Source organism: Eptesicus fuscus, chromosome 7 (assembly GCF_027574615.1).
Source record: "Eptesicus fuscus isolate TK198812 chromosome 7, DD_ASM_mEF_20220401, whole genome shotgun sequence".
Taxonomy (NCBI): domain Eukaryota; kingdom Metazoa; phylum Chordata; class Mammalia; order Chiroptera; family Vespertilionidae; genus Eptesicus; species Eptesicus fuscus.
This window is the reverse complement of record NC_072479.1, coordinates 103,413,367-103,695,879: the sequence shown is the minus strand read 5'-3', so window position 1 is coordinate 103,695,879 and position 282,513 is coordinate 103,413,367. Positions and strand designations below refer to the sequence as shown.

Below are 282,513 nucleotides of genomic sequence, written 5' to 3'. Positions count from 1 at the left end.
GAGGACTGAAGGTGTCCCGGGTTTGATTCAGGTCAAGGGCACATACCTTGGTTGCAGGCTCCTCCCTGGCCAGGGCCCTGGTTGGGGCATGTGCAGGAGGCAACTAATCAATGTGTTTCTCTCAGATCGATATTTCTGTCTTTCCCTCTCTCTTCCACTCTCTCTCAAAAATCAATGGAAAAATATCCTCAAGTGAGGATTTTAAAAAAACGGGGGGGGGGGGGGGGGTCAGGGGGCGATTGACTTGTTTACCAGAATTCACTCTCATTGGTTGTGATGAATGAACAGCAAGTCCTTTGCCCTGCATCCAATCACTCCAAAGCTAGTTTCAGCTGTGGCTTTCTTTGCTCCTGCCCTGGGGGGCAGTAGATCTGAAGAGTCTAGCTGAGGAACTGTTTTCTTGGATAACCGGAAAAAAAACCCGCAAAATTTCTCACCCTGGCATGTGTATCTGAGAGTGACTCACCCCTGAGAGTTAATTAGCACTAATGACCAGCCTGACTTGTCACAGCAACAAAACTGGCATAACTTGCTTAGAGGGGAGCTGCCCCCGCCTCTCCCCTCTGCACATGCTTGCTTCTGAAGCTCGCCGTTTTAAAACATGGTTGTGTGCTTTTCAGGGAATGATTCAAAACGGGAAGGGACTGGAATGCTTGAGTTAGGGATTCAACTCACAAGCCCTGGCAAGATGAAATCATGCTGGGAAGAGAGAAACCGTCTTCCTCCCCGCATCATAAATGGAAACAGCAGCAGTTAGGAAGAGTGATTACCTTTCTTCCCTGTTTTCTTTTCCTATTTACATGCCAACCCTTTATCCAGGGTTCCATTTTCGAAGGAGGCTGGGTTTCTGAGTTTGTTTTCAGTGATGTTGCTCAGGGCTGCGTTCCCAGCAGTGCAGGAGAGCGTCGAATAAAAGCATGAACAGAATTCAGCGCCTTCCTGCCAGAGATCCGTGCCCTCGCTCAGCCTGCACTGAAGAGTCTTCTATCCTTTATCTGCTTGTGGGGACGCCCCCCACCCCCTTCCTGAGATACCCTTGGAGAATTCCTTTCCGCTCACCCTCACCTTCCTCATCATTTTGTCTTGTAAGGTTTCTCACTGGGAAATGCGCACTGAACTGAGCACAGTGTAACTTGGCCAGAACGGTTACCTTTAAGAACAGCAACTATTTGAGCCAGGCTTTGCGTACGAGCTCCATTTTAAAGATGAGAAAACAGGTTTGATGATGTAAAGACATTTGTTGCCATTAAATCAAAAGATAGCATGGTTGGTGGCAGAATTGGGATTCAAACCCTGCCATTTCCATTGCTGCCTCTAATAAATTACTACAGATACCAGCATGCCTCGCGATGCCCCACTGCTCAAAGGGGCGCTCTCCCCAAGGCTGTGTTTCTGGGCTCTGGGCCTCTAACCTTCGTGACAGCGGCTGGCTCGAAAGTCCAATCAGCTGCCGCCTCTACCTCACCCGACCAATGGGGAGGCTGTTGCTAACCCACCAGTTATATTTTTAGCTATTCGGCTCCTAGAACCCCGTGGGTGGGCGGGGCCTCCCGGAGTGGACCGGGCTGCGGGGGGAGGAAAGGGGAGAGAGGGAGGAGAGAAACGGGGTGAAGAAGGGAGGGGAAAGGAGTGAGGTGGAGTGGGAGGGAAAGGAAGGGGAGGGGAGGGGGGGCTGGCGGAGGGGGCGTGTATGTGACGCTCAGCCTCGCTGACGCACGAGGCAAGTAGTCCCTGGAGGAGCCCCAAGAGCTGAAGCGCTCGGCGTGGGGGATGGGGGCTGCCTTCCAACACACCAGCTCCCTCGCCCGTCCCTGCTCCGCCGTGGAGCTCGTCCTCCAGTTCGGGTTTCTCTGCTGCAGTCCAGGAAAGCTCATTTAAACCCACACGCTAGTTGCCCTCTGCCCTTGCCAAAAAGGATGATCAAGGAAAAAACATGCCAGCTGTTCGTAGCTGGAAATTTCTGGGTCTCACCACCCCACGTGCGTTTGGAACTGTCCGTAATGAGAATCAAGGTCGGGGTGGGAGAGAACTGGGGAATGGGCGATGCAAGGGAGGAACGGGGAGACGACAACGCGCACGCTCCCGGGAGCCAGCTGACAGGCACCGGCCTCCCTGCCCCTCACCCCGCGTCCCACGAAGTCACAAAGTGACCGGGGCCCGCGTGGCCGGGCCCGGCTGGAGGCTGGAGCGCGCGGCCTGGCGCTCCGCATCCGGGATCGGCGAGCCCGGCGCCCCTGGCCCTGGCCGGCGCAGACCCCGCCGGCGGGCTGTCACCGAAGAAATGGGGCTTTCCAGTGGCCCGCATGGGGGTCCCCAGCCGGGGAGAGAGCGGGGGCGTCCGCAGAGGGGCCGGGCCCCGCCGCGAGGTAACGGGGCGCCAGAGGCGGTTCCTTCTCCTGGCCGTCCGGCTTCTCCCCCTTCCCCCGCTCCGCGGCCCGCCCCGGTCCCCCTCGCCCTCCGGCAGACGTTACGGGCGTTCTCTGGGGACGCGCGAGGCGCTCGGAGAGTCGGGCTACCCCGGTGATCAAGGTCGGAACGTTTCCGGAGCTCGGGTCGCCCCTCCCTCTCCCATCACCACCGCCGCTCTAAGTGGGGCGAGTGCAGCGGGCGGCCGGTCGCCCAGAGCTGGAGGGACTTGCCGAGTTGGCCTGGGGGCAAGTGTAGGGCCGGAGACACCGCCGTGTTCCCCGCAATGTCCCTCCCAACACCCTAAGTGGGCAGTTCGGTCCCGGCCCAGGACCCTGCCCTCCAGGCACTCGCTGTCCACCTGGGGACACGGCCACACGAGGACGAGCTGATGGTTTGGGGCCTGAGGGGAACAACGACGAGGCGGCGCCGCGATGGGCAGGGCAGGCGGCCTTGCTGACGTCTGAGGGGGATCCGGGTGCCGGGCAGGGGTCACCCACCAGCGGGAGGTGGGGGCGCCAGGTGCCCGGGTGCGGCCCGAGCCCGCAGCGCCGGGGTTAAGCCGCCCGCCGCTCGGAAGTAGTCCCGGCCCGGCGGCCCCGCCCCCGCAGGCGGAGGGACGCATCACGCAGGGGTGGGGAAGCCGGATCCGTGCGCAGGGTTGCTAAGGGTGAAACTTTTCATTGACTTTGCTCACTTCGGGCCGGGGCGCGGGAAGGTGCGGGTCGTCGGCGGAGGGGAGGGAGTGGCTGGGGAGACGCGGGGCCAGAAGGGCAGGACCGCCCGCCGGACCGTCCTCCACCCCGCGACGCAGGCCACCCTCCGGTCCGCCATCCCCGCGCCGTCGCCGCCGGCCGGCCCTCCCGCCCTCCGTCCCCCGCCGCTGAGCCCGACCTCCAGAAAGCTGAGAGCATCCTCATTGAGAGCCACAGCCCGCCACCCCTCCAGCTCGCCCCCCGGCCCTCAGCGAAGGACAGGACACCTCGGCCCGGCCCGGCGGCGCCCGTGAACAGGAGGGAGAGCCATCTCCGTCCCGCGCCCAGGACCGCTCTGGAGGGAGAAGCCGCCGGGTCGGCAGCCCGCCCCGCCGCCGCGGACACCCGTGAGTGAGGGGGGCCCTGGACCCAGCCGTCCCGACAGCTTCCCACCCACTCCCGCTCCGCGCTGTGCTGGACGCTCCACGTTGCTGTCGCGCCCCCGCCCCACGCCCAGGCAGCCTTTTCCTTTCCCCTTCCACCTGCCCCCGGGAACCCCCTTTCCCCGGTGCCCCGTTTCCCCTCCTCACGCTCGCCCTCATCCTGGGGTACCCCAGAGCCCCCTTCTCTCCCTCTTCCTAGTGTGGCTCCCTCCTGGGCGGGGTGCACTCCTCCCTGTCCACCTCCCTCGGTTCTCAATATCCTAGAGACGCTGGATTTTTCTTGTTCCTCCCAAACACACAACTCCCATCACCACTGAGTAAATCAGGAAGGACGGGAACGCAGGCCTTGTTTTTCTGCGTTCCCTTGTGCGGGGCAGGGGGGCAGTCATTAAGAGGGTTTGTATCTGGCCGGGGAGCCTGAGGGGTGGAGAGTGGACAGCCCCCTTTGAACCGGTCACTGCTGACTGTCCTCTGGCCGCGGAGCCAGAATTCACCATTTGGGCTTAAGCTCTTTATCCTCTTTAGGGTTTTTAGGGAAAACTGGGCCAAAAAAAGTACCCATAGAGCAATAGCAGTGTGTGGATTCTGGTTGATCCCGGTGAGGTGCCTGCGGGGAAGAGCCTGCTCCTCAGCTCCTTCCCCCCTGTCCAGAGGAGGGACTGTGTCCTTGACCGGGAAGGGGGAGCAGGCCCTGTCCCACCCCCCAGAGAACCAGAACCCCATACAGCAGGCTTCCACTTGGGGGCCAGCCCAGTATACTAACCTTTTTCTCCTCCCTCCCTGCCCTACCCCGGGAGTGGGTCCCTCATCTTAGATTTTCCAGCAGGAAAACACCCCTGTTGCTTTCTTGGGCACCTGTCCCCATCCCCCCCTTCGGCAGAGTGGGAAACAGGCTTGTGGGAGGAAGGATTAGAGGGGGTTAGCACTCCGTAGGGGAGCTTTGCTGCGAATCTGGCAAGTCTGGTCAAAGGGCAGGCCTTGCGGTGGGCGGAGATGCAAACAATGTGCAGTCTTGGAAGGTGATGTTCAGGTGTCAGATGCAGTTCTTCCCTCCCTGCCCGGAACCTTTTCCCGTTTGCCTCGCCGGGTCTGGTTCCTCGGACTTGGGTTAGGAGAGGCGTGAGGGTTGGGCCCTGCTGGCATCGGCTGTCAGATTGCCGGCCTGGCGCCTCCCCGCAGTTTATCTGGGAATTTCTTTGGCCTGGGACCGGAGAGCTGGCTCTTATTCCTGCCCTTACTTTCTTGGCTGTTGGGATGCTGGAGCCGAGCCCGCTGGGCGTTGAATGAAAAGGCTCCTTTCTTTCCGAATCCACTGTACCTACAGCAGCTCCAGACGGAGACCACCGAGCCGCGGGAATGCAGATTAAGCCGCCGGGGTAGCGGGGTGGGCACGTGACCTTATCTATTCCAGCCCACCGCCCTCAGCCCCGAAAAACTCATTGGAGGCAGATCCTGCATTCAGCAGTCTTGGGCGGTGGTGGAGGGAAAGGGAGAAAAAGTTCAGCCTCTCGAGAAACCACGGCACGGATATGGTAGGGTGATAAAATACGGCCAGGAGGCCTTGTGAGTAGAATTTATATAAAATGTATTAGGCCGTGGGCGGGGGATGGGGCCCTCCGCCACAGGGCGCATGTGCGTCGGAAACTTTTCCATGGCTCTCCGACCGTCGGCCAGCTCCCTTTACTGGGCATGCGTGGTTCTCCGGCCGCGCCTTCTCAAAGTGCGCAGGGAGGTGTAGTGTGCAGAGAAAGTAGGTCACTTGCTTCAAACCAGAGCGTGAGGTTTGTGGGGACTACAACTCCCAGAGTGCAGAGCGCAACTTTGCCGCCGGCCTCGCCACTTGCATTGGGGTTCAGTCAAGTCTTCCTGGCTTCGGAGGAACCTGGAGTGCCCTAGAAAAGGCCCTCCTAGGCGGAAGGAACCTGGCGGTCCGACTTGGGCTGTGCCAGCCTGTGTTTCGGGGAGATGGTGTGAGACTCTGGGCGGGTGGCGCAGCCACCACAAGTCCTGGAACCTTTCAACCACACCCGCCCAACCGGGGGGGGGGGGGGTGCCCCCCTGTCCCCCTGGAGCTCAGCTCTGACTCCCAGGCACCCAGTTTACGACACCTACTGGCCTTGTCAAAATCGAGGACCTTCCCCCTGACTCCTCTGTCCACACTCACTTGAATCCAGTTGTGCTTGGTTGTAAGACCATTTGGATGTTAAAGCTTCAGGTGCCTCAGTATTTGTATAGGTTCTCATGGTTTGGGAGCCTGGTGGGTTCCCCTGCCATCATCTCTCCTTTTCTCCTGTAAAACATAACTTTATCTTCTTAAAATTCTTCCTTTGTATTTTTGCTAGACGTTTTCTCTGGAATCTCAATCACCATATCATTGTCTGCAGCCATCCTCCTACCCCCCCCCCCATTTTTGTCCTTTTACACACTTTTCTTTAAAACAAAAGTCAGCGCAGGATTAACTTTGTTGCTGAAAGTAAACTAATGAAGGGGAATGAGATTCTAAATAAGATAAAGACAGAATTTATTTTCACATTTGCAACTTTTTGGTATATTGACAAAGTGTAGATTTGCTATTATTAAACACAGCCCCCCCGCGCCCCCCCCCCCCAATTTGCCACCTTTCTGACCTTTTGCCCCTGACTCAAGGTTGGAAAAGTTCTTAGTGTCCTTTCCTGCTGCTTAACCCAAATCTACTTGTTCCTTTTATTGAAGGGTAGTTATTTCTAAGCTTTCTAATCTTACCACATTCTATGAATATTTTATATACAAGCTCTAGAATTTGTCCATTGCCTAAAAAAAAAAATGGACAAACTCATCAGAGTGGTTATTTCTATCTTTAGTTAAAGACAGGACAGCACCAGTGCTTTAATCCTGTGTCCATAAGCTTCTTGAAGTCAAAATTAGAGCCTGAGCTGATAGAGCAGAAAATCTCATTCTGGTTGTCTGGCATTTTTGTAAGGTTCCACCCCACAGCCATCTGGCTTGGCCTGTTCTCCAATTAAAGAGGCAAAGGTGGCATTATATAGACTTCCTTATTTGTGCGGCAGCATCACTGAGGTATAAATTGGTGTGAGCTTCAGCTGCTTATGCTGCAGAAACTGGTGAGCTGGGTAGGGCTGATGACAGTGGTTCTATTGTGTATTGAGGGGGGAGGCTTATAGCCCAGTGACTTCGGCCTGCATTTGAAATGCTCCCATTTTGAGGCTGAGCTGTTTAGGGGAGGTTAACTTGAAAGGCAAATATGCTCCCAAGTTAAGAGAGGGCTAGAAAGGTGTAGGGGGCGTACCAAGAGGCTGTGTGCCTGGGGAAGTGGCATATGCTGGATTCAGGTCTGTTTTACTTTTCTGAAAACACTGTCTTTAACTTCAGGCTCGTTCTTGGGAACCAGGACCAACTTTCTTCACAATTTTTCATTCTCCCCCGTGTTTGGACTCCTCTAGTGGGCTACCACCGTGGCCCTTACGTACCGCTGTTCTTGAGTGGAGGCCCAAGTTCCTGGTGGCTAGCTTTGCATCTGGTGATGAACTCAGTCCTCACAAACAGAAAGGCTCTTAATCTCCTACCATTCTTCTTACTTCCCTGAAAGCTTAAAGGACCCTGGAGTCGATCTGTGGTGACCATGAATAGACATTTGGAGCAACTTGGAGATTAAGTTTTTGTTGGAGGCTGGGATTGAGAGAGGGAAGGGTCTCCTGAATCCTGAGCATCCCTGTGGAGGGCTTGGGAGAGACATGCTCATGGCACCTCTGATGACGCCCCACCTGACCTTCTGCCTCCTCAGACCAGAAATGAGGGCCGGCCTAGACCTGGCCAGTGTGTATGATGCTCCAGATTGAGCCAGTGCATCTTCTCTGAAACTTGCCTCAGAGAGCTGTGCTTGAGGATTCAATCCTAAAAGTGCCCCTGGGAGCCATGGCCCAGGTCTGAAAATTATAGGGGAGTGAGTTAAGGCAAATGGCTGAAAATTACAAGGAATGTAGTTGAGGCAGATGTTCAGAAAACTGGAGATCTTCAAGCCTAGAATTAGTCTCAGGATACTCTGTGCTGGACCTAGAAGGGATTTTTATCAAATTCCAGCTCCAGGTCGGTCACAGGACATAAGATGCCCTTGACGGATCACGGATCATGTCTCTGTGCTGAGCTCAGCAGCACAGGCTCACCCAGAGGTCTGGCTGGGAACATGCTCTGGCCTGGTTGGCCCTGGAAGGGGGTGGCCTTTTCAGTTCAGTTCACCCACAGCATGAGCCTGGCGCTGTCGATTTGGAGAAAGTGAGGAGATGAAGCTCACTGGGTCTTAGGACCTCACAGGTCATCTTCCTGAGACGTGAGGCTGGCCCCAAACTTGGGAATAAACCTGTTTGACCTCTGTGCAATCTGGCTACGAGAGACTCCCAAAATAACAATCTGCGTGTTTATCTTGGGCTGCCGCCTCTCCAGGGATCTCCAAACACTTGATAAATCTGATCCCGTGCCAAGGACAGGTGGTCACACTGTCCCTGGGAGACTGAGTGATGATGGATCCCCAGCTGGAAGCTGCAGGGTGATGGAAAATTTCTTCTCTCTGCCCTCCTCCTCACTTACCCTCTAGCCCAAGCATGTCAAACATGCGGCCCGCCGGCCTTGAGTTTGACATGCTCGCTCTGGCCAGAAACTACAGAGATTCCCTCAGGCCCCGCTAGTGCTGCTGGTGAAGATTCGTTGGCCAGCAGGACCCTCCTTCCCTCTCCTTCCCTCTCCTTTCCTCTGCTGCCCCAGGGCAGCTGCCAGCATCAGTGTCAGCAGTTCTGTCGTTGGCCCAGGCTCTGGTTTTGACAGGTCTTGACTTTTTCCTGGGGCTCATGCTCTCATCTCTGTTCTTGGAGGCTCTCTGGGTGGCAGTGCTTGCCTTGGTCACACTGTGCAGTTCTGAAATCAGTTCTGCAAACGCAGATGAGCCAGAGCACATACATACCCAGGGAGCACAGGATGACAAATTGGACGTGACTGGAGTCCAAGCCCCCAGTGACACGTTGGCAGCGCTATTTCTTGTTCAGTGACCGGCATCCCTTTCCACTGAAGGAGGAAAACTAAAGGCTGTGCACTTACACCCTGGCCTGTGACCACTTGGGAGCCCAGTTTCACCAAGATACTGCAGAGAACCTTAGCAGGAGCCTTCCCTTCTCCAGCTAAATTAAGGGCTCGATTTTTTTTTTGGTGCCAGTCATCCAGTGGTCTGAATTCTCAAAATACTGGAAACCACAGCACCCTGTTTTCTTTGGAATTACTTAAAAAGAAAGAATAAACTAATTTTATCAAGTACCTACTGACAACCAGGTACCGGGTGAGGCCGTTTACATCCTTGAACTAACCTAACCTTCATGATAACCTCATGTTGCTGCTGAAACTAAGGCTCAGAAAAAGTGACTTGCCCAGTCACACGGATAAAACTAGCCACTGGTGGGGCAAAATGGGACCTTAAGTCTGAGACCTGACGTTGGTGTTTTTCTGTCTGTCCTTTGCCACGTTCCCCCCCCCCCCCCCCGGCTCCCTGCACATCTACTCACGATGCCCCCTCTTGTTTCCCAGGGCCTTCTGGAGCCCACGGCTGCCCACCTGCCACCTTCTGCCGCCGCCCTTGGCTGGTGCGCGTGCCCTGCACTGATTGTCTGCTTCGGAAGGCACCATGCAGCTGGAGATCAAAGTGGCCCTGAACTTCATCATCTCCTACTTGTACAACAAGCTGCCCCGGCGCCGGGCAGACCTGTTTGGGGAGGAGCTAGAGCGGCTCTTAAAAAAGAAGTATGAAGGCCACTGGTACCCTGACAAGCCACTGAAGGGCTCTGGCTTTCGCTGCGTCCACATCGGGGAGCTGGTGGACCCTGTGGTGGAGCTGGCCGCCAAGCGGAGCGGCCTGGCGGTGGAGGATGTGCGGGCCAACGTGCCTGAGGAGCTGAGCGTCTGGATCGACCCTTTCGAGGTGTCCTACCAGATCGGTGAGAAGGGGGCAGTGAAAGTGCTGTACCTGGACGACAGCGAGGGCTGCGTGGCCCCAGAGCTGGACAAAGAGATCAAGAGCAGCTTCAACCCTGATGCCCAGGTATTTGTGCCCATCGGCAGCCAGGACAGCTCCCTGTCCAACTCCCCATCGCCATCCTTCGGCCAGTCTCCCAGCCCCACCTTCATTCCACGCTCCGCCCAGCCCATCACTTTTACTACTGCCTCCTTCGCTGCCACCAAGTTTGGCTCCACCAAGATGAAGAAGGGGGGAGGGGCAGCCAGTGGTGGGGGTGTGGCCAGCAGTGGGGCAGGCGGCCAGCAGCCCCCACCGCCGCAGCCTCGCCTGGCCCGCTCTCCCACCAACAACCTGCTGAAGCACAAGAGCCTCTCGCTGTCTATGCACTCACTGAACTTCATCGCCCCCAACCCGGCCCCTCAGTCCCAGCTCTCGCCCAACGCCAAGGAGTTCGTGTACAATGGCGGTGGCTCGCCCAGCCTCTTCTTTGACGGGGCCGATGGCCAGGGCAGTGGGGCCAGCACCTGCAACAGCAGCAGCTTCGACATGACCCAGGTGTTCGGAGGCGGTGCCAACAGCCTCTTCCTGGAGAAGACGCCCTTCGTGGAAGGCCTCAGCTACAACCTGAACGCCATGCAGTATCCCAGCCAGCCCTTCCAGCCCGTCGTGCTGGCCAACTGACCACCCTGCCTGCTGGGCCAGGAGCACCCAAGACCACAGAAAAGAAAAAGGAAAGGAAAGGCCAAAAAAAGAGGAAAAGAAAAATATACAAAATATTCCCCATCTTCTCCCTCTCACTTCTAGAGAAGAGGCAGCCGAGGCACCTGAATCGTGTTTAACTCACCCTCCTTGCTGTTTTCCTGCCTGCCTATGATTGATTTGGTTGGTTTGGGGTTTGTTTTTTCTGTGTGTGTTTTCCTTACATGTAGTTTTCTATATAACATCTTTAATTAGTGGCTTCCTGTGCTAAGAATGGTCCTGATGTGAATTGCTGCTCCCTCCCTTTCTTCCTCCCTCCCTCCCTCCCTCACACACCTGGTTTAGGATTGGTGTGTTCAAGCTCACAAGAGCCACAGCTGGGGCCTGGCCCTCAGAACAGGGAGAGGCTGTCCCCTGTCACTGTATCCGCCACCCAGCTATCCTCTCACTCAAAGCCATCCGACCTCAGCAGGCCTTGTGTCCTGCCACCCGAATAGGTCAGACCCCAGCCCCCACTCCTCAGGCATGGGTCCCAGGGAGCTGCTGGCTGGCCGATTGACACCCTCCCCCCCAGAGCTGACGTCTAACTCCAGGGAGGTTAGCCCTCTGTTGGAATTCCTTTCATCTCTGTCCTATGCCCCCACACCACCATTCCCACCTGGCGTCCCAGACTACACCGTGGCCCTGGAGACACAGCTGTTGGCATGTGTGGTCTCTCAGGCAGCCTTTGCTTCCCTGGGCCTGTGAGAGGGGAGGGGGGCCAGTGTGGGGGTGAGTGAGTGCATGCGTGTGCGGTGGTCTGCTGTCCTACTTTAAAGAATTCCAAGCCATGTGAAACTCCCCCCCCCCCCATGTGATTCTGGGTTGTAGCAAGTGCTTACTTATGTTTGAGGTGGGGGAATGGGCCGGGTGGGTGTCAGTCCTTTTGTGGGTGTTTCACATGATGGTGTGAGACTGGCTGAGCTGAGACACTCCCCGGGGAAAACACTGCAGGAGGAACTGGTTTCCAGACTGCAGAGGGATCTGCACTGTTGTTTTTGACCAAAAAAAGGGGGTGGGGGGGTAGCTGTGCAAGGAATACCCAGCCTCTGATGCCTAAGAGAAGTCCCTGGACCCACCTGTCGTGTGACCTTAGCCCAGGGTGGGAGTTCCGGGTCAGTGCCTGTAGTGGGCAGTGCTGAGCCTTGGATTGAGCTTTGGGGTCCTTTGGCTGTAGATGTAGTGCACTTCTGCCCCTGCCTGCTTGGGAACATTTTGGTACCTCTTGCCATCCTTCTCACTGGGCCTTGATGCCAGAGGAGTGGTCTGGGCAGGCCAGGCTTAGCCACTGAAGCTGGGGTGTTTGGATATAGGAGAGCGTTTGCTCCCCACCTCTGCCAGACAAGTTGTTTCTCCAACCCAGCCATAGTGGTCCAGCTTCCATGCCATGATGCTTTGGCAGGTGGGGCACATGGCATCAGGGCCCCCATCACCAGAAAGTTCCAAAGCCCTCGGCACCCCACCCCATCCTCCCCAGCGACCCAAGTGGGCAACTGCTCTGGTAGTGGGTCCAGCCCAGACAGACACTGCCAGCCTTCCCCGACGGCACCAGCTCTACCTCCCTCGGCAGGGCAGGGCCCTGGCTCCTCAGCCCAGCACCATCTGTCCCCTTAGACTTCTCAGGGGCCAGCCCAGCCTGGGCCACCCTCTCCCCCTCGCCCGTGGCTCCCACACAGGGGACAGGCCCAGGCAGGTTGCTGCTCCCTGGAAAGGTTGGATGCTGCCTTATGCCCCCTCCCCGCACCCTCCTCCCAAACCCACGCACACAGGTACCCACCACACCTGGTCAGCTTGTTTCCTCGCCACATACAGGGAGAGAGCGAGACCAACCCCTTAGTGTCTTGAAATACGAAGGAAAATGTGTGTTCAGGAGCATGACTCCAGAGCTGGGCTCTCGGGCCCAGTTCAGTCTGTCTTGTCTCAAATCTAGGCATTTTTGCTTCAAATTTTTTTTTATTTTAAGAAAACCAACAGAAATCTGCACTAATTTACCTGGTTTGGTAGGAAAACCTTTTTTTTTTTATTTTTTACATTTTTTGGTGTCCGTTTGTATTGAATAATTTGCTACATTTGTAAAATGTAAGAGGTATATATAATATATGTATATTTCTAACGTAAAATGTAATTTTTTTCTTTTCAAGATTTTTTCTTAAAAAGAGGAGAGAAACAAAGATATTTTTTCAGGAAAAACAAACTTTAAAATAAAAAAGAGGAGAATAAAACCTTTTTCTCCCCTTTCCCCATCCTCTATCGACCCCTCTTTCCAGGAACAAATCAGAAGGTGGATCATCTTGTGAAGAGTGTAAACTTTTAGTCCAGAATGATGTATTTTTCTCAATGCAGTGAGCTCTAGATTCTCTAGTTTGACCCTTAGGGATGGGAAGGGGGCATTGAGGCAATGTGGAGAGGGGCTTGGGGAGCAGGGCAATGAACTTGTTTTCTTTAGTGAAGGAGGAATACAATCAGCGTTTTGTATTCAGAATGTTGTGCAATATTTTGGAATGGGACATTGGTGTGTTTAGAGATTTAGTTTAAAAACAAAACAAAAAGATTGATCAAACCTGTACAGTTTATATTGTTCCAGATTTTTTTAAGTTTGTATTAAAAGCATGATATATAATAGTCTTCTGCTTGCTCCTGGCTTGTTTTGTTTCTGGTCCCTGATTTGGGATGGAGAAAGTGCGAGTGACCCCGCCCCTTTAGTTTCAAGAAACAATTGCTCGTCCTCACTTGATCCCTGAGTGGGCATAAGTGTCACAGGCTCCTTTTTTACCACCTGCCCCCTCAGCACAGGACACCACAGAGTGCCCACTCTCTCTGGTCCTTTCCCACATGGGAGACAGGTTCCAGGAGGGCGGGAAGTACCCCAGCTCCCTCCCTCAGATGGTGGAGCCAGGCCTGGAAGCAGAGCCTTGAGAAAGGATGGTGCCTGTTTGTGGCTCTGAGGAACAGCCTCTTCCTTGGAGGCCGAAGGAGGGATCCAGCCAGCTCTAGCTCTAGCATTTGCTGGCTCCAGGCCGCCAGGCCATTAGGAGTGGGCAAAGATGAGGAGAGCCCACCTGTCAGGTTCTGTCCCCCAGCCTGGTGCTTGGACTCTTGGCTCTCCTCTTGCTGGGTAATTCTGGAGCTGGAGCTGCTTTAGGGGTGAGGGCCCACCTGAGCCTGGGGCTGGGGCTCAGCCACCTCCCCCTCCCAGGGCCCCATTGATGCTTGCCCATGGTTGGGGAGGGTACAGACAACCTCCTTCCCAGCAGGGATTCACACCAGCCCCTCAAGGCCCCTGGGTTGAAGAGAGCAGCCAGGTATTCCTTGAATCTCATCTCACCCTCACTATCTCCACAATACCATTGAGAAGTCGGCTGCAAGTTAGATTACTCACTGAATTCACACAGCTAGGAAGTGGGGGAGCTGAGAAGCTGACCTGTGTATGGCTGTTTTCATGTATAAACCATAACAGCTATGGAACAGTGCCTCTGAGGGCAGGCATGGAAGAGCTGACGGCAGCCTCTAGGCTGGACAATGAGCAAGCAGCACTGGGCATCTGTGAGACGGGGGTCTCCTCAAGCCTCCCCTCTCCAAACAGGCCCAAACTGGTCCCTCCCCTCCCAAGCACGTGACTTGGGCCTAGAACCTCTCAGGCCAAACACGCAACCTCTGCATAGGGTCCTTCCCCTTGATGTCCAGCCCCTCCATGGGCCAGTCCGGCTACAGTGTGTCGCGCAGAGGGAGGCCCTGGTCCAGGGTGCCTGCCAGACCTAAGGCCACTCTCAGGGATCTCACTTTCCTCTGTCCGGCCAGGGAGAAGCCCAGTCTGTCCCTATATCCCTGTGTCCAGGCTGCTGGCCCACCTGTGGGCCCCAGGACCCCCTGCACGCATTCCTGTTTATCTATATATATAAAAGCCCAGCGACCGGAACAGCGGAACGACCAGAACAACCGGTGGCTATGATGTGCACTGCGGTGGCTATGATGTGCCCCTGATCTGGGCCCTGATTGGCACCCCTCCCCACCAGCCGGCCCGGTCCCCAATGGACCCCCAACACCCCGATTGGCGGCGGGGGCAGCTGGCCAACCACCCGCAGCCCCTTTCCCCCACCGGCCAGGCCTGATGGGCCCCCATCGGGGCGGGCCAGCTGGACCCCACCCTTGCACGAATTCATGCACCAGGCCTCTAGTGTTAATATAAATAAAGCACCTAGCGTAAGTGCTTTATCTGCCCTGGAAGCACAGGTGGGACAGCAGTTACAGGACAGGTGTGCACAGGGGACCTGAGAGTCTAGGATCAGGAGGCGAAGGAAGAGTCGGAGTTGGCCGGGAAGGAGAAAGCAAGGCCAAGGCCCCTCCCCACAAGGAACCTGTCAGGAGGATGCCCTTCAGGGAAGCTTGTGAACTCTGCTTTCTCAGAAGACTCAGGTTTGAGTCCCACCCTGACCACTCCCTATCTGGGTGACCTCAAGCAAACCACTTCACCTACTCTGTCACCTCATTCCTTTCACCTCTACAATGGGGGTAATAACTATAATTTAATTTACTTGTGAAATTAAATGAAATAATAAGTGGGAAATGCTGAGCACAGTGGCCGGCCCGGAGTAAACAAGTAGCATTTCCATCATCAGGGTCATCATTGTCCATCTGCAAATGCCAATGGCCAACCCAGTCCCGGCTGTGTCCTCGCATCAGCAGACAGGCCGAAACCCAACCCTGCCTGCAGCAAGACCGGGCGGGGCGGCAGAGAAAGCCGTTCTCCGAGCCGCAGAGCCCCGGCTGGCTCCCACGCTGCTCTGCCGCCCTGGGAGGCCGCTTGTTCCCTGCAAGACAGCGCCCTGGAAAGTATGCTGGTCTCTGCTCCACACTCCTCCTCTCCAGGGGCCCAGCCGGCGGCCTTGGACTGGGATGGGCCCTCCATGTGTGTCCCGAAACCTCCTGGGAGTCTTTCCCTGGAGAGGCAGATGGGCGGGCGGGGGTGAGTCATGGGGCAGGAGAACCCTGCTCCGTTCCTCACTGCCTGCCTCAGCGCCCGCCCGCCCTAAGCCAAGGGATGCCACTGTCTGGTCCCCACCACTGCCACCCTCCCCTGAGTGATTCAGTGGGTGGAGGGCACTCTCACCCTCTCTCCTCCTTTCCCTGGGCCTGGCTAGTCTGGCCAAGTCCTGCCAGGGCAGGGCTAAGGACAGGCTGGGACCAGCCAGGAAGTCTCCAAGTCCCTGGGCAAGAGGCACCTGCTGATCTGCTGGTTTTTAATTTAGGGAATTTCACTGCCAGCCAGAGAAGTGTGCTCTCAGTCCGCACACTGTCGACTTTCTGCAGAAGTTCAAACACCTCTCCCCGCTCTCGACATCCATCCCATTGGTAAGAGGGACAGTGGGGCTAGGCCTCGGCCCCTATCTAGCTAGGCCATCGGGCTAGTCCCTGGGCCAGCACCTCTTCCTGCCCCATTGGCTCCCAAGACCTGGGGAGGACCCTGGAGGACCCTGAGCTGTGGCCCCTTTCCCCGGGAGGGGAGAAGAGAGTGATGGGTGCAGCCCTGGGCGGGACCACATGGGTACTGACAGAGAGCTCCCGGGTACAAGGGCCTGTGCAGAACACTGTGAGCTGTGGCAGGGCTGGGCTGCCTAAGTCCAGGCAGGAGGAGAGCCTGGCCCAGCCACAGGGCCCTCTGGGCCTTCAGCTGCTCTGCCCGGATTGACTATACTCAGCACTCAGCATGGAGCCCCTGTGAGCACCAGGCACTGTGCCAGGCGTGAGGAGAGTAAGGGCAGACAGCAGACAAGATCCCTGCTCCCTGGAAATGATGAAAGTGTTAGACAGTGAGGATGTGCCCTTAAGACCATGGCAACTGGCGATGGCAGCTAGAGCCAGGCAGTCCCTTGGCAGATGGGGGTGGGGGGGCCGCCCCAAGGAGGGGGCTTTCAACCTGTGCTCTGAATTACATGAGAATGAGCAGAGACAGCAGCGGAGGGGTCAGCCGCTTCCATAGGCAGGCTAGGCAGAGGCCAGCACGGCGCTCAGGGAGTGAAAGGCTAGCAAGAAGCAGGAGGCGAGGAGCACAGATGAGGTTGTGAAATCCTCAGGGCCGCCCCACGGGCCCCGTAGCCCAGGTGGCGAGTTGGGATTTTATCTTTTCTTTTCTTTTTTTAAAAAAATATATTTTATTAATTTTTTACTGAAAGAAAGGGAGAGGGATAGAGTTAGAAACATCGACGAGAGAGAAACATCAATCAGCTGCCTCCAGCACACTCCCCACTGGGTATGTGCCCGCAACCAAGGTACATGCCTTTGACCAGAATTGAACCCGGGACCCTTGAGTCCGCAGGCCAACGCTCTATCCACTGAGCCAAACTGGTTAGGGCATCTTTTCCTTTTTTAAAATATGTTCTTATTGATTTCAGAGAGAGGAAGGGAGAGGGAGAGAGGGATAGAAACATCAATGATGAGAATCATTGATCAGCGGCCTTCTGTATGCCCCCTACTGGGGATTGAGCCTGTAACCCAGGCATGTGCCCTGACAGGGAATCAAACTGTGACCTCTTGGTTCCTAGGTCGACACTCAACCACTGAGCCACACCGGCCGGGCTGGGATTTTATCGTAAACATGAAAGTTAAGTTTCTCGCCTCCAGGTTGCCTCACCTGTGGTTAGGGGCGGAGAGACTGAGAGTGTTCTCACTCAACAAACCTTCCATCAACAGACCTTCGTGGGGCCCCTCCTTGTGCCAGGCCCCGAGCTGGGCCCTGGGCATGAGCCTGCTTCAGGAGTGGGGGTGTTTCTAGTGGCAGAAGACAAACCCAGGTCCTTATGCTCAGGTCCCTGTCAGAAGCAAGCCCAAGGGACCCTCTGTGCCCGGAGGAGGCTCCGACCCAGCCCAGGAAGGCTTCTCAGAGGGCTGGTGGGAGCTAGAGCGTGAGGAGCGATGGCACAGCACACAGGCCAAGTCCTTCGGGCAGGGCAGCAAGATGACACCTGGACTCCGGGGTTCTGGGGGTCAGCTGGGAGTGGGCAGGGAAACTAGACTCAGAGAAGTGAGGTGGGGGAGCCACGGGCATCGCAAGTGTGGATAACCCCTTCAAGAAGCCACAGATTTATCCAGAAGGCAGAGATGTCAAAATAAAGTATACAACCTCTAAAAGAGGGGATCTGTGTGTTCTCGCGTGAGGCAAAGATTTCTTAGCTATGACTCCAAAAGAATGATCCATAAAAGAAAAATAATTGGTAAATTGGGACTTTATCAAAAGAAAAAAAAAAACCTCCCTTAGACACTGTTAAGAGGTGAAAACCAAGTCACAGACTGGGAAAAAAATACTTGCAAATTATATATCTGATAAAAAGGCTTATATCCAGAATGCATAAAGAACTTCCAGAACTCAATTATAAGAAATAAGCCCAATACAGAAATGACACTTAACAAAGAAGAAGACTAATGGCAGATAAACACGTGAAAAGATGCTGGACATCTTTAGTCATTAGGAAAATGCAAACTAAAGTCACAAGGAACCACACCTGTACAACAGCTAACATGGAGAAGACTGGACCACGCCGAGTGCTAGTGAAGACATAGAGACATCGCCCGGCCACGTGGTTCAGTGGTTGAGCGCCAACCTGTGAAACAGGCCAGGCTTCAGTTCCCGGTCAGGGCACATGCTTGGGTTGTGGGCTCCATCCCCAGTAGGGGGCGTGCAGGAGGCAGCCCAAGCAATGATTCTCTCTCATCACTGATGTTTCTCTCTCCCTTCCTCTCTGAAATCAATAAAAAATACATGTATATTTTAAAAGGTACAGAAATATATGTATATTTTAAAGATGTAGAGGAATGAGTAACTTTCATGCACTTGTGGTGGGAGTATTAATGGTCCAGCCACTTTAGAAAATAATTTGGAAGCTTCTTTAAAAGCTCTGCTCTGGCCCGCGTGGCTCAGTTCATTGGAGTGTTATCCCGTACACCAGAAGGTTGTGGGTTCACTTACTGGTCAGGGCACATGCTCAGGTTTGGGGTTCAATGGGGGGCGAGAGGGGGGAGAGGGATACAGGAGGCAGCCAATCAATGTTTTTCACTTTCACTCCCTCTCCCTTCCTCTCTCTAGAATCAATCAAAATATATATTTTTACACAAAATTTTTAATTAAAAAAAAAAGTTAAACATACACCTGTGATGTAATTCAGACTGTTCCTAAGTATTTACCCACAGGAAAAACAAATATATGTCCATAGGAAACCTCGTACGCAAATGTTCACAGCAGCTTTATTGGTTAGGCCCAAACTGGAAACAAACCAAATGTCTTTCAAGGCCTGAATGGCTGAAGCAACTCCTCTGCGGTCAGTCACACTATGGAATATACTCAGCCATGAAAGGCAATGAACAAGTGATACACGCAACAACATGGAGGACTCTCAACAGAATGATGCTGAAAGCCAGACCCAGAAACAAACAAACAATGGGTACTGTTTGAATCCATTTACACAACATTCTAGAAAATGCAAGCTAGTCATGTAGCAACAGAAAGCAGTTCAGCATTGCCTAGGGTAGTGGTCGGCAAACTCAGTCAACAGAGCCAAATATCAACAGTACAACGATTGAAATGTCTTTTGAGAGCCAGATTTTTTAAACTTAAACTTCTTCTAACGCCACTTCTTCAAAATAGACTCGCCCAGGCCGCGGTATTTTGTGGAAGAGCCACACTCAAGGGGCCAAAGAGCCGCATGTGGCTCTCGAGCCGCAGTTTGCCAACCACGGGCCTAGGGACGGGAGGGAGGGATTAAAAAGGGGAACAAGGAAACCTTTGGGGGTGATGGATATATTCATTATCTCGATTGTGGTGATGACGGTCATGGGTGTATAATATGTCAAAACGTATCAGATTATAATCTTTAAGGACGTGCAGCTCATTGTATGCCAATTATTCTTCAATAACGCTACTTCAGAAAGAAAGAAGCCTGCCCTCACCGGTGTGGCTCAGTGGATAGAGCATCGGCCTGTGGACTCAAGGGTCCCGGGTTCGATTCCGGGCAAGGGCATGTACCTTGGTTGTGGGCACATCCCCAGTGGGGGGTGTGCAGGAGGCAGCTGATGGATGTTTCTCTCTCATGGATGTTTCTAACTCTCTCTCCCTCTCCCTTCCTCTCTGTAAAAAATCAATAAAATACATTTTTTTAAAAAGAAAGAAGCGAGACATGTCCAAAGTACTGAAAAGGCAGCCAAACTGTAACCGTTCTTTCGGTAAGTGTGCATGGACCTCCCGCCCTGTGCGAGCCTGTCTCACTGGGAGGGCAGCAGCGGGGAACGAAGCCCTGTCCTCCCGGCTCATGTTCTAGAGGACAAGGTGAACAATCCAGCTGACCAACAAGAAAAGCCACGCAGAGCAATGTCCTCAGGGAAAAACACGAGTGGGGCTCTCCCCTCCCTGGGGGGAAGGAAGGTGTGTCTGGGCAGTTAAACTAAGACCAGTAGGGTCTCACGTCCCCCTGCCTCACTGAAACTGCCCCCTCCCCATTGCCACTGTCCCTCAGCCCCTGTCCTGCTCGCACTCCGTGGGGTCTCAGCTTGGCTGTGTGGCTCCGCACGAATTCCAGCCTCAACTTCCTTCAGTGGGGAGATAGGCTGTGCCCAGCTCACCGGGGCACACGCAGTTGGTTCTCTGCCTAAGCGGCCTCTCGCCTTGGCTCAGCGGGATTTGGAGACAGGCAGAGGGCGGGAGAACAGGCAGCTCAGGAGCCCCTGGCCTCTCCCGAGAGGCGCCTGGGGGCCGGTCTCCCAGGGTTTCCTTGTCTTCTGGGGAGAGGGCATGGGCCGTAGCAGGGGGCACTGTCCTGGCCTCTGAGAGGGCAGCCGTGGCCTCATTTTCATGCCAGGGCCAGGGCCTGAGGCCCGGAGGGACAGGACGGGAGGGAGGTCAGGGGCCACCAGTCCGGAGGGGGCCCGCTTGGCCCTCTTTCTGAACACAATGTCCTGGCCTGCTCCAGGCCTTGGCCGGCTGACAGGGAACAGAGCTGGCAGCGGGCGCGGGCAGCCGGCCAACTCGGGGGGGAGAGCAGGCTGGCCGAACAGAGGACTTGTTCCTGTGCCGGGTCCTGCCACCTTGGGCAAGGAGAGGACCCGCTGTCGGGGAGGGAGGCAGGGGACCTGGCACCCTGTGGGCACCGCCACCACCTCTCCCTGCCCTGTGCCTTCCTTTCCCCAGCCTGCCACCAACTGTCCCTAGTAAAGTACGTTCTGCAAGAGGGCAGAGCCCTGCCGGCCCCGACCCTGACTGCTGTGACCTTGGGCAGGTCACTGCCTCTCTGAAACTCAGAGCTTTACCTGGAAAAAAAAAACCACACACGGCATGTGCTTCTTTGGTCCGAGTGTGGGAAGCCTTTAGCACAGTTCCCTCACGAGGAAGCTTTCGATGGAGTCGCTTGCTGTAACTAGCACATGAATAAGCAACAATGACGATTCTGTGTCCAGGGCCCCTGTGTGCCCGCTTTGCCTACGTTGTCCTGAGTCCTCCCAGCACCCTGAGGCAGGCTTCATCAGCCTCACTGCGCAGGTGAGGGAGACTGAGCTCCAAGAAGCAGCGTGACACAGCTGGGAGCAGGGCCGAGTGGCTCCCCCGTGGGAACCCAGCCTCCCCTGCAGGCAGAAGGGTAAGGGGCTGATGGGTGGACCCTGGGGGTTCCCTCCGCCTGACCGCAACCAGGGAGGGGCCGAGCCCAGAGACCTCCCTTGCTTCTCACAGGACACTCCTGGCGGGGTCCCAACTGGCTCCAGATGCACGAGCTGAGGAGCCCCGCGAGGCCAGGGCAGGTGGGGGGTACTGACTGAGGGCCATACTCTTTGGTGTTGCTGAGCGTGGCCTCTGGCGCCTGCCTGCCAGACTTTGGGCTCAGACACTGTCACTTGTAAGATGTGTGGCCTCGAGGTAGGGTGACCCCCAGTTTTCCCACTGACACCCCTCAGTCCTGGGCAAACCGAGGCAGCCGGTCACCCAGCCGTTGGCGTTACTCCGCCTCTTGGTTCCCTCACCTGTAAAAGGCCACCAGGCCACCTCAGGCTGCTGTTGGAAGGTAGAATCAGCACAGAGCCGGCAGGGCCCCCAGTTCAGGCTGAGGTCAGTGGGAGCAGGGAGGAGGCTGAGCCACAGGGGAGGGAGAGGGCGGTGTATCCCCATGGGCAGACGCAGGGATCGAGGCCCCCTTGTTTCTCAGCAGAGCAGAAAAGGCTGGGCAGATGCTCCCTCATTCTAAATCTGCTCTTCGGAGCTGCTCAGCACAGGTGCTGGGTGGGCTACTTCAGGGAGTGAGACCGTGGGGGGCCCTGCAGGGGGCCTCCCAGACGCTGTGTGGGGAGGGGACCAGCGTGCCTGGGAGGGAGGCAGGGGACCTGGCACCCTGTGGGCACCTCCACAATCTCTCTCTTGGTCCAGGCAGGGCCCCTGGCTGCACCGACCTGCAGGACAGCCCCATGGGACCAGCTGGCCCCCGCCAGGCCCGGGGCAGGCCTGCACCACGTGCTCCCTGGGCAAAGGCCAAGGCCCACAGGGAGCTGACTGGTCCAGAGGGGCACCACCTACCAGCCCAGAGCCAGGCCCAGCTCTGGCACTGTTCCAGGGCCTGGTTGGAGGAGGGGAGGGTTGGGACAGTTCGGCTTCCTTGCTAAGTACCCAGCAGGTGCTGACAGCCTTGGATTTTCCTACAACACTAGAAAGAGGACCCATCACAGCGGGGACCCATGTAATAGGCGGGGACACAGGCTCAGAGGCCAAGTCTACCCAAGGTCACCCAGAGGGTAGGTGGAGGACTCAGTCATCTCTGGGCTTCAATGCCTGACTCTAGAATTCCAGAGACCTAGTGGCCCAGCACCGTGGGGTGGGGAGCAGCTGTGGAGGGTTTCCCAGTAGGCACCTCCAGCGCCCCCAAGTCGGAGCCAGGGAGGGCAACTTGGTTCAGAAAAGGAAGCATCGCCCCAGGTGGAGCTGGGTTGCCCTGGAGACCCTAGGAACGGATCGAGGGCTGTACCCCCCATCCCCGCGGCCACCCCCCCGGACAGCGGCCTCAGTTTCCCCTTGGGCGCTAAGCAGAGGTGGGGGTGCTGAGCCAGGGTAGGCTGCGCCAAGCGAGGGGCCCAGCCTCTCCTTTCCTTATCCACCCCCCATTGCAGCGGAGGCAGGAGGGGGGCAGGATTACGTAACGGGCGGCTCGGAGGGCGGGGCGTCAGCCCACGGAGGGGAGGGAACCAATGGGGGTGCCCCTAGGACTAAGCCCGGCTGTTCCGTCCTCGGGACTCAGAACAGCCCCCGCCGCGCCCGCGGAGCCCGGAGCGCGAGGTGGAGGTGGGCTCCTTGGTGGGCGGAGTCGGAGCGGGCGCTGCGGAGGGCGGGGCGTGCGTGCGGAGGGGCGGGGCGTGCGGAGGGGCGGGGCGTGCGGAGCGGGCGCTGCGGAGGGCGGGGCGTGCGTGCGGAGGGGCGGGGCGTGCGGAGGGGCGGGGCGAGCGGAGGGGCCGCGGCCTCGGCCTGGGGACCTTCCAGCTCCCAGCCCCGCTCCTGCTCCCGGACGGCGCTCCGCAGCCTCCTCGCCAGGGGCCGTCACACCTCCCACTTGCGGCCCAGATGAAGCAGCTCAGCCTGCTGCCCGGCCTCGAGGCCCGGAGCCCCCGCTTCCTCCCCGAAGGTCACTGGGGACCCGCGGGAGCTCAGGGCCCGCGGCCCCGCTGGCCGCCGAGCGCCTTTGATGCCCCGCTCCGGGGCGGGCCCTGCCTCCCCCTCGCCTGGCCTCCATCCGCCTGGCCTCCTGGTTATTTATATCCGCGCCTGTCCCAGCAGACTGCCCTGAGCCTGCACGGACACCTGATGCAGCGGATGCCAGGGGGGCCCGCCTGTGCCCGTGGACCCAGGAAGCCCCTCACCCAGGCCTGGCTCACCTTGGTCTTGGGAAAGGAGGAGGATGCAGGCAGCTGAGGGCATCCCCAGCCCCCAGTCCCACTCTGGCTGCACTGGCTCGCCCCCCCCCCCTCCTCCCTGGTCAGGGCATCATCTTGGGCTTCTACTACGTTGCCCCCCACCCCACCCCAGGAGGTTCCTAAAGCAGGATTGTGGTGACTGGGAGGCTGCTTAACTGCTGATTCCCGGGTTCCACACCAGGCCCCTCTGAATGGGCCTCGTGGGGATGAGGCCAGGACTCTGCACCCGAAACAGGCTGCGTAGGCCCGAATCCTGGGCTTTCTGATGGTTGGGAGCCCTTGGCTGCCTTTGGGGGAGGGAGCTAACGGGCGGCAGGAGGGAGGCAGGCTGGGACCTCCCTGCTTTGATTCCATGAGGTGGGATGGAAAGACAGGGCAGAGGGAAGAGGTTAGGGCAGAGCAAGTGAGGGCCTGGGGAAGGTAGCCGAGGGACTTGACTAGAGAATGTGTGAATTGTGAATGTGTGAGGGACTTGACTAGAGAACGTGTGAATTGTGAATGTGTGAATTGTGGCCTCCTCGGAGCAACACTGCCATGGTAAAGCCCTTTTTAAAAAAATATATATTTTTATTGATTTCAGAGAGGAAGGGAGAGGGAGAGAGAGAAACATCAATGATGAGAATCATTGACCAGTTGCCTCCTGCACGCCCCCTACTGGGGATCGAGCCCACAACTTGGGCATATGCCCTTGACCGGAATGGAACCCAGGACCCTTCAGTCCACAGGCTGACCTCTGTCCACTGAGCCAAACCAGCCAGGGCCATGGTAAAGCCCTTTAATGCCTACTCAGCGATGCAGTAGGTCCCACCACTCGCCAGCAACCCTGCAAAGTGGGACTTGTCCCCACTTCACAAGGCTCCCAGAGGGGATGTGACTTGGACAAAATCCCTGGTGAGACAGGAGCAGGATCAGAACCTTCTTTTCTTTTTCTTTTTCTTTTTTTTAAATTTCTTTATTGATTAAGGTGTCACATATTTGTCCTCATCCCCCCATTCCCATCCCCCCCTCCCCACGCATGCCCCAACCCCCTGTTGAACTTAACCGTTGGATAGGCTCTTATGCATGCACACAAGTCCTTTGGTTGAACTCTCCCCCTCCCCCCACCCTCCCCTATCCTCCCTCTGAGGCCCGATAGTCCGATCGATGCCTCCTTGCTTCTGGTTCTGTTCTTGTTCCTCAGTCTATGTTGTTCATCATTTCCCCTAGATGAGCGAGATCTTATGTCACTAGATATATACTTATGAGAACTGAATGTGAGACGAGCAATAATAGTTATGCTGACAGGCAGATGGATCAGTCTGTAGTGAGTTTCTTTCTGGACCAACAGTTCTTTTGAGACCCAATTTCAATGTCCACCAGTTCCTTATCTGTACATGTCAGCACTGACCCCTCAGCTCTGGATGGTGGACAAAGGGTGGTAACGGAGGTCCGACTCCCTCTGGTTTGGTCTCGGCGAACCCAGGGGCACGGCTTCACCCGGACTAAGGGGCACGTGGCCTCACCCGGATCTAGGGACACATGGTCTCACTCGGACCCAGGGACACTTGGCCTCTCCCAGACCCAGGGGCATGTGGCCTCACCCGGGCGTAGGTGCACGAGGCCTCACCCGGATCCAGGGACACATGGTCTCACCCGGACCCAGGGACGCTTGGCCTCTCCCAGACCCAGGGGCACGTGGCCTCACCCGGGCGTAGGTGCACGAGGCCTCACCCGGATCCAGGGACACATGGTCTCGCCCGGACCCAGGGACGCTTGGCCTCTCCCAGACCCAGGGGCACGTGGCCTCACCCGGGCCTAGGTGTACGAGGCCTCACCCGGATCCAGGGACACATGGTCTCGCCCGGACCCAGGGGTGCGTGGCCTCTCTCAGACCCAGGGGCACGTGGCCTCACCTGGACCTAGGTGCACGAGGCCTCACCCGGATCCAGGGACACATGGTCTCACCCAGACCCAGGGACGCTTGGGCTCCCCCAGACCCAGGGGCACATGTCCTCACCCGGGCCTAGGTGCATGAGGCCTCACCCGGATCCAGGGACATATGGTCTCACGCGGACCCAGGGACGCTTGGCCTCTCCCAGCCCCAGGGGCACGTGGCCTCACCTGGACCTAGGAGCACGAGGCCTCACCCGGATCCAGGGACACATGGTCTCACCCGGACCTAGGGACGCTTGGCCTTTCCCAGCCCCAGGGGCACGTGGCCTCACCCGGGCCTAGATGCACGAGGCCTCACCCGGATCCAGGGACACATGGTCTCACCCGGACCCAGGAACGCTTGGCCTCTCCCAGACCCAGGGGCACGTGGCCTCACCCGGGCCTAGGTGTACGTGGCCTCACCCGGATCCAGGGACACATGGTCTCACCCGGACCCAGGGACGCTTGGACTCCCCCAGACCCAGGGGCACGTGTCCTCACCCGGGCCTAGGTGCATGAGGCCTCACCCGGATCCAGGGACATATGGTCTCACCCGGACCCAGGGACGCTTGGCCTCTCCCAGCCCCAGGGGCACGTGGCCTCACCCGGGCCTAGGTGCACGAGGCCTCACCCGGATCCAGGGACAGATGGTCTCGCCCGGACCCAGGGGCGCGTGGCCTCTCCTACACCCAGGGGCACGTGGCCTCACCTGGATCTAGGTGCACGAGGCCTCACCCGGATCCAGGGACACATGGTCTCACCCGGACCCAGGGATGCTTGGCCTCTCCCAGACCCAGGGGCACGTGGCCTCACCCGGGCCTAGGTGTACGAGGCCTCACCCGGATCCAGGGACACATGGTCTCGCCCGGACCCAGGGGTGCGTGGCCTCTCTCAGACCCAGGGGCACGTGGCCTCACCTGGACCTAGGTGCACGAGGCCTCACCCGGATCCAGGGACACATGGTCTCACCCGGACCCAGGGACGCTTGGCCTCCCCCAGACCCAGGGGCACATGTCCTCACCCGGGCCTAGGTGCATGAGGCCTCACCCGGATCCAGGGACATATGGTCTCACCCGGACCCAGGGACGCTTGGCCTCTCCCAGCCCCAGGGGCACGTGGCCTCACCCGGGCCTAGGTGCACGAGGCCTCACCCGGATCCAGGGACAGATGGTCTCGCCCGGACCCAGGTGCGCGTGGCCTCTCTCACACCCAGGGGTACGTGGCCTCACCTGGACCTAGGTGCACGAGGCCTCACCCGGATCCAGGGACACATGGTCTCACCCGGACCCAGGGACGCTTGGCCTCCCCCAGACCCAGGGGCACGTAGCCTCACCCGGGCATAGGTGCACGAGGCCTCACCCGGATCCAGGGACACATGGTCTCACCCGGACCCAGGGACGCTTGGCCTCTCCCAGCCCCAGGGGCACGTGGCCTCACCCGGGCCTAGGTGCACGAGGCCTCACCCGGATCCAGGGACACATGGTCTCGCCCGGACCCAGGTGCGCGTGGCCTCTCTCACACCCAGGGGTACGTGGCCTCACCTGGACCTAGGTGCACGAGGCCTCACCCGGATCCAGGGACACATGGTCTCACCCGGACCCAGGGACGCTTGGCCTCCCCCAGACCCAGGGGCACGTGGCCTCACCCGGGCATAGGTGCACGAGGCCTCACCCGGATCCAGGGACACATGGTCTCACCCGGACCTAGGGACGCTTGGCCTTTCCCAGCCCCAGGGGCACGTGGCCTCACCCGGGCCTAGGTGCACGAGGCCTCACCCGGATCCAGGGACACATGGTCTCACCCGGACCCAGGGACGCTTGGCCTCTCCCAGACCCAGGGGCACATGGCCTCACCCGGGCCTAGGTGCACGAGGCCTCACCCGGATCCAGGGACACATGGTCTCACCCGGACCCAGGGACGCTTGGCCTCCCCCAGACCCAGGGGCACGTGTCCTCACCCGGGCCTAGGTGCATGAGGCCTCACCCGGATCCAGGGACATATGGTCTCACCCGGACCCAGGGACGCTTGGCCTCTCCCAGCCCCAGGGGCACGTGGCCTCACCCGGGCCTAGGTGCACGAGGCCTCACCCGGATCCAGGGACAGATGGTCTCGCCCGGACCCAGGTGCGCGTGGCCTCTCTCACACCCAGGGGTACGTGGCCTCACCTGGACCTAGGTGCACGAGGCCTCACCCGGATCCAGGGACACATGGTCTCACCCGGACCCAGGGACGCTTGGCCTCCCCCAGACCCAGGGGCACGTGGCCTCACCCGGGCATAGGTGCACGAGGCCTCACCCGGATCCAGGGACACATGGTCTCACCCGGACCTAGGGACGCTTGGCCTTTCCCAGCCCCAGGGGCACGTGGCCTCACCCGGGCCTAGATGCACGAGGCCTCACCCGGATCCAGGGACACATGGTCTCACCCGGACCCAGGAACGCTTGGCCTCTCCCAGACCCAGGGGCACATGGCCTCACCCGGGCCTAGGTGTACGAGGCCTCACCCAGATCCAGGGACACATGGTCTCACCCGGACCCAGGGACGCTTGGCCTCCCCCAGACCCAGGGGCACGTGTCCTCACCCGGGCCTAGGTGCATGAGGCCTCACCCGGATCCAGGGACATATGGTCTCACCCGGACCCAGGGACGCTTGGCCTCTCCCAGCCCCAGGGGCACGTGGCCTCACCCGGGCCTAGGTGCACGAGGCCTCACCCGGATCCAGGGACAGATGGTCTCGCCCGGACCCAGGTGCGCGTGGCCTCTCTCACACCCAGGGGTACGTGGCCTCACCTGGACCTAGGTGCACGAGGCCTCACCCGGATCCAGGGACACATGGTCTCACCCGGACCCAGGGACGCTTGGCCTCTCCCAGCCCCAGGGGCACGTGGCCTCACCCGGGCCTAGGTGCACGAGGCCTCACCCGGATCCAGGGACACATGGTCTCGCCCGGACCCAGGTGCGCGTGGCCTCTCTCACACCCAGGGGTACGTGGCCTCACCTGGACCTAGGTGCACGAGGCCTCACCCGGATCCAGGGACACATGGTCTCACCCGGACCCAGGGACGCTTGGCCTCCCCCAGACCCAGGGGCACGTGGCCTCACCCGGGCATAGGTGCACGAGGCCTCACCCGGATCCAGGGACACATGGTCTCACCCGGACCTAGGGACGCTTGGCCTCTCCCAGACCCAGGGGCACGTGGCCTCACCCGGGCCTAGGTGTACGAGGCCTCACCCGGATCCAGGGACACATGGTCTCACCCGGACCCAGGGACGCTTGGCCTCCCCCAGACCCAGGGGCACGTGTCCTCACCCGGGCCTAGGTGCATGAGGCCTCACCCGGATCCAGGGACATATGGTCTCACCCGGACCCAGGGACGCTTGGCCTCTCCCAGCCCCAGGGGCACGTGGCCTCACCCGGGCCTAGGTGCACGAGGCCTCACCCGGATCCAGGGACAGATGGTCTCGCCCGGACCCAGGTGCGCGTGGCCTCTCTCACACCCAGGGGCACGTGGCCTCACCTGGACCTAGGTGCATTAGGCCTCACCCGGATCCAGGGACACATGGTCTCACCCGGACCCAGGGACGCTTGGCCTCCCCCAGACCCAGGGGCATGTGGCCTCACCCGGGCATAGGTGCACGAGGCCTCACCCGGATCCAGGGACACATGGTCTCACCCGGACCCAGGGACGCCTGGCCTCTCCCAGACCCAGGGGCACATGGCCTCACCCGGGCCTAGGTGTACGAGGCCTCACCCGGATCCAGGGACACATGGTCTCGCCCGGACCCAGGGGTGCGTGGCCTCTCTCAGACCCAGGCAGAACCTTCTTTTCATTCCTTCGTCCACCAGCTAGACCCTGGCACAGAGAGAGAAGTACAATATAGGTTTTGCCCCCGAAGAGTTGTGGGTCCAGGAAGAGAGATGGGCAGCCAACAGCCATCCTGTTCACAAGCATAGCCGTGGTCTGAGGAGGCACGAGGGCTCCGAGCTGAACTGGGAGGATGAAGAGGAGTTCCCCAGCAAGAGGCAGGAGGGGCATTCAGGCAGCGGGAACAGCTTGTTCAGCAGCTCAGAGGTCTGAAATAGCAGATGCGGGAGGGATCTGGGAGCAGCTGGTGAGGCTGAGGCTTAGAGTGTGGCACGTATGTGATGTGAGAAGAGGCCGCGTGTGCAGGGAGAGCCTTGGCCAGGCCAGGAGGCTGGGCTTTGTCCTGAGTGCATGACCAAGCCCCGGGAGGAGGAGGAGGAAGGGCAGGGCGGCCTAATGAACAGGGGCGCCGAGCTGCAGAGGCAACAGGGCCTCTCTCCTACCCCTTCCCTGTAAACCCATGGCAGCCCCCCTTTGCCCCACCCCCCTGCATCCCCTTGGCTCCACCTTAGGTCTCTTCCTATCACACAGGGTCTGGGCTCCTCAAGCTGGGACTGACTGCCAGGGGGAGCCCAGACCCCATCCCAGCTGGGCGTGATGTGCTGCTGGCTGTGAGGCCTGGAGTGGGTGATTTTGTCTCCCTGGGTCTCAGTTTCCTCACCTATAAAATGGGGACAGCATTAGTCCCTGCCAGACCTTCCTCGGGGTCAGAGTGAGGAGCGGAGGCAATGGACGGGCAGGAGGAGCTTGTTCTGACCAGTGCCCAGCACAGTGCCAGCCATGGCTCATCGGATGCCTCCCCTCTGCCCTCCAGCAGGTGAGCCTTCTCCCAAATGGCCCCCCACACCGTGCCACCAAGCTTCGAGAACCAGGACTTGAGAGCCGGAACTTCTGGCTTTGAGTTCTTCAGCTGCCACAGTGTGTGTCTAAGAGGCCTTAGACAGCCCTAACCGGTTTGGCTCAGTGGATAGAGCGTCAGCCCGTGGACTCAAGGGTCCCAGGTTCGATTCCGGTCAAGGGCATGTACCTGGGTTGCGGGCACATCCCCAGTGGGGGGTGTGCAGGAGGCAGCTGATTGATGTTTCTCTCTCATCGATGTTTCTAACTCTCTCTCCCTCTCCCTTCCTCTCTGTAAAAAATCAATACAATATATTTTTTTAAAAAGAGGCCTTAGGCAAGCCATGACCTCCCGGGCCCTCAGTGCTCTCAGAGGCAAAATGAAAGTGTTGGGGGAGGAGGGATCTGGGCAGCCCTCTGGCCCAGGACAACTCAGGCTGGCTCTCCCCAAACACAAATAGCTCCCAGGTGCAGAAAGGGCACATCAGGGCCCCTCCCGCCTCCCCCCTGCTATGTCCCCTCTGCCACCCCCAGCCCCTGCCAGGGACAGCCTGTGCCCTGGTGATGTCACCAGGCCCCGGGAGCCCTGGCTGGCTGTAGCTGACAGCACTCAGGCAGGACTTATTTTTAAACTCTCGGGGCTTGGTCAGCTCCCTGCCCCCTCCCCTTCACACCCCACCTCATTCTGTTTACCCTGTTTCCCACACCCCAGCTGAGCACCCAGGGCAGTTCTGGAAGGTTCTCTCCACACATCCTCTGTTGCCTGACCCACACTGACCAGGCTTCTGAGGGGCCGTGAGGAGCCAGGGCATTAGCCAAATCTCCGTCACCAAACCCAGACCTGCCGAGGTAAACAGATGGGCTCCTGGAGGTGACCTCCAGCCTCCGGTGCCTCCTGCAGCCCAAAGCGGGCAAGAGACTTGCCCAAAGTCCCACAGCCAGGGCTGGGGCATCAGGTGGCTCTGTCGGCACCTGGGACCCCAGGCTGAGCCTTGGTGCTGTCACCAAAGCTTGGTTTCCTGATGCCATGCAGCCCAGAGAAGCTTCAGAAGCAGACGGGGTGCTGGGGTAGCTCCCAGCTGCACACAGCCCTCCCCCACACCCTGGCCAGGACATGTGTCCGTCACACTTGTGACACACCCTCTTAAGTGACTTTAGGCCAGTGGTCGGCAAACCGCGGCTCACGAGCCACCTGCGGCTCTTTGGCCCCTTGAGTGTGGCTCTTCCACAAAATACCACGTGCGGGCGCGCATGTACAGTGCGACTGAAACTTCGTGGCCCATGCGCAGAAGTCGGTTTTCGGCTCTCAAAAGAAATGTCAATCGTTGTACTGTTGATACTTGGCTCTGTTGACTAATGAGTTTGCCGACCACTGCTTTAGGCTAAGGACCTGTCAGCACCCTGAGCTTAGAAATGTATGCTGCCCTAGCAGGTTGCTCAGTGGTTAGAGCATCGGCCCACAGACCAAAGGGTCATGGGTTCCATTCCTTGTCAAGGGCACGTACAGGCTCAATCCCTGGCCTAGTCGGGGCACATTCGGGAAGTAACCAATCAATGTGTCTCACATAGATGTTTCTCTCTCTCTCTCTCTCTCTCTCTTCTCACCCCTCTTCCCTTTTCTTCACTCTCTCTTAAAAAAAAAAATCAATGGAAAAAATAACCTTGGGTGAGGATTTTAAAAAAAAGAAATGTATGCTGATTTATCAGTTTCACATGTTGGCCTTCTAGATAAGATTGTGGCTGAAAATGGGGTTCTCCTGGAAAAATCCATTTGGAAATGGCAGCCTTGACTCCTCTGTCCTCACAACTGCCCGGGGAGGCTGGGCCAGGGCCAGAACCCTCTTTCGGCAAATGGGGAAATGAAAGCTCAGAGGGGAAGAGTGACTGTGTAGTGGCTGGAATCCAGGGCGCTCTGGCCTCCAGCCCCGTGAGAGCCGAGAGTGACCTACCTCACTAATACACAGCCCAGCCTGGAGCTGGTGGTCTCAGCACCCCGACAGCCCACAGCACCAGGGAGGACCAGCCCTCAGAATCTCCGTGTCCTGATCGTTCACTTCGGTGCAACACAGACTCTGGGCCCAGAGAGGCTCAGCTGGAAGCCTGCCTGTGGCATTTCTTGGCTGTGTGACCTTGGGTGAGTCACTTCACCTCTCTGTGCCTCAGTGTCCTCACCTGTCAAATGAGGATGATAATAGGAAGCATATGGAGGGTTGTGGGAAAGACTGCGTGACAAACTGGCCGAAAAGCACTTCATGGCTGGACACTTAGCGAACATTTAACCAGTAGTAGATCTTATTAACATCATTATTATCCACAAACAAGCACTCACTGAATCTTTACCCTGGCGGCTCTGCTCTAGGTCCTGGGAATCAGGACGTGGCCTCTGCCCCCAGTGACTCCGAAGTCCAGAGAGACAAGGGGCAATGCTGCGGAGAGGCCACTTCTGATGGGACATCTGGGAGGGCCTCCAGGAAGAAGCGACCTTGCAGCTGGGCCCGGAAGGATGGCCTCCTCAGGCGGTATCTGGGAGTACCTATTAGGAGTTGGGAGATAGCTGGCTCAGCTGGTCTGGGAGAAAGACTTTTTTATTTAAATATTGTTTTTATTGATTGATTTTAGGGAGAGAGATTTGTTGTTCCAACTTGTTTCTGCATTCACTGGTTGTTTCTTATATGTGCCCTAACCCGGGATCGAACTCACAACCTTGGTGTATCAGGACAATGCTGTAACCATCTGAGCTACCCAGCCAGGGCAAGGGAGAAAGACTTGAAGAGAAAACCTCCTGGCTAGACAGGGGTGGCTGTGTGGGGAGAGGCCGAATCAGCTCAGGAACCCTAACCCCCAGCAGCCTTCTGCCACTACAACCAATGCCACCCTCGTCCTCCCGGGGGGGTCACTGGAGGCAAAAGAGCAAGAGCCAGGTGGCTAAACAGATGGCTTGTTACCAGGAGGTCAGGAACCAGAAAAGAGGGAGCCCGGGGACCCCTCATTCCCACATCCCAGTTGTGTCAACAGAAAGTCCGCCAGAGCAGGTTCCAGTCTCACAAGTCACTTCATCTCTCCGAACCGGTTTTCTCGCCTGTAAATGAGTGTAAGATACTTTAAAGGGCTGCTGTGAGGACGACATAATGAACAGGTGTCTACAGCGTCTGGCACACAGTAAGTGCTTCATAATTACATCTCTTGAGGAGGGAAAGAGCCAGACTGACTCTCCGTGGGAGGAAGTGGGGAGGCTGGGGACTGGCTCCTCCAGCTTAATCCCTGACCCCTGACCCTCGGGAAGTCCACAGGCCAGGAGTGAGAATGCGGGAGGCCTGGGCTCTGAAAGCAAATCAATGGCATCAGGAAGCACAGGGTGCTCTGGGGCGAAGGTGGAGAGAGAAGCTGCAGCTACCAGGTGCTGGGGGCTGGAACAGAAGTGGGGTGCCCTAAGGGCCCCTCTTCCCTGGAATCCCCCACCCTCCTCTGCCAAGGTGACAGGCAGCCTGTCCTCACCCATGGACTCCCAGATGTGGACACACACACAGTCATTCCAACACAGACATACACACATGTACACCAGGGGACACATGTACACCAGGGGACACATGTACACCAGGGACACATGTACACCAGGGACACATGTACACCATGGACACATGTACACCAGGGGACACATGTACACCAGGGACACATGTACACCAGGGGACACATGTACACCAGGGACACATTATACCAGGGGACACATGTACACCAGGGACACATGTACGCCAGGGGACACATGTACACCAGGGACACATTATACCAGGGGACACATGTACACCAGGGGACACATGTACACCAGGGGACACATGTACACCAGGGACACATTATACCAGGGGACACATGTACACCAGGGACACATGTACACCAGGGGACACATGTACACCAGGGGACACATGTACACCAGGGACACATGTATACCAGGGGGCACATGTATACCAGGGGACACATGTACACCAGGGACACATGTATACCAGGGGACACATGTACACCAGGGGACACATGTACACCAGGGACACATGTACACCAGGGGACACATGTACACCAGGGACACATGTACACCAGGGACACATGTACACCAGGGGACACATGTACACCAGGGACACATGTATGCCAGGGGACACATGTACACCAGGGACACATATACACCAGGGGACACATGTACACCAGGGGACACTCATAGACTCACTTCAGGTCACAGGCCTCTGTGCAGGGGAGGCCTGGGGAAGCCGGTTTGATGGAGCAGAAGGCTGAGGCCCTGGGGCTGCTGGTTTCCTGTCCACTTGTCTTTTCCCCCAACCCACACACTTCCCACCTGCTCACACCACCCACCACTGGGAACCCCCCCCAAAAGCTCCTCAGCCTCATTCTAACAGAGCGGCCACGCGGGGTTTCAGTTCTTGCTCACATTTTTGTCCCCTGTCCACAGAGGAGGAAACAAACCGGAGGCTCAGAGCCAGGACCAGGCTTGTCAAAGGCAGGAGGGGGCCTGGAGGAGGGGGTGCAAACTCAGGCTCACTGCACAGACTCCAAGTCCAAGGCCTTCCCAGAGCCCCTCCTCCCAGTCCCCCTACCACACCTCCTCAAGCCTCCACATCCACTCCCTCCCCGGAAAGAGCCTAGAAGTACCGGCCATGGGAGGCAGCCAGCCCTCTCTTCCTCCCAGGCTTCTGTGGATGCCCCGGACCCATGTTTGCCAGTAGCCACTGGGGGACAGGCGGTGTCTGGGCGGGGAGGGGGGAGGGAGGGGCGGTGAGTCAGCTGGTGCCCCACAGCAATGCCTGGCCCAGCCCTGGTAGGCTTTGCTGAGAGGACAAATCTGGAGGCAGGATCCGAGGTCACTGCCCAGGGACGTGTCTACAGCACCACCTGGTGGTGATATGGCACTCCTGTCACACCCAGCCCTGGTCCTGTCCTCCATCCCTGGGAGTTTAGCAGGTATTTAGTGAGCAGCTACTACATGCCAAGCACTGGGCGGGCCAGGCACTGAGGATGGGCTAGGCTGGGAAGATCCAGGGGACATCACTCTAGGCAGACGGAACAGCAAGTACGATGGCTCTGAGGTGAGGAGTTGGGTGTAACCCAAGAGGAGCAGAGGGGTCAACGTGACTAGACCTGGATGCTGGGGTGTAGAGGGAGGGGGAGGTGGACCAGGGTGGTGTCCAGGTCTCACAGGGCTTTTTGGGCTGCAGTGAGGAGTTTGGATTTATTTCTGAGTGTGATGAGAGCCACCGCCTATGATGGATGATTTAAACTTTATTTTAAATATATTTTTATTGATTTCAGGGAGGATGGGAGAGGGAGCGATAGAAACATCAATGATGAGGGAGAATCATTGATCGGCTGCCTCCTGCAGGCCCTCTACTGGGGATCAAGCCCGCAACCTGGAACCCTTCGGTCCATAGGCCAACACTCTGTCCACTGAGCCAAACCAGCAGGGTGGATGGTTTAAACTTTAAATGGCTGCTGTGAGGAGGATCAATGGGGAAACTAGGCCCAGAGCAAAGAGAAACACAGCAAGCCTGGCCGGTGTGGCTCAGTGGCTGAGCATCGACCTATGAATCAGGAGGTAACGGTTCCATTCCCTGTCAGGGCACATGCCCCGGCTGCCGGGCTCAATCCCCAGTGTGGGGCGTGCGGGAGGCAGCCGCTCAAAGATTCTCTCTCATCATTGATGTGTCTGTCTCTCTCTCCCTCTCAGAAATTAATTTAAAAAAAGCAGCAGCAGCAGCACAGTGAGTCACTGGTGGGCAGGGCACAGGCTCCTGGCTCAGGACCCCTCAGCTGTGGGCACCTCCGCTTGCTCTGGCCACATCCCTGGGGCTCACACCAGGGGCTCGGCAAGGCTCTAGGGTCAGATGTGAGCTCAGTCCAGCAGTTTCTCAGACGGAGTTCTGGGGTTGGGGGCATGGCCCGGCCCAGCCACACGCAGGGGTCAAAGCAGCCCTGGACTCCGACCCAGTGGAACAGCCGCGAGGGGCCTGGCTCTGCTGGTTCTCAGCCCCATATCCTGTCTCTGCTTAGCTCACTCTCCACCTTCCAGCCCACTTTCCTAATAGAAAGGTTGCCGGCATTGGCAAGTCTGACATGTGTGTGACGTCGGGGGAACGGTGGGGGGAGGTATCTTTCATCACATTTTGGGTTCTAGATGTGCTGGGCTGGGACATTGTCTCATTCCCTTGCAATTCATAAGGGGCTTCTATTCAGCATCTCATGTGCACTGCACAGCAACCCTGATGGAGAGGCAGGAGAGGGAACCCCATCTCCACGGCACTGATGAAGAAGAAGGGGCTCAGAGAGGCATGTGGCTTGCAGAAAGTCACACAGCAAGTTGAAGACGAGGCCTAGGATGAGGCTGATTTCTGCTTCCAAAAGGTGAGCTCGAGTTTCTGCCAACAGTTAATGGTCCAGTAGGAGCAGGAGCAGCCGATGCCCTCCCCGAGGGAAGGGCCACCTGGCGTCAGTGAGGTTCCGGGGAGACGGGAAGTGTGGGGATGCAGGCCCCCTTAGCACAGTCTTACTTTGCTGTGTGACCTCGGGTGAGGACCTGGATGTGATAACTTCTTTTCTTTTTTTAAATTTTCTATTTTATTTTTTTTCGTTTTGTTAATCCTCACCTGAGGATATGTTTCCATTCATTTTTAGGGAGAGCAGAAGAGAGAGGGAAAGACAGAGAGAAACATCGATGTGAGAGAAACACATCGGTTGGTTGCCTCTTGCACCAGCCCCGATCAGCCTGGGAGGAGCCTGCAACCATGGTACGTGCCCTTGACTCAAATTGAACCCGAGACCCTTTGGTCCCCAGGCTGATACTCTATCCACTGAGCAACACCATCCAGGGCTGGATGTGGTAACGTCTAAGGTCTTTGTTGTCCACAGCCTCTGACCCTGGCACCCAAGAGGAGAAATGGCATGAGGGAGGAAAAGAGAGACGGGTCCAGGGCTGTGTGGGGACCAAGGAGGAGGCCGGAAGGAGGGTGGGGTGGAGAGGCAGTGTGGTCTTGGGGAAGACACTGCTCCTCTGAACCTGTGTCCACATTTGTCAAACGCAGTCACGGTCCTGGCCCAGCAGGTGGAACAAATGTCAGCCTTGTCCTGCCCACCACCCGCTGCTGGGCCGGGCCCTGTAGCTGCTGGCCGGGTGGCGTGGGCAGCCCATGGAAGATGTCAGACCGGCACTGGTCTGCTTTGGTCGGCTGACCTCTGCTGGCCTAAGGAAAGCGGAGGGTGGGGGACAGGTCCCGGCCGCACCAGCACCTTGGGCAGGAGGTCGCTGAGATGGCCGGAAGAGCTGGGCTTAGGAGCCACCAGGCCTGCGTTAGAGTCTCAGCTCTGATCCTTAGCAGCTGTGAGATCTTGGGCACGTCACCCAAGACCTTACGAAGCCTCCGTTTCCTCGGTAAAATGGAGATGCCCACCCTCGGTGCTGAGGGGCTGGCACAGAAGAGCAGTGGGGAACGGGCGCCGGCTCAGGCTCTGAGGCCCGGCGGAGACCCCTTCTCCCTCTGCTTTCCCTGCAGCCCACAGGGGACCAGCACCAAGGACCCGCTCACCCTTCTGCCCCCGAGTCCAGATTGGAATCCGCCTGGAATCCAGGCCCAAGTGGATGCCCCTCCCTCGCTCGGGGACACCGGCAGACTCAGAGCTGGGGGGCTGAGCGGGCGCACTGAGCAGCCCCAGCTCCTGCTGACGGAGTAACTGCTCACAATCAAAGGCTCCTGCTCCGCTGGGTCCAGGTGTCAGCCCGCGCGGTTGGGAGGATTCGCTGAAGTGAGAAGCTGATGGGAGTGCAGGAGGGGCTGGCTGGGGGCACCCGCCCTGAAACCTGTTTCTCATTTCCCTTGCTGCTCGCTCCTCTCTGGCTGGCAGCTTTCCCGGACCAGCTGCTGACGTCAGGAGCTGCCCAGCCTCGGGAGGTGTACGCGGGCTCTGGTAGATGGGAAACTCAAGGACGGGGGCCTGTGCTTCGCTTTGGAAACTCTGTCCTCCAGGGAGCTGGGAGGTGAGAAGAGCTGAATGTCGGGTACTCACATATCTGAGCAGCACATCCCCGTTGTAAAGATAAATAGCTCAGGGAGGTGGAGGGACTTGCCTAAAACCAGCCACACATCTGGTTGGAACCTGGCGGCACCCCACCGTCTGCAGGGCTCATCCCCAGGTAGGTCAGGACCATCTACATCGCTGCCACGCGGCAGCTGCACGTGCTGAGCACCCGTGAGGCTGGGGCCCGTGCTTCAGACGAGGAGGTAACAGGTGCTCAAGGTTCGGGAGCTGGGATGAGAGGGAGGCTGAGCTGGAGGCTTGGTAAGCTGTAAGGAGGTGGAATGTGAGCCACTACCCTGATCCCAGGCTGGGAGCCGTCTGCCTGCTGTTATTGTTTTGGGAACTGCAGTTTGAAGATTTGAAACCCACTCTGGGTATAAATTTTAGTCCTGCAGCTGTGATTTGGGGCATATTACTCTGATTTCTGAGCCTCAATGTTTATTTGTAAAATGGCCATTTAAGAGTCCACCCTGTCCCGGCTGGGTGGCGTAGTTCGTGTGACATCCCATACACCAAAAGGCTGTGGGTTCGATTCCCAGTCAGGGCACATACCCAGGTTGTGGGTTTGATCCCTGATAGAGGTGTGTGCGGGAGGCAGCTGACCGATGTTTCTCTCACACATCGATGTTCCCCTCTCTCTCTTCCTCTAAAATCAATAAAAAGCATATCCTCAGATGAGGATTAAAAATAATAAAAATAAAAGTCCACCTTGCCAGCCTGTCTCCATACTCCAAATATATGTCTTCCTCCTTAGGATTACAAGTGGTTCCTGGCCCCTCAAGCCACAGGGAGCCTGAGCACCAGCACCAGGCAGCGTGGAGAGGGGGCGGGGGGCAGCACAGGGCAGCCGTGGCTGGAAGAGGGCGGCCCTTCCAGATCTTGCTGAGGAAGGAGACACGTGGGCTCCACACTCGAGGCAGCAGAGCGAACTGCACTGGCGATGGTGGAGCTGGAAGAGGGGAGGGGGACCTGCAGGGGCACGGCCACAGGGGATGTCCCTGTTCCGCCCCACCCCTAATGAAGGCGGTGGGGGCCTGGCCGGCCCTTAGCAGGGGGCCTGGGGAACCAATGCGGAATGGATCAGTAACGGCAGCGCAGGAGCCCTGCATGTGGCCGCACGCACGTATAAACTTGTTTTCCAGTTGTGAAGTTCACACGGCCACTCAGAAACCTGGCAAAAGGAGAAGGAAAACCGCCAGAATCTCACCAACCGAGACCCACCTCTTCTAGTGTTTGTGTTTCTGTGTGTATTTTCGTAGTTGCCATCCATCGTTCCCTGTTTGGGAACCCTTTTCATGAGCAGGTCCCTATCTTTCTTCCAGCTGTACAGCACTTGACTGTTCAAAATGCTTTTGGTCTGATGTTCTCCTTTCTCGGTAAACTTTGAGGTAAGCAGGAATTACTTTCATCTGGCAGGTGAGGAAACTGAGGCACAGAGTGGTTAGGTGACTTGGCCAAGGGTGCCTGGCTCGTGAGGCAGGGGTGCCAGGGAGAACCCTCAAACTCCCAGGCCAACACACACACCGAGGAGACACAGCGGGAGGACAGAAAAGACAGCCCCACAATTCTCATCTCAAAATATTTAATTTTGTTTTGAAAAGGTTACATTCCCGGCTTCCCTCCCCTCCACATCACTCCGGCCCACCAGCAGTGACACACTCGCACGCACATACGCACATAAGGCCAACGGGCTGTGGTCTGCTTCTGCCGTTGCCGGCTGGGAGGAAGGAGTTCCCTCCTGGCCTCCTTCCCCGACACAGGGAACAAAAAGGGGCTCGCTGGAATCCCAGCTCCCAAGGGAGGGCGCAGAGCCCCACACCCTGTCACATCACATGCACTTAGAAAAATAAAACCAAGTGGTGATCTGGCATCCCCAACACCACAAAATAGCAATATCCACCTGGAAGTCATCTTTGCCATTTTCTAGAAAAATTTATTGCACTTAATTAACAGATGTTAAAGGAGCTCTTGGCCCTCTGTGTTCCACGAAGCCGAGCTCCCAGGGCCTGGGTAGGGGGCTGCCCAGCACAAAGGCGCCCTCTTCTGCTGGCTCCCAGGCCTGCCGCCCGCTCAGGATGGAGGACTGCAGCCGCCCGGCAGGGTGACACTTACCGAGGTTCACTGCTAAGTGCCTTCTCCAACCTCAGGATCCAGACAGGCAAACCCCCACCTTTGGCCAAGGGTGATAGTTACCCAGGCCCTCCACAAGGCTGCTGCCCATTGTGAAAGTTCTCTCAATAGGTTTATTTCTCTATCTAGACAGACATTTATTACATTCCTGTAACATGCTAGCTCACTCATGATTTGTCTGTTCGGAGGTTGCAACACGGCTGCCAGGGAACCGAAGACGGCGCTGAGGAAGGGATGGTGCTTCCCAGCCCGTCACAAACCCGGGGAGAGCCACTGACGTTGGCTCCTCCGGCCTCCAGTGCTTCTGAGGAGATGTCCAAGATTTGGGCAAAGGAGCCTCCGTCTTTGGCTGTCAGCCCCAAGATGGAGAGGGGCCAGGAGGGAGTCAAGGAGACTCCCAATTCCATGATGGAAACTAGCAGGCACCAACCCTCTCCTGCAAGGACTCGCTTCCCTGAGCACTCCTTTTCCCCAGCATGTCCACCTCCCTGGACATCTCCTTCCTGTCTCTGCTAGGCCCGGCTCAAAGGGGCTCTTCTAGAAGAGGCCAGCAGCCACATTCTTTCCAAGTAAGCACTTTGGGAAGGAACCAGCCGCCCACTGCCTGGGAGGAGGGGAGGGCTGAACAGGCAGAAGGTGGGACAAAGAGGAGATGTCAGGCCATTATCCCACCCACGGGGGTCAGAACATGGACACCATTCAGAGATTAAGTCTCCATTCTTTAAAAAAAAATAAAAATAAAAACACAAACCATACACTTTCTGGCCAAAGAAAATGAAGAGCTTTTACACTGGAAGCTCTTCTACTAATAACAAAATGAGAACTGCCCTCTTGGTGGGTCGCCAGACCAGAGGGAGAGTGCCCGGGCGGGCGAGCTGCCCAGGGCAGGACACTGACATGCCGGATGCAACTGCCCTGCTGTGGTTACAATAGAGTGGAAAGTGTGAACATGGTTTTTCTAGAACCACAAAACAAAGTCAGGGGCCTGGAGGGAGTCCGTGACCTCCCTTGGCCTCAGGCACCCTTGTCAAGTCCCCAGGAGAGGCGGGTATGTAGGTCCCCGGAGGGCCATGGCGTTCCCCTGGGTGCGGTCCACGGCCAGTGGATGGCGTCCCCAGGTCCTAACATGTTATATAGTCTTTAGGGGTCAGAGCCCGGGTCTTGGAGCTACCACTTTAAATAAAGCCAGTGGTAAACATGACCAAGAATACCCGTCACCTCTGACCCCTCTTAACCACAGGCTGCCTGGCCCTGAGCCAATAAACGCACCTATCTGCAGGTGCCCTGGCTGGCCACAATGAACAGAGCATTCCACAGATTTCCTCAATGCATCTCCCAGGTGGAGCAGAAGGAGGAGTCCAGCCAGACACAAGAGAAAACAGCTGTGAGGTAGTGAAGCCACAGCTGCAAGGACCCCTCCACATACCATGGCCAGGCTTGTGTGGGTGGCCCACATCTTCAGGGACCCAGACTGGAGACTCTAGTGGATCAATGTCCCGAGAACCAGCTGTTCTGTGAGTTGTGCTGTGACCCTGGCTGGCTGTCCTGCCCAGCAGGTGGCTCTAGGCAGCTTGCACAGGGGAGGGATCTTGAACCAAGAACTGGGAAGCCCTCTTCTGCTTTCCTCTGGCCTGGCCCACACTGGAGAGCAGAGCAAGACAAAATGGAGACACAGGGCCCAGCTCCCTGCCTGCAGCGCAGGGGGCTGTGGAGGCTGGTTTTCTGAACACCATGCAGAAGGTGCATCCTGCCTCCAGGAAATTAAGCTTCGTAGATGAGGGGGGTTTTCCTTTTAAATCCAAGATCTGAGATTGATCACTGGATGAAGAGAAACAGGCCTAGAGGCCAGTCTAGTCGGACAAACAAGATTCAGGTGGTATCCACAAGTGACCTGGAGAGGAGGAGATGCAAAGGCCCCTCTCAGCTCTGTGATTAGGGCTGAGTCTGGCCGACCTGGAGTCTCCTTCACAGCAGACGAAACAGAGACAACCGACTGCCAGCGCCTCCTCCCTGGCTTCCAGGCCTCGGAGCCACAGAGTAAAGGGGTGTGGGAGCCAAGAATGGCTGGGTGCACTTCTGCTGCAGGCTCCAGACCCAAACCCCATCCTGGGCTGCAGAGACCCTGCTCTGGTGGCCTGGTACCCATGCAGACACTATGGAGGAGCAGGCGTGTCTTTCTTCCGCTGAGGGAGATCGAAATGGATGCTTCTCTCAAACTTTCTGGGGAGGGTGAGGTGGACCACAGACAGCCCTGGAAACACACCCTGCTACCTGAGAAGACGTGACAGCGATGGACTCATTCTGCGGAGACTGGCCTCAGTGGCCCAGGGTGGAGACTGAGGGCGAGTCAGGAAGCCTGAGCGCCCTGGGAAAGGAGAGCTGTGCTCCAGAGGTCCCTCCTGATCCAACTGGGACATCCAAGCATAGAAACTAAGGCTGAGGCACCGTCTACGTCGATTCCCTCGCGGCCTCGCCAGTGAGGAGGCTGGCCCCCTGGGGAAGTCCCACGTGCGCTGGCCATGTGATAATGAAGCTTGAACATGACCACTCCTGGAGCAGGTGCGCCGCCATTGGCCCGCGAGGAATCATAAGTCTCCACATGTGTGTGGGTTTCAGGGAGCCCTCAGGCAGAGGCTGGGGTGTAGGCAGCGCGGCCTGGGCGAGGGCATGAGTTACAAGGGCCCGTACTTGGTCTCATACTTGGACACGATGGTCTTGCACTTGCCCACCTCCTTGCGTAGCTCAGCCACCTCCGTCCGCAGGGCCGTGTTCTCCTTCTCCAGAAAGGCCGCCCGGATGGTGATCTGGTTCTCCTTCAGGCGCCGGGCGTCCCGGGACCGCTTGGCAGCCACATTGTTCTTCTTGCGTCTCGTCCAGTACTTTTCATCCTGCGGGAAGTGTCCTCTGTTAGTCTTTCCTCTTTCCCCAGGGGAAAGGACAGCATTGGTTTAAGAGCCTCTCCCCTCCTGCCAGCACTCCACACCCCAGATTCCTCTTATCACTCATCAGAACGAAAGCGGGGACCCAGGGTAGAAGATGCATGTGCCAAGGACAGCAAGGGGCCCTCCCCTTCCCCCAGGAGGGGAAACAAAGCCATCTGGAGGAAGCGGTGGAGGGAAGGAGACCTCACTTACCGGGACCTGCTCTGTGCCGCTCCAACATAAAGCACGATCTACACCTTGCTGCCCACCGTCGTTTTGGTTATGGCTAAGGTCCGGGCTCCTGAGTTCAAGTCTCGGCTCTGTCCCTCACTAGCAGTGGAACCATGTGAGCTCCTTAACCTCTCAATGTCTCAGGTCCCTCAGCTTTACAATGGGGGATGACAATAACTACCTCATAGTTGTTTGAGGATTAAATGAGTTAGTATGTGCAAAGTGCCTACTGCAGTAAGGATCACATAAAGGTTTACATTTTCATCAATATCATTATGAAAGCCTCAGAAACCTCCTGAGAGGCAGGTACAGTTGTTCCCATTTTACAAACGAGGAACCGGAGACCCAGGCAGTTCTAGGTGGCAAAGTGGGGTCTGGACCCAGCTCTGCCTAACGCCAAAGCTTGGGTGAAAAGCCCTTCCTGTGAATTTTCCATAGGAGAGGATGGAAAAACCACCGAATCTTCCTCTCCCTGCCCACCCCAACTCCTATAAAACCATCAGCTTGAAAGCTGTTTGCTCGGAACAATACAACTGTCTTTGTCCTTCAAAGTGAGGGCTTGTTCAGCCCAGTTCCTGTGGCTGAGTGAGCTCTTGCCCAAAGGCTGGGCTACAGCCAGGGAAGCAAGAACATCAACACAGCCACCGGCCAGTAAGGAAACAGAGAAGCTGCAGGGAGTCACGCTGGGCCAAACGCGACTTGACTCCCTTTCTTTCACGAGCTGCTGCAGGGAGGAATGGCTCTATGCTCTGAACGCATGCCTTTCTAAATGGTGTCCACAGGAATCTCCAGATAAAACCAACGTGAGGAAGGGCAGCCCTCGGCTCTTGAACCAATGCTGTACCTTCCCTTATACCAGGCGTCCTCCAACTACGGCCCGCGGGCCACATGCGGGTGTTTTTGCCGTTTTGTTTTTTTACTTCAAAATAAGATATGTGCAGTGTACATAGGAATTTGTTCATAGTTTTTTTTAAACTATAGTCCGGCCCTCCAACGGTCTGAGGGACAGTGAACTGGCCCCCCGTTTAAAAAGTTTGAGGACCCCTGCCTTATACAGACATCAGATTACCTTCTGCTCATCAGGCACAAAGACCTTCTTGGCCTTTTTGATCATAGGCTGGGGCTTCAGGTCCTCCTCTGCAAACTTGTGCTTCCGAGGGTTGAAGAGCTCCCCGCCTGGCACACTGGAAAGGACCAGATCGGCAGGGTCAGGATTGAAGTTCACATCCACCTCCACACAGCTGGGGTCGATGGGACTGGGCGTCTCCCTTTCCTTTTCCAGGGAGGATTCTGAAAGACACAGAGGCAGGTGGTCCTGAAGCAGCCACTGGACAGCAAAGACCCATGTCACATACCCAGATACCGGCTTGAAGCTCAATGTCGCACAGCCATTGCTACTTGGAGGGACCAACCCCCAAGCTAGACTGGCATATGTGATTCAAATCAATAACACAAACATAGAAAAAATACTTCCCTTTAGGAATAAAATATTCAAAAGGAAACAGAGGCCCTTGAAAAAGACAGGGTTTTCAGCCCCCCCCCCAACCCCCCGAAATATTAAGCAAAACATGAAGTCATTATCCTCCTTAACTCCCTGTGGTTTCAAGCTCTGAAGTAATGAGAAACAGCTGAATCTCCGTGAACCATAATGGGTTGGGGACAGACTGAATAATGAAACAGCTTCCACAATGGACTCCCTAGAGACAGATCATTGCAGTGCTCATTTAGTCTTACGACAACTCTGAAAGCAAAATGGATGTTAACCTTACTTTACAGATGAGGAAACTAAGGCTCAGAGAAAGGACATGGTTTTCCCAGGGTCACACGGAAGATAAGAGACTAAACTAAAATTTGAGTCTGATTCTGGCTGATTCCAAATCATTCTTCTCTGTCCTACCTGGCTGCCATTTTATAGTGGACATCGGATTTAAGGCACTTTCAGAATTCAAAGATTGTTAGAGATAAACTTATTAAAAAAAAAAACATAGACTTCCCAGCCAGTGTGGGTGAGAGGATGACCTATGAACCAGGAGGTCATGGTTCGAATCCCAGTAAGGGCACATGCCCGGGTTGTGGGCTCGATCCCCAGTGGGATGTGTGCAGGAGGCAGATGATCAATGATTTTCTCTCATCATTGATGTGTTTCTCTCGCCATCTCTGAAATCAATAAAAACATATTAAAAAAATAAAAAAAGACACAGACCTTTGGCCTACTTGTTCAAGGTACCAGAGGCTGACACCTAGAACTGCCATACCCCACTGCTGGGAGTTATTAACGGCTACAGCCACATTGTACACTACTTGGTAGTATCTACAAAAGCTGAATATATGCATATGTCCAATGACCCAGCCATTCTACTCCTAGGTAAATGACTATTCGAATGTACACATATATTTACCAAATGACATGTATACAAGTGTTCATGGCATTGCTATGCATAACCCCAAACCAGAAGCACCTCAAATGCCCATCACTGTAGAATGGAAACCTGTGGTATCGTCATACAACGGAATACCACTTGGCAATGAAAATGAACAAACTATGCTATAGGCAACAACATGAATGGGTCTCATAAACAAAGTTAGGAAAGAAGCTAAACAAAAGAATGCATACTACTTATGTCTTTCCTATAGAAGGAACTGAAAAATTAAGAGGGGAGATTCTGCCTTCATTTCTTATCTGTATTGTGGTTTTTCTCTGTCACACGAGTATTCCATAAGTATGTTCTGTAAATCTATGTTGTTAGTGTAAGGAGATTTTGGTGCCCACATAATTTATGTGTGTACCATAAAGCTAGCTACAGAAAGCTATACATATAAGCAAGTATAAATGTAATCAACGTATAATAGTTGAAAACAAGAAAGAGGACATGATATACAATTCCATTTATAGAATGTTCAGTAACAAGGAAAAGGAATCTTTAGTGATGGAAATAAAGATAGTGTCACCTCTGGGGAGTAATGACTGAGTGGGGTCACAAGGCACTTTGGGAACAACAATAATATTCTATTTCTTGATTTGGGTGGGAGTCACATGGGTGGGTTCACTTTGTGAAGATTCACTGAGATGTATACTTATGATGTGGGCACTTTTGTGCACCATATTTAAGAACATTTACTTAAAAACAGAATCAAAGGAAAATGTTACATAGGGGGTCCAAGGTACAAGATGGGGGCTCATTTTCACCTTTGCTCCCTTCCCACACATGAAACCAGCCCTCTAGGACAACCCAACCAGCACAAAAATGATCTGCCTTCAACGAGAATTTGGCTGAAGCTTCTAACCCGTTTACAGGGGAAAAAACATGATAAATGGGACCACGGGGATATAGTCAGAAAAAAACACAGCATGTGCTAAACTCTGACTATATGCTTATATAAATGATTCCATTTATATATGATTCCATATCCTCAACAAATTGCAAAGAAAAAATAAAAAGGAGAGGGAACCCTATAGATTACTAGAGATTTAAGGGCATAACTAAATGGAATGTGTGGGTCTTGTTTGGATCCTGATTCAAATAAACTGCAAAACAATAGCATTTATGAGACAACTTTTTCAAAATTTGAATGCTGATGAATTTATTGTCAAGTTCAGATGTAAAATTGGTGTTTTTGTTACTTTGTTGTTGTTGTTTTGTTACTTTTTAAAAAGAACCCTTGTATTTTGTATACTTATTGAAATATTTATGGCTGAAATAATATCTAGGATTTGATTGTAAATAATTAAGTGAGGGGAATGGAAGAGGTTACCGAAAACAAGATCGGTTATAAATTAAGAATTATGGAAGCTGAGTGATGGTTACATGGATGTTCATTAGAGTAGTCTTTTACTTTTGTATTTGAAAATTTGTCCATAATAAAAAGTAAAATTAAAACAAAATAAAACAGAGCATGAGCACTACTCAGTTGGTTGGAGCATTGTCCTGTACACCAAAAGGTTGCGGGCTCAATTCCTGATCAGGGCATGTACGGAAGGCAACCAATCAATGTTTCTCTCTGACATCAATGTTTCTCTCCTTCTCTCTCCTCCTGCCTCCTCTCTCTCTAAAAAAATCAATAAAAACATATCCTCAGTGATTATTAAAATAAAAAAATAATTTAAAAAACAGAGCATGAGAATTCTTTGGGTGTGGGTTCCCTGGGTTGCATACCAGCGCCTGGGGTCCTTCCAGGAGCCATCAGCCTACATGCCTCTCACTGAGCCTAAAGAAAGCTTTGCAGACTCCTGAAACAGGGGTCATTGGTCCTCTGGAGGGTTCATGTCCCAGGGGCATGAAAACCAAATAACCAACCCCCAGAGGTAAAACAGAAAAAGGACAAGAGGACTAAGGAGAAATCCTGAAGATGATGCCTTCTTTGTGCCTGTTCCTAAGCAGTACTTGGCTATGGAGTCAGACATCCTGGGTTCAAGTACTGCCTCTACTACCTACCAGCTGTGTGACCTTGGGCAAGTTACTTAACGTCTCAGTTTCTCACCTATAACACACAGATAATATTACCAATTTGATAAGGTTGTTGTGAGGATTACATATTAATGCCTGGCACAGAGTAAGTGCTAAATAAATGTTAGCTGGTATTATTATTATTATTGCCCAAGCTTCCCAATAATCTGTGGCAAAGTGCATGGGCGGAGAGTGGGGGGTAAAGAGCTGCTCTGATAAAATGCAGAATGGGATTTCTATCCTGCAAAACCTCAGACTGGAAGATCTTGCTCCACTGTCCTGACCACTTGCAGCACACCAACCAACAGAAAGGTTCCGACAAAACCGATGACTGCTATTTTTCTTTAGACTTGGGGACTGTGCAGAAGGGTGGGGAGCAGAGGGTTTCTCCACACTGCAGGCCCACCGGGACCTCCGTGGGAAATGGACTTCCTTAGTTAGGACAGGTGGCCCTGCCCAAAGTCTCGTCACCAACCTGTGCTGGACACAGTTTCAGAGGGCTGAAAGATGGCGTTGGAAGAGGATGGTGGGGATGCTGTGGAAGAGCTGGCAGATTCCTTTCCTTCTAGCTCTGCCACAGGCAGCAGCAGGTTCTGGGCCAGGTGGGTGGGGCTGGCAGGGATGCCATTCTCCAGCAGGAACTCGTCCAGGTCCATGTACTCCAGATGGAAGGACTCGCCATCATACGGGATGGTCTTGTCCCAGATAGGTGGCATGAGGGAGGCTGAAACGGCCATGGTGCTGGCTGCTGCGGCCTCGTCTTCCTCCAGCTTTTCCTTCCCCTTTTCCTTATCTGCAGACACAAAATCTGTGATGAGACTCCACACAAGAGGGTAATTCAATCCCAAGAGGGGAGCAGTGGGCCTCACAGGGCTGGCCCAGCTCTCGCGTCCTGATCCATCCCATGCATTTCAAGAGCCCACTGTGTTCTCATTTTAACCTGGTACTTGACCCAGGCCCACTGGTCTCCTTCAGAGATGGCAGCATATCCTTATCCACGCTTGGGCTCCCCAGAATGCTCACCACAAGCTCTAAGGCTTAATGTGGTTAATTCAGAATGGGCTGTGGAATTAGCATTTGGAAGAGAGAGGCTACAGGGAGGAAATGGAATTTCTGAGTCTTCCCGAGATCTTATCCCTGTGGTAGGAAAGGGTGATTCCTCAGGCCAAGAACTTGTGTTTTCTCCTGTCCTGTCTCTACCAGATATGCTTCTCCATAGCAACTCAGCCCAGGGCTCGAATCCCAGTTCTGCCAACCAGTTGCTGTGGTGTGTTACTTTAGCTATGTATTTAACCTCTCCCAGCCTCTGTGCCATCCATCTATATATATAAAACTCCAATATGCAAATAGACCAAATTGCAGAACAACTGAACAACCGAACAACTGGTCACTATGACGTGCGCTGACCACCTGGGGGTGCGTGCGGACCATGGTGGGCATTGGCAGCAGGAGGCAGAGTGTGGAACATGGCGGGCGTCGGCCACGGCGGGATGGTGGATCAAATGAGCGGGGGTGCCAGACCAAGGTGAGGTGCTGGTCGCTGTCATCGGGGCGAGCCTCTGGTGGTTACTGAAAATTCTTTGCTCCCACGCACCCTGGTCCCACCTGGTGCTCGCACCTGCTGCCGGCACCGGCCCCACTTACACCCATTGCCGGTGCTGGAGCTGCCGCTCGCACCCACTGCCGGCGCCCAGCGCCAGCCCCGACCACTCCTGACATTTTCTCCACTTCCCCCTGCTCCTGAGGGGCGATTGGGACAGCAGCCGCCGCTCATACCTGCTGATGGCAGCGCCAGCCCCGACCACTCTGTGCTGTCAGTGGTGTTAGCAGGGCCAGTCATCAGCACATGGGAGCGGTGGCAGCAGGAGCGGGGCTGCTGGCAGACGGGGGACCAGGAGCTACGTCAGGAGGTGCCAGGCAGGGGCACAGAGAATGGGCCAAGAACGCCCCCTGTGCCCACCGCAGCCTGGCAGCCCCCTTAGAGCACATGAAGTCCTTTCAAGGTGCATGAATTTGTGCACTGGGCCCCTAGTTGTATATAAGAATAAAGCTTTCTCTTTGGTGTAGACTAGAGATAACATATGCAAGTGTCTTATATAGTTCCTGGCAAATGGCAAGTATTCATTACTACAGTGAGCTCATTGATTCTGAGTCTGATTCATTTCTAGATTTCAGGGCCAACACAGGAGCAGGCTGACCATGGCCTATGGGAAAATTTGCATACTGAATGAAGAATGCTGGAGCTGTCTTTTCAGAACCTTTTCAGAGCAACAATTTCAAGAGAAGTTTATCCCTGAGTAAGCAGAGAAGACTGAAGGCAGGTTTTCTGGGACGGAGAAGGCAGAACTTAAGAAGAAAGCTTGCTCCCATTCAAAGCAAAACTAATAAATTAGCAGGGACTGAATCTCACCTAAATTGTCTCAGTCAAAAAGTTACCTGCGTGGATAATGAAGAAAGAGCAAATTAGGGAAAAAAGACAAGAGAGAAATGTGACAAGGTTGAAAGGAAATCAAAGTGACAGGGAGGATAATCGGGGAAGTGGGAGATAAAATCATGACAAGTTCATACTGGGTTTTCAAATTGAGGGACACAACTTTGCACTCTGGATTCTGAAGTGAAAAAGAGAAATCAAATATAATTATGGTGGAAATAAACCAGTCATACATGGACTCACAGACCTTAGCCGGCCAAAAAGCCTATTGGTCCAATAAAAATGGACACACCAGTGGGTTGAGAAGGTGGAGGTTTTGACAAACAGAATTTGGTAATGGCTTCTAAGACAAATTAACCTGAATGCTTGCAACTGTTTTCTGTACCAGGCTTTGGTTGAAAACCAAATGGGAAGTAAGAAAGCCAAGCTTTGGTGGGCTGGGTGGGCCAGATGGCCTCGCTGTTCTGCTCCCGGAGATCTTGACCTACATTCTGTTCAGATCCACATTGGGTAGAGTCATGGGGATCAAAGGAGACAGGAGAAGGAAGGAGAGAGAAAAACAGCCACACTGAAGGACAAGTAACAGTAAGTTCCAGGTTTTGCCTGGCCTAAGCAATTAAGGATATTTTAAACCAATATTTTTAAAAAATGGAGTTTTAATTGTAGAGATGATAAAGAATTAGGCCCATCACTTGGGTCACAGGGATTGGCATTAGTGGTTGCCAGTGATACAGTAAAAAGCACCAGACTGAGAGTTATAAGGCCTAGCTATGTGACCTTGAAGAAGTATCCCCCTTCCTTTCTGAGCTTCAACTTCCCTTATCTGGGAAGTGGGGATAATACTCTATAGGACTGCAGTGGAAGACTAAATAAAACAGGAATTCTGTCAAAGAGCTTTGTGAGCATTCTGCTAACGTAAAGTAGAGTCACTGTTACGGATGGCTCTTATTTGGGAATCTTGAACCAGAGCCTAACAGACGTGTGTACCTGTCCCGGCAGCTCGTCTCAGCCCCAGAACCGGAACAAAGCATTGCCTTAAAAACGAAAGGGTCGGTAGCCGGAGGAGAATGCCTGGTCTCACCTGATATGCTGAAGCTATTTATAACCCAATGGAGACAAGCCATAGGAATGGAAGCCTCAGAACACACCAGGGAAAGAGAGATGGCATTTTAAACAAGAAAATTAATTCCCCAAGACAGGGAATTCACAGAAGGCCTATTCCACCTCAAACCCCTAAACCACACTGATGGTCTTGGAAATTCAAAGGTCTCAGATTGAAACCTCCACCTAAAACCACAATAGGTGGTGCTCGGCTTCTCCCTGAACCTCATGCTCCCAGGCCAGAAAAACAAGGCCAAACCTGCTTTCCACACAGGCCCCAGGGACCTGTGTGGCCTAGGGAACAGGATGAAGCTCAGCTCTGCCACTGTGGCCCCAAGTCTAGGGTCAATCCCAAAACACCAGGTGAAGGGCCCTATTCTGATCTTCATCCCTCACCTGCCTCGCCCCCCTCTCCACCTTAGAAGGTGCCTTGGCACCCCTCCCCCACCTCAGCAGCAGCCTGAGACACACTTCCAGAAAACCTCCAGTGTGCGCCTAGGAGTGGGGAGGGAGACAGGGCCTCCTCCCAGGAGGGGGCAAAGCCACATGCTGAAGACAACCTGCCATGTAAATCTGCGCTCCTCAAACTTTAGTGGACTTTGGAATCACGGAGGAGGGGTACTCCTGAAGATGCGGACTCCTGGCCCAGGAGCTGCAGATTCGGTGGGTGATGGGTGGCGCCCAGGAACCGGCATTCTAAACAAGCATCCCAAGTGGTTCTGAGGAAGCTGTCCCCGAGAAGGCGCCCTGGAGCGTCACCTAAGGGGCTGCTGCGACCCGCTCCAGCCTGCTCAGTAACCCCGGCACCCCGCGCGCGCTCAGCTGCCCCCAAGAACCTCCTCACCACCACCCTTCTCCTTCCGGACCGCTTTTTCCGCCAACGCCCATCTGACCCAACCTCTCTCAATTCCCCCCCGACCTGCTCCCAACCTTCTGGCCTCGCCCACCAGGCCCTCCGTCATCCCTGGCCCCGAGCCCCGCAGCGGGACCACTGCGCCCAGACCTCCGACCTCCCCGGCCCCGCCCCCATAAGGCCCCGCCCCTGCAAGACCCCGCCCCCGGGCACGCGCCGACCCCCGCCCTCACCGAGGCGCGCCTCGCGCGGGGGGTTCTCCATCAGCTTCCTCAGGACCAGCGGGAAGGAGCCCGGCAGGCCCCGTTCCCCAGCTGCGCGCCCCGGACCTGGGCCTGGCCCCGCCTGCGGCTCCACAGGCGGCTTCTTTCCGCCGCCCGTGTCGGACATCGTGCTCCGCGCTCCGCTCGCGCGCCTCGCCTCCCCCGCCCGCCCCCCGAGAAAGGCCGGAGCCGTGCGACCCGCCGCAGCTGCCAACACGGGCAGCTACTGCGCAGGCGCCCAACAGCTCCCCCGCCTCCCTCCATCCCTACCCCGCCAGTGGACTAGCTCTGGGATATTCATTATTCATGAGGCCAGGCCAACGTCCCCAGATCGTGGCCTTGGATTGGCCCACCCAGCGAGGGGGGCGGGAGCAGCCTTCTGAGCCGTGATTGGTTCGGCTGACGGGGTAAGTGAGACACGTGCGGGGCCAGGTGAGGAGCAACGCCAGAGGCCCCGCCCCGCCCTCCCGGGTCACCTGATTGGCGCCGGCTGGAGTCTGTGCCGTAGGCCTTCTTCGGCGGCAGCTCCTTCCCTTCCACCAGAGGTTTCACCTTCGCCTTCCTCTTCATAACCCCCACTCTCCTCCCAGACCATCGTGGCCGCTCTCTTTTCCCTCTCATCCCAATCTCGCCGCCTTCGGGACTCGACACGGGAGGGAGGCGGGGCTGAGAGCGGCCGGGAGGACCTATCACAAAGCCTGTTCGGGCCGCCAGGCCCGGCCTCCGCAGGTCACGTGGAGCCCCAGCCGAGTCCAGTCGCTGGGGGAGGAGGAGAGAGGAGGAAGTCGAGGAGCAGCCAATGGAGGGCGGGGGCGGGGCCCGAGTCCGTGCACGAGGCGCAGCACGTGCGGCCTGCTGCGGGGACGGAGGGTAGGGGTGGGGCGGGGCGGGGCGGGGCGGGCCTTTTGTACCGGGTACTGCCCGGGTCGTGGGGCCGGGACACGGAGTCGAGCTTGCACCCCTCCTCCCTCGCGACCCAGAGGTTGGCTGAGGGCAGGGCGGGGGGTGGCCCGAGCCGGAGCAGGCTTGGCCGCCGCTGAAGGGGGTGTCGGGTTCCTCACGGATCCCTGTTTCTGGTGCGGGCGTGGCGGCCAGATAAACAGTAGCGTGGCGGGAGCATTCCTGAGGCCGGGGCGGGGCGGGGTGGGGTGAGGTGAAGGGGAGAGAAGGGCCCAGCTCTGAGCCCAGGGCTGGGGTACAGTCTGTTGTCCTCCCACTAGCTTTTGGACCGGCTGTGACCTTGGGAAAGTCCAGTTGCCTCCCTTGAGCCTGTTCTCTCGTTCAAGGGGTTGGACCAAATACTCTCTAAAGCCCTAAACACTGAGCTCTGCAAGTCTGTTCCTCTCCAGGACCTCCCATCCTTATCTTGGGGACAAGAAACAGAAAACAAGCTCCTCTGCAGAGGGGGCCGGTGACACCCAGTGGGAAAACCACCTCTGAAAAGGCAAACACTCCTGGGCGTTCCTCAGGCCGCGACACGTGTGAGGGGCGCACACACGTGGAGACACTGCAGGAAGCTGCTGCGAAGCGGCGCCCACAACTTTGTCCCTCGTTACAACAAACCCCACTGTGCTTTGAACCCAAACAGTACAAGCCTCCGCCTGCCTGCACTCCCAGAGGGCCGGACTTCGGCTTGTTGATCCTGTATCTGCCAAAGGCGGGGCGCTGGGAACTCGGACGGCGCCCCGGGTTCACCGGGAGGGGCGTGGCCGCAACGCCCAGCTCGCTGGACGCTGTCCCGCTGATGCAATGAGAACGCTGCTGGGAGCGGGGAAGGAACAAGGACCGGGGCTCCCCGACAGGCTGGGAAGGTGGTGGTCGGGGCAGGGTGATGGGGTCTGACTCCAGAACAACCTCCTTAGGCTTCAGTCACTGTCCGGCTTGATGCTAGCCAGTTGCTTCCTTTCCTTATATGTCAAATGGATCCACCTTGTGCAGTGGTCGGCAAACTCATTAGCCAACAGAGCCAAATATCAACAGCACAACGATTGACATTTCTTTTGAGAGCCACATTTTTTAAACTTAAACTATATAGGTAGGTACATTGTTATTAACTTAATTAGGGTCCTCCTAAGCTGGCCTTTGCTAAAAACTCAAGGGGCCAAAGAGCCGCAGGTGGCTCGCGAGCCGCAGTTTGCCGACCACTGCACCTTGTGGGTCGTCTGTAGGCCAACGTATGTAAAATGCACAATTGGAAACCTGCAACAAATGGTCGTTTTCATAATTTTTATAAAACTAGAAAGAAAACTTACAGGTACACATCCACTGCCTGGTGTATCCATTATCCTGGAGGCCAGCACAGGGCCCATGTCCCTCTCATTTTAGTGGAAACACGAAATCTGTTGTGTTGCAGGGTGAGTGGGAATTCTGTACGTGGCTAAGATATCTTTAAGTGAAACGGACCTAGAGGTTTTTAGAAACAAATTTTAAAGAAGTATCTAAGGGAGATTGATTGAAACAATATATGAAACTTTTTTTTTTTAAATAGCTACTTTGGTGAAAAAGAGACTTTACTGGGTTAGAGTCAAATGTGTATTTTTATGGCTGATGTGACATTGTGGAAGGGGCAAAATAATTCTCAAGGTATTAGGGCGGATTTATAAGATAACAGTGGAAAGTTACAGCATTTGCTTACAACAGGAGTGGGATGTATTAAGGATAAAGATTGAGATATTGTTAAAGCTACAATTATCCAAAAGGGAAAATGCCTACTCCACTCATCATCCAGCCTGGAGCAACTAGCCTACCAAGCCCAGTTATCTGTGAGGCACTGGTGAGAAGCAAGGCAAGCAGGTTAAGGCTTCAAACGTTGGTTTTGATTTGGTTCTCTGTTTATGTACTGACACTCCCCAGAGAGGGTTTTTCCCCGGATAACCACAGGGTAAATGGTGTGTCACAGACACTGCAGGAACACCACAAACATGTTCCCTCTCGTGCCTGCTTGCAAGCTGGGAGGTTAGCTACATCGCCGGCTGGCAGCCTTCAGCAGCGCCGTCCTGGAGGCGGGAGCCATTCTGTTCTAGTCTTCCTTCTCAAGCTGACCCGCCAAGAGCCACAGCCGCCCCCTCTACCTCCGGTTCCTGCCAACGAAGTGCAACCTTGCCCCTTCTCTTAGGGGAGAAATAAATGTTGTGAGATGTAATTAGCTAATTTCCACAGTGTTTGTGAACCCTTCCAGGGAAATCACCTCTGTAAAAAGAACATGTGATTACGTGGTTAAGGCTTTAAGGTAGGAAGTGGCACCTCGGAGTTCTTTAGTAATAGGTTTTCAGTGCAGCCACTCCTTGGGGACAGCTTTGTGGGCTTAGGGGGCCGACCGAGGTAAAATCTCCCCTCGGGCCCTCGCCGTTTGGCCTGCGGACTGAAGGGTGCCAGGTTCGATTCTGGTCAAGGGCACATGCCTGGGTTTTGGGCTTGGTTCCCAGTAGAGTGCGTGCAGGAGGCAGCTGATCAATGATAGTCTCTCATCATTGATGTTTTCTCTCTCTCCCTCTCCCTCTCCCTTACTCTCTGAAATAATATAAAAAAAATTGTTTAAAAAAATAATAATGAAATAAAATCTCCCCTGGGATGCTGACCAGCCTTGTGACTTTTCCTGCCTAATCCTGGGAGACAGAGATGGGTATGCTTACCTCACGAGTGGTTGTGAGGATTAAGTGTGAGAAGCAGTGACAAGTGCTCGGCTGGAACCGTGTGGCATGGAGTGGGGGTGCGTCCACCCGGCTGCTGTTGGGCCTGGAGTGGCATTATTTGGGGTGTGGGGACAAGGCTGTGCGGTTAAGGTTGGCCTCCGGAGTCTATGCTGAAGCATCCTGGAGCTGGGCTGGCTTTAAATTCTATTCTTTCATGTTCCAGAAACCTGCTAACCAACCCAAGCTTAAAACTTAACTCAATTCAATTGAGCAGACGCAGAACAAGTGCCTTTCATTAAGCCATTACACCAGTTTGGAGTATCAGTTAAACTCAGAGTTTAGAGGAGCTAAAACTCCAGCGTGGGGGCCCCATAACGATCTCTTTCGCCCCGTATTCAGTGTCTAGCAAGACAGGACCATTCCATCTTTCGACTTACTGAAGTATGTGCTCTAAGTCTTGTGTGTGTGAGAACAGGGCAATAGTAAGGCCTCCGTTGAGCCCTAACAAAGCCCAGTTCTCTGTGTGCTCTGCCAATACCAGATGCAGGAGAGGACAGAGCTTTGTTCCAGGTGGTAACTCAGTAAATATTTGCTGGCTCGTTTGTTGTTGGTGCCGGCTAACAAAACCTTTCAGAGCCAAGTCATATACATTTGGAACGTTATTCACATGAAATAACAGTCATTGTGTTCCACCGTCGAACTTGGAATAACGTGGCAAGTCCCCCAGCACCAGCCTAACCAACAGCTGCCCGCTTTCGAGCCACATACCTGTGGCTGTGGTTTGCACCTTGGTCTCCGTGTGTTCTAGGGCAGAAGTGGTGGGTGAAGGCCCTTCACTAACTCTTGTCCATCTCTTCAGTCCTCTCAAGAGCACTGATTTCCTGTTTGGCTTGCATTTGCCCACTCCCAGGGTTCAGATGGATTACAGATGGAGAGCTGCCCCAAGAGGGCCATTTGCAGAGCGAAGCCCTCAGCTCCAGTCTCTGCCGTCTCAACAGCCACTGCCTGACGGCCAGGGACGCTCCTGTACAAGCCGTGTTGGTGGTGCAGAGGCAGGGTGTGGGCTCCAGAGTCGGCCATTAGGGTCTGATTCCTGGTTTGACCACTTCCTAACAGTGTGACCTCAGGCGAGTTACTTAACCTCTCTGTGCCCGAGTGGCAGAGGTACAGGAGGCGGTTCAGGCACACTGCATAGCAAATGCTCGATTGAAGTTAACTCTTAGTACAATTCCATCTTGAATCGTTCTGGGACTTCCCCACTCCTTTCCACCTGCCACTTCCCTGAGAATAGGGGTGGGTGGGTGGGTGGGGCCTTGCAGACAGGGAGATGACAGCCTCACTGCCTTTATGACCTTCAGGGCCCTGCAGGCTCTCCCTGTTCCGGGTCCCTCCAACCTCACCTCGTCCTTCTCTCCCCGCTTGCTCACCTTCTGCAGCCACAGTGGCCTTTTATTGCTCAGACACTTGTCTTTCCTGCCCCCGGAAAGGGCCTTTGCAGGTGCTGTTCCCTCAGCCTGAGCGTTCTTGGCGCAGCCGGCTCTCCCTCACTTCCCAGGCCTTGGTTTACATGTGACCCCCCTCGGAGACGGCCCTGACTCCTGATTGCTGACTGTCCTTTCCCAGGGGGCGCAGCTGCCAGGCGGGCGCCAGGGGCCGTGCACGTCTCATTCACCCCCTGCCACGCGTGTAGTCAATGTTCGATAAGCAAGTGATGAAAAAGCAAAGGAGGACCGAAGAGGTGCTGCGCCGAGTCTCGGTTTCAGAGACCCTGGGGCCCCGTGGGAGGGCGGAGCCTGGAAGCAGGCGGAGAGGGGTTGGAACCCCTCACAACCGTGGCCTCCCCATCTGTACAACTGATCGTGACACCCCCCTTGCAAAGCCATTTCAAAAGCGGTGATGTCAGAGCACTTAGCACGACACCCAGGAGCAGTGGCCTTCGATTCAGGGTGCATTCCTGGAGCAGCCTGGCCTTGGGTCAGGGCCCGTCCAGATGCAAAGCCATCTGGAAGGGGGCTTCTGGACACTGCGGTCAGTTCCTGGCCCCGATGAGATTGAGTTTCTCAGATTAGGGACAGGGCACAGGTAGAGAAGGCAGTCGGGTCCCTAAGGTTGGAGCAAGGAGAGAGGCTGGCCAACCTCTGAGTGCATTTCCTCAGCATTTAGAAGGTAGTAGTAAGGGTTAAGGGAGCTAAGGCTTCCAGCACATAAGGCTTCCTCCACCTCCTCTTCCCTGAAAGAAAACGCCAAGATCTCTCGTCTTTGCCTGCTACCCCAGGCTGGGAGTGGAGGCGACCGCATGGACCTTACTGAGGCTGACCTCAGGTCAGCCCGGCTGCAGGGAGTCCACACTCCCGGGCCATTGAGCTCAGTCCTCCAAGAGGAAGCTACCCAGGCTCCTCCTCTGCACCACTGTCTCTGTCCCAGGAAGTGCCCCTGACTTCCGGCCTGTTATCATTCAGCTGTTTCCCTGGCCAGTCCAGCGGGGCTGATGGCACCCTGTCCCCAAGAGCCTCAGCACACGTTTCCAAGGAGACAGCACAAACTTGCAACATTCAGTTGTTTTAAGGAGGCTATTCACCGGAAGGAGGGTAGAAAGAAGGACGTGAGGGTCAGATTGCAAACGTGATGTTGGGGGAAGGAGCATAGTGCCAGGCCCAGCTGCTCTTTGCCTTTCACAGAGAAAACAGCGTGGCACGTCACAGTTTGCAAACACTTTCACGTGGGATAACACGTGATCCTGGCAACAAGCTAGTGGAGCAGGTATTCTTCCCCCCATTTTTACAGATTGGGGATGGAGAGAGAGAGAGGTGTGTCTAGGACACCCTCCTAGGTGGCCCCCTAGTGATTCTAGTAGGAGCTCCCTGAGGTGGGGACGCTGCCTGGCCAGCTCACAGTGGAGGCCTTGTTCAACCTGTGGGTGTGTTTCAGGCTACATGGCTCCTTGGAAGGCCCGAGTGACCAAAGCTGGCGGAAAGATGGGGGACCAGCCTCTGAGCACAGCCAAGGCCCTCTAGGGTGAGGTAAGGGACGGGTGTAGAGAGCTGACAGCACGGTTTAGAGAAGCAGGGTCCTTCCAGAAGCTGGAGAAGAAAGAGCGAGTGAGCAGCCTGGAACAGAATCCTGCAAGAGGATCCTGGGGAGAAAGGGCAGGAGTGGAAACAGGAAGGGCTCAGAGACAGAGGGGAAACTGAGTCAGGGCTTGGGGTACAGACCACCCTTTTGCTGGGCGTGGATTTCTCTGCCCACAGGAAAGTTGGTCACACTGGTGGCCCAGAGTGTGGGGCGGCCAGGTGGCCATTGAGACCTGGAGCCAAGGGCGGCTAGAGTCCGGCCAGCTCTGCTAGACAAAAGCTGCTTCCCTAGGGACAAGGACGGGGTGGGGTCTGTCTGTGCAGGCTGGGGTGGGAGGCACGCGGGAGAGGGAGAAACCCCACGGCTGCTCTCGGGGAGCGTCTTTGAACTAGAAAGCCAGAGGCTGTGGGGAAAGCGGTCTCCTGAGAGCACACCTGGACTTTCTCCCACGCCACTCCCCTTCCCCTGAAATTCCTTCACTCTGGACCCAGGCTATGCTCTGCACGTGACCTAAACGTGTGTGGAAGCAGTCAGGGGGCTGGAGAAAGCGAGGCGTTTGTAAACAGGCCGCAGCCCCGCACGAGAAACCTGCCCTTCCTTCTACATCCCGGCAAAGGGCAAGTGATCCTGAGGGCAACTGTTTCCGGGGCAACTGGCCGCTCCGCTGCCTTCCTCTGACTGAGGTCCAAGCCAGAGTAGGGGACCCAGGGAAAGAAGCCGCTTCATCAACAACTGGGAGCACTAGCTCGGTGACGGCTAGACACTCCAGCGCGGTGTGGCGTGCGCACCCTTTTTACCAAGGTGTATGGCCTTTCAGGTAGACTTATTCTTATAAAAGATTTGGAGAGTTGGAGCTGTGGAAGTGGTGATTCCAGGTTGGGGCAAGAATGTGGGCGAGGTCTTTGTGGGTGCACTGACCCCTCATTTTATCTCCCCCTTGGCGTCTGTCAGTTCCACGGGGCCTCATGCTTCTGACCCTCAGTGAGATAGCACCTGGACAAGGGACAGGAGGTGGCCTGAGACACTGGTCCGCACCCCTCCACCCACCCAGCCTCTGCAGACAGCTGATCCTCAGCCAGGGCTCGCCAACACTTGGCCAGGCTCTGGCCAGGACCTCTGGCAAGTCCTCGCAGGGCTGGGCCCGACTCTCTCATCCCTAGTGAGTGATGGGGATTTTCCGGCTGTCACAGGGTCTGCGGACCAGCTGGGGCCGGCGACCAGCAGCTGCTGCCACCCTTCCAAGGCCTTGCTATCCTCATCGGAGGAGGAGCAGCACTCCGAGTTGCCCCCACAAGCCTCCCCTGCCCCGCTGGGAGCTGTCCCTGCAAGCCGCTCCCTGCGCGTGCACGGGGCCATCCTGGACCCCCACCTTCCCTGGGTGCCTGGACCGAGAAGCTGGACCCCCACCTCCTGCTTCCGGAAGGCCTTCAGCTTCGCCCCCCGACACGGCCGTTCAGAGGTGGCAAGAAAAAGTCAGCTGTGACTCATCCGCCAGGCTGAGCTGAGGGTGTCCTGAGGAGATGGGCTCCCCCCGGTGAGCAGCAGGGGTCCTGAGTGCGAGGAGGGCACAGGGACTCCCTCCCGTGCTGCCCGCCTCCGAGGGGGGCCCAGGCCGCCCCAGCAGGAACCGCAGGTGTGGTCTGAGGAGCTGGGGCCTAGAGCTCTGTGAGAGCCCACAGAGACCCGGCCCTGAGCTCTGGGACCCACCTTTCTCTCCTCAGGCAGCGTCTCCTCCGAGCAGAGCCTGCGCCCCTCTTTCCCTGAGCCCGCTCCCCGAGGGGTGAGAGAGGGCCTGGGCTTTGCTGTCTGTCCTTAGGCTCCAGAGTTTGGGAGGGGGCTGGGAGTCCTGGGGATGAAGCCCCGTGGGGACATCCAGGCTACCTGGTGATGAGACACGTCAGTTGCCAGCACAGCAGGATGAGGCAGCGGCCTGAGAAAGGTCGCCTGAGGGGACCCCGGGGCTCCTAAGTCAGACTCAGGCCGCAGAAGACAGCTGGGCTCCTTTAAGCAGTGGGGACCTGGTGTGAGCCCCTCACAGATTGGAGCAGAAGAGAGTGGGAGGAACATTTACCAGGGGATTCGCCTGAGCAGGTGGCCCCCAAAGCTAGCCGTGGCCTTGGGTTTCTCAGGCAGAACTTGGGGGACACCTGGTGCTGGCTGCGGGCTCTGCCCCTCCGTCCACGCCCTCCTCTGCCGGCTCCCTCGTCCCGTGTTTGCCTGTGGTATCCTAGGAACGCGGGCTCTGAGCCTGTGGTCCTGTTACATAACAGCTTCCCTCCCATCCATGGGCTCAGCCCTCCAGCGAGCAGGAGCTGAAGCAGGCGCGTGGAGGAAGCCTGCCCTCCAGGCAGGAGACTGCCCAAGTCCACCGTCTCTGCCACCCCAACATGCAGAGGGAGGGCACTTAACAGGCAATTGCATCCAGTGCATTCCCTCGGCAGGGCCAGAGGGCCCTGTTCTTGGCCCACGTGAGCACAGCACCTGTCAGTGGCCACACACTGGTGGCTTCCGCAAGCTAGCAGGCGGAGGGGCAGTCCCCGAGTTGCAGTGCCCACCCCCCCCCCCCCGTGTCTCTCTCTGCACCCCAGCCCTTCCTCCTGCCCAGGAAGGGACCAAGGGCCAGTAGACCCTGCTGGGGACCCTCGCTAGGTTGGCGATGCCTGTCCTGCCACTGTGTCTGTGGCTGCCCCCAGCCCCTTGGGCACCTGGGCGGCCAGCCAATGCCGGCCACCTCCGTTCCTACCTGTCCTCTTCTCTGGCCAAGGCAGAGAGTGCTCCAGCAGGGACTTGAGGACCTCAGGCATGTCCATGGCGGGGGCCACCCCGATCCGGTCGCAGCTCGATATGGCCCGGCAGGAGGAGCTTGCTCTGGGAGTTTAGAAGCAGCTGGAGAGGCAGAAGCTGGCCTGGGAGCCACAGGCTCTGGAGGGGGGCGGGGCGGGAGCCGGAGGCAGCCAATGGGCAGCATGGACCCTGGCCCGCCCATCCACCCCCCAGATTGGCCACCTGCCAGCCCTGGCTGCAGCCAGGCCTTCCCTTCCCGCTGCCTGGCAAGGCAGCCTGGCCTCGTGCCAGCTGCAACCCGTGGAGCCACTGCGCCAATCCTCTGCCAGGGAGCCCGTGCTGTTATCTAACTTTGCTAAGGGAAGTTCTCCCCTCAGGCTGGGCGCCATGACCAGGGCCTGCCAGGTGAGAGCCGGGAGCCAGCTCCATGCCCACAGTGAGGCGCACCGCCCCATCAGGCACACTGGGCAGAGGAGCCCGGGTGCAGCGGATGGCAGGGCCTGCCGTGGAAACCAGCTCAGCTGGGAGGTGAGACTCGGCACTGCAGGCAGCTCAGCACAAAGGATAAACTGTGTGTTGGCATTTACAGGGGCATGAAGGCGCATCATGCGGTCACATGCGGGCTTGTGAGCCTCCCGGGGTTGTTTGTGGGTTTTGAAGCTGATCCACATGTGCCCGGCTAGGTGCACGGGTGTGCATGTGGCATGCATCATTGGGGCTTTCTACCATCCGCAGAGCCTGAAGTCTGTTCTCCTAGGGCAGTGGTCGGCAAACCCATTCGTCCACAGAGCCAAATATCAACAGGACAGCGATTGAAATTTCTTTGAGAGCCACATTTTTTAAACTTAAACTTCTTCTAACGCCACTTCTTCAAAATAGACTCGCCCAGGCCGTGGTATTTTGTGGAAGAGCCACACTCAAGGGGCCAAAAAGCCGCATGTGGCTCGCGTGCCGCAGTTTGCCGACCATGGTCCTAAGGGAAGTGACAAAACCTGCGGCCTGGTCCCTCTAGTCTTCCGGAGAGGGAAGGAGGGGCAGGTGGGAGGGGCAGCTCTGCAGACCTGGCTCAGGCTTGTCCTGGATGATGTCCTGCTTCCCAGCCCATCCTAGGAACCTCGGTGACAACTGGCTCTTTGCTGTAGTCCTCTCCCTGGCCCTCTCACCAAGGTGCTGGCCTCTGTGGTCCCCAGGCCACTGAATGTGTGGTTGAAGCCAAGGTTCTGTATGTCACCTTCCACAGAAGACCAACATCAGAGTAGGGGTTGTCAGCTGTCAGTCATGCCACACACTGGTGTGGGATCTTGAACAAGCTGTGCAGATAGTCTGGGTCTCCAGGCCAAAGCTGCTGGACATTGTGACCTTCGGCTGGGGCTCTGGCTCTGACGCTCTAGTTGGATGCAGTAAGCAGTTGCTTCCTTTACTGTAGCTGATCTCTCTGCAGTCCTCCACTGCTCTCCAAGATCCCACTTCGCACAGAATCATACTCCAGGAACCTTTCCTGGCCTCTTCCAAACAGCCCTCATCTTATCTTCTAACGACCCTCCCTCCCTTCCTAAGGGCCCTCCCCAAACCATGTTCTTTTCCCAAATTAATGAAAAATTAATGTCAATTTTTAAATTTAATAAAACAGTATATGGCTCAAAGTTCAAAACTTTTGATAAAGGTATCCTTTAAACATGTCATATCTATCCCTGTCCCTCCTCCCCACTCCCCTTCTTCATAACTAATTTAATTTTGTGTTTAGCCTTCTAGTGCCCTTAGCCTCTGTGAGCCCGGGGCGAGGACACGAGGACGCGGGGGCCCGGTGTGCAGGCTGCCTGCACTTGTAGGCTGGGGCTGACTGAGGCTGAGCTGGTACAGTAACCACTCCTTGGCCCGAGAACCCTGCCACGTGCAAGGTAGGCTTGCCACAAAGTTGGAGTGGGGAGGTGCCCACGGAGCGTGATTTCAGAGGCAATAGGACTACATGTCTCAAAATACCCACTGGCTGCACGACATTTCATTCTCAGAGATCGTTCCTGCGAGCTCTCTGCAGACCCCTTCAATGTAGGAATGAGTGCTTACTGCATACCTGGCCCAGCCTAGCTCCTGTGAGGAATTCAAAGTCAAATAACAAACCCAGCCAGGCAAGTCCCTACCCTTAAGGAATTTTCATGCCACTGAGTCAGTCCACCTGGCACCCCCACTCTGCACCCAGGGTGTCCAGCCAGCAGCATCACCTATGGTCACACACGGGCCACATCAGCAGGTTGCTGAATCAAGATGCTAGGGACGCACTAGCCAGTTTGTTCAGCGGATAGAGCGTCGGCTCTCGGACTGAAGGGTCCTGGGTTCAATTCCCGGTCAAGGGCACATTCCTTGGTTGCAGGTTTGATCCCCAGCCCCAGTCCGGTGCGTGCGGGAGGCAACCAATCGATGTGTCTGTCTCACATCAATGTTTCTCTTTCTCTGTCTCTCCCCCTCCCTTCCACTCTCTCTCTAAAAATCAATGGAAAAATATCCTCGGGTAAAGATTAATAACAACAACCAAAAAGATGCTAGGGAGGGCAGAGGTATGGAGAGGGGAGGCCATATACAAGCCTGGGGACATTCAGAGGAGCCACATGGCAGGTGTGTTGGGATTGTCTGCACTTTTTTAAAAAATACACTGAGTGGCCAGATTATTATGATCTCTGAATGCATAATAATCTGGCCACTCAGTGTGTGTGTGTGTGTGTGTGTGTGTGTATTAAAGGCCTGGTGCATGAATTCGTGCATGTGTGGAGTCCGGCCAGCCTGGCCAGGGGGAGGGGACATGTGCTGTTGGCTGGCCTGCCTGCTGATCGAACTCCTGGTTGAGGGGACAATTCGCATATTAGCCTTTTATACTGAGTGGCCAGATTATTATGCGTTCAGAGATCATATAATCTGGCCACTCAGTGTGTGTGTGTGTGTGTGTGTGTGTGTGTGTATGTATTTATTTAATTAAGGTATTATATGTGTACATATCTTACCATTGTCCCCCCCACCCCAGTGTATATATTAATTTCAGAGACTAAGGGAGAGGGAGAGATAGAAACATCAATGATGAGAGAGAATCATTGATCAGCTGCCTCCTAGGGATGGAGCCTGAAACCTGGGCATGTGCCCTTGACTGGAATCGAACCCGGTACCCTTCAGTCTGCAGGTTGACACTCTATCCACTGAGCCGAACCGGCCAGGGCTGTCTGCACTTCTTGGGTTTCCTGGCTCAGAGGTCTTGCTGAGATAGCTCCCCTGGTCGGGGTATATGTGGATGCAGTTTCTGGCAGAGCTCTCACCTGCACCCATCTGCACCCCCAGGTCCCGGACAGTCATCTCTCCTCGAAAGCAGTTTCCCCAAAGGCAGGGAGGAGGAGGAGCCTGCACTGGTGGCGGTGGTCGTCACCGCAGTCCCTCGTCACAGGACTAAAGACCAGAAACGAGCCTGCATTCAATAACTGGGGCTGCTCACGCCGGCTCTGGCACCTCGATGAAGTGCCAGCCACGGACCATGAATATCTAGGTTACATTGGGGCACGGAGATGCACATGTGAAATACAATTGAGAGAAGAAAGCAAGATGCAGATCAGTAAGTGCACATTGATTACAATGACATAATTTTTTAAAGCCTCAATTCCAGTGTCACCTCCTCCAGGTAGCCCTCCCGGTTCCCTTAGCCTAGATGAGGTGCCTTCGCTGGCACTTGGGAGTGTCTGTCCCACAACTGAGCCTGTCACATCATCCTACATTCATCCCTGCAGGTGTGTCTCCCTGGCAGATGATGGATTCAGGAAAGCCATCTTTAGTAATTTGCATCCCCAGGATCTGAGTTGGTGTGGGTGCTCAGTTCATGCTTACAAACCTGAGCTAAACAAGGACCAGAGGGGAATTTAGGGGAATTTAAGAGCTTAGTCCACTTCCTTATTTTACTCTTTTTGATTTCCTGAGTTCAAGGGAGGTCGTGATGTAGGCCAGGGTGGGGCATGTGCCCTTGACCAGAATGGAACCTGGGACTGTTCACGCTATCCACTGGGCCAAACCAACTAGGGTTGTACTGTTGTTTCAAGCTGTCTGATCATGATCATTTGCAGCCTCTCACACCAGGTCCCCGCTCCGTCACCTGTAACCACACCCAATCGGAGATTTGAGAAAGTACCTCCAGCAGATCCCTCATTGAGAACTCCTGGCCTAGTACACTCTCTCCTTTTAAAGATGAGGAAGCCCAGGTGACTGGGCCCAGAGGAGTCTGGGTTGCGGTCAGGATCATATTCCAAAGCATGACACGGCCCTCACCTTTCTGGAAAAGCCACACCCAGAAAGGGCACAGAGCTAGACCTCTGGACCCCAGGACAGTGCACAAGGAGAACGCAGGGAGGCGTGGGGACTGCTGCACAGCTCGCGGGAGCGCCACAGCAGGCAGGCTGCGGAGGAGCCGGCAAAGGGTGGCCACTGGGGCCACTTATGCAGAGCACAGCTTGTCCCCGTCAGCCCGGGCTGCCCGAGCCAGGGTCAGCTGAGTGGCCCTGTTTACACAGGGACGGACCTGCCCTGCACCCCTTGGAATGTCTGGCGGAAGCCTGCCCAGCACCAGCCAGCTCTGCCCCAGGCACCAGTGCCAGGCAGGGAGGAACAGGAGCGCCACCTGGGGGACAGAGGCCAAAATGCACACGTTGGTTTTCTAGAACAAAGGCTAAAAGAAGCAAGTTTCTTTCATTTTATTTTAAGAAGGACAAAAATTGTTATTAAAACATCTACATTATTATCAAGATACTAGACCTTATGGATATTTAATATTAAAGTGTGGTATTCTTAAAATTTTAATACACATTTTAAAAGGACCATTGCATTGATTCCTGCCCAGCTGAGAAATGCAGCCTCCCTCCCTGCCCCGCCCCAAAGGGACACTCCATCAAGGGCGCCTGCCCATCGCCATGGGGCGTGACCTCTTGTGCCTGCCCGAGGGCGGTGGGCACAGGCCCTGGTTCCCCTCTCCGAGCCTCCCCGTCAGGATCACAACTGAAATCATCGCCCTCATCATTCCAAGCGCACTCCTGTCTCCCTCCCCACCCCTTCCTGCCTCCTGCTGGGGATCCAGCTCGGCCAGGCCAGGAAGGCCCAGATCCGGAGGCCCTGGGACGAAAAACGGGTTGAAGAAAAATCCGGACTCTAATCCTTTTCCCTTGGGTGAGGGGTAAACACCAATCCTCTGCTGTTCTTGCGCACTCCTGCTCTCTGCCCAGGAGGGGGCGCTGGGAGCTGCAGGCAGAGCTGGGCCCCCTGCAGATCCCCCTCTGCCTGCTGCCCAGTCACCTCTGGCCCTGGCCCTAGTCCCTGAATCCCCGGAAATGGCCTGACGACCTTGAAAACCTCTCCACATTACACCAGGGTGGCTGCATTTTTCTGGTCAAATTCTTTATCTTTAGCCCTCCACAGAAGTGATTCGTTGGATACCACACACATATATAATATTATATAGAGCGATATATTTAATACCTGTGTATATATGCATCACGGGGCGACATATATACACACTAAAACAAGGCTGGTGACAACAGACTGCAACACCACGGACCAGGGGAAACATTCATGGCCACGGCCCCCACACTGGGTGTGGTCTCTCCTGCCCTCCGGCCACGCCGCCAGCACCCGCACTCTGCAGTGCTGGCCTGCGGGGGAGGGGGCAGGGGGAGGGAGGGGTGCATGCCACAATCATTGGGGGAAGGGTGGGCAGTGGTGGCAAGAGAAACAGGCTTCTCTGAGCCCGATGCCCGTCGTCCTATCATCACACTGTCAATCATTGCTTGAGGAGAAGTAAGGGGTGCTCTATACTCTCCGTCTCACCCCCGACCCCAGCCTGGGTCCCTGGTTCCTTCTGGGGGGGCCCCACTTCTGTGCCAATGGTGTGGGGCATTCTGGAATGTCTAGGGAACCAGGGGAGACTGGGCCTGCACACAGGGGGTGGGATGGAGAGCAGAGGGCGCACACAGACATTAGACTACACGAGGACAGGAGAGGGGCTTGGTGGGTGGGGGCAGGGGCTGGGGGGTCAACTGGGGTCCTAGGCAGCTGGCAGGGCCAGGGAGCAGGGAGGGGCCAGGACAGATAGTCATAATGGTATTTCTGGGTCTAAGGGAGAAGGAGGAAAGGACCATGCTGGGTCCCCCAAAAAGAGGGGCTGTGTCTGGTCCTAGAATGGCCCATGATGCCCCGGGGTCATGTCTCCCTTTTCTCAGCATCCCCTCGCCTCAGCACCTCATTCCCTGCCCCTCCCACCTGTCCCCGAGTGGTGTGGGAAGAGACCTCTGCTGGACGCTCCCCACAACCATCCTCAGGAGAGGACTTCCCCTCCTCCGTGCTGACAAGACCAAACCCCTGAGCTTCCTTCCCCAGCCCCTGGGTGGCGCTGCCTGGGACCCCAGCTGCACACTGATCCAGAGGCGGTCACATAGCTAATGACGGGCCCTGAGTCTCCTGACCAGTCTGCACCCCAGGTCTACCTCATGCCGTGGGATGGAGACCCTGTGTAGGTCACTCCTCCCCTTTAGGCCTCAGTTTTCCTATCTGCAGAATGGGGGCTTTGGGCTGGGTCGTCACCAAAGGCTCTGAGGATCTACAATCTACATTCAATGGCTCAAGAATGAGAGGGGCTGGGCTGGCGGCCTCACTAAAGGGCTGGACCCCAGAGATCATCTAGCCCAGTCCCTCCCACTCTTCCAACCGGAGGGAAAATTGAGGCCCCAGAGGGTAAGTGACCAATACCGTGTCCCAGCTCCATTCTGGGGCTGCACTTTAAAGCTAATTGGGGCCTCCTACCCTCTGTTGTGTCCTGATCTGTCCCCAGGGAGGTGGGGGTGGAATGAAGGTGGGTAGAGAGGACCCTCCTGCTGCAGATTCAAGTGGGGACCCCAGGCTCCCCAGCCCTGAGCTTCGGGCCCCCTTTAGGAGCAGACAGAAGTTAAAGCTGTAGCTGAAGCTGGAGGGGTCCAACCAGGGGCGCTGGGGCTGGGGGGAAGGGGCTGCCCAGGGCTTCAGGGGGATGAGGACCCTGGGACCCCTTGAGCCACAGCACGTGCACCTGGCTTGCACACTGGGTAGTGGGAGCGGATGGGATGGGTAGGGCCTCCAGGGCCAGGGGCTGCCTGATGAGGGCGGCCCCCGAACCCCCCAGGCTGCCCCGGCCCTTCCGCCAGGCCCTCTGTTCCCACCCACACCCCTGACCCTAGGACTTCACCCACAAGCAAGACCTGGCCTACTCCCCGGGGACCGTGGCAGCAGCAGGGGCTTCTGGGGCGGCGCCCGCGGTGCCGTCCTCCTGCAGCAGGAAGTTGTATTTGCCGAAGTCGTCGTCCCGGGGACACAGAAGCATGTCCTTGCGGGCCTTGGCCAGCTTCTGCTTCAGCACCTCGCGCCGGTCCAGCCACTCGTTGAGCTCCTCCTGCCCGTGGGCGCAGCGGCACTTGTCCCCGTCCGGGCAGGCCTTGCCCTTCTGGAGCCTGTTGGCAGCAGGAGGCTCACTGCCCACGCCCTGTGCCCTGTGCCCTGTCCACCACGTCGGCGGGACCTGGGCCAGCAGCTTAGCCTCCCCCAAGACAAGCTCCACCCCGGGCGGCTTCGGTGCTGCTGCGTGCCGGCACGTCCCAGCCTTTTCTAGGGACCCAGGGCTGCGGAGTAGGGTCTGGCCAGGCCCACCCACCTCACCCCTCCAACCCTGCCCTGCCCGGCGCCAGGCTCCTCACGTCCAGGGGCAGCTGTTTCTGGACACGCCATCCCTGGAGTGCCATCTCCAGACCCAGCAGAGCCGGAGCTAGCCACGGCCTCTGTTTCCCGGGGCCGCGGCCCGTCCGCCCTCCCCGCGCCCCGCGCCCGCCCCGCCAGCACCTGTCGCAGAGCCGGAACTCGCCCATGGGGAAGCGGTAGGCCCAGCCGCTGGCGTCGCTGTCGGACGTGAAGACCTTCTCCTTGTGCTTCTCGGACTGGATGTGCTGCTGCCACTGCTTCTTGCTGTTGCTGTTCTTGCCGCAGAGCCAGCAGTGGTAGCCCATCTGGGGGCACAGCCACCATGGGTGCCCGCTCCGCACACCCCTGCCGGAGGCTGGGCCCCTCCCCGCGGCCCAAGCGCGCGTGGGCATTACCATGATGTCGGCGTAGTCCGTGGGCATCTGGATCTGCTTCTCCCCTTCCCGGGAGCTGATGGGGGTGCCTTCCCCCGGCTTCCCCGGGTTGTGCTTCTTCAGCCACATGTCGTAGGTCTGCTGCATGTCCAGGACTGGAGGGACACAGGGGACAGAGTGCATGGGAGGGTGCTCCATCCGTGCTGCCCGGGACCCCTGCTGGACAACTGGGGCTTCTCAGGCCCTGCTGCTGGGCTGCCCGGGCAACCCCAGAGAGCGTGGCCTGGTACACCCGGAGAAGGGCCCGGTGGCCAAGGTGCTCTCAGGCCTGCTGAAGAGTCGGGGTGTCCGGCAACGAGGGGACACAGGGCCAGGCCCCGCCTTGGCCGGTCTGCCACTCACTCTTGTTCTCCTTCATGAAGGTCCACATGTCCCGCTCCTCGGGGCTGTGTGCGAAGGAGCAGTTCCCCACGTACTGGCACTTGCGGCCGTTCTGCGCGTGGATGCAGAGCTGTGGGGGCGCGGGGAGGTCCTGCTGAGTACCGCCGGATGGCGCCACTGCCCACCAGAGGGCAAGCCCTCCGGGGCCCCACGGCACCCCTCCGAGGCCCCATCGCCACCCTCCCCGCCAGGGCTCACGTCGTATTGCTGTGGGAAGTTGCGAATGGAGGGCAGTGGCCTCACTGACACCCACTTCCTCTTGGCCTTGGACATCACCAGCAGGACCCGCCGCTCCTTGGTCCAGCTGTGGGCAGAGCGGGCCGTCGGGAGGGCGTGGGCAGAGCCTCTGGCTGTGTGGCCTCCGCAGAGAGCCGTGGCCTCCTCACCCGTGGCACTCGGGTGGCCCCCAACCAGCGCATGCCCACTCACCAGTGCCCGTGCCCTCACCCAGCCCGTGCCCATGCCCACTCACCAGTGCCCGTGCCCTCACCCAGCCCAGCCCATACCCACTCACCAGTGCCCGTGCCCTCACCCAGCCCGCGCCCACTCACCAGTGCCGGGCCTTGGCACTGCAGTACTTGAGGTCTTTGTCAGGCTCCACCACCTGCCCGTTCCTCCAGCACTGGCCACACACGAACTTCATCTGCAGGTCAAAGGTGCTGGGCCCATGTGTCCGCGGGGCACCCTGTGGGCAGAGGGGCTGGTGAAGCTCAGGCACCAGGGCTAAGGCCTGAGGTCCATCATGAGGCCCCTCCAGGGGCATTGGGACTGCCCGGAGCCTTGGGATGGGCCAGTCCATTACCACTGGCGGGAAGTGACCCCCAGCTCCAGGCCCATCGCCTCTCCACGTGGGAGCGAGGCCCGGAATGGGAGTCCCGACTCCTGACCCCGTGCTCTCCGCCTTAGCTGGCTAGTCCACATCGGCCTGGTCTGTGGGGCTGCTGGCATTTCTCTGGGCACAGCATGCGACCTCATAGCTCCCTGCCTTTGCACAGGCCGTTCCCTCTTCCTGGAATGCCCTTTCTCTGTTCTTCATAGGTTTGGTCTAGAAACTTTCACGACTCAGCTCAAGCACCTCCTTCAGGAAGCCTTCCTAGAGCTCTCCTAAGTGGCAGCTGCCCATCCTCCGAGCTCCCACAGCACCGAAGCTGCCCCATGGTGATGGACTCATCCAGTTCCGAGGGCCGGGCCCGCTGGAGAGCAGGGCCCAGGAGGTGGACAGCCCCCTGCAGCGGGTGGGGATGGAGGGGCCTGCGATGGGCGGTGGGACAGACCGCTGGGCAGCCCTGGACTCTCCAAGGCCCCACGCGTTCATGCCCGTCCTCTGCCCCAGCCTTTCCCTCGCAGGCAGGAGTTCCTGCTCTGAGCATCCTGGGCCAGGGTGGGGCAGGCGGTGAGAAGATGCCCACTCAGCCTCACTCCCTGCAACCTCGCTGTCCCTCCCTCCGTTAGCGAGAGCCTCCCAGCCTCCCTGGAATCTGAGACGGGGCCGCCCCTCCAGGCAGCACTCTCCTCCAGGCTGCAGGTTCGAGTCCCCTGCCATGGGTGCGCTGTCCCTGGCACTGCCCAGCCCAGGGGCTGCCCCGGGGCAGGAAGGGGTTCTGTCCTTGTCGGGTGCTGACTGAGCGCTGGCTCAGCCCCAGGATGACACACGTCGTCCCGATGATGACATAAACCCACCCCTTTATCCCCGGGCCACGGCCTACACTAGAGCGCACAGGACGCTTATCCGCGGCAGCTGGATGTCTGCGTGTCCCACGGGATGCTCCCCTGTCCACAGGTGAGGGGAGTGGGGCCTGGAGGGGCACCGTGGCTCAGCCGCTGGTGAGTGAACTGCCACACCCGTTCACTCTCACAACAGCCAGCCTCCCCCTCGCTGCAGCCTGGGGGTAGGTGGGTCTTTCCCGTTGGACGGAGAAGCAGAGGCTCAGCGAGGTTACTAAGCCACCCACAGGTAAGCGGCCGAGGACAGGGGCCTGGCGTGAGGCGGGTGCTCGTGCTTCTCTGCGGGATGGCACAGCTGTGCCACAGGCACTGTCCAGACACCCTGGCATCTCCCTCCCGGTCCCACCGTGCCACTGGCCCCACCCTATGATGGCAAACAAACAAGACGCCCGTGCCCACGTGACCGGGCCTGGCACAGAAGCCCTGCTCCGGAGCCAGGCCCGAGAGAGGCATCTTGGTGGGGAGGGTGGGGCCTGGCAGCAAGAGGGGGTGGAAAGCTGTCATGGTACCTTGAGCAGCCAGGCCTGCCCCCGTTCCTGGGGACCCCGGCAGCTGCCCTGGGCAGGATGAAGGGGTCAGGACAGGTGGTGGCAAGGACAGTCTTCTCTCTAGAAGATGATGCTCAGGTCCAGGCTTAGCCCCTCACTGGTGCCCGGCCAGGAGCAAAACTACACGCATGGGAGAGGGACAGGGGAAGGGAGCAACCAGGACTAGGGGAGAGAAAGGAAAAGGACCAGCAACCAGGGGGCTAAGAAGAGAGAGGGAAGGACCGAGGGGCTGGGCAGCTCTGTTGGCCAACCAGCCTGACCTGCTCCCTGGCTCCCTGCCACACCTCTGGCCTCAGGTGGGTCTGCCGTGCGGGGGTCGTCCCTCATGTGTGGATGGCACAAGTCACCGTCTCCTGTGCCCTGAGGCCACCCCTTCTCTCTCCCCGCTGTCCCCTAAGTTACAAGGATCCCTGCCTCCTGGGGCAGGGGTGAGGATGGGGATGGCACAGAGGGACTCAGCGAGCTGCAGCGTGATCGGCTCCTGTGAGTCTCAGCCCTACCCTGGGAGATGGCAGGCAGGACTATGGTCCCCATTTTAGGGACGAGGAGCCCTCAGGGGTGAAGGGCACGGTGCAGGGTGGGACGGAGCAGGGGGAGCTCCAGACCAGACGTCAGAGAAGCTGGGATTTACTCCACTAAGTGTGCCCCTGGGCAGGTCTGAGCGTGCCGAGCCTCCGTGCCCGCGTCCGCAAAAGCCGTGATGCCGCAGTGCCATCTTCAGGACCGGGTGAGGCTCACGAGGGAGGGAGGCGATACACTGCGCGGGTGAAAGTGTGAGGAGCACCAGGACACTGACATGGTCTCCAGGACCTCCCGGAAGACAGCTATGAACTGTAAGGGGGGGAAGCATAACCTCGCAGCAGAGAGACCGGCACGGCGGGGGCACCTCATAGCAAGTCGTCGCCAGTAAAAGGGCAAATCGGACGGCGGGCCGCCCGGGGAGGGACCCGGGAGGAACAGAACATCCCCCTGAGGTCTGAGGAACCACCGGACAATCCCGGGTGGACGCGCCTTTCACAAAGCAACCGGCTCTTCACCAATGTCAAGGTCACGAGAGACAGAGAGACGGAGGGGCGGCTCTGGGGAAAGGACACTAAAGAGACACGACGGGAAAGCTGCGCGGTGCTCGGGATTGGGCACGGCTCGCAGAATCTGAACGCAGCCCGCCAGACGGCACAGGCACGCCGACGTCAGCTTTGTGGGCTGATAACGGTCCTGTGGTTATTACGGACGGGAGCGTCTGCATTTTCAGGAAACACACACTGAAGAATTTAGGGGAAATGGGGCATCGTGTCTGCAACTTATTCTCAAATGGTTCAGGAAAAAAGTGTGTGCATTCTGTATATAAACGTATACGTGTAGGTACACACACACGCTCACAGGACAAAGCGTGGGATGTGGTAAAATGTTAACATCTGGGGAATCCAGAAAAGGGTATACATAGTCCATGTACGATTCTGATAATTTTCTGGTAAATCTGAAATTATGTGCGTCCCAAGGCCAGGGCCTTACCAAGCTGCTGCTGGCCTTCCCCACGTGGGCCTCCATCTGCTGCCAGTATTTCTTGGATTCCTGGACGATGTCTTCGTGGGTCATGCCTGGGGAGGGAGAGCGGACCTGGTGTCCTTGAAGGAGCTCGGCCGGCAAGGAGAGGCAGCGCTCTGTGAGGTGCTGGTGCCACCCACGGTCCACCTGCCTCTGCCTGCTCCCCTGGCAGTGCCCGGAGAGGGAGAAGCCTGGGTCCCCCAGGCCGGGCCGCTGCCTGAGAGCAGAGCCTCTGGGATGTTTAGGAAGCACCGGCTCCTCCCGAGGCAGCCCCCCAGGGGTCGCCCCCCTCTGCACCTGCCGCCGCCCTCGGGGGAGCCTGCCCTGCCGGCCCACCTGAGTACTGCTGCAGCAGCCAGACTTTGAGCTCGATGAAGCTGTGGGCGAAGTGGCAGCTGTCTTCCCGCAGGCAGCCGTAGCGCACCTCGTGGCGGCACACGTCGAACTGGAAGTGCTCCTGGAACTGGCGGATCTTGGAGTACTTGAGGGAGGTGGAGCGGACGATGTGCACCAGGCACCTGGGGGCAGGTGGGGGGAAATGCAGGCTGCAGCCCCCTTCTGCTGGGCCTGAGGGGAGGGTGCCTCCTGGGTGCCTCCTGCCCTGCTGACCGTATCTACAAGCAATGGCACAGGAGGCGGCAGGTGGGGGTCCCACACTCAGGCAGCCCTGGTGAGAGTCCAGCTGTGTGCCCCGCGCCCCCTCAGTCTGGGGCAAGCTCAAGGGCAGAGCTGCCAGCAGGAGCAGGACAACAGCTCCCCCCTGCTGCGGGGCTGGGAGAAGGGAGCCTTTCCCTCGGGTTCCCAGCCCGATGCTCCAGAACTGGGCTTGCACCCAGAGGGATAATAAAGCACCTCCTCAGGCCAGGGATGCTAATCACCCTCCCAGCAACCTTAGGAGGTTCGGAATCATCAACTGCTCAGTGAGGAAATCAAGGGTCAGGGTGGCCAGAGGACACAGGACAGGCCACTCCCCGACCAGCTGGGACTCCAGGGCCTGGGCTCCATCATCCCCGATGGGGCAGAGCCAAGGGGGGTCAGAGGGAGCAAACGTGGGTGCCTGGCTCACCCAGCCCCTCCCACTCTGCCGACGCTGATGTCACGAGAGTGGAGGGCACCGGACAGGAGTCAGAGGTGTGGCCTCCCGCTTGCCTGATGGGTGACCTGCTTCAGAGCCTCAGCGTTCTCATCCGTAGGCCACAGACAGCATCTCTGCCCTCAGGACTAGGGGACCGTTCTGATACCCAAAAGGGTGCTTGGGATAGAGATGCTCCATAGAGGTGGTCTGTCTGTCCTTTCCAGGGGGGTGCTGGCTCTGAGTCCCAAATTCTGCTCCTTGCCTTGACACCCTCCATCGACCCTCTGACCTCAGCTGCTCCCCAGGCCTCTGAGCCGCCCCCGGGAGCCTCTCCATGCGCCCCCGTCCCCGGGCTGGGCTGTGGGTCACACTCACTTGTTGTTATAAAAGCTGTGCTTGGCAGCCAGGTTGGAGCAGACGGATGGAGAGTCCTTTGTGCCTTTGCTGATGATCCGGGGTTTACTGTCAAAGCAGATCTGCCCGGGGAGGGCCTGGGCTGGAACCCGGCATGACCACCCGGGTGGGGGTGGACACATGGGTCCCTGGAAGCCCTGTTCTGAGTGCCTGAGTCTGGGAAGTGAGGAAGGGAGTCCCAGGGTCTGTGGTCCCCGCCTCTCTGGCTCTCGCTCACAGGTAACCTGGGCCCTGGCTCTCTGCTCCCACCCTTCCTTGGGTTGGGATTCACCATGCCATGCCGAGGGCAGGGGTTACCCCATGCCTCAGCCTCAGTTTCCTTAACTGTGCACTGGGGATGACCACACAGGGTCTGTCCCACAGGTTCCCTGTGAAGCTCAGAAAGGATGTAACCGAACTGCAGGTGCTCTGTAAAGTACACGCAGCCGTCCGACCGGGAGCGGACACCCGGGCTGCCTGCTGTCCGCGTCTCCCTGCCCGCTCCGAGTCGGGGGGAGGGCTGGCTGTGTGATGGATCGGGGTGGGGCTGAGCTGCACCAAACCCGGCCAGCATCCAGGACCAGCGCTCTCACTCCACAGAAGTGGACCCTCACAGGCCATGGCTGGGTGGGGAGGCAGGGCCCAGCAGGGCCTTCTGTGACCGCTCTGGGGAGGGAATGGACAGCAGCCTGTGGGGCTGGCTGGATCGCAGCTGGGCCTCCGAGGGTCCGAGGATACCCCCGGGAGAGGATACAGGCCGGCCACACGCAGGGAAATAGGCAGGGAGGGGCAGCGGGCACTGAAGTCAGCACCACCGGGCAAGGCGGTGAGGAGGGTGGAAGGAGAACCTACAGCGCCCGGCCCCAGCCCGGCCCACGGCGGCCGGGAGGGAAGAGCCGGTGCGGTCACTTCTCTTCTGGCCTCAGTTTCCGCCGCCCTCGGTGAGGGGCTGGACAGAGCCTCTGAGCCTCACTGTCTATCAGTCCGAGGACCCACGGACTCTAGGGCCAGGCCTCCCAAACCACAGGCTCCAGGGCTGCCATTCCGGGGGAATGCGCCAGGGAGCCCTCCCAGCCCTGACTGTGCCTCCGCCGGGGGCGGCGGCGGGCGGCGCGGGGCGGCGGCAGGTACCTCGCAGAGGAAGGTGAAGATGCCCTGGTGCTCCTTGAGGAGCTTGGCGATGGTGAGGCTGCCGCGCTTGACGCCCCCCAGCGGGTCGAAGAGCAGGTCGCGGTTGAGGGTGCCCTTCCGCTCCTCGGTCCACACGTCGATCTCCTCCTGATGGTAGGCGAAGGTGCAGTTATCCCCGTACTTACAGTCCTGCTTGTTAATCATGTCTGCAAAGAGGCAACAGGACACACGTTCTGCCAGGCGGGAAGGCGGCCCCCTGCGCCCCCAGGACCATTGCCGCGGCCCGGGGGGTGCAGCACCCCCTGGCGGGGCTGGGGCTCATCTCCGACACGTGGGTGGTGCCCTGCCCGCACGAGGACTGGGGAGGGCGCATCCTCTTAGCTCTCCACCGGGTGGGTGGGGGTGGGGATGCACATCTTCATCTGCAAAACATGGCTACCATCAGGCACCCCCAGAGTTTGAGGGTGCAGGAGGGTGGGTACAAAACGGTGACAACAACAACAAAAAATCGCTGACAACATTAAGCACTTAACAACACTGTGGCTGTCATATTTGCTATGTAGACGCACCAAGACGCTTGGCTGAGGAATAGAAGAACGCATATAAGGTATATAGCTGTCTATTCAATTTCAACCAAGTCGACATGAGCCAGGAGTGAGGGCAATGGCAACAGAATACTTTTTAAAAGCTAACATTTATTGTCCTGGCTGGTTTGGCTCAGTGGATAGAGCGTCGGCCTGCGGACTGAAGGGTCCTGGGTTTGATCCTGGTCAAGGGCATGTGCCTTGGTTGCGGGCACATTCCCAGTAGGGGGTGTGCAGGAGGCAGCTGAATCGATGTCTCTCTCTCATCGATGTTTCTAAAACTCTATCTCTCTCCCTTCTTCTCTGTAAAAAATCAATTAAAAATATATATATATTAAAAAAGGGTCCCAGGTTCGATTCCAATCAAGGGCACGCACCTTGGTTGCAGGCTCCTCCCCAGCCCGGGCCCTGGTCGGGGCTCGTGCAGGAGGCAACCCATCGATGTGTTTCTCTCACATCGATGTTTCTCTCTGTCTTTCCCTCTCTCTTCCCCTCTCTCTAAAAGATCGATGGAAAAATATCCTCCGATGAGGATTAACAAAAAAATAAATAAAAATAAAAAATAAGTAAGAGCTAACATGTATGGAGCCTTACTATGTGCCAGTCCTCAGTGCTGTACACGGGTTCTTTCCGCACCTTCCCGCAGCCAGTGGCCCTGCCGCATAGCAGGCTAGCTCTCCACCAACGGTGCGGCCACCAGCTCGAATGGAGCCCCCCAATGTTCCCGCCCGTCTGCAGGGCTGGTCCGGCGGAGACGCTCTCTCGGATGTGGGAGTCATCCTCGATGGGCCACACCTGCCCTGCCCGCCTGCCTGCCGTGAGGGGCAGAGCGGCAGCCTGGCGTGGGAACTCCGCCCCGCCGCAGGCCGCCCACCTTTGCACAGGTAGTAGGAGCCCACGAAGCTGGTCTTGGTGGGCCGGGGCCGGATCCGCTTCCAGGTCTGGTCCTCGGAGCTCCGGAGCCGGCCGAGCAGGATGTCCCGCTTGCACTTGTGCTCAAGGCCCTCGCGGTAGGTGTAGTCGCCGGCCCTGGGGCCTGTGGGGGCAGGGGGGCAGGGACGGTGACTCGGGGAGCAGAACTGAAGGCGATGGCTGACGGGCCCAAGCAGTGGGAATCGGCCCCCTGTCTACAAACCTGCCTCCTTCACCGGGGCCTCCGCCACCCCCACCTCCATCCATATGCTCTCTGGGGCCTGGGAGGGGGGAAGCCCTTCAAGGAGCCCCTTCTCAGCCCCCCGCCCCCCGCCCCCCGGCCCTCTGGTGAGCCTGAGCATTTCCGTGTTTCCTTAAGCGAATTATGAAGACAGTGCCCAGCAGAGAGCAGACCTCCACAACGCCCCCCTCTTTTCCTGTCTGAATGGCATCGCCCGGATTCATCCTCCCTCCCCTGCTCCTTTCTCTTCCTGGCCAAGGGGCCGCTGTCCCCGGACATTGGAGTGGGGTGATCTCCTTAAAGGGACCAACAGGAAACGGCCCTGTGGGGGCCCCCTGCGGTCTGGCTGCCAGCACCAGGTGGGCCCCGGCTCCCGGCCTGTGGCTTCCTCAGCGCAGGGGCAGCGGGCGGGGGGGTCGGGAAGAACTTCCTCACGGACACAGCCATCCGCCAAGGTGGCTTCTGCTCTCGTCCCCGCGGGCCCGTGGAGCTCTGGGGGATGACGCAGGCGGGGCGACGTGTGTGGGGGTGGGCCGGGGGGTCTGGCAGCAGGTGGAGGACAGTAACTGGATGACCCCGAAGGCCCCGCCAACTCCAACACCCTGAGGGGGGATGCAGCCTGCTGGGATGTCTAACCTGGGATCCTGTATCGCCTAGAACAGTGGTCAGCAAACCGCGGCTCGCGAGCCACATGCGGCTCTTTGGCCCCTTGAGTTTTTAGCAAAGGCCAGCTTAGGAGGACCCTAATTAAGTTAATAACAATGTACCTACCTATATAGTTTAAGTTTAAAAAATATGGCTCTCAAAAGAAATGTCAATCGTTGTACTGTTGATATTTGGCTCTGTTGGCTAATGAGTTTGCCGACCACTGGCCTAGAAATTCGGGGCCGTCGGCTTCTGGCAGAGAAACCCCGAGCCTGAGAGTCCAGAATCCTGAGACTCTGGTGAGCTGAAAATCATCTCCCAATCCCGGGCATCTCTGAGCGCCTTCCACCGCCTCCCTTGGATTTGGGGTCTAGGGACTCCCCTGGGGCCACCCAGCTAGTGTCCTCTCCCAAACTCCTTTGCCACCTGGGTGCTGGGCAAGGTCTGCAGTCACCCCGTGAGAGACACTCAGGGGGGCGTGGAGGGGCGCAGCTGCGTTCCCGCGGCGGGCGGGGTCTGCCGCAGCCAGCGGGCTCTGCACGCCGCAGCCAGGTCCCAGCCTCCGAGACGCACCAGCAGCGCCCCTCATGCCCTCCAGCCTTCCCCGCACTGGTGAAAGCCCCAACCCCCACTGTCTCCCTGTCTGCTCCTGTGCCCGCCCTCCTCTCTGACGGGCACACGAGGACCTGTCATTCTGGGTGTCCACGCTCGCGATCCCCAGCATCTCTGGGCAGAGGGGCGAGGTGCGGGTGCACGGTACCTGTTTTGGGGTAGCAGAGCTGGCAGGCCTGCTTGAACTCGTGGGTGGCAGCCAAGGGGTTCTTGATGAGCAAGGCGGTGTTGGGCATGGAGGGCTCCGGCTGTGACAAGAGGAAGTTGGGCATCTTGACCACTGGACGAGGGCTGGAGCCACCAGGGCCAGCCTGGGCACCAGAAGTGGGGGCTCTATGACCCACCCAAGAGCAGAACTGTAGCCCAGGACCCTCCCTCTTCCTCTGCCCTCCCAGCCCGGGAGCTCCTTCTATGATCCAAGAATCCAGAACATGGGGACTGGAGAAGCCTGGGGGTAACGGTGATCTCGTCCTAGAGCCCCGCCTGGGACACAAGCCCAGCAGGACAGCAGAGCAAGAGGAGTGGACCCCGTGGGGCTGTGCACGCCCCAGCCTCCATTTCCCAAGCCCCACAAGACGAGGCGAGGTTGGGGACTTCCCCGGGGCCACACAGCTGGTGTGCAGCTGAGGCAGGAGGCCAGGCTGCCCAACTCCTGGTCAAGTGCGCGCCCACCCGCCGAGCCTGGCTGAGTCCCGAAACCAGGGATGTTACTAACGCTGGAGAAGTCACTCAGCCCCCCTGAGCCTCCATGCCCTCTTCTGCCAGACCCGGCCCTCTGCTCACCCTCCCAGCACGCGGCTCAGTCGGGAAGGGCTGAGAGGCCACCTGCTCCTGGGCCCCTCCCAGGGGGGTGCAGCCCCTTGTCCCAGGCAGAGGGCTCACCCCCACTCTGGAGCCCACAGCCCTCGCCTTCCACCCCCAGGTGCATGGGATGGCTGGTCACGCATCCTCACCGCGTCACTCACCGAGGCGGCTGGTTTCTGAGTACCGCTGGGGGGACGCTGGTCCTGTGAGTTGGTGTCCTCTGGGCAAGGAGAAGACAGGGGGTCACAGCCCTGCTCTGAAGGGTGTGAGGGGCCCTCCGAGGACTTTCTCCATGTTTCTAACCCAGAGGAGCCACCCAGGCTACATACCTTCTCCTATCTCAGTGGTCGGCAAACTCATTCGTCAACAGAGCCAAATATCAACAGTACAACGATTGAAATTTCTTTGGAGAGCCACATTTTTTAAACTTAAACTTCTTCTAACGCCACTTCTTCAAAATAGACTCGCCCAGGCCGTAGTATTTTGTGGCAGAGCCACACTCAAGGGGCCAAAGAGCCGCATGTGGCTTGCGAGCCGCAGTTTGCCGACCACTGGCCTAACTCTACCCCCGGGGACAGGGAAGCACCCCAGCCTGCGCATGTCCCCACACCTCCCGCACCCCCACGGGCCCAGGAGACAGCCGCAGCCCCTCAGCTTGGCCGCAGGTCCTCAGAGACTAGCTCAGGTCTCCAAGGCCCCCATCCTGCCCGCCCTCCTCTGCTCCTGCCTTGGGAGACATCCCTGTCATGCGGGCCTGTGGGGACGGCTCCCTCTGCTGGCAGAGGCCTCCTGCAGGAGGCGCATCACCTCCCCTGGAGCCCCTCTGGCCCTGAGGTGCGGGGAGCCCCTCTGCGCTCCTGCGGCCGGGAATTCCCTCAGCCGGGAGCTCTCTGGGCCCCGTCTGTGGAAAGCCGTGCCTGGAGGGGCCCACGTGGGCCTGTGCCTGTCTGGGTTCCTGGCACCCAGCTGTGTGGGACTGAGGGAGCCCATGGCCTTGAACCCACCGGCCTAGCGACCCCAGTCCCTGGGAGGCTGGACAGAGAGCACCAGACCACAGGTCTGGAGTCCTAGCCTGTCCCAGCTCTGCAGTTCGATTTTGAACACGATACCGGCCCGGCCCTGAGCCGAGAGCCTCAGGGGGACATGGCCCTGGGCCTGACGGTGACAGGACCCGGGCTTTGGCAAACAGCTGTGATCCCAACTCCGCTCTCCGGAGACTGGAGCCGTGACGGCCCCTTGCACACCGTCAGGGGGGTGAGGGGTGACTGCCACCCGGGCCTCACCCATGAAGGAGCTGGGCTTGTCCAGGGAGCCCCGGGTTGACCCGAAGCTGTCCAAGGCGTCCAGGCGGGTCTCTGAGTAGGGCAGCAGTTCCAGGGAGTCCAACGCGGAGCCCGGGGGGTCAAGGGCATCCAGCACGGAGGCAGCCAGCTTCTTGGAGGGGTCCATGACGAGGCCAAAGGAGGCGGGGGGCAGGGGGCTGGAGACGGGGATGGACCCACCCACCACCGGTGGCAGCAGCGGGGTCCCGCCGGGGAACACGGGTATCAGCTGGGGCAGCTCGCTGGGCACACCGCTGCCAGGCAGGCCGCCCTGGACCAGGGACTGCAGGGTGGAGGGCCGGGGTCAGAGAACGCACCTGCCCAGGCCTGGCACGGTCGGCACTGGGACAAGCCAGCCCTCCGGCCTCAGCCCTGCCTGACCCCTGGGGGAACCAGGAACCGCCGCCCCCCCCCACGCTGCCCCCCCTGCACATACTGCAGCTTCACGTGTCTGCCCCCAAAGCCTGTTCCCCCCCCCCCGCCCCCGTGACAGAGATGGGGCCATCCCTCCACCCGCTGTGGGACGTGAGGATGACTGTGGCGGGGCCCAGGCAGGAGGGGGTTCCGGAGAGAAGAGAGGGCTCACCAGTGAGTCCAGAAGGGTGTCCAGCTCCGGACCAAAGACGTCCCCGTCGGAGAAGTCGTCCAGGCCCTCGGTGCTGGGCAGCGCCCTGCTGCTGCCTTCCAGGGGCGCCAGCAGGTCCAGCACATGGGGGAACAGGGGCATCGTGGGGGGGGTGGGGAGGAGGGCCGGGGAGCCTTGCAGGTCCATGTAGCAGTCTGTGGGGTGGGGGGGGGGGGCTCAGTAGCTGCAGGAGGTCCTGCTTGGTGGGAGTGGGGGCCGTGTCCCAGGGCCCTGGGTCCTCCCCCAACACCCTTCCTCCTCCCCCAGCTCCTCCCCTAACCCTGCCTGCCCGCTGGCCTGACCCAGTGGCCGAGGCTCAGTCTTAGTCCAGGAAGTGGGGCAGGGTCCTTGAGCCCCACAGTGTGTCCCTGACGGGCCTGGCGCAGTGCCTGAATATCCCAACCTGGGCAAGCCTCCTTCTCTGAGGGACACTTTTAAAGTGACCTTCGGGAACCAGTGAGAACAAAGGCAGAGGACTTAGACAGAGGTGGACGCCGGGTGAGGGGGCCGGAGTGCAGAACATGGGACCAGCACCCCTCACTTTGAGGTGCCCCCCCCCAGCCTGGACAGGTGCTTTCCCCTCCCTGTGGGGACTCTTCCTGAACCCACTACTTGCTCTCCTGCTTCAGGGAGTCCCCAGGAGCCCTTGTCTGCAGGGCTGGGGCTGGCTGAGCCCTTCCCTGGGCCCGTCTCCACCCCGTGCCCTTGCGAGAGGGACACTACCTGTCTCGATGTCATCGATGGAGCCCGGTCCGTTGGAGGGTCCCTGTGGGAGGAAGGACAGGGGTCAGGCAGGCCCGGGCTGGGAGGCCACGGCGCCCAGCGCTCGGGTGTCCCCGGGCCCGAGGGACTACGGCTGCTGTTAACCTCGGGCCTGGACAGGACGGCCAGGAGGGCGCCAAAGGGCCACGCCCCCATCACCAGTGTCCGCCCCAGGCCCCGCCCCGGCTGAGTCGGCCGGTGGGACCCACTGTCTGTTGAGGGAACCCGGCAGAGCTGGCTCTGGCAGAGCCGAGGGCCTCACCCGCTCCGGCCGCTTCCTTTTGTATAAAGTGGGTAACACCGTCACCCCCCCCCCCCCGGGGCTTTAGGAGAAACCCTTGGACACTTGCACCGAGCTTGGAACATGCCGACCTGCAGGGAGGGCTCCACGCGCTTGGTAAATGGTAACGTGAAATGTCAGACCCACGCGCTCAGAGCTGGCCGGGTGGACTGGGCTCTCACCCGCAGCCTCCACCTTCGGTCCCGTGCATGGCTCCTCCCCTCCTTCCTCGGCCCCAGCACGTCCTCCCCGGCCCCCTGGGTCCTGCACCGTGGGCTCTGCCAGCACCCTGATCTTGCACATCCCAGTCTCCAGCACCAACGATAACTCTTGGCCATGGCAGCCCGAACAGACTGATGCGTTCATTCATTCTCTTTCTGAACACTCACTATGTGCGAGGCTAACAATTCCTGGTTACACACCACGATGAGTGACGGTTACAAACCAGGGGAGGTCGCGCCTGCCTCCACGCAGCCTGCGAGGCCCCCAAGGGCAAAGCCACGCCTCCCGCGGCCCGGGCACAGCGGCGCCCAGGGCTTAGAAGGGGCTCCCTGGATGTGTTGAGTGGATGGATGGCAGTGCTATAGCGCCCTGGAGGGAGGCCTGCTGCTGCCTTGCTGTGTGATGCTGGCCCAGGCCCCTGCCCACTCTGTGCCTCAATCTCTCCTTGTGGATAACGAGGCAGGACACAGGCTCCATCGGTCCTCTTACAGCCTGTCCCTCATCTTGCAGAAAGCCTCCAAGTCCGCCCAGCAGTCCGTGTGCGGTGAGTGGTGGGGAGTCATGCATGTGCTGAGCCCTGCCACACCCACATGAGGAGGCCCGCGTGGCTGGCCCCAACCACCTTTCCTTCCCTCCCGCTGCCCATGGGCTATCCCGGAGGGCCCCTGCAGTGACCACTCCCACCAGCAGCAGCACCGCCTGTCCCCACGCCGCCGTGCACCCCAGAGCTGTCCTCACAAGCCTGGCTCAGGCCCGGGCCCGGGGCCGGGCTGCAGTCACCCCTCTCCCCAGAGCAGGCGCCTGGCTCAGCAGCGGGGATGAGGAGAGACTGAGGCCAGCCCTTCAGTCTGATGCCCCGGCACCTGCTGCCTGAGGTCACAGACACCCCAGGGAGTGGGCTCAGAGCTCTGTGGTGGATGAACACGCTAGCTGCTCCTAGAGGTGGGGAGGGAGGCTCGGGGCCCTGGCCCGCCCTACCTGTTCTGCCACACCAGCCGCAGTGCCGTTACTGAGCAGAGAAAAGGTTTCCAGTTCCTGCCAGAGATTGGGGGGGGGGGGGAGAGGTGAAGATCCCGGAGAGATGCTCAGGGTCCCATCACCCAGGCGGTCGGTCGGGGTCTGCGGTCCCTCCCAAGCTCCCTGCCCCCAGGGCTGCTGAGAGTCACCTGCACTCTCTCGGGGTCATATTTGGGCGCCTCCTTTCTGCCACCATGACCTGGAGAGAGGACTTCCAAGCACACACTCCTGCTGTGTGCCATCTCATCCTCTCGTTTTGATCCTCTCAGGTGGGCACCATTATCCCACGTTCCAGGTGGAGAGGGAACTAACATGCTCAAGGTCACAGCAAGACTCGAGAGCCGGACCCTTCCTACGTGCAGCTTCCCGGCACACAGTAGGTGCCAAGTGAACCAAACGGACACCAACATTTCAAATACGCGCCATCGGGGTTATTTGAGGACATGAGGCTGAAGGCCCAGGTGCGCCCAGGTGCGGAGGCGCAGGCGGGAGGGCACGGCCTCAGGGCTGGTGTCGGTGAGCTGCGCGCTCTGGCTGCGCTTTCCTCGCCCTAAAGATGCTGAAAGTCGTCCCCGGGCTTTCAGCCGCGAGAGGGAGGCCCACCTGCTGCCACTCCCTTCTGGCCTGGCCTGGCTCTGGCCACCCTCACCTACTTCTCCCCTAGGCGCCTGGTCCCCCTCTTCCGGTCTCCCCACCTCCACCCCCGCCGGCCCCCCAGCACCCCGAGCCCACCTACCTGGGGCCTCTTATACGCCTTCCGAACTCGCAGCCCCAGCTTCTGAGCCAGCTCCTGACCCAGCTGGGTGACGCTTTCATCCTGAGGAGACAAGACACGGGGTGGAGCGGTCGTCCGCCCGGCTCACCCGGCGAGGGGGCCGCGGGAGCCCACGCTGCGGACGAGGAAGCAAGCTCCCGGAGGGGACGCTGGCTGCCCAAGTCCCACGGCGAGAGCGTGGCGGGCTGGGACCAGACTCCGTGCTGCTGTTTTTGTCTTGTAGGGAGAGCAATGGGGTGATTTTTGTTTATATTAATATTGTCCCGTTGCTGGACACAGTAAGTGTTCAGAAAACATTCACCGTTATTCTACTTTTTGTTTATTATTCCTGCTCCCCCAATTCAGTTCAGTTCAGTGAGAACCTTTCTTTGGACAGTTGTCCCCATCCACACAGCATTCTCCAGCATTCACAGCAGGTCCATGTCACCTAGTTGTCATAGCTACGACTCCGGGGAGGGCAGGAGGCTTTACCCGCTGTCCAGCCCGGCGAGGGTGGTAACGTGCCTAAGGGAAGTACCCAGATGAGGGCACCCCCGCGCTCTCGCTATGTGACTTGTGTGACTCTCTCACGGCCTTGTCTGGTTTTCTGATTCCCTTCCATCCTCCGCACAGTACTATGATGCATGGTATGCCATCACCCCCATTTTGCAGGGGTGCAAACCAAGGCTCCGAGAGGCTACGCCATGTGTCCAAGGTCATACAGCTAGCAGGTGGCAGACCCAAGACTAGGACCCAAAGCCAGGCCAGCAGCCTGCACCGAGACCCTTGGACCATCGTGCAGTGACTTCCTCTCTGCTCTGCTCACCCAAATCTTTCTTGCTTCTTCCAGCCCCACCCAAGCCCCGCCTCCTCAGGGAGTCCTCCCAGCCCTTCCCAGGAAGCACTGACCACCCCCAGTCCTCTCACACCCATTATTTCAGGGATAAAGTAGGATGGACACATTATAAACGTGGGGCTGATACGCAGAGAGGGGAAGTGCTTTGTCTAAAGCCATGCCAGGGGTCCATGGTGGAGCCAGGCCTAAGCTGGGATATTTCCATTTGTCTCCTAGTAGACGGTGGGTCCCCGAAAGGCACAGACTGGGCGCCGTGTGGGCACTGAGTAGATGCTTGCTAAGTGGGTGGGGAAATGGGGAGGGGTGATGTGCCCAGCATGCGTGGGCCGGGGCAAGCAATGCTCTCTGTTGGCCATTTCCCACCGTCTCCTCCCGACCTAATGACAGCCTGGACATTGGGACCCACACAGGTGGCACCCCTTTTAGTCTCACTGCCACCCTGCACTCCGAGGGTCTCACCGGCTCTAGGATCAGAATGCCTGGGTTCAAATCTCAGCTCTGCCGCCCCCTAGCGGTGACGCTGGGGAAGTTCCTTCCTCTCTGTCCTCATCTTTAAAATGGGGATAACTGTATCCGCCTCCAAGCGTTGTTTGTTGCAACTGAGTTAACACAACGTATCTTTAGCAACACCCGGCACAGAGCTCAGTGCTAACAAAAGTATCTGCAGCTCCATGTGACAGAGGAAACCGAGGCTCAGAGAGATGGGGTGGCTTGGCCCGAGTGAGGGCCAGTGCAGAGGGCTGGCGCCTGGCCCTACGCCGGGGGCCCTGGCGTGGATGCAGAGCCACACTCACGTGGGGCAGGGCGAGCGAGCAGCGGCTGCTGCACTCATAGGCCTCCTTGTGGCGTCCCAGCTCGTTGAGGGCGCGCGCCTTGCGGAACAGCGCCCGGATGTTCTCGCCGTCCAGGCTCAGCGCCTTCTCGCTGTCCTCCAGCGCCTTCTCATACAGGCCCTGCCGGAGAGGAGCAGGTGCTCTGTCAACCCGTTACCCTCCCTCCCCCAAGCCTTTGCCGCTTCCCCCCGCCCCCCGAAGACTGGCCTCCCTTCAGAGGATGGGTAACAGAGACAGAGGATGCTGGAGGACCCGGCTCCCTGAGGGAGAGGCTCCAGAGCCACAGGAAACAGCTCTGGTGTTCACACTCCGGTCAAGGGCATCCCTGTGTCCAGCTGCAGGGGCGGCCAATAGGCATTGTCAGGACATGGAGGGAGGAGCCTCCATGCTACCGTGATGAGCCCAGTCACTCAGGCACGTCTGTTCCGTGTCTGCCTTCAGCTCAGAACACCATGGACTGCGCCCTGGCCGGTGTGGCTCCGTTGGTTGGGCATCGTCCTGTGCGCCAAAACGTTGCTGGTTCGATTCCCGGTCAGGGCACATGCCCCGGTTGTGGGCTTGATCTCCAGGAGGGGGCATGTAGGAGGCAGCCGATCAATGTTCTGCTCTCACATCTACGTTCCGCTCTCCCCCTCTCCCTTCCTCTCTCTCTGAAAATCCATACAAAGTCTTTTTAAAGAAGAATAACAAAGGCGCCTTCAAGAGGACGTGAGCTCAGGAAGGCAGCCGGCGTACTGAAGAGTGTGCGCAGGCCCCTGGCGGGCCCGTTTGTCCAGAACAGTCCACTGTGAGTTCAGGTGTCGCTGAGCCTCCACAGAGCCCACAGCACAGCCTCACAGGATCTGGCGCGCGCCTGAGGCCGCGAGCGAGCAGGGCGGGCACGAGGGGGAGGCTGGAGCTCTGAGGGCGGAGAGGAGACTGAAGTGCGAAAAAAGACGTGAGGGTGTGATGGAGGCAAGGAGCCCAGGAGGGCGGGGAAGAGGCCAGAGGTTTGCAGAAAGAGGCAGGGGGATGAGAAGAGGGGTTCTCAGCTCTGACTGCCCACAGACTCCTGCCAATGCCCAGTTCCCCGCCCCCCCCCCCCCCCCCCCCCGCCCCAGATTCTAATGTGATCCATCTGGGGTTGGGCTTAGGCACCAGTACCATTTTATTTTACTTATTTATTTTAAATATATATTTCATTGATTTCAGAGAGGAAGGGAGAGGGAGAGATAGACATAGAAACATCAGTGATGAGAATCATTGATTGGCTGCCTCCTGCACGCCCCCCCCCGACTGGGGATCGAGCCCACAACCCGGGCATGTGCCCTGGACTGGACTCAAACCCGGGACTCTTCAGTCCGCAGGCCCACGATCTATCCACTGAGCAAACCAGCTAGGGCGCCAGTAGCATTTTAAAAACCGTTTCTTTATCGGAAACTTTTACGGATTGATTTTAGAGAAAGGGAGGGAGAGAGAGAAACATCGATTTGTTGTTCCACTTAGTCATGCACTCCTTGGTTGACTCTTGTATATGCCCTGACCAGGGATCGAATCTGCAGCATTGGTGTATGGGGACAGTGCTCTAACCACCGAGCTCCCCGGCCAGGGCTGGACAACAGCATCACTTACAAATCGTTACTATGTGTTAGGGCTTTAAAAGCTCCAGGTGAGTTCCCGGGCAGCCGGGCTGAGAGCCCAGGGGGTGATGGTGAGGGTCAGCCAGGAGGATGCACAGCCGGCCTGGCTCACTGGGCGGCCGGGGACGGGGGGCGATCGGGGCGGGGGCGGGGGGAGCGGGGAGGGCGCCAGGCTCACCATGGTGAAGTAGCAGGCGGCCCTGTTGACGTGCAGCTTGCACAGCAGCTCCTGGGGCAGGTGCACCTGGTCGGAGGCGGCGTAGTCGGCCACGTTCAGCCCCTCCATGTACTGCACCAGCGCCTGCTTGTGGTCCTTCTCCCGGAACAGGTCGTTGCCCTCGGCAAACAGGTTCTGCACCAGCTTGAGCAGAAAGGCCTGCGGGGGGGGGGGGGGGGCACACAGCGGGGCTCAGGGCTTTCCCCATCCAGCCCGGCCCGGCCGCCGGCCCCCACGCCCCTTCACCACCCCCGGCCCGGCCGCCGGCACTCACCTCATATTCTTCTTGCTTTAGGGGTAGTGTCGACCTAGCAGGAAAAGGAGAGGAACACGAGGTCTGGTGAGCAGGGATCCGGCCGCGTGGAGGTCCAGGAGCCGGGGCCACGGGCCAGAGGTCATGCCTGGAGCGGCTGCTCCAGCTCCGTCCTCAGATGTCAGCTTCGGGATCAGGGTGAGGGGGCAGCACTTTTTTCTCCCTAAATCCTCACCATCCTGGCCTTCCATCTCCCGTGACAGGGAGGGAGGGAGGCTCGTGTCTGCCCCAGGCCCGGCAGCCGGGCTTTCCCGGGAGCAGGTGCTCCAGGCGAGCGGCTGTCCTCTGCCTAAGAGACCGGTCCTCTGGGAATGACCGTGCCCCCCACACCAGACCTGACTCTGCAGCCCCAGCACCTCCAGCAGCCCCCCCCCCCGTCCCCTTCTCCCGTCCCTTCACTAAACACAGGACCCGCCAATGCCAGGCCTCCTCAGAGCCGGCACCCCCTGGGACTCTTCGAATCCTGTGAGACCCTAAACAAGTTCCTGGTCTCTGAACCCCAGCTTTCTCATCTGCAACCCGGAGGCAAGACCGCCTCCTTTCCCGGGCCGCGGTGAAGACTAGGACCACGACGCGCGCCAAGGCCCGCCCGGAGCCCGGAGGGTGTGCTCAGCGAGAGCATCACCGAGCCGGGTGGCCGGTAGGGGAAGTGGTACCCGGGACAAGACCGAAGGGTGACCAGGGCCAGGGAGCGCGGGTGCGTGTGGGGTTCGTGGCTCACATGTGGGGCGCGCAGATCCAGTCCCCGAGCCCCTGCCATGCCAGCCCCTTCCCAGCACACCCCACCTCCCCACACCCCAAGGCACACGGGACCCGAACAGCAAAGGCTCCGTGAGCAAGAGGAGGAGGCTGGAGAGAGCCTGCCGCTTCGGCGTCGCCTTCGGAGGACGCCCTGCTCGGCCCGCCCGCCCGGCGCGCACTCACTGGATGAACTGCAGCCCCTTCTCGATGTCCGCCTTCCGTCTCTGCCTCTCCATCAGTCTCTGGGGGAGAGAACGGTCCATCAGTCCGTCAGCAGGGGCCGGGCCCATCTGCCCCCCGCCACGGACTCGCCCTCACTCATCCCTTTTCTCAGGAGCAGAGGGGAGGTACCGAGGGCAGTAACCTGTCTCAGGGCCTCCGAAGACTGAGCCACGCCACGCAGCTCCTGCCCTCCGCGCCCGAGTCCCCCCGGACGTGGAGCCTGTCGCGGGCCCTCGACGGCCACGGGGCTGCATGGAGGCCCCCGCCCTTTCCCACAGCATGGCTTGGGCTGCAGTACTGCACGGGACACCCTCAAGTTCAAGGGGAACAACCTTGTCTAACCATCACACTCAGTCTGGGGAGAAGAGACAGAAAGAGCAACATGACGCCCCTGACTAGAGATACAATGTAGTGCCACGCCCTGGGCCAGGCTCGGACTGAACCTTTCAACCGCACAGCGAGGCGGGTGTCATTCTGCCCCCATCTTACCAAGGAGGAGCCGGAGCTCGGGGAGCCCCCACCACGAGCTGGCGTACCGCTGAGGCAGGGTTTGAACCCAGGCCCCTCTCCTTTCATGCCCCGCCCCCAGGAGCCCCTCCCCTCAGCCCTACGTGCACCATCTTCATACAGTACGTGACGGTAAGAGAACCAGACGAACGAGCAGCAACTCACCCAACTCGGACTTCCTACAGATGAGAAGAACTGACCCTGAGACGTTAACAATCAGATAATAACACCAACAGTTGCTGAGTGGTAACCACGTGCCGGGGGTTGCCACGATCGTTTTACACGCAGTTCCTTCCTTCACCCTTACTCCCCGCACCACCCTCAGGAGGGGCTGCCATCATGTCCCCACTTTGCAGAGGAGGAATCAGAGGCACAGAGACGTTAGAGAGACCTGCCCAAGGTCACACAGATCGTTCACGGGGGAGCTGAGATTCAAACCCCGCAACCTGGCTCCAGAGCCCCCACACATCACTATCACCCTTCCTGTCACCCACTAAGCAATCGGCCCCGCCGCCCCCACCCCCCGGGGACCCCTCAGCCTGGCCCGGTGCCCCTGCTGCCTGCTGCACAGCCTCCCCTCCTTTCTGGGTCACAGGCAGGGAAAGAGCTGTCCACACTGTCTCCATACCCTCACCTCCCACGCCACTCCCCACGCACCCCACCCACTCCCACGGCTCCGCAGCCGCCGGCCAAGGGCCCCCCACCCCAGGGCCCTCTCACTGCTGCGTCCGTCCGTCTGGCAGAGGGACAGGTTTCACCCGCCTTTCCTGGCGCCCCCGCTGCACCTGCCCGGCCCTCCTCACAGCCACCTCCCCCATCATCCCGCTCCGTCCAGTAGGGGCTCCTCTTCCCCTGCCCAGGTCTCCAGACCAAGGCACGGGCTTCCAGGGACAACACTCCTGTTCTCCTCAGGCCACACGCTCTCCCCAGGGGAGCCCTTGCACTTGATTACCCCTGAGTCACCTCGATGACTCACAAATCTGTCCCGCTCACCAGCCCCCCCTCCCCCATATTTCAGATTCCTATCTCTGGCTTTCTGGGTAGAGCTACCTGGATGTCCAATGACTTCCATGTCTTTCCCAATCCTAGGCTCTCTACCTAGAATGCCCACCCCCCACCGCACCCACACACCTAGCCAATCCCATTCACCCTTCAAGACCCAGCTCAAAAAAAAAAAAAAAAAAAAGACCCAGCTCGGAGGCGTCCGGATCCAGAAAGTCCTCTCTGGCCCACCCCCGCTGGGTTGCTTGATCCTTGAACTCATAACATCCCAATCTTTTAAAAAATACACTGAGTGGCCAGATTATTATGATCTCTGAACGCATAATAATCTGGCCACTCAGTGTATATCCTACCTAATAATAGAGTAATATGCAAATTGACCATACCTTCACCATGCCCACCAGCCACGCCCACCAAGAAACCGTTGCAGGGACGGCTCCTAAGATCCGTCGCAGGGACACTGGGTGCGGCTGAGCCCAAGGCCGGGAAAGCCTCGGGCAGAGGCTTTCCCGGCCTTGGGCACCAGCGGGGAGCCTGCACGGATCGCAGGCAACGACCAGGGGGTCGGCTCCTAAGATCTGTAGCAGGGATGCTGGGGTGCAGCAGAGCCCAAGGCCGCCGCCCGGGGCCAAGCCCCAATCCTGAAAGAAGGCAGAAGGCGGTGGCCACAGGCAAGGCCTGGGTCCCCGGTGCCAGCAGAAAACTGGTGCAGGCAGCCAGGTGAATGAAAGTCTATTGCACGAATCTTCGTGCAAACGGGTTGCTAGTCCTACCTAATAATAGAGTAATATGCAAATTGACTGTACCTTCGCTACATCCACAAGCCACGCCCACCAACCACACCCACCAGGAAACCGTTGCAGGGACGTTGGGGTGTGGCGGAGCCCGAGGCTGGGAAAGCCTCGGGCGGAGGCTTTCCAGGCCTTGGGCACCAGCGGGGAGCCTGCATGGATCGCAGGCAACCACAGGGGGTCGGCTCCTACGATCTGTAGCAGGGAGGCTGGGGTGCAGCAGAGCCAAGGCCGCTGCCTGGGGCCAAGCCCCGACCCTGAAAGAAGGCAGGAGGCGGTGGCCACAGCCAAGGCCTGGGTCCCTGGTGCCGGCAGAAAACTGGTGCAGGCAGTCAGGTGAATGAAGGTCTATTGCACGAATCTTCGTGCAAACGGGCTGCTAGTCCTATATAATAAAAGGCTAATATGCAAATTGTCCCCTCGACCAGGAGTTAGACCAGCAGGCAGGCCAGCCAACCGCCCATATCCCCTCCCCCTGGCCAGGCTGGCTGGACCCCACCCATGCACGAATTCATGCACCGGGCCTCTAATATCCTATCTAATAAAAGCGTAATATGCAAATTGACTGTCACTCCAACACACAAGATGGCTGCCCCCATGTGGTCAAAGATGGCTGCTCCCATGTGGACACAAGATGGCCGCCACAAGATGGCCAGCAGGGGAGGGCAGTTGGGAGGAATCAGGCCAGCAGGGGAGGGCAGTTGGGAGGGACCAGGCCTGCAAGGGAGGGCAGTTAGGGGCGACCAGGCTGGCAGAGGAGGGAAGTTGAGGGCGACCAGGCCTGCAGGGAAGGGCAGTTGGGCAGGACCCAGGCCTGCCGGGGAGGGCAGTTAGGGGTGACCAGGCCTGCAGGGGAGGGCAGTTAGGGGCAATCAGGCTGGCAGGGGAGCAGTTAGGCATCAATCAGGCTGGCAGGGGAGTGGTTAGGGGGTGATCAGGCTGGCAGGCAGAAGCGGTTAGGGGCAATCAGGACAGCAGGCAGGCGAGCAGTTGGGAGCCAGCAGTTCTAGATTGTGAGAGGGATATCCGACTGCCCGTTTAGGCCCAGTCCCAGATTGGAGAGGGTGCAGGCTGGGCTGAGGGACACCCCCCACCCCTGTGCACAAATTTCGTGCACTGGGCCTCTAGTATACATATATATATTTACTGAGTGGCCAGATTATTATGCGTTCAGAGATCATAATAATCTGGCCACTCAGTGTATATATATATTTTTAATATATTTTATTGATTTTTTTACAGAGAGGAAAGGAGAGGGATAGAGAGCTAGAAACATCGATGAGAGAGAATCATCGACCAGCTGCCTCCTGCACACCCCCTACCAGGGATTTGCCCGCAGCCAATGTACATGCCCTTGACCGGAATCGAACCTGGGACCTTTCAGTCCACAGACCGACGCTCTATCCACTGAGCCAAACCGGTTTCGGCTATATTTTTATTATTATTTTTTTTAAAATATATTTTATTGATTTTTTACAGAGAGGAAGAGAGAGGGATAGAGAGTTAGGAACATCGATGAGAGAGAAACATTGATCAGCTGCCTCCTGCACACCCCCTACTGGGGATGTGCCCGCAACCAAGGTACATGCCCTTGACCGGAATCGAACCTGGGACCCTTGAGTCCGCAGGCCGACGCTCTATCCACTGAGCCAAACCGGTCTCGGCTATATTTTTATTATTGATTTCAGAGAGGAAGGGAGAGGGAAGAGAGGGATAGAAACATCAATGATGACAGAGGATCATTTATGGCTGCCTCCTGCACACCCCACACTGGGAATCGAGTCTGCAACCCGGGCATGAGCCCCGACTGGGACTCGAACTGTGACCTCCTGATTCATAGGTTGACACGCAACCACTGAACCACATTGGCCGGGCAAAACATCCCAATCTTAACTCAGCAGCTTCTCCCTAACCCAGTTTCTCTTCCATTAACCCCCAACTCTAGTCATAGCTGCGACTGCCATCCTGTTCCGTCTTCCACCTTTACCTGTGGAACGTTTCTCCCTCCGCAGCCCCTCCCGCCCTTCCACAGCCCGGGCTGTCGCTCAGGCCCTCGGGGCTCCTGCCAGCAGCCTCCAGGAGGCCCCTCCCACCTGCGGCCACGGGCTGGCGGTCAAGGATATCTGTCTAACACACGTCAGTGCCACGCCCCAGCTCAACACCCTTCCGGGCGTGCATGCGCGCGCACACACAAAAGAATGCATGTGTTTTTTTAAAAGTTGAAACCCGAATACACTCTGCCGCCTAGTAATGTAGCAATGCCAGTTTTCTGGGCCTGATAAGATAAGACAACTATAAATTACCCTCCGGGAAAGCTGGGTAGGGAACTCTGTGCTATTTTTGCAATTCTCTGCGAATAAAAAGTTTAACAAACAAAGCCTTCCATGACACCTACTAGCAGGGCAAGTCCCGGGCACACAGCACTGTAGGCACGGCCTCCCTCCAGCCCGGCCCAGCCTGGACTCTCACACTCTAGCAACGTCCCATTCACGCTGCCCATCTGTCTGGAACGCCCTTCAGACCCTCGCTTCCTTCCCACCCTGGCCACGCCCGGTGCTTCAGTGAAGCTCGGCCCAGGGGGTCCTCTACAGGAAGCCTGCCTTCCCCGACGGCCCCGAGCTCACCACAACCGCTGCACCTGTCCTGGTTAACTGACCTCAGGTGCTGTGTGCCCAGCTCTCTCCAAACTATGAGCGCCTAAAGGCAGAGGCTGCCCCTGGTTCATCTCTGGGAGCCAGAGGAAGGCCCAGAACCCACTGTGGGGAAGGGGAGCCCCGCGAACCCCAGCATAACAGCGTAGAGACTGATTTCAGTCTTCGGTTACCAACCACTTTCTCCTACCAGACATTGTTCTAGGAGCTTTAAATGTAATACTCAACGCTGACCACATCCCTACGAAGATACTATCATCATCCCCATTTTACAGATGAGGAAACCGAGGCTCAAGGAGTGAAATGATCTGATAGTTAGTAAGTCATGAGCTGGGGTTTGGACCCTGGCAGTTGGACTCTGGAGGCCACCAGTCACCTCCCAACTCAACGTGTTCCTCCCCATCCCCATGCCCACAGGACGTCGCCAGTCTCAGCCACACGCCACCGCCTGGCACTCACCTGTCCCCGGCTTCTTGAAAAAGCAGCAGCCAGTGCAGAGTGCAGAATGCAGAGTGCAGACTGCAGACCACACACACACACGCACGCACTCATACGCACACACGCATGCACGCACGCACGCGCATGCACGCACGCATGCGCACACACGAGCACACACATGCACGCGCACGCACTCATACGCACACGCGCATGCACGCACGCACTCACGCATGCACGCACACAAGCACACACATGCACGCACACGCACTCATGCGCACGCACGCACTCATGCGCACGCACACATGCACGCACACACGCATGCGCACACACGAGCACACACATGCACGCGCACTCATACGCACACCCACATGCATAAACGCACGCACACGTGCATGCGCACGCACGAGCACACACACGCACACGCACACACTCATACGCACACCCGCATGCATACACGCACGCACGCACGCATGCACACACGAGCACACACACGCACGCACACACACTCATATGCGCACACGCACACGCATGAGCACACACGAGCACACACATGCACGCACACAAGCACAAGTATGCACGCACACACGCACATACAAACACACATGCATGCACGCACACACGCATGCGCACATACGCACTCAAGCACACGCCTGCACGCCTGCACGCACACACGCATGCGCACTACCAGAGGTTGTGTCATCTGCAAAATCCCTGGGTCTCCTGACTCACCAGCCTCAGTGGCTTACTCGGAAACCTGGCAAGGTTTCTTCCCCCATCCCGACCTCACCTGTCAGCACCAGGTCTGCACCCATCCCCACCCCACAGTGCTATGGGCCCTGCCAGGCCACCCTCGGACCCTCGGCTCCAAGGAGGCCAGGAAGGGGTTTCGGCTCATTTTTGGAGATTATTCACTGAGCGTCAAGCACCTTCTATGGCAGGGGTTTGAACCTGGGGTCCACGAGAGAATTCAGGGGTCCATTTACAAGTTCGTTTGTTTTGTTTTTTAATCCTCACCTGAGAATATTTTCCCCCATTGTTTTTCAGAGAAAGTAGAAAGGAGGAGGGTGTAGGGGAGAGAGAGAAAGAGAGAGAGAAACAATGATGTGAGAGAAACACATCGATTGGTTGCCTCCTGCACTGACCCTAACTGGGGCCAGGGGTCAAACCTGCAACCCAGGTATGTGTCCTTGACCTGCATCGAACCTGCCACCCTTCAGTGCCCAGGTCGACGCTTTAACCACTGAGCACACCGGCGAGGGCCATTTACAAGCTTTTTGCACGAACCTGTACCTGATATTTAGGATGCCCTTCAATTATGGAGGTAGGCAATCCACCGCTATAGCCTCAGTGCAGGAAACCACTGCTTTCCCAGCACATTCCAGCTACTGCAGACGTAACAAACATCGCTCACACTCATCACCACGGCCAAGTCATGGTGGTCATGCTCTCACCGCTGGGTTTTGCTTTTTAGTGCACGGCCACAGGCCAGCAGGGCTGGTTTCCTCTGTAGCCTGTGCATTTCACGTTTAATGCATTTAAAAGCAGCATCTGAGGAGGCTGCCTGACGGGTCAGTGGGGCAGCGATGATTTAAAAGCTCTGTTCTAAGGAATCATGTTTTTATCCCTCCAATAATCTCACAAGTAGGTGTTATGACCCCCACTTTCCACAGAAAAGCAAGGCTTGAAAAAATAAAATCATAAAACAAAAAGTGTGCCTGGCCAGTGTGCTCAGTGGTCATGGTTCGATTCCTGGTCAGGGCACATGCCCGGTTTGTGGGTTCGATCCCCCGTGTGGGGCATGCAGGAAGCAGCGGATCAATGATTCTCTCTCGTCATTGATGTTTCTATCGCTCTCTCTCTCTCCCTTCTTTGAAATCAATAAAAGTATATTTAGCCCTAGCCCGGTTTGGCTCAGTGGATAGAGCGTCGGCCTGCAAACTGAAAGGACCCGGGTTCAATCCCGATCAAGGGCATATGCCTGGGTTGCGGGCTCGATCCCCAGTGGGGAGCGTGCAGGAAGCAGCCAATCAATGATTCTCTCTCATTATTTATTTTTTTTTTCCCGGCTAAAGTGCTTTATTCAAAGTAATGTCATCGCTAGCCACACATTTCCCCCATCTTTCAGGTCATTGGTGGATTCCGTCCCAATAGGACTTTTCTTGTTTTGAGGCAGACCATTCAGAGACCCCATTTTTCACTTCTGCATACGTGTTGAAGTGCTGCTCAGACAGTGCGTGTGCTATTGATCGGGACACGTGGTCATCTGAAGGAGCAAGGTCTGGTGAACACGGCGGGTGGGTTCATACTTCCCAGGCAAGATCTTTTCACGTGTCTGTCGATTCTCTCTCATTATTGATGTTCCTATCTCTCTCTCCCTCTCCCTTCCTCACTAAAATCAATAAAAAGTCTATTTTTTAAAAAAGTATATTTAAAAATAAAATTAGCCCTAACTGGTTTGGCTCAGTGGATAGAGCGTCGGCCTGAGGACTGAAGGGTCCCAGGTTCGATTCCGGTCAAGGGCATGTACCTTGGTTGCGGGCACATCCCCTGTAGGAGGTGTGCAGGAAGTGGCTGATTGAGGTTTCTCTCTCATTGATATTTCTAACTCTCTATCCCTCTCCCTTCCTCTCTGTAAAAAATCAATAAAATGTATTAAAAATAAAATTAAAAAGTGAGGCTTGGCAGGTCCTAGACTTGCCCACGGCCACGTGGCTGCCAAGGGAGAAAGCTGGCGGCACCCGCACGCCCCCAGGCGCCACCAGGAGCCCCTGTGAAGGAAGGAACATGGACCGGAATGCCCCCGCCCAGGCCTCAGCAACTTGCACTCTGTTTACTTTAAACTGGCCACCTCAACAGAAACCAAAGTTCAGGAAACTGCCCCCTGCCTCCCCCGCCACACACACACACTGCCTCCCCCTAAACCAAACTAAGCGTCGGCAGCAGCACAGCTCACTCCTCCGGCCGCGTGTTCGGTGCTCCGGTTATAGGGAGCTTTAACTGTCCTCATCCCGCAGGCTCCCGACAACCGGGGGGCCAAACCGCACAGGAAGCCACATCTTGCGTCGGGGGCCAGGCCCCTGCTCCATCCCCGCCCACCAGCTGTGGTGCTCAAGTGAGATGTTTCAACAAGAACTCTTTTTTTTTTCTTTTTTTTTTAACAGAAAAGTAACAGAAGCTCATTGTACAACCCTTGGGAATTATGGGCTAGGATAACAAAACAAAACAGAAAATACTCCAAGTCCCGTAGCTCAGAGTGACCGCTTAACATTGTGGAGTGTTTCTTTCTTTTGAGCAATTGAGAAGTCGCCACTCCTGCTCGTGGGAGCCCAGAAATCCCGGCGGCTGTACCGCCGGGTACGTGGAGCGTGTCACGGGCTGCTCTGCCTGCTTCACGGCCTGAAGACAGGGAGGCGGGGCGGGTGGGCGCCAGGAGCCGTGTGCCGGTGCAGACCTGGGTTCCCATCCCAGCACCGCCCCACACTGGCTTCCGGGGCACCCCACTGAGCCTAAGCTTTCGTCCTTTGCAATGTGGAGCGAATGATATGCACTTGGCAAGACAATTTGCAGATTTACGAAGTGTGCCCTGACAGAGGAGTTGGGAAATCTGTGTTTCGGCCGAGCTGGATGTCACGAGACCCCCTGGCAACTCACAACATCAGCCTAAAGTCCCTTTCAATCAGTCCACACCCATTTCTTTGCCGTTTCTGTCTAGGCCACTCATTTTTGGCAAGGGCTGTTCTGGAACACCCTGCTACTATCGCTCATTTATTCAACACATAGCCACAGAACATCTGCAGGTGCCAGGGGCGCTGCCAGACGCTGGGGGGCGAGGGGAACCAAGTCCTTGGCCGTGTGGAGCTGGTGTTCCAGGCGTGGGAAGACAAAGAAACAGGTCAGTGTCAAGTGCACAAGTAAAGATACAGCTAGGAGTTACAAAGAAACGAAAATAGGAAACGGCAGGGAGTGATGGGGGAGGGCTGGGAGCTTAGGGAAGGCCCTTCTGAGGAGGTGGCGTTTAAGAGACAAAAGGAGGAGCCAGCACGAGGACATGGGAGGTGGGTAAGAGGGCACCCGGCCGAGGGTACGGCAAAGGCAGCGGCCCTGAGGTGGGGACGAGCTTAGGATGTGCAAGGAGAAGACAGAGGCCCGTGTGTCAGCGCTGGAGTGAAGGCAAGCCAAGTAGGAAGCGAGGTGCGAGGGGCAGGCCCCGCGGGTGACGGCGCCGTGCTCCGCGTGGGTCAGGAAACCACTGGCAGGTGTTGAGCAGAGGAGAGACAGGGCTCATTTAAATCTTGAGAAGATGCCTTTGGCTGCTGCGCTGAGGATGGATGCCAAGAGGGGAAGCTGGGAGGCGAGTGCAGTGGTCCAGGCCTGGATCAAGAGGGCTGTGGAGCCCATTCAGGAACATTCTGGAAGTTATTTCACGCTCATGGAGCCACAACCACAACTATGAGTGTGCCCTATAAAGACACGGGGTGGTCTTTATAGCTTCCAATGTTCCCTCATTTGAGGCTCACAGCAAACCCCAGGCGGACAGGACTGAACCAGCCAGGCCATTTCACAGACCAGGAGACCGAGGCCACGCCTGGTGACATGCTCGTGCCCCGGGTCACGCAGCCAGCACGCGCCGGAGCTGGGAGTGAACCTCAGGACCTTGGACTCCCTGCCCGGCACGCCTCTGCCTGCGGAGGGGCGGGGAGGGACAGGGAAGGCTGTGGGGAGCCGATGGACCTCGGAAAACCCCAGCAGGGTCACCGCGGCCACCTCCCCGCCGCCCTCGCAGGAAGCGCTCCGCGGCTGCTCGCTGGCTGACCCCCGCCCTTCGGGAGACACGGCGCTGCCTCGCTGTCCCTTTTCTGCGTCGCAGTGTGGACAGGGTAGGAGGGGCTGGAGCGTGGGTGACCCTTCGTTTTCTCCTGAACAATTAGCCTGGAGTCCTTTTCCATCAGCCCACACCGATCTCGCTCCGGAGCCGGGCTCCCTGGGTCTGCTCTCTGGCTCTGCCTCTCACACAGTGTCAATCTCTCTGGGCCCCATCTCTAACCTTAAAGGACCGTCATGAGGATTAACGAGAGACCGTGGGCAAAAGCGTGATACAAACGTTAGATAATTAGGATTTCCAGACAGATCTAAGAGCTCCATGGAGACCAAAATAAGACGTCGCCCCTGCACGGCGGCTAAGACCTCCGACTCGGAGCCTACAGTGCCTGGCTCCCTCTGACCCCCTGCTCCCCCACAGCGTGTGATCTTGGAGCCTTAGTCTTCTCGTCTGCAAAATGGGGCTGTTGATAACCGCTCCTGCCTCAACGAGTTGTTAAGAGGTTTCAATTAGACACAAAGTGCCAAGCACCGTGCTGGCACCGAGCCGTGTGAAACGTGGTGGCCGCGGTGACTCCTGCCACCGTTACCATCCAGCGGGTGTCCCGGGGCGGACACGGGGCTCAGGGGTCGCTGCTGACCGGAAGTCGGCTGTGGCTGGGCTCCGAATCAGAAATGCGCTCGCTGCCCCTCCCTCGGGGCCTCCACAGCCTGACGGGGACACAGCGCTCATGCACCTGCGGAGGCCATCAGGACGCTCGCAAAGAAAGCAGCCGAGCAGGGGGACGAGTGAGGGGGAGGCAGCCCTGGAGCGGGAGATGACAGAGAAAGGAAAAGGAGCCCGTGTGCTACGGGCCATTAAACGTGATGAGAAGAGCTGGCTTCCGGGGAGGCCCCTGGGAGCGGACACGGCGCTGTCACTTCATCAACCCCGGCTGCGGCTCCAGCTTCATGTCGCAGCCCGACTTCCTCGGGGGACCCCTCCCCCTCTGCTGTCTGAAGACCACCACCGCCGGCCCCATCGGTCCCCGCCCTCCCTTCCTCCCAGCCACACTGAGGCCCACACCGGGCTCGCTCCGGAGCCGGACTCCCTGGGTTTGCTCTCTAGCTCTGCCTCTTACACAGTGTCAATCTCTCTGGGCCACCGTTTCTTCATCTGTAAAATGGGGATGATTAGCCCTGGCCGGTGTGGCTCAGTTGGTTGGAGCGTCATCCTGTACACCAACAGGTGGCGTGTTTGATTTCCGGTCAGGGCCCATGCAGGAGGCAGCTGATTTATTTTTCTCTCTCCCATGGATGTTTCTCCCTCCCTCCCTTCCTCTCTCTAAGATCAATTAAAAAAATAAAAATAATAAATAATAAATAAATAAATAAAATGGGGACAATGATAGTGCCTACCTATAGGGCTATTACAAAAATTAAATAATCTGATCTAGGAAAAAGCACTCACACGGGGCCTGACCGCTAGGTAACTGCTGGATCGGTGTTTTTAAATTATTAAAAATGTATACACTTGCCAAAACCGGTTTGGCTCAGTGGATAGAGCGTCGGCCTGCAGACTGAAGGGTCCCAGGTTCGATTCCGGTCAAGGGCATGTACCTTGGTTGCGGGCACATCCCCAGTAGGGGGCATGTGCAGGAGGCAGCTGATCGATGTTTCTCTCTCATCGATGTTTCTAACTCTCTATCCCTCTCTCTTCCTCTCTGTAAAAAATCAATAAAATATATTTTTTAAAAAACTATTTAAAAAAAAATGTATACACTCCTCTAGTTCCTCTCATCTGTGATCCCTGGGCACCGAGCTTCTCCCACAAGTTACCATCACACATCATCAAATCTCAGGGTTCATTTTCAGGAAGGAAAACTTAGGCCCCGAGAACCCACGGGAGCTCCGTGGCAGAGCCAGACTTGAACCTGAACTCACCCCTGTCACATTCTAGCATATGTTTTACTGACATTTAGAGAGCGGGGGAGGAATAGAGAGAAACATCGATGTGAGAAACAAACATCCATCAGCTGCCTCCAGCATGTGCCCCAACTGGGGACTGAACCCACAACCTTTGGGTGTACAGGACAACGCTCCCACTAACTGCGCCACACTGGCCAGGGCCTGTCGCCTATACTGTGGCTGCGCCAGATGATCTGCCCGTTCCTTCCATACGTGGCCCTGCCCTTATACGTCTCCGTGCATCTCCTTAGAACACCCTTGTCATGGCCTTTCTCAAGCCATCTTCCACATATTCAAATGGCTCTTCCAGGAAGAACTTCCACCTCCAGACAAAACAAGCCGTCCTCGTCCTCCTTCCTCCTTCCCGTCCTCCTTCCTCCTTCCCGTCCTCCTTCCTCCTTCCCGGTGGGCCCTGATTCACTTTGACAGCACAATGGCTGGAGGCGTCCTCCTGGCACCTCCACGGAGGCCTGGGGCACAGAGTGAGTCAGACCCAGTTCCTGTCCTCGGGCAGCTCAAGTTAATCAAATCCATATCTTCTTCCTGTCCAAGCTACAAGCTCCTCCATGGTACCCGCCAGGCACCAAGGAACTGACCGTAGATCTCCACGCTCAGGGGCCCCATCCTCCTTCCATGGCCATCCTGCCTTCCCCGGTCTCACTTCCAGAAATCTCCGAGGGGACACTGACTGGGCCAGCCCTGCGAGGCCCTGGGACATGGGGCCATTTTAGTAAAGCTCCCTGGCCGTGGGGAGCCCGCTGACCTTTTAGCTTGAGCCTCCACCCCTGCTGCATTTGCCAGTTCAGATTGTCCTGGTCTCTGCTCTTGTCTACACAGCAAAGACGGAGGTGGCCCGATAACATGGCGTCACCTATTACAGCCATTGCGTTGTCAACGGTCTCACAGGTCTGGGTTCAAATCCAGCTGGGCGGTCTTGGGCCAGCCACCTAAATCCTGTTTCTCAGTGTCTTCAACTGTGAAATGGAGACCAGGAACCCCCAGCCCTCACGGAGCCAGGAAGAATCAGAGAGAACGCATGTCCACCTCCCAGCGCAGCGGCGAGTGTGGGGAGCCCAGGATTACGGCCTTCTCCACCCGGCCAAGCCTCCCCGTCCTTCCAAGTGCAAGCCCCACTTCCTGGAGGGAGGCTTCCCCAACTTTCCCAGGTTACCCCAGAGCTCTCTCTCCTCCCCACTGCCCCTGCGTGACCCCAGTACCGAGCGCTTCCTTGTTCTCTCTCCTCGGTTCACCAATCCAAGCCCGCGCCTGCCCCGGCGCACTTCCCCAGGGTCACAGGAGGCGCTTGAAAAGTCACTTGCTGAGGGAGCCCAGCACTCTGGGAAAGGGTGAAGACTGGGAACCAGAAAGCCAGGCAGGAAGGTTACAGAGCGAGACATTCTATTCTCGAAGCGTCAGGTTTCTCAACTGGAAAGTGAGGACTGAGACATGTCGCCGTGACATGGCTGCCGTGGAGGGCAGAGGAGCCAGCACACGTGGGAGCCCTTCGGTTATGAACTAGGAGTGCTGGTTGAGCGCGTATTATCTGCAGACTCTCACATCCAAACCTACCGACGCCTCAACTTTCCTATGCCTGAGACTCGAGACTAGCTCATCCCAGAGCTCCTTAGCCACCCAAACCCACATTCTTTTTTTTAAAAAAAAACATCAATGATGAGAGAGAATCATTGATCAGCTGCCTCCTACAACCTCCCCCCCTCCCCCGCCCCCACTGGGGCATGTGCCTGGACTGGGAATCGGAACCCTGACCTCCTGGTTCATAGGTGGACGCTGAACCACTGAGCCACGCCGGCCGGGCCCAAACCCACATTCTTAACTGTCCGTCAGAAACAAAAGGCCAAGAGCTGAGAATCCCCTGCCTCCATGGAACACACAACCCACCCCAGCTCAGGGCCACACATCTCTCTCCCCCCTCAGGTCTCATCCCGGGGACACGGGTCTCTCCTTCCCGGCGACTTTGGCGGGTCCCTATGGGAAGTGGAGGTGGAGAAAGACAGCACTGCGGGTTTGGCTGTGTGTGGGGAGCGAGGGGGGCAGTCATGGTGGTACAACTGAAGATCCCGCTGGAATTTTGCCTCCAACCATGGCTCAGTGGACTGTGATTATGGAATTCTTGTGGAAATTCAAGGACCTGCGTTCTGCTGTTTTCCTGAGACTCGATGGATTCCAGGCGCTGAGAAAAATGGTAAGAAGTTGGGGTTCCTAGTCTGGTCCCTGGGAACCAAAGTCCCAGTGAGCAACCCCAGAGAAATGAAATTCCTGACAAGGCTGCGGTGGACCCCCCTTCAGCTCCCATCCTGGACCCCAACTCTACTGTTGCCCACTAATGCCATTTGTCACACAGCCACCGGGGTCTGTCAGGGACCCCTCCCACCTGCTTTCCCCTGGGGACCGGCTTTGTGTCTGTGACCCCCAAACCTGCAGGCGGATTTTACAGGGAAATGGGTAAAACGAGGGAGCAGGCCGGGCGGTCCGAGGCCACTGAAGATGGAGGGGGTCCGAGGCCGGGGTCGGCAGTTCTGGGGGCCTCCTCTCCCAGGGGCGCCCCCCACCCCAGGCGCTGGGGCGCCCCTCGCAGCCCCCGTGCGCCCCGCTCCTCCGAGGACTTGGGGCCCCGGGGCCGGCCCCGCGACCGGAAATGCCCACCGCCCCGACCGCGCCCCCCTTTCCTGCCGCCCCCCCCACCCCCGCCGGGCTGCAGGCCCGGGATCCCCGGGCTCGCGTGGCCGCCGCAGCCGGCTGGCGCGGCCCGTCGGCGGGCGCAGTCCACGGCTCTCGCTGTGGTCCCTCCAGCTGCCGGCGCGGCGGGGCCGAGGCGCACACAAAAGGCCGGGCCCCTTCGCGGGCATGGGCCCAGCCTCCGCGCACCCCGAAGCTCCGATCGCCCAGAGCACCCCCTAAAGAAAATTCCCAGGCACCCCCCAGCCCCCCGAGCTTCAGGGGCGCCCCGATCACCCAGCGGCAGGTGCCCCCGGCCGCCCAGTAACTTTGAAACTTTGGGGCAGGGCACGGGGACCGGGAGGGGGAGCCCCCAAAAGGAGGAAACGGGGGTGGGGGGCCATGGCTTCAGCTCCGCCGAATGCACTCTCCAGGGGGCCCCGCGCAGCTCCGGCCGGACCGGGCTCCCTCGCCGGCCCCCGGCCCCGCGCCCCCGCCCCGCGCCCGGCCCGGCGCCCTCCCGCCGGCCGCCCGGACGCTCGGCCCGGCCTCGCCCCGGGGCGCGGGCGCCCCTGCACTCACCCCTCCGGCTGCGCTCCCCGCGGGCCCGCGCCGAGCCCGATAAGTGGTATGCTATGACTAGAGGTATGATTACGTTATTATTATTAGTAATAATAAGAGTAAGTGCTATTTAATTACGGGCGGCCGCATCCTGCTCGCGGCGCCGCCGCCCCGGCAGCTCCGTGCGTGCGGCCCCGGCGCTGCACTTCCATCAGCAGCCGCTCGGCCGCCGCTGGGGCAGCACCGGGTGGAGGCCCGTCCGCGCCGGGCGCTTCCTCCTCGGGTCCTAGCGCGGCTCCCCAGCCAGGCGCCGGGAGGGGGGGCCCCGGGGGCGGGGAAGTCCCGCTTCCCCCCGGAAAGCTCAGCCTGGGGTTCATCTTTACTTTCGCCCAGGGTCCCTCTCTCGCAGGGCTCGTCCTTGGGGCCTTTCTGCATTTCTGGGCGGGTGCTGGGCCGACTCGCGCCTCCGCCCTCCCCGGGGTGTGAAGGCGCCCGGGGTCCCGGGGCGCTCACTGAAGGCTCCCCGGCCGCGGCGTGCCCTGTCCTGGGCGAGGCCCTGGGGCGCAGGGGGGCGCCGGGACCTCGCCTGGTCGGTGTTCTAGGAGCGGGATCGTTCCTGCCAGGGGCTGAGGCTGCTTGGAGGACCCAGAAGGTAAGGGGAGGCCGCCAAGGAGGGAGGCCAGCTGTGAGCCTCCAGGCAGCATCGTGCAGGGGGGACTGCAGCTGGACGCCAGCTAGTTCAACTGTCTGAGGTGGTAAACGGGCCAAGTGGCGCTGGGGAGAGAAAGGCGGCGAGGCCGGCACGGCAGGTTGCTTTCTGGGGAGCCCAGCGCCCCATGTCCCTTGGGCAGCAGTGTTCCCCGCCCCCACGTTAGAGCTGACACAGCGGTCCCGGCCACCACGTCTTGTCTACCGGGAGCCACACTCTGCACATGCTGGTTCTTTACCCTCCCCAAGCCCCCAGGGTGGGCTTTTCAGGTGAAGGAACGGACACGAAGTAGGAAGTGACTTGCTTGAGATCCCAGGGCTCAGGAAGAGGCAGACAGTTCCATCCCAGGCTTGTCCACCGGGAAGGCCTGGCCACGGCACCCACGGAGACGTGGGCATCTTCGATCCGCATGCATCACGAGGGCCTGTCACGTGAGTGGGTTGCAGGAGAATGGCAACCGGACATTCATGCTCCGGCCTTCGAGGAACAGACAGGTTACCCCTTCTCCAGTGAGCACCGCCTGCTCCAGGCTCGGGCCTGCCACCCCCCGGCCCCCAGAGATGCCTTGCTGTGTCCTGGGCAGGGCCTGAGCTGCACCCATGTGCAGTTTCTTCACTCACGTGACAAACGTTCCTTTCTTCGCTGGGTCCTGGGAGTGCAGAGAAGCCCCATGTGCCCACAGCTCGGGCAGAGTCCCAGGCCCAGTCCTCCGGCACAGATTCTCACCCTGGGTCCCCGAGGACGTAGGCACAATTTCAGGCTTAGGTTGGGGATATAAGGGTACTTTCCCCATAGTGTCACTGTGACGATGAAGCAATGCAAAGCACTGATAAATGTGTGGTTGACTAGAAAATAAATAACAAATACATTCTCCTGGGAAACAGTCCATAGCATTCAGATTCTCAAAGGTGACTTTAAAAAAAAAGAGAGGGACGCCGAAGCCGGTTTGGCTCGGTGGATAGAGTGTCGGCCTGCGGACTGAAGGGTCCCGGGTTCGATTCCGGTCAAGGGCATGTACCACCTTGGTTGCGGCACATTCCCAGTAGGGGGTGTGCAGGAGGCAGCTGATCGATGTTTCTCTCTCATCGATGTTTCTGACTCTCTGTCTCTCTCTCTTCCTCTCTGTAAAAAATCAATAAAATATATTAAAAAAAGAGAGAGAGGGCAGGACCCAGGAGCCTAGAGGTCAGCCTATAATACAGAGGATGAAATGTAGGCAATAAAACATGGTCACATTTGTCCCCCACATGTTATAAAAATGTTCAAGCATGCAGAAAGCTGAGAGAACCATATTTGCATACCCTAAATTATGCTGTGATTATGAACCTTTTGTTGTATTTGCTCTGTCACATATTTATCCTTCTATTCATCCATCCATCCAGCAATCCACATAACATTTATGTTAAAAACAAAACAGGCCTCAGCTGGTTTGGCTCAGTGGATAGAGTGTCGGCCTGCGGACTGAAGGGTCTCGGGTTCGATTCCGATCAGGGGCACATGCCTGGATTTCAGGCTCAATTCCCCAGTAGGGGGCGTGCAGGAGACAGGCAATCAATGATTCTCTCTCATCATTGATGTTTCTATCTCTCCGTCTCCCTTCCTCTCTGAAATCAATAAAAATATATATTTTTTAAAAAGTGCAAACCTTCAAAAGTATATAAAATTAAAAAAAAATTTTAACTTTCTTCTTTATGCTCTTTTGCATTTACTAGTATACTAATTTTCTTAATTACCAGCAGTTTTTTTTTGTGTGTGTGTGTGTTTTTTTAATTGCTGTTTTGGAACAAGATACTTATTAAAGGAGAAAATAATCTACCCAAAGCATCTGGTACTAGGAAACCCTTCACAAATGTTAGTTCGGAATTTAAGCTCCTCTGCAGACACCATCCTTTTCCTTTTCATTCATCACTGTCTGCTCCGCAGCTGGAACAGTGCCTGGCACAGAGTAGATGCTCGATAACTATTAATAGACTTAATGAATTATTTTAATTATGGGTGTTTATCGAGGTTAAAAAAAGAGAGAGAGTATGTTCTGATGGAGCTTGAACCCAGGGGGGAATGTGGGTTGAGTTGTCTTTTATAAACTATGTAGAGACCCCCTCCCACCAGGAGGTGTCCCCCTGGGAATGAGGGGCAGGCTCCCTGCATGTGGGTAGGCCAGGCCCACACATCTCTCTCCTAGGCCCAAGGGCAGCACTCATTGGATCTTAGGAATTTCTCGCCACATTCCTCCTCACTGTTTGGCATGCTTAAGGCATTTGTTTTTGATATGACTAAATGGCAAGTCTGCAGCCTTGGTAGCTCTTCAGGAAACCAGGGTAAATATTATTTATATCATTTACAATTGGCAATTAAGTTTGATTCCAGGCACCAGAATGGAATTTAAAACACTCAGTTAAAATAAGCCAAACCTAATCAGAGGCAGCCTGCTTTCCTCTTCAAAACATTAAAATAGAAAACGAGAGAAAGGTCTGGAACATTCCCTCTCCTCTTATTCCCACCTCACACTCACAAAATGACTTGGTGTGTGTGTGTGTGTGTTGGGGTGGGGGGAGAATTTGAAAAGAAGCCTAGAGATCCGGCTTCTGTCTCTTGTCTAAATTTCTGTGTAACTTGGGCAGGTTACTTGACCTCTCTGGGCTGCAGGTCTTCATCTATTTTAAAGAGGAAAGGGGTAGCTAAGATCGCTTCATCTGCCTGCCAAAGGCTATGATTCCGCTTCTAGAGCCAGGCAAACAGACCAGCTCTCATGTGGTAACAAAGGAGGGAGAGTTGGAGAAAGAGAAGGAATGAGAGGAGATGACAAATGGGTTGCTTGGAAACGCTGATGGTTCTGGACACTTCTGACTCACTGTACACCCTTGGGCCAACCCCTTTCCCTTCTTATTTTTAAACCCCAGTCTCCATCTTGAAGGGGTTTGAGATAGAATCTAGATTCAGGGTAGCAAACAGAATCTGTCAGGCTGGGTTCGTGATTCTTAGCTTAGAATGTGAACATCTTCAAGCAGACCACCTACTCTCCAGGTGACTCCTGTTACCTCCCATTACCTCCCTGACCGCCCCCCCACCGCCCCCCGCAGCTGGATGAGGAAAGGGGAGATCGCCTAATATGTTTAATATGTTCTCCTGCCCATCTTCCTCTTCTCTTTGGGAGGTATGTGTCCAAGGGCCTGGAAAGGCTCCAGAAGTAACCTGGAAAAGGGAGCCTGGGGATCACCCCAAGATAACCTCAGACTTGATCGATCCCAGCTGGAGTCAGCACGGGAATGCCATCAGGCCTAAATGGGAGCATCTCAGCCTTCTCAGATGATGATTCATTTTATTATTATTATTTTTTTTAATCCTCACCCAAGGATATTTTCCCATTGATGTTTAGGGAGATTGGAAGAGGTAGGGAGAGACAGAGAGAAACATCGACGTGAGAGAAGCACATCCATCCGTTGCCTCCTGCACAGCCCCGACCAGGGCCCAGGCCACGGAGGAGCCTGCAACCAAAGTATGTGCCCTTGACTGGGATCAACCCCGGGACCCTTCAGTCCACAGGAGGCCGACGCTCCTTCTACTGAGCCAAACCAGGTAGGGCTGATGATTCATTTTAAGGAAACATCCAATGACTCTGACTGGAATCCCATTCAAATGAGGAAACCTGAAGCACCTATGACAGGCCTGGCCCCAGAGGGTGCTGCCAAGACAGAAATAGTACCTATCCCGGAGGCTCCCCCAGGTTGAGGAGGAAGCTGCCAAGAATGCCATTAACTCTGGCCGTGAAAAAGCCCACAGACCAAGCGCTGTGGGGGCCAGCGGAAAGCGACTCCTCTTGGCTGGAGCGGTGTAGGAAAGCCTCCTGAAGAAGGGGCATTTGATATGAGCCTTGTAGGCAAAGAATGAAAAAGAGGCCCTGACCGGTTTGGCTCAGTGGATAGAGCGTCGGCCTGCGGACTGAAAGGTCCCAGGTTTGATTCCGGTCAAGGGCATGTACCTTGGTTGTAGGCACATCCCCAGTGGGGCATGTGTAGGAGGCAGCTGATTGATGTTTCTCTCTCATCGATGTTTCTATCTCTCTATCCCTCTCCCTTCCTCTCTGTAAAAAATCAATTAAAAAATATATATATATATGATGAAAAAGAGGATAGAAGGATGACCCACATGTTGTGGGAACCGGGCTGGAGCTTCAGTTTTCTCACCTGTGAGCTGGGAAGGGTGGTGATGGTGTCCACCTCCTTGATGGTTATAAAGATTAAATTAGCCGAAACCGGTTTGGCTCAGTGGATAGAGCGTCGGTCTGCGGACTGAAGGGTCCCAGGTTCGATTCCGGTCAAGGGCATGTACATTAGTTGCGGGCACATCCCTGGTGGGGGTTTGTGCTGGAGGCAGCTGGTCCATGTTTCTCTCTCATCGATGTTTCTAGCTCTCTATCCCTCTCCTTTCCTCTCTGTAAAAAATCAATAAAATATATTTAAAGAAAAAAAGATTAAATTAACTGTGTGTGTAAGGCTCTGGCTTGTAAAAGCAGGTTTATAGTTGTGAGTATACGAAACAGTTTATTCTTATATTATTAAAACTGTAAACCCCCTTTTTCCCCACCCTGAATATAACGGAATTGCAGGTAGAGCAAAAGCATGTGTGGGGGCCAAGTTGTGCGAGGGAACCTCGGAAAAGACAGCTGTGTATGTTGATGGTGATTACCTCTGGGTGCTAGAGTTTCTGGGGTAATGTTTACTTTTCCCTTTATCCTGTTCTATATTGGTTGAAGTGATTATGATGAACATGTGTTATTTATATAATGGTGAAAACCGTTTTTATGAAAAGAAAAAAGGAAAAGCTACTTGTGCATTGATACTTCAGAAAATTCACACCTACAGAAAAGCCAAAATATTCAAAGAATTCTCATATTCACTTACTGTTAACATTTTGCCACATTTGCGCTCTCTCTCTCTCTCTCTCTCTATATATATATATATATGTGTGTGTGTGTGTGTGTGTGTATATAATATACATATATATATATATATATATATATATATGTATCCCCATTTTTGAAAGTCCACTATGCAACTCTTTTTTATGAAAGACACACTCTGTAGAGTCAGCCCACTGTCCCTGTGGGTTCTGCATCCTCAGGTTCAGTCAACAAGGCTGGAAAATATTTTCTGGGGAAAAGTGATGCTGTTGTCCGTGTAGTTAGGCCTCACAGTGGTTACATCTTTACCAAACAGGTAGACTTTCTTTCCGGTCATTGGTCCCTAAACAATATAGTGTAGCAACTGTTTACATGGCATTTACATTGTGTTAGGTGTTACAAGTGATCTGGAAATGGTTAAAGTATACAGGATGATGTGCTTAGGTGATATGCAAATACTACACTATTTCATATAGGGACTTGAGCATCTGCCGATTTTGGCACCCAGGTGGGTTCCTGGAACCCATCCACCATGGATACTGAGGGGTGACTACCTCTTTTTCATAACTGAACGAAATCGGAAAGATTTCAGAAAATGGATGGAAACCAAAAATAGCGTGTTTGTGGTGAGCTACGACTGGGCTTTGCAGCGAGCTGTTATACACACCGAGTGCTGTAGTAAGTGAAACTGCACTGTCCGTACGTTATTTCACTTTCTGTGGGCTGTGTAGCACATCATTCTTGTTTTCACTCTATGCTGGTGTTAGCTTAGATTTTATGTTATTTGCTGTGATTGGCTAGGTTATTTTTTGAGTCTGGGAACCCTTAAAATTTTTCCCATGTAAATGAATGGCAATTGCTTCGTTGCTTTCCATCCTGGAGGCTTGCAGGAATGTTTGAATCATTTGAGAGTAAGTTGCAGACCTCATGCTCCTAATAATTTCAGCATGTATTTTCCAAGAACAAGGGCATCTCTTACATAACCCGGTACAGTAATAAAAATCAATAAATTTAATGTTGATACAATACTATTATCTTTCAGTCCCGTGATGCAACGTGCCCAGAGCGCTGCCACCGGTCCCCTCTTCACCCTCCCTTTTCAGCTTCTGCTAATTGTCTCAATATTACCTTTTTTTAAAATATTTTTTTAATTGATTTCAGAGAGGAAGGGAGAAGGACACACAGAGAGAGAAACATCAATGATGAGAGAGAATAATGGATTGGCTCTCCTACACACCCCCTACTGGGGGCCCCTCCTGGGGATCAAGGGCGGGGCGGGGGGGCGCATGTGTCCTGACCAGGAATCCACCATGACCTCTTGGTTCATAGATCCACGCTCAACCACTGAACCATGCTAGCCGGGCTCAATATTACCCTTTATAGTACATGTATTTATTGCATTTAGTTGTCCTGTTTTGTTAGTCTCCCTTAATCTGCAAGAATTCCTCAGCCTTTCTTTGTCTATTTCATGACAGACGGTTTTTGGAAGAGTACAGACTAGTTATTCTGGAACATGCTTGGGATTGTCTGATGTTCCCTCATTATGAGATGAATTGTATGCATTGCTCACTGGATGGTGATGCTGCCTGCGTTCTCAGTGCATCGCATCGGGAGGTGTACGATGGATGTCAGTTTGTCCCGTTATCGATGTTCAGGTGGACCACTTGGGTTAAGGTAGTGTAATGTCACTGAGTGTCTCTACCATAGGTGTTGTAGTAAAAAATATAGAAATGTTTAAAAATGCTTAAAGAATGTGAGAAAAGTTAAAAATGTTTCAGTTAACTTCCCTTAAAACTTAAAGTCTGATATTAAAGATACATTCCCCACTGCCCTGAAGTGTGTGTACCCCAGAGATAAGGATTGGAACTGAGGCAGAGTGACTTGATAAACACTTGACTGAGTGACGTACTCTCCTTAGCCCCCTCGCCGTGTTTAAGATGAACATATGTGCATTGACCTAAATCATTGATAGCCACCTGGGCTGCTACGGGTACGAACAGGCCTGAAATATGGACCCCTGCCAGCCAACGATGCTCGTCTTGTGGAGACATTACAAAGGCCCGTCCCTTGGTGGGTCTGACAAGCGACGCCGCTCCACGCTCCTCTTCCTGCCAGATGACAGAAGAACGGCCAGTAATCCCCAATGGAGACGTGACCGAGCTCTCGGGAGAAGAACGCCGGCCCGCTGCACCCGGACCAGCCCAGCCCAGCCCAGCCCAGCTGCCGGACCACAGAGGACAACACCACGGGGATCCCTAACTAAGTCTGTACCCGCAGCCGCTCAGGAATTTGTGTGAGTAATAAAAAGCTGTGTGATTTGCAACTGCATCTGTTTCATGTGGTGTAATTCCTCCGGCAGTTAATTGAATTAATTTGCGTACGCTTAAAATTTAAATTAAAGCCTTTGGTCTTTGTTGGTCCTAAGCCTGCCACTCTGGTCCTGCTGATGCAGAGCAGTCTCTCCATCAGCAACTACTTGAATGTCCCGATTCCTGCACGGTTCAAGTTTATCTCAAGGGACGCCTTAGATGAGCGCCCCAGATCCTTTCCTGGGATCTACTTGGGACAATCGGGTTACTATTTCCCCTTTTTAATTATCAAGTAATTTGTGGCTATTTACATGGAAAGCTTCCAATGTCTTTTCAAGTTCACGGGACCAAAAAAAAAAAAAGGCGCGGCTTTCCTTCCAAGGAAATACCTACTGCTTGCTGAACTGACCCAACAGCGTGCCTTCGGTAAACGGCTTTGTTAAGTGAATTGGCACCTTTCCGGAAGGGCGGGGATGCTGGGCCGCAAAGCATAAAGGGAATTGTAGTCTTCCGGGGCGCTCCCGTCTTAACGCCGCCCTGTGGTCTCCGGCAGAAAGAGCCAGAAGCTGAAAAGGGAGGGCGGAGAGCGGGCCGGCGGCGGCGCTCTGGGCGCGTTGCATCACGGGATTGGTAGTTCGCGGCCGCCCTCCGCCGCGCCCCAAGCGGGAGAACTGGACTACCACTCCCCATAGGCCACCCGCGCGGGGGCTGGGGAAGCCGTCAGGGCCTCGAACAAATCAAATCGAAGGAAAGAAACTGCCGGCTTTCAAAATCCTCCTCCTCCGCCATCATCCTCCGCCGTGCGGCGAGCAGGTGGTGTCGAGACGCGAGCGGGGAGAACCGTCAGGAGAACTGACGGACGGACGGGCGGGCTGGGCATCGGGACCGCAGGCCTCGGAGGCGGCGACGCCGACCTGCGCTGCCGGACCCTCGGTCAGTCCTCGCTCCGGCGGAGTACGCGCCTGCTCGGGTCTCCCCGCGCGGCGGCGCCGGCTGTTTACGGTAGAGTCGGGTCCCCTTCCTTTCCCGTCACCTGCCTGGGGTGGGGTGGGGTGGGGTGGGGTTGGCGCGTCCCTGGAACTGGACGTGGGAGGTGTGGGGCCTCCTGAGCGTGTTCTCCCCCGCGCCTTCCATGGCCTAGCGCGGAGGGGCTGGGAGTGAGGTGCTGGCCCCGCTCACGAGTGGGGAAACTGAGGCTTAGAGCGGGCGTCTGGCTCGCCTGGCCGCCCCGACGTTTCCTGTCAGCGTCGGTGTCACCTGGGGGCGGTGCGCGTCCTCCCGGGATCCCGGGCGGGGCTCCCGCGCCGCCCGCCTGTCACTCGCGGCCCGCGCTCGCCGCCTCCCCTAGACCCACGCCCGCCGCCGAGGGCCCGGGCCGGCTGAGTCCCCGCCGGCGCCTCGCGGGGGCGATGGATGTGCATCAAAAAACGTGTGCCGCCCCTTCCGAGAAGCGAGACGGCTGTTTGTATTTACTGTTTGTCTTGGCTCCTTGGACACATTAAGGCACCTCTCTGTGCTTCGGGTTCTTTCCCCGTGGATCGTGTGTGTGTGTGTGTGTGTGTGTGTGTGTGTGTACACACTAGACTGAATGGTGGGCTCTTCTCTGGCTGGTAAGGTCTGTGTGCCTGTTACCTTTGGAGGCCTCACCACCATTTTTCTAGCCTCAAATGGTTCCCTCCCAGAACTGCCAGAGGTGGTGGAGTTTCAGGCTGATTTTTATTCCGTTTCAAACCGCTGTTGGAGCACTTTCCAAATGCCACGCCGATAAGAGTGATCGTGTCAGATCACCCCTCTCCTCTGCTGGGACCCTTCCGGTGGCTCTCCTTGCCACTCAGAATAAAAGCCACAGTTCTTCTTCTTCTTCTTTTTTTTTTTTTACAAACCCTCGTGTCGAGGGCTGACTTTCAATAGATCTCAGCGAGGGAGCTGCTCTGCTACGTAGGAAACCCCGGCCCAGAAAAGCCACAGTTCTTAAAATGGCCTTTGCGACTTGGGCCGTGGTTCGTTTTCTCTCCTCGTTCTTACCTCCTTTCTCCCTGCTCTGCTCTCCAGCCCCGCTGGCCTTCTTGAAGTCCCCCCACAAGAGCAGTTGAATTTGCAAGAATTTTCTTCCTCCAAGTCTTTCCTAATAAGTTCTCTAACCATTCTACTTGAAATTGCGCAGGCACACACACACACACCCCAAAAAATTCTTTACCCGCCTCCTTTTCTGTTTGTTTTTCTTCAGATACTGAGTATCTTGTTTAAGATACTAAATATCTTGTTTAGAACATGTGTTTCAACAGTGCAGGGTTTTTGTTTCATCATTCACTGCCGGTACCTGGAACAGTGTCCAGCACACAGTAGTACTCATAAATGTTGAATGAATGAGTGACGGATGCCTCCTTACCCAGAAGAATAATTCATGCTTATTGATAAAAACAGACAGGCCCTGGCCGGGTAGCTCAGTTGGTTAGAGCAGTGGCCGGCAAACTCATTAGTCAACAGAGCCAAATACCAACAGTACAACGATTGACATTTCTTTTGAGAGCCAAATTTTTTAAACTTAAACTTCTTCTAACGCCACTTCTTCAAAATAGACTCGCCCAGGCCGTGGTATTTTGTGGAAGAGCCACACTCAAGGAGCCAAAGAGCCGCATGTGGCTTGTGAGCCGCAGTTTGCTGACCACGGGGTTAGAGCATCGTCCCAATACTCCACGGTTGTGGGTTCGATCTCCAGTCAGGGCACATAATAACAACCAGCCAATGAAGGCATAAATAAGTGAAATAATAAATCGATGTTTCTCTTTCCTTTCCTCTTCCTCAAAAAAAAATAAAAATAAAAATAAAGACAGACCAGGGTGAAAAGGGTTAAGATCAGGAGAAGGGGTGGGAAGCTGGCTGTTTAGGCCCAGAGGAAGCCTGGGGGAGTGAGAAGATGGGGAGCTGTCACAACTGTATCTGGAAGGTGAGTCGTTTCGGGGAGGAAGCCGTCCGGACGGAAGCGGTCTCTGTGGACATCTCTTAGTTCTGTCCCCCCATCAGTCTGCCTTCATCTCCCCTGATTACCTGCCATTTCCTCTTTGGAGAAATGGAGTGGTCCTTTCTGAGTCTGCTGGACTCCAGGCTGGTCGCTCCTTTTTCCAGCAACTCTGCCCCTGGTCTATTGTGATGGCGGCTCGGCTGTTGTGATGTAGAGACCTCTGGTGTCCTAGGAACCCCTGAGGTCTGACCCCCGTGGGCTGCCTAGTCTCCTGGCCAAGGTTGAAACCAGATGTGCAGTGGGCTGACCCCTGTGCCCCACCCCCAGAGTCATGCCAGCGTGGGTGGTGGGGCATTCTCCGGGATGGATGACCTGGATCCTGTAGCCTTCTATGTCCTGTTTGAGGAATGGGACCCTCAAACAGAAAGTAGCCAAGATGATCAGGCAGGTGTGTGCCTGGGGCAGACTCCTTACAGCCATGGGTCTGGGACTTAACTGCCTCTCACTGGGGCCCAGGAACTGGGCGACTCACAGGGCTTTGCTAGGTGTCCCAGCTGGGGCATTTGGTTCTCCCCAACCAGGAGACCCAGGAGTTCCCTCCCTCCCTCCCTCCCACCCTCCCTCCCCCCTTCCCTCCCTCTGTCTCTCTTATATATGTAGCATTTATTATTATTATTATTATTATTATTATTTTGGTTAATCCTCACATAAGAATGTATTTTCCCGTTTATTTATTTTAGGGAAGAAGTGGGGGGGCGCAGAGAGAGAGTGAGAAACATGGATGTGAGAGAGAGACATAGATTGGTTGCCCCCAAGAATGCGCCCAGACCAGAGCCTGGGGCCAGGAATCAAACCTGCCTTGACTGGGTACATGGCCTTGACTGGGAATCGAACCTGCAAACCTTCGGTGTGAGGGCCAATGACACTAACCATTGAGCACACCAGCACACACATTTTAATTTTTTAACAAAATATTTTTTGTTAAACTGATTTAAAGATTTCATTTGAAAGATTTTAAAACAAGTTATAAAATTTTGTTCCAAGTATTCAGGTACAGTTTTAAAATTATACAGAAACTCGAGTTTTACAATAACATTAGCTTTAGCAACAAATTACATTATAATGAAAATAATTACAAGGAGGGGTGAGGGGGCAGACTCTTTACAAGGAGTTGATGGAAGGAAACTTGACTTGGGGTGATGAACACACAGTACAGTGTACAGGTGATGTGTTGTAGAATTGTGCATCTGAAACCTGTATAATTTTGTTAAGCAGTGTCACCACAGTACATTAAATAAAAAGTAAAGAATAACAACAAAAAAAAGAAAATAATTACAAACATTAAATAGGAAAACATTCTCTCCATAACATGGGTCTCAGTTACCTTCTTGTTCATTGTAGCTATCATTACTTTAAAAATAGAGATAAAGTATGTTTGTTTGGGGTTTCCCCCCCAAAAAATACATACATGTTTATAGGGCATAGTAATGTCAGCCACCCGTCGCCACTGAAGAGGGCAATAAAATAGCATTCTTTGTCATCGTGTAAAAGAAAAATGCTTGGCTGCCATAAATGTGATGTTGCTTCTCAGCGGTCTGCCACCGACTAACCAGTGAACCTGATGTGGTTACTTTTGATTCTTGCATCATAGCCATTCTCCATCTTATTACAAAGTACCGTTCTCCCAAATTGGATTGTGTTCTACCATTTAAAGATTTTATTTAAAACACAAAACTAATCACGTCAGTGACACCCTACAGCACTCGTGTATACTTACGACGTGAATTGATTTGCTAGCGTAGCTTGCTTGTAAGTGGTTAGTGAGTGCATTTCTTGTGCAGAAGCAGCTCTTTGATGTTCTCTGGAATGAGCCTCCTCCTCTCAATGAAACTGGTCACCTCAGTTTGCAGGTTTCTGGGGGAGCCCACCAGTGTGTCCAGCATGGCCTCGGAAGACATTGCCAAGTTGGCAGAGACGCTAGCCAAAACCCAGGTGGCCGGGGGACAGCTGAGTTTCAAGGGCAAGAGCCTCAAACTCAACACTGCAGAAGACGGTGAGTTCCCGCGGGGGGCGGGGGGCTGACCCGGGGCGGAAAGGGAGTGTGGGAATAGTGCTCACTCTGCCTGGTTGTCGGGCTCCTTTAGCCGCATTGTCACACAGTTTGAAATGTGTGACTTGCCCTTGAGTATGCGCAGGCTTCCCCTGTCTCCATGTTTGCGGTGGGCATTCCTGCCATGACGGCTCAGGCTGGCAGGTGGGGAGAGCCCCTTTATCTCTTGGGGGGACAGAGGCAGTGAGAGACCACAGTTTGTGGCAGTCCCAAGGTATAGTTGCTAACTTCTTACTTCAGATCCACCCCCACCTTACCCCCATGATGCCAAGATGGTCTGGGAATACCTGTCACCTTCCCCAGAGCGGAGGCCCTCCCTCCTGGCGCTGCATTAAACCACAGTGTGGTCCCTCTCCGGAGGTCTGGTGGATGCAGCTGAATCTCCCCGAGGGAGGATGGCCGGCCCTGCCTGTGTGCAGGCGCGAGGATGGGAGAGAACTAGGAATCAGTGCAGACCCTGTCTTCCATCCCTGGCCAAGGCATGCCCGGCACTGACCGACCCTGAATCCCCTGGTGTCTGGAAGTGAAGGCACCTATGTTGTTACTTTTTTTTTTTAAGTATATTTTTATCACACCCGCTACCGGGGATGTGCCCGCAACCAACGTACATGCCCTTGACCGGAATCGAACCTGGGACCTTTCAGTTTGCAGGCCGACGCTCTATCCACTGAGCCAAACCGGTTTCGGCTATGTTGTTACTTTTGGCCCAACCAGGAAACGGGTCCGGAGTGTGGCAGGCTTGCCCCTCCGCCCTGTCAGACTGCTTTAGTCTTTGGGTGCTGGGAGCACGGTGCTGCACACTCCTACCGTGCTGCAGGCTCTTAGAATTTCCGGAGCTCCTCCTGTGCTTTTGTTCCTTTTGATTCTTGCATCACCCTGAGATACAAATGTTGCTATTTTATAAATAAGGAAAAAGGACTTCGGAAACTTAAGTAACTTGCCCAAGGTCGTACAGCTGGTAAGTAGAGCCAGGATGTTAAGAGAGGCCCGGCTGCACCCTGTTCCTCTGCTTCTCCGTGGACCTTCAGCTCAGTGCGGTCAGCGTGGATTTGCTATTAAACGCTATTCACTGAACACAGTGTCAGGCAGAGTCTTAAGTGCCTTACAAACAGCATCTCAGTTTATCCTCACAAAAGCCCTTGAAGTAGGTTTCATCTCCATTAAGGCTCAGGGAGGTGGTATGATTACCTGAGGGCACAGCTCTAAGTAGTGCAGCTGGATTAGAACTCAGGTTTCTGTGGCCCTAACATCTGTGCAGATAGCCCACCACTTCCCCAGCACAGGCTGGACACGCTCCTCCCAATTAGAAGGTCACTAAGGATGCCCAGCTTACAGCCCTCGCCTCCGAGGAGCTCATAACTTGGGACGGGAATGAGGTACTCAAGTAACGAACAGGAGGCAGGAGGTGAAATATACTCTGAGACCTGAATGGAAGGCGCGGGAAGCATGGAGGGGAAAGGGACCACTGAGTGCAGGAGGGTCCAGGAAGTCTCTGTGGATGAGGTGGTATTTGAACTGTCCTGGAAGGAAGATTTAAGGAGAGAGCACTGCAGGCTGGGAGAAACACGTGAGCTAGACACCGACGCTGAGACACACAGGCTGGGCTTGGAAGAAAAGTCAGAGTCCCACAGGGAGCCCAGGGCAGAGGCCCTTGAATGCTGTGCCGAGGAGCCTGGCAGCCTCATCTTGGACCCAGAAAGGGCTCCGTCTTGGCTGGGAGTGAGCCCGCGCAGACAGGGGTGGGCAAGGGCCTGTGCGAGGAGGCCATGTGCCTGATGATTATTAGGTCAGGCCCTTTTCTCCCCAGGAAGTCGTTCAAGGACCAACGAAAGGCCTTCCTGCTTTATGTGGCAGAGTGATTAAACCTGGAACTTGTTACTTTGTGAGGCTGAGAGAGAAATCCCTGCCACACAGCCACGTGACAGCTGGTTATTTAGGGATGGTTGGGGCCCATTTCTGGTCTGTTTTTAAGTTAGGTGTAACTCCATTTGGATCGGAAACCAAGTGAGGGGCAACTCACGTGCGACCCCCACCGCCTCCTGCCCCTGCTCTTCCCACGTTGGTGCATTTCCTTCCGAGGTCGGTCTGTGGAAAGCACAGCACCTACTTCTGTCCGTAGGTCGCTTGGGCAGCAGAGGCTGTCTTCCCTCGGGGCCCTGGCCGCTGCTGCCTTGCTTTCAAGGACTGCATGAGCATGCTGGACCCGGCCAGTCCCTGGGTGTTAAGGGGCGCTCCCCTATGGAACTGGTCATTCGGCCCTTGCACAGGCTGCTAGCTCCAGAGCAGTCACCCAGGAGAGGGGGGCAGGGAGGGGAGGGGTTACGGAGCTTCTCTGCTGGGGGGCTGCTTGAAGTCCATGGCTGTCCACAGAGACACGGGTAAAGCGGGGAGCATGTAGGTTCGGTTCTGGAAAAGCAGTCTGAAGAGCAGCCCTGCTGGTTTCCCTGACTCCCGAGCAATGTTGCTTCGTTCCTTGGAACGTCAGCTTCCTCTTTTATACATGGAGGCCCATACCTGTCCAGCCTCCCTGTCGAGAAGTGGAAAATGATGCTGAGTCATTCGTTTTCTAGCGGTGTGACCTTGGTAGGCATTTACTTCCCCTCTCTGTGTCTTAATATATCCACATAAAATAGATGTAACAGTAGCCACCTCATTAGGTGATGTGGGGAATGGAGGAGTCAGTGTGTGTAAAACGCACATGTTAGTGTGGTAAGTGCTTATCCGTAAGAGGTAGTGAGCAGAGGAGGTAGTGAGCAGAGGCAGAGCGAGCCCCTTTCCTCATGACCCAGTGGGAAGACGTGTTAACAAAGTCACCATAATGAGCAAGTTCATGTAGACGGGGTAACATTGTAGCAGGCTCCATAGGAGATGGGGCTGTGCTGCCTGTGAAGATTTGACCCTGTTGGGAGCTTAGCAAGGGCTTCTGAGGACGTGCAGCAGAGGGGAGACGGAGGGAGGCAGGGGTGTATGGAGGTCCCCAGCTTGGACAGCTCCGAAGGGACCCCCTTAGAGGTCGCAAGTTGAAACCTTTCTCAAGACCCTCTGTGGGCCTTAACCGGTTTGGCTCAGTGGATAGAGCGTTGGCCTGTGGACTGAAGGTTCCTAGGTTCGATTCCGGTCAAGGGCATGTACCTTGGTTGTGGGCACATCCCCAGTAGGGGGTGTGCAGGAGGCAGCTGGTCGATGTTTCTCTCTCATCGATGTTTCTAACTCTCTGTCCCTCTCTCTTCCTCTCTGTAAAAAAACAATAAAATGTTTTTATTTTTATTTTTTAAAAAGACCCTCTGTGGGCTTTGTAACCTGGAAGGTCAAGTTCAAACTTTTATCTCCCATATATATATCTCCCATCTGTTCTCCACTATTTGTTTCATGTAACTAGTGTGTTTTGTTCAGATTGTAAAGTTAATACATGCACATTATAGAATACAGAAACATTGGAAGAAGGATAAAAACTCTGTAACTTAATTATCACACAGCCCAGGGATATAACTACTGTTAATTTTTGTACATTTTTTTAGTCATTTGTTGCGCGTGTGTTTTTCCTAAACATAGCTAAGTTCCTTTTTCCTTTTTTAAAAAACAATTAGGATCATATTACAGATATTTTAAAAGCTACTTTATAACCTGAATCACTTATAATCCCACCACCTAGACATAACTGCTTTAACATTTGGTTTCTATCTTTCTGGACCTTGCTGTGTGAATGTGTATGTTTGTATGCTAAGATGCGCATACGAGAGAGAATACAAATAACATTTTTAAGGTGTTATCAGACCAAATACCATGGAATAACCTCATTTTTTACTTACCATCTAACATGAATATTTTCTAAGTCAGACGCCTGTGTCACCATTCATAATGACATTAGTGTAAGTGTACTCCAATGAATTAATCTATCAACCTATCTGCTGTTGATGGACATTTCGGTTGTGTGGAATTTTTCATCATCATAAAACAGCACAGTAATGAACACCCCAAACATGAACAATGGAACACTCGAAAGCCTTCGTGCCATTGTACCTGCTGGCCCTCTGACTTGGGTGCCGTTTTCCCACGTGGCCTGGTGCCCCCCCTGTCCTGGGAGGCTCCATGCACACCACCCACTAGGTGTCCCAAGCTCTTTCTTTGCCTCAAGCAGCCAGTTGGTCTTTCCCTTGCTCCCAGACCTTTTCACACATGTCTTGTTTTAACACTTGTTACAGAAAAATGGTCGGGGTAGCTGTGTCCCCTGCTAGACTGTGAGCCTGTGTGATGTTTGTGAGCCAGGGCCTGGCACATGGTAGGCAGATCATAGCTGTAGGGACTTGAGTGACAAGGTAGTGTCTGGGCTCTCTCCTGCCTCGGCTGTTTGTGATTCCAAAAGTCTAAGATTCTCTTCTTTGGTCTTGGGCAGCCAAGGATGTGATTAAAGAGATTGAAGACTTTGATGGCTTAGAGGCTCTGCGCCTGGAGGGCAACACGGTGGGCGTGGAGGCAGCCAGGGTGATCGCCAAGGCCTTGGAGAAGAAGTCGGAGTTGAAGGTGAGCCGCCCCAGGGGGACTAGCTGGGGATGAGCTTCCACTCACACGGCCACAGACCTTCTCAGGCCCACGACCAGCTCCTGCCTCTGGCTTCCCCAGGGCACTCGGCACTGGCCAGAGCCCTGCCCCTGCATGACGTGTCCATTCGGGTCCTCCAGCGGCGACACAGAGATGGTATTGGGAGTGTAGCGGGTTTATTGGGCTACACGTGTGAAGATAAAGGGGGAGGAGCAGAACTGGACAGGGCGAGCCTTCACCTGCACGGCAGCTCTGGCGCCTGTGAGGAGGGAAGGGCACAGAACCGGCTTGAGAACCTCCCTGCTCTCGCAAACGCTCAGCCTGCTCCAAGCAAAGGCTGCCCTGCCCTAGAGGGGAGTCTCGTGTTGGGCAGAAATGGCCCGGCCTTAGCTTGGATGCCTCGGCAGCCGGCTGACTGCCCTCCTCACAGCTGATTGGCGGCCTCTTATGGGCTAGATCCAAGGGGTGACCCTCCTAGTGCGTCCCAAAGTGGGTGCCACTGAAGGCCAGTACTTCAAGATGCTCTTTGGGGAAAGTGGTTACCACGTTCAAATCATCGGGAAGATGCCGCGTGCTCTTTTTGCCGGGATCGGCGTGTATGAGTGTAGTAAAGCCCCAAAGAGTCCGGAGGGAAAGGGCCCTGCTTTGCAGGCGGAACGGCTCTTAGTTCATACAAGGCTGGGCTCGTGCTGGCCTCCGCTGCACGGTCACTGAATCCTCACAGCCACCAGGCAATAAAGAGTGTCCATTCTGGAAGTCAGGGCAACGGAGGCTCCGGGGGCTGAGTAATGGCCGGGGAGCCTACTGCTGCTGAGTGGCTGAGTGCATTTCGCACTCGTGCGTCCAGTGCTCCTCCCTGGGCTTGGGGAAAGGAAGGCATGCAGGGCGGGGGCCACGAGAGAAGTGGAGTGGACTTGTCTAGGGAGGGCTGGGCTGGTTTATGAAGTGGCCCCTGGGGCTTGTTTGCTCAGGAAGGTCACGGCCGGGTGAGCAGCCGGGCAGTGCTTGTGTCTATTCCTCTGTCCGGGAGGCCCTTCTTTGAGCAGAAGCCAGACATTTTCCTACAGAAGAGTTTAGCCCTTCCCGTGGCCGGTGGCCTGGTCAGGAAGGGAACGGAGCAGATGCGGCCTGGGCCTGGGCCTGGGCCTGGGCCTGGAGGCTGCAGGAGCTGAGCTTTGGCTTCCAGCCCCAGCACCACCACCTCCTTGCGTGACGTGGCCTTGCACTAAGCTCAGTGAGCCTGGGCTCCTTCATGAAAAGCTTTTCCTCCCTGAGAGGTGGTTGTGATGGCCGGGTGCAGGCTCATGTCATGAGAGCTCGGCCAGGGGCAGCGCTGCGTGCGTCTTGTTCCCTGTGCAGACCCAGTGCCTGAGTCACCCCGCACAGCATCGCGGGCCTGCTTCTGTGCAGGAAGGAGCCCAGGGTTGCGGCAGGGGCGGGGGAGCTGCCCTTGATGCCCACTGTGCTCTGGGCACATGCTGATGGGAGGTGTTATCTCCCCTGTTGTGACACGTGCACAAGGTAGGTCATGACAGAGGAGAAAAGTGGGGCCCACAGTTACACATCTCAGGAATTGGAGCCCAGCTGTTAGCCCAGCCTCCTAACTGCTCTGCTGCCACTTGAGATTGTGAGGCCTGAAGCCTTTTTCCAAGTCAGAGATGGGGATTGTCGGGCCTGGGTTCTGATCCTGGGGCCCGTTAAGTCAGAATCAGAACCCAGGCCATGTCTCAGCATTCCCAGGTTTGGTCAGGAAAGGCCGGAGATGCCAGTGATATTTTAGATGGACACAGCGGCCAGAGTGGGAGGGGAGGGTTGTGCCCATGCATGGCGACTAAACGGCTGGCCAGCATAAGACCAGTGCTGTGGCCACCACTTCTGTGCCACTTACCTAGTATTTCCTCGAAATCAGCTCACTTTGAAGTAATTGAAAAGCACACCGATCCCTTCTGTAAATGGGGACGTGTTATTCTGTTCTGGGACACTTCACGCACACAGTCCACAGGTGTCCCAACCCACAAGGCCACCCAAAGGCCCTGAGCCTCAGGTTTCTCCTTTGCTCAGAAGGCAGACGATTGAGACGCGGGGAGGTGGGCAAGACCCGCCAGCCTCAAGGTGAGCTCGCCTCCTGAGGTGGCAGGAGGGCTGAAAAGAGACTTAAAAAGAGGAACTTCCTTGCTGCTGGATCCCCCATTGTTAACTTTTCTGTTCCTCCACCACCCAGTCATGTTCCACGTCGCTGCCCCCCAGCCCGTGTGGGAAACTGTATTAGAGAGGAGCACTTGGCCGTCCTGGTCCTGGTCCTGGTCCTGGTCCTGGTCCTGCCACTGCCCTGCCGTGGGGCCTGGAGCATCTCCTTTCTCTCACGCTGATGTCCCCCCCACCCCTCCCAGAAGCCAGAGGGTTGGGCAGATCGGGGGTTTTCCTAACCTTTCTGCTGAGCTCCCATGGCCCTTGCGGGTCTCCAGGTCCCACCAGCTTTGGCCAGAGCTGGTCCAACTTTTCGCTGACAAAGCCCAAATGAAGAAGTCTTGTAGTGCTTGGTAGTGTAAGTCCGCGAGGTGAGGTCTCAGCTAACTCTTCTTCCTCCTTTCAAAGCGATGCCACTGGAGCGACATGTTCACAGGGCGGCTGCGGTCTGAGATCCCACCAGCCCTGGTAAGTGAACGGGCCCGGCATCCCTCCCCTCTGGCACAGGACCCCTCGGCCGTTCCCAGGCCTTTCCCCTCTGGCACAGGACCCCTCGGCCGTTCCCAGGCCTTTCCCCTCTGGCACAGGACCCCTCGGCCGTTCCCAGGCCTTTCCCCTCTGGCACAGGACCCCTCGGCCATTCCCAGGCCTTTCCCCTCTGGCACAGGACCCCTCAGCCATTTCCAGGCCTTTCCCCTCTGGCACAGGACCCCTCGGCCATTCCCAGGCCTTTCCCCTCTGGCACAGGACCCCTCGGCCGTTCCCAGGCCTTTCCCCTCTGGCACAGGACCCCTCGGCCGTTCCCAGGCCTTTCCCCTCTGGCACAGGACCCCTCGGCCGTTCCCAGGCCTTTCCCCTCTGGCACAGGACCCCTCGGCCATTCCCAGGCCTTTCCCCTCTGGCACAGGACCCCTCGGCCATTCCCAGGCCTTTCCCCTCTGGCACAGGACCCCTCGGCCATTCCCAGGCCTTTCCCCTCTGGCACAGGACCCCTCGGCCATTCCCAGGCCTTTTTCTAACACCTTCTGGAGGCTCAGATATGTCCTGTGGGTGACTGAGATGCTGACACGGAAGGCAGGCGAGCACAGCATCTGCCCTGCGTGTAATACAGGGAAGGTGGAGCAGGCTCAGAGGGTTTGAGCAGCTCTGACTGCTTGAGGGTGAGAGGTCAATTGGGGCAGATTCCTAGGGCTGGGCCTCCTCCTGTGGGTGGGGCAGCCAGAGACCAGTTTAGGCATTGTCTCCCCTCCCCCATTCCCTGATCCTTGCCCAGCCTCATTCTGCCCCGGTCTTAGAGCCTCCTCTCCGCGCCCATTTCTCCTGGGGCACTGCAGGTACCCCATGGCTAGGAGTTCCCAGGATTGCTCGGCACCTTTTTGCCACATCTGGTCCTGGGCAGAGGCTTCGGTCTCCTCTCCTCCGTCTCCCAACACACAGCCTCCTCCTCGGGGCCCTCGATTGCTGTCTCCACTCCTGGTGGGCACTTGCCTCCAGCCTCCGTCTGCCCCTCACTCTGCCCTCCTCAGGTTTGGGGGCTGTTTCTTGCACATCCCTCTCCCACCTCAAAGCCCATTGCTCTCAGTCTCAAGTTCACAGCTCTTGGCCTGGCCTTCAAGGCTCTCGCCTGATCTGACGCCTCATTTTCTTTCTAGCAAAACCCGATTCCCTTCTAGCCTCAGCCTCTCTGGAATCTACCAGCTGTTGCCCCAGGCACACACGTGCTGCTTTGTGCTTATGTCTCTGCTCATGGTTTTACTGCTGCCTGGAACCTCGTGTTTGATTGGCTGATTCTCATCCAGACTGAGTTCAAATGTTACCTTCTACAGGGAGCCTTCCCTGACCACATGACATGCACCAAGCCCCACTCCCCAGCAGAATTGGGAGCCCTCTGCCGGTTCTCACCAGCCTGAGTGCCCCTGGCACAGAAGCAGCACCTGGTAGGACACTGACATGAGCTCCCTCTGTGCCCAGATCTCACTAGGGGAGGGACTCATCACCGCCGGGGCCCAGCTGGTGGAGTTGGACCTAAGTGACAATGCGTTCGGGCCTGATGGAGTGCGAGGCTTCGAGGCCCTGCTGAAGAGTTCCGCCTGCTTCACTCTGCACGAGCTCAAGCTCAACAACTGTGGCATGGGCATCGGTGGTGGCAAGGTGGGTGCAGGGGCCCCTCCTTCACTTCCCCGCTGTCCTTCACTCTCCCTCCCTGCCCAGTCCCCTACCACACTTGCCTCCGCCTGCAGTGTGTGCCCTGGCCACCCACCATCTGGGTTGGTTGGCCTGTTTTTCTCTTCAAAGGAGAAAGGCCTGAAAGGTGGCAGCCTGTGGCCAGTGGGGAGAGGAGATGGAGTTCATGAGGGTGGGGTTGCCAAGCAACCATCCCAGTTCTTGTGTTGCTTGGCAACACAGGCAGTATTGCATACGTGCTCTGACTTGCTGGCTCTTCAAAACGCAGGGCTTTGGGTGTCCCTAGGCCTGCTGTGCCCTCAGAACAGTTGGCAGAGCCTCGTGAGGCCTGGCTGTGCATGTGGGGAAGGAGCCCAGAAAGAGACGGCGCAACTCGCCTTTGTTCCTGGGGGCCCCGATGCTCCCCCATCCGGCTGGTCAGCCCGCTGGTCCGTGTAGAAAGGCTCCTCTTTTCTTCTAGAACCTGCCCAGAGGGAGGAGGCTGTGTAGTCTCTTCTGGCTCCTTTCTGGCTCCTTTAGGCCCAGGTTCTAGAAGGACTAAGTGCCTCCCCTCACGTTCTGACCTAAAGTAGAACAGGGCTGGGATGCAGGAATGGACCGCGGTCGGGACCCCTTCCCTTTGAGGTTGTGTTATGTGCATAACCTTAACTCTCCTACCCACAGTGACAGGTGGGTGATGCTGTCCCCACCTTCTCAGATGAGTAGACCTGGGCTTAGAGATCTTGGGCCGAGTGCACCAGGTAATGTGGGATTTGAATGTTCATCCAGTGGCCCTGTCAGAGCAGCAGGAAGACCTGTGTGATGCGTGCAGTGCTCCAGGCTGAGGACCAGAGCGGCCTCCCCTGCCGAGGGTGCCTGTTGCCCTGCCCCCTGGGAGGGGGAGCAAGGGCCACGCTCCCCTGCTGTCCCGGCCAGCCCTCCCCCCAGCCTGATTGGGAAATAAGTTTGGGATGCGTTACGACCTAAATAGATTTGAGTCAGCACAGAAATCAGGCCCAACCCTGCCTAGAGTGTGATGTATTGGGGGAGCCAGACTCATCCGTGTAAAATGCTTCCATTTTCCACCCCTCACCTCACTCTGCTCAGGGAACTGAGGCTGAGAAGCTGCTCCAGGCACCACCCCAAGGACAGGAGAGACTGGGGTTCGGTTTTTGCTCCCAGCAGCGGAGACCCTGCTTTGTGTGGCTGCCTGGACACTGGCGTGTCTCAGACGGGCTCAGTGGGGCCGTGGTCTCCTTGGCCGGCTCCCCTTAGATCTTGGGGAGCATGGAAGAGACACTGGAAGATTTGGGTCCTGTCCAGAGTCTGCCACTTGCTTAGCAACCATAAGAACGTTTCTGTCCTTCCCTGAGCCTGAGTCGCTTCAGCTGGAAAGGGACTCCTGATGGTCCCCGCCTGAGAGAGGGCTTGTGACAGACAGTAAAGTGGGTTAATTGTGAAACCCCTTCCCTGGACCTGGCTTCAAGTTGGCCACTTGGGGTTGGTCTCTCCCTTCCCTCTGGGCCTTGGTCACCCATCTCTACCATGAGGCTAAACCCCCAGGGTGGTGGGACCCGCACATGAAGCAATAGATGTAAAAGCTCTTTGTAAATTATAGGGTGCTGGGCACATGTGAGAGGTGACCCTTCAGTTTTTGAGCAGTTCTTCTTTTTAAAACATTTTGAGAGAGAGAGAGAAAATTGATTTGTTCCACTTATTTATGCATTCGTTGGTTGTCTCTTGAATGTGCCCCGACCGGGGATTGAACCTGCAAACCTTGGTGTTTTGAGACGATGCTCCAGCCAACTGAGCTACCCGGCCAGGGCTTGAGCAGTTCTTTGTCCCTGTATCCACCACCAGTGGGTGGCATGGACATTGAAGACCCATTCAGTGACATTGCTGCCCTACTGGGAGAAGGGCCTCCTGCCTAGGCCTGGGCCTCTTACCTTTTCCCCACAGATCCTGGCGGCAGCTCTGACTGAATGTCACCGAAAGTCCAGTGCCCAAGGCAAGCCGCTGGCCCTGAAGGTCTTCGTGGCTGGCAGGAACCGTCTCGAGAACGACGGAGCCACTGCCTTGGCAGAAGCTTTTGGGGTGAGTGGGTTCCGCATGTCCTGGGGGTACCTCCCAGCTCTGGGACAGAGCTGAGACCTAAGCAAGGCGCTTCCCCGCCCGATCCTGCTAGCTCGTCCTACGGGGGCAGGTTCCTGTGTGTGTGCCTGAAAGTTGCACACACTCCACCCAGGTGAGCTGGCAGTGGCCCCGGGAGTGCTGCCCGAGAAGATGGTGAGGCTGCTCTGAGAGTCGGGGGCGTCTGCCAGGCGCAGGAGCAGGCGTGGTGATGCTGGAGCGGTGGGGTCAGCGTCTCTGGCCTCTAATGGGCAGGGCACAGACTGGCCCTTGAGACAGGGAGGTGGGAAGGAGCGGTGGCCCAGGTGCCCCACCTCCTCCCACAGGACACTGCTGAGTCCCTGGTGGTGAGCTCCGTGAGAGGAACAGACCTGCCTCCAGGGGGTCTGTGTCCCTCCTCTTAATTTAAACGTTTTCTTTGGCCAAGAATATTCTCGCAGCATTAATGGTACTGAGGCCAGAATAGTGTCCCCCACAGTCCTGCCCTGAGGGGTCTCCCTGCCGAAGCTCGCTGCCTCCAGTCAGAGTGGACGTGGCAGGGGAGCAGGGCCTGTGTCTGACTGGACCCCTGGCTGCCGGGGAGCCTTCCCCTCTGGAGTGGAGGAGCAGGTTACCATCCTCGCAAAGGATGGCGCCTTCTCTGCACCCCCCCCTCAGCCGCCGTCCTCCGTGCTGGGAGCGGGTACATGGGGGGGGTTCTGGGCTGTCATCAGGTGTCCTCCGGGCCCTGTTACGGGGTTCTTAACCCGGCCAATGGGATCCCACTAGCCTGGATACAGCAGGGAGCCTTAGCACATGGATGGGGGAAATCACATGATTTCATCATTAACATGGCTAAAGTATGACCTCACTTCAGTCAGGAATGTAAGTGGATGGTGAACACCATGACAGCGGAAGGACGGGGCTCTGGGGCACAGAGGGAGAGCACTGGACTGTGCTGGGGGACCCAGGAAACCTTCCTGGGGAGGAGGCATCAGAATGAGAGCTGTAGAATGCATAATGGTCAACCTACCAAGAAAATACCAACCAATAAGGAGACAAGAGTGTTCTGGCAGGGAGAATGGAGTGTCAAAAGGTTTGGTTACAAAAGGGCCAGGTGCATTAGGGGAGACCCTCCTAACCCCCAAAGAGGGCGTGGCACGTGGGATACAAGTAGGGCAGGAGGGCCCAAGAAAGAAAGGCCCAGTGGGGCTGCATTATGCACAGAAGGGCCATGGTTGACTGCCGAGCTGGAGTCCAAGGTTCTCACAGTGTGGAGGACATCTTACTAAGAAACTTGTGTTAGAGCTGTGTGACCCTGGGCAAGTCACTTAACCTCTCTGATCCCTAGTCTTCTCTGTTTGTGGTGATCCTGATCCCAGGTAGGTCTCCCTCATGAGCTTGTGGAGAGGCTCAAATGCAGCCATGTCCAAAAGCACGCTTTGAGGTCTGATCTGCCCAGAACATTCCCATCAGCTCCTCCCCATGTCTGTAGTGCGGCCCTCCCGCCTGCTGGTTGTCACTGGCATGGGCCTGCAGCTGGCGCTCAGAGGCCCACCTCTCTGCTCTCCTTCCTGCCCCTCGAAGGTCATAGGGACTCTGAAGGAGGTCCACATGCCCCAGAATGGGATCAATCACCCTGGCATCACTGCCCTGGCCCAGGCTTTCGCCATCAACCCCCTGCTGCGGGTCATCAACCTGAACGACAACACCTTCACTGAGAAGGGCGCTGTGGCCATGGCCAAGGTGAGGCGGGGGACGCGGGGGTGACGTTGGCTCGGGGCCTGGGTGAGGCCTGCATCCTCACCCTGGCCCTCACTTCCTCCTGCAGACCCTGAAGGCCTTGCGGCAGGTGGAGGTGATCAACTTCGGAGACTGCCTGGTGCGCTCCAAGGGCGCTGTGGCCATTGCAGACGCCGTCCGCGGGGGCCTGCCCAAGCTGAAGGTGCTCCAGGGTCAGGGTTTCCCCCACTTGGTCAGGGGATGGCAGAGGGTCTGGCACGTGGCAGAGGCACGTGGGCCTGGGTTCTCCTGCATCCTCCCTTGTGCCAGTGCCTTCTCCCCTTTGGGCCACAGTTTCTTCTTTAAAAAACAAACAAACAAAAAACATTTTTATTGAGTTCAGAGAGGAAGGGAGAGGGAGAGAGAGACAGAAACATCCATAATGAGAGACAGTCATCGATTGGCTGCCTCCTGCATGCCCCCCACTGGGGATCATGCCTACAACCCATGACCACCTGGTTCATCGGTTAACTCTCAACCATTGAGCCACGCAGGCTGGGCAGTTTCTTAATTGTTAAAATGAGGTCATAGTTGACTGTATATAAACATCCTGGGTGCGTGGCACATCACTGGGTACGTGGCATTTCTGTTGGTGGTGGTCTGGCCATCTGGGGACGGAGCCTCCCCTCCTCCCCTGGGGAAATGGAGGCTTCCGAGTGGGACCTGGTTCTCTGGCCCACGTTTCTGCCGGCCACCACCCCTTCCTCTTATTTTTAGGAGCTGAACTTGTCGTTCTGTGAAATCAAGAGAGATGCTGCTCTGTCTGTGGCTGAGGCTGTGGCAGACAAGGCCGAGCTGGAGAAACTGGACCTCAATGGTAAATAGTGGCGGTGGCCTCAGCACAGGGCTGCGGTGGGTCTGACCCTGACCCTGACCCTGGTTTCCCCCTCTCCCCCCGAGCAGGCAACGCCCTGGGAGAAGAAGGCTGTGAGCAGCTCCAGGAGGTTCTGGACAGCTTCCACATGGCCCAGGTGCTGGCGTCCCTCAGGTGCGGCTCTGGGCGCGTAGGGACTCCTTCCTTTTATCCATTCCATGAACATTGGCTGAGGCTCTGGTAGTGCCAGGTGCTGTGCTAGGGTTAGGGATGTGAAAATACAACAGTGAAGGTGCCACTTCATTCTAGTGGGGCAGGGGGTCCAGGATAGTCACGTTATTATTACACGTTCAGCAGAGGAAGAAAGGAGGGCTGGGGGAATGTCCCCTTTAGAGCAGGGCGCTGGGGAAAGCTCTGAAGGGATGACGGCTGGTCTGATGCTCACGGATAAGGCAGGGCAGCCAGCATGAGGCCGGGGTGGCGACTAGAAAGGGAGGGACTGATGCAGGAGGGTGGGGGTTCTGGGTTTGCAGAGCCCACTGGAGGCGTGGGGGGCGTCCTCCTCCAGTAGATTGCACCCTCTCCCTCCGCCCCTGTAACCTCCAAGTTGGTTTCATTCACTGTCATCCTCAGTCACTGCTAGAGCTCTGCTGCTGCTAGAACGTGGGGACTCGATGGGCTCAAGGCTCAGGGTCCAGGGGAAACAGAACAGCTGTCCTTGGGGCAGGACTCTCCCCCCCCCCATCAGCCCTCCCCCAGCTGGGGCTTCTTATGGTCAGCAAGATATAGGTGGCACGGCCCTGGGCATCTCAGCCTGGGCAGTGTTCCTGCCAGACCCTGGGCCCCTGAGACCGTTCTCTTCCTCCCCTGTGTTCCCCCAGTGGGTCTGGGGGCTCTTTTGACAGCGACGAGATCTGATTCTCAGCATGGGCTTCCCTGGGTGCTGAGCTATGAGTGACGGCTCCCTGGTGACCCACTTGCCCGCCCTGAGAGCAGCTGCGCAGCTGGGGTCTGTGGGTTCAAAGCCAGGCCTCAGAGCCAACATGGGCCATGGGCTGGGAGGGTCTGCTTTAGCCAACTCCCGTCTGCAGTGATGATGAGGGTGAAGATGAGGATGAGGAGGACGAGGAGGAAGAGGAAGGAGAAGAAGAGGAGGAGGATGAAGATGAAGAGGAGGAGGAAGAAGAGGAAGAGGAGGAGGAGGAGGAAGAGCCACAGCAGGAAGGGCAAGGAGAGGAGTCATCCACACCGTCAAGGAAGATCCTGGACCCTAACAGTGGGGTGAGTTCCTCATCATTTGCCAGGATCAGAGCCCGGGCCCCTGACCGTGAAATCCTGAGACAGCTTCTCGGGGCCACAGGGCAGGCGCGGAATCCACTTGAACACAGAGGCTGTGAACTATTTTTGCTATGTTTGTATTGAGCCCAGTATAGATGTGTCTACTTAGAAATTACAGCATATGTAATGTTGCTATGCTATGTATAAGACATACATAAATATTTCTAAAAGAATAAGAATAGAGAGAATTTTCCCACCCATCAGTGGGTTATCTTGGTGACCTGGGGGGACAGCCCCATCCCATAGGCTGGCCAGGACATGACCCAGCGGGGCACGTGGTGCCGTCCTTGGCCAGGAGGCTGGTGGAGCCAGGGCTGCCATGTCCTGATTCACTGATCCTGTTCCCTCATAGGTTCCCCAGTAAAGCTTCTGGAGAACTTTGGGTTGGACAAGGATCCCCTACTCTTGTTGAATTTGGCGTTCCTAGTTTTATGGAAGCATTTCAGCCAGCACGCGGCAGTTTTAGTTTTTCTCTGGGCACCGCTGGTGCTCACTAGCAGTGCTTATTCGGGCCAGGCTCCATCCAGTTCTGGTGGGTCCACGTTAGGGCCCACATGCCTCTTGAGTCATTTCTGGGGCATGTCATGTCATGGCGAGGACCCACTTGGTCTTGAAAGGCTCTTGGAATCCGAGGGAGGTGGCTTGTCCCCAGCTCAGAGGCTTGAGTGCTGGGAGCCAGTGTCTGGGCTCTGCCCTTTGGGGAAGTGCACATGAGTGGTAGGAAGAATTCCAGACTCTGAGCCGTGATTGGCTCATGTTCTGGGTGAGGACTCTGGGTTCAGACCTTACAGTGCTGCCTGTGCCACCCATCCAGGACCCAGCTCCCGTGCTGTCCTCCCCGCCTCCCGCTGATGTCTCCACCTTCCTGGCCTTCCCCTCCCCTGAGAAGCTGCTGCGCCTGGGGCCCAAGAGCTCCGTGCTGATAGCCCAACAGGTGAGAGTGCCGGGCCTGCCGAGCAGAGCTGCCAGAGAGAAGGGACGAGCTGAGCGCGGGACTGGGCGGGGCGGATGACAGCGGGAAGGGGCTGCCAGGGTTCCTTTTGTACGTAAATATGTAAATGAGTGTGGCAATATGTAAATGAGTGTGGCAATATGTAAATGAGTGTGGCGTTGTTATAAGGCAGAATGCAGACGGGCGGGCCTGCCGCACTTCAGGCGACTGTAATTAAGGAGTGTGTTCTCTTACACACACCTAGCCCTAGGCTTCCCTCTGCATGTTCTGTACGACCAGCTGCTTCTAGAACAATCTGCTGCCCAGGACTCCTGTGGCCATCCATCTCATGTGTATTGCTGGCAGGCTGCCCTTGCTCTGGCCTCACTTGCTGGCTGGTTAGTGGGTTCGGTCGTTCATTCATTCTTTCCCTCATTCATTCTGAGGTGATTATCAAGCACCTCCTGTCTGCTGGGCACTGTTCTGATACCTGGGCATGGTTTTATTTAACACTCTTGGCAACTAGAAATAGAGACCTGTTACTCTTACTGTACAGATGAAAAAACTGAGGCTCAAAGAGGGTGAGTGATAAATACCGTTAAAGGGGCTCACTCGCTCTAGCTGGTGTGGCTCAGTGGATAGAGCATCGGCCTGCCGACTGAAGGGTCCTGGGTTTGATTCTGGTCAAGGGCACATGCCCCAGTAGAGGGTGTGCAGGAGGCAGCCGATCAGTGATTATCATTGATGTTTCTATCTCTCTCCCTTCCTCTCTGAAATCAATAAAAATATATATTTTTTTAAATGGGCTGGCTCACAGCTGGCTTGGCTGATTTCCTTGTTTTATTGTTTTTGTTTTGTTTGTTCATGATAAGTGAGATTATATAATGTAAACCTGTTTGTGGCCCACCTTTTCATCGGCTACGGTTCCCCGTTTTCCTGTCAGTAAAACTCTCCTGTGCCCTTTGCCCGGTGAGCAGATGGAGCAGTTAGGCAGTCCCCGGTTTCTGGACGTTGGCGTTGTTTCTACTTTTCTCGTTATCAGTACAGTTTAGGTCACTTCGTTGTGTGGGTATGTTGTCTGCACCGGGGATTGTTAGGTTAGATCATGAGAAGGGGATCAGTCACAGGGTGACGGTTGCTGCTTCACTCACTCACTCTGTGTCTGGCCCACCTGCCTGGGCCAGGTCCACGCCAGGCTCTGCGGGGACCGTGTGGGCCAGGCAGGACCTGGGGCCCTGGCCCCTTGCTGACCAGCCACTGTCTCTGTGTCCTCAGACTGACACCTCTGACCCAGAGAAGGTGGTCTCCGCCTTCCTGAAGGTGTCCTCTGTGTTCAAGGATGAAGCCGCCGTGAGGACGGCAGTCCAGGACGCAGTAGGTAACGTGGGGTGTGGGACCCGGGTGGCCCTGCCTCTTTGCTGCTCCAGGCAGGGGGCATTCCCAGTGACTTGGATACCCCTCCAGCACTAACTGCTCTCGGCCCCTCCCACCTGTTCCTCTTGGGTTCTCGCTGGAGGCGCTTCTCTCTGGTTTTTGTAAATGGGGAGACAGAGGCCTTTCCCAGGTCAGCTCAGCTCTATGTATTTAGGACTCAGGCCGGGACAGCCGCACAGAAGACCAGCTGGCCACAGCCCAGGACCCTGGGGTCGCACTGCTCTAGGAGGGGGGTGTGAGGACAGAGCCTTTGCGCACGTGTCCTCTCCACCTGCAGGTTCCCCTGCTTCCTTCATATCTTTCCCAGGCTTCCTGGGACCTCTGGTCCCCCTCCCCCAAGCCCTGTCATGAGTTCCCTCTCCCACCTGGTTCTGTTACCTCCATCAACCTCCCACCTTGTCAGCGAGTGTCTGGGGTGGTCCAGGTCCTGTTAGGCAGACGAGAGGAAGGGCCTGCATGTGAGGGGCACAGAACGCGGAAAGGGCAGCATTGAGGCAGGAGGGTGGGTGAGAGCCAGGTGGGAGTCTCCAGGTCTCCTCCCTGAGAGCCCAGCCCCGTTGGTGAGGACAAGTTACCCAAATGGTTTCCCTGAGCAGCCCAGCACAGACGCGAGTGGCCACGGCGATCTCTGCAGGCCCTCGGCCACTCTCGTCCCATCTCCCTGTCCATCTCCCTCGCCTCCACAAAGTGGCCGAACCCTTACTTCACCTCCACCCTAGCGGTGCGAGTCCCCGAGCCCATTTCACGTGAGGGGCCAGGACAGGGAAGGGCCACGATGTCACAGCCGGTAGAGCTAGCCCTTCCCGGTGCCGGCTGTCCCCTCGCAGGACTGGCTTGGGAAAGGGCTGATGCCCTTGGGCCCGTGGCCAGGCCTTTGCTGCAGTGGGCGCTCTGCCCACGCTGCTTCTGCCTTGCAGACGCCCTGATGAAGAAGGCCTTCAGCTCATCCTCCTTCAACCCCAATGCCTTCCTCACCAGGCTCCTCATCCACATGGGTCTGCTCAAGGTGCGCTGGAAGGAGCGGTGGGAGGGGCGGAGGGGGTGTCCCACGGGAGTCCTGCAGGGGCCTGCCCCCCACACCGTCCCGGGCTTGTCTCTGCTTCAGCACCTTGGCCGTGGGGCTCTGAGCGGCACTGGGTGGTGGAGACAGAGCTCACCTGCTGCTCCGTGTGTTCCCCTTACAGAGTGAAGACAAGGTCAAGGCCATTGCCAACCTGTACGGTCCCCTGATGGCACTGAACCACATGGTGCAACAGGACTACTTCCCCAAGGCCCTCGCTCCCCTGCTGCAGGCATTTATGACCAAGTGAGTGTGTCCACGGCGGCGCCTGCGCTCTGCCGAGGCTTCCCTGGGCTGCCACTCGGCTTGTGAGAGGCCCTCGTGCCTCCAGGCTCTTGGCATTCATGTTTGGGTCTCGCTTCTCCTGTGTGACCACCACTCCTGAGGCCTCCTCCCTGGGCCCAGCTGAGGACACAGGACTCAGGGACAAAGCCTCTCCTTGGAGAGACTGAGGACGTAGCGCCCCGTTTTCCAGAGGGGAACCCAGTCAGTCAGGAGCTTGCCCACACCCGCGCTCGGCGACGTCCCTCCAGCAGTTCTGTGTCCACTCCCACAGCAGCCTAGGCCACCGGCTGTGAAAACCTTGGCCTTGGCCTGGAGGATCCTGGGGCTGGTGGGTGCTGGCCAGTCAAGTAATGAAGAGCCTCCGGGTCCTGTTGGGGCCCACTATGAAGAGGGGGGAGGTTGTCCCCTGTCCTCATGGAGGCCTCAGTCCTCAGTCTCCCCCTATGACCGACCAAGGTTGTCTCCAAGGGCTCTGACCAGCCACACTGCCAGTGAATCCAGTGCCTTGGGGGAAAGGGGTGGGCAGGGGTGGGATAGGGGGGCCAGTGCATCGGCCACCCCCACCCGCCTGTGCATCTCCTTTGAAAAGTCGCCATGAACTGAATCCGGGTGGATGGGGTTCCGGGTGGGAGTGAGTGAGACGAGGCTGGGGAGGTAAGTACAGCTTATTGTAGTATCACGGGCCTTGAGGTCTGAAGCAGCGGGGCATCAAGCAAGGATCTTAAAAAGCAGTGACACCAGCAGATAAGCCCCACTGGCCGCAGTGGAGAGAGGGACTGGGGGAGACTGAGGAGACGGGACAACCGAGGGCTGTGCGCCGCGTCCTAACACCGGCCACGTGGCCGCTGAGGCGGCTCAGGAACACTGCGTTCCACAGACTTAGTGAGAACGTGGCAGGGCAAAATACATCGATAGTTCTCCTATTTCATTCATCTCACAGTAATTATATATTGAAAGGATAATATTTTGCATCCACTGGGCTAAATAAAATATATTATGAAAATTGAAAAAAGAAAAGTCCTTGTGAAAATTAGCAGAGTGGAGTCAGGCACATTTCTAGCCACAGAAATGGCCCCACGCTCTGCTGCCACCTGAGCTCCCGACCCACAGGTGCCTTTCCCCGCAGGCCCAACGGCGCCCTGGAGGCCTGCTCCTTCGCACGCCACAACCTGCTGCAGACGCTGTACAAGGTCTAGACCTGGACACGAGGCGGCCTCTCCTCGACCCTCAGCCTGGACCAGTGACTTGGGAAGGGACTCGGATGAAGGACTCTGGCCAGAGGCAGGGAGGGTCTTTGTTGCGTGTGTCGTGCTGGTCCCGAGTATGTGTGTCGGTGTGGTATGCGTGCCAGTGTGTGCTTCCTGTCGGGATTTGGGTTTTTAACGTCTCCCTGCTGGGCTGGCCCTGGTCCACTGGAGGGGAGCTGGCCCAGGAGAAAGGGCTGTGAGCTGCGAGCTGCTCTGCCATTAAATTCACCGCCATCTGAGGGCGCTCTGCTGGTCTGTGCCTCAGGCTCAGGGCCTGTGGCTGTTCCCACCACTTTGCCTTCCTTACCCTCAGGCTGCACCAGAGCCGGGGGTGTTGCTGCCCACGTGCTGTCCCTCCCTCTGGGCTGTGACTCGGCTGCATTTCTCACTGCCTGGGCCTCTGCTTCCTGTCACCAAGCCCTGGCCCTGCAGCCACCGCAGTCCCCACCGTCCATCCCTGCTGTGCCGACCCCTCCCATGAGAGGCAGAGACGGCCATGGGTGGAGCCCCGGGGTGGTCAGCAGAGGGCCAGGGCCTGGTGCCATGCCATGTGGACAAGACAAAAAGCCAGCGGGCAGACACCAGAGGGTCCTGGAGTAGAAGATGCCCGACGGCGCTGGCTCTGGACTCGGAGGAGATGTCAGTGCCTGGCCTGGAGGGGCACCTGGACAGGCCACACCTGTTCTCCAGCCAGGGGGGCGGGGGCGAGGGCCGGGCCGGGCCCCTGCTGCCTGAGCTACTTACTGAGCTCTTAGAGGACGGGGCGGCCAGGGGCTGGACTGGCCAGCGATGCCCCTCAGCCGTCCTGTTCCCTTCGTGCTCTGTGTCCGGGCTGTGCCTGAGGCTTCATAATAAAGTCGTGTGACAACCCTGGAGACTGAGAAGCTCTTCCCCGCAGAAGGGGGACTGGAAAAGTTTTTTTGGGGGGGTGGGAGGGGGCATTCGGGGCCTCAGCACCTGGCGCCCCACCTCAGTCTGTGTCCACTCCCACAGCAGCCTAGGCCACCGGCTGTGAAAACCTTGGCCTTGGCCTGGAGGATCCTGGGGCTGATGGGTGCTGGCCAGTCAAGTAATGAAGAGCAAGGACTCCTTCCTGCCCAGGAGTCCCCGTGCCAGCCTCCATCACCCCGTGCAGGTCTCCCACCATGGCCCGATGCGTTCTCCTTGTGGGCACGCCAGCGCCCTGACAGCCGCGCCGTGTTGCCAAGGATCAGGCTCCCCCTGGCCTGATTCACCTGCCCGGCTCCATGCCACCCTCCCCCCTCTGAGCACAGCGCCCCCGGCCCTGGCATTGCTCCATCTGTGGGCCCGGCTGGGCTGGACACGGCCACTTCACCGCAGGCTCTGCGCCTGCAGTCAGGACCCCCGGGCTGGCCAGCGAGGTCACATGACAGGGTGGGGCCTGGCGGGGAGCCCCGGAAGGATGTTTGGCTGTGGGGCCTGGGATAGAGGACACCTCCCTGGAGGTTCTTTCCTGCCGTTGCCACGTGGGGGAAGGACAGGCCCGCAGACCCTCCTCCCCTCACACCCTAGAGAGCAGCGTTCCTGGACCACTGGGTGAAGAGGTCCCTCTGAGTTTTCTGACGGGCAGATTTCCTGCTGGCTGTGGGCCGCTCCAGTGACCCTTGGCCAGGTGGGGAGGAGCAGGGCAAGACCTCTGCCTTGGGGGTGCTGGGCTGTGTCTCGGGCTCTGGAGCTGCAGGCTGCCTTTGGGGAGCTCCCGGGCCAGTGCAGACCGACAATTGTGGCCCATCGTGGGGACAGTGGCCGTGAGGGCAGGGAAGCTCCAGAGTTAGGGATGCAAGAACAGTCTTGAGGTTCAAACAGGACTTCTCACAGGCGACATTGACAGGCAGAGAAACAGGCTCGAGGCTGAAGAGGGCCTGTCCGAGGGTAGTGTGGTCAAGGGTGGCCCTAGCAGCCCATCCTGATGGCAGGAGCCTGGCCTGGCTGGCCCTCCCTCTAGGTCCCAGGAGTGCAGGCTCTGACTGCCCAGCCCCTCCTCAGACCAGCTCAGCTGTGGGCACCCCGCAGCTGCAGGTTCGGGACAGCGCCGGGTCTGAGAAAGCTGCCGCTTTGGGGTTGCCCCCGGGCTCCCGAGCTCCAGCCAGCCCTAAGATGGCAGAGGCTGCAAGCCCGCAAGCACCGTGATTGGGGGTCTGCAAGGTCATAGGAGCTCTGGCCTGGGATCCCCCATGTGAAGGGCCTGCTCAGCACCAGGCTGTCCCCACTAAAGGGAACAACCTCTGGCTCGGGGCTAACCCACCAATTCCATTCTGAAACTCGGGCTAGGGAAGCCCGGAAGTGTGGTCAAGGGTGCCCCTAGCAGCCCATCCTGACGGCAGGAGCCAGTGTCAGGGAAACGGATCAAAGGCGATGCGGCCAGTGGGCGCGTCCACGGTGACAACGTGTCAGCTGGGTAGGAGCATACCACGCACGCCACAGGTGAGGCCGTGGCAGTGCTGCGTGAAGGAAATCTTGGCGATACATTAGCAAGTTCACGTGTGTTTAGGCATCCGTATGTATGTGACGATGCTGTGATCAATAAAAGGGGCACTAAACCCAGCATTCACAATAGGACTTAGTCTGGGAAAGGCAGGGGACAGGGTGGGGTGGAAGCACCAAGCATTCCAAGTGACCCAAGTCCACCCACCTAAGAGCCATAGTCTTCAAATGGAAATAGGACCCAGGAGAGCATGTGTTTTGGACACAGAAAAAGCTTAAAACATGGGACCTCTGCCTGCGTGATGGGAAAATACCATGAAAGTGAAGACAAGGTGAGAGGGGAAAGACCTGGCGCACGCAGAGCATAGAACAGGGACTGGTGCTGAGAATATACACCCACTGTTGTGGAGGACTTACAGAGGGAATGCTGGATGCTCTATAAAAATTAACAAGTTAAAAAACAGCACCACGGGTGAATCTCACCGACTAAACGTTGAGTGAAGAAAGCCGGCCATAAAGGGTGTGCACTGTGACTCGGTTGATAGGGGGTTTGCTGAGTGAAACAGCACATGCAGAGGTTGTGTGTGATGTGGCACTATTTCTGCTTAAAAAAGAAACAAAGCTTAGCTGGTGTGGCTCAGTGGTTGAGCATTGACTTATGAGCCATGAGGTCAGTCCAATTCCCGGTCAGGGCACATGCCCAGGTTTTGGGCTCGATTCCCAGTAGGGGTTGTGCAGGAGGCAGCAGATTGATGATTCTCATCATTGATGCTCCTCTCTCTCCCTCTCTCTCAAATCAGTAAAAATAAAAAGTGCCCTAGCTGGTTTTGCTCAGTGGATAGAGTGTCGGCCTGTAGACTGAAGGGTCCTAGGTTCGATTCTGGTCAAGGGCACATGCCAGTAGGGGGCATACAGGAGGCAGCCAGTCAATAATTCTCTATCATTAATGTTTCTATTTATCTCTCCCCCTCTCCCTTACTCTCTGAATCAATAAAATATACATATATATTTAAAAATTAAGTCAATTGAAATAATGAATAATGCAATTTCATGTTTGCTATGGTCTGGATCCGTGGTTGGCAAACTGCGGCTCGCGAGCCACATGTGGCTCTTTGGCCTCTTGAGTGTGGCTCTTCCACAAAATACCACAGCCTGGGCGAGTCTATTTTGAAGAAGTGGAGTTAGAAGTTTAAGTTTAAAAAATTTGGCTCTTGCCGAAACCGGTTTGGCTCAGTGGATAGAGCCTCAGCCTGCAGACTGAAAGGTCCCAGGTTCGATTCTGGTCAAGGGCATGTACCTTGGTTGCGGGCACATCCCCAGTCGGGGGGTGTGCAGGAGGCAGCTGATCGATGTTTCTCTCTATCTTCCTCTCTGTAAAAAATCAATAAAATATGTTTTTTTTTAAAAGAAATTATATATTTTTAAAAATTTGGCTCTCAAAAGTAATTTCAATCATTGTACTGTTGATATTTGGTTCTGTTGACTAATGAGTTTGCCGACCACTGGTCTGGATGAACTATTTCCTTTAAAATTGCAACTGTGTTGCTCAATGGTTACAGCATTGGCCCTCGAATCAAAGGGTTACAGGTTTGATCCCCGGCTATCCTTCTCCCCTTTCCTTCTCCCCCTACCTTCCACTCTCTTGAAAATTCAATGGAAAAAATATTCAAGTGAGATTAACCAAAATAAACAAATGAAAACGCATGTTTCCAAGAAGGTAATTATTTGTATATTTTTATAACATTGTAGCAACACACTTGGAAGTAACAGAAATTAATGGGTAAGTAAAGTTGATACATTTATACCGGGAAATACTATACAGCTGTCAAAATGAATGAGTATGGCTAAGAATCAATTTGGATAGCTTACAATAATTTGATATTGAGTGGGGGAAAAACAACATTGCAGAATGTTGTATGTATGGTATTGAACAGTGTAGGTAAATGTATAATCACCAACGGGAAAGACAGTTAACCATTCTTAAGCACCCACTATGTGCCAGGTGCCTAATTTAATGCCCACAGGAACCCCCGAGCTAGTTACTAATTATGGTTTCTCCTCACAGAGTAGGAAGCTGAGGCTCGTGAGGCACAGCCCCACCCAGGACCCCACGGCTGGAGGTCCCTCAGCCCCTCCAGGCCCCTCCCTGCCGGGCCCCCCTGGGACTTGGCTGCCCAGGCCCGGCCTTCAGGCCTGGGCTGGAATCCTGAGCTGGCGCTGGACGGGAGGCCTTGTAACTCCAGCCGCTGCTCCCGCCCCTGCCCGCCCCTCCTTCACCTCAGCCTCTGCTGGGCTGCCCACAATGCCTCCCATTCAGCCCTGTCCCCACTGCCAGGCCTGCTGGCGGGGAGGGGGCTCCTGCCAGCATCCAGACAGGGACAGACGCAGCCTTCCCTTGTGCTGCTGCTCTTCCAGGCTGGACTGCCCGTGAGACGGCATGGAGGGGTGAGTCTTTGGGCCCCGGGAGTCTGGGGGGAGGGGGGGCGTTAGAGAAGCTGAGTGGCTGCAGTCAAGCCCTCCCCTCACCCCAGCCCACCCCGCCCCTCTCCAGGCCTCTGGCATCTGCCTGGGCAGAGACTCCAAGGGTTGCCTCGAAATGGGTTCTAAGGAGGCAGGGAGTGGGAATGTAGGCTAGTCCCTGGGGGCTTGTCCCTCAGGGATCTGTCCCCTCCTCCAGGCCCCCCTCCCTGGTCCACCCTGAACCTCAGCCTCACCACAGACGGGGATGCCACCAGCCCCGAGGCCAGGGCTCAGCCCTGAGACCCCAAGGAGAGTGAAAAACAGACGGTGACAGAGCAGTGAGTGGGAATGGGAGGCCCAGGGTGGAAGGAGCCCGGGGGCAGGCCAGGCGGCTAGGGGCCCTGGCAGAGCTGTAAACAGAAGGAAGGGCCGCTGTTAGGTGCTGTGGGTGAGGAGGGAGCTCTGGGCTTTTGGGGTGGGGGGAGCCAAAGGCTGGACCTCAAGTGTTGGAGCCGATTCCCACTGGAACCAGGAGGGGCCTCCCAGCACAGGCAGCGGGAGGTGTGAGGGCTTCCTGCCGGGGGGCGGGCCCATCTGTACGCTGGAAAGTTCCCTTTGGTGGTGAGCGGAGCGTTACGGAGGCAGGTGACCCGCTGTGGCAGCAACTGTCCCCAGGAAGCAGTAGGCAGTGGCTGACGTCGTGACATGAAGAGGCCCCAGTGGGTGATGGGTGAGCGGGGGCGGGGTGGAGGGACAGATGGGGGACAGACAGGTAAGTGGACAGACCTTGCCCAAAGCTCAGCCCTAATCCCAGACCCTCAGTTTCCCTTCCCGGTCCTGGCCAGCTAGTGACACTCAAAGGAAAGGACAACAGGGAATAAACAGGAGAGGAGAGGGCCGGGCCATGGGCTCACCTGCCAGGTGGCTCTGACCAGCCGTTAAGGCTCCTCAAGGCTCTCGGACCCCACAATTGCTGGTCCCCCAAGTCTTACCCCACAACTCGGGCTGGACCCAAGCCCTCCCCTCTGTCCTCTCGAGGAGGGTGTCACTGTGCTCCCTGCCACCACGGGCTGGGCTGCTGCTCCCTACGCCTCCAGCCTCGGGCCGGGAGGTCCGGGCCTCCGCGGACCTGGGAGCCTCCCCACAGCGGCACAGACCGAACCCAGAGGCATGCTAGGGTTTAGCAAGGCCTCGGGGAGCACTGGGCTGACAGCCAAAGGGAGGTGCCAGGTCACCTCAGCCTCAGTTTCCTCCTGTGTAAAACGGCTAATAGAAGCTCTGCTGCGTGGGGGACGGGGGAGGTGACATCTTCCCTGGGGCCAAAGGACCAGAGCCGGGGCTCAGTGAGTGGACGATGTGGGACAACGGGCTCCCCCTCTCTCTCCCCGTCCCCAAAGCATCTCCTCGGTCCTGCTGCTGTTCCTGCTGCCGCTGCTGGGCCCAGCGGGGCACACGGCCGCCCAGCGCTGCCCGCGGACCTGCGTCTGCGACAACTCCAGGCGGCATGTGGCCTGCCGGCACCAGAACCTCACCGAGGTGCCCCACGCCATCCCTGAGGTCAGCAGGGTGAGGGGGGGGGGGGCGGTCGGCGGGACTCTGGCCGGCATGCGAGGACCTGCCACTGCCTGGCTGGGAGGAGACCCGGAGGTCACTTTTCCTCTCTGAGCCTGTCGCACCTCTGTAAGATGACAATCGGCAACAAGACAGACAAGCTGTTTAAAACCCTCTGACTGGCACACGTAGGTGACCTATAGATAAACACTGAGTTAGTGGCAGACCCTGTGGCAGAGAACTGGGGCTATATTAGACAGTGGTCGGCAAACTCATTCGTCAACAGAGCCAAATATCAACAGGACAACGATTGAAATCTCTTTTGAGAGTCACATTTTTTAAACTTAAACTTCTTCTAACGCCCAGGCCGTGCTATTTTGTGGGAGAGCCACACTCAAGGGGCCAAAGAGCCGCATGTGGCTCGCGAGCCGCAGTTTGCCGACCACAGTATTAGAGGAAGATATGGTGTCTGCTCTTGAGACTCAAGAACTTAGTGAGGACGAAAGTAAATGGGCATGCCCAGCCCGTGTGGCTCAGTGGTTGAGCATCGACCTATGAACCAGGAGGTCACAGCTCGATTCCTGATCAGGGCACATGCCCGGGTTGCAGGCTCGATTCCCAGCGTGGGCTGTGCAGTAGGCAGCCAATCGATAATTCTCATCATTGATGTTTTTTTTTCTCTCTCTCTCTCTCTCTCTCTCCTCTCTGAAATCAATAAAAATATTTTTTTTTACAAAAAGGAAGTAAATAAGCAGTGATAATTCAATGCAAAAAGTGCCAGAGCTGGGGATGCCCAGGCGGCTGGGGAGGAGGGCTCCCTGGAGGAGGTGTCAGGGAGCAGGGTGAGGAGAATGAGAGGGAAGGGGGGGGAGTGTCCAGGTGAGGGAACAGCCAGGGGCCCAGGCCACAGGTAGGCCTTGTGGTGCTCAGTCTCCGCTCCCCTCCCCCTCAGCTGACCCAGCGGCTGGACCTCCAGGGCAACCAGCTGAAGGTGATCGCCCCCGCCGCCTTCCAGGCCCTGCCTCACCTGACCCACCTGGACCTGCGGCACTGCCAGGTGGAGCTGGTGGCCGAGGGCGCCTTCCGCGGCCTGGGCCGCCTGCTGGTCCTCAACCTGGCCTCCAACCGCCTGAGCGCGCTGCCCCAGGAGGCCCTGGACGGGCTGGGCTCGCTGCGGCGCCTGGAGCTGGAGCGGAACCTGCTGGAGGAGCTGCGGCCCGGGGCGTTCGGGGCGCTGGGCGCACTGGTCACCCTCAACCTGGCGCACAACGCCCTCGTCTACCTGCCCCCCATGGCCTTCCAGGGGCTGCTGCGCACGCGCGGGCTGCAGCTGGCCCACAACGCGCTCAGCGTGCTGGCCCCCGAGGCCCTGGCCGGCCTGCCCGCCCTGCGCCGGCTCAGCCTGCACCACAACGAGCTGCAGGCCCTGCCCGGCGCCGCGCTGGCCCAGGCCCGCGGCCTGGCGCGCCTCGAGCTGGGCCACAACCCTTTCACCTACGCGGGCGAGGAGGACGGGCTGGCCCTGCCCGGCCTGCGGGAGCTGGCGCTGGACCACGGCGCCCTGCAGGCCCTGGACCCCCGGGCCTTCGCCCACTGCCCGCGCCTGCACACCCTGGACCTCCGCGGGAACCAGCTGGACACGCTGCCGCCGCTGCAGGGCCCGGGGCAGCTGCGCCGGCTGAGGCTGCAGGGGAACCCGCTGTGGTGCGGCTGCCGGGCCCGGCCGCTGCTCGAGTGGCTGGCGCGGGCGCGCGTGCGCTCCGATGGCGCGTGCCGGGGGCCCCGGCGGCTGCGGGGCGAGGCCCTGGACGCCCTGCGGCCCTCCGACCTGCGCTGCCCCGGGGACCCGGCGGAGGACGAGGACGAGGACGAGGAGCTGGCGGCCGCGCGGCCCCGCGCCCCCCCGGGCCCCGCGGAGGAGGACGGCGCGGCCCAGCCCTGCCCGCGCGCCTGCGTGTGCGCCTCCGCGTCCCGGCACAGCGGCTGCGAGGGCCGAGGCCTGCAGGCCGTGCCCCGCGGCTTCCCCGGCGACACCCAGCTCCTGGACCTGAGGCGGAACCGCTTCCCGGCGCTGCCCCGCGCGGCCTTCCCGGGCCTGGGCCGGCTGGTGTCGCTGCACCTGCAGCACTGCGGCATCGCGGCGCTGGAGGCGGGCGCCCTGGCCGGGCTGGGCAGCCTGCTCTACCTCTACCTCTCCGACAACCAGCTCTCGGGCCTGGGCGCCGCCGCGCTGGAGGGGGTGCCCCGCCTCGGCTACCTGTACCTGGAGCGCAACCGCTTCCTGCAGGTGCCGGGGCCCGCCCTGCGCGCCCTGCCGCGCCTCTTCTCCCTGCACCTGCAGGACAACGCGGTGGAGCGCCTGGCGCCCGGGGACCTGGCGGGCACGCAGGCCTTGCGCTGGCTCTACCTGAGCGGGAACCGCCTCACCCAGGTGTCCCCCGGCGCCCTGGGCCCCGCCCCGGAGCTGGAGAAGCTGCACCTGGACAGGAACCAGCTGCGAGAGGTGCCCACGGGGGCCCTGGAGGGGCTGCCTGCCCTCCGGGAGCTGCAGCTCTCGGGGAACCCGCTCGGGGCCCTGCGGGATGGCGCCTTCCGGCCCGTGGGCGGGTCGCTGCAGCACCTCTTCCTGAACAGCAGTGGCCTGGAGCAGGTGGGCGCAGGGGGTGGGCCGGGGGTGGGGGGAGGGAGGGGCGCAGCTTGGCCCTATGTAGGGAGCATTAACTCAACAAACACTGCCGGCCCGGCAGTGCCAGGCCCGAGGCTGGGCAGGGGACCCTTAGATAAGCCAGACTGTCCTGCCCCAGGGAACTGGGTGTGGGTGACAGAGCATCAGAATCCATGCCACACAGAGGCCTGCCAGGGAGGGCACTGCTGGGGCGCCGAGGAGGGAGGGACCTGGGCCCTCAGGGTCACCTACTGTGTGCACTTTGAGGCAGGGGGGAGCCCTCAAGAGGCATTGCCATTAGGCGGGGTGGGGGTGGTTCAGGCAAAGCAGAAAGCACCCTGATCCGGGTCCAGGTGACTTGCCAAGGGCGAGTGCTCTGGCATCAGACGCACCTACGTGTCCCCCCGAGCGCTGCCTTCCTGCCTGGCCACCTGAGGGCCCCTGCCCTTGTGCTAGGGGAGCACGGGCCGCCCCTGGGCCTGACAGGAGCTCACACCGGGCCTGGCACCTCCTTGCAGGTTTCTCCTGGGGCCTTCTCAGGCCTGGGGCCCCGGCTGCAGAGCCTACACCTGCAGAAGAACCAGCTGCAGGCCCTGCCCGCCCTGCCCGGTCTCAGCCAGCTGGAGCTGGTCGACCTCAGTGGCAATCCCTTCCGCTGTGACTGCCAGCTGCTCCCACTCCACAGGTGAGCACCTCCACCTGGACCCCCAGCGGGACCCAGCAGCTGCTCTCAGTCAAGTCCCACTGTCTCTCCAGGGCCCCATGTCTGCCCGGGTTCCCCTGCAGCTTTCGGGGAGCGGGGTCCTGCCAGGGCACAAGCTTGGGGTGGCTTCTCTGGGCCTCGAGTCCCTCCTCATAGAGTGGGAATGAGATCTGCCCAGCCCAGCGGGGCCGCACCTCACCGGTATTCGTGGGCGCGTCACATAATTACACATAATTACAAGCAGCGGGCACCTGGGGTCCCGCAGACCCGCTGACGTCCAGCTCTGCCCGCCTGGCCGGCCGTCTGACTTGGGCCACACAACCCTCTTCTGTGAGGGACTGATGGTAGTCGTGTCCACCGCATGGGGCGGCCTGTCCGCAGCGGCATTGAATTAGTCACGTGTACGGATTGGTTTGAACAATCACAGCCCGTGTGCGTGTTTATCGCTACTACTGCCCGCCTGTTGCGGAGAAGGGATGTGAGGTTGGAAGTGACTTGCTCAGGGTCACAGACTTGAGTGGCCGAACCAGGACTCTCTGGAGTCGGTTCTCAGGCACTAGGCCCCACTGCCCCGAATTCCCGAGGACCCGACCCTGCCTTGGAAAGCTCAGCACCGTGGGTTCCCCGCACTTTCTCCTCAGGTGGCTCACTGGGCTGAACCTGCGCGTGGGGGCCACCTGTGCCGCCCCTCCCAGTGCCCGTGGCCAGAGGGTGAAGGCTGCCGCTGCTGTCTTTGAAGCCTGCCCGAGCTGGGCGTCCAGGAAGGCCAAGCGGATGCCCAGTGCCCGGAGAGCCCGCGTGGAGGGCAGACAGCGGGGAGCCGGCAAGGTTGGCAGGTGGGGGGAGCCCTGAGGGGGCGGGGCAGGTTCCCAAGCGCCCAGGGCAGCAGGGCTCTGACTTCTCTCGGTCTCAGTTTCATGTGGTTCTAGATCTGGGCAAGGGCCCATTGCTTCCATTCAGCAATGCCCATGCCCGCCTCCTCACCGCCTCTGCCTCTGGGCTGGGCCCAGGGTGGGTCTGTGAGGACTCGCTGCTTCACGCGATTTCATCCTGTGGGACAGCTAGGCCTCAGCACACTGGACTGACGTGTTCATGACATCAATCCCGCTGTTACTGAAAGGCTGCATCCCTGCTGACTCGACCATTCCCACTCTGACCCCGAGGGCCTGGCTGTCCCTGGGGCGGGCAACCAGCAGTGCCGATGGCTCCCTGCTTCTCGGCCACCAGCTGGACTCCACTCTGCGGCAGCCCGTCAACCCTTGGCATTATGTTCACCATCCCGGCAAATACGCTCCCACTGAAAGGTCAGCTGTAGCCAGATCTCGCAGCACAGCAGAGAGGAGAGCGAGGTGTGGGCTCCTCTCCACGTGGGGCCCCTGCTGTGTGGCGAGGGCACTGGGGGCGGGAGGGTCCATAGGGGAACAGCCAGCCCTTAGAGGGAAAATGAGAACAGAATAAGGAGGCACTGGGAGGGAGAGGACCTGCCTTGGAAGAGTTGGGGTGCCTGGGGACCGTTAGATGGTGTCTAGTTCCCTGGGGCTGCAGAACCAAGTACCACAAACGGCACATGTGTTACCTCACTGTTCCAGAGGTCAGGAGTCTGAAATCAAGGCATGGCCATGCTCCTGCTGACGCTGTAGGGGAGGGTCCTTCCTGCCCCTTGCAGCCTCTTGGGGCCCCAGATGTCCTTGCCTGTGGCAGCACAGCTCCAACCCCTGGTATCTCCTTCTCTTCACATCATCTCCCAACATCCTGTGTCCAGGTTTCCTCTTCTTTTTTTTTATTTTTCAGATCGCCCCTTTTTGCCATATAAGAACACAGACCTATTGGATTAGGGTCCACCCTAATGACCTCATTTGACCTTGATTACCTCTGTGAAGTTCCTATTTCTAAATAAGGTCGCATTCTGAGGTATTTAACAGTGTTCCTTGTGGGGGTAGGTGGGAGTGAGAAAGAACCCCTCATAAGACCCCAAGCTGAAGGCGAGCAGTTCTACCGTAGAAGCAAGGCCTGGAACGAGTGTGACAGCAGCAGCAGGTGTCAGCTGACACTCGTGTGCATGGACTTGCACCAGGCGTGTGCTCACGAGCGGCACGGGGCTCTCTCTGCACCTGCCCGGGAGCTCCTGGAGCTCTGACGGCTCCAGCTCCAACTCCAGGCCAGGGCTTTGGTTCAAAGGGACCACCCCCCACACACACCGCCGCCCTAGCCAGTTTGGTTCAGTGGGTAGAGCTCTGAGCTCTGGCCTGTGGACTGAAGGGTCCCAGGTTCGATTCCGGTCAAGGGCACATGCCCGGGTTACGGGCTCAGTCCCCAGTAGGGGGTGTGCAGGAGGCAGCCCATCAATGATTCTCTTATCATTGATGTTTCTTTCTCCCTCTCCCTTTCCCTCTGAAATCAATAAAAGTATATTTAAAAAACAAAACACAAAGGGCCCCCCCTCCCCATGAGTACGGTGGTGTGGCAGGAATGGGGACACCTCAGCCATGCCTTCCAGCCACCCTCTCTGACACGCAGATGTTCCACTGAAGGCCAGCCTGGAGTTCTGGGGTTTTTGTTTTTATTTTGTTGAAAGTGGCAGTTTTCTCCCAGGAACACAAAGGAATTGAAGGCTAAGGGTCCTGAGCTGTGGCAGGATGTTCTGGGTCGGGATGCTGACTTGCTGGAGGCACGAGGCTGGACCACACACGCCTGCCTCTCCTTGGAGCCTAACCTCTAGTTGGGGTCCAGCACATGCAAGAAGCTTCATGTTGAGGGAATGAATAGTCCCAGCAGAAATATGGCTGATAACCGGGGCTTAATGGTTTAATAGCACTGCCGTCATTTTTAAAAACATATATATTTTGATTTTTTACAGAGAGGAAGGGAGAGGGATGGAGAGCTAGAAACATCAATGAGAAACATCGATCAGCTGCCTCCTGCACACTCCCTACTGGGGATGTGCCCGCAACCAAGGTACATGCCCTTGACCGGGATCAAACCTGGGACCTTTCAGTCCGCAGGCCGACGCTCTATCCACTGAGCCAAACCGGTTAGGGCCCGCTGCCATCATTTAAGTAGTAAATTTAAGCAACCAAGTTATTAGACCTTAATGAGCCTCTCTTGTCCCGTCTGTAAAATGGTCAGGTACCTCGCAGGCCGGCTGTGGAGATGAAGCTGTAAATGTGTATAAACCGGGGCTGGCATGTGAGATTGTCTGAACGGCTGGCCCCTCGGTTTTCCCGGTCCCTCGGGCAGAGCGGAGGGTGTGGCCCAGGTGGCAGGAAACGTGTGAGGTGCATTTGGACTTGGTGTAATCCGCACCGGAAGCCACTGCGTGTCCTGCAGTGGGAGCAGGGAGACAGAGGGCCCTTCAGGATGCTGCCCAGCCAGCAGCCCCCGTGAGGCCATCGGGGGCTGAGACACAGTCATTCTGTGCCTTGAGTAAGAACGCCCCAAAGGTCAACACTTGCACCTGCGACACATCAAATTGGCCTTCAGGCCCGACACACACTCACTGTACCAGGCCCAGCAGAGGGCACGAGGGGCAAGGCACAGCTAGGCCTCGGGGAACTCGGGGTCTGGGGGAGGGGAATGGCAGAAATAAGGGCAATATGTGTGGTTGCTATGGAGACAGGTGCTCAGGAGACAGGTGCCATTTATTCTTTATTGTTTCTTCACATGTGAACTCACCTCGTAAACTGTTACTATGAGGCGAGTATCAGAACACGCTGCTGTAGGGAACAAAAATCTGACAAACTGGACTTCAGCAAGTCCGGGATTTAATGATCTCACTGCCTGGGGAGGCCTCCAGGGCCTGAGTAGCAGCTAAACTTGTCCTTCAGCTCTGCCGTCAGAACCTCGGAGCCATGGCACCTGTAGGCATCACTTCTTCATTCAAGAAGAAACTAAGGCCAAAATGCTATACGATTCCAGTTTCCCCAGAAGCCAGGGGAACACCTAGGCCAGTGGTCGGCAAACTGCAGCTCACGAGCAGCCGCAGTTTGCCGCTCTGTTGACTAATGAGTTTGCCGACCACTGACCTAGGCCATCTTCGTCCCTGGGGTTGGTGCCACTGCCTGTCACACCCAGGTCTGTCCGTTTCTGGCCTTCACTGATCCCAAACCCAGTCGCTTTTTGGAGAAATCAGGCTGCACCAACAGGCTGCTTTCTGGGCTCGTTTCTGCACCACGTGGGCTGCCTAGTGCCCCCAAAGGAGACCAGAACAAGTTCTCTCCAAACTGACTGGACATGGCTCCCCTTGGGCTGATCACCCCACCTCTGGGAGGACACCAAATAGCCCAGGCCCTGAGCAACAGCACCCCGTGTGGCGAGCACAGGCACAGCAGCCTGACCGACCAGCGCGCAGGGGGCAGCTGGACGCCAGGCCTGCCAGTGCGGTGCTCTACCCACAGCAGAGGAAAGAGAGGGGCTGAGGCCTGCAGCTTCCGCCTCAGGTTCCAGAAAGGGGAGCCAGTGAAGACAGGGCTGATCAGAAAGGAGACAGTTTCAAAGGAGACGAATGTGGGCAAACACGAGGCGAACTAGAATGTAATTTCCGAGGAGCAGGGAACCTGTGCTAAGGAGTTCAGGGCTCGGACAGGAGCGGGGAGGGAACCAGAAGTGTGTCCGGTTACACTCCCGTCGCAGCTGTGACTCTGGCGAGGCTGTACCTGACCCTGGTTAACAGAAGGACAGGCCCCGGCCCCGCTGGCCTCTGGGGCAGGTCAGATCGATGCTGGAGGTCATCTCCCTCTCAGGTGGGCCTCCACCACACCTGCTACCCCCAATCCCATCCACCGTCAACCCTCCCCAAGGGGCGCGGGCTAGTGTGGTCTTCCCCTCGCCAGGTCCCTGCAAGCCCCCTACCCTGGGAGCAGACCCCCCTCTGTCCTTTTAGAAATGGGAATTGGTGCTCATGCCAACAGAGAAAATAGGGCAAGGACATCTCACAAGCCACTGAGTCCCACACCCTGGTCGCTGCTTCTCTGCTGCCTGACAGACATGGCTGTCCCTACAGTACTGGGAGGAGAGCACCAGCCCAGGAGGCAAGACCGGCCACTTGGTAAAATGTTCGAACCCATCACACCACTCACCACCCATCAGGTGACTGCCTCCCCCTCAAGAGCGGCTGCAGGCCTTTATTTATGTGACGAGCTTGGCCGCACACACAGGCGCACGCACGCACACTTCACTGTCTTGTCTTGCCGTGTAACTGGACGACAGCCCCCCGACCCGGCGCTGAGGGGTGTGGAGGGTGGCTACTGGGAGGGAGAGCTTCGGGAACTGTAGCTGGAGAGGGAGCCACTCGGACCATGTGGGGACCCCAGGCAGCCCCAGTCACTGGGCCTTGCCAGAGGGCAGAGGTCACAAGGCAGGTCAAAGGAGACCCGGCTCATCCTTCAGTGCCGGGCCCTCAGCACCAGGCGGAATTTACGCAAAAAGGCTCAGTCTCCAGACTGACGTGGGAGGGAGGTGGCGCTAGAGGAGCTGCGCTGGCCGCCCGGGGGCCAGGCTGGCAGAGGGCGGCTCAGTCGTCTGCCTCCTGCTTGATGTTCTCGATGGAAACGGGCAGCTCTGGACTCGGGGCCTCGTCAGGTGTGGCCGCTTCCCCGAGCTCTTCCTTCACGCGCACAGCGATGACTGAAGGGGGTGGGGGGTGGGGAGAGACAGAGACAGAGAGGCTGTGCATGTACGGCCGGGAAGGGGGGGCTCAGGATCTCACTCCCCCCAGATGGGGGCTCAGTATGTGGAGGGGAGAAGGCCCAGGCCCCGTCGCATGCTCGCCAGGCTGGCTGTGCTAGAGACGCTGCACCTGCCCCTCCACACACCCCCCCCCCCCCGCCCCCACCCAGCACGCGAGGTGGAGAGGCCAGGCCGAGCTGCTTGGCTCTGCTCAGATCTGGGGGTGGGTGTTTCGGAAGCTCTCCTGCCCAGTGGTCTGAGAAGGGCTGCTCGGTGCCCAGAAAATTCCCTTCAAAACTGACTGTACCCTTCTGTGCCAGGTGGGGAAGGAGAGGCGCCGCCCCTGAGCCCTGCCGCGGGCCGCCCGCCCGCCCGCCCGCCCGCGCTGGGCTCTTACTCTCGTCGGGAACGGCCCCCGCCGTGACCTTCTCTGTGGCCCGAGGGTCTTCATCCAGCGGGGGCTTCTTGGAACCCTGTCTCAGGGGCCGCGTCTTGGTCGGTGGGATTCTTTTCCCTTTGAATAAAAACGGAATTAAACCAGCCTTAGGGTTACTCCATGTGAGGCTGGAAGGCTGATCTCATCCAGCGGCTGGGCGGGCGGCAGAGCAGAGGGGATGGAACCATTTAGGGGAATTGGCCTGAACTTCTGACACCCCCCCTCAGGCCCTGTGCCCCGAGGCTCAGAGCCCTTCACACCCTCCCACAACCTGATCCCGCTCAGCGGCCGCCCATTGGGGGCACCTCTTCTCTGGGTGCTGCCGGTCATGGAGGCCACCTCGCCACCACCCTCTACTCCCTGTCCCCTCCAACCGGCTGCCCCAAGCTAAGCCCGTGCTGGACTCAGGACCTCTGAGCGTGGCACCGCCGGGGGAGTGGCCCTGAAGCTGTGGCTGCCCTTGCTCTCGCCCCTGAGGGGCAGAGGGAAGACCGCCGCCTTGGGGAGCAGCTTCGCTTCCCCAGCACCTGACTTCCACCCCAGCAGAGGGGCCCCCCACTTCTCTCTCTCAGATACAACCTCCTGTCTTTCCCTGGCATCCTGACCCCTGCCAGGGACTGAAGGCTCCCTACTCTGCTCGGGGTCACTGGAGACAGGATGACGGCCGTGGGGCCAAATGGGAAGCTCTGCTCCCAGGGCCACAGGCCACGCTGATCCGGATCCCGCACGGGCCCAGGCAGCGTCAGAGCGCCACTTACTCTTCTTTCCAAACTGCTTCTTCCTCTTCTTCGTGGCCTCTTTGGCCTTCAGAGGCGTGGTTGGCTCTGTTGTTGAAAGAAAAGGACAAGAGGTGAGGAGAGAGTTCTGAGAGCACACAGGGTAGAGGCACAGCCCGAGACCCCTGCCCACCCCTCAGAGCCTCCCTGACACTCGGGACACCCCAAGAAGGAAAGCCAAAGTTGGGCAATGAGAAAGGGGAAGGGGTGGGGGAGGGACTGGAGAGCAGCTGTCCCTTCCCACCCTCGTCACCAGGGCTGCTCCGAGGGACCTGGGTAGTTTACCTGGGTGCATAAGGGCACGAGCATATGACAGAGTGGGCAAGATCAAGGAAGGAGCTCTGCAGGCCAGAGGGAAAGGGAGACAGAGAAGTCAGGAGCAAGGGTGGTCCAGGAGACTTCTCGATCTCATGCCACAGAACGAGGTGGGCATGGGGCAGGGGGCGTGGTTGGAAGGAAGGAAAAATGAAAGTCAGGAGCCCCTTGGGGCTGCAAGAACCCAGACCTGTGGCCACGGGTGGCTGGAGCTGGTAGCCGGTGAGCTCGCACCAGCCGACGGGGTAGATGTCCGGGGACTCACAGTCCACCCACTGGTCGTACTCGTTGTCCCAACCGTCGAAGTGGATGCTGAGGAGCCGGTGCACCACCCGCTTCACCGTGGCCACGCAGATGAGCCGGGGCTCCATCAGGTCCACGGCCTCCAGCTTCATGCCCACCTTGAAGCCGTGGTTCGGGCAGTCCTGGCAGGAGGAAGAAGGCAGTGACCTAGCCAGCCAGCTCCCTGCCCCCGTGGTGAGTGCCTGCAGGGGAAGGTCCCTCTGACCAACGGCCCCCCTGAACTTGGTGCCCAAGCACCAGTCCCTGTGGGAAAGGGACCGCTGACCATTGGGGCGCGGTGCCTGTGTCGGAGCTGGGCCCTCTCCCCGGAAGTGGCTGATGGCAGCAGCAGATACTCGCTGACAGTGGGCAGGGCCAATCCCGAGGCCACCGGGGGCCTAGTCCTCAGTCTCCTCACCATGTTGAAGAGTCTCGACGGAGCTGCCTTCGCCTTGGTCTTCTCCAAGTAGGTGTCCCAGCTGAAAGTGCGTGTGTCGTAGCCTGGAGGAGCAGAGGGAGATGCGGAGGGAGGAGGGGGAGTGGGCGGAGCCCAGGAGGGAGCACACAGCCAAAGGGCGCCTGCAGCCTGGTCAGGCCAGTCTTACCTTTTGGGAGTGTGAGCTCAATGTCATTCTTCTGGCAGAAGGTGGCTGGGAAGATGGCGTGGGAGGAGGCGTGGTAACAGAACCAGTCCGAGCCATCGGTGGAGGGCCCCCCGTCCACACAGATCATCAGGTAGCCATCCAGGAGGACCTGGGGGTGGTCGAGAGGGGTACACAGAGAACACAGTAGCATGAGCTGCACCCCATCCCAGGGCAAGGTGGCTGTGGTGGGGACACGAGGCCATGGCTCCAACCGGAGCCAGACGTCCGCTCCCTGAGCTGCTGCTCCAGCTACGGCACTGCAGCCTGTGCTTGTGAGATGACTGACCTTCCTCAGCGGACAGCCATCCGTGCCCCGGGGCCCAGGTCTGTCTTTGTGCCTCTTGTTCTCAGTGGGGAGCTCACAGAACTCAGGGGCTCCAGCAGCAGCCAGCCGGGAACGTGGTGGGCATGCAGTGCCGGGCTCTGCACCAGCTCCCTCCCTGACCGCCACCGGGGGTGTGAGGGCAGCCACAGGCTCACCTTGCAGATGGTTGCCACGCAGATGTTGCCCAGATTCAGGGGGTCAATGGCCTCCAGCTTCATCCCCTCCTCGAACCAACCGCCTTCTGTGTAGACAGCTCGAACCTTAAAGGAATGGGACAGCTGGGGCATCTGGGACAGCCCAAGGGCAGGGCGGAGGGACAGGCCTCTCCTGCCATGGGCCTGGGAGGGACCAGGGAGGGCCTGGGCCTAAGGCCTGGAATGGACCCCAGGTCAAGGGGAAAGGGCCCAAGAGCGGTGCCTCACCTTCTTGAACAAATAAGGAACAGCGTCACAGTAGATTTTCCGGAAGGTGGGGTGATGCGCCATGTCGCTGCGCCTCTCTTTTGGGGAGATGGCAGAGGGGTGAGGGAGAGAAGGGAGCTGAAGGCTGCTAACAGGGCCATCGCTACACTCCCCAGAAACGTGGGTGCTGCCCTGCAGATGCCACGATCTGTATCTCAGCCCCCGAAGACCAAAAGCAGCAGGCACCCTCTAGGAACTATTTAGCCCTTCAGACCCATTCTCCTCCCATGTGACAAGGAGGAAGATGGGGCCTGTGGTCTCTAGTTCCAAATCAGTTTTACCACCTGCAAGCTGAGTGACCTTGGTCAAGTCACTCAACCTCTCTGGGCCTCAGTATTGCCAACTGCAGGGTGGAGATGAGCCCCTATACCATAGAGCGTGGTTGTGGGGTACAGAGGTGCTCCTACCCAGCCTTGGGGTGGCAGAGCTGGGTCACGCTGCCTGGGGCTCTGCTAACCTGACAGCTTGATGCCGTGGCCGACACGCCGTGACCAACCCACTGGATGGATCAGCGGGCTCCACATGTGGCACCAGAAGTCGTCGTCACTGTCGCCGTCCTCGTACAGGAGCCGCAGGCGACCCCCAATGACCGTGTCCACCACGGCCATGCGGGTCCGAGACACCTGGGACTTGTCCACCACCTCCAGCCGCATGCCCTGCCGAAAGGGGTACTTCATGCTCTCCACCATCTGCAACATCAGAACACAGGCCTGCCGTGGGCATGGGCCCTGCCACCACCTTCTTCAAGCAACCAGAGGACAGGGCACGTGGGGTGGAGCCGCCCGAACACCGAGTCAGGAAGCGAGTCCTCCTGTCCCCCGATTCCACCCTGGCCGCCACGCCCTGAGGACGACACTGAGGAGGCACGCAGCTTCAACGCACACACCACAGTGCCAGCGAGCCAGCCTGAGGGGAGGGACAAACCCTCTGCAGACGAAGGGAGCGCGTGCCCAGAGGGTCAGGTGACTTGCCCAGAGTCACACCGTCATTCGTGCCAGAGCTGAGCCTTGAACCCGGCCCCAGTACCAGCCTGGTGCTCCTGCAGGACCTGCGTTCTGACCACAGGTGCCCCACACTCCCCTCTCCTGCCGGCCGCCTGCTGGTGGCACACACAAGCCTCCTGAGCAGAGACGCCTTCGCTTCCATCCATCCAATTCCAGCTCTGGCCTCCCCGGGCCGCGCCTCTGAGTGGCTTTCGCACCTCAGTGGCAATGCCTGCCCCTCTGACCCAGCGAGGACAGACCACGCGGCCCACCAGCTGCTCTGGAGCCTGTGGCGGGCCTGGGTGACGAGGGGAGATGCTGTGTTTGCGGTAACTTTGGGGAGGACTGGGGACAGCGAGCTCCGCAGGGCTCTCGCCCCGGGCACTGCTGGCTCAGGGGCACCAGCCCAGCCCTGGCATGGGGAGACTGAGCTGTGCTATTCAGATCCCACCGGAAAGGAAAGCATCTCCAGATCACCTGGGAAGGCTGACCCCGTCCTCCACCAGACCCTCAGCCTTCAACTCAAGGCTGGAATGCACCACCCCACACCGCCTGCCTGCCTGGTCCATTTGGGCGAGGGGGAGAGGCAGGCAAGGCCTGGACTGGGGTCCCTCTGGGCGGCCTCCCCACCAGCCTCCCTGACACATTCCTTTCCTCTGCACCCACCCATGGCAGCCCGCAACCCAACAACCCTACTGCCGTGTTTCCGGCCACAGCCGGAGCCTGAGCTCCCTAAGGGCAGAAACGAGGTTCGCCTGGATCCCTGTCGACATTCTCGGCCCGAGCACAGAACTAGGCACAGAGTTAGTGCTCAGTTAATGGTTTTTCTCAACAACGAACGAAACACAGGCACACACCAGACACGGGCTGGTGGGTCATTCATTCAAGATTTTACTAGGCACTGACCACACTGCAGGCATCAAAGGGCAGGTTGGAGTTGAAGCTTCCTCCCCAAACCCACCCCTCTTACCCTCCCCCCGTCTTCACAGGCAGCTGCCTTTGTGTCCGCTCCAGCACGCATGCACAACTGGGTGGGTGACAGACAGTACCCACATGCTTGCTGACTGGTTCACATGGAACCCTGTTCTGCCACCAGAGCCAAAGTCCTTGTAATTTAGGCAGAAAGAGGCCACCTTGATACTCATAGTGCCCTGCACCACCACAGTCCTCCGCCTCATCTTAAGACAAGGGCCAGCTGAGAAAGAGTAAACTGTCATCTTAATGGCAAATCTGTCAACTGTGCAAGGCACTATGGGAAATACAGGAGAAAAAGCTTACCGTTTGGTTGGAAAGAGAATATAAAAAGATAACAATAGATGGAGAGATAAGTAGCAAATGAGTAGCACCCACTGAGTTCAAAGCCTGGAAAAATCATTTCTACTTGGGGGAAAAGTCCGAGAATGCCTCCCTGAGGGGCTGGGAGCCACCCCTCGCTGAAGGCCGGTGCCCAGTGCCTTGGGGGAGATGGCCCCAACTTCCACTCCATCCTTGTTTTCCAATGCTGGCTTCCCTGCCACCCATACCTACTGACCAAGGTCAAAGCCAAATGCCACTTTTTCCATGAAGCCGCCTTTAATACTTGTTCCCGTTCAATTTCGTGTCATGGCAGCACCTGCCCCGCATTCCCCTGCTCACTGTGTGACGACACCCAGGCAACGGGAACCACACCTGTGAGATCTGGGTCAGGAGACCAGAGGTGAGTGAGCCCCGAGCAATCTGGCCTCTAGAGTGGGAGAGACTAAGTCTTCACTCTGTCCCCTTAAGATCCCTTTGACTTTTTACCATGTGTATGGCCTTTTAGGTTAAAGAACTAAATAATTTTTAAAATCACAATTCACTGCCACACAGGTGGTTCTGAAGCACCTCCCTGGTTCAGAGCCAAGGCTACTTTATAATTACTCATGTGCATGACTTCGTGTCCTCTGCCGGACAGGAGAGACCTGGGACACAGGGTCTGTATTCCCACAGCACTTAATAAAGCCTACTGAGTGAATGCTCCTGAAAAATGCTATGAGCAAAGGTAAGCGCCCAGAAGAACAAACGGCAGACAAGGCAGGGTGGTCGATGCGGCGGGATCAGAGCCTGGGTGGGGAGGAGGCAAGAACCACCATCCTTCTTTGAGAAACATGGAGCCACTACAGATTGTGAACAAGGGGTCTCGGGAAGGATACGCCAATGAGTAGCAGGAAGCACGTAAAATAGGAGGGGCAGGAAGGAGGTCACTTAGGAGACCCCAAGGGCTCAGTGCCAGACCTTGATATGAAAATCCACGGGAAGCGTCCTGGAGCCCACCAACCGTTTCATGAGGTAGCCCTTCCAGTCGGTGAATTTGGCGTGGATGGCTGCGAGACAGAAGATTCCTGGTTACACGCTGACAACACTTCCACCGACAGAGGGCGCCAGAGCCACCCCAGAGATCAGCAGAGGAGATGGACAACTTCTGTCTGCCTTTCGGGTCAGCAATCACCTCAACCCATAGAATCAGGCTCCACAAGCTGGAGCTGCCACGAAGCCTCTGGGACAGAGGGGGCAAGTGGGTTCTCTTCTGCCTGACCCAAGGGCCTGCAGAAACCAGCGCACAGCCCTCCTCCACTCACTCCGCGGGGGCACCAGGATCTTGCTGTTGATGGCACACCAGCCGATGGGGTGGACATCCACAGTTCCCAGGTTGCACCAGAAGTCGTGGCTGGCATCATTTTCAAAGCCCTCATACCGAAGCAGCACTCGGTACCCTGGAGAGGACAGGAGCCGCAGTGAGGGCGGGTGCGACGGGGAAAGGGATGTTCTTAGGCCTTCCTCCTCCGCGGCCTAACCCGGACTTTCCGCTGCCACCTCCACGAACTCCTTGTGGACACTGTGGTCTCTGCTGCCCAGAGTCATGGCCAAAGCAAACCCATGCCACTGACTTGGAAAGCAGTGTGGCATAACGGGGAGAATTAATTTTCTATAGCCTGATTATCCCTGGAATAAACTTTAAAAAATGGGAGTTTCCAAACTCACCAAGCTCTGGGGTCCCCTGTAAGGCAGGCAAGGCAGGTTGCAAGGGAGCCAGAGACTCCAGCAGGTGGGGATCTGTTGCCTCAGCACTGCCCACCCACCTGCAGGCGCCCCTCTCCAGACCCTGCTCCTGCTTTGGCCCGAGGAACACCCACCTGCGGCCTGGATGACAGAGGCGATCCAGTACACCCGGCTGGGGAGCACAGCGTCACTGTTGAGCACCTCCACCTTCATCCCCTTCGTCACATCCTCCCACTGGTCATAGAGTGGGACCTGGTGGGGATGAGAGAGCCCAAAGGAACCCGTGAGCTAACTGCCTGGCTGGCACAGGAGAGCACTAGCCCCATGGCTTCCTAATTTATTGTGTCTTTTGCCTTTTCGCATCAGTCACCAGACGCGGAAAACCAGGCACAGGAAGAGGGAGGAAGAGGTGAGCAAGATGTGTCTGCTGTCATTGAAGCGCAGAGTCAGGGACTGGAGAGGGGGTGGCCAGGGGGAACGGTCAGAGATCCGGTCAGCAGCCCCGAGTACTGGTCTGTACAGGACCAGCTCCTAGCTGTATCATCTTGAGCACATCACACCTGTGCCCGCCTGCATGACACATGACAGTTGCTAGTGCTTACCACGTGCCAAGCCCTGTTCTTGGCACAAATATCACCTCCTTCAATCGTCACTCAAGCCTGGGCAGTAAGGATCATGACCCCCTGGTCCTCAGCCATCGCCACACCGGCTCTCCCAGAGCTGCCCACCACACATTACTCCCAGCTCTTTCGCCACCTCTAGCTGCTCCTCTCCTGCTGTTAAAGTGCTCCCCTGACAGCAAGCGACTGCTTTTCGGGTGCCTTCCCAATAACTGATCCTCACTTTGCTGCCCATGGCACCTTGATTCTCCTTTGGGGGAATTCTCCTTTTCGGCATTCTCAGCCTAGCTTAAGCCAATCGGCATCCTGTCCCATCTCCCTGGCCGCAGAGATTGGGGTCATCATAGAACCTAGAAATGCTACCCAGGCACACAGGAGTGGGCTGTTCCCAGAGCACATGAACCGGATGTTAAATGCAAGCGTGATGTTCACTCCCCCGCAGTACAGGTGCCAATGCCAGGAGTGCTGGAGAATTCAGGGCAACTAGGAAAGGGCACCCCACCAACTCAGAGGAGTGGAGGCTGCGCTGGGGGCCAACTTTTCACTGTTCAGGGCGCCCTGCAGAGTTCCCAGCAGCTCAGAAAGGAGGCCAGGGGGTGGGTTTACTCTGGTGAGAGGCCTCCTCCTCCATTTCCTGGCGTTTTGGAAATGGGCTTGGAAGACAAAACCAGAGTGCTGCTCTAGGCCTCCGCCCTCCGCCCTCCGCCCTCCGGCCTCCGGCCTGCAACCTCCGCCTGTGGATGCTTCACATTCAGTGCCTCCACTCCGCGCCCAGCCCCCAGGGCTCACCCTGCTGGGGCTTCTCAATGATGGGGCCAGGAGGCATCCACATCGGCCTCCCCGGCCCGGGGCCCAGGGTAGTTCAGAAGCACCAAGCTTTCAATGGGAACATGAACATGGGAAGAAAGGAGAACAGGAGCTCACACTGGTGCTCAGACAGAAGCTAGCACAGAGTTCCATTATGTAAATAACAGACTCCCCTCAGAGGGCAGTGCGTGCTGAAGCCCTCAGTGAGGGCTGGAGGGAAGACTTTTGCAAAGTGAACAGAAAGGTAAACGAGTAAGTTGGACTTCAACCACCCAGGACCCCTCCTCCACCACTGTTCTCTCGGGGTGCCAAAGCACCAACCACCCAGGACCCCTCCTCCACCACTGTTCTCTCGGGGTGCCAAAGCAACGTCCAGCCCGGAACAGTTTGCGAGGCAGCGAGGTGAGATGGGTGCTGAGCCCCTGGGTTCCCTGCTCCCTCTCCCCTTCCCACCAGGGCACTCACGTGTTTAAAACAGCTGACAGGAGCAGCCTTGTAACTGTGATCCTTCAGGAACTTCCCCCAGTCGAACCCCAAGACCAGCGCTGCAGACACAAAGAGGAGCTGAAGAGAGTGGAGTCTGGGAGCTCAGGCAGCAGCCACTCCAGGAACCCGGCCCCTGAGGAGCCTGGAGAGGCAGGTCCCTTTCCCACCACAGCAGCATGGCGAGGCCACCTGTCTCCATACCTGCCCCACTAGAGGCCATCGGGACCTTATCCAACAGCTGCCAGACTCTCAGGAGTAAACAATCAGAAGGAAATGTCTGACCTTTCTTTCCCCAAAGAAAAATGAAATTCAAAGACCCTTGAGCTTAAATTCCTCGGACCTCCCCTGACCTGTCATTGGCTACAGCACGCAACCCTCACGCCTAAGGAGCTCAATTCCTGTCAGAGACTCAGACCACTCAGCAGAGTTGCTTTGTGCCTGTATTTAACTTGCTCAGAAATTGCTCCACACTCAGAAAGTTCCCTTTCTTACTGCACCACCCCTCTCCCAACTAGACCTGGTTTTCCACCGCCCAGGGAAACAGCACAGAGCGCAAATCAATGCAAAACAATAGAGGCCAATTCAAGGCTTTTGAATGATCAGTGGGGGTCCTGCCATTTAGGGTGTCTGAAGGGATTTTCTGCAGTAATTCCCACAATACCTACCAGGCGAGGAAGATGCAACCCAAAGTACGCCTGGGTCAGGGCTCTTTCTAGCAGACCATCTTTTCTCCTCGCTCCCAGCGTGGGCCACCCCGTCCCGGCACCCCATACCCATGCCCAGCAGCTTTCTGAGCAGTCCTCTGCCCTCTTACCGTCTTGCCCTGTTGGTGTCCCATCTGCTAGCTGCCCCGTCCCTTGCGAGTGGAGAAAGGCTCCAATTTTGGCAGACCAGGCTGCTTTGTGCAGGACTTTGGCTTTCTTGGTCGGCGGTTTTCCCTGAAGGGCGGAGAGGATGTGTGTGGAACATTGGCTAAGCATCTAGCTCTGGACTTAGACTGCCCAGGTTTAAATCTTAACATGGGTCAGTTCCTAGTAAGCTCTCTGGGGCTCGTTTCTCCATTTGTAAAGCAAGGCGATACTAATAACAATAAGGGCTGCAAGGATGGGATAAGGGCTTAACTCCTGTTCACTGGGGAGGGACTGGGGACAGATGGCAGAGCAGTAAGGCAGAGAGGGACACCTGTTCCATCTTTTAAACTTTTGCTTCCTCTAGCAACCTTTTCCTAGTGGCTTGAACTCTCAGCCATTACTTGCTCCTGCGCTTCTACAGATTTATGGCGGAGAATGGGCTTCAGTGGATCTGTGACCTGAACCAGGAGACATTCTGTATATACATGACTGTTCTGCTTCTATCAGTGCTCAGAGGCCTCCCCCAAAGCCGAAGGACGCCGATCCATTCTGTAACTTGTAACTTAAGCACCGCTCAGAGAGGCCCAGAGAATTTACTAGAGATCAGTGTAGTAGAAATGTGGGTTTAGAACCCACACAGACCTGGGGTCAAATCCTGGCTCAATTTTATTTGTGTACCTTTCAGCAAGTTACTAAAATGTATTGGCCCTTTAAAAGGAATTTTTAAAAATTATTTTTTTAGAGATCACTAGTTATACCAAGAGTGCCAAGCCCTTAGTAAGTACCTCCAAATTGTAGCTATTAACAATGTCATCAGCTCACTGAGGAAGGATTTTTCCATGCCCTGACTACATACAACATGAGGGAAACAACCGTAATGGTCTCATGAAGGTGACAGAGCGTAGGAAGCACCGAGCAGAACTGGCCCCTGACTCACTACACATCAGAGCAGGGCCACAGCCTGCCTGCACATTCGGGTCTTTGAAGCCCCTGTGTCCAGGCCACACTTCATCCCCATTAAAGCAGGCTCTCTGGGAGGGAGACCCAAGCATCAGTATTTCTAAAACCTCCTAGGTGACCTCAACATGCAGTCACGTCTGAGAACAAGCGTGTGGATGGCAGCCAGTCACCATAAACAACACAAGGCCGGCACCTGAGATTAGCTTCAGCCTCGCTCTGCTGCCCTCCTCCCACAGAGCCACCCGAGGGAAGTCCTTCTTCCTCTGCACTCCAGCACACGTACAGGTTAACGTACGGGTCAGACAGCACATCAGACTCTTTCCATTTCTGAAACTTCCATGAATGTCAGTCATCAACTAGAGATTGGTAAGACTTTCTGGGTGGCTGCCTATGACATGGAGTCAGAGATGAGGCATCAACTATCTACACCCACTGTGGCTGGTTCCCAGCTTCCTTTCAGAACATTTATAAAAGTGTGGTGCAAGGACCAAGGGCATTTTTAAAACTTATTGAACCTCCCCAGAGGGGGAACGGAGTGATGCAGCTCCAGGAACCTGCAAGTTAATAAGCTCCATAAACACATTCCTCTCCCTCTAAAGTTTGAGGTCATAATAAATCCCAGGCAATTTACATCCTCGATGGACACAAGCAAGGTCCTCCCCAGCCTCTTGGCCCCTTGCCATCAGTCAGTTGGCTGTTCCTGCCTCAGCACCCTGGGCCCCGGGAAGGGTCTTCCCAAGCGACTGCCTCTCACCTGTAATCTAGCCAAGATGCTGGCTTTCTTGGAGTTGGAGGAGTAGCTCCTGGAACAGGAGACGCTGCAGAACCTCTTGGTCTTGGAGAAGAAGGCTTCCCTTGTACCCACGATACCACACATCTCACAGACAGCTGGGAAGAGAACTTAGCACATGACTCACCTGATCTGTCACCCCAAATCACACAGAATGATAGGCCCTTCAAAACCTGGGCACTGCATTAACCGGGTAAGTCCTGAATCTGTTTCACCTGAGATAAGCTGCTTGGCATCCCTTGGCTCTGTGCCAATAGTGGGGCTAAGAAAAATCCACGAAGACACGTGTGGGGAAGTTTGCAGAGGAAAAAAGTAGAAAAAAAGTGCCCAAATCATTTAACTTCTGAGTCTATCTTTTTCTCATCCATAAAAAGACTGAACTAGATCAGTGTTTTAACCCCAACTTCACATTAGAATCACTTGGGAGCTTTTAAAAACGCCCAAGCAGAGCTAGAGAACCCTGGGCTAGATGGTCTCTATCGGGTCTTTCTATTCCTAAAGTTCTGAGATTCTAAGAGATCAACTAGAAGACAGAAGGGAGAAAGACACACGAAGGCAGAGAAGACAGGATGAATAGGAAGGAAATAAGATTCCACTGGCAAACAGTCTTAGATCATTGTTCCAAAGGGTTTGGGCACCAAGGAACAGAGTGTCCTCAGAGACCGCCTAACCTGCCTTTTCACAGGCAGTCACATGTGGAGACCCGGACATGGGTCCAGCAGCTGTCCAAGCGTCACCTCACTGAAGCCAGCTGGCTTCCATTTGCTCCATGGGATTCTTCTCTGCCCAACCCACCTTAGTCCTCTTACCCAGGGTCACTGTATTCTCTACTTCCCTCACTGTCACTTCCACACCAGAAGCTATTTCTTGTTGCTTCCTGGATAATAATCAGAACACTTCAGGTATCCTACCTTTTCAACATCCACGATTAAAAATCCACCAGCTGCCCTCGCTGGTTTGGCTCAGTGGATAGAGCATCGGCCTGTGGACTGAAGGGTCCCAGGTTCGATCCCGGTCAAGGGCACATGCCCGGATTGTAGGCTCAATCCTCAGAAGGCAGCTGATCAATGATTCTCTCTCATCATTGATGTTTCTATCTCTCTCTCCCGCTCCCTACCTCTCTGAAATCAATAAAAAAATATCAAAAAATAAAAATCCACCAGCTACCCTGGCTCAGTGGATAGAGCATTGGCCTGAAAGGTCCTGGGTTTGATTCTGGTCAAGGGCACATGCCTGGGTTGTGGGATCAATCCCCAGTAGGGGGCATGCAGGAGGCAGCCGATCAATGATTCTCTCTCATCATTGATGTTTCTCTCTCTACCTTCTCTCTTCCTCTTTGAAATTAATAATTTTTTTTAATCCACCAGCTAGTCACACAAATGTAAAAGTAGTATCATGTTAATGACTAGCATCTAATATGTGCTGAATAAAATCAGTTGTATGAAAGAGGGAGTGAGATCACAATTTGAAATCAGACCGGGGGAAATGACCCTTGGGGATACTTGGGATGCTTCTGTCTCTCTCACAGGTCCTTACACATCTGATCCCTTACACTTAAGATCAAACAGCCCTTTACACCTGACAACTCTGTGCACATGGCCTATATCCCCCCTCTTCCGCCACAGCCTCCTGAAACCTCCCATCTTCAGGGACACTCTGAAGGCACCTGGCTCGGAACCACTGCCGTCCAAGGAGCGAGGAGTCCCAGGGCTGAGCAGATGCAGGGGGGAGGTGGGCAGCTCCCCTGCTTCCCTCTCTTCGTTTTCTGCTTCACTTGACTCCTCTAGATAGGAGCTGCTCTCGCTGCCCGCACTGCTGTTGTAACCCCGGAAACTGTCATAGCCACCAAAGAGCTCCAAGTCGTCATCTTCCTCTTCTTCCTCCATTGGTTCTGAAGAAGGAGTCTCCTAGTGCAAGAAAGAATGGCACAGAGCAGGCAGGAATCATGGTTGGCTTCGTGTACAGGGAGGGCAGCTGCAGAGCGCTAGCTGCTCCCTTTCCAGTTTTTGGTCAGTCAACATTTTTGGGCAAAATGGCAGCAGAATCAAATACCCCTTTGCGAACACCAGAATCATTACTCTTGTTCATACACTTTGCAGGCATAATTCAACAGAATAGCTTAAAACAGGAAAAAACATGTTTTAGGAATTAACCAAGCTCCTCCTGTGGATTTGTAAGTGATGATATTTTAACATGATTCAATAGAATACAATGATATGAAAATATCCTAAGTGAGGTGCCTCATGAAGACTTTCTGGGAAAGAAATATACAGTCAGCCCTCCTTATCAGTGGGTTCCACATTCCTGTAAAAATATATATATATATCAATACAATGTTACAGTGTTGCTGACATGTACTATATAGTTAGGCCTATGGTTGCATCTGTACTGAATATACGAAGACAATTTTCTTTTCATTATTCCTTAAGTGATACAGAATAATAACTGTTTATATAGCATTTCTATTGTATTAGGTATTATAAGTAATCAGGAGATGATTTAAGATATATGGGAGGATGTGCATAGGTTATTTGCAAATACTATGATATTTTATATAAGGGACTTGAGCATCTGCAGATTTTGTGGTCTGTGGGGGTTCCTGGAACCAATCCCCCATGGATTCTGAGGGAAAACTGTACAGGCATACCTCATTTTATTGCACTTTGCTTTACTGCACTTCACAGATGTTGCAATTTTTACAAATTGAAGGCAAGACCCTCCACCAGCAAAAAGATTGCGACTGTCTTTGTTGGGGTGTCTGGAACTGAACGCAGTAGAAATTCTACTCTTCCCCCTCCAGCAAATGTACATCAAAATAACCTCAACTCAAAACCAAATTAAGTCAGAGAACAGTTATTTTGGGACCCAGGCTGCCAGAAGAAGGATTTGGAAGGCAGAAGACACATTAGCTGTAGCACAGTGGAATGTATCACAACTTTGGCCTTAGCTCTGATCCTAACTAGCTGGGGCTCTGGGGCAAGTCATTCCCCTCTCTGGGCCTCAATTTTCTCAGCTATAAAAGAATAAAAAACTTGGCTCACAGGATGTGGGATGTAAATGAGATAGTGTATATGCATCTACCTGTCGTGTAGAAAAGGTGTGAAGAATCTGGCCGAAGCCGGTTTGGCTCAGTGGATAGAGCGTCAGCCTGTGGACTCAAGGGTCCCGGGTTCGATTCCGGTCAAGGGCATGTACCTTGGTTGCGGGCACATCCCCAGTAGGGGGTGTGCAAGAGGCAGCTGATCGATGTTTCTCTCTCATCGATGTTTCTAACTCTCTATCCCTCTCTCTTCCTCTCTGTAAAAAATCAATAAAATATATTTAAAAAAAAAAAAAGAAAAGGTGTGAAGAATCTGGACTCTAGGTCAGGGCTCAAATGCCATCTCTAGTTTTTTTGTTGTTGTTAATCCTCACCTGAGGATATTTTTCCCATTGCTTTTCAGAGGGAGTGTGGGAGGGGGGGAGGAAGGAGGAGGAGAAAGAGAGAAACATTGTGAGAGAGACACATCTATTGGTAGCCACCCCACACGCCTCCACCCGACCCAGGGTGGGAGCGAACAACCCTTGGGTGCGCAGTGTGATGCTCTAATCGTGATGCTCTAACCACTGAGCACACTGCAGGGCCCATCGCAGTTTCACTAGCTGTATGATCTGCGGTAAGCCAGTCTTTCAGTGTCTCAGCTTCCCCATCTGTAAATGAGCACATACCACCTAGTTCATAGGCTTCAGGGGGAAAGTAAGGATTAATACGTGTAAAGCACTGGGAACAGTGACCTGCACGTAGTAAGTATTCAATCAACACTGGCACCTTTTACTGGATAAAGCATGGCATTTCAGATCAGCTTTGCCCAGGTTTGAATCCTGGCTCTGCCACCTTTCTGTGTGCTTTGGTGCAAGTCAGTCACCCTTGCGGCTCTGGTTCTTCATTAGTGCCCCAGAGATAATAGCAAGCCTTCTTTAGAAGACTGTTATGAGGATGGAGATATGTGAAGCCTAGATCTGTTCCAGCCGTTAGTGACAGCTCTCAAAGTGTGAGCTCTTATTCGCAAATATTCCCCCCCAATTGATTTCAGAGAGAGGAGGGGAGAGGGAGAGAGAGATAGAAACATCAACGATGAGAGAGAATCAACAGTTGGCTGCCTCCTGCACGCCTCCTACAGAGGGTTGATCCCGCAAGCCGGGCATGTGCCCAGACCAGGAATTCAACCGTGACCCCCGGGTTCAAGGGCTATTCCACTTTATATTTTCAACTGCACATGCAAATGTGCTAGAAAGGAAACTGAATTCAAATACAAGGTGACAAGGCTCTGGCCATCGAGGCTAAGTTAGCTGGGCCTGGTCCCAGGAGGTGGCCAGTTGGATTCCCAGTCAGGGCAGCAGCCTGGGTTGCGGGCTCGATCCCCAAATGCCCAGTAGGGGGCGTGCAGGAGGCAGCCGATGGATGTTTCTCTCTCCCTCTCCTTTCTCGTCTCCAAAAACAAACAAACAAACAAACAAAAACCCCACAAGGTGACCAGAAGCCAATGATGAAAGCGTGAGTGGGTCACAGGTCGTAGCAGAGTGGGAGACGCTAACAGGCGGAGTTTGGGAGCCTGCCGCGCCTGGCGCCAGCCTCCTCCGCTTCCCGGAGTCTCGCTACCGAAGCCGCAGCTACGAGAACCATAAAAGCGAAACAGTAACCCAGGACTGTCGTGCGTGTCCTGGGAGACAGTGCACGTGGACACCCCGGGCACGGAATGTTTGTTAAGCCTTCATCTCCCTCCACGTCACGCCGGGATGTGACAGGCCTCACCATCCCTGAAGAACGGGGCCACGCGACAGGAGGGACGACGAAGATTCGGGAGCTCTCGGACCCCCACCCCAGTTCCCCTTCCCCGAGGCCAGGGAGGCGGTTCCTCCCGGAACTACTCGCCAGACGTCGACCCCAGCAACCTCGGACCAAAAGGCAGCACCAACCCCTTCTGGCCCTGCTCAGCCTGTTTATCCATCTCCCACCCAGCACCGCAAGGCGTCGCTACAAGGCCTGCAGCGGGGTCCCCCGAGCTAGGCTCTCGGGGTCCCCTTCCCCACACACCAAACGCCCTCTCCCACTCACCTCGACGCCGCGCGGCTTCTCCATGAGCCCCAACAGTTTCCACGACCGTCACCAGGTGCAGGAAGCCATGTTGGCCTCGCCGCTTTTCCCGAGTGCGCTCATTGGTCGCCTTCCAGAGCCGCGAGCCAATCACGCTTCAAGAAAGAGCAGCAGCCGGTGCCGCCCTCGCCTGCGCCCCTCCTCCCCTTGAGGCGGGGTCTTGTGGGACTTGTAGTTCACCCGTGGGTGCTGGTGGCGGCGGGCGGGGGGGAGGGCGTTACAATAGCGACCTGAAAATCCCCGGCGCTGGTTCTTTTTATTTCTCTAAGACAACCTCTTCCCGTCACCCAGATCCCATTCTGCATTAATCAATTATTGATACCTGCGATAGGCAGGTACTGTTCCAGGACCGGATGCCTAGCGGAGAAACTCAGTTCCAATTTAGGTAGAAACGGGAATATTCTCATGCCCAATGCTATACATGTTCCGCATGTTTACAATCCTGCAACACTGGCCCTGCATCGCCATCTCCTGAGTAAAACCTCAAGTATGAGGCGCTCTGCCTCATTCCGTTTGCATTTCCCACAACCTTCTTCAGGCTCCCAGTTCCCGGTGCTGTCCTGGAGCTTCACAAACATCTCAAATCCGGGGACGCCGTCACCCTTTGAAAGACGAGGAAACAGTGGCTCTTTGTGTTTAGACAATTTCCAAGATCACACTGGATTGGAATTTAAGAATTAGTTTAAATTATTTCCCTATGTTATCTGATTTAATTGAGAATCTAACTGTAGTAAGTGGAGGCTAAATATGTGTTAAGTATATTTCTTTAATAAAATTTTTTTGAAATTGCCCAGCCAGTGTGGCTCAGTGGTTGGGTGCGACCCATGAACCAAGAGGTCACTGGTTGATTCCTGGTCAGGGCACATGCCTGGGTTGTGGGCTCGACCCCAGGTCGGGGGCATGCGGGAGGCAGCCAATTGCTGTTTCTCTATCATCAATGTTTCTCTCTATTCCTTTCCCTTCCTCTCTCTCTAAATCAATTTAAAAAATGAATTAAAAATGTTATTGGGGAATGGGGGGATGAGGACAAATATGTGACACCTTAATCAATAAAGAAATTTAAAAAAATGTTATTGATTGATTTGAGAGAGAGAAGCACCAACTTGCCACTCTGCCCTTCCATGCATTCATTGGTTGAGTCTTGCATGTGTGCTGACTGGGGATCAAACCCACAAAACGTGCTGTATCTGGCCCATGCTCTAACCAACTGAGCTACAAAGCCAGGGCATTATATTTCTAAATTTGTGTTCCACTACATAGAAGCGAAAGTCTTCCTTGAACTCTTTCCTTCAACCTTTTCCACCTTCATGCTATCAATAAGTACTGTTGATTGTTCCATCTCCAATATATATCCTTATTCCTCCACGACTACCGTCCTAATACGAGCCACCAGGGCACTGCAACAGCCATCTGACTGGTCTCCTTGTTTGGAAAACTCACCTTCTTTAGTCCACACAAGTGCTCTTTTAATACCATAAACTGGTTCATGTTTATTCTCTTGGTTAAAACTTGACGAATAAAATCCAAACACTCCCAAGAACGCTTAGTGACTGGCCCCAGCTGTCTCTCCAGCCTCCTCTTGTGCCATCCTCTCCCCCTTTCCATTGTGTCCACCCACTCACCTCTTCCTGTCCGTGACGGCCTGGCTTGAGTTGGCCTCAGGGCCTTAGCACGTGCTGTTCCATATGTGCGGGAAATTCTTTCCATGGCTCTTCTCAAGGATGGCTCTTCATTTTTTCAGATTTCAGCTCAATGTCACCTTCTCCGGAACCTTATTTAAAGTAGCTGTTCTCTCCCCTCCCTGTATCCCTTCACCCATTTTACAGTCCTTGGTAGCACTCGTTTCTGTCTGAAATCATCCTGTTTGTTTATTTACTTGTTCATTGCCATTCTCCCACCGCTGGAATGTAAGCCCCATGAGGGCAGGAACCTAGTCTCTCTTGTTCTCTGCTGTATTTCCAGAGTCAAGAACAGGGCCTCACATACATGAGGTGCTTAATAACTTAAGAGCTAAATAATAAGACTTCAAGGATTACAACAGGCCACTGCTTTAAAAAAAATTAAAGTATATAGTTGACATAAAATATTATATTACTTTCAGGTGTACAACAAAGGGGTTCAACATTCATATACTTTATGAAGATAAGTCTAGTAACCATCTGTCGCTGTACAACATTAATCATTATAATTGACTGTATTCCCTGTGCTGTACATTAGATCACTGTGACGTATTTGATAACTGAAAGTTTGTTCCTCTCAATCCTCTTCACCTTTTTTGCCCTTTCACCCCCTGCTCTCTGGCAAGCATCAGTTTATTCTCTGTCTCTATGAATCTCTGTTTCTGTTGGGTTTTGTTTTGTTTTTTAGATTCCACATATGAGTGAAATCGTACGGTATTTGTCCTCCTGTGTCTGGCAACAGGCTGCTGCCTGAAGGGGGAGCACTGGAGTGGGCAGCTTGCTATCCTGACGCTTGTAAACTCTTTGGCTTTACCACTAACAGGCTCCAGGCCCAGATCCTCCACCAAGAGAGCGAGGCTTGCCTTTTCTGGGCCTCACCTGCCTCATCAAGTAAACGGGATTGAGTTAATCTCCCTCCACTTGAAGAGTTCCATGATTTCAAAGTACAATAAGCAATTCAAGACTAAACGTCAAACATGATAAATAAATGGAGTCGAGGTATTAATTTGCAAAATGGAAATACAGGACCCTCCTCATTGGGTTGTTGTTAGAAATAACAATGTGCAGTGCTTGCCATAGACTGGACACGGTACATGGGAGTTATTATCATCCTATTAGACATTGGAATGGCAGCAACCAGAAGAATATTGGTTGTATTCATTGGTTGACCAGGGATTGAACCCGCAACCTTTGCAACTGAATTACCTGGTCAGGGCATGGTTTACTTAATCTTTTAATTTTTATAAGAGAGCAACCGTAAGCCTCACAGGCAGATAATCTACTCGTGGCGAATCATCGTACTCGTTAAATATTTATTTAGTGCCTACTGTGTGCCAGGGCCGTGCTGGACTCTGAGAAGACACCGGTGCGTATCTCTTCCTCCGGGAGTTTCCTGCCTCCTGCAGGGGGACAGTGAGAACAGCTCATTCCTACCAGGGTGCTGGGCTGGAGAAACGGGAAGGGAGCGGCTGGTCGGCTGGTCGGGGATGTCCAGAGAAGGCCTGCTGCCTAGGAACACCCTTGACTTACAGGATTTGAAGGAGCAGTTAGGAGCAGAGGGAAGGGCATGCCAGGCAGAGGTACAGAATGCAGGGAAGGAGGCGAACAGCTCCAGTCGCAGGAGAATATAATGGGAAACCAGTGAAGGTTTTAAGCAGGGGAGTGAATTGATTTATGTGGTTGTTTTTTTACAAAGGATATGTTTTTATTGCTTGAGAGAGAGAGAGAGAGAAAGAGAGAGAGAGAGTGAGAGAAACATTGATCGGTTGCCTTTCGGTGTACTGGACAACATTCTAACCAACTGAGCACGCCCGCCAGGGCTCAGATTGTGTGTGGTTGAGCCCTCTCTGGCTGCTGTGGAGAATGGGTTGGAAGAGGATGAAGGGAGGCAGCCGGGAGACCAAGTTGGAGACTCTTCTAATGATCCAGGTGAGGGATGATCATGGCTTGGACCAGGGCAGGCGCAGAGGGCATGCAGAGAAGGAGAAGGTGAGAAAAAAGTTGGAAGCAGTCATTAATTGCATGGAGTGGGTTTGGAAGAGGGGGGAATCCGGAATGACTCCAAACATGTCAGCTGGGTAGATAGTGAGACCGTGTTCTGTAATGGTTAAACATTTTAGGAGGGCCCTGGCCGGTGTGGCTCGGTTGAGCATCAACCCATGAACCAGGAGATCACGGTTCGATTCCCAGCCAGGGCACATGCCCATGTTGCAGGCTTTGTCTTCGGTAGGGGGTGTGCAGGAGGCAGCAGATCAATGTTTCTCTCTCACATAGATGTTTTTCCTCTCTTGCCCTCCCTCTCTCTCTAAATACAAAAAGGAAGATCAATAAAAAAATTAAAAACATTGTTTGGGTAGTTGAATAGAGGCATAAGAATTTTGCTTAGTCTGAGATGTCTCCAAGAGGGCAAGAAGGGCCCTGGCCGGTTCAGTGTGGTTAGAGCATCAGCCTTGGACCTAAGGGTTGAGGGTTCGATTCCCATGAAGGGCACGTACCTTACTTGCGGGTTTGGTCCCTAGCCCCGGTGGTGGGAGGCAACCAATTGCTGTATCCCTGTCACCTCAATGTTTCTTTCTCTCTCTAAAGATAGATGGGAAGCCGGAACCGGTTTGGCTCAGTGGATAGAGCGTCGGCCTGCGGACGGAAGGGTCCCAGGTTCGATTCCGGTCAAGGGCATGTACCTTGGTTGTGGGCCCATCCCCAGTGGGGAGTGTGCAGGAGGCAGCTGGTCAATGTTTTTCTCTCATCGATGTTTCTAGCTCTCTATCCCTCTCCCTTCTTCTCTATAAAAAAATCAATAAAATATATTTAAAAAAAAAGATAAATGGGAAAAAATATCCTCCTTGGGTGAGGATTAAAAAAGGGAGGGCGGGGGGGGGGGCAAGAAGGCAGTTGGGGCTCATCAGAGAGCCCTGACTGGAGATCTAAATTCTGCAAATTTTGGCATCCTCCCTTTAAGACAGAATGAGAGTCCCTGCATCCTCACCCTGACCAAGACTGCTTTGTCAAGTTTACGTACAGCTTCTCCGAGGCATAGCCACGCCCACGTACAGCTTCTCCGAGGCATAGCCACGCCCCTCCTTTCTTGGGCCCCTTGGTTTTAGTCCCGCCTCTCCGGCCAATGGCCAATTCTCTCTCCTTTGCAGGACCCTCCTCTTCTACCTGAATTCTTTTTATTAATTTTTCCTTTCTTCTACCTGCATTCTAAGTATTGGCTAGCATTCTCCATGGCTTTGTCCTGAGCCCTCCTCTTTTACTTTTCACCATAAGTGATGTCTTTCATTCTCAGTGCTGTAAATACCGTTTCCATGCCCCAGATTCACATCTCCAGCCCCTGCGTTTGTCCTCTGAGCTCCAGATTCCTATATCCATCTGTAGATTGCATCATAAACCACAGAACTTTATCCCTTACCCCAAACCCATGTCAGTGCACGGAACTACCAACAACTCAGGAACTTCCTCCTGATTCCTCCTTCTCCATCCCGCACTTTCTACCCATCAGCAAATCCTTTATTTTTCCCAAACCTCCCTCAAATACTTCCACTTTCTAAAAAATATATATTTTTATTGATTTCAGACAGGAAGGGAGAGGGAGAGAGAGATAGAAACATCAATGATGAATGAATCATTGGTTGGCTGCCTCCTGCACGCCCCCTACTGGGGATCAAGCCTGCAACCTGGACATGTGCCCTTGACCAGAACGGAACCTGGGACCCTTCAGTCCGCAGGCCGAGGCTCTATCCACTGAGCCACACCGGCTAGGACAACTTCCACTTCTTTCTGTCCCCACTGCCACCATTTAACTGCAGACCACCATCTTTCCGCCTCTGTATTCCACTGAAGTGTCCCAGCTGGTCTCCTCTCCTGCCCCGTCCGTAAATTGGATCAATTAACTCGCCTGCTCTATAGGCTGGGTGCTCTTTTTCTTTTTTTTTTTTTTTCTTTTTCTTTTTTTAATTAGTCCTCACCTGAGTTTATTGATTTTGAGAGAGAGGGGAAGGAAGAGGGAGAGAAACACTGATGTGAGAGAGAAACACCCATTAATTGCCTCCTGCAACGCCCAGACCAAGGCGCACACCGCAACCTGGGTACCTGCCCTGACCGGAATCCCTCTGGCGCCCCTTCTATGCACAGGACAACGCTCCACCCGTTGAGCCACACCGGCAGGGGCTGGATGCTCTTTATCGTATCCCTCACTTCTGTCTGGCCTTCCCCCAATTATTTTCATGAGATCTTTGGAGAGGGCCTTGGCCGGTTTGGCTCAGTGTCGGCCTGTGGACCGAAAGGTCCCAGGTTCCATTCTGGTCACGGGCATGTGCTGGGTTGTGGGCTCCATCCCCAGTGGGGGGCGTGCAGGAGGCAGCCAACCAATGATTCTCTCTCACCATTGATGTTTCTATCTCTCCCTCCCTCTCCCTTCCTCTCTGAATAAAAATATATTTTAAAAAAACCTTTGGGGAGGGAGCAGTGAATGAGAGGACAGCAGAGTTCTTGCTCTCATGGGGCTTCCATTCCAACATGGTCACTGGATCAGATGGTCACTGGATCAGATGGTCACTGGATCGGAAAGGAGACCAATGCCTTCAGGTCCAAACAACGGGCGGCGGCGCTGACTGCTTTGGCCGAGGGCCTGCGCCCCGCTCCCCCGGGCAGGACTCAGTTCTCCTCATCTGCAAAATGGGCTGATCACAGGTAGCTCAGGCCCTGGCGCCCCCTTGGTCGGGGGTAGGTAGGGGGTCAGGCCGCGGTCAGAGGTGATTACTCTACCCACCCCGCCCCCACCCGACCCCCCACCCCCGCCAACTCCCGGCCCCGAGGGGCGGGGCCGACCGTCACGTGGCTGGGCGGCGCGCGTCGGAGCGGAACTCCAACCGCCGGCCGTTCCGCCCGCCCCGCCCCGCCCCCCGGCCCGCCCCCGCGCGGCCCCCCGGCGCCCCCACCCGCTTCTGGAAGCCGAGCGCCGGGTTGGAGCGCGGCGCGGGCTCGCTGAGCAGCTGGGTCCAGGCTGAGGGTCCGCGGTGGCCGAGGAGGAGGGAGGCGCGGGGGGCGGGGGGCGTGGCGGGCAGCGACACCCGAGAACCACTGAGTGGACGGCGAGACCCGTCCCGTCCAGGACCCCGCGGGCCGGGGCCGCGCCGTGAGCGGGGCCGGAGCGAGCAGCGCGGTGCCCGGCGCGGGGCGAGCCCTCGGTGCCCCGGCCTTGATTGCAACCGCAGCGCGGGCACCACCCGGGCAGGGAGTGTTCGATCACTGAGCTGCCCAGGGCAACTGCCATTACCCAGCCCCGGGGCCTGGCCGCCCCGCCACCCGCCCTCCCCGCGGGGCCGCCCCGCACCGGGCGGGCAGGCGCCGGGACCGCGGGCGCTGGCCGAGGCGGGGCCGGGCTGCGACCCCGGGGTGGGCGGGTCTGATGGATGGAGGCGGCTGAGCGAGCTCCGCCCGATCCTCGAAGACCTGGGAAGACGTCTGGTCCGCAGGCCACGGTGCCCTCCTCCGTGGGAATGGCTGGACGCGGGAGACGAGGAACCGCCCTGTGAGGAGAGCTCCGCGGTTTGTACGGCACTTGGAGCGGCGCGGGCAGAGGCACCACCGCGCCCTGAGCTCACAGGTGAGCGTGTGGAGCAGCCGCCGCTCGCAGGTGGAGACGGGCGTCCCGCAGCGGTTTCTTGGCTCAGGGAGCCGCGGCGGAGCAGGACACAGACTCGCTCAGAGGGTTTTCAGGGTAACTGCCTTGAAGGAGCAGAAAGTTCCAAAACACAACCACCCTGTGACCTCATTATCTGAGCTCCTAGCTACCAGTTTAAAACAACACTTTTGCTGGATCTGCTTGCCCCTCCCCAACTACCAACAACCACAGCCCAGCAACCCAGATTACCACCACACGGCAGTTTAAATGATTATTATTATTTTTTTGAATGTTCCTTTGTGGTTTGGGCTGGATCAACTGTGAGGAGCCCTTGTAGGCAAAGTCAAAATGGGGAGGTAGTTGGGGGTGGGGGTGTGGGTGTGGGGGTGTGTTGATTAAATTCTGAAAATTCCAGCTGTGTTTTGGGCTTTCTAAGTAACAATTGTTTTGACGGCATTGGTGGTCAGTAATAATCTGTGTCCTTTCTATTGACAGGTCCACCTTCTGGCAAATTCTTGGAAGGATCATGAGAAGTGTAAGTAGAGATTTTGAAGTGTCAGTTAAAGGAACTGAAATTGTTTGTTTATAGGATACCATTTAATCTGGTGGTACCATTTCTGGATGTATGAAGTTCACTGGTAGGTGCCTTTCAAATGCCCACTTTTGAGGAGTATATTCGCTAATAAAACAGGCAGAGAGGGTGTGCGGACTGCCCGTCACCCCCAAAGCGGACAGAGAGAGAGAGAGGGAGGCTTTTCAGCCCCCAGGCCAGTGACGGAAGAGGGGCCCCGTGTTTCTAAGGGCTGTGTTGACTGCCAGCTGTGTGCTCACCTACCCTACAACCTCGTTTGTCCTCAAAACAAACCTGAAAGGCAGGAGGAATTCTTACCCTTTTCAGAACTGAGGAGACTGAAGCTTAGGCAAGTTCAGTACGGCCAGCCTTGTTGGTGCCGAAGAAAACTCACTCAACAACGCTTTCTACGTTGTTGATCCAGGTTCAGAGTCGACAAATACTGAATGAGCACCTGCCTGTGCCAGGTGCTTCTGAGTATCGTACTGAGTCCTCAGGACAACCCTCGATGCCTTTTGCGCATTTCAGCTGATCACATTGAAATCAGTTAGTGAGCCTTAAAAACGCAGCCCATGCAGCCCGGGAGATAAGCATTTGTAAATCCATTGTTATGCCCCTTCTAACGATGGTATGGTGTGGTATGGTGCCGTGGGGGTGCCAACAGCATGGATTCCGTTAATACACTCCTGGCATCCCAAAAGGAGTGGTGCGCCCAGCCGGTGTGGTTGAGCGTCAACCTAGGAACCAGGAGGTCACGGTTCAATTCCTGGTCAGGGCACAAGCCCAGGTTGCAGGTTTGATCCCCAGTACAAGGCGTGCAGGAGGCAGCCAATCAATGATTCTCTCTCATTATTGATGTTTCTTTCTCTCTCCCTCTCCCTTCCTCTCTGAAATATATATAGATATAGATATAGATATAGATATAGAGATATAGATATAGATATAGATATAGATATAGATATAGATATATAGGTATATATATATATAGATATATATATATATATAACATATTTTTTTTTAAATGGGCTTTGAATTCCATCACTGTGTGACCCTTACACAGCCATCTTCACAGCTCCTCCCCTATAAAATGGGGATACCGATACTTAGCTCAGAGGGTAGTTGTGAAAGTTAAATAAAATGATGCACATGCCCTAACCGGTTTGGCTCAGTGGATAGAGCGTCGGCCTGCAGACTGAAGGGTCCCAGGTTCGATTCCGGTCAAGGGCATGTACCTTGGTTGCGGGCACATCCCCAGTGGGGAGTGTGCAGGAGGCAGCTGATGGATGTTTCTCTCTCATCGATGTTTCTAACTCTCCATCCCTCTCCCTTCCTCTCTAAGAAATCAATAAAATGAAATAAATGATGCACACAAAGCACTTCACGTGGAATCTGGCCACACAGGAAGAGCTCAGGGAATGTTGTTACCTTTTTATCAGTTACTGGACGTTTCCACATTCATTCCATTGAACTCACTGCCCCCAGTTCCACCTGTTCCAGTCTGTCCTCCACTTTACCTGATCTGTGCTGCACACTGAAACGCCGAGACAGGCGTTGGGCGGACTCTCCAGAACTGTGTCCGGCAGAACCTGCGTGTAAAGTCCAAGTCTAGCTGATGCTACATCTAAGGCACATCCCAGACCTGTCCTCCTACCTGTCCCCCGCCACCCAGATGAAGCCATCCTTCTTGCCTGCAGTCCTCAGTAGTCTCCCTGCGTCCTCTGTGCCACCCAAACCTGCTCATAGTCATCCAGCTGGTCTCTAAAATGTGAGTCAAACCACGCCATCCTCCTCCTGAAAACATCCCCCTGGCCCCTCTGGCTCTTAAAATAAAACCGAATTCCCTGCCCTGATCTGTCAACTGCCAGCCTCGCCAACTTCATTCGGCATCATTCACTCCCTCATTGAATTCCAGCCCTACTGCCCCTACTGCCCTGCTTTCTGTCGCTGGCACATGTCAAGCTTATTCTTGCTGAGGGAATTTACATTTGTTTCCTTCTAGAATATTCTTTTCCTAGATATGCTCACGCCTGGCTCCTTCTTGCATTTAAGTCTTATTTTAACTGTTATCACCTCTGAAAGGCCTTTGGTGAGCATCCAATGTGAAGTAGTTCATGAAGTGCTCCATCACCCTTTCAAATTTCCTAATTGACCATCACTCCGTCACAAAGATGGCTGCACCCACAGCTGAGGCCAAGTTCCCATAAGGAGCCTTAACGAGCAATCAGCAGGGACCTGAGGCTACGCCCTCCCCCGCCCCCCCCCCCCCCCCCCCGTGGGGCTTGACAGGAGACCTCAGGCTGCACCCTCCGCCTGGCAGGGCTTGACCGGGGACCTCAAGGTGCGCTTCCCATCCTGGTGCTGGGCTAGGGGACCTCAGGGGGGACCTCAGGCCACGCCCCCCACTAGGTGGGGCTTGACAGAGGACCTCAGGCCACGCCCCCCACCCCAGCACAGGGCCAGGGGACCTGAGGCTGCGCATCCCTGCCTGGCAGGGCTTGATGGAGGATCTCAAGGCACACCCCTCACCCCAGTCTGGGCTGGGGGACCTGAGGCTACGCGCCCTGCCCGGCAGGGCTTGACAAGGGTGGGACTGGCCGGGTCTGGATCTAGCCCAATGGGGTGGGGAGGCCGGCCTGGTCTGGGTCTCAAGTGATTTTGAGGTGCATGTGGGTGGGCGAGGACTTGACTCTGGGTCCCGTGGTGAGCCCCAGACTCTGACAGGAGGAAGGTTTTCATATACATTTTACTAATTTTCTTTCATCTCTGACACTTCTATTATAGAGAAAGGGCAAATAGCAATATTAAATTATTTCCTCCAATTAATCCCCTTTTAATGTGCATGAATTTCATGCACCTGGTCACTAGTTTTACAGATAAGAAAACTGAGGTAGGTTAAGTAACTTGCCCAAGGCCACACAGCTAATAAGTGCAGAGCTGGGATTTGAACCTAGGCAGTCCAGCTCCAACATCCACATTCTTAATCAAGCAAAAGTAAGAATCCTATTTTTCCCACCCCAGTAACCCAGCACCTTGGACATAGCATGACAGTAAGCAGGCTCTCAATAAAAACTGTAGAAATGAAAGAGTGCAGTCACAATAGAAATAGACTCCATTGTAAACAAACTCTAGGAATTATCCTTGATTCTGCGCTCTCCCACTCACAAACCCATCTGCAAGTTCTGAGTGACAACTCCTTTACCACAAAATATATCCCAATATGCCCACTGTTCTGCATTCTCACTGCCACCATCCTGTCCAGGTCATAACCAGCTTTCTCCTCTACCACCATAGCAACCTCCCAACTGGCTACCTAAATCACTGGCCTGGGGTAACTTCCAACTGGTGATTAATATCTGCTGAAGCCAGCAATCAGGTGTGTTATTAGGGCAGAAATGTTGATTTGTGTTGAATGAAATTTGCTAGCTGACTTATACCCCGGCAATCTGTCCATTTATCTCCATTAGTGGTTTGAGTGGGGTCAGACTCAGGGCATATGTAAGCCCCCAGGTTGTGGTTCTCCAACTGTGTGTTGAGGTGCTCACAGTTGGAGAACTCACAGGGGTGCTGAGGGGAATTTTAAAATCTTAGGGGAACCCTAGGGTGTTTGTTTGTTAGGTTGCCATAACAAAATATCACAGCCAGGGGCTTAAACAGAAATTAATCTTCTCATAGTTCTGGAGGCTAGAAGTTCAAAATCAAAGTGTTGGCAGGTTATGTTTCTTCTGAGGCCTCTCTCTTCGGCTTACTGATGGCCACTGTGTCCTTCTGTGGTCTTTCCTCTGTGTGCATGCATACTTGTATCCTAATCTCCTCTTCCTATAAGGGCACTGGTCATATTGGATTAGGACCCACACATATGACCTCATTTACCTTGATTATTTCTTCAAAGGCCTATCTTCAGATACAGTCATAGTCATAGTGAGGTACTGCGCGTTAGGACTTCAACATGTGGATTTGAAGGGGGGACATAATTCAGCTTACAACACATGACATCTGTCTGAGGCCGTTTTTGCATTAGTTCGCACTACATTCCTTTTGATAATGTCATATCTATTCGAAGCTGAGGTTTTTGGACATGGTTGTGACAAAAAGCAAGTATTGTGTACAAATTAATATGGAACAAGAAATGATAATGGCAGTGTCCTATGTGATTCTGAGGTTCAAGAAGGTGTGCTGTGTCCCAAAGGCATTAAGTTCTTAGGACATAAATACTGTTTCTTTGGACTTATCTTCTTTTTTTAAAAAAATATTTTTATTGAATTCAGAGAGGAAGGGAGAGAGAGAGATAGCAACATCAATGATGAGAGAGAATCATTGATTGCCTGCCTCTTGCACGCCCCGTACTGGGGATCGAGCCCACAACCCGGGCATGTGCCCTCTACTGGTATCAAACCTGGGACCCCTTCAGTCCACAGGCTGATGCTCTAACCACTGAGCCAAACCAGCTGGACTTATCTTCTTAATGAACAGACTGTTAGTTATTTCTGTAGGCCTAGGAATATCATGAAACAGTTATTGAAACATCAAAGCCACTGTGAATGAATACTTGGGAACCTTTACTCCAATAAGTTAGTGGATCCCAGAGATCAGAAACACCAGGGGAAATTTTTAATTATACAGATTTTGTTTCAAGACCAACCCCAGACCTATTGAAAAAACATTTGGGAGTTGATCTTAGGAACCTGGGTCAGTTTTGGGATCCTCTGGTCTAGTCGAACCCCTTCATTGAGGCCTACAAAGGGATATTTCTTGCCAGAGGTCATATAGCAAGTTAGGGGCTGAGCTGGGACTAGAATCCAGATTCTAATGGAATCCATCAGATTTTTTTCCTCTTCATCAGTATTTTTGACACCCACATGTGCAAATGTTGTCATGACCATCTGTTACTTAAGCAGACATGGCCCTGACCTCAAAGATTGATAGTGATTACATGGACAAAATGCAATTGATGTACTGAATACATCTATGGCATTTTTAAAAATTATATCATACAAAATCTATATGAGGAAAACTAAAAAACTTTGATGAAAGATATCAAAGAATTAATTAAACAGATATTCCATGTTCATGGATAGGAAGACTCAATATTGTCAAGATGTTATTTCTTCCCAACTTGATCTATATAGATTCAATTCAATCCTAATCAAATTCTCTCAATAAAATCCATCCATTTAAGCCCTATCCAGTTTGGCTCAGTGGATAAAGCATCGGCCTGCAGCCTGGGTTTGATTCCAGTCAAGGGCACATGTCTGGGTTTTGGGCTTGATCCTCAGTAGGGGGCGTGCAGGAGGCAGCTGATCACTGATTCTCTCTCATCACTGATGTTTCTATCTCTCTCCCCCTCTTTCTTCCTGTCTGAAATTAAAAAATATATTTACAAAGAGAGATTGCCAGTTTGACAGATTGCCATTTGATTCTTGGTCAGGGCATATGCCTGCATTGCAGGCTCAACCCAGGGTGGGAGGCAGCCTATTGATGGTCCTCTTTCAGTGATGCTTCTCTCTCTCCCTCTCCTCCTTTCTAAAACCAATACAAATATTTTTTAAAAATTAAACAAAATTCAGTTCCCCAGTTTCACTGGGCATCTTTCAATTACTCAGTAGCCACATGTGGCCAGTGGCTCTGTATTGGACAGGGCATATCTAGAACTTTTCCACCATCACAGAGTGTCCTATCTAGAGTTCAGTGCAATAAGTGTATAAACACAGCACATGGCTTGGAGTTCAGCAAGTGGTGGCTGGGATTGGTGGCCTGGGGGTGGGGGGCGGGGGAGAGATTAGAGAAGAAGGGGCCTGTGGCCAGGACGTTTGTCTAAAAGACAGGATGTGTCTTTGTGAATCAACCCACCATCAGATTACAGCCCCCCGGAGGGTCCATGTGCTGTGTGAATGGAAAGATTCCTCATAGCCTCACTGAAGCTTGCAGGGGGCAGAGAAGGGACGTCACATGTGCTGGAGGGTGTGGTAGGGAAGGCTCCATGGAGAAGCTGAACCTTGAGCTGGGCCTTGCTTTAGTTCTTTAAGAAGGAAACCATCCAGACCTCTCCTTGCACCGGCTGTTCCTTTGTTGCTTCTTCTAACTTCAGATTTTTCCTGGAACTCATCAGCTGCAAGGGAAAATTTGGGCCAAAGTTCTGAACCCCCTTGGCTGCCCTTGTAGATTTTCTCTGCACTCCCACTGGCTAGGGAATGAAGAAGAAACAGGGTTGATGTAAAGAGCATCAGGGATCTCTAAAGGTGTTTGTGCAATGATTCTCCTGTTCCCATGGCAACTGCTTGACCAGGCCAACACTGTGATGGCTTATACAAGAATTTTCAGGCCCTAACCGGTGTGGCTCAGTGGATAGAGCGTCGGCCTGCGGACTGAAGGGTCCCAGGTTCAATTCGGATCAAGGGCTATGGAGAAACAGATGAATGAGAGAGTGACTCTTTAGGAGCTCACAATCTAGTGGAGACAGATTCAAATGCAGAAAGTTATTATGCAGTGTGATATATGCTTACAGAGTGAGGAATATAGATGTCAAGTGTTCTGAGAGCATTGAAAGGGAACATGGAACTAGGTCCTGAAGGATGAGTGGGGATTGTTTACCAGGAAACAATGGCCAAGGCATTGAAGACAAAGGGAACATGAGCGCAGGGAAGAGAAAACACATCCGAAGCATGTTTTAATGAGAGAGAGTGGATGCTTTATGGGTTGGAATTGTTGCAAGATGATGTTGGAAGAAGGTGATAATGGAGAAGTAAGCAAGACCGGATGTGAATGCCATGCTAATTTGGAATTTGGAATCTGACCTATATAGGTAAGCTATGTTCTAGAAAGTTCTTAATCAAGAGAATGACAAAGGTAATCTGGACGTGGTTAGGAGTATGCATTGGAGGGAGAAGGGCTGGAGATCAGGAGACCAGTTTGGAAGTTACCATAATAGACTAGGAAAGAGAATCTCTGAGGGCCTGGCCCAGCTCAGTGTGGGTGGACAGAAGGGGACATTTCATGAATGACTCAGAATAGGCAAGACTTGGACGGGGGAACTAATCTGAGGGAGGAATACGGAAGACTTCCTGGTTTCTTAGTTGTGCAGCTGAGCGTCAGTGGTCATTTATGGCCCATGCATGTTTAAGGAGTAGGTGATGGGCCTGGTACAGGGCACATGGAGTTGGAGGTGTCTACAGCACATTTGAGGTGGAGCTGTTGCCCTTACCTTTGGGAAAAGTGTGGGCCTGAAGCTTATGGGCCAGATCTGGGCCCAAGATAAGAGGTTATTATGTAAAACTTAGAAAGTGGAGGAGGTCAGCCAAGAGAGGAGCAGCAATCTAAAAAATACCAATACTTGAGGGATTGGCCAAAATTGTGATGTGGATTAGAAAAGGAGAAATAAAATATTTCTTTTTGCAGATGACATGATGGTCTATTTAGAAAATCCCACTAGACCTAATAAATGAGTTTAGTAAGGCTCCAGGATACAAGATAAACATACAAAAATCAATTCTATTTCTATATACTATTCATGAGTCTGAAAATTTAAGAACCTTAAAAATAGAAATATCCTTAACCAGTTTGGCTCAGTGGTTAGAGCGTCGGCCTGTGGACTCAAGGGTGCCAGGTTCGAATCTGGTCAAGGGCATGTACTTTGGTTGCGGGCACATCTCCAGTGGGGGGTGTGCAGGAGGCAGCTGATTGATGTTTCTCTCTCATCGATGTTTCTGACTCTCTCTTCCTCTCCTATCCTCTCTGTAAAAAAATCAATTTATATATATAAATTAGAATATATATAAATTTTATATATATACTAGAGGCCCGGTGCAACCAACCGAGGGGGGTTGTCCCTCAGCCCAGCCTGTACCCTCTCCAATCTGGGACCCCTCAAGGGATGTCCGACTGCCCGTTTAGGCCTGATCCCTGGGATCGGGCCTAAACGGGCAGTCGGACATCCCTCTCACAATCCAGGACTGCTGGCTCCCAACTGCTTGCCTGCCTGCCTTCCTGATTGCCCCTAACTGCTTCTGCCTGCCAGCCTGATCACCCCCTAACCACTCTGTTGCCAGCCTGTTTGCCCCCAACTTCCCTCCTCTGCTGGCCTGGTTACCCCTAACTGTCCTCTCCTGCAGGGTTGATCACCTCCAACTGCCCTCCCTTGCAGGCTGGGTGCCTCCCAACTGCCCTCTCCTGCTGGCCATCTTGTGGTGGCCATCTTGTGTCCACATGGGGGCAGGATCTTTGACCACATGGGGGCAGCTATATTGTGTGTTGCAGTGATGATCAATCTGCATAGTACTCTTTTATTAGATAGGATAGAGGCCTGGTACAGGGGTGGGGGCCAGCTGGTTTGCCCTGAAGGGTGTCCCTGATCAGGGTGGGGTTCCCTTGGGGTGTGGGGCGGCCTGAGCGAGGGGCCTGTGGTGGTTTGCAGGCCGGCCACGCTCCCTGGCAACGCAAGCGGAGGCCCTGGTATCTGGAATTTATTTTCCTTCTACAATTGAAACTTTGTAGCCTGGAGCAGAGCCAAGCCTGGGGCTCCCTCGGAGGCCCATAGCCATTTGTGTTGGGGTTATAATCGAAACTTTGTTTCCTTAAGCGGGTGGGCCCAGCCAGGGTGTGTGGAAAGCTTTGCTTCCCCTGTTGCCAGCGGCAACCCTGGCCTGCTCTCTCAAGCTCCATTCTGCCGCCATTTGTTTGAATTTGTTTACCTTCTATAATTGAAACTTTGTAGCTTGAGTGGAGGCTTAGGCCTGCAATGGCTGGCAGAAAGCTTGGCTTCCTCTGTTACCTAGGAAACCTTGTTCTCTGGGGCTGTAGCCATCTTGGTTTGGGTTAATTTGCATACTCGCTCTGATTGGATGGTGGGCGTGGCTTTGTGGGCGTGTCGGAGGTATGGTCAATTTGCATATTTGTCTATTATTAGATAGGATATATAAATGTCTTAAACATCCCCAGTGGGGAGTGTGCAGGAGGCATCTGATCGAAGTTTCTAACTCTCTATCGCTCTCCCTTCCTCTGTAAAAAATCAATAAAATATATTTTTAAAAAAAAGAAAGAAAAAGAAATTAGGTGTAAATGTAAGAAAACATGTCCAGGACTTGTATTCTAAAAACTACAAAATGCTGATGAAAGAAATCAAAGAAGATCTAAATAAACAGACATTGTATTCATGGATTGGAAGATTCAACATGGTAAAGATGTCAATTCTCCCTCAATTGACAAACAGGTTTATCACAATTCCTGTTAAAACTACAGCAAGATTTTTAAAAATATATATTTTTATTGATTTCAGAGAGGAAGGAAGAGAAAGATAGAAAATCAATTATGAGAGAGAATCATTGATCAGCTGCCTCCCAGCAAGGTTTTTTTGTAAATATATATAATGTTATTCTAAAATTTATATGTAAAGGTAAAAGAACTAGAAGAGCCCACACAATTCTGAACAAGATTAATGCAGGGGGAAGAACCACTCTATCTGATTTTAGACTTACAGCTACATTATTCAAGACTGTGGTTGTATTGGCAGAGGGATAGACCGACAGATCAATGGAACAGAATGGAGAACCCAGAAATAGTTCCACACAAATACAACCAAATGAGTTTTTACAGTGGTGGGGAAGCAATTCAATGGAGAAAGTATAATTTTTTTAAAATACATTTTTATTGATTTCAGAGAGGAAGGGAGAGGGTGAGAGAGAGAGAGAGAAACATCAATGGTGAGAGAATCATTGATCGGCCGCCTCCTGCAGGCCTCCTACTGGGGATGGAGCCCAGGACCCTTCAGTCCTCAGGCTGATGCTCTATCCACTGAGCCAAACCAGCTAGGGCCAAAAGCATGATTTATAAAAGAAAAAATGATAACGTTATTGGAGTTCATCAAATGTAAAACTTTACTCTGTAAGAACCCGGCTAAAAGGATGAAAAGACAAACCATAAACAGGCAGAAAATATTTGCAAACCACATATCTGACAGAGATTCATATCTGGAATCTATGTTTTATTTTCTAACTGTTAATTGCTGGTATATAGAAATGCAAGTGATCTTTGTAAATTTTTCTTGTATCCTGCAACCTTGTTAAATTCATTAATTAGTTTGAGTAGCTTTTTTATAGATCCTTAGGGTTTTTTACTTATATGATTATGACACCTTTTCTACTTCTTCCTTTTCTACAATTTTGTCTTTGATTTATTTTTCTTGGTTTATATTGCTGGCTAGAATATCCAACATATATGTTGAAAAGAATTGGTGAGAATGGAGATTCTTCCTTCCTTCCTAAGAGTAGAGACAAAGCATTTGCTCTTTATAGTACATACTAGAGGCCCGGTGCATGAATTCATGCATGGGTGGGGTCCCTTGTGGTGACCTGCGGGGATCAGGCCCCAGCTTGCACCCCAGGCTCACAGCCCCAGCTCATGCCCCCAGCCTCGCAACCCTGCAGCCCCACCTGGCACCCCACTGTGGGCTGGCACCTCCTTCTCACCATCCTGCCTGCCGGGTGCTCAGTTGGGGTGATTGGGCCCCTGCTCGCACCTGCCTTGGCCTGCTCACCTGCTCCACCATCTCACTGCAGTCCTGGGTCAGCAGCGCCTCCAGTGCCGCCCACTGCCGGCACAGCATCGCAGATGTCTGCCATGGTCCATGCCGCCCCCTGGTGGTCAGTTTACGTCATAGTGAGTGGTCAAACTCCCAGTTGAACAATTTGCATATTAGGCTTTTATTATATAGGAAGGATGGTGTTAACTGTGGGTTTTTTTGTAGATGCACATTTTTAGGCTATGAGGTTCACTTCTGTTCCTAATTTGTTGAGTTTTTATTATGAATAGGTGATCTGTTGAGATGATCATATTGTCTGTCTCCTTCGTTCTGTTAGTATGGCGGATTAGACTGATTTTTGAATATTAAGCAAACCTTGAATTCTTGGGATAAACCCAACTTGATCATGATACAGTATTTTTTTTTTTATATATATATTATTGATTTTTTACAGAGAGGAAGGGAGAGGGAATAGAGAGCTAGAAACATCGATGAGAGAGAAACATCGACCAGCTGCCTCCTGCACACCCCCTACTGGGGATGTGCCCGCAACCAATGTACATGCCCTTGACCGGAATCGAACCTGGGACCTTTCAGTCCGCAGGCCGACGCTCTATCCACTGAGCCAAACCGGCTTCGGCCAGTATTTTTTTTTAAATATATTGCTGGACTTAATTTGTTAATATTTTGCTTAGGATTATTTCATATTATGTTCATGAGGGCAATTGGTCTTTTTAAAAAATATATATTTTGTTGATTTTTTACGGAGAGTAAGGGAGAGGGATAGAGAGCTAGAAACATCGATGAGACCATCAGCTGCCTCCTGCACACTCCCTACTGGGGATGTGCCCGCAACCAAGGTACATGCCCTTGACCGGAATTGAACCTGGGAACCTGCAGACCGCAGGCCAATGCTCTATCCACTGAGCCAAACCGGTTAGGGTGGGCAATTGTTCTTTAATTTTCTTATAATTAAAAAAAAATTTTGGCATCAGGGTAGTGTTAATTTCATAAAATTAGAAGTGTTCCTGCTATTTTCTGAAAGAATTTGTATATGATTTATATTATTTCTTCCTTATATGTTTGATAGAATTCATCATTGACATAACCTTGGCTGTCCTGGAATTTTGTTTGTGGGAAGGTTTTAATTATAAATCCAATTTCTTAAATAGATTAGGAGCTATTCAGATTTTCCTTAGCCCCAAACCTTTCATTTAGTCTGTATTTTAAATTTGCTTGGAAGAGTAACAGGACCCGTGTCATATGTATTAGTTAATTTGCAGCCATCACTAGGGCTTCTCTCCAGTACGGAAGATGACTTTGACTTTCTGATAAGCCTCTTACTGACTGTGAGATCTTGAGCACGTTGTTTCATCTTAGCTGTAGTTTTCTCATTTGTCCGTTGGGGCTGTTGGGGGATTTAGTAACTAAGTCAGTGAGAGCACCTGGAATACTGCCAGCCCCCAGTGGGTCCCTTCCTAGGTTGATAGGTTAGAAACAGCACAATTTGTGGCTTTGAGCTCGTCCCAGCTCTTCTTTTTTTTCTTTCTTTTTTAAATAAATCTTTATTGTTCAGCCCTAGCTGGTTTGGCTCTGTGGATAGAGCATCAGCCTGCGGACTGAAGGTCCTGGGTTCGATTCCAGTCAAGGGCATATGCCTGGATTGCAGCTTGATCCCCAGTAGGGGGTCTGCAGAAGGCAGCCGATCAATGATTCTCTCTCATCATTGATGTTTCTATCTCTCTCTCCCTCTCCCTTCCTCTCTGAAATCAATAAAAATATATGTAAAAAAAAAAATAATAAAAAAATAAATCTTTATTGTTCAGATTATTACAAGTGTTCCTCTTTTTTTCCCCCCATAGCTTCCCTCCCCCTGATTCCCCACCCCACCCCATGCCCTTACCCCCCGCTACTGTCTTCATCCATAGGTGTAAGATTTTTGTCCAATCTCTTCCTGTACCCCTCATTCCCCCTGAGAATTGTCAGTCCACTCCCTTTCTATGTCCCTGATTCTATTATATTCACCAGTTTATTCTGTTCATCAGATTTTTTATTCACTTGATTTTTAGATTCACTTGTTGGTAGGTATGTATTTGTTGTCATTTTGTTGTTCATAATTTTTATCTTTACCTTTTTCTTCTTCTTCCTCTTCTTAAAGAATACCCTTCAGCATTTCATATAATTCTGGTTTGGTGGTGATGAACTCCTTTAGCTTTTTCTTGTCTGTGAAGCTCTTTATCTGACCTTCAATTCTGAATGATAGCTTTGCTGGGTAGAGTAATCTTGGTTGTAGGTTCTTGCTGTTCATCACTTTGAATATTTCTTGCCACTCCCTTCTGGCCTGCATAGTTTCTGTTGAGAAATCAGCTGACAGTCGTATGGGTGCTCCCTTGTAGGTAACTAACTGTTTTTCTCTTGCTGCTTTCAAGATTCTCTCTTTGTCTTTTGCCCTTGGCATTTTAATTATGATGTGTCTTGGTGTGGTCCTCTTTGGATTCCTCTTGTTTGGGGTTCTGTGCGCTTCCTGGACTTGTAAGTCTATTTCTTTCACCAGGTGGGGGAAGTTTTCTGTTATTATTTCTTCTAATAGGTTTTCAATATTTTGCTCTCTCTCTTCTTCTGGCACCCCAATAATTCGGATGTTGGTACGCTTAAAGTTGTCCCAGAGGCTCCTTACACTATCTTCATATTTTTGGATTCTTTTTTTTTTTTTTTTTTCTGGTTGGGTGTTTTTTGTTTCCTCATATTTCAGACCTTTGGTTTGATTCTTGGGGTCCTTTGATCTACAGTTGAATTTCTGTATATTCTTTATTTCAAACAGTGTATGCTTAATTTCTGACTGGTCCTTTTCCATTTTTTTGGCATTCTCATTAAGGTCCTTGAAGGTCTCACTAAGCTCCTTGGAGGTCTCATCAAGTTTCTCGGTGGTTTTTAGAAGATTCTTGAGTAACCTTATAAATGTGGTTTTGAAGTCTATGTCCAGTAGTTTGCTTTCCTCCATTTCTTTCATTCGTGACATGTTTCTTTGTCTCCGCATTTTGCTACTTCCCTGTGTTGATGGAGTGGAAGAACTGCTGTGCTGGAGACATGCTTATAGGGCAGGACTTGCTTCAGTGGGGCTTTGGTGCTCACTGAGTCTGCCTCTTGAATGTGTCACTTATGGATGTGAGTAGTTGAAATCTGGTGTCATCTCACACTGAGCACTAGATACACTAGCTTCTGGATCTCCAATGCGGTGCAGGTCAGCTACTGTCTGAGGCCACCCAGCAGGAGCTACAGTGAGAACTACAGTTTTCTCCTCTTTGCTTGGGGTTTGGAGGTTTTGGAGCTGTCTGACCAGAGCTGCAGTTTGTTAGGTTAAGCTGCGATAGGGCAGGCCATTTACATGCAAAAGCCGCTGCGTGGAGCTTGGGTTTGTAGATTGTGCGGGGCGGGGTCTCAGGGAGGCACTAGGCTAGGGTGTGGCAAACAGCGATGGCTGCCAGCCAGCCGTCTCTGCGTCTCCGCGTTTCCAAGTCCCCGTGTGCAGTAAACAATGATTGCTGGGCGCACCTCTGCAAGAAAATCACCCTCACTTTCCGACCTGATGGCCGACAGTCCAGCTTCTCCCCGTGGGAGTTTGGGTCCCCAGCGTCTCCCCAGAAACTGGAGTTCAGAGTAATCGGGAGCTTGTCTCCCTTCGGGTTGAAGAAAGTAGCGCACCCAGACACCTGCCGCCAGCCCAATTCGCGCGCCTCTGTACCTCAGCTTTTCAGCACTTGTGCATGTCTCAATGCTCTTTTCTCTTTCCTTCTAGTTGTAGAACTTCCACTCAGCCAGCTTTCCCGTGGTTCTGGGTGATAGATGTTTTGTCTTTTAGTTGTAGTTTTGAAATTGTTGTGTGAGGCAGCAGTTTAGGTTTTTACCTATGCCGCCATCTTGGTTCTCTCTCGTCCCAGCTTTTCATTGTAGTAATTTTCAAATACACATTAGTATTGAAATTATGTTCTTGTATTCCTGACTCTAGAATAATCTATTTTGCCCCTCCTTAGCACCAGGGCTAGGACAGCTTTATTTCCTCCTTCCCATTGAATTAACGTTTCTTCTCTCACTTCGTGCAATATTGCAGTGAAATGTGGTCTCATGCTCCAACCTACATGTCTTTAGTCAGAGGCTAGAGCTATAAAAGCTGGAAATTTACTGCTTGGAATTCAAAATATTTCCCTTTTGGGGATTCAGATCCTGGGTCCCTAGTAACAGGAAGCAAAGTGGGGAGATGTCTTTCTGTCACAGGCATTCACCATCATCTACAATCTGGCCTCAGCCAAGTGGTTCTGAAGTGCTTTCCTCACCAGGATCTAATTCTGCACTCTTCTGGGTGCAGTTCCTCACTCCTCTCCAAGATCCATTTAAATACTAGCCTTTCCAGAAACGTTCCCAATTCCCATCAGCCAGGTGCCCCCGTCCCATTCTCTGAACCTTGTTCCTGCTTACACCCGTGAACATTCTCTATTTCATCTTATTCCAGCATCATTCTCTTTTCTAGATCTCAACCTGGCTTGCTTGAGGGCAGGGCTACATCTTGTCCATGTGTACTCTGTCTGGCCTGGAAGATTGTAGCTTCAGGTCCATCTGCTGGACCACTGACCTGAGCAGGTGTGTGCTTGAGACATTTTCTGGGGAGGGCTCTAAAAATACTGACAAGTTAACCTCACATTAACCCTTTTAGTGCCACGGGCCGATCTATCGGCCCATGGGGTATGTGCGAAGAATGCCACGGGCCGATCTATCGGCCGGGTGTTTTTACGCTCACGCCTTTTCTTTTCTGTGCATCCTATAGGTTTTGTAGACATATTTTTAGTACCTGTCATGCTTCCTAATCATTATTGACTAATTTTCATTGTGAAAATTAAATATATGTTCTTTTTTTGGCTAGAAGAACATAAGGTATTTTCTGCTTTGTAGCGTACCTGCTTTTACTGCGTAGCGGATGCCATATCTACATAAGTTGACCTTGTATCATCCGTCTTTGTATTGCTATCAAGCTCGTTCCTCTTTTCATAAACACTTCCGATGACCGCCCCTCTGAGAAAAGCCCTATGTCTCGTTTGGATTTTACTATTGGTATTGTTGAAGATCGTGGGAATGAATGGCTCCTAGAGAAAAATAACAAATGTGGGAAATCAGAGGAACATCTGAGACAAGACAGGAAGCCGTTAAAAACGTTACCTGGAAAAAAGGAGAAGGACTGTTGTGTGTGCAGCAAAAGGTGTGAAACGGGGAGAGGGCAGCGAAGAAGCAGCTGCGCAGTGTGGGGTGGATGTGAACACGGTCTTCCTGGTGCGTGCTGTCCTGGACAGAAGTGCGCGTGTTCAATTGTGTGGGGGACATTTTAGTAAATTCAATGTTACTATTTAAAAAATAATGGCAAAGCATAAAAATTGTTGGTGAGCTAATAAATAGTAGTAGAAACTAATGCTAAATTAATACTGTCAAAAAATACTAAAGAACAAATTTTCTAATCTGAATGTAAAAGTTTAAATTTTTTAATAATAAATTTTAAAATTTATTTTTTTCATAAATTTATAGAAGAGATAACAACATAAATGAACTTTTTTATCATACCTGAAAGTATTAAGAGTGTATGTAAAAAAAACTAGCTTCAACAAATAAGTATTAAGCTTAATATAAATTTCTTAGTACAAACGTGCAAATTCGTCAAAAAAGCCGTGGCATTTTTCACGTATACCAGGCCTAAGAGGCTGGCACTAAAAGGGTTAAGATACTAGTTATTTTTTATGAGACAATATAAAATAGGAATAAAAAGGAGTTTGAATAACAATGTCAAAGCAGCTTACTAACGGTATTCTAATTTTTCAAACTTGTTCATAGCCAATGTAATATGAAGTTGGAGGATCAGTTATCTCTCATTTTTTATTTATTTTTAAAAATATATTTTGCCCTAACCGGTTTGGCTCAGTGGATAGAGCCTTGGCCTGTGAACTGAAAAGTCCCAGGTTTGGAGGCAGCAATGAATGATTCTCAATCAACATGGATGTTTCTCTCTCTCTTTCTCCCTCTTCCTTACTCTCTGAAATTAAAAAAAAAAAAAATCGATTTCAGAGAGGAAGGGAGAAATGATGAGAATCATCAATCGGCTGCCTCTTGCACGCCTCACACTGGGGATCGAACCCACAACCCGGGCATGTGCCCTCATGGGAAACTGAACCATACCTCCTGGTTCATAAGTTGATGATCAACCACTGAGCCACACCAGTGGGGCAAATTTTTTTTTTTAATTAAAAAATTTTTTAAAATTGATTTCAGAGGAAGTGGGGAGAGAGATAGAAACATTAATAATGAGAATCACCAATTGGCCGCCTCCTGCACGCACCCCCAGTGGGGATGAGTTCACAACCTGGGCATGTGCCCTTGACCAGGAATCGAACTTGGGACCCTTCAGTCCACAGGCCGATGCTCTATTCCAGTGGTCGGCAAACTCATTAGTTAACAGAGCCAAATATCAACAGTACAACGATTGAAATTTCTTTCTTTCTTTTTTTTAAATATATTTCTTTATTGATTTCAGAGAGGAAGGGAGACAGAGATAGAACCATCAATGATGAGAATCATTGATCGGCTGCCTTCTGCACGTCCCCTACTGGGGATCGCGCCCGCAACCCAGGCATGTGCCCGTGGCCGGAATCGAACCTGGGACCCTTCAGTCCGCAGGCTGACGCTGTATCCACTGAGCCAAGCCGGCCAGGGCTGAAATTTCTTTTGAGAGCCAAATTTTTTAAACTTAAACTATATAGGTAGGTACATTGTTATTAACTTAATTAGGGTACTCCTAAGTTGGCCTTTGCTAAAAACTCAAGGGGCCAAAGAGCCACATGTGGCTCGCGAGCCGCGGATTGCCGACCACTGCTCTATCCAGAGAGCCAAATCGGCTAGGGCTTTTAAAAAAATTCTTACCTTAGGATATTTTTTTCCATTGGTTTTTAGAGTGGAAGGGAGAGACATGGAAGTAAGAGACATGATTGGCTGCCTCCCACACAAGCCTCTATTAGGACTGAGAACCTGCAACTAAGGTACATGCCCTTGACCAGGAATCGAACCCGCGACCTTTTGGTCTGTGGGCCAACACTAACCACTGAGCAAACCAGCCAGCACCTCAGTTCTTTTTAATACCTGGCAAGTACTGGTCTCTCTGTTATAATTAGCTCTCTCTTTCTTAGCCTTCCAGTCTTATTCCCACCCATTTTCTTTTCCTACTAGACCCCATCTCCTCCCCACCCCTTGTCTTCTTGGTTGGCAGTTGGCAACCACAGTGTGACAGAAGAGGGATGTATTGTAGCCCTTTAAGTACTCCTTTTCCAAGAAACTACTGTGACTTAGTTGCTCGTTTTCATCCCTGTAAGGTAAGGTTGATTGGAAGACCATGAATCATCCATAGGGGATCATAGAGCATGTTAAATGCTAAATAATATAAACTCAAATAGATAAAATAGACATTTGGCTGGTACTTGCAGTGTTTTTCCCTGAATGTTTGACAAATTTACCCAAGTCCGTTTTTAAGTTCACTTGAATATCCAGAGAGGCTAGGCTGTAAGTTAGTGGTTTTGCTTTTTCCTCTGAACCCTATGCATCAGGGACTTAAAACTGATGTCTTCTAAGACAAAGTTGTGTCGGAAAAAAGTGAAACAAAGTTAGCTGTCTGTCTCACACAGTTTATTTAACAATAGGTAATAAGAAATCAAATTTAACAGTCTATACAGTGATCCAAAGTTCATATTTATAAGTAATCAATTTTAATTGCATGATTTACAACAGTTGAGGGTTTTTGCTTTCTATTTTCAAGTTTTACAGAAAGTGTGTGTGTCAGGGGGCAGGGTCAGGAGGAAGAAAGCAAGCAGAGAAACCCCAGGGACATTTGCAGGTTAAATCATCCCAATGGAAGTGTTTCTTACCCTCTTTTTAATTTTTTTTTCTGTTAGATGTAAAAATAACAAAAAAAATCTTCCGAGAAACAGAACCACAGTATATAATACATCAATTTGGCAGCTGCCCCTGTATATTTTGAAAAAGTCATTTTTCTCTCTACATGTACAAATTATTTTAATACTTGAAGTTTTTACGCTCAGACTTAAGGAATAGAAAATTTTCTGGAGCACAAAAGTTGACTTGAGGGGAAGGAAAGGATTTTTTTTGTTTTGTTTTACATTTTAAAAAGAATGAACATCTTTGCACCCAGAGAAAAAAATTGGTAATTTAATATATATTTATATATATTTATATATATATATATATATATATAGAATGTAATTTTAAAGTAACATTAACCCCTTTTGTCCTCTGGTTTTAGAAATGTTCTTTTTTAACTCTTCCATAAAGTGAGGAAAATAGGGAAAAATGTCAACCATCTGCACCAGTAAATAATAACTATTAATATTACATATTTTCATTAATTTAAAAAAAATAATAAAACCTATTGGAGGTGCAAGGCAGGAGCACGTGGGTGGCTTCACAGGCCTTAGCGTCCTCCCAGTGCACACTTGAACCACACACACGAAGGGGAAAAGGCTGGTGGTAACCAGCACTAACAAAAATATATTCTTTGTGTTCTATCATCCCTCAGGTTCATCTTGCATGTTTGCTTTAAACCACAAACAGCTACTGCACAGTTCGTATGTGTTCCAAGGAAAATTGTCTTTTAGGCTAAGAAAGTTTCAAAAAAATTGTTTTCAGTACAAAACAGTCTTGTTAAGAGAAAATAATTTTTTTGCTCCCAAAATACTACAAGGTGTCTCTAGTGTATGTCTAGTGTACTCTGTGAGAGGTTTGAATTCAAGTCTGAGTTATCGGTGCTGAGTCCCAGGTCCGTGGCGCTTGCACCATGGAGGTTTGCCATGCCTGGATTGCCAGTGAGCTGAGAAAGCATTGAATTCTGGTCCGGGCTGGCAAAGTGCCCTTGTTCCATGGGGTTGGCCTGGGCAGCTATCAGTCCCGGATGTGGAGAACTGGTTTGTGGGGAAACGTGGTGTGGAGAAGGCTGAGGCTGCATCCTCGGGGAAGGGCTGGAGTGGGGGGGCTGAGACTGCGGCCGTGGAGAAGGGACAGGCTGGGGAGAACGCACTTGATTGGAGAGAGAAGGAGGGAGCTGCTGGCCTTGTAGGTGCGGGGACTGAGCCTGGTTTGGGAGCATATGCTGCTGGGGGCTCATGGGGTTGGGCTGAGCAGGGGACCCCATCTGTTGCTGAAGGAGTCGCTGCTGGTAGGCCTGCAGACTGGCTCCGGCCTCTGCTCCCAAGGCCTGGGGGAGCTGGCCCATCTGTCCCATGTTTCCTTGTTGCATCTGTTGCATGTGATGCTGCATCCTTTGCTGCTGCTGCTGCTGCTGCTGCTGCTGCGGGGGGTAGCCAACTCCTTGGGGTTGCTGGAACTGGCTGTGGTTGGCCATCCCAGGGCCAATTCCGGGCCCCGCTCCCTGCTGCTGCATCATCTGCTGCCGCCTCAGGATGTCTCGGAACTGTGCAGGCATGGTGTTGTGGTTCATGTTCATCTGCTGGGCCTGGGGACTCATCCCTCCCATGGGTGGCTGCATTTGCTGCTGCGGTTGCTGCGGGGGCAGGCCGGCCCTCTGGACACCCGCCTGCATGGGATTCATGTTCTGCATGGCTGGATTGGAGTGGACCCCCTGCTGAACAGGCATGGCAGGGGGCTGCAGCCCTGGCTGGCCCTGGGGCATGCCAGGCTGCCCAGGGAGGTTTTGTGGATTAGAGTTGGCGTACTTGGCAGCCCGCTGCTTGATGAACGCAGCCAACAGCTGGGGGTTGGCGTGAAGGATACTAAGCACCTGTTGCTGCTGGAGGGGAGAGCTGGGAGACCTGAGAGTCCGCAAAAGGTTTTGTAAGGCTTGTTGAGACACAGTGCCTGGTTTGAGAGGGCTCACACCGACCTGGCCCAATCCTGGTTGGGGAGCCATGTTCAAGGGCTGACCATGTTGGGCCACTGACATCATGGCAGGCCTTGGCATCCCGGACTGTAGTTGTTGGGGCTGAGGCAATCCTCCTTGGGCCCACGGTGGCTGTTGCTGCATCCCAGGGGGCCCCATCCCTGGCTCCAAATGTCCACTGGGGCCTCTGGCCATGGGAGGTGGGTTCATGCCCATGGGGGCCATGGGCGCCATCTGGGGCATCTGGTGCTGGATTGGCCTTTGGAAGATCTGCACGTGGGCCATCTGGCGCTGCGTCTCCGCTGCCCTCTGAATCTGCATTGCCACTTCCACTGCTGCAGGCGGGGGCCCCGGGAGGGGTGGCTGAGTCGTCTGAGGGGGGGTTGGAGGGGTCACCTGGCCGGGTGCTTTACCTTGGGACACAGGGCCAGCAGCTTGAGTCCTGGGCAGGTAGGGCGGCATGCTGTTGGGAGGGGTGGGCTGAGGCTGAGAAGGGGGCTGGGGTTGGGGCGTCTGTGGGGTGGTGGGCTGTTGGCTGGTCGGCGTGGTGGGAGTGGCAGGAGTCGGGGAGGGCAGGCCCTGTTGCTGTCCCACCACACCAGTCCGCTGCATGCTGGCCATCCTCCTGCGGAGCATCTGGGCCTGCTGGAGCCGGTGCTGCAGCTGCTGCTGCCGGAGCTTCTGCTTGATGTTGAGGCAGAAGGGCACGGGGCACTTGTTCTCCTGGCAGTGCTTGGCGTGGTAGCAGCAGAGGGCGATGAGCTGCTTGCAGATGGGGCACCCTCCGTTGGTTTTCCGCTTGCAGCCCTTGGTGTGCTGCACAACCCGCTTCATCTTCTGGCAGGAGGGCAGGGAACAGTTGGCATTCCGGCACTGGCAGGCGTGGACCAGAGACTGGATGCAGCGCTGGATGCTCAGGCGGCGAGAGTCTCCTGGGCTCTGGGTGGCCGCGGCCTGCTGGTTGTTGCTCTCATCATCTAAGCCGAGACCTAGTTTCTCCATCTTGTGGTCATGGTTTTTAGTGTTATAGCAGGTGATACACAAATCGTAATCCTAGGGCGGGGGAAACACAGGTGTAAGGTCAACTGTCCAAGACTGAAGTCATTCAAAAGCATCTATATGCACAAAAGCCTAAGCGACCATCCAACCAGTAGCCATGATGCACACTGACCACCAGGAGGCAGATGCTCAATGCAGGAGTTGCTGAGCTGCGGTGACCTGGCAGCTGTGGTTCTTGGGTGACAAACCCAGAACCAGAGAGGAGGGAGCCCGATTCCAGGGTGTGTCACCCAAGAACCACCCTCTCACAATCCGGGATCCCTCTGGGGGATGTTGGAGAACCGGTTCAGGCCTGATCCCCACTGGCCCGAGGGACCCCACTGGTGCATGAATCTGTGCACTGGGCCTTTAAGTTTTACATATTCTGCTCGAGCTCAAAAGCCCCTTTAGTTCTACCACTCAAATACGAAGGCCAGGCCCCCGGAACCCACCTCGCAGACCGTGCAGTGCCAGCGCGTCTCCACATGGTGCTTGCACTCGTTGCAGGTGTAGACAAAGCGGTCCTGGCTCTGGGTGTGCAGCTCCACCAGCATGCACATGGTGGACCACTGCGCTCTTCGGAGGGATGAGAACTCCAGGTGCTTGTCCCTTGCGAGGGTGAGAAAGGCGTCCCGCCCATCCATCAGGTCGCAAGGGATGAGGGGGTCAGGATCAATGATGGGAGGCAGGGAGTTGGCGGCAGGGCCAGCGATGAGACGGATGACAAAGAAAACCTGCAAAACAGATGATCTCATTCTGCCTCTGGAACTAGAGCACCACACTGAGCGGGGTCAGTACCAGTGGACAGGTGAGTCAGACTGGACCCTGTGAGGCCGATGAACACCGAGTCAGTGATACTGTCCCCCTCCTGCTTCACATGTCTCTGGTCTTTCTCTGAGACTGTCTACAATGGGCCTAAAATCTACACCTGATCTTTTCTACCCCATTCAATAATTTTTTTTTTAAAAAAAATATATTTTATTGATTTTTCACAGAGAGGAAGGGAGAGGGATAGAGAGCTAGAAACATCGATGAGAGAGAGACATTGACCAGCTGCCTCCTTGCACACCCCACACCGGGGGATGTGCCCGCAACCAATGTACATGCCCTTGACCAGAATCGAACCTGGGACCTTCCAAGTCCGCAGACCGACGCTCTATCCACTGAGCCAAACCGGTTTCGGCTCAATAATTTCTTTAAAATAAGAATAAACAGGTCGCCGAAACCGGTTTGGCTCAGTGGATAGAGCGTCGGCCTTCGGACTCAAGGGTCCCGGGTTCGATTCCGGTCAAGGGCATGTGCCTTGGTTGCGGGCATATCCCCAGTGGGGGTGTGCAGGAGGCAGCTGATCGATGTTTCTCTCTCATCGATGTTTCTGACTCTCTGTCTCTCTCCCTTCCTCTCTGTAAAAAAATCAATAAAATATATTTAAAAAAAAAAAAAAAGAATAAACAGGTCAGGTACAGTACATGTACAGTGGACATTTCACCTCAGAGAAGTCTACTTTTAAGATGCAACCCATGGTTTAATCTGAATCTAATCACGAGAAAGAAAAAAAAAATCAAGACAAATTTTACAAAACAATTGGCCTGCGCCTTCAACAAAATGCCCATATCATGAAAGAAGTAAGGCTGGGAGCTAAGGCATGGCAGCTCAACATACTCCTTAACTGGGTCATACAAGGACCAGGCATTAGATAGTGACACTGAGTACGAAGCCATCGCTTGGCCAGGCAGAGGTGGTGGTCTTTTTTAGAAGGTACTCGCTGAAACAGATAAAGGAAATGCAGCAAAATGGTAGCCATTGGTGCCTCTCAGTGACGGGTGTGGGAGAAGGTCCTTTATGAAGTTTGAAACAAAAATGGTGGGGGTAGGAAAGATAAACAAAGCAAAATCTTATTCCTTGCTGTAGTAGCAGCAAATGTTTTTGCTCATGGAAGTTTGAAAGCACACAACACCCATTAATTCTCATTACCATTAGTGGAAAGGCTGCACTAAGAAGCTGGTATATATAAGTTTGAAGTTAATTAGTACATAAACTATAAGCTCTTATTAACCTAATAAAATGTAAAATGGTACCTTTCCTGAGACCAGGATGCTGTGAGCAGGTGCTGTACTGCCCTCTGAACTGTGCCAGTTTTCCAGAGACTAAAACCTGTGCAAACTAGCAGTGAGCCTCACAATAAGCTTGGAAAGCCATGTTAGCATGAAACAAATCATTTAAGATAAGATACACAGAAGAGAGCACACATGGAGTAGAGGCAAATACCAAACAAATGCCAGAAGTTAAAAGCATAAAGGGAGGACTGTGATGGGGGTTAAGATTGTGGCTCAAAGGAAGCACTCATAAAGCAAGAAAGCGTTTGAAAATGTGACACAGAGGAAAACACTCTAACAAGTGGGGAATGCCTAACCCATTCAAAATAGAGGTGAACAAAAACCAGCTGGTGACTCCCTAGGAAATCTGCTCCATGGCCAACCCTCTAATAACAACCATGATTGAGTCCATTGTATGCCACTCTAGCTAAGACAGTACTGGAATTTAACCTGAATCGACAACCTTAGATTTTCATTCCTAACAAGTGACTACTACTACCTACATCTTAAATAGTGGGTATGTGCTATGACTTTCGTTCAATCTAAGTCAAACCTATTACAACAGGACCTTTCCCAATTGCTCTGTTATGTTAGAATTTTGTGACACTACATATTGCTCTAAATAGCTAATTATCATCTCAGAAAGGCACCCATTAGAACTAAGAAACTCTTCCGTTTCACTAGCATGGCTGAGGCAATGGTATTAGTCCTCTATCATTGTAGGCTAGCCTGCTGACCTTACTTCTTTAGGCTTCAACAAAGAAGGCATGGGGGGGTCCAGCTGGTGTGATTCAGTGGTTGAGCATTGACCTATGAATCAGAAGGGCACAGTTTGACTCCCAGTCAGGGCATATGCTCGGGTTGCAGGCTTGATCCCCAGTAGAGGGCATGCAGGAGGCAGCCAATCAGTGGTTCTCTCTCATTATTGATGTCTCTCTCTCTTTCTTCCTCTCTTGAAATCAATAAAAGAAAACACACACATATACAGTGAGTGGCCAGATTATGATCTCTGAATGCATAATAATCTGGCCACTCAGAGTGCGTGCATGTGCGTTAGAGGCCCGGTGCATGAATTCGTGCATGGGTGGAATCCGGCCAGCCTGGCCAGGGGGAGGGGACATGACATGGATGGTTGGCCGGCCTGCCTGCTGGTCAAACTCCTGGTCAAGGGGACAATTTGCATATTAGCCTTTTATTATATAGGATGTACACTGAGTGGCCAGATTATATGATCTCTGAATGCATAATCTGGCCACTCAGTGTATATTTAAAGGCACTGGGGGTAGAGTAGTGGTGTATGGGAAAAGATACTTTCAAAAGCTGTATAGGTCAATACCATTACAATAAGTAACTCTAAAACTCCAGCCTTCAGTTCCCTCTCCACGTAATTAGCCACTTCCTATAAGAACTTGATTATGATGTCTGAACAGAACTGAATTGAGATATTAAAAATCAGATATGAGTTACCCTTCTCCTCTCACCAGTGATGATGTTGAAAGGAAAAAGAACCCCAGCACACCCTACAAGTAGGTAATTTAAATGATGAAATAATTCAAAGTTTTAACTTCTCTGAGAAGAGGTTACAAGTGTATTTATGAAAGTTTAACTTTTCACCTCCCAATTCACTTTCAGGAAGGTCAACATTCTGATTCCTTTGTTTGGCCAAAGGCCCATTACAGACAAACTGGAACAGCCAGTGGCGTTCTAAGGAACCTGATTTAAGACAATCTCCTGAACAACGGTGAGCCAACAAGATAGACTGTGCTTTCAAAGTCCATTGTCATGTGCCACCTCACAACTGGGATATATTCTAAGAAATGCATCATTATGCGAAAGTCATGGTGCTTACACAAACCTAGATGTACATGCTATACTTTTATACGCCTGGCAGCACTGTAGGTTTATTTACACCAGCATCACCATAAACCTGAGTAATGTTGTGCTATGACATTACAACAGCTGTCATGTTGCTAGGTGACAGGCATTTTCCAGCTTCATTATCTTATGGGACCACCACTGTAGATGCAGTCCACCACTGGCCAAAGGTCACTAGGCAGCACATGACCGTGTAAGACACAATCCAACACCATCTAGATGTACGACAGCTGCAAATCAAAGCAACCTTATTTTCCTGTTCTTATCACGCAGCCTAGCCATCCTCTTCTTCCTTCCTTCTCATTCAAACGACTTCTTCGTTCTGAATTTCCAATCTGGGGCTCACATCGTCCATGCCAACCACGGTGGGCAGTTTTTTTAGAAGTCCTGCCCTGCCTTTCTCCTATTCTCGGAGGCTCCACCTTACCTCTTTGTGTTTCTCCATGGTGGCATACAGTTTCTGCGAGAGGTCGTTGGATACATTGGGCATGCCTGGCTTCTTCTTATTGCCTCTGCTCAGGCTGCTCTTGTTTTTGCTGGTTTTCTTATTATTCTTCTTTTTAGCATTTTTGCTGTCTCCCTTTGTCACCTGCAGGATAGCAGAAAGGAGACAAGAAGATGTTAATGTTTTGTTAGGAAGTGATTGGAATAATACGAATGGTAAAAAAGACTCCTTTCTTTGAAACTAGAGATCATATTATGTCTTCCACCAAATGCTCTGTACTGTTTTTAAGCTGTTATTTACAGTAAACATTTCCTCCCAATGAAGAATCCCTGTACTGAGACCCTTCATTAAGGCAACGGCAGTCTTAGCTTTTTGACCAGGAGAGCCCCATAGTTTGGAGACCCTTCAGATCCAGCAACCCTATCTCAGAATTAAGGATGGGGAACAAGGAGTGGCAGTGTGGGCGGTGAAGGTGCACAGAAGTGATGAGCCAAGGACTTGGACTCATTGCCATATACTCACATTCTAGAATTTTATGGACCTACTTGAAAAAACCTCTTGAAAAACATCCAATCAATGAATTTAAACAATAAGGCTGTAAAGAGTTCTACAGACTATGTAAGGATGACTTTAGAAGGCCAAACTAAATGAGGGCAATTCTAGACACGCTGTAAGTAACAGACTGGAAAAGCTCCTCAGATGATCCTCCTACAAAACCAGGCTCTGTACACAGGGGACTAGTAAACCGTGGTCAGGCCTGTTTTTGTTGTTAAAAGGAAAAAAAAAAAAAAAAAAAGCGTCGGAGACAATATATGGCCTACAAGCCCCCAAATATCCATAATCTGGACCTTTAGACAAACTGAAGTTTACCAACCCCCTTCTAATTTTCAGTTATCAAGGTTACCAGTTACTCAAGGTTTCCCTTCTGTTTCCATGATCAGCTTCCGTTTACAAAGGGGGTCCATGTTAGGAGTTTAAAACCACAGAACTAGAACCTCGGTAACTTAGCCAATATTCTTGCCCAATTTAAAGAGGTCTTTCAGCACTGGCCAGCGCTGTTCAATGGACAGAGCATCGGCCCCAAACTGAAGGGTGATGGGATCGATTCCAGTTAAGGGTACCTACCAGGTTGCAGGTTCCCTGCCCTAGTTGGGGAGGCAACCAATTGATGTTTCTCTCTCCCCTCCCCCGGCTGCCTTCCACTCTAAGACAAACAAAACATTAAAGAGTTCTTTCACAAAACCGGAGAGCTGTAAGACCAAGTTGAAAGTTTACGCTCACTTCTGGTTTATAGATGAGAATCAAGGTACAAGTTGGAAAGGAAAATGAAAAGCCCTTACATCTGTGCTTTCATTACTGGTGTTTTCCTCTCGCTTCCTCTCTTCCTCCTCCTGTTCCAGTTCCTTAATGCTCTCTTCCAGAACATTGGGCCAGAAATCACCTTCAAAGTAGGGCAATTCCTTTGCACTTGTTAACCGATCTTCAGTAGCTTGTTTAAAAATATCCTGTGAAAATACCCAGGCACAAAATGAAATTTCTATTTTTTTTTTAAAAGGCATGTACTATACAAAAGCAGTCACAGCTAATGCACATACGAAACACCAAAGATTAAAATGTCTTCTAGTCCTGGCCGTGTGGTTCAGTGGCGAGTGCCTGCCTGTGCACTCAAGGGTCGTGGGTTCAATTCCCAGTCAAGGGCATGTACCTGGGTTGTACGTTCAATCCCTGGCCCGGGGGAGGGGTGCATGTGGGAGGCAACCAATCACTCACATCAATGTTTCTCTCTCTTTCTCTCCTCTCCCCCCCACCCCCGCCCCATTCTTTGAAAACAACAAAAACAAAACAGTAGAAAAAATACCCTTGGGTGAGGATTACAAAAAAAAAAAAAAAAAGTTCTAAAATGATGGCAGAGATTTTTTTTAAAAAAATCTCAGCATCATGCCCAGGAAGACATTTAGTGTCATACATAGTAAGAGGGCTGTCTCAAGTTAGAACTTCTGGTTTTCTTTTTCCTCTACCCACAACGCAGGCAGGAAGATCATCTGCCTTTACATAGCCCCGTGGTAGATTATCCCGCCAGGAACCACGGCAGAGGCATCGGCATTCACGCGTGGCTCTGACCACTCCGGATGACACAGGCAGCGCCATGGGAGGCACGCCTGCCTCGGATCCTCCTTGGGAGTTCCAGCAGCTTTCACTGAGCACTATGTTCAACACAAAAACTACAAAGCCCAGGAACTACATGGCTACAGAGATTCTGCTGTGCTGCTGGGAAAACACCCAGCTAATGATTTCCTCCCCAAGACTAAAAACAGGTAAGAAATTCAGTACAAGTTCTTATTTTGAGAGACCCTGTTATTAACAAACGGCTATTAAGAATACATTCTTAGTCAAATCTTTAAAACAGAAATTTGTTGATCTAGGTTTGTTGTTTTCCTTACTTTGAAAAAGTTTGACTATAGAAAAGAGAATATTAAACACTGATACAATCAACTGACTAGATTTAACAGTTTTTAAACATTTTGCCAGATACAAGTCTTCTTAATAATCCAAGCAAAATAAAAACACTTTACAAAATTAGCATAATTTTATAAGTTACATGGAAGAGGGAGAACACACAGAAGCTTTTTAAGACATTTAAGTGCAGAATACAGAGCAGCAGGATTAGTAAATTTCCACTTCTATCATTCCCCCCACTCCTCCTGACCTTGTAGTCATGGACAATCCGCTCAGACACGGACTTGTCAAGCATCTTTTTGTACCACTCCTGTAGTCGCTTGGGCTTGGGTATCTTCTGGTCAGGTGGATGGCAATGGAAAATATAGTCGTCTCCTTCACTTGGGGGACATGCCCAAATATGCCCTGTTGTATAACTAACAATAAAAAGAGAAGGAACATTCAAGAGAAATGATCATCAATTCTGGCAAGAATGCCACACTAAACTACAAGGTGAAGTCAAAAGAGAAACCAATGATTCGCCCTCAAGACAATACAAAGTAGATAATCCAGCATTAGATCCAAGTTCTTAGGCCAGAACTAGCATAACCCCAGCAGTAACAATGGAGCTCACAATGCCGAGTGCTTCTTAGAGGTTTCATGGAGGCTAGTTGTTGTTGGGGGGTGGGGAGGGGGGATCCAAAATTTGCATTTAAAATCAAATGAAAGCTACAATGCAAAGGGAAATCGATCCATTTCAATAAGAAAGCTGAACAAAATGCAAGTTGTTGCTAAGAACAGCCTGCAAGGTGAGGTGTAAGGAACCAGTCTGACCAATTTCTATATCCCGATCTCCAGACTTTTGCTTTTGGTTCTCAGATGTAAAAGGATCAATGCAAATGTTCAAGGTTCTGGTTCTAAACGAGTAACAATCAACTCTGAAATAAAACTGTACCAAACAGCTTAACTCAACAAAATAAAACTAATCTGGGATGGGTGTAACATCAAAGCTCTCCAGCGAAAGTAAAGTTCCAATTCTATTAGATGAAAACCAAAGCTGAGAAAAAAGGGTAAAAAGTTATATATTTGTACGTTTCAATTTATATCTTACCACGATACCACAGTGGTAATTAATTTAAACCATTTTAAAAAAATGCCATTTGTTATTAATACGCTTACCCTAGTTTCTTGACATATTCTAAATATCCAATTAGGATTTCATAATAGACTGCGGTCCTTAAGCATTTCGGGCGGAAGAAGTGAACACTGTCGAGATATGATATGTATACTCTCCTGTAACAAGTGGGGAGAAAGAAACCACGGCAGGTCATCACATGATTTCTTACCAATGTGGCTAAAAATACATGCTCTCCATGTTTTTTAAAGCTCACCTTGTCAACATGGTATTATTGTCAGGTATTTAAATGACTAGATTGTGAATCCTTTAGGGGAGCTTAATGAGCCTAAGGCTCTATTATAATCTCAGCACCCAGTAGTGCCTGAAACATAGTGTATCAATCAATATTTATGGATCCAAATGTATTCTGGCAGCATTCTTATCCTGGCCTTTATACTATTTTGGAAACAAATTCTAAGCCATATTTCCAGCTGATCTGCATGACATTCGTTCACATTAGTACCTCAGCAAGGTACTATCTAGATTTAAGCCCATTTTCTGAAAAGAAGTGTTTGTTTCCCATTCCAGGCTGCTATTCACAACCCTTTCCTTATTAATATGACCACAGAAAAGCAGTATTGAGCAGTACTTTGTGTTTTTGGTTTCAATACTACATTTGAGAATTTGCATTTCCAAACCAAGCACATCAAACACGTTCTTTGGCCCATTTTGTCTTTCATCTAACTACAAGCTTCCACCCACATCAGAAGGCAGCCCTAGTAACCCTTACCTCTGGTTGGGTGGAGGGCAGTCGGAGCCATACTCCTGAACATGCATGCCAAAGAAGCACAAGTCAACACCATCAATCTCTTCAAAGGCAAAGAGGGCTTTGGTTCGATAGGGAAAGGACTCTGCCATCTCTCCACTATCCACAAACCTACACAGTTCAGATGGGAGGGAAAAAACACAACACGTCATTCCGATTAGAATCATCAATAGTAACTGTGGGTGAGCAAGTGTGGATCCACAAGAGAAGATGATACCTTGCTTTCATGCCTGGTTTGACTTCCACAGTTTTGTCAGAAGCATGAACGACACGAACAGTGACTTCTCCTGACTCAGGGTGATTTTGTCTCCTCAGAAAATCATTCACACGATTCTCTAGAAAGGTGCCAAGCCTAGTGGATGGCAACCCTAGGAATGTAGAAGTTTAAAGTTCAGTAATAACCAAGATGCAAAATTATTACTGTTAAAAGCAAGCAATGTAGTCAATTTCCCCCCATGGAAGACTTCAAGAATTTGCATTCCTCCTTGCACAGGGGCCATGCTGATCTTGTCTGAATCATTCCAATTACAGTGCATATGCAGTCAAAGCAAGCAAGGTAGTCAATACTTTTTAAATGTTATTTCCCCCAACTTCTTATTTTGAAAACTTAATAATTTCAGAAGTTAAAAAATAGACCAAATATCCATATGCACTTTGCCTCGATTTGCAAAACTAATTAAAAAAAAGTTTTTTATTTTAGAGTAAGAAAAAGATACCAATGTGAGAGAGAGACATTGACCAGTTGCCTCCTGCGCACACCCCCACCTGGGACCGAACCCGAAACCCAGGCATATGCCCTGACCAGGAACTGAACCAGCACGGGATGATGCCCAACCAACTGAGCCACACGGCCAGTGCTGCAAAAATAATTTTTAAAAACGTTGGATATTATGAGAAACCTTGCAGGAATAAAAGTGACCTGCAGGTCAGCAAAGAATTGCAAAGGCACTTACGAAACTAAACGAAATACTCTTAAGATAAATTAATACTAATATAAAATTTTTAACCCCCCCGGCCCAAACCCTCAATTGAAAAGGTCACAGGTCTCAAAGCAGCCCCGCTAACGGTGCGGACAAAACTTAAGAGAACTCCTCACGGAATGGCAATCCTGGCCCAACATTCCCACGCCGGGCCCATTAGAAATGGCCCAAATATGGAGAAATGCAGAAACAAGGAAACAAAGCCTCCATTTTACAAACCCTTATGCCTACAATGTTTTCCTTAGGTCTAACGAATTTCACATCAAAAAGTATACTACAGTTCAATTCTAAGTACATATATTATAGAAACGTTATTTATTTTTAGTTTGGTTAAATACTTTAAATAAGATTGAAACAAAGCAATTCATTATAGATAGCTTATTCTTAACTATGCTTCAGTGAAGTTTTGCCAAGCTGTACCTGTAAAAATGAAACTTACTCTTAGCAGAAAACTTATTTTCTTTCCTAGTTCGTGCAGTTTTCTTTAAACAGCCATCACAGACAAACCTAAAATGTAAACAAGACTTTGCTTACAAAACTTTGAGAAACAAAGTAATGGATACTATATAATCTAGCTTATGTACTGGTCTGTGTCAAGTTAAAATTCAAAAGATGACTTGGGAGAAATAGAAACATTTCTAAATATATAACAAAAAGTTAATACAAACAGTATGTGAAGAGCTTGTAGATACCATTCACATACAAAAAGGAAAAACCTAACTGAAAAATAAAAGACATGAAGAAATGTGAAGGGCATATAAACTGCCTTACATGTGAAAATGACAAAGGATTACAGGTTAAGATAGGAATTTTGGTTTTTGGCAAAATTTTGGTATCAGTCTCTTTGCTTCTGATGGATATTTAAGTGAGTACATTCAGAAGTACCAATAGATTTAAAATGTACATTTTTAAAAACCCTCACCTGAGGAGATTTAAAAAAAAAAAATTGATTATTTAGAGAGGAAAGGAGGAGAGAGAAAGAGAAAAAGAGAGAAGCTGCCTCCCACACAGGGATCAAACCCGCAACCTTGGGTAAGTTCCCTGAATGGGAAATCGAATCCGAGACCTTCTGATGCACGGGACGACATTCCAACTAACTGAGCCATACCGGCCAGGGCCAAATGTACATTCTTTTTGTTCCTGCAGTTACATAAGGATGTGTACCTGAGCTGAATTTCTTACAAAAACCTGAGAGGTCATCAGCTAGCTGAGTGATCAGAAGTTGCAGGAACCACTGCCAATCTGTTAATTATTCTCACCCACTCTGTAATTAAGAACACTAAAAAATCATATCTAAAGACAAGCCACATAAATATCAACTACTACGAGTTTCCTGAGTTATTTTCTGGAAACTTGTTAGCCTTCTCTTTCCTGTGACCTTCAAACCAGCATCAATAATCCAAGAAAAGAGCAGAGGAAAGTATAGATAGAAATCCCATCCTAACAAGTCACTTGATGCACAGACTCTCCTCACCCCCTTCCCCTTGGACAGAGTGGGGACTAGCCCCATTATTGGAGAGTGAGAAGTGGTCCATAGCAGTAGCAGGTTAAGTGTCCCAAAATATCCACATCAAAGTCAGTGAAGATGGGCAGCTTGGATAAGTATGTGCAGAATATTCAGAAACAGAACACTGGCCCAAGAACAACTAGTTAACTGAAGTCTGTATCTAGTCACTTTATGCAACTCTGCCTTTCACTGAACAACAGCTATGTGCCTTATTACTATAGCCATTAACCTTACTGTCCAACCTCCCAAAAGGTGTTTAAGTCTAATCCTAACCAGGGCCATCATTTAATATACTATTCAGTGGAATGTTTTCTCAAAGGGAAAAAGAGGTGTTCCCTTAGCACCCTTCATATCTGTATCTTCTAATTTGTCTAATGCAGTAGAAGCAAACATTCAAAATTTGGTAAATTTAATTGCATCTAACACCTCCTTGCTAGATTCCAGGTGCTAGAGATTTCTTGTTACCTCTATTCATAAATCTTTAAAAAGCATTTACTTTTAATGTAACCAAAGATCACAAAATAATCCTATATAATAAAAGGCTAATATGCAAATCAACCAGAAGGTGGAACGACTGTTCGCTATGATGTGCACTGACCACCAGGGGGCAGACGCTCAACACAGGAGCTGCCCCCCTGGTATAAGTGCACTCCCACAGGGGGAGTGCGCTCAGCCAGAAGCCCTGAGCCGACTCATGGCTGGTGAGCACAGCGGTGGTGGTAGGAGCCTTTCCCATCTCCACAGCAGCGCTAAGGATGTCCACCTGCAGGCTTAGACCCGCTCCCCACGGGGATTGGACCTAAGCTGTCAGTAGGACATGTCCCTGAGGGCTCCCGAAGGGCGAGAGGGCCCAGGCCAGGCTGAGGGACACCCCCCCCCCCGAGTGCATTAATTTTGTGCACTGGGCCTCTAGTTTAAAATAAAAACCAGTAGAATAATTGTATATGGATTAAAAAACTGCATGCAAACAAGAGAATGATTTTTTTGATTCTAGGTTATTTAATGTTTTAAATCTAGGTTTAAATGAGCTTTTCCCAATCCAAATAACAATTTTCAGAGACAGTAACTTTAAAGATATGATATAATCATTGCAAAGACAAAAAACTCATTAAGACTCATGATGAAGAAAGAGTCTAGATAAAATACTGGTGTCTCACCCAGATGGCCAGATGATCTCATGATGAAGGACACAGATCTGATGCATCTTTCTTCCACATTCTGTACATTCAACAAACCTGGAAGTAAAATGCCAAAATATCTAAAGACTCGAAATAATAGTTTTTAAAAGATCTTTACTGTTACAGGTAGAACAAATTTCAAAGAAATGTGACATTTTTAAATGTGACGGGAAAGGCAGTAAAATGTGAATGATTCCTACTTCCAAACGAGTCTGACACTGCCCCAGCCGCTCTAGGAATGCCTACCACAGTGGTACCCGTCAGCGCTCTGAAAGGCCTCACCACAGAGTAGGGCCTGCGAGCTTGATGGAAAATGCAGAGGACAGCAGGGATGGAACACATGGCCCTGGGCAGAGGTAGCTTGGTGCTCCCCTGGGGCCTATGCAACACCAATATTAGGTCGCTTTAGTGAAATGTAAACAAATACTAACTGTAATGTAAACATCTACATTTCTACCATCTACGTTAGTTTTATGTATGTAGATTCAACCCAATATAGAATCATCTCACTGCCATGCAAACCAAGAAAATGAAGGAAAATCAAAGTGTACTGACTATTCAAGGAAATCTACTTACAGTTCAGGATCCAGTGTGTCATTTTTTCTCTTGGAAAACTGTTCTTTATTTATTGTACTAGAGAGAGAAGAGGGACACAATGAGAAAAAGCGATGTAGAAAGGTGAGCATTCTGACCACTGTTCTATCCCAAGAAACAAATCTCATATGATAAGTGGTTTATTTAAATCTTTTGAGAATACACTGAGCATACATTAAGCAGGTACATTTCTGGCTCACACAAAAAGCATGTTTACATAAAGGAATACCTATGTTTTTGGGAAGGACTTTAGAGTAAATCTATTTCTCTTTGTAGGAAGTGGAGAAACCAGGAAGAACTTAGAAACATGAGGTAATTCTCCTTTTCCTTTTAAAATCTTGCCTGCTACTCTTAATTTTATGTATTTTTGCCTTTTAATCGTTTAATGTTCCTAGACTGAACTATAAAAGATAGTTAACAGAGGCAACTAAATCACTATTTAAAAATAATACTCATTTTTCAGGGAAGTCTAATCAAATAACTTTTTATATTATAGAAAATTTCAATATCAAAAAACGTATTTTAGTTTTAAGGTTAAAATTCCTTATTTTATAATTATTTGAAATTTTTCACATGGCCTCCCAACCATCCAGAACTGGCACACCACACTCTCTGACAGCCTCACAAATACAGAAGCTAACACTTTTATCATTCTCCATCCACAATAAACTTAAGAGGGCCCAACTCTGACTACTGTGATTCTTCTTCACAAAAATGAGGGCACGTCCACATTTAAATGGTTTCCTACTAGTTACAGTCCAGCAACACATCTCTACATGGCTTGAGACCTTGCTACTCTGAAGACCAGCAGCAGAAGCCGACCTTGCTAGTACTGCAGACTCTCTGGTTCGCAGCATCGGAAGGCGGTTTCTGCATTCTTCAAAGCCACAGATGCACTGTGGGAACATGTGGTAAGACACTCACGAGTGCCAATAGTAAGGCTGCCTTCCTTTCCTGCATCAGGGAAACCTAGCCAGAGGCCTGACTTCCCTGGGTTAGCCAAACGTCAGAAAATCTCCTTAAGGCTCAAGGGACCTAGAACCTACTCCCCAGATCAAAGCCTGACTGTACTACATTGTACTTCAGTGGTGATTAAAGTTAAAGTGCAACTTCAAAAAACCCAATTTGGAAAAATTAATGTTTTTCAAAGAAGCCCTATTTTACTAGTAACATAACAATTCCATATGTTTTTTTAGAGTGCTCGGTGCTGCTTCTGTTTATTATGGGTTAAACCAGAAAAGAAGCTGAAGAATATTAAAAGTACACCAAACAGTTCTTTCTTCCTAAAACAGTCCAAATTTGAAATACAATGTCTGTCTAAATCTCTGAGCCCTGACCAAAGTCAGGGTGCGTGTGGGAGGCAAACAATCGATATGTCTTTTTCACATTGATGTTTCCCCTCTTTCTCCTTCTATCCCTCCCTTCCTCTCTCTACAAATCAATGGAAAAAATATACCGAGGTGAGGATTAACAAAAAAAACAAAACAACAAGTATAATGAGGCAGTTCGGGACATGTTTGAAATTTTTTCCCTTGGCATTTACCAAAAAACAAGAACTTGTTAAGATCTCAAAAAGCCCAACGAAGTCTCTAATTAAGTCACTCTAACAAAGGTTGTTTAATACTATTCACAATTATAGTGATTTCTGTATTAACTTAGATGAGAAGGCTGTAAGATTTCGTTCAATTCCCCTCAAATTCAAAACTGTTAATAACGAAGTTCACTGGCACTACACACTTTCAACATCTAGGAAAGAAGCTAAGTGTTTCCTTATAGAAGAAATATATCTAAAATGACCATCCAGTACTGATGTAGTCCCTCAATCAGCACTAACAGAACCGATAGAAACTTCCTTTATCTGTGCTAATCAATATGGCAGCCACTAACCACAGATGTCTATTAAGCATTTAATAAGTAGCAAGTGCAAGTGAGAAACAACTTTACATTTTATTTACTTTTAATTAGTTTGTGTTTAAGTAGCCACCTGTGGCTAATGGCTACCATATTGGACAGCATAATCCAAGACTACTCAGAAGCCTGAGCATAATCACCTGATAACAAACTGAGACTAAGATGGCACTTTTGAAAATAAGCAGGTACTTACGTTTGAGGCTGGGAAGGGTCATCCCCCAAAGAAACGCTCTCCCCTTGGATTTCATTGAAACACTTCTCACAGAAATGATACCTGTCGGCAAGAAGGCCATACTGGGGTGAACTGTTCCGTTCACACAACACAGCCCAAGCCAAGCAACGAAGCCACCAATCACAGCAGGCCAAGGAGGGGGACGGGAGCAGAGAGCAGGTCATCAACGGCGACAAGGACATTCAATGATGCAGATTTATGGGCCCCACAGAATGGGTTTTGTTTTTGGTTTGTTTTTTTGTTTTTGTTTTTGCAATCAAAGCCAAATGCAGACAACGACAAGCATGAGGGAGGGAAAAAAAACAAAAAACAAAACAAACGAAGAAATGAGGGATTGCAGGATAACAAAACAATGCAAGACAAGACAACACAAAGCAGAAAGCCAAGGCAAAGCACAGATTAGCATTAAATATCTCAAATGGGATCACAAGTAGCAAATAAAAAAGTTTCACTTACACAGACCTACACCCTTCATTTTAGTAATTAATACTCATTGGTACAAATTAATCAGAAGAAGGAAGGAGGATAAATATACTGGGGAGAGAATAATTGCCATCCTGTTACCTAAACATCGTTTTCACACACTTCTCCCCACTTCTTAAAAAAATAAAAAAATCCATTATGGATACAGTACCAGGGAACAACTTATCCAAAAACAATTGTGGGTTGGAAAAATTTTCTTTTTGATCCCAAGGAAGTCACATTAAAAAACAACGTTTTTCAATGAAAAGTCTGCACAAGTAGTTAAATACAGATTGTAAACATCAATTGGCATAGTTAAAAAGATAAAAGGAAGGCAGTAGTGTGTGTAGATTCCTTGGTAGAAAGATTACAAACAATGTAGATTGATGTTAAAAATACAAAAATGGTATGAATGTTAAGATTGTAGCATGAGAAGGAATGTTTCATGCTGGTTGTTACTTGCTTTTTTGAACATAAGGTGCTTAAAACAACTTGAGACCCACTTTTTCCAGGTTTTAATCAGTAAAACACTATGGATACTAATGACTACAAAGCACTAAGGGAGTGCACCTAACTTTTTGTAAATAAAGCAAAAAGTTTAAGTGACTCTTTCAAAGCTAGAACTGCATCTGTAGCACACAAGTTCAGAAAAAACACCACCAAGGGCTTGGTTTTATTACAGAAGAGTGTTAATCACTAGCCTTGCTCTTGATTGTCTCAGAGCCCACAGTAAACACTCTAATACTGAAAACAGGAGATGAATCATGGTTAAGATAACATGAGTGAATTTCTGTAATTACTGCCAAAAGGAAACATTATAGAGAAAGGGTGAATAGTGGTATTAAAATATTTCTTCTAATTTCTTCTCAATGTGCACGAATCCGTGCACTGGGACACTAGTATTTTTATAAACCAGGGCCCAATTGACACAAGGCTACTTTCTGCTATAAAACTGTATATTTCTACAAAGGCAAATTGCAAAATCAGAGCTTGTGCTGTACAGTTGTTTTCAAGCAAGTTACACATGAACCATGACCTTATGTGTGTTGGTCCATGTGCATGCACTCTCTAGACATGCACACACATGGACCATGGGCCACACATGGTCAAGCTTACCTGTTCTGGTAACTGTAATATGTGGCATCACGAGGGATTGTGCACAACTGTTTGCCATAGCAACAGAGTGTCTGTGGAGAGAATTCCAACTGCAAAAGAAACCATTCATTAAATAGTACACAGGCCTGAAGGACAAGCTAGAATATTTACACAAACAAATAAAAAACCAAGTCAGTGAAGTCTTAATTCTCATTTGTGTTAATCATAATGTGCTGTTTCCAAGACAGTTCACAGAACTAAAACCATTCTAGTTTACTTGTGTATTATTTCACCACTGAGTAGACTTAGTGGTCATATCCTCTCATGACTTACCAAAGAACTCAACAGGACAAGAGGAGCTTAATGTGAGTTGGTATGCACAGGCAAACCAGGACATGACAGGTAGTATGCACCCACAGGAGGTTATGATCAAATCCCTACTCCAGATGAATTTATAATCTAATGATGCAGGATTCTAATTAGTCAAGTTTTCAACACAATTTTTATCTGTGCAAATATTCTTACCTTTCTACCACAACAATATCCAAGGCTTTGCATGACTGGGTCAATTTCTTGTTCAAAGACCTCAGACAGCTTGGAGCAGTATTTGTACACCCGCGATGTTTTCCGATTATATAACCAGGCATTGTTGAACATAAGCCAAATGTCATCCACATACTGCCAGGGCTCCTGATACTGTCCAGTGTCTAACTTCCTCTTGATGGTGGAGAGATCCATGGGGCTCTTCACAATATCAAAATAATCCTAGGACAAGTAACACCAAGCAACATTACTCAAAGCCTCAATATATTTAAGGTAGATGGCCTCTCTTCCTATTATCATTAATTTTCCAGGTAATGTTGAGTCTTTGACCTGTCTATATTTCAGAAGAGTTGACTGATCCAACACCCTTTAAATCATTAGTCTATGTGGAGCAGGTCAAAGGAAAGAGTGGAGAACAGAGCTACCAGACTTTCCATACGCCAGGCTATGGTCTACAGGAACAGCTGCAGGTGCTTCACCACACAGTATATGTGCACTCAGTTTAAAGACCCCTAACATTTCAGTACTAGAAGGAAACTAAGTCCACAACATCAGTGCTCCATCTAAGGCCACAGAAAAATATAGGGGGAGGGGAAGTTCCTGACGGATTTCCACCCCTCGAAGCACTCCATTGTCTTATTCAATACTACTTAAAATCCTCAAATGGAACCTGCTAGCAGACTGGTGTAAAGGCAACTTTAAAAGCAGATGAAGCTGCCTGGCTGATGTGGCTTAGAGGTTGAACATCCACCCATGAACCAGGAGTCACGGTTCGATTCCCAGTAGGGTTTGTGCAGGAGGCAATCTCATCATTGACGTTTCTCTTCTCTCCCTCTCCCTCTCTCTGAAATCAAGTAAAAAACAAATAAAAAATCCCACAAAAATCCTCTGGAGAACTTAAGACATCAGCTGATTCAAATAGGTCTTTAAGATCTTCCAGTTAAAAAAAGCTGATGAAGCTAATTTGGGTTTATCTTTTCCATAAAAAAACACACAAAACAAAACAAAACAAAAAACAACCAAAAAACAAAACTGCTACTCCAGTGATAAACATAACCTATATGACTCAGGAAGCCCACTAAGTATATATCCAAGAGAAATAAAAACATCCACTACACAAAATTTGTATGCGAATATTCCCAGTAGCACCAGTGTCAACAGTAAAAATGTGTAAACAACCCAAATACCTAACAAAAAATAAACTGGTGAAGAAAATATGATATAGCCACACAAAGGAATATTCCTGGGCCCATAAAAAGAACTGAAATAACTGACTTGTGCTAAACAGGATGGACCCTGAAAACATTTTGCTAAGTGAAATAAGCCAGTTACAAAGTACCACATACTGTATAACTCCATTTAGTGAAATGCCCAGAATGGACAACTCAAGAAAGCAGACTTATGGTTGGCTGGGGGTACTGGCTGTGGGGTTGGGAGGCAGATGGGGAATGACTGCTTATGGATATGGTGTTTCTTTTCTTTGGTGGGCTGATAAAAATGACCCAAAACTGTGGTGATGGTTACATAATTCTGTGAATGCACAAACCATTGAATTGTATACTTTACATTAATGACTTACACCATATGTGAATTATATCTGAATAAAGCTGTTAACAAGTTAAAGAACAAAATCAGAAGTACCACCATATACTTACAGGGATTCCTAGAAGCTGAGGGTCCACAGGTTGACGAAAGGGGAGGGATTCTGGATCCTGTCGGTAAAGTGCCTCCAATGTTGGCATCAGTGCCTGGCGTAATTCTTCTGGTTTGAAAACTTAAGAGTACATTTAAAATTAGTCATTAATCATAGAAAGAGAAAAAGTTCAAGTCAAAGCTATGAATATATCTCAAGAATTACAAAATACAAAAACGCCTACGTTGTCCCCATGGAAGTATCACTAAGGGTGGGGAGCACCTTCAAAACACCATGTCTTGTAATCCTTAAACACCTTTTATGGCTCAGCTAATTTTTCAGTCAGAAATTTAGTTAACGTTTTTTTTTTTTTGTTACTCCCTCACCCAAGGACCTATTCATTGATTTTTAGAGGAAGGAAGGGAGAGAGACACAGAAGCATCAATGTGAGAAACAGGTTGGTTGCCTCTAGTATGTGCCCCATCCGGGAAGGAACCTACAACCTGGGTATGTGCCCTGACCAGGAATTGAACCTGGGACCTAGGTACGTGCCCCACCTGGGATTGGAACCCGTGACCTTTCAGTGTATGGGATGATGCTCCAACCAACTGAGCCAGAGTAGTTAAGATGGTCTTGACCAAGTAGAAAAAGAATCCCAAGCCTTCCAAAAATTTATGAAGAGATTTGTCAAAATAATATAGGAAGAGGAGGAGGCTATCAAGTAAGAATAGAAAGAACTCAGCCACAACATCAGTATTTAACAAGACAGAAATGGGATCTGGTATTGTCTTATTGCTGAAGGTATCAGAAGCACTCAAAGAAGAGTCCCTTATGTTTCAGAGCTTAGGAGGAAGACATATTTACAATTTTAATGGCAAATGTCAGGTTTCAGTTTAAGGAAACAGACTGAATTGTTATTGCCAGAACACTGGACTCAGTTTACCAAATTATGTTCAAGTGTGTTTTGCAAAAGTCAGAAAGAGTTGCGCATGTGTCACAAATGGAATCAGTTTAAGCTGTCATTCAAGAAGCTAGCCTAAAAGGTCCAATTTTGAGCTTTAAAATTACACTTAGAGCACGGGCCTTATTTCTACTATTTACAAATAAATTTTATCTTCAGGAGGGTATAAATGTTAGCACTTCAGGTATTTTTCACCTCATTATGGGGGCTGCCATAACAATAAAATCAGACAAACAGATGGCTTCTTTTGTCTCTCATACTAAGTTGTATTAAAAATAGATTTTGAGCAAACTTGTGTGATTAGCTGTTTTAAAGAGAATCTGAATAGGAACATTGGGTTTGTTGCAGCCCACATTAAAACAACTCAATATATACAACCTTACTTTTAAGTGAAAATAATGTTTTAACCCCAACATTTTAAAATACATTAATGGAACACTTTTATAAACATCCTCTCCAGGAGTCAGGAGACTATCCCTTGGATAAGCCCTGCCTGTGCCACTGAAGAGGTCACTAGAGTTACAGTAAGTTCTAGCCCTACACTAGTTAATTTCTGTGGGAATTGTTTGAGTTAAACACTGTGTTAAGCAGCACTGCTTGGTCAACTTGATTCATCAATATTCAGCAGGGTGGTTCAAAGCAGAGACTGCATAGCTGACCTGGGTTCACTAAGCTGAGTAAGCTGGGGCAAGTTACTTGTTGAGCATCAGTTTTCCTGCCTGTATAATGGGATCAACAGCATCAGAGTTTTTATAAACTTATCAAATGAGACAATGCAGGTGTGTGGCATAATGCCTGGTGCAGAGTAGGTTAACAATGTTATTATTGCTATTATTTTTTGCATTTCAAGAATATTACTTAATTTCTCTCCTCTGAAAAACCCAATTTTGACAGGGTGTTAACCACCCAACAATGAAGAAATGATGGGTATGACTGACCCAGTAATTCCAGGAAGGAAATATACCTTTAAATAAATAAATAAATAAATTCTTTTCCAACATTAGTTAATGAAAAGACCAGGCCAAGGGCTCCAAGCTTAATGAAACCACATTAGAGTCCATTTCCGAGGTCCAAGAAGCCTGAGCCCACTCTTCTCAAGGTCTTTGTTGTTCCCTGCCTTCAGGAACACAGAGCCTGAGACTTACTCTTCTTCTTTGACTGTCCTGGAGCTGGAGACGACTGAGTAACTGAAGTACTCGGCTGGTCTTCCTCCTCTTTCATTTCAGTTTTTATTTCAGTGCCTCTCTCTTCTGTTTCTGTAGGTTCCACTTTACAGTCTTCTGCTTTAGTCTAAAAGGCAAGGTAGGTATTTTAGTATTCCAAAGACATGCAACTGGAAGCAGTAAAGATCACTGACTGACTGTCGCCGCCTCCCCCAGCCCCCCCGTATGAGTATCTGAAGACCCTTTTCTCAAATGGAAATCAATGAAATGAGATCTAATTATCAGTATACGTTCCTGTAATATGTTTAATTGGGTTTCTAGACTGAGTTCCTTACCAAATCACAATAATTGCCCTACTCTCACCTCTGGAATATCCTCTGGCTGAGTATCTGCTGGTTCTGGCTGATCCACTTCCATTTTAGCCTCCATTTTCACTTCCTGTGAAGGCTGCTTCTCAGGAATGGCCTGAGAATTCACTTCTGTGCTACTAGTAGATGGTGGGTTTGACACCTGCCCCTCAATGCTTACAGCTGGCTGGGAAAGCTGGGCAGAGAGGGGGGGACGACACAAAAAATTTGCCAATTATACAACCAGAATTTAAGCTACACAATAGGATGGCATGGTTAACCCATTTCTAGGCTGGTATCATTACATCCTTTTATAGAGCTTTAACTTACTGCCTATTTCATCCCCTTGTAATAAATCATGCTTTATTTTATTTTAAATCCTCACTCGGATATGCTTAGAGAGAGGAGGGGAGAGAGAAACATCAGTGTGAGAGAGAGACATGGACTGGGTGTCTTCCGCACGTTCCCTCACTGGGGATCAAAGCCGTAACCCAAGAATGTGTCCTGTCCGAGTTACCCCAGCAACCCTTTGGTACACAGGATGACGCCAGCCGAGTCACTCTGGCCGGCGTGCATTATGCTTTGGAACAGGAGATTGAGGACTGAGGAATACTGGTTCACCGTTTGCACATAAAAGAGCCACCAACTGGCTTTTTGGTGATTCTCATTCTGTGGTAGTGTGTGAGGGGGGAAGGTTTCAGAGATGACTGCCAGGAGGAGCTCACATTTATAGAGAAATGGAAAGAAAAGAAAAAAGGTTGACTGCCTGTCTTGTTTTGTTTTTAACACTTCTCGTTAGGACATTTCAAATGTACAGAAAAATAGAATATAATGAGCCCTCATACTGCATGGCTGTTTGGAACAATCAAATTCTAAAGGATAAATGTCCACTCTCCTAAGTCTTCCAATAAGAAACCTCATAATGAGAGGTTAGCATTTTCAGGAACTACCCTACGTAGAATAAAATCAAGTTTCCTTTTGCACTCTGCCCTCTCTTGCCCATCAAAGGCCAGATGATCCAGTCACTAGTGAACAGTATTTTATAAAGTAGACTTTTAGCTCAATATTGACAGAGAATGAAAATAGTATTAGTAATCAAGTAGAAGGCTCTAAGCCTTCATCCATCGAGTTCTATTAATAAGGATGCAACTATTAGATGTGAATTTAGATGTCTACTATACATAAAATGAGCCTCTCACAAAGAAGCTACAAGTTGTTCCAAGCCCATACTTTTCTCTCATCTTAGATCATAATTTTCTAACTTCGGCTAGGACCACAAACACCCATAAATTCATGATTTTGTTTTGATCATTTGCTCTCATATAATACAGCTCAGACTATTTGAAAAAGATTCTTTAAAATTCATGTGGGTATACTAAATGTACTTGAGTCTCTCCCCTGATGGTCCCCCTTAGGTGCCTTAAAGCCTCCGAATACAATATGAAACAGCATGGTCAACATCAGACCTAAACAAAATCTCTGAACTCCATCTATGCTAGGTACTACAACAGGAAAAAGAAATTTAAAAAGGGTAGGGAAAGTAAGAAAGAAAGAAGAAAGTCGAATCTAGTCTAGCTGGGCAGACAACAAGAGATGAAACAGTAGACAACAGAATTAACACGGCACAGAAGTACGTTAACACCACAGTACAGCTGAACCAATTCCGCCTAAACCCAAGTCTGCTTACTGGAGTGGCAGGCTGTGGAGGCAGCAGTGGTGCCGTCGGGGTGGGAACAGACGCTGACGTACTCTGCTGTGAGAGAGGCTGCTGCTGCGGCTGGTCAGCTGAAGCAGCAGCAGGAAGTGAAGGCTGTACTTGGGGAGGAAGTTGCGTTGGTGGAGGTGTAGGTGTCTGCCTTGGAGGTGGATGTAGAGCCTGGGACTGTGGTCCAGGTGGCATTGCTGGAGGTGTGGGAACAGGAGCTGGAATTGCTGTTGCTGGTGGAGGCTGAGCCCCTATGCTTGGGGGAGTGTGGTGAGGGGTGGGAGTCCGACTAGGTACAGGAGAGGGTGAATTCTGGTGCAGAGCTGGTTGAGGGAGAGGAGGACAGTGAATGTGGCTCCCTTGAGACCCTGGAGGCATTATAGGAGAGTTCACAGGGCAGGAAGAACTGGACATTTGTGCCTGTTAAAATGAGAAACAGAGTAAGATGGAAATTAAGAAGAGAAAGCAATATTTACACAGGCAGGCTATATGCATTTAAGGACACAAACAAAAAATGCAATGAATGCCTTCATTTAAAAATGTGATAAAAACTGTTATTGGGGGCATATATCTTTGGATAATATAGTACAATTAAGTAAACTTCAAAAAATTCAGCTGAATGGCCTCAGTCTCTACAGGGGCACGGAACAGGTGAGTACACATACACAGTGGATTTTGGCCTTCCTATGCTCTCTTCAGCTCGAGTTCTTCATTCTGCACAGCAGTTGTAATGAAGATTTCATTTTAACGTGTTCACTACTTTAAAAAATGGTTAATACTATCAATTTAATTTCTTTCCTGGTTTATAACAATTAACATGGCTATGCCACAGAGTAATCACTTCATTGTTCAGAATAACACATGTCTATACTGTTTATTTTCAATCCTCACTGAGGACATTTGTCCATTGATCTTTTTAGAGAGAATGGAAGAGAGAGGGGAAGACAGAAATATTGATGTGAGAGGAACACATCACATCGATTGGTTGCCTCCTGCACGCGTCCTGACCAGGACCCAGACTGGGGAGGAACCTGCAGCTGAGGTACATGCCCTTGACCAGAAGTGAAACACGGGCCTTTCGGTCCATAGGCTAACTAACGCTCTATCCACTGAGTCAAACCTGCTAGGGCTATACTGTTCTAAATAAAAACTTTAAAAAAATCATCTACTCTTATCCACTATTGCTGCCACCCTTCCCTGTATAAAACCTAGACCAGAGGTTCAGGTTCAAGAATCACAAAACCAAGTAAGAAAATCCATTTGTGAGACATACTTGAGACACTGGTGCTTGACCTCCAGACGGAGCCAAAGGCATATTCGTTACATTCATTCCCTGTGTTGAGAACGGAGTCTGGGGAAGGTACTGGCTCTGGCTGGAAGGCTGCTGCATTCGAGGCCCATAGCCCATAGGCTGCACACAAAAACACAGCACCAAATAGCTTCATTACAGTTATTCTACTAGAGCAGCTGGAATCACCAACTGGTCTGGCCCTGCTGTGGGGAGGACGGGGTAGGGCAGGAAAGGAAGAAAGTGTTGCAACAGCTGTATTCATGCCAAGATAATGGAGGATAGTCTCACAGTTTACCTAATCCTACTTTAGAGAAATTACAAGAGGTGACAAACAAATTCTCTGCTATACAAATGCACCCAAAACTGACAGAGTAAAGGTAATTGTTTCTTCACAAACTCTGCTTAAGGAAGAAGGATGAATCAAAATTTCAGACCTTTGCTCTTTGCTTATGTAAGTGATATTGTAACAGAGTAAACTGTAAGACTCCGTAATGGGTACAAAGAAGTAAAATATTACAAGTTGTGCTGAACAAGGTGCAGCATACATGGTCCCCAATGAATTGTTACATTTCATTTATAAAATTATATCCCAAACAAATACAGGCCTTCAATGAAGAATTATGGAGTACCAAAGGCCCCAAAACACCATAATCTAAGAAAGGTATGGACATACTAAAATGAAGACTAGTAAGCCTCCTCATTAAATATGGAAGACATTATGCTACACAATGCTAAAGAGCCTCAGGAATTAGAGGCACTAGCTAACGCAAAGACAAGGTAAGGGTTGGGGCCAACCAAAGGTTAATAGGTTTAGAGTTTGCAATAGGAGCAATGAGATGCTAAGAGTCCTTCTTCTCCAGTCTCTACGAACAGGCAACTGCCCCTCCATTGCAAAAGACAGTTACCTTCCTGGGGAAGACAGACATTAGAGAAGAGAGGTGAGTATGTCAAAGTGTATAGGCTACCAAATGCTGAGATTCCAGCGAAAGGTGACTGACTGGCCATTCTTATCAGCTTTTCAATACTATGACTATGAACAGTAGTTGGAAGCAAATCTTTCTTATAGTATTTTATATAGATTACAATCAAGATAGTTCTTAACATATATATTGAATTCCAGGAGATATATATATATATATATATATATACACACATATACATATACTTTAGAAACCTGGTTTTTCCATTTAAAGCTTTCAAGCCATTATAGAAGTTCTGACACAGAGCATTCCAATTTACAGATGTACCATAATTTGACCTAACAAATCCCCTAGTGCGCATTCAGGATATGGTTTTATTTCAAAAGAGAATATATAATGCAACATCTTTCACACAAATCTTCTTCAAAGTATATCCTTTTAGTATCTCAGTGATTATTTCTGTAGGATAAATTCTGAAAAAACAATTTATAGATAAAGAGAAAGGTGAAAATTAATTTTAGTGTCCAATGCCTATTTATCCTCATTTCTGAAATACATACTCACTTAATGTCTATATTAGGGCCATAGAATACAAAAGAATTACACAAGAATCACTTATAGTCAGCTGTTTAAGCATGTGCCAGAATTTTTATATACAAAGTAAAAACAAAGAAAAAAAGGATTTTAAAATTGTCAGGTATAGGTCAAAAGAGATGACCCAAACAGGCCAAACTTACTGGGTTTAGAGTTCCAGGCTGAGCTAACTGTCCATGGTGCTGAAGAGGAGAGGTTTGGCGGGGCCCAATAGGGGGCTGCGGCATATTCATCTGGCCAAATTGATTCAAACCTGTAAGTGTAAAATACTAGATTTGAACACTTTTAGGGGATCAAAGAATAAAAGACAGTTCTTATTTCTGATTCTACATCCTTTTATAAGGACAAATGAACCTGTTTTCAACTGTGAATGAATCTGCATAATTTACAATAGCAATAGAAGGGCATTGTTATCATCAATTCCATCTTGGTCCATTGTTTTTAAATGGATGCTTGATCACTTTAATGCCTTTTGCCTCTCAACCTGTCAGCCAACCTGCTCTTCACCCCTCCCCTTCCTCTCTGGGCTCCAAACTTCAAAAGGATTTCAGATTTCTCAGGCAAGCAATTATGATACCTATTTTGCTGGCCTGGGGCAAGAATCAAGGTGCAAGTATAATCTCGTAGTACACCAGGGACTCTGTTAGAGGTCACAATTAAATACATGGTTTTCTTCCATAACTTACCAGGTTGAGGAGTTATCCGAGGCATCATCTGGTTTGGCACACTGCCACGGATCATAGATGGATCAGGTAAAGGGCCGTCTGGAGTGGAATAGAGAAATGGTTAGAAAAGCATCTTTCAGCTAAGTTTCTTTCCCTTTAAAAAAAAACAAACCCACATCATATTTTTAGTTACATCTTGAAGAATTCAGTCTGAATCACACAATAACAAAAATTATGACTCAAACAGGAACTGGAAGAAAATGTTAGTTCTGAAATATTTTTTAAAATGCTTCCAAAAGGTTTTAGTACATTCCTTTATGAACTATGGTGCTTTCAGTATGGACAGGAAAATCTTAAAAGAAAAAATGCTATTATAGCATTTAATATGCTATTTAACTAACCCCGATTCTTTGGTTTGTATGCAGCAGAATACCTCGAGATAAGGGCCACAGATTTTGTCCAGTAGCAAAATTTGATTGTGTACACCAATAATGTTTTTTTAAGTGCTGTGAATATTGGCTTTAAATAAAATACTTATTATACAGAATTACATATTATGCACCTCTTAAAATAAATACAAAAAATAGATATAATTAAAATATCCTATATAATAAAAGGCTAATATGCAAACGGACGGAACGGTCACTATGACGCACACTGACCACCAGGGGGCAGACACACAATGCAGGAGTTGCCTGCAGGTGGTCAGTGTGCTCCCACAGGGGGAGCACTCAGCCAGAAGCCCTGAGCTGGGCTCACGGCTGGTGAGTGCAGTGGCAGTGGTGGGAGCCGCTCCTGCCTCTGCAGCAGCACTAAGGATGTGCAGCACTAAGGATGTCCGACTGATAGCTTAGGACATCACCTGAGGGCTCCCAGATTGCAAGAGGGCACAGGCTGGGCTGAGGGACCCATGCCCAAGTGCATGAATTTCGTGCACCGGGCCTCTAGTGAATATATAAGGTTCTAATATTTTCTTAGATTATGTTCTACTGCAACATTCCCAACCCATTTCACACCATACTGCACAGAGAAAATAGTATTTCTATAGCACTGGGGGAAAGGCAGAATGCTTGGGAGTGAACCAGCTATATCCCATACACCCCCGACCCAGTGTTGTGTGCTCAAACATTAGGAACACTTGTGGCACACTGTGCTCTAAAGACAAACCCACCACATCAGACAACTCTCAAATTTTACTGTCACTTTTGTTCATTTAATAAAATGATCCCACAACTATGTAGCTTATTGCAATTCAAGTTACTAAATTCCTAAGGACTTATCACTAATATTGCTCCTAATAAAACAATAAGATAGTCAAATTTAAAACTGAAGAATGCTGAACACTTAAGTCATATAATTTAACTGCAACTGTGCAAGACTTACAAAATTAATGTGTAACCTGTGTTCACTATATAAAAATTTAGAGAACATAGCAAAAAGAGATAAACCTCCATTAATAGCTTTAATATTCCATATTATATATTCACATACACTTTATACAAAAAAAAGTTTTCACTTAATATAAGTGGAACTTTTTCTCTTGTCAATAATATGCATGGGTACTCCAAGCTAAATGCTGGGGCACTTTCAGGATATTTCTGATGTTTCCACACAACTTCTGTGCAATTATACCATTATTGCTTGGAATTAAATTCCTAGAAATGGAGCAATTAGATTTCAGAGAATGAACTATTTAAATTCTTATCAACAGTACATATTTTAAGTTATGTCGTCACTATCACCCATTTTAACCTTTAGAGATCCAAAAAGGTATGTACTGACTTTACTTATTCTTTAGTTTCCTTTTCCTACTTTTCTTTGTAAATGTTTCTTCAATTAGTATCTTCACTACTGAAAATATTTTCCTTGAGCCCTAACCGGTTTGGCCCAGTGGATAGAGCATCGGCCTGTGGACCAAAGAGTCCCGGGTTCGATTCCAGTCAAGGGCACGCACCTCGGCTTGTAGGCTCTCCTCTCTGGCCCTGGCCCTGGCCCCGGCTCTGGCCCGGGCTCGTGCAGGAGGCAACCAATTGATGTGTTTCCTCTCACATCAATATTTCTCTGCCTTTCCTTCTCTCTTCCACTTTCTCTAAAAATCAACAGAAAAATATCCTCGGGTGAAAATTTTTTAAAAAAGGAAAAAATTTTTCCTTGGCTTGTCCATTAGTTTTTTGTTTAAAGTTTAAAAATTTTAAGTATTTACTATTAATTTCTGTGTACTGGGTATGGTAGGAATCTCCTCCTTAATCTTCTACAAAATGTCAGATTTAGTATAAGCTAAAAGTCAACATATATTTAGGACTACTTGGTTCTACTAACACGTGATCCTGCATTGTACTATACTGTCCTTAACACAGCACTACAATTTAATATATGATAGACTTTAAACTTGGCTCAAATTTCTAAAGAGCTCAAGTAAATTCACCACACCCAAGTATCTCAAGTTTGTCCACTTGTCTCTGTAACTTAGTTATGCCCCTAGTTCAAACCATTAGCACTAAAGCAGTCTCAACTCTAGACTTGACTTTGTTTCTGAACATCTGTTCTCGTACCTACTCAAAATATACCTGCACTTTCATTTACCAGTGGGCCTTGTGTATACTATTTCTTCAGCCAGAAATGTCAGTCTTCTCAATTTTTTTCATATCATAAGCCAATGAGAAAACGTATCTAGCACGTGGCAGTTAACAAATGAGGTTGCTACTACAGGCCAGGCAACCAACTGTTCTCCACTTGACTATGTTGAGGCCTGAGGAGGAATCCATATATAAATCTATCAAAGGCATATAGAGTTGGTACCTGTTAGCTCAGCTGGTGAAGAAATACAGCGTTTTCCCTATCACAGCCTTTCTTCACATGATTTAAATAATCTATATTCTTTCTCACCATTGTGTACCTAACACCACTGCTTGGAACCCACCAACCAGTCAATGAATGAATAAGGAAGTAAACAATCCTGACTATCTGGTTAAATCATCAGGCTGAGAAGGCTGCTATAACCAGAACACAGTGTCAAGATGAATTTTAAACAATGCTTCTAAAAAATAGTTCTTAGACTTTGAACATATTGTGTCAACAGAAATAACTTGTGTGTTTAGGATATATGAAAACTGGTGGGGCCTTTGAACCTGCTCAGTCTACATTTATTGGTTGCCTACTATGTGCAAGTTAGTGAAAACCTGTGGGCTAGCATTTCCTAAGTGTCACTATGAGAGAAAGGTATCTGGGGCTCTCAAATGATGCCAGATTATCAGGACATGTTAAATAACTTGCTCAGAAATCTTAAATGTGCTGCTCAGCTACTGTTTTTACCAGAGGATAAATTTTCTTTGCATAGGCAAAAAATGCAAAGAAAACTAGAATAGCTGCATAAGCTTATGCAAATTAATGACTTTGGTGAGAAATCATTTATTACCAAATTTTCTCCAAATCAAATATAACAAAAAGCACTTACTAGAAGTCATTCCTGGTTGTGGTTGCCCCATGTTAGGCCCTGGATTCATAGAAACTGGCACCATGCCTGCAGCATTTGGTAGCATGTTTTGTTTCTGTAGTCTAGTCCTTCGTTTTTCTTCTAGTTCTTTCTGGATTTTATAGATCTTCTCAGCTAGCAGGTGGTAGTATTCCGCCTTTATAAATTTTGGAAATAAAATGGAGATGAGGAAAAAAGAACTACCATTTGGTAACAGAAAAAATGAACTAAGAAGAGATTTTAGCTGCACTTAAGTAGGCAGAAACCAAAAGTGGGAAGAACCTAATCTACTTTATTGTATCATTCCAAACATGAGCTCATTTTGGAATGATAATGTGAAAGGCAGCTTCATTATGAATCTATAAAATAAGTATGACCTCTCAAAGTCGGTTTACAAAGTATGTACTGGCAATTTACAGCACATGCAAAGACTATGCTACATTTTTAAGAAGTGCCAATTTAGAGAAGAAAGTTCAACTGATTCAGAAACTGCAATACTACTTGACTAAGCAGCTGATTCACCATATTCTAGTGAAAATAGCACAGAGCTGGAAACAGCTCAACCACTTTCTAAGTTGACAGAAGGACAACCCAGATAAAGTGCCACATGAGTGGACTGTATTACTAAGAGGAAAAACGTAAAAGTCTTGATGATGTACACTTTAAGAAAATTACTTTGTTATCTTGACTATGCATAATGAGAATAAGACAGGATAGCTAAAGGTATCTTCTGAAGTACATATTACAAAGAGGAATAAATACAGGGCCATTTCTGACTTTCTACAGGAAAAAAACAGGTGCTCACGCGATTATTTGCAGATTCATACATGTCCCCTTCCACTTTCCGGGCATATGCAACTAGGTTTTCCATTCGTCTGTCTTTTAAAGCAGCAGGATCCGGAGTAGGAAATATGGCTTGAACACTAAGAATAGAGAATCCTAACACTGTTATATCACAAAAGCTTTTCAAACTCATCATAGAAATATACTGTACTTTAAATTTTCCCCTCATTTTTGTACAGTGTTCACATTAAATAAAATTTAAAAGTGAGGGGTGAACCTGGTGAGTGTGGCACAGTAGGTGAGCGTTGACCTATGAACCAGAAGATCATGGTTCGATTCCCCGTCAGGCACATGCTGGGGTTTTAGGCTTGATCTCGTGTAGGGTGTATAGGAGGCAACCAATCAACGAGTCTCTCTCATCACTGATGTTTTTCTTTCTCTCCCTTCCTCTCTAAAATCAATAAAACAACATTTAAAAATAAAATAAATAAAGGGAACGGGTGGAATGTACTCTCATATAAAATACTGACCAAGATGAAATTGTCCTTTTGTGGTAAACGAAAGGTTTTCCTGATCAGAATAAAGAAACGACTCCATAAAAATACTCTCTCTTGCCGAAACCGGTTTGGCTCAGTGGATAGAGTGTCAGTCTGCGGACTGGAGGGTCCCAGGTTCGATTCCGGTCAAGGGCATGTACATTGGTTGCGGGCACATCCCCCGTGGGGGTTGTGCAGGAGGCAGCTGGTTGATGTTTCTCTCTCATTGATGTTTCTAGCTCTCTATCCCTCTCCCTTCCTCTCTGTAAAAAAAATCAATAAAATATATTTAAAAAAAAATACTCTCTGGCCCCTCTCTATGACTGTAATTTGGAACAAACAATTATACTGTACAATTTGCATAAAGGAAGTGAGGAAACCTGACCTTTGGTACATTATCAATTAGCAACAGCCTTCAGATCCTTCTACTCTACTAAATGTATTCCGTTTAGTAAAATAAAACCTAATCATCACTATGAAATCTTAAAATATAAAAAACTTGAAGTGGAGGGGGCAGAAATGCATCATAATTCTGCTAAAAGTCTTTTACTCTCTGGCCATTTCCTACAAAATGCTTAGCATTAGTATTCCTAAAAATTGACCAATGTGATTTCAAGCCACTAATTTTATCATTTGGCTATCTCATGTTCAGTTTAATAGTACTTGAAGATCCAGAAGAGGAAGAAATAAGTGGAAGTTTAGATGAATACTTGAGTTGGTAAAAAAAATAACATCAAGTCAGATGATCAACCCCAAATAATTATCTCTGTTCATTAAGTAAAAATGTGGATGGAATGAACGAAATCCCTCTATTAAGTGGAGAAAAGATAACCAAAGACTGTTTTCTCCAAAAATAAAAATGCTGTGTATTGAAGTGTAAGTTCTATAATCAGAGAGGTCTAGGCTCTATCTTTTTGATACTGGGTGCATTACATTTTCCCACTCTATCTGCCTTTCCCCTCTTTATTCTGACAAGCACTCTTTAAATAAGACAGTGTTTGTGAGGCAGAGTGCCTGAAATATATAAACTTTCCAACGAATAGGGCGAACTATTACACAAATTATTGATATATATACTATTGCAGGATCAGAAAAACATCCTACCAGATTTAACTTGTCAACATAATAAAAGCTCAGGGATAACAAAAAATTGCTGCCACATTTTAATGAGCTGAGACCTAGGCTTTCTTTTGAAATTATGAATTTTGTAAAAGCAGTAACAATAACGTGAATAATTTTTAACTAATATATTTATTACTGTCACTAGGCAGAATAGTTAAAGCTGAGATACTCCTAACAAAGACGATGAAAAACTTGAGGAGCAGAAACTAAGAAGCATGAAAGCCACAGGAGCAGAAGTATATTAGCAACAACAGCCAGGCTAGAGAAAAATCAATAATATTCCTCTTGTGGTTAAGTGCCTGGCAGATTAGAAGCATGCTGACATGGTAACTCTTTATGACTAAGACATGCCTACAATCTTACAGTTTGTGAACAAGATGATTTCGAAGATCCTGAGTAATATCTTCATGCCATTGTTTCCGAATTCCAGTACTGGATGGTTGAGCTGCTGTTGGCATAGGACCCAGGGAGGCCACACTGGCATTTTCACTCATCATTGGGCTTTACAAAGGAGAAATAGTTTAAGTGAAGATTACAGGAGCAAGATCTCATTTAAGTAGAGTGGAAAGTGATGCCTGCAATGGGTCTAATACACTGTGGCAGGTCTATTTATTAGATGGGGTGGGGAGACAGTGTAAATGTGTTTGTACTTCTGTGAGGGAAAGTGTTAACCCACAACATTTCATTATGCGAAGGGGAGGAAGACACCTAACTCTTATATTGTAAGACTATGCTGACATTTTGACACAGATTATCCCAGGGAATTCGATAGGCAATGGATTAATTCTGAACAGTGGAATAGAGCAAATTCACTTTTTAAGTAGCTGCAGACTTGCAACTTTCTACAGCAAGTATATGGGAAGTTGTAGATTTCCCCAAATAATTAATACGATTTCAAAAATGTTATAGAAAGCCTAAAAGTATGGTCTCAAACACTATATTTGCATTTATACATCAAGAATTATCTTCGAATCTAAGAAATTCTAACATGTTTAGAACACAACACAGACCACATCCAAAATAAAACTTACTTTTGAGAATTTATGGCTGAATGCAACATCGAGTCAGAAAGAAGATTTGATGTTTGAACGCCTACACCTCCATTTACTCCCATAGGACTAGCATCTAGGTTAAAACAAAAGAAAACAAGAATATTTTAAATACCAGTAACAACAACAACAAAACACCAAAAAAGAAGGAAAAGTTATAGAAGTGTTGAAATTGTCACAAGAAATTTTTATCCTGACCATGACCTCCTGGTTCAAAGGTCGACTGTCAACCACTGACCCACACCGGCTGGGCACTGAAAAATCTTTACAGAATAAGTGAATTCAATAGCAACTAGAAGATTGAGAATGTGATTGTGGAAGGTTTACAGCAAAAATCTCTGATTTGGGGCTCCAGAGGGGATTCCTTCTTCGCCTCCCTGCTACAGAATCTTGATAACCTTACATATAATAGAGATCCTGTAGTTTTGTCTGTTTAATCACTTACCCGCCCATCCAGACTAGAAATGTTACAAAGTAAAGAACAGGTCCCTTTGGTATGTTTTTCAGCACAAAGCACATCTGAATGAATGTTGCTTATTCAATTATTCAAATGTTCTTGTCAATCAAAGGTGCCTAAAATTTTTAGCTCTGAGAATATTCCATCCAGCATTATAGCCAGTTCTGCCACGGAGACACATTTGTAATATCAAGTTGTTATGGTGAATACAGTTTCCCCATGAAAGCATCAGTGTAAATGTTTACTTAGGTGTTTCATCCTCCCCAGTACTACTCAGATAAAGATGCTATGACACAGACCCATAAACAAATACTTTCTCTAAAAATCCAGCAGCTTGGAAGCATAAAATAGAGATCATATCTACTAAATAAATGAGATACAAACTTTCATTTATTTATTTTTAAAAATATATTTTATTGATTTCAGAGAGGAAGAGAAAGAGAGATAGAAACATCAATGATAAGAGAGAATCATTGATTGGCTGCCTCCTGCACGCCCCCTACTGGAGATGGAGCCCGCAATCCGGGCATGTGCCCTTGAACGGAATCGAACCCAGGACCCTTCAGTCCGCAGGCCGACGTTCTATCCACTGAGCCAAACCAGCTAGGGCGAGATACAAAACTTTTAGAAGAGGATGCAAAACTCGGGAAGTTTTTGATGGTAATAGTTCCAGAATTTCCATAAAGTAGCTGAAAAATAGCTAACACCAAATGGAGTAATTAAAATATAAACTGTACATTACATGACATTAGTGAACAAATGTTGGTCCAAATTAAAATTTAGAAGAAAATGTACTCAAAAAGAAGTCACCAAAATACTACTTTGTTCCTTAAACCTGCAATGACTATTAAGAACCCAGAATATATATTATTTTAAAAATATTTTTTATTGATTTTAGAGAGAGAGGAAGGGAGAGGGAGACAGAGTTAATATCTATCGGCTGCCTCCTACACACCCCACACTGGGGATCAAGCCCACAACCTGGGCATGTGCTCTGACCAGGAACTGAACCATAACCTCCTGGTTCATAGGTCGACGCTCAACCACTGAGCCAAGCTGGTGGGGCAATAAAAAAAATAAAAAAATCCAAATATATATATATATATATATATATATATATATATATATATATATAAATAACAACAACAAAAGACAAAGAACCAAACAAAAATCCTGGAAATCCAAATATCCATCTGTTAGAGATGATTTTATACAATGAAGCACTATACAACCACTAAAAAGGACATAAAGAAATTGTCTTATATAATAACACATGGAATTCTAGTCTAGAAATTAAAGTTACACATGCTTAAAAGGATTTAGAAGGATATAAACCAGTAGCAGCTGCCTCTGGTATATGGATTACAAGGCACCTACAATCTTAAAAAATAAAATTACTTCAAAAGTTAAACGTGACAAAGAAATTGAGGGTAGGGGAGAAAGGTACAGACACATAGAGTAAATAACCTAAGGAGTTAATCCTATATGTATTACATGGCATTTATAGACACATCACATTTTTCACTAGGACACAAACTTACTCATGTTGCTCATGGGCCGCATGCCTTGGGGAGACTGCCCCGACGGCTGATTCTGCTGGCTCTTTGCTTGTACCTGGGGCTGTGTCGGCATTTGATTGACTTGATAAGGCAGTCCAAGGGCTGCATAGGCTCTTTCTATAGAGCTGGGGTCAATCTGACTGACAGTGCTTAGGCTGGGTGTAGACTGCTGACCCACACCTAGAGAGCTAGTATTTCCAAGTCCAACTGGTGTTCCAGTCAGAATTGCTATAGAAAGAAAAAGAATTACAATATTAAAGATGGTTAAAAAAAAAAAAAGACTAACATGTTTAAATGAATTTTTAAAACCATAAAACTATTGTTTTGTGAAACATCTCAGTACATGCATCTTTCCCCCATTATTTCCCTGGAAAAAATTTCTAGATGCAGAACTGATAGGTTAAAGGGGATCATTGGCATGAAAAGGCTTTTGATCCAAAATACCCAAAATCCTTCCTGCAAGCCGTATTAATGTCCCAGCAACAGTGTAGGAAGCCTCAGAACCATACTCATGCCAACACTAGGGAGCAGCATTACTTCCGCCGAGGCGATGGGAGATGGTACTTCATTTCTTACTTTACAGTGAACTTCTTGGTATTTCCTCCCGCTAAGTGAACTGTTTCCTAGTCTAAATTTTCTACTGGGCTCCTTATGATTTCCTCATTCATTTATGAAGTCTAATTTCTTTTCCACGTGCTCTATATGTATCTCCGAATTTGTCTTTCAATCCTAAACGCTTAATGTTTTGTTTCTAGAGTGGAGATGTGTTAGCTGCACTTCTATCTTTCTACTCGACTTGCCTTTTCTCTATGAAAAACACATTATCGCTTCAGGTTTCTAAAAATAATTTCCATTTTTTTCACTCTTTTAAAATAATTTCAAATTATATAAATATTTAGATCACAGATATAGAGGAATGATTTGCTCAATGTTAAAGCATTAATCTTTTACGTTTTCATGAATTTAAAAATAGAGCATAAATTCACCCATCGTTTTTGTTTCAATGTTTTTATTGATTTTTAGAGAGGAAGGGAGAGAGAGAGAAACATCATCGATCAGCTGCCTCCTGCACGCCCCCTTTTGGGGATTGAGCCTCAACCCAGGCATGGGCCCTGATCGGTAATCGAAGGGGTGGCCTCTTGGTTCCTGAGTCGATGCTCAACTACTGAGCCTCACCACACTGAGCCAGGCCATCCATCATTTTTTATAAAAAATGACTAAGTTTCTGGATCTTATTTTAGGTAATAAACAGTTCACATCTAACTTCATTAATATGAAGTTAATGAAAAGTGAAAACAACTAGGCAGCCACAGGAACTTCACATAATCAAATACTCTAAATCCCACCAAACTGTATGAAGAGAGTCTAGGAATACTTTTGGTATAAAAGATTTAATTGCTTTCTATCTCTCTCCCCGTCTCCCTTCCTCTCTGAAATCAATAAAACACACACACACACACACACACACACACACACACACACGATTTAATCGCTTACACTGCTGATTTCTCTTATCCCCCGCATTTTTCAGGGGGAGACACACAGGACAGTCATGCCTCGTACAGTTCTTCCAGTGGGAGATGATTTGTCGAGAAGATGCACAGTGGGCCACTAAAAAAAAGAAAAATAACTTTTTTTAAAGTGCAGGTTACATCTTTACATTAGTGCCAGCTAACTTATTGACTACTTAACAAGTGTCACAGATGTTATTAACTGATTTCATCTTTATAACCGTCCTACAGGGTAGCTATTAGTACTCATATTTCATAGTTGAGAAAGCAGGCAAAAAGTGGGTAATGTGCACAAAGTCAGAGAGTACCCCAAATGGGATTCAATATCAAGCAGTTTGGCTCCAGAGCCCATTAAAAAAAAAACACACACTTTTTAAAAATCCTCACTTGAGGATATGTATTTTTAAAAAATATATATATTTTTTATTGATTTTTTACAGAGAGGAAGAGAGAGGGATAGTTAGAAACATCGATGAGAGAGAAACATTGATCAGCTTCCTTTCTGCACATCCCCTACTGGGGATGTGCCTGCAACCAAGGTACATGCCCTTGACCGGAATTGAACCCGGGACCCTTGAGTCCGCAGGCCGATGCTCTATCCACTGAGCCAAACCGGTTTCAGCCGATATGTATTTTTTGAAAAATTCATTTTTAGAGAGAAGGGAAAGGGGAGGGAGAAATATCGGTGAGTTGCCTCCACTGTGCACCACGACAGGGGAAGGAACCCACAACCGAGGTATTGTGCCGACCAGGAATCAAACCCGCAACTCGGCAAGGGCCAGGCCCCATATTTTTCACCACCAAGCTGTGCAATGTACTTTATTCTATAAAAGTAAATTTCTAATGATTCCACAAATATATAAATTGTATGTCAGTTACCAAACCCTCAATAATACTTTAGGTGTGCTATGCTGGGCAAATCAAAGTCAGTAAGTATCAACACAAAAAAGAAGTCCTTAAACTTTCTTCTCCTACCACATCCCTAGATACTCACAAATGATACTGTATTTTAGAATATCCTGCTATAGTGGTCGGCAAACTCATTAGTCAACAGAGCCAAATATCAACAGTACAAAGATTGAAATTTCTTTTGAGAGCCATATTTTTTAAACTTAAACTTCTTCTAACGCCACTTCTTCAAAATAGACTCGCCCAGGCCGTGGTATTTTGTGGAAGAGCCACACTCAAGGGGCCAAAGAGCCGCATGTGGCTCGCGAGCTGCAGTTTGCCGACCACGATCCTACTATATATAGGAAGACATCAGAAAAGGAGCCTCAAAACAGTTGACCATATTTTCTCTCTGCTGTAAACATTAACTGCTGAGCACAAACCCTGTGAGAACTCACCTTGGCAGGATTTGCCTGACTGGCAGTGTGTCATGTGGTTTAGGACGTTCTTCATCGTGCGACAGTGGGGAAGGTTGCACTGCCTCACCTCCCCGTTAGCCTGCTCCCGGCGCTGGCACTTGTGAGCGTGCAAAAGGAGAACAAGCTGCTGCTGGATGAGTTTGCGCTTCTCGGGATCAGCCGTGTGGGCTCCAGAGCCCATCCCTTGGGCTACTGGCGTCACAAGGCCTGGCTGCTGGACCTGAGGGGCCTGCTGCTGGCCCTAAGGGAGAAAACCATAAAGACACACTTAGTGTTCCGTGTTCCAATGTGCCATCTCTAATAAATACAAACCTGGATATTTTCAGTTAAAACCTATAAGCCAGACTCCATTTTTTGATACAGGAGATTCCAAAATAAATGTTCCTTCCATTGAGAAGTTCAACTTAGTAAGAAAACCAAATACTGTATTACCAAATGATATAATCAAAGAATGTGTAATAGAGAGAGGGAGGGAAAGAGGTGGACACGGCCAGCTCCAGGGGGACAGGGAAAAGCAGGGAATCGGTAGTGAAGAGCATTCCACGGAAGGCTCTGAAGGACAAGGAGCTTCTTGGGAAGCACATCTTTCAGTGGCTGAAAAACCAGCTTTTAAATATTCTGGAAGAGACCTGTGGGTTTTCTTTTTCTCCCCAGTAAAAAGGCAAACATTTCTGGGGACAGAAATGCCACATTCTGGTCATCCTTTTAACTTCACTGCCTCACTTCCTAGAGTATCAAATCTAGGCGGCATTCAATAAATATATGACACAAAGCAAAAAACTAAAAATATCTGAGAAAAAGTATTCCCATAGGACAATTTTTTCCAAAAAGTGAATGTGGACAACCTGACACATTTACAACTAGAAATAGTTTTACTTCAGAAAAAGAGCAGTGTTGAAAGTGTTAGAAATTTTTCTCCAAAAAAAAATAAATAATAATAAATCAATGTTTAAAACAACACGTAACTTTAAGAGGGATGTTCCTTTTGTGTAGTAGTATTAGATTCAAATCAGCAGGTACTTTCATTAGGAGTTGGAATCCTTTGCCAGAGATCCTTCCCAGGGAGAATGGTTCCGCTTTCCTATCCTACAGACATGCTCACAAGCAGAAGCTTATCGCAGACCTCCAAAACTTTCACTTTAGCAACCCTACTCACTCCTACTTGGACTTGCCCCCTTACTGTTCACAAGTGACAAAATACCATGTGAACTGGAAGGAGGGTACAAGTCTCCTCAATCACAGGGGTCATTGATTGTAGTGTGTATACTAGAAGGGATAAAAGTTTAACATAATTCTTTTGTTAAAATGCCAATTTGAAGACAAATTTGTAAATAGATTACTACCCACCATGTTGGGCATTCCTCCACCAGGAACTGCTTTTTTGTCCATTGCAAATGGAGATAAGCTATTTGGCAGTACAGGCTTTGTCTGAATTTGGAGACCAAGGCCACCGGTTCCAATCTGTTGTCCAGAACTCTGAGTGTACGGTGAACCATAAGGATTAGGGTTGTTCATCATTCCCATCTAAGAACAAGAAGCAGAAAAAAATTAAATCTTATTTCCCATCCTATATAATAAAAGCCCACCGACCGAATGGCAGAACAATCAGAACGACTGGTTGACTAGTTGCTATGACACTCACTGACCACCAGGGGCAGACGCTCAATGCAGGAGCTGCCCCCTGGTGGTCAGTGTGCTCCCACAGTGGGAGCGCTGCTCGACTGACGGGGACGGGCAGCCCACATGCTGCGTAGTGGAGCCACTGGCGCCGCTGGGCTAGAGTTAACCCTGGAGGCTGGTTCGTGGTGCCATGGGACTGAGGCCTACTCCATTGCCTCTCGGTGCTATTGTCCCTGGGTCCGGCCCCAACTGGGTCCCCTGGAGAGATGAGTGCTCTGGCTCCACGCAAGATGCTGGACCAGGGAGCAGCCACTCAGAGGATGGGTCCACAGCCGCTCTGCTGACCGGAATGAGCGGTGCTCCGACAGTGGGCCGATCCCCACAGGCCATGCCCCTCACCAGTTTATGAATCCTGTGCACTGGGCCTCTAGTATTAATAAAACATTAACAGACCCTTTCATTTTTCACTTCCTAAATTACAAAGAAAAATTTAAAGGACACCCTCTGCACATATGAACACATTGTAGAAGTATGCTCATGAAAATAACGATTAAGATTTAGGGTTCTAAGGTACAGTAAATTTACAGGGCTATCTTCTGTAAATATTTGAGATAAATGCGCTTTAGAAAAACTTATAAACTTTTTTATTTAGCTATACCTGCTAAGCAAGGTTTATCATTCATCTCCAAGTTTGTTTTTTTTAAAAAATGTTTTTACTTATTTCAGAGAGGAAAGGAGAGGGAGAGAGAGAGATAGAAACATCAATGATGAGAGAGAATCATTGACTGGCTGCCTCCTGCACGCTCCCCACTGGGGATCCAGCCCACAACCTGGGCATATGCCCTGACCAGCAATCAAACTGGTGACTGGTGACCTCTTGGTTCCTGGGTCGACGCTCAACCGCTGAGCTACACACGGCTAGGCATTCATCTTCACTTTTAATGAATTAAATGCACTTTCATTTAATGTACAAACTATGGGCTTAATGAATTCAACTAAGTAACTTGCATAATCCCTAAATATATTAAGAGTTTAATATGTCAAAGCATTTGAATGTTTATTCCAGACATTTTGTTTATATAAAAGGTAGAAAACTGATCGATTCGAGGAATATGTCCTTTTTTATTTAGGAACACGATGGCACAGTGATTTAAACTTTTTGAATCCGAATCCTTTATACAGAGCATGTAAACTTCAGAGTCCACACCATTTCTTGCTCTCTTAAACCTAGCTTCTTTATTCATTAAGTTACCTACTTGGTACTTAAAAGTAATTTGATTTTCTTTGCAACCGTTATATACTTTAAAAAGTAGTTGCCCCCCCCCCCCCCCAGTCCTGTGTTTATGTAAGTTCATCTGGAGCCATCATACTGTATACTAATTACTTGAAACAGAGTATTAATTATCAAAGAGCCAAATGTTTTGGTGATAACAATGCAAGCAACTTACAATCCTATTCTTCCATTAAGTTCCCACCATGAGGCAATCATTGCCTGCTGGAAACATACAGCAAGCACTCAGTAGAAACAAGGACACCACAGCTACTGCCCAATTAAAAGGAGTCATACCAGACTTTTATCCTTCTCAGGCAGATCCAATTCTATCAAAGGGTCCTTCAAGTTCTACCTCTACACCACTACGCCCAAATCCTTCCCATAAATCCATGCCCACTGTCACTGTCTTAATTCAAACCCCTCATCGCAGCCTATGGAGGCTGTGCCCAACAGGTTTTCTTGCCTTCTGTCCTCACTTATTCAATTCGCAAGGGGGGAAAATCATGGTACTCCAGAGCCTTCATGGTGTGCATGAGGCCTGGCTACTTCTCCATGGTATCCTATAACTTGCAAATCTGAGGGCATCATGCTTCTTAAATCTCCAGTATTTGCCTTAAGCTTTTCATTTTCCCTAAAACTAGGCAGTGATATATCTTCCTTTCCTATTTAACTCCTGAATGTTAACTATAAAAGAAATAAAAGTAAAGTTCATAAAGAGGCAGTCCAATTTTCATTTTTTGGTTGCTTACTCAGTTGGTACAACTATCACTAAGCAGCAGCTACATATTCTACTCATCCAAAAGTTACCATCTATGTGAAGCATCTGTTTACTGTCCGAAACAGCTCAAGAGCTCTCTTTCTATCTTCATACAAATGTTCATGCCTTTATTTATGATACAATACAGGTGATAAAATCATTTAAAATGCATGCCTCTATTCCCAGAACACGTACAAAAGGGAAAGAACCTTAATTTATCTTTGTAGCACCATCACCATAACCTGACTGACAATAGAGCTTGTTACCTCAGGAAAACAAATTATAAAAAGCATAAAATAAATGGCATAAACCTCTGTAAATAAAATTCAGTTTTTAAAATAATATGCAATATCTATACTCTGCAAATTTATAAGAATATGACATATTTGTCCATTCAAAGGTTTGCCTTTAGTGGAAAGGCAAAATAATAAAGAAAAAAATTTAAGTACATTCATATTTTCCAGATGAGACTGGAGCCTAGGCGTTAAGTAACTTGACGGTGCTCTAATGATTAAAGGGAAGTAGCATGGTTTGGGTGAAAGCATAAAGAATGGGGCGGCGGGGGAGAGGGGTAAGAGATTAACCAAAGGACTTGTATGCATGCATATAAACATAACCAATGGACACAGACAGTAGGGGAATGAGGGCCTGTGCTAAGGGGTGGGAGCAATCAATGGGGGTAAAAAGGAAACATATGTAATACTTTCAATAATAAAGAATTAAAAAAAAGAAAAAAGAAAAAAAGAATGGGCAGTCTAAAGGAAAAGCATCCAAAGTAAAAAACTTGCTGATTCGGTCTCCAATAATTGGAATTTCCTGTGTATCTGGCCAGTAAGATTATAAGGACAATCAGATACAGAAATATGCTTCAATGCAATTTAAGTTTCTTTTGGTAGTTTCAAATGTGGCTGTAAGTGCTGCTGCTGCTACATATGCTTTTTTTTTTTACATATGCTTTTAAAGTACTAATATTTAGCCTAACCGGTTTGGCTCAGTGGATAGAGCATCGGCCTGCAAACTGAAGGGTCCCAGGTTTAATTCTGGTCAAGGGCATGTATCTTGGTTGCGGGCACATCCCCGGTGAGGAGTGTGCAGGAGGCAGCTGATGGATGTTTCTCATCGATGTTTCTAACTCTCTAACCCTCTCCCTTCTTCTCTGTAAAAAAATCAATAAAATATATAAGGCATGCCATGTCTCTGACACACATTAGTACATATGTGCTCAAATTACTAATATTTACACTAATACTAGAGGCCCGGTGCTTGGATTTGTGTGTGGGGGTGGGGGGAGAGTCCCTCAGCCTGGCCTGCACCCTCTCACCGCCAACCCCCCCCCCCCCCCCCCGGGATGCAGCAGTGTGCCAAGCCACCAGGGAGGAGCCCGACTTCTGGATGAGCGGCACCCCACCCCCACCCCCTGTGGGAGCACACTGATCACCAGGGGGCAGCTCCTGCATTGAGCGCCTGCTCCCTGGTGGTCAGTGTACATCACAGCGACTGGTTGACCGGTCGTTCTGTTGTAACGGTCGCTTAGGCTTTTATATATATAGACATTTCCAATAACATGCACGCCTATACCTGGAGGAGTTATATTTCGCTTGTGTTTGCTATTAGCATGGAAATTTGTGCTAGACATAACATGAAAGCCATTCTATCACAGAACCTGCATGACAGGCCATAACACACCAACAGATAATAAGTTATGTTTTTAAGTGTCCATTATTTACATAAATGAAATGCAGGGGATTTATAAGCTGCCTTAATGTCTCGTAAGCATAATGTCTTTATTTATTCAAATACTACATCCCAGCAGAATCTGGTCCTTCATATTTGTTCACATAGTCACTGACTTGCCTGCCTATACTGAGTTTCAATTAGTTCCTTGAATTGCTTGTTTCCTCAATCACAATGCATTACCTAGAAATTCCAAGTTTACTCTCTAGCAGACTGGTCTCAAATATACTGACTGCTCGTCAGTTGATAGTATTCATTCCCCACACTTCTGGTCACTCGGACCAACAGACTCAGGCTTTAGTTTTGCAGTTTCCTTCAGAGTTCCTCAGCCCATTAGAAAGTAACCCCAGACCCAACCACTCCCTCACCAAATGTAATTGGAAGGGAATATACTGTATTTAATTTCTGCTACACTAATGATTTGATCTTGTTCCCTTCTCTATAGCGAACATGATCAAGATGACCAATTACCCATCACCTACCTAGACCACAGCAATACAGATAACTACCTAAACTGAAAAGGCAAATGACCAGGAAATCACAAACAGTTCTAGGAAACTAAAACAGAAAGGACATACAGGGGATTATATTTTTCTTTCTTTAAAAATAATCTGAGCCCGGCCAGTATGGCTTAGTGGTTTGAGTGTCACCTTAATCACAAGCTATTTCATAGACAGAGTTATTTTGTATTTCTATAAAAACCAAAAACTAAAAACTCCAGAATATTAATGAGCACTTCTTAAATAAATAACCCTTAGTTCCAAAGAAAGTAAACTTTCCTTCAAATATACATATTAACACACTGAAGTCTCTACTAGTAGCATCTTCCACATCCTCCAGTCAATTGCTGTTCATGTGGTACATCAATTTATTCTCCATTATAGCTGACAGCTGCCCTTCTAAAAGACTGTAGCTTAACCATATGATGTAGCTTTGATTTCTTTCCTGCCCCATAAAAATGTTTTAAAACATCATCAGAGAATGGCAACTACTATAATACTGGGCACTTGCTACTCCTACTCCTACTGCACTAGTAAGTGCTCACTATATGCCATGCATAAAGAGCTTATTTTATCAACTCATTTAGTTCTTCAATAGTGCTGAAGTAGTTTACACCTCACTCTGACTATTCACATTCTACAGATGGGAAAACAGAGGCACAGCAGGCAAATTGCCTGATGTAATATAGCTACTATATAAGTGGCTGATCCATTTTTAACCCAGGCAGTGTAGTTCCATAGTCCACACCATTAATTATGATGTGTTTATTAGTTAACTTCATTTCTTCTTTCATACACAAAGGAGAGGTATTTTAAAAAAATAATTTTCAAATTTCTTTTACCAGCATTTTTTAGGAGGCAGATATATCTTGTGAAATGATTTAACCAAGAAGCTTCACAAAATGCAGCTAAATTTAGAGAAGGATGTGGGATAGCCAATATCCTAACTCAGGTAATATGGTTCAAAATCTGGGCACTCATTTAAAACAAGGAAATATATGTGTTTTTTTAATCCTCACCCGAGGATATTTTTTTCCATTGGTTTTGAAACAGAGTGGAAAGGAGGGAGGGAGGGAGGAGAGAGGCAAAGACACACACACACACACACACACACACACACACACACACACTAGAGGCCTGGTGCACAAATTCGTGCACCAGTGGGTCCCTCAGCCTAGCCTGTGAGATCAGGCCAAAATGGGCTCTCTGACATCCCCGAGAGGGCGCAGGCCTGGCCAAGGGACCTTACTGGTGCATGATCAGGGCCAGGGAGGGATGTGGGAGGTTGGCCAGCCGGGGAGGGATCGTGGGAAGGCTCCAGGGCATGTCTGGCCCATCTTGCTCAGTCGCGATTGGTCAGGCCCCAGCAGCAAGCTAACCTACTGGTTGGAGCATCTGCTCCCTGGTGGTCAGTGCACATCATAGCAACTGGTTGACCGGTCGACTGTCTGCCCCCTGGTGATCAGTGCACATCATAACAAGCGGTTGAGCAGCCTTAGCTTATCATTAGCATATTATGCTTTGATTGAACAGATAATTGGACACTTAGCACATTAGGCTTTTATTATATAGGATATATCTATATCTATCTATATCTATATACACACACATATATATATATATATATATATAGAGAGAGAGAGAGAGAGAGAGAGAGAGAGAGAAAGAGAGAGAGAGGGAGGCTGGGGGGGGGAGGAGATATCAATGTGAGAGAAGCACATTGATTGGTTGCATCCCACGGCCATGGCTCCAACCTGAAACCAAGGTATGTGCCCTTGACTGGGAATCGAACCCGAGATCCTTCAGACCTTGGGCCAACGCTCTAACCACTGAGCAACTGGCCAAGGCTAAAATAAGGAAATATTTTAATAATAATAAAGTTTTTATATTTGGATCCCCCCTTCCTGTGAAAATAAAGCTCCACAAGGACAGGGAATTTTGTCTGTTTTATTCATTGTGTACACCCAGTTCCTCAAACAATGGCAATGCAAGAAATCTGTGATTTTGCCCTGGTCAGTGTGGCTCAATTAGTTAAACGTCATCCCGTGCACCAAAAGTCCAGGAATTCAATTCATGGTCAGAGCCATGTCCAGGTTTCGGGCTTAATCCCTGGTAGGGAGTGTGCAGGAGGCAGCCGATCAATGTTTCCCTCTCTCCCTCTCCCTTCCTCTCTCTCTCCAAATATCGATTTTAAAAATCTTTTAAAAAAAGAAAAAGTAATCTGTGACTTAGATTATAAATAAAACAGTGCCCAACTCCCAACTGAGGCATTCTCCCCATGATCCTTACCCTTACTTTATTTTTCATAGCACTTACCTGGAATACTATACATTTACATCTTATGTGAACACTAGAAAGTAAGTTCCATGGAATAAGTTTTTCACTGCTCTATCTTCAGCACCAAAACTGGGACTCGATAAATATCTGAACAATCAGTAAAGATTTACTGTCTGTCATCCCTCTTCTCCCCAATGGAATATAAATATCAGAAAGGCAGGGACTCTTCACAACTACGTTCCTAGAACCTAGAAGAGGTACCTAATAAATATTTTACCTCTTGTTTCTGGTTTTCACTCCAAATATTCTAGGTAAACTACATCAACACAACAACATAAAAGTGCCAGCAAGAGAGAATTACAGCATAGGTAGGGATGCCAAACAGAATCCCTTCCCAAGTTTAAGATCAATATTCTTTTTTCTTTTTTTTTAAATATATATTTTTATTGATTTCAGAGAGGAAGGGAGAGCGAGAGATAGATACATCAATGATGAGAGAGAATCACTGATCGGCTGCCTCCTGCACGCCCCCTACTGGGGATCGAGCCCACAACCCGGGCATGTGCCCTTGGCCAGAATCGAACCTGGGACCCTTCAGTCGGCAGGCCCGACGCTCTATCCACTGAGCCAAATCAGCTAGGGCAGGTCAATATTCTTTACTGTGTAGTAAAAAAGCTATAAGGACTTTTCATACAGCTACATTTGACCCTAGTTCCCATATTCCTGATTCATGCCTATGTCTTAATTTAATCCTAGGGCTCTCACCATCACGATTCTCAGGAGCACGAAAATCCTAATGCCTGCTAAAAATTATTCCTCTTACAGAAAAAACCTGCTCTTGACTCCTTACCCATCTCCAATAATACCTTTCAAGCAAAGCCATCTCTTTCATTCAGCAAATATTTACTAACCACATTCCAGGCAGTGGCAACTATAGTGTGATACCATTTTAAGAAAAAAGAATAAAATATACAGGAAAAATATGGCAGAATAAGCATCAAGAATCTGTTTAAAATGTCTTAATTATATAGAGAGAACTCATTTTAAGGTTGTTTTTTTTTTTAAACATACTTAGCATTCTCTAATTCATAAAACTAAAAGTAGGCATTGGAACACCTGGAATATTAGCTAAGTTTTCATACTAAATGAATACACCTTAATTTCCATCAAGCAATAAGGAAAAATAACATTTTAAAAAAATCTTACAAGAAATATCTCTTAAAAACCAGGGACAGTCAAAGCAGTGGAAACAAATGAAGTCTACCTGAAGACAGTATAAAGCAGTTATCTCAAAATGCATTTTTATAAGGAGGCTATGAAGGCTAAAGTGGGTTTAGAAATAATATGAAAATATTCTAATACTTATGCCAGAGAGAATAGGAATTAGCTGGCAATAATTTGTAACAAACTGTGAAGGTATACTAATAAGCTGTGTAAAATGTTTTACTTAATTTAACAGAAGAGCTTCATAAAATTTGTGACAATACTTAGGATTTATAGAGCCTTAGCAAAAAAATATGTGGAAAACGCTACACAATGTAAGAAGATTAAATGTGAACAATAAAAATAAATGACCTGACCTCACCCCTCCCTCCAACACTGAACACTAAGAAACATACTGATAGTGCACACAACCCAAGCTGCACTCACCTTAAGAGGCTGGGGGCCTCTTAGTCCCGCCTGTCCTCCCATCTGGGGAGAGCCTTGCTGCAGGGGCTCAGTTATTAAGTTGCCAGCATTTCCCATGCCTGGGTTTGGGTACTGCATATTAGGTCGCCCCCTGCCGGCTCCAATTGAACCGTTCATGACTTGATTAGGCATCATCCCCTGTCCATTGCCTGCAGTCAACATTCCAGGATTCATGCCAGCATTCATCCCTGTGTTCATTCCCATGGCAGGTTGATTTACTGGACTGTTCATCATACCTGTTGCAGATGGTGGTGTGGGACCCTGATTTGGTCCACTAGTGCCCATCCCCATGTTGGGGATTGGGCTTTTGACCATGCTATTTATCAAACCTAATCCAGGACTGTTCTGTTGGGCCTGGCTGGCCATGCCTTGGCCTGGGCCACCAACCCCCATATTGAGGTTAGGGGAACTACCAGACCGTAGCAATTCTGACAGTTGTTTATGTTTAGAGGCTGCATCTTGTACCATGCCAAGACTTGTCTGAAGCTGACTAATATCACCACCATTGGTCAGTCCCAATTCTGTAGAGTTGATTAATTCATCTGGTAAGTCATGCTCCAAGTCAAATAGAGAGCCAAAATCTGAAAGCAAGAGAAAAGGTAAAGTTTGACAAAATCAAAATTAAAAACTGCTTTATAATTTGTTATTGATAAACATTACATTTCTATACCGCACTCTATGGAATACTATGTATTTGTATTGAGGTTTTTCATGTTATACTAAAAAGCCTTTTTTGATATCTACATATTTAAAAATAGGAAAATGTTTGATCATACCAACAAGTTTAAACACTTAATGAACTGTATTTAAATAAGACCAAGGAAAAAGGACTAAAATCTCAGTACAATACCCATTATGAGTTGCTAAAAGTTTGTATTAATAGTCATGAAAAAAGATGTACAATTTAGATAATATTCCAGAATTCCATAGAAGAGGTTAAAATAATTTACCAAATGCAAACTAATTCAGAACAAAAGGTTTAAACTATCATAATAAAAAGACAAATGATACAAAAGACCCTTCATTTGTAGAACATTCAGTGTGAGCTCCATGAAGCAAGGGGCTGTCTACCATTCTTCGCCAAGTTCCATCACAAAACAGATCCTCAATCTGCTGAGTGAATTTGCTTTCACCTGACTTCAGCCTACAGATTAGATTTCCTTAACCAAAATCTAGCTGAAATAGGATATAAAAACATGCCTCTAGCTCCTTTAACACACAAATCACTCCCACCCTACCCCTGGCCCCACTGCCACCAAAAGAGGGTGAAATCAGAGATTAGCCCAGGTTTTTCTCAATCTTGCTACTATTAAACATTTTGGGCTGGATAATTCTTTGTTGGGAGGGAAGGGAGCATTGTTAAGATAATCCATAGATACCTGCTCTCTTTTCTCAATGCCATTAGTATCCATACCCCATCTGTGACAACCAAAAATGTCTTCAGTATCACTAAAATATCTCTTGGAAGGGCAAAACTGTCCCTGATTGACCTGTTGACAGTCTTAACTCATTTTATATATTTAGGTATTTGAGTTTGCTTTTTTTTCTCTCTCTCTCTACTGCCGAGTTTTCTTCCCTTTTAATTCTCCAAGTAGTTTTCATATTAAATAGGCATTACTGGGTATTTAATAATTAAATATACCTGACTGTACAACTGACTATCCCCTTAAAAATAGTTCATTGCTTGAAAAAGATTCTACTTTAAATGATCTATTTGGTCCAATCCTTGCTTTTTAAGCACAACTCCTTTACATGCCCTTCCAGTTCTTATAGCCCTCTATCATAGCACTGAAATCGTTAGTCTGTCTTTCTCTCCCCTCCCCACCCACGCCTGCACCCATGTAGCTCTTTGGAAAGCACACATCTTACCACTTATAGACCAACTCCTTGCCTAATGCCTAACACAGTTAAGCATTCTGGTCATATTTTAATTGAACCAAATGGTCCCAGGATCTCAGGATATGATTAGAGTCCAGACTTTTACAGAATTTCTTTCCTTCTGAAAAATCATTTGTGCCCATCCATTATAATAAAGGGTGCCTTGCCCAGGTGGTGTAGCTCAACGGTTGAGCATCGAGCCAGGAACCAGTTCAATCCCAGTCAGGGCACATGCTTGGGTTGCGGCTCAATCCCCTGTGGGGGGTGTACAGGAGGCAGCCAATCAATGATGATGTTTCTCTCTCATCGATGTGTCTCTATCTCTATCCCTCTCCCCTGCTCTCTCTAAAAAAAAAAACCCAAACAAACAAAAAAAACACAAACCAATATAATACATTTTTTTAAAAAAATAAAAGGTATCTTATGAGTAGTTTTGGAATATAAGTCTCAAAACGTATCTGATATCATTACTCAAAGAAGACTTTAATATATTGATATATTTCCTTAATCATTTTTACTTACATTAACTCACAAAACTGGGATCATACATACTTTATGAGCAATTTTGCATTCTACTTTTCCCCTGAAGTATACAAAGAAATGTATTTTTACAGTTGCACAGTTAGGGAAAAATAAAAATCTCTGCCCATTTAGAAATTTAAAAAAACGTACATATACCTAAGTGACAAATTAAAGACGAAATCAGAAAAGAAACTGAATAAAAACACTAGATTTCAAAACTTAAAGGCTTTGTTAGAAAATAAAGCTAAAAATTAATGAGTTAAGTATCCAAATGATTATGTTAGAAGAACAGCAGGAAGATGATCAAAGATAAAAAGCAGCTTGGCCGGTGTGGGTCAGTCGGTTGAGCAAGGTGCCCTATGCCAAGAGGTCGGGGATTTGATCCCAGTAGAGGGCATGAAGGAGGCAGCCAATCCATGTTTCTCACCCTATCTCTTCCTCTCACTTAATCCAACATATATTTTTAAAAATATATTTTTATTGATTTCAGAGAGGAAGGGAGAGGGGAGAGAGAAATAGAAACATCAATGAGAGAGAATCACTGACTGGCTCTATCCCACTGGGGATCAAGCCCACAACCCAGGCATGTGTCCTTGACCAGAATCGAACCCGGGACCCTCAGTCCACAGGCCGTCGCTCTATCCACTAAGCCAAACCGGCTAGGGCAACATATTTTTTAAAAAGATAAAAAGCAGTTAATTATCAACATGAGAAAGACAGAGATACAACTGAGAAGGTATCAACAAACCAGAATTTGGTTATTTGAAGGAGTAATAAAGATAAACTTCTGGGAAAATTAAGAAAAAAATAAAATGAGAAAGCAACAATACTAATCAACTTCATGCAAAAAAATTTGAAGAGACATGAATTCCTGATAAAACACTCACCAAACCTTATCAAAAATAAATTATAAAGAATAAATGTCCCAGTTTCTCCAACAAATCAATGGCAAAAAAGAGAATGAGAGGAGATATTATCAAATAAAAGAGTCAACAACCAGATATACCTTGTTTAACTTCTGATTCAAACCCATTGTAAAAAGAGGGGGGCGGGGGAAGGCACACAAAAATACTGGTAACTTGAAGTAATAAGCATATGGAAGTTCTCTATCCTACTGAATTGAAATTTCCCATTTAAAAAGTTCAAAAGGAGGATATAGAAAGCCTGAATAATCCCATTACTATTAACAAAAATTTATCATTGGTTAGTCTTTCCAGATCTAAATGTTTCTACAGACATGTCCTTCAGACTTTCAAGGAAAAGACAACTTCATCTTACACGAACACTTCTAGAAAATAGAAAGAGCCCTGGCTGGTGTGGCTCAGTGGATAGAGCGTCAGCCTGCAAACTGAAGGGTCTCGGGTTCCATTCTAGTCAAGGGCACATGCCCGGGTTGTGCGCCCGTTCCTCAGTAGGGAGCGTGCAGGAGGCAGCTGATCAATGATTCTCTCTCATCACTGATGTTTATATCTCTTCTCTCCCTTTCCCCTCCTTTCTGAAATCAATAAAAATATATCTTAAAAAAATAGAATACTCTAAAAATCATACATGGCCAATAAAAACCATGAACAAAGAAGCAAAAACCCTTGAAAGAAAAGAAAGCAAACCAGTTCATTAGTGCCTTAAAAATGTATTGTCGTGATCAAGTTGGGATATCTCAGGAATCCAAGGGGGAAAGGTTTGCAATGGAACCTTAGACTATCTATAAGTATATAGATGGGCATTCACCATATTAACAAAGAAGAAAATATAAGGTTAACCTCAATAGCTATAAGAAAAGCACTGGAGGCCCTGGCCCGTAACTCACTAGGTAAGAACATCATCCTGATGCACTAAGGTTGTAGGCTCGAACCCCTGGTGAGGGCACATAGAAGAATCAACCAATGAATGCATAAATAAATGGAACAAGAAAAGCACTGGATAAAATTCAATACCAAATCACATTTTAAAAAATCAAGAAAGTGATGGGAACTTCTTTAAATTGGTAAGTTTCTTCCAAAACCTAAAAACTGACAGCAAATATGCATAATGGACCAACATTAAAAGTAGTCTAGCATCAGACCAAAACAAAGATACTCATGACAGCCACTTCTACTCAATCGTGTACTAGAGCAGTGGTCGGCAAACTCATTAGTAACAGAGCCAAATATCAACAGTATGATTGAAATTTCTTTTGAGAGCTAAATTTTTTAAACTTAAATTTCTTCTAACGCCACTTCTTCAAAATAGACTCGCCCAGGCCGTGGTATTTTGTGGAAGAGCGACACTCAAGGGGCCAAAGAGCCGCATGTGGCTTGCGAGCCGCAGTTTGCCGACCACTGTACTAGAGTATCTAGCCAAAGCAATAATATTAAAAAAAAAAAAAGAAAGAAAAGATAAGTTAAAAGACTGAGAAGGAAGAAACACAACTTATTTTATGGAGATAAATCAATATAGAAAATCCAAAGCAAAGAAATGGAAATAGTGAGAGGTTAGCAGTGACTAAATATACCACAAACACTAAAAAATTAAACTACATTTCTGTACATCAGTGATAAATGTTTAGAAAAAAATTTTAATACAATTTATGATAGCATGGGGAAAGCTTAGGAAAAAAACCTAACAATATGTTACTATAAAATATATGTAAGTTGTGAAAGTAAAGACTACATAAATAGAATAATATCCCAAACATCTGGATACAAATCCTTGATATTATATAAAGACATCTATTCTGCCCCAAAAGATTCAATGCAATGCCAATAAAAATCCTTACATTTTTTAGTATATACAGAAGAACCTAGTTTCCAACTCTGTATAAATTAGAAAGTTATGGCCAGTAAACACCAGGCATTGGAAATTTCAATTCAATAGGATCGAGAACTTCCATGTGCTTATTACTTCAATACTCACAGGTTATTTGTGAGGATTAAATGAGTTAATAAATGTAAAGTATTTAAAACATTGCCTGGCACATATTAAAAATATGAAAATGTTATCGAGTATTATTATTCAATAGAATCATAACCTTATTAGGAGTTAAGACTGGTTTATAATAATAAGAGCAAACTTTCATCAGGCACTTTCAATGAGGCAAGCATTGTTCTTAACACCTCAATAATTGTATTATTCTTATTAGTCCTCTCAATGTCAGAAGTAGATAACAGCCATATACAGAGTTCACTGAGGAGAAATTAACTTCAGTAATATAGAAATCTTACTCTAGGCCAGTAATGGGCAACCTTTTGAGCTTGGTGTGTCAAACTTCACCCAAAAACTGAGCATAACTCAGGTAGTGTGTCACTTTGAGGAAAAAACATTATTTCGCAAATGTTTCATCCTCAGGAGCAGCAAATGTTTCATCCTCGGCATGCGGCAGCCTCAGCGGCCACGTGTCATCAGAAATGGCTACGCGTGTCAGTGCTAACACGCATGTCATAGGTTCGCCATCACTGCTCTAGGCCCTAGAGTCTTGATGATTTTCATTTAACTTACTAGAGGCTCAGTGCATGAAGTCGTGCACGGGTGTGGTCCGGGCCAATTGGGCTGGGGGGAGGGACCACAGACGCTTGGCCAGGTGGCCCCGCCCCCAAACTCCTGGTAGAGGGGACAATTTGCATATTAGCCTTTTATCATATAGAAGGATTCTAAAGCTGAAGGCACTTGGTTGTTGTTTTATGTTTATGCAAAACGTGATCTCACATTACAAAATTAGGCTCCATTTTGAAGCAGATAGGAGGGTTTACATTGGTAGGTCTTGAAAAATAAAGGTTTAGGGTCATTCTTTTTTTACTGGCAATCCTGTACATTCAACAGACCTGACTGTAGTCACCACTCAGGTTTTCAACTCTGGTCCCAGTAGTCCTATTTCCCAAGATGTCTCACTTTGTTACAACCTCAACTATGTACTTCGTATCTTCCATCTTTTGTTACAGCTAAATAATATTTGTGTACATCTTACTTCTTTACCAAATTATAAGTATCTGAAAAAGGGGTCTCATTTATTATTTACATTTCCTATAGCACCTAGGATATGCTCATGCAATAAGATGTTTCTAGCAATTCTACAACTGCATACTATAATTACTTGTATTTGATTTGGTATAACTTTATAAAAAGTTCTCTTACATCAACTTTAAACCATTTACTTTCAACTATTAAAACTGGAAGACTATGTAAAAAAAGTCACATATACTTTGACCTCCAATCAAACAGACCCTATTATTTCATCTGTTATCACTGACTGTCATTATTACTCTTTTGCTATTTTGATTGTTCCTCAAAGTTCTGGGCATTTATGATTCCTAAATGCCATCAGCAGCCACTGGTATCTAACTTGGCACTGCTCAAGGAGTCTAAAGACCTGGATTTAAACCCAAGTCTTCAAGCTGACCTCATTGAGCCGTCACGTCCCAACTGTCGTAGTAAAAAACTTATTCTACCTCTCTCCCTCCCTCATGGAATTGTTTTAAGAACCAATAAACCCAGCCAGCATGGCTCAGTGATTGAGTGTCAACCTATGAGCCAGGAGGTTGCAGTTTGATTCCCGGTCAGGGCACATGCCGGGATTGTGCACTCAATCCCCAGTAGGGATGTGCAGGAGGCAGCTGATCAATGATTCTCTCTCATCATTGATGTTTCTATCTCTCTCTCCCTCCTCTCTGAAATTGATAAAAATACATTAAAAAATAAAAAAGAACCAAATGAAATGCCTCTTAAAGATTCTAAAAGATTTTAAAGCATATAAATGTGTAAATTTATTAACCTAGAGCAAAAGGATCCTTCAGGATCATCTTGGTAGTGTTTACATGGAAAAAAACACACACAAAACAAAACAAAAAAGCAGAACAGTTTTGGCTGAAGAGCAATTGGGAAAATAAATATCCATCCTACTCAGTTCTCCTAGAACACTGCCCCTGCTAGGGAAGACCCGAGTGTGAAATGACTGATTCCTCATTGTATAGCTGCAGTAACTGGCGCTAACATTGGCTTCCCTAAGATTATACTATTTTGTTATTGAATATGAACCCTACTAACTCAACCTGTAAATAATCCAACTCTGTAGTGGTAGGATTATTCTATAATTATGTCAACTGGTAAACAAAACTTGGTGTGTTTTTTTAATCCTCACCCGAGGATATGTTTAAATCCTCACCCAAGGAAGGGATCGAGGGGGGAGAGAGAAACATTATGTGAGAGAGAAATATTGATCAGTTGCCTCCACTACACGCCTGGACCAGGGATCGAACACGCAATCTTCTGGTGCACCAGATGGCACTCCAACCAACTGAGCAACCAGGCCAAGGCAAAACGGATCTTAAAAAAATTAACTTTGGTAATTACAAATGATAAATGCATATGATAAATGCATTTCAAGAGATAAATGACATACCCATGGTCCTCTTACCATTAGGTTCTTATCCTGCTACCGATTCTGTACACCATGACCAGAATTAGTCTTTCCACTTTCCCTGACCATGCCACTCCCCTGGCTCATAGATTTTTCTCCTGATGGTAGGATAAATGTCAAATTCCTTAGCCTGTTTTTTCATAAAAGGACCCCAACATCCTTTTCAATCTGTCTCCCATTTTATGGTATTTACTCTACCATACAGTCTGTATTCCAGTCACATAAGAACCACTTGTATTTGGCCCTGGTTGCAAGTTCAATTCACTGTTTGGGGCAGGTCCTGGAGGCAATCAATCAATGTGTGTGTGTGTCTCTATCTCAAATCAATGACTATATCTTCAATAATAATAAAAAAAGAATCACTTGTATTTGTTCCACCTGAAATACCCAACTTTTCTTACTTCTATGAAAAAGTAAGTTACCCCTCAAGCTCTCCTAAATTTTTTTTTTAATTTTATTGATTTTTTACAGAGAGGAAGAGAGAGGGCTAGAGAGTTAGAAACAATGATGACAGAGAAACATCAATCAGCTGTCTCCTGCACACCTCCTACTGGGGATGTGCCCGCAACCAAGGTACATGCCCTTGACCGGAATCGAACCTGGGACTTTTCAGTCTGCAGGCCGACGCTCTATCCACTGAGCCAAACCAGTTAGGGCCCTAAATTTTTTTCATAAAGTTTTTCCCCAATACAGTAAGCCTACCCTGTTAGAAATAATTCCTATTCTCTGCCTTTATTCAGATTATTTTAAAAACTTATTAGAGTATAATTTATGGAAAAATTGTGTATACATGTATACCAACCCCATCACATCCTAAAGGATTTGAGAGAAGAAACTACACCTTAATTCATCTTTAATTCAGAGTGTCTAAAACTTGGTGAGTAGTAAATGTTTCTTGGCTGAGATGAAAGAAAGGCATACCAAATAAAAACAGTGACTACTCAATTTAGGAGAATCACACTTCAAAATGTCCAAAATTTAACTCATCATAACCACCCCCTCCCATAGCTATACACAAATACTTCTTTTCCTATGTTTGCTATTTTAGTAAATGGCATCCTCACCAATCCAGCTACCCTAACTTGAAACTTGGAACTTATCCTTGATTCCTCCATTGCAATATCCTAACATCTAAATTCTGTTGACCATCACCTTCCCTCAAATCTTTTTCACTTCTTTCCATCTTCTAATCCAGGCCACCCTCATCACAGCTAGAATCCTAATACAGCCATCTCACTGGTCTCTCAGCTTCATATTTTTCCCTCTTCCTATCCAAATAATTCCTCACTTAGCCAATCATCTAAGGTACAATACTGCTCCATTCATTTAAAAGAGCTAAAATGGAAAGTCTAAACTCCAATAAGCATTATAAGCTCTGCATAATCGGCCCCTTGTTCATCTCTCCGGACATTTCTTGCTCCTCCCAGCCAGATGGAACTTACAGGGGACCTGAACAGGCCATACTCTCTTGTTCCCAGCTTGGTTCGCTCTTACTAACTAACCCTAGATCTATCCTTCAGATCCCAAGATCAGACACCAATTCCTCAAAGATAGCCACCAGAGTAATAAATAGTATTACAGGTTAGGTCTTCCTGATTCTCCCAATATACACTGTACTTCCCAAGTACAATGCTGGTCACATCAGACTTGAATGTTGTTCTCCTCCCCTATCTATAAATTCCAGGATACTCTGGATTATCAGAGTATTCCCTGTACTGAAGACAAATACCTAGCATAGAGAAAATGTTGGTCCAATACAGGACAACTGTTACCTTGTCAACTTTTCTAAGCCAGTATTTTTCAAATTGTGGGTCATAAGCCAACAGAGGGGCACGAACTCAACATAGTGGGCCACAACTATGAAATTCAATTATTACAAATAAAAATGCAAATATTACAAAAAGGGTAATATTATGTGTTCACTTGCTAAGACAGGGTCTGTTTTTACACGCAAAATATAGTTCTTGTGTGTAGTCAAAAAAATTTGAGAAGCACTGCACTGCTCCTTCTTCTTTCCTTCCTCCTCCTTTTATAAGAAAGTATTCTTTTAAGACCCAGATAAGCAAATACGTAACAGAAAAAATAGTGCTCAACCACACAATTCTTTAGCAAAAAGCCATTCTTATCGTAAGCATTTCCAAGAAAATGTTTTCTGATTTATCATTATGCCTTAAAATTTTGTTGAATTTTAATTTCAATTACATAAACAAGATATCCAATGTGACAGTAGTATATGTAGTACTTTGATTTTAATCTTTGCTGCCACATTCTTATATTCTCAAAAAACTTAATCTGAGTAGGTGATCTATAGGCTAACGCTGTACCATAGCCTTACTTCTAAGACTACTCTCTGAACTTCATGCACTTGGCTTTCTTTTTCTAGTCTCTATAAGTCATTAAAAAGTCTACCACTGCCCTGGCCGGGTACTTAATTGGTTAGAGGATCGTCTTGATATGCCAAAGTTTTATGCAACCAATGAATGCATAAAAAAGTGGGACAACAAATCAATGTTCCTCTCCCCCCTTTCCTCTCTCTCTATAAAAATCAGTAAATTTTAAAGGTTTTTTAAAATCTACCATTATTTCTTAGTAGTGAAGTTAAAAACAGTTAATTAATGAGCACATACTATGCTACAGCAAGCACTACCTTAAGCATATGATAAAGAGAATTCTCATTTATTCCTTGCCACAATACTGTAGGGTGGGTACTATAGGTGAGGAAGCTAATACAGAGAAGTTATGAAACTGGCCTAAGGTTCACAATGAATAACGGCAGGTCTGGGATTTGAACTCTAGTACGTAGTCTGACTTCAAAACCCAATCTTTTAACCACTCACTCCCCCCCCTCCCCGTTTTAATTTCTCTCTCAACTAAATTACTTCTAATTACCTTCTTGGCCATTTATTTAAAAAGATCTACATCTAAAAACAAATAAGATCCAAATTGTTTAGAAGAGGCTTAACACTTCAATTAATATTTATTCTCTTAAACCTGTTTTTGAGAACTGAATAATAAAAAATTCCCATTAAAAATTTAAAAGAAAACGACCATCCATCACATGAAAAAAAAATCATTGGCAAAATTCAGTGTTGTAAAAATTTTACACTTGGCATAATTTAAGTTTTAACTTACTCATTAATTTCTTAAACTTACTGATTGATTTTTAGAGAGGAAGGGGGCGAGGGAAGGAGGGAGGGAGGAAGAGAAACTTTTTGTTTCACTTATTTTTGCATTCACTGGTTGATTCTTTCGTGCTCCCTAACTAGGGGTGGAACACACAACCTTGGTATATGGGGATGATGCTCTAACCAAGCGGTCACCAACCTTTCGGACCTCACGGACCACCAGTTGCCGACCACTGCTTTAACCAATTAAGTTACCTGGCCAAGGTTCATTAATTTTTCTAATGTAAGCCACATTAAAAAAATTCAACTTCAAAAATTCTAAAAGGAGAGAACCCTAAAATCTCAACAACAAAAGCCACTAAAGAAGCAGGTCTTATTTTTCCATTAATCTATGGGTGTTTAGCAGAATAACTCCTGAAATACTTTTATAAATATACCAGGAAGTTACACTCCCACTGTATCTGCAACATTTTTGCTATTTTTTTCCTTTCCTATTTACCACTTAATGCCCCTACAAATAACACTAGGCACCAATTCTCAATTTATTGTTTTAATCACACACCCGTCACCCTTTTTAGACTAGACTAAGGAGAAGGTAGAAAAGCAAAGTAAAACAGGAAATACCAAAAGGCAACCAAGGCAGAAACCCTTTCCTCCATCCCCATCATCCCTTCACTGGATAGGACAATGCATCTCTTACCTCTGCAACAGAACATGAACTTATGCTGGAGAGGGCACCCGTATTGTAACACACACAAGATTACAACTTAACAACAGGCACTTCACCTCACATCAAGCACAGATAGCCTTCCTGAAGCCCTATACATGAACTTACAAAGCTTTGAGAATAAGCAATAGCCAGAGTTCAAGGCACTTGGTAAAAGGCCTTGCACTTTAATTTTAACAGTAATATCTCACTGGGTCAAAGAGCTGTAACTGAAAAACTCCAGAAGCAGAACTCTAACGTAAACATTAATGTGTAAAAACTAAAACATAATCTGGCAGGTTTAAGAGCTGAAAAAAGAAATGGCTTCCACCAAAAACATTGGTTAGGATGATAAACCACTAATATACAATGGTATTTTGAGGAAGTAAAATTGACATTTAAAAAATCCTTGCCACGCCCTGGCAGGTGTTATTCAGTGGTTAGAGCACTGGCCCCAGTCAAGGGCATGTACCTGAGTTGCAGGCTCCATCCTGGGCATGCAGTTGGGTGCATGCGAGAGCCAACCAATTAATGTCTCTCTCTCACACATTGATTTTTCCCGGACCCTCCCTCTCTTTACCTCTCTCCCTCCCCCTTACACCCAACCCACTCCCTCACTCTTTACCAAAAACAAAATAAAATAAAATAAATCCTTGCCACTTCTCTATTGTGTACATTAATCTAGTGGTTAAAATGCAGTATATTTTAGCCTGGCTGTCGTGGCTCAGTGGTTGAGCGTCGATCTAGGAACCAGGAGGTCATGGTTCGATTCCTGGTCAGGGCACATGCTGGGTTGCAGGTTCGATCCCCAGTGTGGAGTGTGCAGGAGGCAGCCACTCAACGATTCTCTCTCATCATTGATGCTTCTCTCTCTCTCCCTTCCTCTCTGAAATCAATAAAATATATATATTTTAAAAATATATATATATATTTAAAAAATGCAGTATATTTTACATTCTAGCTGTCCTGTGCCTTTAAAATGAAAAACAGGCATGAAACTCAAACCAATTCTGACACGGGAGTACACAGTGGGGACACAAAACTATACCAGGACCAGAAAGATCTTTACCTACTTAGTATGCCAGATCCTAGTGCTGTTTGCTGTCACCCATCGTTCCGGAGTCTGTTCTCTCAGTGCATACAGCATTAAGTGTTTACAGAGCAGTGACAGAACATGTCCAGTGTGCAATGAAGGCAACATGTAATTCTCATCATTCCCATCACTCAGGTTATTATTAGAAATAGGTTCAAGAAATTCTTCCAGGACTTACCTGTTAACTTTTCTGTCAATAATTTTACCAAATTTTTTTTACAAGTGGCTTTTATGATCTTTTGGGGGGAGAATAAGTCATTTGATTTATCAAATAGTTCCAACCTAACCACAGTAAAGGAAAACTTTCAATGACTCAAGTGCAAATATTGAAACAGGAACATAAAGATGCAAAAGCTAAAAAATAAATCTCTTCCTACTCATTCCAACACATGAAAACTTAAACTTAATTCAAGTTATTTGAATCAACCTGGAAACTTTTTAGAACAATTGTTGAGTAACATTTTTATTCTGCACCAGTCCTATGCTAATTTGTTTTGTAATGCTTTCGAATGTCAACCCAATTGGATTCTAGTCTTCTGTCCTATAAAACTGACACAAGCAAACTCTTGGTAGGTCTACCTAACACTATTAAGAAAATAAAAAGTTTCTGTGGTCGATAATTATGGCATCATTTTGACCAGTTCTAGATAAAACTCACAACCAAGTATAAGGAACAACTTACTTTCACATTTATAAAATACCTAGGTGACAACTCAAAACTCAAAATGTAGAAGTTACAAGTTTGAAATTTTAAAGTTGTTAAAAGTGAAGTATCTCTCTGTTAGAAGTTGCTTGCAAACTTATACTACACACTAGTGGACAAAAAAATAAGAAAATAAAAATGTAATAGGAACCAACTTAAAGTTCACAGGGGGACAGTATTTTCTTGACACTTCCCTCCCCACCCCTACAACAATAACAAAAACACAAAACAAAACCCAGACTATTAAGATTTAAAAAATGAACAAAAAAAATCTTAGAATAGAATCTTAACTGGGGGACTTGGGGTGTTTAGGGGGGTGGGAACCAACCTCCACAATAAAATTTAGAGAAAGCTAACTAAAACACTTAGTACCAAGACTGAGTTAATCTCAATGTTGAGAGGTTTTTTTATTATAAAAACCCACTTGATACATTTAGGTCTCACAACTATTCAAAGATATACCAAGTAGCAAAACAGTTTCTGTGTAACAGACATGTGAACACTACACCAGAGTGAGTTAGCTGAAGTTACCAACTACACAGATCGAGTATGGAGAATGCAGTAGTGCAACTGAGCAGAGGGGTTTGGAAGCTGAGCAGAGCCTTCCTTTCAGGCCTTGCATCACTCCAAGACTAAGCTACTCAAATAAGGAGTCATCAAAATAATGCACAGAAAAGGAGTTTTTTCTAAAATATCCCAAGTCACTGGCTAACTCAAATGTAAAATCCATTACCACGTTACACAAAAATTAAAGAAACAATCCAAAAATCGATATGTGAAAACATGTCTAATCGTGATCTATAAGAATTTCTGAGTGACTTTAATAAGTACAAAGGAATACAATATTTATGTGCATGAATTGAGAAAAAAAGACAGGTTAAGAAAAACCCCTGAAGACTACAGAAACTTCAAGGAATAAGGACAGATCAAAGTTCATGCATTGCCAATGTTACAATCCTGAAGTAGAGGAACTCTGCAAAAATCCTCAAATGCTTCAGGTTATCTTTCTTATAAAAACAAAGAAACGAAAGCGTTTGCTATAGCCTTACATTTTCACCCTTTACAATGAAGCCTACTCAGAAACGTGCTCAGAAGTTCTCTACAAACTCAAAGGGTGCATTTAACTCCATTAAGCACTCTCACTGGTAGATGGAGGGATGACGCTGAGCCGGTTCTCCGGGCCTTAAAGAGATGCTCCTAGGAAGGGGAACATCTTGGGGACTGTCAGATGGCCACCATTCTTCCTCTTCATTATCCTGGCACCTCAAACAACTGTGACAGCAAAAAAGATCGGTGGCCACCAGGGTAGCACCAAACGAACTGTAAGAAGGAATGATGGAAGGAGGTCTCCCTGAATTCTCTCTTGAGAAAGGGCTAGTCCACAACTGAGTGAAGTCAAGAATCCGTAGAGCTTTTTAAACAGAAATCTCCAAATACTGTTTAAAGCATAAAAAGGTAAAAACACACAGATGCTAAACCTAATGCACATTTCAAACATGTTCGATCAATTCATGTTTGCAGTTCATATTTGGGACTCTTTCCATTTCTTATCTTGATTTCCAAGTAACTCATTCCACAAAATCAGTTATCTCTTTTCTTCCCCACACCAAAGAGAAAGTGACTACAAACTGCAAAGAAAATATCCCTCTCCCCCAACCCGAAAACCCAGAGTTTCAGACATTTTGGTCCTAAACCGAAGAATGGAAGATGTAAAATGAACTACGCTCCATATTGATTCTTAAAGAGAGAGAGAAAAAAAAAAAAAAAGCTAGGAATGATAGGTAAAACAATTCAAACCAAATTTCACATTTGACGTTTAAACCTCACGTCAAACCTGAAATCCTGGCGCACACACACACACAAATAAATAAAACAAAGATTATTTTTTTACACCCTCATTCTCAACAGAAAAATCTTGTGCAACGAAAATACTGAAAAGGAAGAGTGGAAAGTAGTGGAAACAGAGTAAGAGAAACCGAGGAGAAAAGATTTGCAATTCCTCATTTACCAACAACAACAAAATTAAAAGTAAAATTGTATAAAAAAAACAAACCCTTACACACAAATGCATCGGCATTTCCAACATTAAACTGCACGGGAGCAATAATAAAGGCCATTTCTAGAGCTCCCCTAAAGAGCCCCAATTCCAGGACACACACCGATATGACATAATGTTGCAACGAATGTATTAGGAAGCAAAGAAAATGGTTGGGCTACTGGACGCCTTCGACCAGCTCATTCAAACACCTTTAAAATTAATCGGGAGAGAGAACCGAGGAGAGAGAGAAAAGGGGGGAAAACACACACACACGCAGAAGATAAAGGTGCGGGAGCGACAGGATGGAAGGGGAGGTGGGAGGCGAGGGCCCCGCGGACTAACCTGTGCCATCGCTGGCCGACGCCGAGAGGGCCGGAGACGAGAGTTTAGGCCGCTTGGCTGAAGGCGGCCCCGGTTCCACCACATTCTCGGCCATTTTTAATTCTTTCGGAGATACAGGCGAGGAAAGCGAGAATCCCCGGGAAATCTCTTCTTCAGACGGGGTCCCCGCCCCGCTCTTCGGGGTGGGCTCGGGGGGCTCCGCCGGCCCCCGAGGGGGGTTGGGGGAAGTTCCTTTTTCTCTCCGCCGGGTCGCGGGGACTGGGAAGGGATGCGGACCCGACAGAAAGGTAAGGGCAAGTGCGAGGGGCCGGGCCCGGGCGCAGGCCCGGAGGAGGGCGCACACACCGACCCGCCGAGCGAGTCCGCTGCGGCGAATTCCCGAGAACGCGCGGCTCTAGCGGCGCAGTCCCCGGCCCGCCGCGGCCGGTCCCTGCCGAGCCGAGGTCTCTCGGAGCTCCGCCGCCGCCATCAGCCTCTTCCTCCTCGGCGCTGTCCTCCTCCTTCTCATCGCCACAAGGAGGCGGGGGCGAAGAGGGGGGAGAGGAGGAGGCGACGAGGCACACTCACCTCCTCCCGGTGCCCCCTCCCGGACCTGCGCCCCCACCCTCCGAACTCTCCTCCTGCCGCCGCACCGGCCCCTAATGGCCACACGGAGCTCGCCCGAGCCGAGAGCCAGGCTGGCGCCGCCGACTCACATCGCGCGGCGGAGGCGCGGCCAGGACGCCGGGCGCGGAGCTCCCCGACCCGAGGGCCGAGCCGAACAGCGCCGCCGCCCGAGCGGACGCCGAGCCACCGAGGAGGCCCGGCGACGGCGGTGGCGCAGGCAGCCTCCGCTCGCTCCGCGCTCTCCTTCGCCCTCCTCGGCCGCGGAAAATAAATACGGCCGCCGCTCCGGCCCCCACCCCCGGCGGCCAGGTGCCGGGAGCGCCCGCCCCCCGGGCTCCGCTCGGGGCCGCCCTCGGCGGCGGGGAAGGCGCCGCGGGGCGCGGGGTTATGTAATGGTCCCCCCTAGGCGTCGACGCCGGCCCGGCTCCCGAGCCGCGGTGGGGGTGTGTGCAGGCGGGAGGGGGCTCGGGGTCGGTGGCTTCGGCTCGTGCGCCCCGGGCCCCCCGCTACTGTCGCGGCCCCTGCCGCCTCTCCCCGGCCCGGCGCCGCTCCGCGCTCTGGCTCCCGCAGTCCGCACTCAGCCCGGCGTCCCGCTGGCCCGCTGGCCCGCTCCCTCGCTCCCCCCGGCCTAGCACACAAACAAGATGGCGGCTGTTGTTTCTTCCCTCCGCCGAACCCTCCTGACGGGCTAGCGGTAGCGGCGGCGGCCGGAAATGAGCCAAGGGGGGGGTGAGGAGGGGGCGGGGCCGGCCCTCCGGGGGCGGGGCGGGGCGGGGCCTGGGCGCGAGCGGCTCGCACAATGGGGGAGAGGGCCGGGGGCGGGGCCAGCGCCGTGCGGGATCCGCCCAGGCCCGGCCGCGGCTGGCGCTTCCGCAAACTCCCCCCGGAGTCGCTCGGTGGCTCCCTTTAAAGGGGAGGATGTGCAGGGGGCCGGGGACGGACTCGGGATCTATTTTCAGTCGGTAGACACTTACGGGGACGGTCCCCGGGTAGGGTCTCCGCGTAGAGGACCGTAGGAACCGGGTGGCGGAGTCCGGGGAGGCGCCAGTCACCGCGCAGGTGGCGGACAAGGAGATGGCCCTGCGCCCTGGGCCCTGGGGTGGCGCCGGCCCTTCGAACCCCGATTGAATCCGTCCATCTGGGGTACCCGGCTGCCCGGTGTTCCGGGCCAGAGACCTAATGTGTCCTCTCCTCTCCATCGCTTTCCCAAAGCGAACGGTTTACTCCCCAAAACCACACCGATTGCGAGTTGTTTACTTTTTCTCTGAATTGTAACAATTATTTTGACAACGAACATATATTATTTTGAGAATCGGAAAACAAAAATCACAGCAGAGGGAAGACGTCGTAGGACCAGACCTAAATTCGTTTCTTGCCGACCACGTGTCCACACGCCCCTACCCGATATCCCCGCCACCGAAGGGGCCTTGAATTTATTTTTTTCTGATCTCCTCTGGGACCGGAGGTCATTTGAAGACATTTCTTTCCACCCACCCCCAATAGACCAGCTTAATAAAAGACCACGTTTATGCAGTGCCTTCAAGATAATGTAATTATGGAAAAAAGCAAAGACGTAATGCGCTAAAGGTAATGTAAGGATGGAGGAGATGCTTAAATAAAGTGCGCTGTGCGAGACAAGAGCTCTGCAGAGGAGGGCCGCCGCCTGCTTTCACATTCCTGCACATTCCAGGACTCCGCCGGGCTTGGCCTGGGGTAAATTGGTACTTGAGAAAGTCGTTAGTGCTCCCCAAGGACACCCCCAAACCAGCATCTGTGGAGAGAGTTAAAAGCTTTTTAACATGCTTAAAGTCTTACGCGCCTCAGTTGGTGTTTGCTTCTTGTTGAGTTCACTTCAGTTTTTGTTGCTATGGTTTGCATTTTAAATGAATGATGAGAGTAAAGGAGAACCTAGGAGTGAAAATCTTAAGCTGAAACTCAGGTTGCCAACAAGGATAAAGTAAGTTGTGTGACGTTCAGGCCTCATTCATCCAAACTGCAGTAGAAAAGCAGCAAATTGAAAAGGGCAATGCCCGCTTATAAAAGTTGCTATAGGCCCTAGCTGGTTTGGCTCAGTAGACAGAGTGTTGGCTTGCGGACTGAAGGCCCCAGGTTCGATTCCAGCCAAGGACACGTGCCGGGGTGCGGGCTCCATCCCGAGTGTGAGGCAGCTGATCCATGATTCTCTTTCATCATGGATATTTCTATCTCTCTCTCTCCCCCTCCCTTCCTCTCTGAACTCAATGAAAATATTTTTTAATAAAAAAATAAAAGTTGTTACAGGATGGATCCAATATGTAGAGCTAAGGCCAAAGTTGGCCTTCAGTTATTGTATTTTTTTAAAATATATTTTATTGATTTTTTACAGAGAGGAAGGGAGAGGGACAGAGAGTTAGAAACATTGATCAGCTGCCTCCTGCACGGCCCCCACTGGGGATGTGCCCACGACCGAGGTACATGCGCCTGACCGGAATCGAACCTGGGACTCTTCAGTCGGCAGGCCTACACTCTATCCACTGAGCCAAACCAGTTAGGGCGGCCTTCAGTTATTTTTAATCATTTATACCCACATTCACAGTAAACAGAAGAGAGGAAAGAAATGTGGGCAACGCCTGGAAGCATGGCCGGTAATTTCCTTGTGGGAGGTTGCTCACCTGATTTTTTGGAAGAATTTCTAACCTTTGGAAAAACCTTTTGCAGAGGGTCCATCTTGAGTCTCAGCAGCATTCGAACAAACCTGTCCAGCTCAGCCAAAACCACTGTGGGACCAGGTACAGGAAGCCTCTCGAAGATCAAAGGAAGGTCTCGAGTCAGGAGCCATGGGCCTGGCTCTGCTGTAATCGGGAATTCTGCTCCTTCCTGGGGTGCCCTTTTCTGCATCTTTACCTGGAACCCTGAAGTCAGCCGCGTTGGAAGTGGCTGGAGAAAATAGAATCACACTAATGCAATCAAGATGAGACTTTAGATGGTTTCAAGAAAGCAGAATTGAATCATCGGCATGGATTATACATAACCTAATCAAACGGCAGTGTAACCAGTTGTGTAGATTAAAAGTGCATTCATGAAGAAGGAATTGTCTGCCAGGAGCTGTGGGGGGAGAGGGGTGGGTGGAGCTGGGGGGGCAGAGAAACACACATGAGATAGTAGAGATTGTCAGGTAAAAGCAGTTGCACTGAAGTCAGGCAGGACTGGGTTTAAATTCTGGTTCTGCCACGTAGCAGCTGTGTGACTTGGGCCGGCTCCTCATCTGCAAAAGGGATTTCTTGAGGAGATCTATTTTATTGTAGCCAAGAGTAAGCAGGATAGTTTATGGATAATGCTCACCACAGTGCCTGGCAAATAGTAAGCACTCAAGATACCTTAGCTGCTTCTAGTCCTATTCGTTCTAAAAGGGAAAGGACCTTACCTCACGCAAAAGAGTTGCTAGGAGAATGAAAATGTGATGGCTGCAGGTAAGGAGCTTAGCAGTGCCCAGAGCCTGGCAAATGCTCCCGGGCTACCACTGTGGCTTCTCCATAGTCAGAAGGAAATGTCTCACAGGATCACCCATCTCCTTTAAGGCATTCTCTGTTCACCTTGAATCCTCCTGATGACTAATCCAGCTTTCCAGGTGCCCTGATTGCCAAAAAGGAGACCCCTAGATAGTGGGCACAAGAATAGGAGAAAGGTATAACCTCCGGATAAATCCATCAGTTGCATATGGTCAAGATGCTACCTATATGACCCACAGGTACCTTAGCCTTAGCTTATACATATCCCTTCCCCAGGATCTACACCTTATTCCTATGCATGGCCCCACTGTCCCCCTGCTATTCCAGCTGGAAAACTGGACGCCATCCATGAGTCCACATAGTCCTCCCTATTCCTTCTTTCACACACCCAGTCATCAAGTCCTATGGGTTCTACTTCCTGAATCACCTTCCAAATCAAATGGACGATGAACCATGTGCAAGTGTTACCTATGAAAAAATTAGAAAGGGTTCTCATAGGAGTGGCCTCAACAACATTTTTTCCAAAATACTTGTCAAGGGAAAAATGGTTCAGGAACTTGGGTTGCTGCCACAAATGTGAATGTGCTCAGGATTGTGAACGTGGCTGCACATTTTTTTTATAAGAAATTATCGATTTAGCCCTAACTGGTGTGGCTCAGGGGATAGAGCGTCAGCCTGCGGATCGAAGGGTCCCAGGTTCGATTCCCAGTCAGGGGCACATGCCCAGGTTGCAGGCTTGATCCCCAGTAGGGGGCGTGCAGGAGGCAGCCAATCAATGATTCTCTCTCTCATCATTGATGTTTCTATCTCTCGCTCCCTCTCCGTTCCTCTCTGAAATCAATAAAAAATATATATATATAAAAGAAATTGTCGATTTAGATACTGTTCTACAATGTTGCCAGCATTTGCAAGAATACATTTTTATATTACACCTTTAATAAAATCTGTTCTTGAGCCCTGGCGGGGTAGCTCAGTTGGTTAGCGCATTGTCCCAACATACCAAGGATGCGGGTTTGATCCCTGGCAGGGCACATACAAGAATCAACCAATTAATTATGTTCTTGAAAAAATTTTAATAGCCACTATTAGTGAGGGCATGGAGAGTTGGTGCTTTCATACACTGTTAGTGGTAATAACGCATGGTATAAACTTTTAGGTTCATGCCAAATGCTTGTAGACTTTGAAAATCCCGGTATGTCTAGGATGTATTCTACAAGTGTACAGAGATGTATAGGTAGTCTCTCTTTATCACTGTTTAACTTTCCACAGTTTCAGTAACCCTCGGTCTACCATTGTCCAAAAATACTAAATGGAAACTTACCAAAATAAACAATTCATAAATTTTCAACTGTGCACCGTTCTCAGTAGTGTGATGAAATCTCACTCTGCCCCGCTCTGTCCTGCCTGGGATGTGAATCATTTCTTTGTTCAGCATCTCCACACTGTATATGCATAGCTGTCTCAGTTATTAGATTGACTGTCGAGATATCACAGTGCTTGTGTTCAAGTTATCCTTATTTTACTGAATAATGGCCTCCAAGTGCAAGAGTAGTGATGCTGGCAACTCAGGTATGCCAAAGAGAAGCCATAACCTGTACATAGTATATATAGGGTGCGGTACTGTGGTTACAGGCATCCACCGGGGTCTTGGAACATATGCCCCATAAATAAAGGGAGATAGCTGTATATGAAAATGTTCCCTGTAGCATCGTAGTAGTCTCTCCCCGACCCAAGGAAAGGAGAAATAAACCACCAGCCCATCTCCAGATGAATGGTTGAAAAAAACACCATGGATATGATTCCACTTAATGTGGTCATATTCATAGATTCAGAAAGTAGGACGGTGCTTGCCAGGGGCTGAGAAGAATGGGGAGTTATTGTTTAATAGGGACAGAGTTTCAGGTTGGTACGATGAAAAACTTCTGGAGATGAATGGTGGTGATGGTTGTACAACAGTGTGAATGCACTGATTGCCACTAAACTGCACTTAAAAATGGTTATGATGATACATTTTATGTTTTGTGTGTTTTACCACCATTCATTTAAAAATCTTAATGGTCCCAAAGGGTAACTTTTTAAAAATACATTTTTTTATTGATTTCACAGAGGAAGGGAGAGGTAGGGAGAGATAGAAATATCCATGATGAGAGAGAATCATCGATTGGCTGCCTCATGCGAGCCCACAACCAGAGCATGTGCCCTTGACCGGAATTGAATCTGGGACCCTTGAGTCCACAGGCCGACGCTCTATCCACTGAGCCAAACCAGCCAGGGCCCAAATGGTAACTTTTATGTTACATATATTTTATCACAGTAAAAAAATGAAACAATGACTATCCCATAGGCTTACGACGATGTCATATTATGCAGTAATTTAAAAATGAGTAGCTCCATATGTACTGCCATAGAAAGATATCCATATATTGCTAAGGACAAAAAGAAAAGTAAAGAACAGCGGGTATAGAATGGCTCTATTGTTATAAGTGTAGTGAATAATAACAATGAGTTAGAAGCTGAAAGAATATGCACCAAACTGTTAACAGTGTTGGGGTAAGAAAATTACTACTGGGAGCTTCCCTTCTACATACCACATTTTTGGTGAGGTATGTGAAATCAGAACCAACAAGCATTATAAAACAAATAGAACAACCTTCCATTGTTCCTCTTTGCTGTCAGAATAAAATTTCATGTGCAAGAGATGGCCACTGCTTACCTATCTCATTCCTCTCATCTTCTCTCCTTATAGCCCAGTGGAATCATTTCTATTCTGCTTGTGCCGTGCTTTCTCTGTCCTCGGGACATTCATACATACACTCCTTCAGTCTGGAACACTCACCACCCTCACCCCTTTGAATTAGGTGGCTAATTCCAACACCCTTCAGGGGCTTACACATCCCTTTTCATGTAAAGCCCTCCCTGATTCCCCCTGAATCCTGGTTACACACTCCTCCTCTGCCCTCCCATGGCTAACATCCTATACTTCCAAATGACCTCACATTTCACACTGAGTTACAGTCCTTGTCGGCCTTTCCCTGTAACAGCCCGGAAGGGTGACCATGTTGTTCATCTGTCTACCCCCATCTCCTGACTCAGGACATGATGCATAGTAGGAACTCAACTCAAACTTCTTTTTAAAAAAATATATTTTATTGATTTTTTACAGAGAGGAAGGGGGAGGGATAGAGAGTTAGAAACATCAGATGAGAGAGAAACATCCATCAGCTGCCTCCTGCACACCCCCTACTGGGGATGTGCCCGCAATCAAGGCACATGCCTTGACTGGAATCGAACCTGGGACCCTTCAGTCTGCAGGCCGACGCCCTATCCACTGAGCCAAACCGGTTAGGGCTCAACTCAAACTTCCTGAACAAATGAATAGGTAGCATTGATTTGTGAATCTGGGCTGGCTGGGTGGGTCCGTTCTACTGCAGCAACAGGACTTTCGGTCCTGAAAAGGATGTGATATATCCTTCCTGTCCATCAAGGTGCCAGCCAATCTCCCTCTCTCCTGGAATCTTGAATATCTTGACGCGGAGTCTTTATAATTACAACATAAATAGAATAAGAATTTGTATTCATTAATGATCTGGGAAACGAGGGCTCTAAAGCAAGTAAAATGACCTTCATGAGACCCCAAGCCGAGGCAAAGGGAAAGCTCGAACTCAGGTCTTCCAACACCACATACAGGCCCCTTACCGCTGAACGTTTAGGGCAGGAAGCAGGTCCTCTGCTTCCTCGAGTCTCTGGTCCTCGTACAGTAACTGCCACATAATTCATAGCCAATGGGTGTTCGTCAAATGAATGAATGAAGGTTTATACGTAAACACACACTGACAAACACACATATACTCACAATATCTTTTCTGTAAAATTAGAACAAATAATGCCGAAGCCACCAAAGCAGCCACAGAACATGTAGCTTTCCCTGTCAGTAGGCATGGTGTCCCACCATCAGGCCTGAAGTGGACTAGCAGAGCCTACGGTAACCAAGGAACCTACACTCTTTATACCCTGAACCAACCTTTTCCTGGGCATCTTCTCTGTGCACTTTGCTGGGTACTGTGGATTTCGAGATGGACAAGCCACTATTCCTGTCCTCTGGGCACACTATCTGGTTGGAGAGAAACTCACAGAGCTAACCGGGTACCATACAGAGGGATGGAGGCTCTCTCAAGGATGGGTAATTTGTGAGTGAAAGCACTTGTCACATTGGTGCCTGGATGCTGCCCACCAAGCCTGAAGCATATGCTAATGGAGCACCCAGGTAGGAGAGGATATGGAAAAGGGGGCCCAGCCAGGCCACAAAGGACCTTGTGTGCCATGCTAGGAAGTTTGGGCTGAGGCCTCGGACTTGTTTTCGTTTGGAATTTGTGGTCATTGGATCTATACATCTGCACATCTGTACAGCAATTCAGTAGTATTGTAAATAAAAATCTGATTGACTTCAAAATAGGAAAACCATGGTCTCAAATTTGGTCCTTTGTATTCTAAAACGGTACTCCAAAGGATGGCAAAAGAGACAGATATGCAAATAAGATATTCAATGCCTTGTACCCCTAAGCTGATGGAAACTATCGCCACAATGTGTGGGCCTATCAGAATGTGACTCTACCTAAAGGATCTCAAAATAGCTCTGCTCTGCGCTCTGCGGCAGGCCAGCGTCTGCTCTATTGGGTAGTAGCTCATTCTTTACTATTGTTGCTATGTGACAAACTATTGGCTCGGTGTTAATCCAAGCCTGCCGGAGGAGGGCGGGAAGAGGGCTTTGGGAGAAGCATCTTTCCTAGAATCTAATGGAACAAACACGTCCTGAGCATTTCCCAGGGACCCTTACGGTACCTGCCCCTGAAGATGCAGACATCCAGTTCAGCTCAATGAATATTTATTGAATGGCTCCTATATGAGAGGCACTCTGCTGGGCTCCAGGGATGTAAAAATAAATACAGTTCACATGCTGTCTGCTCTCAGTTGCTCACTAGCTAGTGGGAGAGAGAGTCTTATAAACAGAAAAGTGCAACCTAACACACGAGATGCAATGCTAGAGGCTTGGGTGCTATGTTGACACTCAGAGGGGGTACTTCAGATGGACTCAGCTTTGGACATGGTGATGTGCTTGCGGAAAACGCATATGGAGGTCTCCCATGGACAGCTGGACGTACAGGTGAACAGGGAAATCAGACCCAGTCCTGGCCCTGGAGGATCGTGCTATCGAGTGAGAGATAGAAATGTAAATACAGCCCTAGCTGCTTTGGATGCTCAGTGGATAAAGCATCGGCCTGTGGACTGAAGGGACCCCGGTTCGATTCAGGTCAAGGGCACATGTCTGGGTTGTGGGTTTGATCCTTAGTAGGGGGTGTGCAGGAGACAGCTGATCAGTGATTCTCTCTCATCATTGATGTTTCTATCTCTCCCTCTCTCTTATTCTCTGAAATCAATAAAAATACTTTTTTAAAAGAAAAGTTACTAGATTTATTTTAAAAAAGAAAGAAATGTAAATACAATAAATCAATTACAATACTCTGTGCTGAATGCTAGCATGGAGGCTCGTAAGAACACGATGGCACAACTACTTGGCCTGGAAGTTTGGATGTTCCTCTAGGAGACAGCCTCGGAGCTGAGCGTTGAATGATCCAGAGTGTAAATCCTGGTGGGGAAAATAATAATAACGGAGCCACTCCTTGGCTCTGCAGTCCAGGCACTAAAGAGAGAGTGCCCTGAGCTGGCACAGCAAACACCGTTGAAGTCCAGGCCTGGACAATGGGCACCAGTGATGTGGCTCGCCGGGGAGCTGAATGTATGGCATTACCCAGCCACATAAGATGTTTTGGGGTGCTGAGGTGGTTAGAGGCATACAAAGCAGCGAACCCCAGCTCCGCACTGTGCCCACCTGACAGACATCTCATTCGCCAGGACTTCAGGTGCCTCTCCCTGAGACAGGTGGAGGCCCTGCCGTGGCCTCCTCCCTGCGGCCCCATTGCAGGTTTATTCTTTGCACTTCTTCTTTTTTTAAAATCTATTTTCTTATTCATGTCAGAGAGGAAGGGAGAAGAAGATAGAAACATCAATGGTGAGAAAGAATCATTGATCGGCTGCCTCCTGCATGCCCCCAACTGGGGATCAAGCCCGCAACCCGGGCGAATGCCCTGACTGGGAATCGAATTGTGACCTCCTGGTTCACAGATTGACGCTCAACCACTGAGCCACACTGGCCAGGGTGCACTACATCTTTGACTCATCTTGGCATAAATCTAAGTCAGAGCAATTTCAAGTCAAGTTCAAATCCATATTCTCACCTATCCTTGAACCTCAATTAGATTCTGGGCTTTGATCCTGCTTAGCTTTCCAGGTAATGGAAACAGGCTCCACAAAGGCCTGAGGAAGTCACTGTTGCTGCAGCTAAAAGCATGTAGGACATTCATCAAGTCTTTTATTAATTTACCAAAATGGACCAACCCGTGTGGCTCAGTGGTTGAGCATCAACCTATGAACTAGGAAGTCACAGTTCAATTCCCAGTCACGGCTCATGCCCAGTTGCGGGCTCAGTCCCCCATAGGGGACATGCAGGAGGCAGCCAATCAATGATTCTCTCTCATTACTGATGTTTCTATCGCTCTCTCCTTCTCCCTTCTTCTCTCTGAAATCAATAAAAACATATGTTTAAAAAATTTATCATAAATGTATTGAACTGGCACCTCACATGGCAAAAAAAAAAAAAAAAGGGTCAATTCATTTAATCCACAGAGCTCTTGCAAATGGATGAGGAAAAAAAAAAAAAGAAAAAAAGTGGCAAGAAAGCCTCCTCAAACAATAGTCACTTGTGGTTGACACACCCTCAGGTGACTCCCAATAATTCCCACCTCCTGGTGTCCACACCTCTGTGTTATCCCCTCCTCTAAGTGTGGGCAGAGTCTGTGACTCACTTCTAACCAGTGGAATATAGCAAAGGTGATGGGATGTTACTCCCAGAACATGCTGTGTTAGGTAAGATGGCATCAAGTCTTAGGTAAGGTTGCATCAAGAGATGCTCCTTATCAGCAGGTGAGTGGATTAAAAAACTGTGGTACATCTACGCAATGGAATACTACTCCTGATGAAGGAACTTTTACCATTTGCAACAGCATGGATGGAGAGCATCCATGCTAAGTGAAATAAGCCAGTTGGAGAAAGATAAATATCACATGATCTCACTCATATGTGGGATATAATGATCAACATAATTTGATAAACAAGAATAGATCCAGAGACAAATGGCAGGGGAGGGGGGGTAGAGAACAACCAAAGGACTTGTATGCATGCATATTAGCATAACCAATGGACACAGACACTGGGGCGGTGGGGGCTTGCCCGGGGTGGGAATGGCTGGGGCTGGGGGTGTCAACTGGGGAAAAGGGAGACATATGTAAAACTTCAGACAATAAAAAAAAGAGAGAGAGAGAGATTCTCCTTGCTGGCTTGATAAAGTTAACAGCCACATTAAGAAGCCTTTACGCCCTACCTGGTTTGGCTGGATAGACCTCCGCCTGCAGACTGAAGGGTCCCAAGTTCGATTCCGGTCAGGGTCACATGCCTGGGTTGCGGGCTCAATCCCCAATAGGTGGCGTGCAGGAGGCAGCTGATCAATGATTCCCTCTCATCATTGATATTTCTATCTCTCTCTACCTCTCCCTTCCTCTCTGAAATCAATAAAAAAAAATATCAAAAAATAAAAGAAGGCTTTACGTGGGTGGTCTCTAGGAATTGCAGGTCAACAGACAAAAGCAACAAAAGGCTGGGGCCCTCAGTCACATAGCTATAAGGAAATTAGTTCTGCCCACCCTCTGAATGAGTATGGAAGCAGATTCTTCCCCCTTTGAGTCTCCGGATGAAAATGCAGCCCAGCACACTCTCCCCACCATTCTCCTTCTTCTTTCCCTTAGCTCTCTTCTTCCCCTAAAACAACTCTGGGAGACCCTGAGCTGAGGACCCAGCTGATCTATGTGGACTCCTGACCCACATAAGCTGTGAGATAATAAAGGTATAAATCATTTGAAGCCACTGAATTTATGATAACTTATTATGTAGCAATAGAAAACTAACACAACAGATCAGGAAAGAAAATACAAATGGGACTTCTTTTTTTAAAAAAGAAAATGTATTTTAAAGTAGGTAATATAGTAACATGGTTCAACACTTTATAAAAGGTGTATTTTTCCTCCTACCCGTGTCCCCAAGTCGCCCAATGCCCCAGCCCAGTGATAATCTTTGTTACCAATTTCTTGCATATGTGTCCAGAGCTAATCAGTGCATATTTGAGCAAACAAATTTATATTTCTTTATATTTTCTTTACTTACTATATATATGCTGTTCTGAACCTTTTCATTTAAAAAAAATTTTTTTTATTGATTTCAGAGAGGGAGGGAGCAGGAGAGAGAGATAGAAATATCAATAATGAGAGAGAATAACTGATCGGCTGCCTCCTGCACTCCCCCCCACACACACACACACATACACTGGGGATCGAGCCTGCAACCCAGGCCATGTGCCCCCAACCAGAATCGAACCCAGCACCCTTCAGTCCACAGGCCAGTGCTGTATCCACTGAGCCAAACCAGCTAGGGCTCTTTTTTTTTCTTCAAATTATAAAATACAGCATACACGCAGGAGTGTATGAAACATATATGTGCTATTTAAAGACAAAGCCAACACTTGTGTAACCCTCATGCAGGTCATGAAATAAAATAGAGCCAGTGTCTTGGAAGCCCCGCCCCTGGCCATGTAGCCTCTCTTATCACACTTGCTTCTCTGAGGACATGGCCACCACCACAGCGACTTCAGCCGTTATCATTCCCTGGTCTTTTTCATGTAGTTTCTTCCTGCGATGCATGCATCCTCAGATGCTGTACAGCAGTTTAATTTAGTCCACTTTTGACCTTCACATAAAGGGAAACTTACTCTTCTTTTGTGACTTACTTATTTAGCTCAACTTTTTTATGCAAACTAGCCATCTTGATGCATGAAATTATAATTTGCTCATTCTCTTGCTGTCTGGTTTTCCACTGTGCTAATAAACCACAATTTTTTTTCCACGCTACCATAAATGGACGTTCAAGGCTTTCCATTTTTGTTCTATTAGAAACAGTTTTGTTTTGAACATTCATTTACCTGACTCCTGGTGCACATGGGCAAGGCTTCTTTCAAGCATTCTTGATCCTAGGAGTGGAATTTCTGGGGTGTAGGACATTCATATCACCAGTTTTACCAACTTACACTCTGCCAACAGTGTGAGAGTTTCTGCTGCTCCACTCCATCCCCAACATTTGGTATTGTCAGACTGCTTCGTTTTAACCACTCTGGTCGGTATGCAGTGCTGTCTTAGTGTGATTTTTAAAATATATATATTTTTATTGATTTCAGAAAGAGGAAGTGAGAGGGAGAGAGAGATAGAAACATTAATGATGAGACAATCATAGATTGACTGCCTTCTGCAGGCCCCCTACTGGGGATCAAGCCCGAAACCCTGGCATGTGGCCCTGACTGGAATTGAACCGTGACCTCCTGGCTCATAGGTCGATGCTCAACCACTGAGCCACACTGGCTGGGCCTTAGTGTGATTTCAATTTGTATTTCCCTTTTATTTTTTTAAAATATATTTTATTGATTTTTTTACAGAGAGGAAAGGAGAGGGATAGAGAGTTAGAAACATCAGTGAGAGAGAAACATCAATCAGCTGCCTCCTACACCCCCCTCACTGGGGATGTGCCTGCAACTAAGGTACATGCCCTTGACCGGAATCGAACCTGGGACCCTTGAGTCCTCAGGCCGACGCTCTATCCACTGAGCCAAACCGGTCAGGGCTAATTTGTATTTCCCTTAATGTCCACTTGGATTTCTTCTTTATGAAGCGCCAATTCAAGTTCTTGTTCAATTTTCCATTGGCTTGTTTGTCCTTGTCTGATTAATATAATTTGTAATACCCCATTTTGTTATTTGTCCAACTTTGCAAGTGGATCACAAGTGTGATAAGATGCTCACCTCCAATGATAAAAGAGATAGCACAACTATGATGGTGTTCTTTATTCTTTTTGTCACTATCAGATTGGCCCAAGATCAGGCAGCGTGATAACACTGCGTTGGCAAGCAGGTGAAGAATGCTTAGTAGTACAGTGCAGGCTGGGTGTGTACATTGGTGAGTTGGTACGGCGATCACTTTGGCATATCTAACATACTATGGAATGCATGTACGGTGTGACTCGGCTATTTCATTTCTAGGAATTTATCCTGCAGCTACCCACATTCACGTATGTGTGAAGTAACATGTTCAGGGATACTCATGGTAACACTGTTTATAATAACAAGATATGAGAAACTGAAATACCCAGTGGCTGAGGACCACTTAAATAATTTATGATACATATTTACAAGGGAACACTAATGCATATTTAAAAAAAACTGTATATGGGCTGAAAAGGAATATCTTCCAAGATACATGGTTAAGGGAGAAAATAACCAAGGGCGGAGTACTGGGGAGAAGGTGCGCCCACACCCGCAGTCCATGTGCACGATGCTTGCATTCGCGTAGAACATCTTGGAAGGATACTTGGAAGGTGGTTGGGGAATCGGGGTGGAGAGGGGCTTAGTTTTCACTGTAAGTCCCTTTGCGCCTTTTGGATTTTTCTACTAGGTACATGCGTTACCCATCACAAATAAATTACAAATAAATTAAATACACTTAAAATGTGTGGCGCTCCCCTTGTGGGCCAGGCCTTTGCTAAACACGAGAGATACATACGGTGGTGAGTAATACAGACGTTGCCTCTCGGAGCTCCCAGTCCAGTGATGGAAGATAGTCACTGGAACCATCACCGTGGTGCCGGGTGGCAAGGGCTCCCATAGGGGACACTGAGGTGCTGTGGAGGAAAGCGACACCAGGCAGGACATCTCACAGAGCCTTGGAGGTGGACAGGCTGCCTGCCGTCTCCGTGGGAGCAGAAAGGAGAGGGAGCCGGCCGGTGGCGGTGGCTCACAGAGGCCGGCGGCCCCAGCAGAGGAAACGGCCCTTGTGGAGGGAGAGCAGACCTCTGTCCATTTGAGGAACTGAAAGTCCCGCTCAGCCGGAAGCTGACATGAGCTGAGTCTGTTTCCAGAAAAAGACACACTAGAAGTATGGAAAGAAGATTGAAAGCGGGCAAAAGTGGAGTCAAGAAGACTGGCTAAGAAGCTTCTGCAGTCATGAGGGGACAAGAGGCTGAATTAAGAAGGTGGAAGCCCTAACCGGTTTGGCTCAGTGGATAGAACGTTGGCCTGCGGACTGAAGGGTCCCGGGTTCGATTCTGGTCAAGGGCATGTACCCTGGTTGCGAGCACATCCCCAGTGGGAGGTGTGCAGGAGGCAGCTGATCGATGTTTCTCTCTCATAGATGTTTCTAACTCTCTATTTCTCTCTGTAAAAATAATAATAATAATAATAAATAAATAAATAAATATATATATATATATATATATATATATATATATATATATAAAAAAATGGAAATGGGGACAGAAAGGATAGGACAGACTTAAGAGATAGTGAAGATGTAGAATCTACAGATTAATGGCTGGGGGATGGGGTAAAAGGAGAGAGAGGATCATTATAATAATAAAGGCTAACAGTTGGTAAGGATTTACTAAGTGGTAGCACCTGCCCAGAATTTGGCTTGATTCTGTCATTCAGTCCTTTCTCACTAATCCTGTTGATGGGAAGATAAGGCTGGCAGCAATGCGGAAGATTGGCCGATATGGAGAAACAGGTAGTTAAAAATCCAGCACATGCATCCATGCTTTCCTTTAGCACCTTCCCAGCGTCACCGAATACTTTGGCCAGGGACCACCAAGCCCAAGAAACAGAGACAAACCAGACCCCATCCTGGACCTCGTGGACGTTCAGGGCCAAGAAGTGAGGTTAGTGAGCCTCGTGCTTTGAGAGGAGTAGGTGGCCTCAGGGTGCTGTGGAGAAAGAGGCGGGAGGGATCTAAATCCGCTTTGGGCAGGGGTTCCTTCATAGAAGGTGTGGCTGGAGGTAAGTCTTCATGAAGTGACACCTACGCAAGTATAGAGCCAGCTGTGTGTGTGTGTGTGTGTGTATGTGTGTATGTGTGTGTGTATGTGTGTGTGTATGTGTGTGTGTGTGTGTGTGTGTGTATGTGTGTGTATGTGTGTGTGTGTGTGTGTGTGTGTGTGCGCGCTCGCCTTCCCTTTCCAGAAAGTTTGCTGATCCTGCCCTCGAGGAGGCAGGAGCAGGAATTGGGGCACAGACGTCAAAGATGCGGGTGAGGCTGGAGAGAGAATAATGGCTTCAAGAGAGTGACGGTGAGGCCACGCCCAGGAGGAAAAGCAGCATGATGAAGGGGGGTGGGAGAGAAAGGAAAGCGGTTCAGGGGGAAGAAATGGGGGGCTGGATGCTTCTGAGAGGCAGAGGGGGCGGTGGAGTTGGACAGCTAGAAGGTCGTTAGAGACTAAGATTCCTTTTTCCTTTTCCCCCCCTTTTTATTTTTTAAATTTTATTTATTTATTTATTTATTTATTTAAATTACTTTATTGATTAAGGTATCACATATTTGTCCTCAACCCCCCCCCCATTCCCATCCCAAACCCCTCCACACGCATGCCCCCCCCTTTTTATTGATGTCAGAGAGGAAGGGAGAGGGAGAGAGAGAGGAATATCAATGATGAGAGAGAATTGTTGATTGGCTGCCTCCTGCACCCGTCCTCCCCCAGAGATGAAGCCGGCAGCCGGGGCATGTGCCCTGACCCGGAATCAAACTGTTACCTCCAGGTTCATAGGTCGACACTCAACCGCTGAGCCACACCGGCCGGGCCCATCTAGGCTCGGGACTGAGATTTCTGAGAGGCTGGGACCCTCCGGGCCAGATGCCTGGTTCTCCAGGGCGTGACAGAGTGACTGAGGAATAGAGGTGAGAACTAGCAAGGGGAGGCTAGGAGGAGAGGGAGCCCCGGGGCCTCTGCTCCTGGGGTTGCTGGGCCGCAGCCAGGCTGGGGCGCAGTGGAAACAGGCCGCTGGAGGAAGGCTTGGTTTGCCACAGAAGGGGGAGCCGAGGGCCAAGGAGAAAAGGAAGGAGGAGGTGTGAAGGGCGAGGCCCTCAAAACAGATTAGGGTTCAACGAAGCAAAGAGAGCCAGAGCCTGGGCTGGCTGGCCACACACTGCCTCCAGTATCAGTAACCTACGGCGACCCCATTGAGAGATCACAATAACCAATGACTAGCTGCTACGAGCACCTGTAAGAGTTAGGAGTAGAAAACCTCGGAACAAATAAAATAAGAATGTATTTCTTTCTCCAGTAAAAGTCCAGAGGTAGGTGCCCAGGGCTGGTGTTAGGGACTTCCGCTGGTATCAGGGACCCAGCCTCCTTCTGCCCTCTCTCTGCCTGTGCACCTTCTTTTCCCGCGGTAGCTCTGCTCCAGGCTCCAGCAGCCATCACATTCCCGTCCCAGCCGGAGAAGGAGGAATGGGAGGGGAGGTGTGCCCCTCCTGGGAGGGCTCTCCCTGAAGCTGCACTGCCTTACACATCCCAGAGGCCAGCCAGCACCTAGTTCCATGGCTGCGCCTGGCTGCAAGGCCGCCTTGGAAGCGTGGGTTACCTACGTGCACACCTACATCTCACAGACCGAGTGTGGAACACATATTAGGGAACAAGTAATTTTCTCTGCCACATTCCACCCATACATATATCCATGGCTATGAAAGATGACATCCCAATTTGCATGAGATAGTCATGGTTTACACTGTTATCCCCACATAATTATTAACAGCATTCCTTTTCACTCAAAAGTAAAAAAAAAAAAAGTTTGGTGGTTCCTCATAAAGTTAACCATGGAATCGCCATGTGATCCAACAATGCTAGATGTAGACCCAGAAGAACTGAAAGCAGAGACTCGGATACTTGTGCCCTCCTCTTCATAGCAGCATTATTCAAAATAGCCAAAAGGTGGAGACAGCCAGGTGTCTATCAACAGATCGAAGCATAAACAAAGCATGAAATATATATGCAATGAAATATTATTCAGCC

At 51.4% G+C, this 282,513-nt stretch overlaps 7 protein-coding genes, 2 long non-coding RNA genes and 1 other non-coding gene across 23 annotated transcripts; 5 read left to right on the top strand and 5 right to left on the bottom strand.

The window, feature by feature from the left end:
* Positions 1–2,231: 2,231 nt before the first annotated feature.
* TOB2 (transducer of ERBB2, 2) lies at positions 2,232–12,899 on the top strand. 4 transcript variants are annotated; one of them, XM_054719571.1, is made up of 3 exons: positions 3,118–3,508; positions 7,982–8,084; positions 9,110–12,899. In XM_054719571.1, the coding sequence occupies exon 3, from the start codon at positions 9,207–9,209 to the stop codon at positions 10,215–10,217; it is 1,011 nt and encodes a 336-aa protein (XP_054575546.1). In that variant the 5' UTR covers positions 3,118–3,508; positions 7,982–8,084; positions 9,110–9,206; the 3' UTR covers positions 10,218–12,899. The 4 variants fall into 4 exon arrangements, with proteins under 4 accessions (XP_054575545.1, XP_054575547.1, XP_054575546.1 ...); XM_054719570.1 differs by lacking the exons at positions 3,118–3,508; positions 7,982–8,084 and adding an exon at positions 2,232–2,366; XM_054719572.1 differs by lacking the exons at positions 3,118–3,508; positions 7,982–8,084 and adding an exon at positions 2,463–2,529.
* Positions 12,900–39,449: 26,550 nt separating this feature from the next.
* TEF (TEF transcription factor, PAR bZIP family member) lies at positions 39,450–61,818 on the bottom strand. 3 transcript variants are annotated; one of them, XM_054719569.1, is made up of 5 exons: positions 52,224–52,468; positions 48,081–48,398; positions 44,230–44,450; positions 42,738–42,896; positions 39,450–41,899 (listed from the first exon to the last, which is right to left on the bottom strand). In XM_054719569.1, exons 1-5 carry the CDS (start codon positions 52,378–52,380, stop codon positions 41,801–41,803), a joined length of 954 nt encoding a protein of 317 aa, XP_054575544.1. In that variant the 5' UTR covers positions 52,381–52,468; the 3' UTR covers positions 39,450–41,800. The 3 variants fall into 3 exon arrangements, with proteins under 3 accessions (XP_054575544.1, XP_008142799.2, XP_008142798.2); XM_008144577.3 differs by lacking the exon at positions 52,224–52,468 and adding an exon at positions 61,701–61,818 and having other exon boundaries at positions 41,829–42,896; XM_008144576.3 differs by having other exon boundaries at positions 41,829–42,896.
* A 4,622-nt stretch (positions 61,819–66,440) lies between these two features.
* Positions 66,441–106,145, bottom strand: ZC3H7B (zinc finger CCCH-type containing 7B). The gene is made up of 23 exons (XM_054719565.1): positions 105,704–106,145; positions 90,253–90,311; positions 89,290–89,323; positions 88,977–89,174; positions 87,141–87,299; positions 85,473–85,553; positions 84,698–84,754; positions 83,179–83,221; positions 82,417–82,610; positions 81,792–82,113; positions 80,670–80,728; positions 79,853–79,952; positions 78,169–78,330; positions 76,711–76,916; positions 75,562–75,662; positions 74,448–74,629; positions 74,079–74,164; positions 70,845–70,978; positions 70,492–70,597; positions 70,255–70,363; positions 69,874–70,007; positions 69,620–69,783; positions 66,441–69,234 (listed from the first exon to the last, which is right to left on the bottom strand). Exons 2-23 carry the CDS (start codon positions 90,303–90,305, stop codon positions 68,991–68,993), a joined length of 2,928 nt encoding a protein of 975 aa, XP_054575540.1. The 5' UTR covers positions 90,306–90,311; positions 105,704–106,145; the 3' UTR covers positions 66,441–68,990.
* Positions 106,146–114,213: 8,068 nt separating this feature from the next.
* RANGAP1 (Ran GTPase activating protein 1) lies at positions 114,214–138,800 on the top strand. Of its 5 annotated transcripts, none has more exons than XM_054719568.1 (16): positions 114,214–114,405; positions 118,466–118,615; positions 123,066–123,193; positions 125,807–125,866; positions 127,370–127,549; positions 129,521–129,655; positions 131,258–131,416; positions 131,502–131,615; positions 132,170–132,269; positions 132,356–132,440; positions 133,358–133,547; positions 134,419–134,538; positions 135,811–135,913; positions 136,887–136,975; positions 137,154–137,275; positions 138,441–138,800. In XM_054719568.1, the coding sequence occupies exons 2-16, from the start codon at positions 118,504–118,506 to the stop codon at positions 138,508–138,510; spliced, it is 1,767 nt and encodes a 588-aa protein (XP_054575543.1). In that variant the 5' UTR covers positions 114,214–114,405; positions 118,466–118,503; the 3' UTR covers positions 138,511–138,800. The 5 variants fall into 5 exon arrangements, with proteins under 5 accessions (XP_054575543.1, XP_054575542.1, XP_008142801.1 ...); XM_054719567.1 differs by having other exon boundaries at positions 114,214–114,533; XM_008144579.3 differs by having other exon boundaries at positions 114,214–114,602.
* A 5,371-nt stretch (positions 138,801–144,171) lies between these two features.
* Positions 144,172–153,656, top strand: CHADL (chondroadherin like). Its single transcript, XM_054718648.1, has 7 exons — positions 144,172–144,238; positions 144,815–145,023; positions 145,970–147,667; positions 148,201–148,367; positions 149,027–149,221; positions 153,410–153,470; positions 153,591–153,656. Exons 1-7 carry the CDS (start codon positions 144,172–144,174, stop codon positions 153,654–153,656), a joined length of 2,463 nt encoding a protein of 820 aa, XP_054574623.1.
* L3MBTL2 (L3MBTL histone methyl-lysine binding protein 2) lies at positions 152,013–171,084 on the bottom strand. Of its 2 annotated transcripts, XM_008144580.3 has the most exons (17): positions 170,899–171,075; positions 167,470–167,710; positions 165,768–165,901; positions 164,017–164,140; positions 163,182–163,261; positions 161,424–161,541; positions 160,869–161,003; positions 160,525–160,613; positions 157,746–157,977; positions 157,250–157,326; positions 156,983–157,087; positions 156,464–156,611; positions 156,277–156,359; positions 155,767–156,001; positions 155,244–155,309; positions 154,447–154,563; positions 152,013–154,007 (listed from the first exon to the last, which is right to left on the bottom strand). In XM_008144580.3, exons 1-17 carry the CDS (start codon positions 170,920–170,922, stop codon positions 153,895–153,897), a joined length of 2,121 nt encoding a protein of 706 aa, XP_008142802.2. In that variant the 5' UTR covers positions 170,923–171,075; the 3' UTR covers positions 152,013–153,894. The 2 variants fall into 2 exon arrangements, with proteins under 2 accessions (XP_008142802.2, XP_028005728.2); XM_028149927.2 differs by lacking the exons at positions 152,013–154,007; positions 154,447–154,563 and adding an exon at positions 155,547–155,602 and having other exon boundaries at positions 155,264–155,309; positions 170,899–171,084.
* Positions 171,085–177,959: 6,875 nt separating this feature from the next.
* Positions 177,960–204,127, top strand: LOC114232641 (uncharacterized). The gene is made up of 3 exons (XR_003618721.2): positions 177,960–178,224; positions 178,738–178,777; positions 204,024–204,127. It is a non-coding gene; the product is annotated as an uncharacterized LOC114232641 (long non-coding RNA).
* Positions 197,019–265,638, bottom strand: EP300 (E1A binding protein p300). 4 transcript variants are annotated; one of them, XM_008144581.3, is made up of 31 exons: positions 264,374–265,638; positions 248,539–249,158; positions 240,075–240,251; positions 238,707–238,968; positions 237,347–237,460; positions 235,832–236,077; positions 233,816–233,909; positions 233,148–233,285; positions 231,149–231,266; positions 230,326–230,500; positions 226,893–226,970; positions 226,350–226,459; positions 224,675–224,812; positions 223,384–223,821; positions 221,713–221,892; positions 221,332–221,476; positions 219,248–219,366; positions 217,575–217,814; positions 217,071–217,159; positions 215,454–215,534; positions 213,332–213,388; positions 212,735–212,812; positions 210,510–210,577; positions 209,308–209,458; positions 209,055–209,201; positions 208,327–208,440; positions 207,419–207,584; positions 206,052–206,216; positions 204,694–204,855; positions 200,748–201,029; positions 197,019–200,310 (listed from the first exon to the last, which is right to left on the bottom strand). In XM_008144581.3, exons 1-31 carry the CDS (start codon positions 264,465–264,467, stop codon positions 198,112–198,114), a joined length of 7,245 nt encoding a protein of 2,414 aa, XP_008142803.2. In that variant the 5' UTR covers positions 264,468–265,638; the 3' UTR covers positions 197,019–198,111. The 4 variants fall into 4 exon arrangements, with proteins under 4 accessions (XP_008142803.2, XP_054575537.1, XP_054575539.1 ...); XM_054719562.1 differs by lacking the exon at positions 208,327–208,440; XM_054719564.1 differs by lacking the exon at positions 221,713–221,892.
* Positions 206,750–221,638, top strand: LOC114232640 (uncharacterized). Its single transcript, XR_003618720.2, has 4 exons — positions 206,750–207,026; positions 213,626–213,661; positions 220,647–220,710; positions 221,449–221,638. It is a non-coding gene; the product is annotated as an uncharacterized LOC114232640 (long non-coding RNA).
* LOC114232711 (U6 spliceosomal RNA) lies at positions 209,540–209,641 on the bottom strand. Its single transcript, XR_003618802.1, has one exon. It is a non-coding gene; the product is annotated as a U6 spliceosomal RNA (small nuclear RNA).
* Positions 265,639–282,513: the final 16,875 nt, after the last annotated feature.

Bases quoted from the DNA above. Each gene is read 5' to 3' on its own strand.
- TOB2 (XM_054719570.1), top strand. From the start codon at position 9,207: ATGCAGCTGGAGATCAAAGTGGCCCTGAACTTCATCATCTCCTACTTG.
- TEF (XM_054719569.1), bottom strand. From the start codon at position 52,380: ATGTCCGACACGGGCGGCGGAAAGAAGCCGCCTGTGGAGCCGCAGGCG. The intron at 42,897-44,229 runs GTAATCTGATGT...CACTTCCCGCAG, and splicing joins TTGTGCCTGATGAGCAGAAG to GATGAAAAGTACTGGACGAG. The intron at 41,900-42,737 runs GTGGGCAAGTGC...CCTCCTCTCCAG, and splicing joins TGGCTGAGCTACGCAAGGAG to GTCACTTGTGGATACCACCT.
- ZC3H7B (XM_054719565.1), bottom strand. From the start codon at position 90,305: ATGGAGAGGCAGAGACGGAAGGCGGACATCGAGAAGGGGCTGCAGTTC. The intron at 84,755-85,472 runs GTAGGTGGGCTC...AATCTCTGGCAG, and splicing joins AGGCGTATAAGAGGCCCCAG to GAACTGGAAACCTTTTCTCT. The intron at 70,008-70,254 runs GTGAGTGGCAGA...GTGTCCCTCCAG, and splicing joins CTTCATGAAGGAGAACAAGA to TCCTGGACATGCAGCAGACC.
- RANGAP1 (XM_028149928.2), top strand. From the start codon at position 116,854: ATGTGCAGTGGGCTGACCCCTGTGCCCCACCCCCAGAGTCATGCCAGC. The intron at 131,417-131,501 runs GTGAGGCGGGGG...TTCCTCCTGCAG, and splicing joins GCGCTGTGGCCATGGCCAAG to ACCCTGAAGGCCTTGCGGCA. The intron at 136,976-137,153 runs GTGCGCTGGAAG...TTCCCCTTACAG, and splicing joins TCCACATGGGTCTGCTCAAG to AGTGAAGACAAGGTCAAGGC.
- CHADL (XM_054718648.1), top strand. From the start codon at position 144,172: ATGAAGAGGCCCCAGTGGGTGATGGGTGAGCGGGGGCGGGGTGGAGGG. The intron at 144,239-144,814 runs GTAAGTGGACAG...GGGCTCAGTGAG, and splicing joins GACAGATGGGGGACAGACAG to TGGACGATGTGGGACAACGG. The intron at 147,668-148,200 runs GTGGGCGCAGGG...ACCTCCTTGCAG, and splicing joins ACAGCAGTGGCCTGGAGCAG to GTTTCTCCTGGGGCCTTCTC.
- L3MBTL2 (XM_008144580.3), bottom strand. From the start codon at position 170,922: ATGGAGAAGCCGCGCGGCGTCGAG. The intron at 161,542-163,181 runs GTGAGTGCCCTG...CATCCCCACCAG, and splicing joins CTGTCAGCTGTTTTAAACAC to GTCCCACTCTATGACCAGTG. The intron at 156,612-156,982 runs GTGAGCCTGTGG...GACCACCCCCAG, and splicing joins GCGTGGCAACCATCTGCAAG to GTCCTCCTGGATGGCTACCT.
- EP300 (XM_008144581.3), bottom strand. From the start codon at position 264,467: ATGGCCGAGAATGTGGTGGAACCGGGGCCGCCTTCAGCCAAGCGGCCT. The intron at 224,813-226,349 runs GTAAGTTTGGCC...TTTTGTGTGCAG, and splicing joins AGCCTGGAACTCTAAACCCA to CCTATGGGCTATGGGCCTCG. The intron at 206,217-207,418 runs GTCAGGAGGAGT...GTATTTTCACAG, and splicing joins GGATTGTCCATGACTACAAG to GATATTTTTAAACAAGCTAC.